Source organism: Festucalex cinctus, chromosome 3 (assembly GCF_051991245.1).
Source record: "Festucalex cinctus isolate MCC-2025b chromosome 3, RoL_Fcin_1.0, whole genome shotgun sequence".
Classification (NCBI taxonomy): domain Eukaryota; kingdom Metazoa; phylum Chordata; class Actinopteri; order Syngnathiformes; family Syngnathidae; genus Festucalex; species Festucalex cinctus.
The window spans coordinates 20,681,720-20,970,077 of NC_135413.1; the positions used below are offsets into that span (position 1 = coordinate 20,681,720).

Consider the following 288,358-nt stretch of genomic DNA (forward strand, 5'->3'; position numbering starts at 1 on the left):
TTCAACCATATGGTCTTCAGCTCGAAGTTGTGGACTGCCTTGTTATACTGAAATGTGATGTGTGCAGTGTACCACACGTCACTGATTTGTGTTCACCTTGAGTCAATTTAGTTCAGTTCAAAAACTTTTCCTTTTTTTTTTTTTTTTATCTGAAGAATATGGAGTGCACTTACGATATGGGGACCACCGACTAATGTGTTTCTTTGTTGTTTCATGTTAATGGTTTCTTTTTTTTTTTTTTTTTTTTTTTGTGACATACAGTGTTCAAAAAGAAACAGGAATCGGACCAACAAAAACTGTAAAGAGCAGACAAAGCAGAACACAGCATTTAAAAAAAAAGAGAGAGAGAGAGAGTGAGAGAGAGAGTAGAAACATAAACTTACAGTTGTGTCTGCTCTTATTGTAAGCGATGAATTTGTCCCATCAAGTTGATCATTGTCCTTTGACTAATGTGTGCATAGAGTGACAGGACTTTTCCTTAAGCGAATCATTCCCTTATGGCTCCATCCACATGGATTCATCAGATGGATGATGAAGATAATGTGACATGGCTGGCTTGCCTGTCGTTTGCCAACTTTTGGGATCACTTGGGTCCATTTAAAGGCTACTCTGTTACCCTGTATCCCTTCATGCACTATTTGAACTTGAGCGAACGCAGCTTAGTCGAATCGGGTTTGACATAGCAAGGAACTGAAACGCACTCAGAACGGCTTGGTTTGGCACGGGTCAACATTGTTCCATCGCATCATTATGTTTAAGTCACTTCAAATCTTGTAAACAAATAAAAAAAAATTTAATAACGTCTTTCTCAAAAATACTTTTTGCAAGCAAGGGTTTTCACCCCCCTCTCACATCAAGTGTGAAAAATATTCTCAATTTCTTTGCTTTTAAAGTTCAGGTCCCTAAGTCACATTTTTAAAGGAATACTTTACTTATTTAGGCATTTTTGGCAGTCAAACATTAATATTTTGCCTATAATAAATTTTATATTGTCATTATTTTCCATGTACAATTTGTACCTTTAAAAACACATTTTGCAACTTGCTGTCGACTGAAAATGACATCACAAGGGCTCAGGTAACCAATCACAGCTCAGCTTGTGAATGTCACATGACCAAACCTAGAAAACAGGTGAGCTGTGATTGGTTACCTGAGCCCTTGTGATGTCATTTTCAGTCGACAGCAAGTTGCAAAATGTGTTTTTAAAGGTACTATTTGTACGTGAAAAATAATGAAAGTATCAAATTAATTATAGACAAAATATGAACTTTTTATTGCTTTCCCTTGCTATCCCTTTAATTAGACACGTAATATTTTTAACAGTCATCTTTTAAATTAGACATCATTTGTGCTACTATTCAAATAATTTAAAAGATTAGGTACTGAAAAAGATGAAATGCATCATTACTCATTCATTCATTCGTTCTTTTTCCGAACCACGTGAATTGTGTATTTTGTTGTCTTTAACTGAAGCAAATTTCACTTTCCTCTGAGTCAAAAGTGCTATTCTCCCCCTCGTCCCTTAAATAACATTTTCAGTTAAATTACTTTTGTGTCACCTTACCATACGGGAAAATGAGTTGAGTTGCTCCCTTATACAGTAGTTTGCACAATGGACAACTGCTTTTGTATTTAGGATAGGAAGTAGAGAAAAGAAGAAGAAAAGTAGAAAAAAGAAGCAGAAAAAGAAACATGAACAAAAGAAATAACAAAGAAAGGAAGGAAATAAAAGGACAACAATATGGGTCCGGAAATGGAAAAATAGCGAAGAATAAATGACTGAACGCACAGACTGTGTAGGAAACTGGATGGATGCACGAGTGCTTATAGAACATCTGCTTCGCAGAATGAAAGTAGTCAGGAGGAAAGGAAAAAGGAAGAAAGAAATTAGAAGGGAAAAGGGTAATACAAAACTAAAGTCAAATGAACTTTATAATTATAATAATTTAATTTGTATTTAGATTCATACTTTTGGTTTTAATGGAATACAAATTTAAGGCGTGAACAAGTTAATAAATATTGTTAATTCGATGCCAACCAATAATTTACCTGTAACAAATTTAATAAAATGGTGATTATAGACAGTTTACAGCAAAAATCCTTTCATTGTTGGATATGGTATGAGAACTCAGTAATTCAAGCCCTGGCTAAAACTGTACGGATTTGTCAAAAGTTTATTTGAAAAAGAAAAATTGCAATCCGTTTATGGGGTGTAATTAGATTAGGACCCCATGTTGTGCATTTCCAAATTTTTGTCTTGTTTGTTATAGACATCTGTATTTTCATCAGATTATTTTGTTTTATTTAGGATCTTGTTTACCCCCCCTTTAGATGTGTCTGTGGATTTAATTTTACTCTATTAAGATTTAGATATAATTCATTAGCTTTAGTCTTAGATTTTTAGGGTTTGCAGCTTTTTCAGTGTTTATATTAATGCGAAAGAGACTTAATTTATTGAAGTCTGCATGGTTCTGTTGATAGCTTCAACGTGAAAAAGCAAAAGTTAGCAAACGCAAACTCCTGGCAAGGTTCTTTTTGATACTGAAAATGTATACAGGCTGAGTCAGAGCATGCAAAAAGCATTATAGTCACCAGCAGATGGGGGTTGAGCAGCTTCATTAATCCTCCTGCAGGTGGAGCAGATAATCACGCACCTTAATTGGAAATGAAGGACGTTAATGAAGAGCGTTTTGTTGGCTGAATCAGGCGATCTGAAGCATCCCTTGTTGTAATCTCATTCTCACATAGAAAGTGAAGAACTCATCCTGCTGGAATGGAGCTTGTTGATCACTTCCACATTTACCACCGGAGCGTGAGAGCGTTGTTGTTGCTGTGTCATACTTTATAGCTGCTAAAAAGTCAGAACTTTACAAGTAATTGGAATCAGCTCTTGGAAGCACAAAAACAAGTGTATTCTATTTAGCAACGTACTTGTCTCATTACAAAACAATACATTCATGGACAGTCAACGTTTTGGTCTATAATCTTTCACCATCATGTCCAAAACTAGAAAGATCACAGGCCAACTGCTGACGACAAGCTTAAAATACAAAAAAAGATGATTGGATTCATTATTAGCATGAGAGATGTGGTCGCTGATTTCAACATAATCTTGCAGCACCCACCCCAAAAAAAAAAGAAGCTATTTCATGTGAATCGTTCCAGACACATGTACTGTATTCTTCAAATATATGACAACTTTTAGCAATCACTACATCTACTCTAAAGACTCTAGTGAGGATAACTGGTACAGAAATTGATGGATGTAATCCAAAGCTATACTTGTATTATTTCTTTTATTGCTTTAATAATTATTATGATGATAATAACTAGTGTTGTTCCGATACCGATACTGGTATCGGCATAGGCGCCTTGTGAGTACTCACAAGTAACATGCCGATACCATTAATTCCAACTCTAATATAGGATTTTGGATGCAGCATCTTGTGTATTGCTCGTGCACGACATTCACTGATATGTGACATGTTCACTGCATGCCGATCTAAGACGTCCTATTGGCCCATGAATGCTCTGAACCAATGGCAGGACAGCTTATTCATGTTGAGGAAAAAAACAAAACATAGGTATCGGCATGGTATCGGTATCGGCCGATACTGCAAAGCTGAGTATCGGCATCAGTATCGGGAGCCAAAAAACGGTATCGGAACAACACTAATTATAACAAAGGGGTAGCAACAATTTGGTGACAAAATAAAATGCGCTCAGCATAAAAATGGCTGCATCTTCATTTTCGTGCCATAAAGATTAAAGCACCACTGAGTGTCACACCCATCTAACTGAGGGAGTAGTGAGCAGCAGCAGGGCTTTGTGCGTGGGATCATTTGTAGGACGAAATCACCACCAAAGATTAACGTATAGACTGAGAGAAAGTTAAAGTGTGTTCATCCTGTATTTAAAAAGTGCGTTTTCCTGAGTGAAACCGGCATACTAGACCTATAAGTATATTACATTTTAGACTACCTGAAAGCAGGTCTAAATGTTGGCACAGGTGGTGTATAAGAATATGTGTGCTGTATAATTGTTAAACGGTGATAATTTTCACATCTAAAGCTTTGCTGTATTGAAGTTTGATTTGAATTGTTTAGAAGAAAAACTCACAAAGTAAGACATGATTTGTTTTTCCATTTCTTTGGTGCAGTCAGTGTAGAAGGCATTCAGAATGATTCAAGACTGTAAACAGGTTTATGAGCACCAGAAGAGTTTAGATTTCAGTCCAGCTGACATCTGCTATGTATGGAAGTGGAAATGATTCATTAATTAATTACGTCATCTTGCATATACGTGTGTTATCAAACTTTTCTGCACTAATTAAGAGTGAGGAAATACTAATGTGGCCATAATGAATACATGATGGATGAAAACCAAATGGGATAGTAATATTACACTCGCTTGAACAATTTGAAAACTGTCCCCCCCTTATGGCAATTTGACATTTTTTATCAACATTTGGAAACGATTGAGTTTATCTACAAACATGATCATAGCATCACTACCCACTTCTGAAATGAATGATGAATTGGTTGATTCCAGTGTTGACTACTCGAAGAAACTATGACATATGAGTTGTATCCATTAGATAAAATTTTTTGGAATGGCAGACACGATTTTTTTCGCCCCTCTGACCTAAATCCTGCCTGAAGAGGCACTCTTGGTAAAGACTGATACCTTTTCTTAATACAGCAGGATAGAGTTAGAATAAATAAGTAAATAAATAAATACATAAAAATCATTGTAGATTAGCCAGTAGAAAACATTTTCTGTCAGCTGTTGAGAGCTTCGCCTCTTTCTTGACCCCACATTTTCACGATCGGGTTCAAACGGGTTGGATCTGTCTGCAATGAGCTGCTCTTGGTTGATCCTCGGTGATGTGACAGATGTTAAAAATCCTGACACAATTTTCTCTGGTTAATTAGGTTGTTTCCTGCCACGTAAACATAATTACCCTACTATAGTAATTTGTCTCATAGTTTACAAAGCATTTCATCACATAAATCTGTGTCACGGACAGAATGATAAAATGGAAGCGTCCTTGCCAGTACTGTACTGTTCTCAATTCTAAACTGCTGACGTGAAATCTGTGCTGTTGTAGTTCTTGTTGTCAAAAAGCAATATGAAATGTACAGTACATGAGGATATCCTCATGTATATACCATATATGGTATATGTCTAGGAATTTCATGTACATATGTTGCTGGATAATGCACGCATCCTTTTATTTTTAAAAATATTAACCTAGTATTGTATTAATAATGAAATAAATTTAAAGTTTAATAAGTTTAAATGTACAATGTATGAGGGGTAGGACTAGATAAGTTTTTAACTTCTTCCTACTCCCTTTTGAACATGTAAACTATGATGAGTTTGTTTTTTGTTTTTTCTGTTCTTCTTTTCTTTTTAACTTTTGTTTCTCTGCTGTTTGTTTTTATGTTTATATGTTCAATCAATCAATCAATCAATCAATCAATCAATCAATCAATCAATCAATCAATCAATCAATCAATCAATCCTGACATCCATTGGGATAATTGTTTTACTGCATGGCCAGCCAAGAACTCTTTTGAATGATATTTTATCAAAGAGGATTGGGGTAAACAAATTTTGAATGGTGTTGTATGACAGCACTTTGCACTTTAAAATCTTCTCACTGTTAATTCTATTCATTGCTTATTAATTACAATGAACGATGATCACACCACAATGATATTCCTTTACATATGTTGTTATGCAAGTGTGTATGCTGCTTTTCCAAAATGTCGGCTTGCTTCGGGGAAATAGTAGGAAACTACATAAATCAAGCAGGAAGGAAGAATGAAAAAGGAATTGAGCAGATGGGCATGGGAAAGAGAGAAATTTTACTCGAAAGGAGACAGGAAGGGCAGCAAAGGGGGGGCCACTAGATTATATAATACGGTAGTGGCCAGAGGTAAGACACAACTGGTTTTGAAAAAAACAAAAACGTAAATCCTTCAAATCCAAGATGGCGCCATCCCAGAAATACAGTAGTTCTGTTATACCCCCCCCCCCCCCCCCCCCCCCCCCCCCCCCCAATGAAAATGGAACAAATTTGAATTTGGAGCTGTTATGGTCCTGCATAATAGAGAATCTCGAGTAATGCTATGGTTCATCTCACATCATTACATTTTGTTTGCATTTATCTAGCCCACAACAATAATACATTTCACCAAATCAATATCTATGCTTTGTAATTGAGCAGACTGCAGTGCTCTGCTAAGTACCATATAATGCACCTCTACCATTAGAAGACCATTAGCAGTCTGTGCATTCTCGGACACAATAAAGCGTAACAATCAGAAAGCTTTTGCGTTTTTATCAAGCCAGATGTCCAACTTTCACAAACAGATCCTGACATATGTAGAATGCGCCAAACTTTTGGTACATTCTTTTAAACGCCTTAGGACAACATTCCCTCGCTTAAGTTTTTGCTGAGGAGTTTCAAGAGCATTCCCTCGAAGAGAGACCCTAAATCTAAACAACCAAGACCCCCCAGGCTGCCTCTGAGAGCCATTATCAAGCCTTGCCATCTGTATCACAGACAGGGACAATGTACACTGCCATCCTCGGGCTGCAGAGAGTCTCATAATGCGTTCCATATACGGTACACACACTACTGTATGTTTACAGATGGTGATTTGTATATATAGCTGCTAACCCTTGTGTTTCACATGGCTGATTCTGCAGATGCTCCTCATCACTGAGGCTCGTTTCAAGGGGACCTCAAAGGGTTTCGATGATGGCCACCGGAGCCCGTATGGATACGCATTGTAGTACCTGCATGATGACTCAGTGTGCAGTGCAACCGGACAATAAGTGATGATTTTGAGCTGGTCACTGATTAGCAGAGAGGAAACTATTGTCGAATATCTTCATCATTTTATTTCATTATTTGGCATTTGGACTATCTTGTAGCATACCTAGTAGCATTATAAGCAATTTCCCAAGGGAATTTCTAGTCCAGCTGAATATGGTTGCCAGTTTTGATGTGGCACATGGCTGAAAATTGTGCACAGCATATATAAAATTTAGTCACTCTCCAAAATTTGACATCTGCTGGCTAAGCTAACAAAATGTTAGCTAAACTTAAGCTAAAACAACTCTCCATTCCACCTCACAGGTTTAGCATATCAAGTTGCTGATTAGACAGCTCTGAAATGTGCAGTTTTGTTTTATTGTGGGTATTTGTGGGCATAAAAAAAAAATAAATAAATAAATATTTGGTGTGACCATTTGCTTGACGCAAACCAACATCTAGGGATTGCAGAAATGGAACATTGGAACGATCGAATCATTTGGAACAATTAATTCAGAGAAAGAACCGATCTTTTGGAACGTTCGAAACATCACCCCACAGTGACATCTAGTGGCCTATTGTAAAATATCACAAACAGAATCAAACAGAAAATGGTAGCCAACTCCGCAATAAGGAAAGTAGTTGTCATCACCTAATTTAGGCAATTAGCAATCAGCATATAATTTTAATGGACGCTGTAAGAGAGAGAAAGTGAATAACTCCCCACAAATATGTATAGATAGACAAATTATTTTTTTTTTTTTGCTGTTGCTGTTCTTGGTTACTTCCTCACTCTGCGTTTCTAACGTCCAAAAAATGTTTACTGAAATTGGGCAGATATGGAAAGTTTATACATGTAGCAAATTAATGTTGTTTTTAACGGGGTCAAATGATTTTGAGCACAACCATTGGATTATATATTTATACAATTTAAAAATTGGTATTTTTACTCTATATGTTTAGAAATACTTATTTCTTTGTGTGTGCGTGTGTTGATAAGTAGTCTTGTCTTTGCCATCAGCAACGTTCAATTCAGCTTGACTTGAAACCATATTAGTTCTCTGCTCACTGACTTTTATTGTCAATTGTTGATGTCTATTGATGTTTAACTTATTTTACAATTTGTATAATCTGTTCTCAGAAGCGCTTACCACAGTTTCTTTTAAACGAATGTGCGCAAATGAGTTGACTGGCTCGATACAATCAAGCTGTTAGTCAGTTGATGAACCACAGAATCACGTGTTTATTTGATTCTCTATTCTGCCCCTCAGCCTCATTTTCTTTGCAATCTAATTACAACTCTACCATAATAACCCATTTCCCATAATATGCAAGTTGTGTCATAAGAGGTCCCACACAGCACATTAGCTGGCTTTTATAAAAGTGGCTGATAATTTCACATGGAATTGTTGTTTTGTTGTGCAATGCTCAGGTAGCAGCTTCTTTTATCTGTTGTTTGATTTTAGGCCAGCAACTTAAAAAAAAAAAAAAAAAAAGATATACTGTAATTCCAAAAGTTTCAGTCTAATGCAAAGGCAAATTCCAATGAAGTTGTTTTGATCTGCCTTTGTGTTCATTTTGGTTTTGAATGGATTTCTATGTGACTGTTTTTTATTTTTTTTCCCCATGTCTGTCACGTAGGGTTTTTGTGTCCACCTGTTCTCGTCAGGTCGGTCTTTTGTGTTTACCAATCAGTTCTCTCAGCCACTTATGTCTTGAAGATATGTTTCTCATTAGCTTATAAGTTGCTTGTATTTCAGCTTCTTTCTATCCTGGCCGTTTCATTTATTGTTAGCTGTACTTGTCCAAGTCAAGTCTGTTTTTTTCTCAGGTTTGTCTCGGTAATTTTAATTTTTTGTTAATTTTGGGCTTCTGTTGATTTATTATTTTTGAACAATACAAATACCTTGTTTGCCTTCTTGTTCTTTTGAAATTAAAATGTTTTTTGACTGTACACCTGCCTCACTTCCCTGCAATTGGTTTCTCAACCACAAGTAGCCTTGACAGAAGCTGGGATGATGTACAAAATGTAAATTAAGAACAGAACAGAAGTGGGATTTTCCCATGACGTTATATTTTTGACTAAAATATGATGACATGCACCACACATGGACACGGCGCTCAGAATCTGTATACCTGCACCACGTTTAAATCCAGAAAAATCCCGTTACACCACCTGCGCCACAAGTTATAGCTGGTTTTTGGTTGACTAAATTCTAGTCTAGTTTTTGTCACCAATTTGCCAGATGCAACAGAAGCGTTTAATCAAATACGCCAGAGCCCCTATCGAAGCATTCTACCAAATTGACGCTAACGAGACTTGCCCTGGCACGAAAATAAAGCTGTGCCTGATTTTACGCCTGGCACACTCTACATTCTGTCACTGTTCTATGTTAACTGAATTTAAATATAACCCAGTCTGCCTAGTTTGCTTTGACAAATCAGCTCTGAAAGGGTTCAACCTAATTCGCCACTGTTCTCAAAAGTACACAAATGGTAATTTGTTTTTTTTTCCCCCCAAGAATTGTCGACAGTTCATTTGAAGTGCATGAGGAGTTACTAAATTTATAACACTGGATATACTGCATTTAAAGCTAAATAGTACCAAAAAAACGCAGATGATGGCTTAATTGGACAAGCAGCTCTTATGACAGTTGGTTGGCACACCCGTGATGCAAAAGTGACAAGCTCCCATATACTGCACAGTTATTAAAGTGATGGTTGAGTCATCCTATTGAGGGATTTTGAATGACATGCAGGACAAGCATATGGTAGTATAATTTAAACATATTTGAGTGAGCTAACTTTGTTACATTCTGAGGTTGGATCCCAAAACCGCACAAATAAGATTTTAACTATTTATTCACATAACATCGAGAGGCGTAGAACAAACTTGACTAGACGAGAAGCAATGAGAATGCATCGAGAATCATGAGACACCGAGATGCCTTGGTCTGTGGAGATGCACCGAGGAACCGAGGTAATAATCCGACAAACACACACTTCTCGGTTTGGCTTAAATAGACAGTGAATTGATCGGATTGGCTGTGGCTAGACATGTGGGTAACAGGACTGACGTGGAATTATCTGATTGGCTATTTACCAGAAAAAGAGATAAAAGAGTCTTGACATCACATACCTCCTGACATCACATTGCATTTTTTCCAGTTGAAACCAGATGATGGTTACATCAGTTCAAAACAGACACTTGACCTCACGGTCGTGACCCAAACATAACCCTTGCATGACCCAAACTTAACCCTGGCATGACCCAGTCAAGACAAACTTTTGTGAAAACATGCAAGAGAATCATTTGCACGGGGAGAAAAATATCCCCGCATGTGGTTATTTCTGTTTGCTTCTTGTAGTTGAGGAGTGGGTCTTTTATGTGCATTTGTGCATTAAAATATTAAGTTACTGTACTCTTCTTTGCATTGGTTTAATAAAAACAGATATGCATTTTTTTTTAGCAGTGTATATGTATATGTATATATAAACTACTCAAAAAAAATAAGGAAAAAAACTATTCTTTTATTTTTTTTGAGCAGTGTATTTTGTCCTTATTAAAAATGGAATTTACATCTGGTAAGAAGTTTACTGTCTTGTGTGGCCCCCCAGTAGCGCTGACAAAAAAAAATTGTGGGCCCCTCTATCGCTTAGATTGCCCAACCCTGATTTGTCTTGAGGATTTCCATTTGTCAGACAGGGGTCTTATTTTTAGAATAATGGCTTTGACTGCACCACAGGCCTATTTTGCACGCAGTGGGCTTTTGTTGATGAATGGATGTGTAGATTTATGTTGTACTTCCCGCTGTTTTATCTCACACTACTGTATGTCAATACATCACAAATAACTGACTCTGTTGTGTCCTCACTTCAAATGGCAAGTAAAAGAATCTGTTGTGGCTTTTGTGTGTGGCCTTCAGAAGGTCAGTACATTGGAAAACAAGCAATCACTGAGGTCTCTGCTCTGTTATTGCTTCTGTTTTTGCTCAAAAGTTCTAATCCCCACTGTAGGGTAAATGGGCCTAACTTCCACATGTGAACGTGGATGAGCATTTGACTGCAGCTCACTTGGTGTGTTCAAAGTGCATCGAGTTCTGAGCCTACCACTATTGTGCCACTGCAGATTTGGAGTGCTACATTGTTGGTGATGCTACAATTTGAAATTCATGGATGGAATTTCGAGATGCATTCGAGGTATCGATGATTGGCCTGGGGGGTCAACTCTGTTATTTGTGGTTTAAGTGGTGTTGAAGCTCCTGGGATGAGATTCACCGTGTCTGATTTTGGAGGCCATGCTTTTTCAGTCTGACAGGGTGGACTGCACCCTGGGTGGATCAGGCCATCAACAGATGGATTATGCAGCATATGCAGTGATGGAGTTACTGTATTGGACTTTGAGACCTCACCTTTTGGCTCAGCTATTTGTCTATCTACATTCCCATCTGCAAGATTTAGGTAGCGATCAAAGGCTCAGCTTAGATGCAAAGATGCACAAGTCAACTGTGGTAGATGCATCCAAGTGAAGTGCTCATGCTAAGTCTAACCTACCTCATTCCATCACCGCATGAGCCTTTGCGAGGCCAGCGGCAAGGTACAGTACAGTTGCATGTTTACTTTCCAAACTCTATCGCTTCAAACATGAGGCAATGAGCAATCTCAAAAGCTCTGAGGCGAATCAGTAACTTCAGAATAATAAAGTTGGTCGCGTTTTGTTAACAGATGTTGGACACAGCTCTTTCCCAATGTGGCCAATGCTTCAGGTTAATACTCAAGTGTCGTGTCTATCATACACATATAAATCATACCTGATGTTGATGATGGCACCTGGCGAATCTTCTACCATGGCGGCCTAATTGTCACAAAGCAAGCAGGTTCGATGTGGGTGTTGTGATGTGCTCTATATTCACAAAATAAAATGACTCGATCATATGTGGTTGATCAGGCATTTCAAAAGAAGATTCTCAGACTAATTCCTCTGTGATCCTTACGGCTACGCTCTGAAAATACGTTTTTCACAACAACATTCGTCCAGGGTGCCACTTCAAAACATTGTTTTTTTTTTTTATAGTTTATGTTGGTACAAACGGCAACAAGTTGAGCAAGTCATTTTCAAATGTAACGGGGTGTTAGAATTGGAAGAATACAAATGTGCAAATAAACCACTATGTTATGGCCAGAAACCCGAAACGGAAGTCCGTTGCACTACATTTCCCCACGAGAGCCCTCCAGAATAAGTTGGACAGGGTCTGGGTCAGCCCTGTTAACCCCTGGAAGGTTTTATTGACATTTGTTTTGTCCTACTATTTTTTTTACACTGCGGTGGTCAAAAATGTATTAAAAAAATGTTTATGTACACTTAGATGTAGGACGAGCTTTGATATGTAAATGCATCAGTTTTGCAATTCATCTTCCTTTTGATGTTTTAATCAGTAACTAAATATAATGAAGGCTCTTTTTGGAATGGGACATCCACAAATATTACTATCAAAGGACTTTCCAATGAGAAAACAAAACAAAACAAAAACAAAAGAAAACATGTAATATAATCAACTGAATACTAATGCGGGTCTTCTGTTCCCAGTAATAGTCAGCCAGTGTGATGGGTAAATACTTAATTAAAAATAAAAAAATAAAACATTTAAAAAAAAGAAAATACAGTAATATACTATAACATATTGTCACAGTAATTAAATGAGATTTTACAAGAATTAGCTGGCCAATTCTTTTGCCAGTTATTTCTTGTAAATTCTACAGTTAATTAATTACAATGTGTTATATTTGTTATCTCACTACGTGCAAAGGATTGGATGTTAAGAACACGCATTGTTTATTTATTGGCAAAAGTATTTTGGATATTATATGAGCTGCCATGGTGAGGTGCAGATGTGGATTTTTGGGGGGCGGTGGGTGCAGGGGAGTCTGTACTGTAAATCAGTGTTTCCCAAATGCAAGCACTTTGCAGGGGGTACATGGAAACATTTAATATTGTATTTCCAGGAAAGGAAATATTCTCAGTCTTTTCATAAGCCCCTCAATACTGTAGTATATGTGCACTACAACTTGTTTCCCTGGGGAGACAAGGGTTTTGTTCCTTATTATTAAAGCTTAGAGGGAACTTACTCAAATGAGATCATTTTTTTTGTGGTATATGTTATCCAGGTTATGTATATATATATATATATATATATATATATATATATATATATATATATATATATATATATATATATATATGTAAAAGAGAGAGAGAGAGATTTTGTAGTGTTTTATTTAGGGTATTAGGGTATTATTTATATGACGAATATATATTGGCGATCAAAAACAGATAAATGCACATTTCAATGGGCATACTGCTGTAAAAGAAGGTTATTTTTTTTCTATTTTTGTTCTTCTTCTTATTATTATTAATTCAATCTCTTGTGTAATAACCTTATTTTAGTTATTGATTGAATTCTTATTTTTCATTTTATTATTATTATTATTATTATTATTATTATTATTATTATTAATTCAAATCTCTGGTGTAATAACCTTATTTATTGATTGATTGATTGATTGATTTTTTTTTTGATTTTTTTTAAATTATTATCTGTTCTCATTGCTGCTGGACATGTACATTTCCCAGAGGGAGCCATCCCAAAGGGATCAATAAAGTCAAGTCTAAGATTAAGTCGAAGTCTAAGTCTAACATTAAGAATTAGCTTAACTATAGAAAATGAAAAAAAAAAGAGAAAACTGTACTTTGTGATTCAATTCAAATATATTGCAGATGTTAAATAACAATTGTACGTCATTAAATGTTTGAAAACAAATGACATGTAAACTTATTGTGCAGTCAAATATAACTGCATTTTCTACTCAATTTAAACAAACAAAAATAAAGTTGAAGCCATTGCAATATTACGCAGTTGTACGTTTCATTCATTGGTTCTTTCAGTACCACTGGAGTACAGATGTCAAATTCCAGATCTGACTCAATGCAGCACTTTATGTGGCTCACAAAAGCAATATGTCTACTTCCTGTTTCTTCATGTTCTTTTCTTGACATTTTTCTTCACGTTTAAGTTTTATTGGAATTTACAAGCATTTATTTCACTATATCCTTTAAAGTGAACAATTGTTGTTTAGCTAATATTTTTGTGTACCATGAAAAGTATTTGTCCCCGTATCTTTCACAACAAAGTAACGCCACTGGTGAGGTGCCTTTGGATATTTTATATTACGAAACTGAAGACTTGAACTACCCTGTAATAATCAACAGCTATGTGACAGATGAGCTGAGGGAAACACCCTTCAGGCCCTTTGCAGCTCAACACAGGGAAACGTTTTGAACCACGTCTCAAAAGGAAGTTATTACACAAATTATCACCATTTGCATTGTCATTTAACATTTAGCTAGTTCACAATGATAGTGTAGTTGTTTCCATACACATTGTCTCGGGCCAGCCGCAATCTTGTGTTGCTCTCCCATTGGTCACTGTGGGGATAGAGATGATTGACGATAAAGAAATTTGGACGCCACACTGATGGCACCGCTGTCGACTCTTTTCTTGCTTCACAGCTCAGATGTGACACTTGAAAGGCCTCGCTCGAGACACCCTAGGATTAAATATGATTCAAGAATGTAAATATTCTTTGCTTTTGTTTTTAAACCACATGATAGATACTTGAAAAACATATTTTATGGAGGATGACATTAATATAAAATGCAGAGTAATTCATAACATAAAGTGCTTGTTGTCAGGTCTGCTCTCTTTGCATTTTAACCCCTTCGGACCCATAGATGATTGCAGTAGCATATTTGCGTGTCTAAACCAATAAAAACGCATAATTTGGATTTTGTCAACACATCTAGTTCCTGATTGGATCCTAGCTAACCAATCACAATCGCAAAGTTATTTGCATGACGTGCATGTTAAAAATGTTGCAGTTTTACAACATAATTATCCCGGCAACCACTAAAACAAATTAAAACATGAGATATCCCCAATTTTTGCCCCCTCGTGTTTTTCTTATGTGGGAAAAGAGTCAAAATCAGTTAATAAATCAATCAATCAATCAATAAATAAATAATTAAATACATACATAAATAAAATGCCCAGCAAGCAAAAAAGCGGTTGCGAAGGGGTGACACTCACCCTTCTTCCACTGAATGTGTGCGTGTGTGCAATTGCAGGTTTGGACGTCAGTAGGTTGGAGCGAGGGTTGGAAGCGACATCTCATTCATCAAATGAACTGTTCTTAAGACAGTCTTGGGTTTCACTACGCCGCCAGACCGTCAGCATTCGTCAAGTTTGTTGCATCAAGCCATTTAGAATATTTCCATTTATATGCTTAAATACCGTACTTGCTTTGCCCTGTTCTTTATTCTGTTCCCAGCCTGACTCCCAGCTGCTTTCTGGTAATCCCTTGCACTCCCGTCTACCTGGACCCAAATTCCTCCAACCCCTCTGGGACACAGACATATCCACTGTGTAATAATAAATACTATTTCTGTATCATAATCTGCTGTTTATCTTCCATGTCTGCACTTGGGTCCAACTCACAATTGGATCCTGAACTCTTGTCATCTATAAATTGCTTATAAAGCTCAAGATATTTAGAAGTATTCTTTATAAATTTAACCTACGGATATTTTCTGCCAAAATTAGTCCGAGGAAAGTTATAAGTGCAAGAATTCATTTTGAGCATAATAATAATAATAATAATAATAATAATAATAATAATAATAATAATAATAATAATTATTATTATTATTATTATTATTATTATTATTAATTAATTTTTTTCTCACAAAAGTCAATTCACTCAAAACTTTAATACTATAGATGTTTTACAGTAGGGCGGCACGGTAGTCGAGTGGTTAGCACGTCCGCTTCCCAGTTCTGAGGTCTCCGGTTCGAGTCCAGGCTCGGACCCTCCTGGGTGGAGTTTGCATGTTCTCCCCGTGCCCGCGTGGGTCTTCTCCGGGTACTCCGGTCTCCTCCCACATTCCAAAGACATGCATGGCAGGTTAATTGGGCGCTCCGAATTGTCCCTAGGTGTGCGTGTGTATGGTTGTTCGTCTCTGTGTGCCCTGCGATTGGTTGGCAACCAGTCCAGGGTGTCCCCCGCCTACTGCCCAGAGCCAGCTGAGATAGGCGCCAGCAGCCCCCGCGACCCTTGTGAGGAATAAGCGGTCAAGAAAATGGATGGATGGATGGATGTTTTACAGTAGTAGGGCAGTAAAAGACTTGAAGTGCAACTTCATCAAGTGATGAATGGTGATATAATTAAAAATAAAATACAGTCAGTGTGTATTTGCAGTTTCATAGCCACAAAATCACATAATTTGCGGATTGCTTTTCGTTCTTTTTTTTTTTTTTTTTGTTTTTTTGTTCTCAATGCATCCAATTATGAACCACTTATTTGTGCTGTCTTCGGGCTGTAGGCAGGGTCACCCTGAACTGGTTGCCACCCAATCGCAGGGCACACGAAAATATATTTTTGTTTATTTGTTTTTTCTTGGCTTTACTCACCATTTTTAGTGAAGACCTGTGTGGAATGTTTTTAATTTTTTTTAATTTTTATTATTATTATTTTTTTTATAATTACTAGCAGTTACTGTAGATTTTTTTGGGTAGTCCAAGTGCAGCAAATGGAGTTTGGGTTGCAGTACATTGAATGACGCTATCCATTCAAGCAATTGTTTTGTTCATTTAAAAGTTTGTTGTTTGCAATAATTAATCAGTAATAGTAATACATTACTGTGTAGCACTAGTCATTTTCTTCCTATTTATTCTACATTTACGATCTCGTACACCTAATCTTGGAACAAGGGCTAGGGTTGTAAAATATTTAGCAAAATTATTCATCCCAACTATTTTATACTTATGTACCAAAACATTTGAAACTGTTTAGTGTGCTGTGGTGTTGGTCCTCAGTTTGGAAATGACATGCACAATAATAACCATACTTTAAAATACCTTTCTGACAACCGGGTTTAATTGGACCTTGAATTGCGATTAGAATGCCCAAACCAAGTTAAGTTGCTCCATGTAAACGCCTCAATCAGATGAAAAAGACGAATTGAAACCACGAGGGTGGTGTAAAAAAAAATTGCAACTATTCTGCTAAATAGATGACTGACCTCAATCTTAAAATAAGTTATGTGATGTTTTATGTTGATATGTGCATATCAGACATTTTTAAAACGGGTGTTCAAATTAAACATGGTGGACATGTGTATACAGTATATACAGAATAAATAAAGTTTCCCAGAGATCTTCAGTTGGAATGATCAAAAAGTCTGCTTGTAAACCCCACAACTTCAATTCCAATTGAGCCTTATTATATGTGTCAAGACAGAACAATTGATTTTTAGCATTTTCATGGAAATAATTTCTAGATGCAGTCAATTCATACATGGTGTCCAATAGAATTTCTGTTCTTTGTATTTATTGTGGTGTTGCAAAAGATGCGATGCTGCTTGAATAAAATGCAGCGGCTCCAATTTCGGAAGCCATAGTTCTCAGGCAGAAAAACACATGCGCAGGCTGATGGCACAGTATCAGTCAAAATGGATGTTACACTAAATGTCCCCAACTATGGAACAATCCATTCAATGAATAAGTGGATTCTCATGTTTTGAATTAGAATTTTAATGGGATGGGAGAACTGAACTGGTTAGCACCTCCCAGTGCTGACGATGTGAGATCGAGTTCAGCCTTCAGCCTTCCTGGGTGGAGTTTGCATGTTCTCCCCGTGCCTGCGTGGGTCTTCTCGGGGTACTCCGGTCTCCTCCCACATTCCAAAGACATGCTTGGTAGGTTAATTGAACGCTCTGAATTGTCCCAAGGTGTGCTTGTGTGTGGATGGTTGTTCGTCTCTGTGTTCCCTGCCATTGGCTGGCAACCAGTTCAGGGTGTCCCCCGCCTACTGCCCAAAGCCAGATAAGATAGGCTCCAGCACCCTCCGCTACCCTTGTGAGGAATAAGCGGTCAAGAAAATGGATGGATGGATGGAATGTTGCCTGGAGGAAGATGTTACCATAATTGATATCTGTCCATACGGATGGAGTTCAATTTTCCCAAGCTGTTATGTTGTCTTTCTTCTTCTTCTTCTTCTTCTTGAGTCTACTGACTGAGTTTGACTCAACACCCTCAATGGCTAAGTACATGACTGATTAATCAACCACCTCCAGATGCAGTCAATCAAACATCAGTTCCACGCCGTCATCCTGGTTCATAACAATTAATTTGTCGATTACTACATCCGTGATCATCCTTGAGCAACTAAGGATGATGAGTGATACTTGGATGCGAGGAATTGAACCTACAACCTTCAGCTTGAAAGATGACTGCTCTTTTGCCTGAGCTAAGTGTCTTAATTGAGATGAGAGCATCTCCACTGGAGCATATGACTACATGGCTGGTGACTAGGTGCCTTTTTTTTTTTTTTTTCCTTTTCCCCAAGCCATGCACGTGCTGTAATTAGTGCAGGTCTATTTGGCAGTCGTCCAGGTTCATCCCACACTGGCTATTAAGTCATTAGACCCGTATGCTCCTCAATGGCGACTCTCTCATCATGTGCACACCACTCCCGCAGAGAGTAATGGCCAAATCACAATCAAATTATAGCCCCTGCTGTCAGAAATTTAGAGGTCAATGCTTCTACTTTTGCTCTACTCGAGTCGATATGGCTCAGAGAGATGCCATTCCCGTGGCAAAAAGCTGCTGGTCCGAACACTGCTTGGGAGTGTTATTAGGCTGATGCTAAATTCAGTCTTCTGTTAGCCCTCAGGTGGACACAATTACCAACAACTCTTACATTTATTGACAAATTGCAGATAATATCTTCTAATTTCTATCCCCAGTGATTCCCCACGTGCCGGATTGGAACCCATAAAGGGCTTGTTCTGGAGGGAACTTACTAAATTATAATATCATATAAAAAAATAGCAACATTGATGGTTTCAGTAAATAATGTATTTAGTAAATTACAATAGCTGTTACATGATAAATCTGATGGTGCCTCTAAATGTTTGTTTATTATAGTGAATGGCACTATATGGACTTTCAGTTACTTTCAACAGAGCTCATAATACAACACCGACATCTTTGAATTAAATATGGTTTACCACCAGCATCATTATTTATTTAGTCGACATCCATATTCAGCTAATTACAAGGCAATCACCCGTTAAATTTAATGCTTCCTATAAATGTTACTGAATGTCATGAACGATGACGATAATAATGGAGAAACAAGCCCGTCGACAGTATATGAACAATTTTACCAAATCCATCCATCCATTTTCTCTTGCGCTTATCCACATGTGGATCACGAGAGCAACAAGAGACTATCACAGCTGGCGTTTGGGACAGAGGCAGAGTAAACCCTGAACAGCAAGCTACAGCTAATTTCAGGGCACACATACAAACAAACTTTCGTACTCGCATTCACATCTAAGTATAATTTAGAGGATCCAATATAATTTGTCACCCTCTTAAAATAATTGTTTAAGTCATTTTTTTGCTTTTTTTTTTTTTTGCCTAAATTATCTCCTTATGGTGCAAATGATTCAATTTTATCTTGCCTGAAAAATCTGGGAAGACCTAGGCAATTATTTTAAGAAGGAGTCGATGTATGTTTTTGGAATATGGGGGTACTGGAGACAACATGTAAACTTTACGTAGTGGGACCCCACACTGTCTTGAACCTCTCAAGTCTCAACCTGTGAAGCAGACGTACGAAGCATTGTGCTGTGGAATTCACCATATCAAATAATTCATTTAGTTAGAGGTTTAATTAATGCAGCAGCAAAGTACTTGTAGAGATACTAAATTACAGCTTATTATTATTATTATTATTATTATTATTATTATTATTATTATTATTATTATTATTATTATTATTATTATTAGTAGTAGTAGTAGTAGTAGTAGTAGTAGTAGTATCTTTAAGGTCACACATAAGATGGTGCCTTTCCCACCTGACTTTGGACCCTGGACAGGTCGCCAGTCTATTACAGGGTACACACAGACAATTATACACACTCACATTTACACCAATAACCAGTATAATTACCGTAGACGACATGTTTTTCAAATGTGGTAGGACCATAAATAAATCCACCACCATGCTGTTCAATTTACCAATTTAAAAATTGTATTTAGTTTTTTTGTTAAATAAATCAAAAACAAATTTTTCCATGGATACTGTATCAAAATGTTTGTTTAAAAATATGCATTAAATGCAAACAAACAAACAAACAAACAAACAAAAAACAAACAAACAAACTAAAACTTAGGTTTGACTATCAAGGCCACATACACTTATGCCTTTCAAGATTATTGAGTGTTTTATTTATTTTTTTATTATAAATAATTTGCTAAATATCAACCTGTATTAATTAAAAAATATTTTCAAAGAAATTTTTAAAATAATATATACCGGACTGTCTCAGAAAATTAGAATATTGTGATAAATTCCATTATTTTCTGTAATGCAATTAAATTAAAATTTTAATATTGCTGATTATGGCTTACAGCTAAAGAAAACTCAAATATCCTATCTCAAAATATTAGAATATTTCCTCAGATCAAGTAAAAAAAAAAAAAAGCCATCATCAGCGATATTAAAACAATAAAAGGTTTGCAATATTTCAATTGATTTGTATTGAATCCAGAATGTATGGCATTTTTGCTTATTTAATTACATTACAGAAAATAATGGACTTTATCACAATATTCTAATTTTCTGAGACAGTCCTGTATATATATATATATATATATATATATATATATATATATATATATATATATATATATATATATATATATATATATATATATATATGTATATATATATATATATATATATATATATATATATATATATATGTATATATATATATATATATATATATATATATATATATATATATATTTTTTTTTTATTCCCAACATTCTGTTAGTTACCAAAAGTCATTTTTCAACATTTCGCTCAAGACTCACATAAGTCAAAGTATACAGTATTTTATTCTAATACAAAATACGATATATTTTCTTCCCCTAAACTTTTAATGCAGCCAAGTCTAATTCCATCAGTTTCCCCCCTGCAGCAATAAAATCAAATCCCCCTCCCCGGCGCGCCTCTAGGAGTCAGTAAGACCTTATTGTTCCACCACTTCATTTCCTGCTCGTCCAAACTCTCAAATAGAACAACTTTCATCATAACCAGAGACGCACACACAGAGTACACCCCGAAAGTGAGGAAGACACCCCAAATTGCCAACCATAAGAAAAATTGTCATCCCAACGGCTGCGACGAGGACTGCCCGGAGGCCAGCCAGCAATCGGAATCAGAGAACAAACAGCGACTGGAAAAGTTTGTATTGGAGCTGCGAGGTGGCGTCTGACAGGTTGTTGTGACGACAAACTTGTGGAAGGTGAGTTCCTGCTTTTTGGTTTAGACTCATTCAGCTTTGAAACTAATTATTTTACTGTCTGTCACATCACGTTTTTTTCCCTTCATCAGTCATTTATAGCTGATTATGAAGTGACACAGGAACGTCATGCAAATTTAGACTCTCCTGAGACTTAAATCTGATAATTTAGGCTACTTGTGTTACACGACCACGGAGGTCTTTGTTTTGGCAGGATGCATGTTTATACTACCTAGAAGTTTTACACCACGTAGGCTAATAACAGAGTGGAATGCTCAGTATTGTGATTGCACTTTGCAAAGTGTACACTTGCATGATGCGTTAAGTAGGATGCAGTGAATTTCCACATTACTCCACGGACTTCCGTGGTGTTTGTGATCTGACATCACATAAAGATAAAATGTGAATGAGTTCTAAACTCTGACCACTGAGAGGAAGTGAGGTGGATGAATCCAAAGACCTGACTGATTGTGGGTTGGGTACTTCATTTCCTCTGATGGCCCCAGTCAGCGACAAGCAGTGAATGACTGATATAGTCACTGATCTCTTTCCCCAAAACAAACATTTTAGATTTATTAAAAAAAATAAAAAATAAAATAAATACATAATAATAATAATAATAATACAAAAACCATGGCAACATGCTTTAGTTAAAGGCACTGGAAGTTTTTTTTTGTTCTCTGTCTCTTTTTTAATTACTTTATTTTGTTTATTATTCTGTGCAAAAAAATAAAAATAAAAAATACCTTCCTCACATAGAGCTTAATTAAATGACCTATTTTCTGTGTTTGTCCAAGGGTCGTGCACTACCCCTATTGCAATGCGTATTACATGGAAGCCAGTTTATTATTTGATCCCCTAAAAATAAAAACAAATGAACAGTGATGAAAATAAGATTTCCTCATTGGTGATAGTTAGTATTCTCATTTTCTGGTTGGATGCAGTCAGTATGCCTTCTCTCTGTGCGTGCTGCTCATTGCTCATGCGACTCGAGTACGGGTTTTGCACTCATTCACCACATTTTGGAATATATTTGAGGGAATTTATATCCGTTCAGAATGACATTTGTGATGTTAATATTGGAGCCGATAGAGTGCTGGCTGTTTGTGGGATTACTTGTTTGACAATGACTTGGTGTCTACAGTTTTCGAGAGATTGACATTTTGCTACTATATTTTGTGGTCATGGAACAAGAAATCTCCCAAATGTGTAATTTGCTGAACCACGTCAACATCTTTGAGTACCTTGCAAATACATTTAACTGGTGATGCAATTGTTTAAGCCTTGGTGGTGGTTTGTGCTTCTTGTATATTATATATTACTTTTTAAATTTTTATTATACAAAGTAGGCAAGTTCAAATGATGTCGGTTGTGTTCTCTGAAATGTGGAACATTTATTTCAGTGTGTACCCTTTCTGCATATAGGCAGGCACTAAGTTAGGCGTTCATCTTTACTTCTCCCCTATTTGTGGTTGATCTGTTTGGGAGAGAGTCACTGCTCGGCCGCATTTTGGAGGATTTGTTTTATGCTGACTTTGTCCCTTCTGAGTGAGAATAAACAAAATGTCAATGCTGTTGTGTGTCATTTCAACAACACACACATCGCAGAGTCAAACTCCGCCGGTCCCTACGTCTACAATCAGCGTTTTCTAACTCTCCTTATTTGCCTTGTACATGACGTGCAGCAATAAATACGATCCAAGCTTTGAGATGCTTGCCTTTGGGTTCCCTCAAAGCAGTATCAGTTTTTAAAATAAAACGGTATAAGGTCAGTGATATCAAACATGGTAGTCCTTTTTGTGTACTGGACCACTTTGATTCCATAACAATTGTAAGTTTTGTTTGTGGAGAGTTTTTCCTGTGGGAAGCACTGGCTGATTCTCCGTGGCAAACAAAAGCAGCAATGTGTCGCTGTCACACACTGGAGAGCTCGGCTCTGTGTTCTGGCCCTTCCTGAAAGTTCCTATTCTCTTGGAGCACCAACATCCGCACTGCTCACTCTGCAGGGCCACACAATGGACGAGCTGTGCTTGCTGTATCAACATTTACTCCTCTCTCGTCCCCACCCGAAGGTTTAATCACATTCTTGTGGGCCTATCGGTAACAGGAACAGGCTGTCTATGTATGTTTGTGGTTTTAGGCCGTATGAGATTGTAAGACTCATTGACTTTACATTTTGTGTTAAAGAAGCTAAATTGAATAATTAATGAATAAATAAGTCAATCGTCGGCTGGCTCATTCTCTGCATTTTGCCAGATTTTTTGAAGACGGAGGTCTCTGGTTCCTTCCAGGCGATGTGCATGCTTTCACAGCCACGCGGAGATGCCATTTGAGATATTATGTCTCAGCCAAAACAAAAACATACCCCACTAGATAACATTAATTATTTATTATATTTTCTTTCTTTGATTTTAAGTGTTTTATAAAACAAAAAACAAAAAACAAAAAAATGAAGATCCAAGGACTACACAATTCACGCTAAACTAAAAGCCAAGGGATAAAAGTGGCTCTTAAGACAAGACTTAAAAGACTCCACTCTGGGAGCAGTTTGAATGCGGAGAGGCAGATTGTTCCACAGCTTCGGGCCACCCAGATCTGAAATGTTCAAAGCTTTAAAAACAAACAATAAGATCTTAAAATCAATTCTAAAATTAACAGGAAGCCATTGCAAAGATGCAAGGATTGGCCATATGTTCATATTTTTTTGGTTCCTTTTAAAAGTCGTGTTGCAGAGTTGTGAACTAACGGCAAGCGATAGAGAGCATTGTGGCTAATTCCTGTGTAAAGTGCATTGCAGTCGTCCAATTGTCCAAAGTTTTTAAAAGCTAAAAATGATTTCACTTTAGCTAAAAGACGGCGTTGATAAAAACTAGATTTAACAGTAGCGCCGACCTGCTTAATAAATTTAAATTCACAGTCAACAATGCCAAGGTTGGTGGCGGAGGGACGGACATATTGTTTAAGGTAACCCAAGTCATGTGCGCGCCAAATGCCACAATTTCATTTTTCCCCTCATTGAGATTTAAAAAAGTAAAAGCCAACCAAGCCTTGACATCATCAAAACACGTGAGGAGAGATGTCGGGGGGCATGTAGAGTTGGCAGTCATCTGCATAAAAATGGTAGGAAACATCATGTTTTGAAAGATTTGTCCGAGGGGTAGAATATAAAGTGCAAACAGCGTTTGCATGCGTAGCAGGACAGATGGCTACAAAGACGTCAGTCCATTAATCATGTAACAATATAGGGGCTTGTGGAAGCAGCAGTGGCTCTTCCTGCTTTGTTTGAAGTTGTTACATTTCATTTCAAGTAGGTGTTCAATTTTACTTCCATAAACTCATCCTAAATTACAACATGTTCTGCAAGTCTTCCTCAGCTCAATGAATGCAGATATTATCTCACAAAAGTGAGTAGACCACTCACATTTCTGCGGATATTCAATTATATCTTTTCCATGGTGTCCCAAGAACACTGAAGACATGACACCGAGACACAATAAAAAAGTTGCCAGTATCCATCTTATATAACACTGTAAAATTATTGTTGCTTTAAAATAACTCAAACTACAGCCATTAACATGGCAACAAAAGTGATTATACCCTAAATGAAAATGCCCAAAGGGTCAATATTTTGTGTGGCCAAAATTATTTACCAACACTTCCTTAACTCTCTTGGTCATGGAGTTCACAGGGGCTTCACATGTTGCCATCGAAATCCTCTTCCATTAGGGCTACTTGATTTTGAAGAAAATATTAATCATGTTTAATTTGGTAATAATTGCAATCACGATTATAATTTTTTATTTTTTTTTCTGGTACGAACCAAGAACATGTTTAACTCATTCAAACACAAAAACGTATAAACACGTTTTTCAATACTTTGTCCTGTACTCCCCAAAACGTATTTATACGTTTTTTTTTTGTTTGTTTTTTTTTAAAGGTGAAAAGGTCGCTTAAAGCAATGGTGGTTATTAATAAAATGGCCAGCATGTGGCAGCAGAGTATAAGAGCTCAACCATGGCCATGTTGCAACAAGCTCTTGTTGCCAGTGTTTTCAACAGGTTTGTGAATGATGAAACTTAGTTATATTCTAATGCTAGCTGCTGTAAAACGGAAGCAGATACAAACATACTTTTTTTTTTCCTGATGAAAGAAGAGACTGTAATCTTTCTTTTGGTAGGCTCCGTGTTTTTATAGCAATAGAACAGAATGTTCTATGGACCTTGTAAAATTAGTCAAAATCCAGTAAAACAGCTGGGAGTGAACGTGGTTGCTTCAGTGAAAATGGCTGGGACTGAATGATTTAAATATGTAAAAAAAACAAAAATATTAAGCGTAATAAATTTCTTTGAAATACTATAATTTTGCAAGTTAGTTTTGGACCAAACAAGATTTATTAGTAGTTTTAAAATAAAAAAGGTGCAAATATATACATTTAAACAACTCAAAATTAGTATGAATAATCTTTTACTTTTGTTTACGATTATGCCGATTTTGTAATTGTGCAGTGTAAATTGCATTTTCACAGCCATAAGGTGCACCGCAATGAAAGGCGCAGTCTCAGTTACGGGTGCTAGTTCTGTATTTAAATAATAATTGAGTAATTTTGAACAAAATAAATACAAATTCACATGAAAATTTGAAATGTATAATTGTAGTAATTATCACCCAAATTATTTCATGTGAATTCATGAATTATTATTATAATAATTAACAAGGGTTAATTATAACTAACTCATTCACTGCCATTGACGTCTATAGACGTCAAATATCCATATTTTACTGGGCCTGGCATTGAATGCGTTATCACACACAAAAGGTGCACCGCACTATTGGGCGCGGGCACGGTTAAACATACGATAGCTCAAAATATGTGGTAGCATGCTTTCACGCTAAAAATGCTAGCGTATGTTTTTAAAAAGCCCGCAGAGCAAAACCGAGTTAGGTTGTACCTGAAGTATTTAACAATGTAGGCTACTCATGTTACTTTTGATCAATCATCATCCGCAATTCCTTCAAAGTCCTCATCTTCTGTATCTAAAACGAACAGCTGGGCTAGTTCTCCATCAAATACGCCAGGTTCTCTCTCGTCATAGAAAGCAAAGAGCACCATGATGTCCAACTGTATCTTATATACAGTAAGCCCGGCCCTGGTTGAATTTTGTAAGGCATTTGTTTGAAATACACAACGTAGCTAACTAGTTGAGATCACTGCCACCATGCAGTGCTTAAATTTGTGATCGTAATTCAAAAAAAATAAAAAAATAAAAAATAAATCAGCTGAACAATGACGTGATGCTAAATTAATTTCAACTTTCTTACTTTGTGGAAATGTTGACTGCATATGCTTTCAACTATATGGTCATCCATAATTAAAATAAACTAAAGATTCAATTACTTGAAATAGGAATTAGAAACATTTGTCACCAAATATTTCTCAGCATTGCAAAGAGCCAACCGAAAATCAAAACAAAAGCTGTAACGCTGCCGCAAACTGAACAAGCATATAAATGACAAGCAGAAAAAGCTGTCAGTATTCATTACAAATAAACGATAGCCTTCTCACCACCCGTTGTGCTATTAGCATTATGGAGCAAAAAATATATAATTCTGTTCCAGCAGATATTCTACAATAACAATGCTTGGAAATTTCAGCATTTCCTGAGGAACTAGCTAACAATGTAAAATAAATAAATAAATAAAATAGATAGAGCTATTATTCATTCGTGCACAATGAAGACTTCAGACACAATCCTGGCGATATAATCCCCGTGAGCAAAAATGTTTCTTGCAAGACAGCTGTTGAGTTTAAATAAATTTTCTTTTTTTTTCTGTACATATTTATACCACAACTAAACAACCCAAAAAAAGAGAGACTCCAACTGTGCACACTTACTGGGTTCTGGAAAAATTGTGGAATTGTGGACGTATTCATTCATCTCTTTGAAGTCCCAGTTTCTTTGCACACGCAACTTTTGGCCGAACGAGGTGGAGATGATGCTTTCAGCCCATTTAGCCATTTAGCTAAATCTCACAAAAATTGTTAAGAAAACTAGAGGTATAGTTATTATTATTTTGTTTTTATTTTAAGACATTATTATTTTAAGTTGCTCACTCTTTTTTTTCAATTGCTATTTGTTGCTGGTTAAGTTTTGTGATACTCTGTTTGAAATGGCTTTCAGTCTTGTGGCATTTGGCTTGTACATCAGCAAATCCACTGCTATTGCGGCAGACCGTGATGGTTCTCTGGAGAATTTGAGTATTGCAGGCAATGTGTTCATATGAGAGGGCTCTCATGCTAGTCAGCATTGCGTATACGGACGATTAAAGCCATGCGGCGAATCATATTCATGGGGTCAGGTTTCAAGAAAAGCCTGGCAGTCTTCCAGGCCTATAAAGCACTGGTGGAAACACTGGTATGGCATGGTGTGTGTGTGGTTGTTTTCAATTACCCAGTCGTCTGTCACCTTGAGGATATTTATCAACGAAATGCCTAATTTTGGTTTTCATGACGGTCAGTGCAAAATGAGTTGAGGTTCCACTCACCATCAAGGAAGTTATGTTCTTGAGTTTAGTTTGTCAAAAAAAACCTCTGCTAGCATCTTCATTGCTATCATTAGTTGTGGCTTGCAGCCATGACTGGGGGCTTTACATTTATGTGGTAGGCTAAACTTGATCTGATCCTGTAGTAAGCAAACTCCCTACAAAGAAAGCATATATCAAAGTGCCGTTGGGGCGTTTTTTTTTGTTTTGTTTTGTTTTTTAATGGAAATATACCATTCATTGGACCGACAACTCTTACATGCGCTTTCATTTCACATCTGTTCCTCACCGCTCGTGCCTCAGCTTGCCGCTCGTACCTCAAATAGGTTAGCTCACACACATAGGTGGTGGGCTGAGGGCCGTTTTCGTGTATTTGAACGATCCGCAACGAGGGAGGACTTCATTTTTTGTTAACATCAGCTTCATTTCCCAACAAATGAAACAAAAATTGTTGGCACGCTTAACTCTTTCACATTTTGTATTGATCGGTAACTTTGTGTGGGTTACCGGCTTCGGCAGCTATGCTCGGGGTCTGGTATCGGTATCGGCCGATACTGCAAAGCTGGGTATCGGTATCGGTATCGGTATCGGGAGCCAAAAAACGGTATCGGAACAACGCTATAATAAAATAGCTGTACTTGAGCATTCTTTTCAGCGAATACTTATATATATATACATATATATATATAGTAGGGGTGTGAATTGCCTAGTACCTGACGATTCGATTCGTATCACGATTCACAGGTCACGATTCGATTCGATACCGATTAATCCCGATACGAATTTATAAGTCGATTGTTGCGATTTTTTTTCATTCAAATTTAGAAAATACTAATCAGTAAGCTTGTAGAGTGTAAGATTTATATGAAAATGTATTATTTATTTATCTGAAATTTCAGTCTTATAGAGGTTGTAATCTGTTTCATGTTTGAACAGCATTAAAATAAAATATTAAGGCTTAATGTTCCGTTCATATAACATTCTTCCATGCTCAAGGTGTGAATCCTAAAAAATAAAAAAAAATAAAAAAAAAAATAAATAAAAAATAAAAAATCGATCCTGCCGATTATTGAATCGATTCGAGAATCGCGCGATGTAGTATCGCGATATATCGCCGAATCGATTTTTTTTAACACCCCTAATATATATATATGTATATATATATATATATATATATATATATATATATATATATATATATATATATATATATATATATATATATATATATATAAATTAATTAATATGGAGGCCTTGAAAATAGATGTATCGCAGAAAATGGCTCTCATTTCCAAATGGCAAATGCCAGATAAATTTCAAATTAAATCAGTCTACACTAACACAATACACAATAATATCTGGAAAAGCTTTGTCATTGTCTAAATACTTCTGGGCCTAACAGTAGTCTTTGGGGATTTTTACTGTGGCTAAGATTCAGACAAATGGGTTACATAGATGAAATCCTATACTATATCTCAGTTTGAGCCTGGTGATGATTGTAAACCACCTAAAAAAATATCATAAAGCGTCTGTGCGCATGGAAAATGATTCCACATTCAAATACCGTAAATCATTTGGTTAGGAGCAGTATAATGGATGTGTGCATCTAATTATCCTGCTCCAGGCCAGTTTGACAACATATCTTCAGCTTGTATACAGTTAGTATAAACATGAATATGAATATGACAATATAATATTTAACTGGCACCATATCAAATTCGGCCTTTATCATTAAACGTGTCGTTTTAAATGTGTCGTTTTTAAGTTCATTGTTAATTGTGGCTGTTGTTAATGCTATTCTTGTTATTTTAGAGGATGAATAGCACATTGTCTGTTTTTGATGATATTACTTCAACATGTTTCTCTGTAAATGACTTTACAGGAGTAGGGATGTGATTATTTTCTTGCCTTTATGTCCACAATAATTAGTGCTTGAGGAAATTAGTGACATTATTTATAATGATTACATCTTAATGTGTGTGACTGGCACAGCTTCTGAATTTCTTTTTTTCCAACTTGCTTTGCCTCGCAATGTTGCAGTCAGTGTTCTTTTTTTCCAAGTGGCATGGCCAACGAACAAAAAAAACAAACAAACAAAAAAAAAACAAACATAAAACCACTTAAAGTGACACCAGTGTATTTTGTGCTTTCAGTGTTGAATTTGGTTTGAACACGATTTGTTTTGGACCATGTTGAAACTCATTTTTTTGTGTACAACAATGTTATCAGATACCATAGCTTGTCACGGTCGATCATCTATTGGTCGAACATCATCTGCTGTCTCTTATAGTGTAGTTTTAGCATCATCATTTAGTCAAGATAAAGGGTGGTTATTTATTTATATTTTTGACAGTGATTTATGTCAATGTGATGTAGATTCTCATGAGAATCCTGTATGTCGCAAGTGTATAATAAAAAAAAACAAAAAAAAACTTTTCTTTGTCAATATAGTTATTTTTCCATTAGTGAAAGCGCCATTCTAAAACAGCAGCATTAAAATCCCATAGTGGACATGCACGTTACATAAGGTACAATACAATTAATATTGACGATGGACGAGTACTGACACCAGACATCGGGCCGATGCCAGGTCAAGTTATTTCAAGGTATCAGTTCTAGGGACGGCGGCCAATAATAAATCGGTTACCCTTGCGGCTGTTTTAAAGTCAGGAACCAGATGGACCAACTTACAAGTAAGTGTTTGGTGATACGTTATCTTATATATATCAATGAGTCAATGCGGGGTGCTGAAAAAACAAAACAAAACAAACAAAACAAAACAAAGCTTTGGCGATCTTACGTGATCACGTTGTCTGGAATCGCGATTTCTCTAAAAAAAAAAAAACAACCCAAAAACACACGAGCCGCAGGCTGCCCCAGTGTGTCTGGGCTTAGTGGGTTACACCCTAGACCAAAGGCGCATGCCCTGTACTGGTCGCCAGCCATTTGCAGGGTATATTTTATTTTATTCCTAAACCTAAACCAACATGGAAATGCCCCCCCTCTGTCTGTCTGTCTGTCTGTCTGTCTGTCTGTCTGTCTGTCTGTCTCTCTCTCTCTCTCTCTCTCTCTCTCTCTCTCTCTCTCTCTCTCTCTCTCTTTCTCTTTCTCTCTATTTCTCTCTCTCTCTCTCTCTCTCTCTTTCTCTCTCTCTCTCTCTCTCTCTCTCTATCTCGTGATCGAGGTTGCGGCAGGTTAATGCATGCTTTCCATAAACGTTATTTGCGTCACACAAACTAGATGTGCATTGGGGTGGGCATATTTTGCGTCAAATGTATGCAAATTATCTAGGGGGTTGGAGAGAGTGAGAGTGAGAGAGTGAGAGAGAGATTTCCATGTTAGTTTAGGACACATAACGTAACCCGGGCTGATCGGCAATAGCGAGGAGGCATTTTACGATCATTCTTACGTGCCAGATGCATACTGTACGCCCATGCCAACCTCGCACCAATCATTTGTACTTTATGAATGAATGACATCGTTGTCGTCCTCTCTGCTCTGTACATGTTAATGGCGCTCTAAACGCTTACTCTCGGTCCAACCTCGCTTTCTGATAATGTCATCTTTCTTGCAACTGTTACAACCATGTTCTTGGTGCAAATCCATTGCCGTGTGTGGTAAATCAGGTGCAAATTTGCTCCAAGCTGTCACGTTTTGTGGGCGTGTTTGCGCCGGTATATGATTAGAGCAATATCCTTAGTGAATAGGTGGGTAACTGGGCGCAGACTGCGGGTGCAGTTGTGGTTGTAGTTGTGTGGTGACGGATTTCCCCATCTGCGCGTGTTTAGTGAATTAAGCGCTCCCGGATTGATGCATTTTTACCGGTTAGCGCCGTGCAAAGGCGACACAAACCTTTAGTGAATATGCCCCTTAGGGTTATTTATTTATTTATTTGCAGAAGGACATTGTAAATGCCACACACCAAAGGCGTGTCATGGCCAACACAATCTCTGGACTTGAAACCTTTTAAAAACTTCTGGTGTGTGATCCAGAGGATGATGGATGGTCAGAAACCACCAAAGAGAACTGAGCTGTTACTTAAATTTCTGCCAGCAGCAGCAACGTGAAAATTTGGGCAGTAACATGTCAAGACGTTTAACAGTGATGACAATTCTGGGTTATTTCATGAAGCATAGATTTCTGCATTTAAAAATATTAGGCATTCATGTTTTTGTTTTCTATGGATTAAATACACAAAATGACAGAATTAATAGAAACACTTTACTCATTTTAATTAAGCTTGTCTAGTAAACCAAGGAAATTGCTAATTTAGCATTGAGATTGAGCATGCACGAGTCTGTCTGAAGATAAATTGTTTAGGCATCTCCTTCTTTTGGAAGAAATTGTCTGAAAGAAGCCACAAAAAGCTCATGAACTGAGCACGTTTTTGTTTTGTCCCCCCTACTTTTAAATCCTGTCCGACTTTTAAGATGGAACCCTACGACCCTTGCAGACAAAGCAAAGGCATCAGAGGAACTTTTCATCTGCAAGATAGCTAAAATGTGGTTTCAGTGGTGTAAATGATGAATATGTGTTGCTGTCCTGAGTCATGAATCAGATTTGTTGTCTGTGAAATTTACAACCTTGCCATTGGAAGGGAAATTTCCAGTTTCAAAAAAACAAAAACAAAAATGCACACAGTAAGAGGGACTACTTCAGTTTCCCTGGTAACCTATATAGGCTAAACTGTGAATTTTAAAAGAAGAAGATAAAGAAGAAAAAGTCACATTTCTGAATATTGTGGCACTTGACCTGGCTGAGTTTGGAGACTTGTCACAGATCATCTTCAGATCGCTCCAGAAAAGATTCCATGCAAGTCATTTGAACCTGCTGCGATGAACCGGACCTGAGCGAGCCTCATTGGGCAGGCAGAGCTCGTTCTTCACCAGCGCCCTGCCAACGCGCTAGTCAAAAGCACCTTTGTGAGTTGAGCCTGCTGCTTCTCGCCCTGAGCCCTCAAGTGAACTTTTGAAACATGACTCTTCCTGCTTTACATTATTAGTCTCTACCTTAACTGCTTACATATGTTGTTTTTACATGGATGATCAAACCAAGTTAGGGAAGAAGTCGAAAGACTTCCCAGTGAAACTCGCCATATTCATGAAAGAAAGAACAACAGACTAGCTTTTTATACTATTGCAAAAGTGTAAAAAAAAAAAAAAAAAAAAAAAAAAAAAAAGTACATTGTTTAAATATTTTACCACACTTGAAACACAGTGGTGTTCAAACTGCAGCCTGGGGGCCATTTGTGGCCCACCCACTGTTTTGAGCGGCCTGCGGCATACACTAAAAATAACTTTTAACATAGCCATAATGGTATTTCAAAAGGGTATGGGAGATAAACAGTAAAACAGTGAAAAAAAAATGGAGGTGTAAGTAATTGGGACTATCACTACTATTATTAAAGCTTTTCTATACTCAATAAAAATATAAACACAGCACTTTTGTTTTTGCACCCATTTTTTTTATGAGATGAAGTCAAAGAACTTAAAAAACTTCTTCCACATACACAATATCACCATTTGTCTCAAATATAACTGACTGGTTTTCTCGGTCACCAGAACTCACATTAAATTAAAATAAAAACTGGTGGTCTCCACTACTGGTTTTTATAGCCATCGCCTTCTGACAGACACACGTTCCGGCATCTCCAGCTTTAGTCTTCTTTACAATTATGATTATGATCGATGTGTATGTAAAATATATCTAATTTTTAATGGACAGCTGTGGAACCCCGGGTACAGAGCTGTGGTGTGCTTGAGCATGACAGACTACTCGAACCTCTCAAAAGGCACTTATTAACAGCCCCCTCCTCCACCGGGTTCCACCAACAGCACAGCATGGTGTTTGTTGGGATTGGTCAAATTTTGTTTACTCGTGTACATGACCAAAAAAAAAAAAAAAAAGGATTTTTATCTTCTTCTTAAAATGATGTATCTCCATGTAGTAACATTAAATCACTATTTAATTAACAGTCGCAAAAAAATGTCTACATTGTCAACATTTATCGTCTATATTTTTCAAGTGTGCTGCAATCGTGAGAACAACCAGGGCAAATTCCTTTCTACGCCCCACTTTGCAAGAAAGAATATTGTTAAGAGGTCCATAGTTGGTGTTGGTGCTATTTGATTTTTTGTTTGTTTGTTTCATCGTTGCTAGAATGATTGGAAAAGAGCGATTATACATTTAAGTTGGCAACAATGAAGACAAGCCATTGTGCTTGTTCAGTAGCATTGCTGACACGCACGCACATCAAAATAAAAGCAGCGCATACTTGACTTTTCAGTTTAACCTTCTAAAGCAGGGGTCTCCAAGTTCGGTCCTCGAGAGCCCCTATCCAGCCTGTTTTCCATGTTTCTCTCCACTAACACACCTGATTCATGATCGGATTCGTTATCAGGCTTCTGCAAAGCTTGCTGATTAGCTGTTCATTAGATTCAGCTGTGCTGAAAGAGGGAGAGATGGAAAACAGGCTGGATAGGGGTTCTCGAGGACCGAACTTGGAGACCCCTGTTCTAAAGGTTGCAGAAACTGTGAAGTTCATCTATGAGGTTGGTGGGTAGGGAAAAAAATGAGCAAAAAAAAAAAATGAGCACAACCTCTGATGCTCATTTGATAACCATACTTAAGATTTGTATGTGCACCCCTGTCTATACTGTAAAAAAACAACTTCACACCATTCCTTCAGTCAATTTAATGATTTTTTTGTGGCGGCGATGCATTTAGTCTTTGGGTGTCATAAATCTGCTTGTTTGAAGCTACCAAGCATTGAATGTTGCAGGTAATCTGGCATGATCTCTTATTCATAAAATGGTTTTTGATGCAAAGTGCCATTTCGGCAGTCTTTCAAATTTGCACCATTTTATTCCAATCTAGCTCACACACTTTAAAATGTCATAGAATCTCCCTTTATTACAAAATATGTGCATGTAAGCGTTCGTGTGTGCGTTTGCACATAAAAATTCTGCACAACAGTTTATTTTCACAGAGGCGCCTCTTCTCATGGAAAACATGCCTTTCGTTATGCCCCCTCCCCTTTTAGTATGCATATGTTTTTCATTTAGATTAAAAGATCAGTGCTTCGCAAGTGTGAGGAAGTGTGTGATGACTGACGTGTTTACTTACCTTCGGTGGGTTGCCAGAATGCCTCCGGATGCTGACATGTATTTCATCTGACGGTTCAGTTCACCTATTTAAATTCCACACCCTGCTATTTATATGAATGTTTGATAGGTGTGGTATATTCAGCTTGTTGTTAGTCTACTCTTGCCATGTTTTCACATTGAGTACCATTAGAGAATGAATACACTACGCCAGACATCAGTTCCATCTCTTTATTTATTACAATCACGTGGCTTTCTCAGGTGCCTCAATCAGGGGCTCGTTGACAGCGCTCAAGAACAGCCAGTCCTCATTTCAACATTTTTGTTCCAGAGCAGGATTTAAACTTTTGACACCTTGGCCTCCGAGACAAGTCCATACGGAATAAGCTGCTGGGATATCTTAAAAAAAACAGAAAAAAAAATAGTAACACCTCTCACTCACTATGATGGACTCAGAACTGACACTTTGTTGACACCATTGAAAACCACAACACAATCACAATTGTATTTCTAATTAGATTTTAACAACATATATATATATATATATATATATATATATATATATATATATATTTGATTAATCGATTGTATTGGCTCACAGGTTGTGATCACAGGTGCACTGGACAGACCGTAGTGTGTTTGAGCATTAATTCTAGGCTTTTGACAGAATTATTTTTTATTTTTTTTTCCAAAGATCTCCCATGTAAAACTTGTCTTTTATGTCTTGAGATGCATTGTTGTCGTTGAATGTGGTGCTTTCTTTCAGTCGAGGGCAATGACCCAGATTATTGTCTCGGACAACAGGCATTGTCTGTCATTGTTGTCATGAAATGAGATTCTTCAGCCAAGCAAGGACACTTTCAGCTCCTACAGCAAATTTCACGCCGCACAAGTTGCAGTCTTGTGTAAAAGAGAATGACATTGGCTGTTGTTTGACTTGATAACCGTTTTGAGCATTTTTAAAAACATAAACGCGCACAGTTAAATTAAATTGCATAAACTCTAAAATGTCGGTAGTAATTATTCAATAAATTGCCTGCTGGGTTCGCTTGTATGTTTGACAAGTTGCAAATTGTGAATGTTTGTGATAAGAAATATTGCCCTATAGTGTAACAATAGTGTACAACTCAAAACCACACAATTGCACTTCAAGATAAATCATCATGGCACATTTGACTATAAATTAAAAACATTTAATGACATGCTGTGAGATGAAATTAATTTGAAATGCACAATACTGTAGCTACTGAGAGTGCAAAGCATATACACAGAAAACAAGAACATTATCATGATGACTCAGTGCTTGTAAGCAAACAAATACCCGGCCTCTTTTTTTTTAATAGCCATATTTATTCTTTGTATTTTTGTATTTGTTTTTAAGCAACTTACAAAAAATGGAAAACCAGTTTGCAAAATATGTGCTGTATTAATATTTAGTATTATTTTAACTAAAAGAGTACTGTATTTTCTAGGGGTGTGAATTGCCTCGTACCTGACAATTCGATCCGTATCACGATTCATAGGTCACGATTCGATGCCGATTAATCCCGATATGAATTTACAAGTTGATTGTTGCGATTTTTATTTTATTTTTTATTATTTTTTTTACTCAATTTAGAAAATACCTTTCAGTAAACTTGTACATGTACCCTGTAAGATTTGTATGAAATTGTATTATTTATTGATCTGAAACTTCAGTTTTATAACTGTGAGCCACTGTATTTAACAAACAGGAATTGAAATAAAATATTCAGGCTTAATGTTCCATTAATATAACAAATTTTCCATGCTTAAAGTGTGAAAGTTAGACGTTTTGTTGAATATATTTCCATAAAAAATGTGTGTTAAAAAATCGATTCGGCTGCCTTTTGAATCGATTCGAGAATTGCGTGCTGTAGTATCGCGATATATTGCCAAATCGATTTTTTTTAACACCCCTAGTATTTTCCTTTGCAAACTACAAAACTAACTACAAACTACTACGACTACTACTACTAATGTAAACTACTACAAACTGCAAACTACAAAATATCTCCAAATCCACAAATACGCTAATGTCTTGCTTTTGTTTTGGAACGGTGAAATAAAACAAACGATGTATGTCTTTCAAAGCTTGAAGGAAATAGGAAGGAAGGAAATTCCGGCCCACTGTTGGCCTTTGGTTCAAATGATTCATGCATGCCCCTTGTCCCTGTTGCTTTCTTTGCTGGGTGGTGGTTACTGGGTCCTCTCTGCTCAACTCATTTTGTTTGACACAAGCTTTCTCACACACTGGGAGATCCCCTTTAACATGCAAATGAAATGAAACCAGACCGTGTGTGCCAGTGTGATCTCTCAGTCATTCGTCTTGCTCAGTGCTTTAGGGCCCAGATGAAAACTACAATATTAGTTGGACGCTTGTGAGACCTTTCAATATAGTTATTGTGAGAGTGAGGATACTTTCTGCATTAAAGAAGCACCCCTGTTGAGCGATGACATGTTTGTTTAGGATTGAAGGAGACGTGGCTGGTATTCATGTTCATCTGAGCTCAGTTAAATGTTTTCATTACGGGCATGTGGAATGAAATGTTTTTGTATTGCATCTTCATGATAATGGAAGAGGGCTGCCCTATTATTTAGGCATCAAAAACTTAATCACGCTCGAGACTGACTGCCAGCCTGCATGAAATTGGCTCTATAGCTAGCAGCCCTGTCTAATTGTATATCAGGGGCACTTGAGATCAAATCTTGCTGTGAAGAGCTTTCATGGCATTTAGCACACATCTTCTCAAATGAACTAATGCATTAAAGAGGAAGTCAACCCCCCAAAAATTCCCATTAATAATATGTTCTATGCGCCCCTACCGGTACAAACACGGCATATTGTGATTAATATGGCATTTGTGGAACATGAACTAAGTAGCAACCCCCCCCCCCCCCATCTCAGGGGGCATCCATTTTGCCCCTTGCTGTCGACTGAAAATGACCCGAGTTGCTCAAGTAACAACCAATCACGGCTTACCTAAGCAAGTGTGATGTCATTTTCAGTCAACAGCAAGTGGCAAAAGGGCTGCAATGGCAAAACAATGGATAAAAAAACGGTTGATTTTGCTGCTTAAGTCATATTCCGCAATTGCAATATTTATCATAATGTCATGTTTAGACCGGTGTGGGCACATAGAACATTTTTTTTTTGTGGGTTGACTTCTACTTTAAATATATTACTAAAGTTTGTGAATCGTTAGTGATCTAACACTAAAAACAAAAACAATTCCAGCTGATTTGATCAACCAGTTGTAGGTTGAGTAACTTCCCTCATGATGGTATGGATCTGGTAATTACTACTCTTGAGACGTTACACAAGATTGGTCAGCATGAGACCCAAGCTGTCCGTCATGATGCCACCTGAATTGTCTGTCTATTCTCTCCCACTTATCGTATTTAAGCTTAGAGCAGGGAAGCTGGAGTCGCTCTAGCTGACGAAGGGCGGAAGGCATTGTTGACTTGTCTCCAGTCAATCACGACACAATTGTGAAGGGGACTTTGAGGGAATTGATCCCAAACCACTACATGCCAAATTGCCCATTTCTATAATACATTAGCCTAGCTAGAACCTACTGTAGGGCTGTGATTCAGCTTTGTGAATAACTACTAATTGCTGATTTTTCTTCTTGCCATTGCTGACCTGGTGCAGGAAAGGGCAAAACAAATTGTCTCTTTTTATGGGTCCGTATGGATTTTTGGTGATCTACTGTAACAGCAAACCGATGGCCTTGTTTAAGTACATACTCCAGAGAGACTGAAAGCTTTTTAACTACAATTCAATAGTTTAACTAATAGCTGGATGTTGTCATGGCTGAGTGGGTGTTTTTATCAGAAGTAGAACCGCGTTTGCTGTCGGGGGTGGCTGCTGTGTGCGTGTTGCGGTGAACGTGGAGCCTACACGCGCAGCGCCTGTGCGCATCGGCGGTTTCTCGCCGCTTGGGCTGCAGCAGTTTCTTCGCTTTTGTGTCCTGGGGGCTTGCTGGTTGAAAGGATGTATAATCCATCTCCAACCACTGCAACATGATCTTCAGTACTGCTTGGGCCCTCAGTGGTGCTGAATAAATATTTGCAATCACAATCTGAAGAAGGGGATGCATGTATTACAAATCAGTCGATTGCTCAAATTCTTGCATTCGTTTCTGTCGTTGTCTTGGCTTGTTTCCGATACTGTATTTAGATACTCTTTATGAATGAGACAGGATTTAGCATGAAATAAAAAAATAATAATAATAACATTAAATAAAGTGTGCTGTTTATATTTTTGAGCTTCAGAGAGGGTACGAATTGTTCACCACGCTCACATGTACAGGAATAAAACTTGAACTCTGCAAGATGTTTTTTTTTTTTTTTTTTTTTCTGTCGGAGACAAGAACAAAATTGATGGCTTTTCATGATGGGAAGTTATTGTTTCTTCCAAGTAGTTTTGAAAGGTACATGAACTGCTTAGCTTTTTGGCGGCCATACCTGCCTGCTCATTGAAGTGTTATGCAATGGATGTGACAGAGAATATAGTTATAGGGTACAGTCACGTTCCAACTCCTTTCTCTTTTCCAAACCAAATAGATATACTGTTTCCCAAGTTCTCATGGAAGTAATTATATTAGAATAACGCTGCCCCTGCTCCTGAGTTAAAGGCCCAGTATGCCGGTTTCACTCAGGAAAATGCACTTTTTAAATACAGGATGTACACACTTACATTTCTCTCAGTCTACACATCTGGGTTTATGTTAATCTTTGGTGGTGGTTTTGTCCTATGCCCCCCCCAGCCTGTATTTTGTCATTTTGTGTTTGTTTTGTAAACAGCGGGATGTTTCTGTGGAAAGACAGTGTTTACACAACTCCAGCCAATCGCAGAGCGGGGGGTATCGCAAACGGGGGCGAACATGTCATGTCACTCCCACGGCAATTCGAAAGCACGCACGGATTATTTATTTATTTATTTTTTCACTCACTCACTCACTCACAGAAGCTTACGTGTGTGAATGAGTGAGTGAAGAAAAAAAATCCGTGCGTGCTTTCAAATTACCGCGGGAGTGACGTCACGCAGCTGACACGTTCGCCCGGCCCCGTTTGCGACACGCCGCCCCCCGCTCTGCGATTGGCTGGAGGGTTGGAAACACTGTCTTTCCACAGAAAGTTCCCGCTGTTTACAAAACAAACACAAAATGTGCAAAATACAGGCTGGGGGGGTGTTGGGGTTTAGGACAAAATCACCCCCACACGTTAAGAAAAGCCCAGATCTGTAAATTGAGAAGTAGTTTGTTTGTTTAAATCCTGTTTTTAAAAAGTGCATTTTCCTTAGTGAAACCAGCATGTTGCATGTGTCAAACTCATAACTCACTGGTCAGCGTCGGCGTGGAGCAGGGTGACTGCTGTGAAGCCCAGGGATTTTGTGAGCATCCCCCAGGGGGTGTGCAATATTAAAAATGCAATGGCCAAAACTGAAAACCACAACATTGATGCGTGTGACTCCTAAATGAAAAATTTTCTCTTCCTCTGATTCAATTCAGTGCTTTGAAACGATTATGTTTATTTTTTCTCATTCCATTCGTGGATTCTTTTGTACTAAGCAAACATCTGCATCCTCCTCTCTAACAACAACTGCTTATGTGTCTTCTCGCATTACATTCATCAACCTTTTCATAGGTCTTCCTCTTGCTCACTTGCCTGGCAGCTACATCCTCATCACCTTTATGCCAATTTTATTTATTTATTTATTTATTTATTATTTTTTTTATCTCTCGTTGGATGTTTCAACCTACAGCTTGGTCATTCTAACTTTGTCTCCAAAATATCGAACCTTAGCTGTCCCTCTCATGAGCTAATTTCTAATCTTATCCAACCTGGTCGCTCCTAAAGGAAACCTCAACTCATCTTCACCTTCGGCTATGCTTCCTGTATCTTCAGTGCCACTGTTGCTTCGCCTTACATTATGGCAAGCAAACCGTACTGCTTGATGTTATTGGCCTTGCACAATTACATTCACACGTTCAAACAATTTAATTTTCAGTTACCTTTGCGTTCTTGTGTTTTAGGATGGTGATAAACAATTCCAATTCCACTTCCAAACTACATGCATGCCAAGTATGTAATGGCTAAAAAGAATCAAGAGCTGGATCTCAATCTGTATTGCCGACTAATAAAAAAGTATATTTGGGAACAAATCATTTAAAGTTTTTATAGACTGTAAAATGATTTTGAATTGATGGTGAGTCTTGGCTTCAAACAGAAGAAACAGAACATGTGTGATATCAGTACCAGCTGTGTGAGTGTTTAGTTTTGACTCGTTGCTAATACAGTACTGTCATTTTCTTGATCAGTTACATCAAAAACCATGTCTGCATGACTCGGTAGGGAAGAATCAATTTCGGGCGGAGCTGGGGATCAATGCTGTTATTTGAAGGGGATTGTGCTCAATGGTAGAGTGCATGCTTAGCATGTATGAGGCCCCGGGTTCAATCCCCGGCATCTCCATCTTTAGTCTTCCATACTACAATAATGATTAGCTGTGTGCATGTACAGTGTCTAATTTCTAAGGGTCAACTGGAGGGCTCAATTATTATGAATACCCTACAAACAGCATATACTTTGCTCTATATATTTTGATAGATTCACGTAGCATTGCCGTGCATCCATCTATGAATGGCGCCCTTGGCGACCACCGTTAGCAAGTATTATTATAAATAATTATTTACAGTACATACACATAGACGACGTCGCGAGTATGTCGTCACCACAGCCGTATTGGATGAGGCAAAGCCATTTGTAAAGATGCCTCGTTCACTTTCTCTTCTGAGATGTATCATCAAGCCACAACTCATTGGCTTAACAAGGAACCAACCTTTGAGGGGATGTCATTCTAGTTCTATCTTACTAATTATTTGCCGATTTAATGACACAATTGCCACATCCAATATGGAGAATGCACTGACGTATCACTTCCAACGGGCCACCTGTTTGATTGGTGTTTGAAGAATTAATATGAAAAAAGGGAAGCAAAATCAAACATAAATTTTGATGTCCAAACAGTTTGTGGCTCCGGTGGCTTCTTTTTTCACGTGGCTCTCTAGTATGTATGTAGTATGTCTGTCTTCACTTGTCGTACTCTGATGCTCCTTATTATACTATGTACATATTTTACAGATATGTCTTGCCGCAGTACACAATATCAAAAACCCCCCCCAAAAAAACTTTCAGCTTTGGAACATGTACATGACTCTCGCACGTCAACATTGACGTATTCATTGCTTACGTTATAAGTCTGTATACCTTTCACCAAGGCTGTGATTGGCTGTTGCAGATAAAACTGGCCATCAGTCAAAAAAAACCCAAAAAATAAACACACAATCACCACTAGGTGCGTTTCCATTACCCTCAGTTTTGCGCAAAAGGCATGTTTCGCAACTGGATTTGTGGAAAAAAAAGTCTCAAATATCACAAAAGTTTTTGCGCTTTCATGAGGTGATTTTTGAGACGTATCGAAAAAGACTTATTTCTCAAAAGTGTAATGGAAACACTTTTTGCGCATTAGTAGTCATGTGACACCTGCCCGGTCGCGGAGGAAAGGATTGTAACACGTGGTTTGCTAATGTGTATTTTATTTTATTTTTTACTTACAATTGACTAATATTTGCTTTGAGAATTATTTATGTTGATGTTGTATTTTAGTTTTACATGCTGAAGTGTTTTGTATCGCCTTACTGCACGTCATGAGCGCAAAAGAGAGAGATGTGTAACCAAGCGAGCCTCCTTCGAGAAGTTGAAGGAGAGGAGAGCTTGAAATCCTGTCCTGCCATGACTGGTTAATTTAGCAGGGAGGAGGCAAGAAAACATCAGAAACTTTTAACAATTTGTAACCCGCGTTTTACCCATGCAGCTTCTGGAAACAACAACATTTTAGGATTACAGGAAGTAGGAAGTACGGGTCCACTCACTTTTGTGTCGGAACTGCTTGCTGACTGCCGAGGGACACCAACACTAAACGCCCGAAACCGACCGATGAGGGGAGAGTGTTTTTAAAGTAATACCACTACACCCGGCGTCCGTCTACCGTCAACATCATGAGTATCTCCTACAGAACAGCGAGGTCTCGCGAGACGGGACAGTCCGAGAATTGCGCCTCAGAAGCGAAACGCTCTTCAATGGAAACACCGATAATTCGAAATTGTAATTTATCGAAATTAGGGATGGGCGAGTATCGATACCAGGTATCGGTATCGGGCCGATACCAGCCTTTTTTCAAGTACTCGAGTACTCGTGACGCAGACGAGTAAAAGCGACCGATGGCAGAGGGGGAAGACGTTAAGTGAGTCCTCCTTGCCTGTAACTGGCGCTAGCTTGCAGCAGTTTTTCACCAAAACTTCACTGGTGTGGAAATACTTCAAAATTGTGAATCTTAAACTAAAAGAGCATTTTTGTGTTTTATTTTGAGCGTTAAGACTATTGAAGAGTGACTGTGCTGTTTTTTTGTCAAAATTAAAGGAAATATATTTGTTTAAAAATATCTTTTAGTGATTTTTTGTTTTTTATTTGTCAAAATGTACTACTGGTATAGGCAGTTGGTATCGGTATCGGTGAGTACTGAGGGTCTGAGTATCGTTATCGGTCTGAAAAAAAGTGGTATCGAACATCCCTAACCGAAATAGTACAATATCGCTTTTTTTTTTTGTGAAAAAGGGTGATGGAAACGGACCTATTGTTTCTTTATATCTGTAATGTCTTAGTGATAAACAACTCAACATTAGTATTTTGAAGCACAAAATTAGCTACTCTGATCAAATATAATGTGAAAGTTTACAATCATCTTGGTGGGGGACGGGGACTCGGACAGATGTGCAGCCATTTGTATTTTTCTTTACATAATCGTATACACCACTAACGTTAGTCAAAAGAAATCCATGACCCACAAGGCAATGGTGCTTCTGGATTTCTTGTAAACAGCGATGATGGGACGGGATTCGTTTTCACCGGGAGCGGACGGGACAGGATTTGTTCTGTGGGAGTGGGATGAGGCAGGTATGAAAACCCACTCCTGTGTCTTCCTCTAGTACACATTTAGATGACTAAAACCTAAAATTTTACATTAAAATGACGTATCCACTCCACACTGTTACAGTCTTTTATTATTATTATTATTTTTTAACAAAACTGGAATGGCACAGGTACTGCTTACAATCCTGTTTTATAACTGTCAACTAATCATTTGCCGTATTGTATGTATTTTTCAAATTAACATGCTTTAAGGCTTATGTGGGCCACAAGCATCTGTGAAGAAATATTCCCTTCATAAAGCATGAAGAGAACCTTGATGCAGATGCTCTTAGTGCCTACACTCAGAATGATTGATTGCCTCCAACAATGCGTTGATGTCCATGCAACAACGATCCCCTTCTTATTTATGGTGTGTTTAAAATGAAAAGTTGTCCAACTTGGAAACATGCTATGTGCTTCAGAGTAAGTGTTTCATTTTGGTCAATGCTGTTGACCAGTAGATGGATGGAAGAACTGATTGGAAAGATGGAGGTGACCACAGGACACCGCAGTTTATGGAGGTTTAATAATTTCCCACATGTGAAAGTCTGTATGCAATGGATAAACAAGAATACTTTGTAATAAATACATAAAATAAACCACTCATTTGCAAAATTATTTCATTCAAATTTAATGTTTCAATTGCTGTATGGCCAAAGACACAACAATGGTGAAAAATAGTAATAGAACATCCTGTATTGAACACGTCACAAATATATTATAAAACTTTAAGCAATGGGAACAGAATCTTGGCGCATGAGAAAATTTATTTTGATGTGATTTTTGTCATCATTCACAGATGGTTGACTGGAATAAATGAAAATTATTTTGAAGCTGGATTCTCTTCTCCATAAGTTTGTTCCTGCACTTTCTCAATGTGATACTTGAGTCCTAACACGTTCGTCATGCACGCAGGAGGCACTCGTTCATGAAAAGATTTAGGCAGGTAGAAGTTGATAATTCATTGAATGATAAAGAGAGATGCTCACTGAGCAATGGGTAAAAAAAAAGAGGATCAGGCAGGGAGTCATGTTACCTCAAGTGAAATCCTTTGCAACCACAAAAAAAAAAAAAAAGAAAGAAAAAGAAAAGGCTGCACTCCATTTTCTGTAATTGTAAGCAGTCAAGATTGGAAAGGAAATGAATAGTGAAAATTGAAGCTAGTATATTTTTGTGAGGATTTGACGACATTTACTTTAATACTGTAATCTATTTTCTAAGTTAAGAGCCTTTGAGATTTGGAGTTCCAAAGCTAAGGCAAATTCATATGATGGTCTGTAAGGGTAAACATTGTCCCTGTAAATGCTTTACAATTACAATCATTTTTTTGAGTATAATACAGTGCTGTAGTTCCATACTTACTACATATACTTTAAGACTGAAAGAAAAATAGTACAAGTCTTTTCTGATATACTATAGTACTAGCTCCTGCAATTCTAAGAGGGAATAAGTTATCCCTTGATGCTTCTTGACAGATTCTCATTTTAAATACAAATTGAAAAGTAAAATATTAAACGGGTAAAACCTAAAAATAGTCCGGAACTCAAGATCTAGAGGAAAGGAAACAAAGTAAATACAAAGGGGGAAGAAAGTACTAAAACACATGGAAATACATTCTTACACTTCTGAATTTATTATAAGATATCCTAAGGGATCATCACATTGCCATCCAATGACTACTTGATCTTTTTTTTTTTTTAGCACAGGATCAAATCAGTTACAGGTCAGTCTAGTCAGTTATCAGTGCAACTTCAGAGATGTGGAACATTTGCGTTCATTTCTACACATTATTTACTGAAGGGGTGCACAGGTGGGTTGGCATTTGGGAAATGCAGGAATACTCAAGCATTCTCCCCCCCCAAAAAATCCCAGATTTCTATATCACGGGTATATGCTGTGCATCATCATGTGGTTGTATTTTCTCCACAGACTGTGTATATTCATATCATTAGGAAAGCTAAACATTTTGAGGTTTGGAGCTTTGCCATGGAAAAAAACCCATGTCACTGGACCCCTCCACATTTTCATTTTAGTTCCCTGCTTTCTAATTTCCAATACACAGAGCCATCTTTGAACCAGACGTAAGGAGAGCCTATATTCAACAAATACACAGCAACTTATACAGGTAGTTCTCAACTTAGAAACATAATGGGTTTCAAGAGACTGTTGGTAAGTCGAGACGTTACATTTTGTTATAAAATTAAATTGCAACAAATTAAAAATACATATATAACATAGTGGGTAGTGGGTGAGTGGTTAGCACGTCCGCCTCCCAGTACTGAGGATTCAGGTTCGAGTCCGGGCTCCAGCCTTCCTGGGTGGAGTTTGCATGTTCTCCCCGTGCCTGCGTGGGTCTTCTCCGGGTACTCCGGTCTCCTCCCACATTCCAAAGACATGCATGGCAGGTTAATTGGGCGCTCCGAATTGTCCCGAGGTGTGCTTGTGAGTGTGGATGGTTGTTCGTCTCTGTGTGCCCTGCGATTGGCTGGCAACCAGTCCGGGGTGTACCCCGCCTACTGCCCGTAGCCAGCTGAGATAGGCTCCAGCACCCCCCGCGAACCTTGTGAGGAATAAGCGGAAAAGAAAATGGATGGATGGATATAACAACATAGTTAGAGAGAGAGTAAAAAAATATGAACTTGAGAGCACAATACAGTATTTTATGACATTTATGGACATCAGTCAGACTCTGTTCATATCTGCAAATGTTCGTAAGACAAATGTTCGTAACTCGAGGACTACCTGTAGTATAAATCATTATACAGGCTGTTGTATCTTGTACGAATATTTTCTTTAGGTTAGGCTGGTGATGTATAATATCAAAACCACAACAAGCACACAAGTCAGGCATGAATTACACTCTGCAGTCTGCAGCACGTGTTAGGTTAGGTCTTGCTTTAAGTCATTGGCAATGTCACACCAAATTTAATAAGGCAGGTGCCAACATGACATAATGTGCCTCGATGATTAAAGTATTTTTGGTTGACACCACATGATAAGACCTAGAATCAGTGTCGCGGTCACATCGATTAGCACTTGGGGCCCCGCCACACGGCGGATGGAACAAAAAACATTTTCTCCATCTCAAATTGCTGGATTGAATTTGGGGCCCGGTGCGTCTCTGAAGGTGCGGCTGTAGGTCAAGCTTCAACATCAAGAGGATTTGTAATGATCCAAGTAGAAGCTGACTTTGACTTTTGACCCCGAGTGTAGCTATACTCGCGATCTGGTTATTCAGTGGCATGTTTAACAAATCACACATTTTAGCATGAATGCCAAATGTGCATCAAGTTTCTGCTCTTGAGTCATGACCTCAGTTGCAAATGTGTCTCTGTCACGCCACTGAAGTGTAACTTGGAAATCCGGCATTATTGATGTGAAACACATTCCAAGTTTGAGTATAATCCAGCAGCTTTTTCAAATGTCAATTTACATCTGCAAATTGAATCTATTCGGCCTTGGGGCCCTTTTTAACTGAGGAGACAACAAAAGATATTCCTATCCTAACAGAGGTCTGTCAAAAATGTTGCCCAAAAACACTATCGTAAATAGATCAGTGAAAAGTTGTGGGGAATTGGAACTTCCTTTTCTCCATAAAGCATGCAGTTGTGAAACCACAGTAATGATCATTTAAATAAAATAAGGCAATGAAATTCATCAATAAATACCACATCACACCTTTTTTTTTATTTTTTATTTTTTTTACAACTGCATTCCCCATGTTTGATTCCTCTTGATGTATTTCCTGTACTTCGAACTATTTCCAGTCGTCCGTTTCTAACGGGAACTGCAAATTAAAACGCTTCATGACACACCTGCTTTGTCTTTGTGGTTGTGGTTGCATGCCATGCCGACTAAACTGTCACGGATTATTAAGTCTTGCTCAATGGAAAAGTCTTTTAGCTGGACAGTTCAGCAAATCCACAAGTTTTGGTTGGACCAGCTGATATCTTATGCACGATAGTTTCACTCAAAAGTCAGACTGCAAGGTTGTCTGGTGCGTCCTTTCACATGGCCCATATGTCTGTCGTTAAATATGAGCTCAGTTTTGGTCTCATTTTGACTGCGGACTCGCTTTAATTTTACCCTTTAGTGGGCACTTGTTGAATAGTCCTTATATTATTATTATTATTATTATTATTATCTGATCTAGGTACTCAATTTGGTTTTGGAATTATGACTGTAGGATAATGCTTCTTATGATACATTTCAAGAAAATTAAGAGCACTGAACACATTTTAAATGCAATCATTTTGTCGAGTTTGGATGGAATTCTACTTTCAGCTGAAATAAAACCAAATATTTGCACAAAGCCATACACGTACAGTATGTACATGTTTTAGACAGAACACAGCGATATGAAGTGCATGAAACCACACTGTAATGACACTTGGTTGGTTTGTCAGGTATTTACAATGTTTTGCATCTGCAATTCAATCAAACTTCTTCAGTAGCTGCAGTAAGCCAATAATATCCATGTTGGTATTCTGCTTTGCTCATCACCGAATTTGTCTAACAGACTATGTGTGACTTGTCTGTTCGTGGTCAAAATAGTTGCATGGGACAGCAGGCAAACATATGTTGCGTATGAGTGAATATGTGTACATGTCCAGTGTCACAATTACATGTGCATGCATGACTTGGGCCAATAGCCATCATTTCCTCACCATCTACTTTAAGACGCAAATGATATCATTGTTCTGTAACCCTTTTTTGAATTAGCGGTAGGGTCGAAATGAGGAACTGATCTTAGCATGTGTTTTTTTTTTTCTTGCTCTGTTTGACAGGCGGTCCCGGTGGAACCATTTCCCTTGTTTCCAACCGCATCTGAGCAGGTGAGGAATGACGCCAGTTCCCACTCTGTTTGTTTTTCTTTGCTGCTTTACATGTTTAAAATAATCGGTTCAAAAGATGCAAGGTCACATTTTGCCGGGGGAAATGAATACATTTGAAAACATAGAGTGCCAATTACGGTATGTATTTTGGATATGGATGTTGCCATTTACTATTTTACGGGGAAAAGAAAAAAAACAGGAAAAAAAATATCAAAGCATATAATTATTTCTAGAATAAGATATCAAATTGAAGTTATTCACTTGCATTCTTAAACAGCAAAAAATGTGATTGAATATTGTGCCTCCTTTAATTAATTTCTGACAGAGAAGCCCAGTGAAGGATTCTGTTTGAAATTCACCATTCCTGTTCAAAACGGTTCAAGAATCCGCATTATAGTATATCATGTTGCTGGAAGACCTCTTCTTGTTTTTTTTGACAGGTGCTCTCATAAATGAGTTTAAAAAAAATAAATAAATAATAATGATATCCATGAAACTGCAGAATATGATAAAAACGTGTGGAATGTAGATTTATTGTAGTTACGGGTGTTTCCAAGTTGCTCTCCGGTTGTTTTATATTAAACTTTCCAAAAGTATATACTTGAAACTAAAAGAGGGCTTAGTTTACATTGGAAATGTCTCCTTGTCCAATAACTTACATAAGTACACAAACACTCCTGCAGTATTAGTGTTATTAAGGTCTTTCATTTATTAATGAATTTGTTAATTCATAATAACTATTGAAATGAGTCTTTCAAACATGGATAAGTTAACATAGAAATAAAAAAATTCAGTGTCGAAGTCAAGAATAGTGTTTCTTTATCACTACTGGCCATCAATTTGTATATTTCTTTCAAAGTGAAAACAAACAAAGCCAAAAAAGTTTCACACAATTATTTTTTCAGCAGCCTTTGATGAATGTGTTTAGCTTCTTAGATGTGCAAGACTGCTGCTAACCATACATCTCGGACAGCAGCCCACACTCTCAACATGAAACCTTGTAAACATCATAATAGACAGATGTGTGATTTTTTTTCTTTTTTTTTCTTTCTTTTTTTTATATGCTGTGGAACTATTAGCAAATAGTCCTGACGCTAACTCACCAGTAATTAATTCCATTTGGTTTTTAGGTATATTACTGAACACCTAAGCACACACCTTGTAGCAGAATCATTTCAGAGAAGCAGAACAAAACATGGAAACAATTCATCCATACATATTCCTCTTGCGCTTATACTCATTAGGGTTGTGGGTGAGCTGGAGCCTTTCCTGATTTTGGGGTGAGCAGTGGAGTAGGCTAAATAAAAATAGAACAACAGATACTGTAATACCAAAAATGCTGTGAATAACACACACCTGTGTATTATATCAACCAACCGAAAATTACCCTTAATTTTTTTTTTTTTTTTTTTTTTTTTTTAAGCTCTGATTAAGGCCCTTTTTACTGTATAATAAGATTTTAAGATCATGTTTTCAAAAAGCTTGTTCTTGTACTGTATGCCCTTTTTGGTTATTTTAGTTGTCTTCGGGGTCTTTGTTTTGAGGAAATAGAGTGTTATTTTGCAGCATATTGTTCTTCTTTTGAGTTTTTCATGTTGTTGCAATTAAAAAAAAAAATCACATCAAATAATCAACATTATGAGGCATTTTTAATTGAACCCTACAAATTGTGAAATGTGACCAAGAAAATGTGTTCTCTATTTTTTTATATTAAAGTTATACAATTTTATGTAGTTTTTTTTTTTTTTTAATTATACAATTTTTTAATTTCATTTTAATCCAAATTATTGGTGTTGCCTCTAGAAGACAAATCAGGATGCTTTATGGGTCCCCCATTATGCAAACCATAGCTCATCTTCCGAGTTTGTTAGAATATGGGAAATGCGACATTATTTAAATTAAAATCTTGGTCTTTGTGATAGTCTGCCCTCTTACCAATGTTCTAGTAGAACTTGACTTTAGGGTTTCTTGATGATGTAAATGGCCACATGTGAAGGTTCAGATCCTTCGCCGTGAGGGGGTCCTACTCACATTCCACAAACAATCGTACAATGTTTTCTTGGTTCTGACAAAATATCTGAGCAAGGTTCAATGTTATTTCTGCTTGGAATGAATTGGACACTGCTACTCAGCACAGTATTTAACGATAGTTGATTCAAGCAGTGAGTTTAGCCAACATTGCTTTGATCTAACAGGAGACTGAGATAATGTTGGACACACTGTCATCCACTCAGCAGGCTCGTTAAGTCACCCTAGAACTGTGCTTGTGGATTGTTACACTTCCCTTTAGTGACAGTACGTCTGCGTAGTCTGTTCGTAGCGAATAATAAAGACATCCTTCATGAGTCTGGCCTGGCTGGAGTCAAACAACAGCCAAAGGTTGCAACCGTAAATCTGAATGTGAGGCCAAGTACAATCTTCTGGTCATGCAAGTTTTGACTTTAAAGTCAACCGTTTTTTGTTTTTTTTACTTTCTGTTCTCGACATCATGCATAATACCTTCAGTTTGTTCTTTGGTGTGAATTAACTAATAGTTTTGTGACAAAATTATTTGAAACATGAATACACTCCAATCATAATAGTAATAATCAATTTGTTGAATTAATAACACTTTCAGTTGTGCACAAAATTAGTTTTCTTGTGAGGGTGAATTTTTGAAGCACAACTTGTATTCAATGTCGACTTATTTAGCTAATATTCTGAAAAAAAAGAAAAAAAAGAAAATTATTAACTGCTTTTTGTTTTTGTTTTTTTTGTTTTTTTTAATAAAGTAAATGTACCTCATAATGATTTCGGACAGAATTATAGAATAGACAAAATGCTTTGTAAATATATCCACTCAACTGTGAAGGAGTTGTTGGTATTCTTTGAATGCAAAATTACACATTAAATCATATTGGTGGTAATAACACAGGTAAGGTCATTTTGCATGTTACAGTTTGAGAAGACAAAATAAGGAGCGTGAAGCCCTTTCAGGCCTGGCCAATCAGTAGGGGGGGGCTGCAGGCCTGCATGCGTGGAGTAGAGCGAAAAGTCACAGGATTTCACAGGCCCAATTTATGTTCTCTGTGTAAAAAAACTTCAAAGCTTGGCTTCGTTGCTCGTCGTCACCACAGAGCTCCCCTGCCTCAGTGTTTGATGCCTGTGTCAGCACACCACAACACAACATCCTTCGTTTGGTGGGGCCAAATGGGTTCACTGAAGACCCTGGCCTTAAATCAAACGAAGGACACGATATAGTGGCGACTTTTCTCACATGTCTGTATGCGTGTGTGTTTTTGTGTGTGTACACTGTACAGTATATATTTAGAACAATATTTTTTCTCTTAATATTGTGATGCGATTGCGATTTAATGCAAATATTATGTGATAACTTCGTAACATTCTACCACACAAGCACGTAAGTGTGGCATGAATGTTAATTAGTCATAAGTCAGTTTACCACAATAATGAATATGTGGCTTTATCACTTTCACTTTTCATCTTTTATGAACGATATGGAAACATGCGGACTGCACTTCTTAAGCACCAAACGTATCTAGACACTAAATAAATAAATACATAAATAAATACATACATAAATAAATGCATTAATTAATATGTATAATATGTATATTTTATAAAATCAAGCCTACCTACTGACCATTTTTCGTCCAAGTTGCAGCCTGTGTTTTAAAAATTGCATTCAACTACATTGTGACAGTGATTAGAATTATATTAATTGTTCAGCCCTATTAAATACTATTTGGGTGATTCCAGAATTGGAAGACTTTTGTGCTTCAAAATTCTGTAAAAAAAATAAATAAATAATAAAATAAAATCTGATTTTCTGCTACATATTCATCAACAATAGGTAAACTATCAAAGGCTTGATTAGCTCAGCTTACCGATGAATTTTACTTTTTTTTTTTTTTTCTTTCTTTCACAACCTTGTTAATGTAGTGCAATCCCATCACTCTAATCACAGCAACTGTGTTGCAAATCTGGGGAAAAAAAAAAAAAAGTTAATTTCTGAAAAATAGAAGTTAGTTGTAACTGCTGACCAAGAGGATAAAATTGCTAAATATGTATACATTACAAAATGTCTGTAGAAATATATGCATGCTCTTGGATTTTTTTTCTTTACATTTGATTTTTCCCAGACAGTTAACCACCACAAAAAACGCATAGACTATGTATTTATTTTTTTTAAATGAGTTAAATGCATAGTTCTGGCTATTGTTATTGTTTTCCTAAGTTGACTTTTGTGGTGGGGTATGTAAAATCCTAAAGCTGCACCGAGAGCATCATCAACACATCGACCTTGGAATTCAAAAATGAAATGATTCATTTGGACTGACTGCGCATCTCCCCTCTTAACCTTTGTTTGGAACCTACAGTTGCTCTTGAAAGTTTACATACCACTGGAGTATGTAAAATTCTGAATACAACTGTAAATGTACAGCGTCACTTAATGACACAAAAATGCTCTGAATTGTCACCAAAATGCACACACACATCCGTACCCATGTCAACTTCAACCTCTGAAATTATTAAAACAACTGCCACAGTATTTTGGATTTTATGGGCAAACTTTTCAAGTAAAACAAAATCATAAGCCTTACAATAGGGGCCCTGATTTGTGGCCACATTAATTGACCAAATAAAATATTACTTTCTAAATAACTGTGAAATTATTTAGTTATGTGCATAATATCTCATTATTATGATCATTATTATAATGATTAAAAATGAATGACAACCTCTGTAATAAGTACTCATTGTATACCTTTATTATACTGGATATTATTTATTTTGACATCGTGCGACAATTGTCTGACAAAAGAGCTTTCAGACGCTAATGGGCACCGTTTGGTCTTATTTCACTACTGTAATTCAAGCAGCAAAGGCTCTGACGTTAACCTTGCCTTGTGCGCCACCTAATGACTATTGAGTGTCACTGCATGGGAACAAAATGAATGAATGCAGTTATCTGAAACACTGTATTATAAAGATGTCTCTTTCTTTCTTTCTTTCTTTCTTTCTTTCTTTCTTTCTTTCTGACCTTTAGTCTTCTTATTGGTGTACACGTCAGTGTACTTAACAATCAAATAGAAAATAGTATGAAAATAGTATCACTCAAAGCAGTGTTAATATACAATTGGTATTTTAGCAGACCTGTGACATGGAGGTTGATCATCTGAAAGCAGCCATTTGCAGTGTGTTTCCGTTTACGCGTGTGTGAGCATGTGTTGAAAACAGTTGTCAGACTGGGCCATCAATCAATTCCAGCAAAGGCGGTGACACACCAGTCCCACAGACCTTGAATGTTGTGCCAAAGCTGGTTCAAGGGCAAGGTTGCCGAGTGACGTGGTCGTTGTGATCCCACCACTGCCACTAGGCGTCAGTGTGAGCATGTCACGTGAACACACAATCCAGAGGAAGCCCCCCTTGTCCTTGTGTGTGGTATTTTCTTCACGGTTATGCCTGCAGAAACACAGTGTGCTTTTGCTCTGTCACTTTCTTTGCCATCTAATGCTTTTAGCTACGGGATGACTTCAACCTGTTTATATCATTTGCATAAGCCGACTTCACAAATCTGTGCTTGCCCCGTCTTGCACAGCGAGCCGCCTTTTCAAAAGGAATAGTAAATGACTACATTTACGCTCTCAGTCTATTTCAGGCTCACTTTTGACAATCCTCATACACGGTAAGAAGAAAAACTTGTCCATATGATGTCTGTCAAGGTGGTGTGATCCTGGGGCTGATGAAAGAGACACATTGGGCTATCAACATGTGATCTGACCAATGTGTAAGTCATAGAGATTTGTCAACCCTGTCCACCTCCTCTCTTCCCACAGCCGGAGTAATTCTTCAACCCTTTGTATTGATCCACATTTGGCCAAGGTTCTGCTTTACCCTCTCCGTAATGACCATGATCAGTCTCAGTCTTCCGCCTATCCGCAAATGAGCCCTGCACTTTAGGGTTCGAATTAGCATGGAAGTGTAAAAAGTGTAAGTGTAAGACAGGTTTGGTCGGTGGACACTCATGGCATTAGACGCAATAATGGAATGCTTGGGCTGGAAGCGCAGCGACAGCCGCAGATGCTTTGTGGTCAAACTTCACATGACTATCTGCATGCAAGGAAGCATAAGGGTAATATTATCCCACCATGATGCATGTGAATGCGTGTGCATGGGATAAATTTAGCCATGGCTTCAGGCATGTTGAGCTTCACAACAAGCACCGAGTGGACTAAAATATCGGGACACATTAGTCATTACACTTCAAAATACAAGTAGAAAGTAAAAACAAAGTTTTGTTTTATCAATGGAAATTTGTGAAAATGTGGTACATGATGTAGTAGAAATAAAATATTTATAATGCAATTAAATCAAAAGTGCCACTTTTAAATATTACCATCATCATAAAAAAATAACTGATTGATTAAAGTAAGATTGAAGATAAATAATTGTTTTTATTGTGATAATTACATATGTTGTTTTATTTGATAGCATTTATCACAGCTAATTTTTAACATGAATCATCTTGAATTATTTATTTACAAACAACACTGCTTTTGCTTAAATATCCTTGAGTCAAGTTTTATTAAAGTATTTGAGTCAATTAGGTGTTTGCTCTCTATGGGAGACTCTTGTTTCCACTAGTGGATGGATAATCATCATCATCATGTTTTTTACACTAAAATATCTGGCAGCCTGTTCATAATTTCAGGTTTATGGTTGTATGTAGCTGTATTTTTGCAAATGAGGACGAGAGCTCAGCATCTCACAAATTGCCCATCTGTGCAGTTTGTTGTGGCGCTTAGTATTCAGCCATTCGAAGCGGATTGTGCATTGACCATAAAATAAGAGAAATAAATAATTCAATGTCTCATAGTTATTTGTGTGTTGAATGAGCAACAGAATAAATGCATACATGTGTGCGAGTGGCGTGAGTGAGTGCATTCTTAACAATTAGATCCATGTTTTTGTTCTTTGTTTATAATTTGTCTCTGGCAGGGCTTTTATTTATCTCTGCGGTCTCTTATTATTTCATATTTTTTACGTGTCATAAATAATAGCTGAGTCTAGCAGTGAGTCCAATTTTCATTGTCATTATATGACAGCCAGGGGACTATAATTTTCCTTAAAGACATAACACAATAAAGCAATGCTGGTAAGAGTGCCAAGTAACAGGGCACCTAAGAGTAGTACTTTATTGAATTTATTTGGTAAACTTTATTTATGAATTGAAATACTTTCATGCAACCGCTCTAATTTTTGTGAACTGCGGGCTTGTGAAGCCCTTTGAGCTTTAAGGAGCATAAATGGGGCCTTGCTTTTTTTTTCCCCCCTCCTTCATTCCCCGTCTTTTCTTGTTTTCCATCTAAGAAATTGGGGCGCTAAAGCAAACCGTCGGGCTTCCTGTTCTGTCCCCCTCTGTTAGTCATTGTTATTTTTTTGTGTTTATTGGACAGGTTGTGACCGTGAAGACAAATTCCTTGTGTGTTTTTACATGCGTGGCCAATAAATCTGATTCTGATTGTGATCACTCGTTTGTGATTGGGAGCTATGTAAATTAACTTGACTTTGCGTCACAATTGTTTTTCATCTGAATTTAGTTTTGTCTTTATTAGGTCAAAGATTGACATTCATTGCCACTGATTTTGATGAAATTTGTCTTCTTCCTTCAGGTTCAGATTAAACACACAACTCTTTAATGTGTGTAACCTTCCTTTCACCGTGCTTCCAGTAACTAGATATGTGAAGATGTACATTATTTTCCATTTCTAATGACAACTTGCTGCAAACTATGTCCAGGAATGATATTTCTCCTTGGAAGTGCTGCGTGAAAATATTGCATGAAAGATGTTATTCAGCTCCTGCAGTGGACTTCTGTCTGAATATGGCAATGAAATACATTTTCCATTTTCAGTCATAGCCAGGCTAAAGGACATTCATTTTTATTCTTGTATTTGTGTGTGTATGTGTCTCACACAAATACATTGCATGGTTACAAACTAACGGTTTTCAGTGATGTTGACGTTAAGGAAAGACAGATGAATTTCACTGGCCAAAGGCTTTCATTTTTACTTCCATGTGAGCAAAATGCTATTGTTGTTTTTACCTTGATTTTAGCTGAGCAAGAACATTTTATTAAATGGATTTTCATTTTACACGGTTGTATACAATGTGGTGACTGTAGAATACCCCCAGTGGCTTTCTATAAGAGCTAATCCTCCAAACTTTTTTAAAGGATTTTCCTCATTTTCCGCACTATAAGGCGCACCGCATTATAAGGCGCACCTTCAATGAATAACATTTTAAAACTTTTTCCATATATAAGGCGCACCGCATTATAAGGCACACCTTCAATGAATGACATATTTTAAAACTTTTCCCATATATAAGGCGCTACAGTAGAGGCTGGGGTTACGTTATGCATCCATTAGATGGTGCTGCGCTAAAGGGAATGTCAACAAAACAGTCAGATAGGTCAGTCAAACTTTATTAATAGATTACAAACCAGCTTTCTGACAACTCCATTCACTCCCAAAATCAATAAACAGCTGTTTTATTATTTTCTCTGAGGTAAAGTATTAGTATTAGCTAGCGATCCAAGATGGCGGGATCTTCTGCGCATGCGCGTCACCGATCGTGCAGGGTCACCGATAGCGTCTTGATAGCGAGACCTGTATTGATCCATATATAAGGCGCACTGGATTAGAAGGCGCATGGTCAGCTTTTGAAAAAATAGAAGGCTCTTAGGTGCGCCTTACAGTGCGGAAAATACAGTAGTTTGTTAGTTTTAATTGGTGACATTGGTTATTGGCACGGTGCAAAAAATGGCAAGCACATACATACGGTATGCCAGGCAAGTGATCCTGTTTGACTTTTGAACATCACCATTATGAAACTCACTAGTATGCCCCCGCATTCCGAAAATATGCTTTTTAAGTGAACTGAAGGTTCTGAATTGTTTGTCTAGATGTGCCATGTGATTGACTGACGACCTGTCCAGAGTGTAACCACCTCTTGCACCAAGTCACCTGGGACAAGCTCCCATTACTTGTGACACTAATGAGGACAAATGGTAGAGAAAATGGATAAGTAAGTTATTGGCAAAATCGCTACGAAAGATACTTCCGATAGAATATGGTTTCTCGGTTCTAAATTCTAAAATTTGTTGTCATTTGTTTGCATTTTAACTCATTCACTGCCATTGACGGAAAAAGTCGTCAAATGATGCATTTTTTTTTCTGGTCTGGCAATGAATGTGTTAATAAATAACTACAAAAAAAATCAAAGTGGCCATTGCAGCTTTCTATTTTTCTGTATGTGGCCCTCAGAGGAAAAAGTTTGGACACCCCTGCTGTACCTTATATCAACAATTTATAATTGCTTCATTGATTTTTACCATGTTTAACTCATTCACTGCCATTGACGGAAAAAGACGTCAAATGATGCATTTTTTTTGCTGGTCTGGCAATGAATGTGTTAAAGATTGGCTTGTTGCATCGACATGCAGCACACAGCATAGAATAGACTCAATAATTAGAGAAAATATTCTTCCGAAGCTTTGAGTTACTCAGTAATTATCAGCTGTTGTACTCCACTACAACCACAGACCATGACTAATTTCTGGAATGATGGAATCATTTATTGTCACAATGGTTTTCCAAAAGTCTTTAAGGAGTTCCCAGAGATAAGAACGTGCAGAGTGAGAAATTTGCTGATAAGACTTGCACTGTCTAAACACTAACTTTACATTTTTATGCAGCGCTCCTAAAATTTGAAGTTAGTGGCTACTGTACGTGTTCCTCGTAACAAATGTTAGTCTGGAGCCCTGGTGTCTAGACAAAGTGTCTCTGTGAATTTAGGCCCTTGTGCCACTTGTGCCACAGGTGTGTTTGTTTTGATGTCTTTAGCTCTGTGCATTGTTGTAATGACTCTACACACCACTTGCTCAGTTCAGGGGTGGTCGCATGGCAGTGCTAAATCACCAACAATCAGATTGAATACTGCTCAGTGAGAAGGCACATTTTCATCGTCAAGCAGACACAAGCCACAACTCCAGCCTATGTTTGCATATTGAACGAAGCAAATGTCGCATAATTGTAGACATGTTGGTTGATGGTCTGTTCCACACTGAAGGTGAAAACTCATAGTTTGGGTTTCAAACTTTCAATTCTTTTTTTTTTTTTTTTTCACTCTTTAAAGTAAAAAATATGAAAGGGGACCAAAATAAGTAAAACTTGTCTGCCCCTGATCAACACAAAAAAGAAAACACAAAATGAATGACAGCAATAATTGTGCATTTATACATTTTTAAAAGAAATACAAATAGACTGAGAAGATTTTGTTTTACAATCCAGATTGTTCCACCGACTGACACCTTGAGTTGAAATACATCGTTCTTTTTGCTTTTTTCTATATTTAGGTTTGGAAAAAACGTCTGTTCCTCTTAATTTGCCCTCACTTTCCCTTTTTATATTTTTGGTTTGTATATTGACTGGTAAAATTCCATGATGGGCTTTAAACATTATTTTAAGGTGGTTAATCTCCATCAATTCATTACATTTTAACTTGTATAAATAATGGATTCGTGTGGTCTCTGTATCCACAACCAAAAACGTCAATTGATTGTCTACTATTGAATTCAACATATTGTTTTCTATATTTCAAATAACTGGCAACCCATTGACGTGCAACACCTCTTATACCATATTTAAACAATTTATGCAATAATATTTCATGATCTAAGGCAGGGGTCTCCAAGTTGGGTCCTCGAGAGCCCCTATCCAGCCTGTTTTCCATGTTTCTCTCCACTAACACACCCGATTCATGATCGGGATCGTTATGAGGCTTCTGCAAAGCTTGCTGATTAGCTGATCATTAGATTCAGTTGTGCTGAAGGACGGAGACATGGAAAACAGGCTGGAATAGGGGTTCTCGACGACCGAACTTGGAGACCCCTGTTCTAAGGTGTCGAATGCTTTTTGTAAATCCACAAAACACTTTCTAAAACATGTTCTTTTTTTTTTTTTTTTTTTTTATTCATGGCTGTGCAAATTTCTTCAGTTAACTCAATTAATGTCATGGTAGTTGAGTGATTGGAGCGAAACCCTTATTGTGTGTTACGTAAAATGTGATACTTATATATGAATTTATTTTTATCTTGTCACATACAAATTTTCCAATATTTTAGAAAGCTGTGGGAGTAGAGGGTTTGAAATATATTTTTTTGTGACAACAGGCCCAAAACTTTTCTGACACTCTTCTTTCATATGCAAGGGTTGATTGTAACTCTTTGGTCCGGATTTTTTTTTTTTTTTTTTTTTTTAAAGTTAGACTTGTTTCAGATTCTTTATCTTTCACCAAAGTCTTTGAGTCAATATGATGGAGTGAAAGCTTAGGTGTGGAGGAGGAGGAGACCTGGCATTTTGTGTTGTGCGGCGACAGTGAAAAACTGTGAATGATGGTGGACAGGAGTGCGCCTGACACTGTGACTCAGTGTTCACTCAGCATGCGCTCTCTGTCATCTTTCGCCTTTTATTTGCGTCACGTGTTTTGGCAGGACTTGGTTTGTCGCCGCAAATGCATAGCAGTTGTATCTCCTGAGAGATTGATTTCGCACCGTGCGCACACGGTGGTCTTTGTACTCTTTCCACTACAATCCCCTGCCATCTGGAGTCACTATTGTAGATGATTTTTTTTTCCCCCCACTGTGATTTATGTTTTGTATAGAATTGGCAGCCAGGGTGTTTCGAATGGATTTCTCTTCACCAATCGCAGGACATCCAAGCCATAACCTTCATGAGTCATCTATCCATTTATTTCTTTCCCAGTCATATTTTCCACAGACACAGACTCCATATTAAAGCTGGACTTAACACGCTACATGACAGCATTATGATAGTGACATTTAGGCTAACTAAGAATGAATGCACATGTACACATCTGGGTCGAGGGCGGGTGTTACATAGCATTGTGTTGGACCTCTCTCAAAAACCACAGAGTGGTCACCAAGATACAGAGTGGGTAAACACTGGCCTGACGCCAGGGAGACAGCGTGGCACCTAATTTATCACGCCCCTTTGCTGGGCTAGTGGTACCACTACCTTGTCTCTCCCTCAAGACTTCCACCTCCTACTCGAATCATTCTCTCTAATTACAAAGGGTAACTTCGAAAAGACTAACATAGCAGTGTTATAATTAGAGGGGCATATTAAAATCACAACCATGAAGCGTGTCATTAAAAATCATCTGCTGCAAGCCACCTCCGCCTTGCCAAATGAAAAAAGCGTTTCATTGCCGCAGTCCCCTATATATGTCATTGACCCGCTTGGTGGCCCCCACTCTGGTCTTAAACGGAGATGAATAGGCAGCCTGACTGATATCGGTCTACTTAGTCACTAATCGTCAGGAGACGCCATCAAAGCCGCAGGAGATAGTCTTGTCCTGTCGATGGTATGATTGAGCCGTATGAGGAGGCACATTTAAACATCTTCACCACGTCTGCCAAACTACTGATAAATTAGAGCAGCAGCAATGGGGGTGTTAGGAAAGAGCGCTTGAAAAATGCAGTCTCCATGGAATTGTCTTCTCCTGTTACTCATTTGTCTATACTTGTTACTCATGGACAGTAACAAGATGAGCAGCGGAGTGGAGAACAGGTGGTGAGAGAATGTGTGGGTTTTCCTCGGAAGCGGTGTCCCCACCCCCCATGGTCCTTGGAGTGGGCGGAACTCTCATGCACTCTCCAGCTTGCTCATTCAACACTCATAAACAGACACAATCACCTGAACCGCTGAAAAAGAGACTCTGTTTTTACCTGTCAAACTATCATATTTTTCTGGATAAATACTCTCCGAGCATGCACTGCTTCACTCCGACCATTCGGAAACTCAGTTCAATTGTGCCTTTTTCAGAATTCTTATTCAGAATTCTGCAAAAAATGGTGGCCAGAGCCCAGTGCATCAGGCAGTACACAATGAAACAGTTCAAGTATCAGCTGCTGGTTAGTTTATAAAATAGGCTGCATTCAGAAATTGATCTGTCATTTTTATGAATGTAAGACGATGACATGCACATGTATGTGGAGCTCAGACTCTGTCTGCCTACACCTCGATCAAATCCACCAAAATTACGTTACAGCACCTGCGTTATCACTTTGACGTGGTTTTAGCGAGTCTAAAATCTACCGGTAGTCTACTTTTCATTACCAAATTGGCAGATGCGGCGAGGGTGTGCTATAGAATATTCCAGAATGACAATCCATTCAAATATTTTATTCTTCCTGGGGGAGCATGACAAAAAGTAATTGAGAAGAACTGCGTTAGGGTTATGTAAAAAGGCTTTGTTTTTACAAATTTTAAATTAACAAATGTTTATCCTAACCCCATTAAAACACACACACAGTTTTTTAGAATTATAGTCTGTGCAGACATTTCCGTTTTATTTGTTTATTTATTTAGAATGAATATTTTGACATTAACACATTTTATTATCTGAATGTCATTTGCAAACATTGATTAAATGCATGTACGCAATTGCATGCATGCGTGTCTTGCTCAAAACGTAACAGCATCATATCAATTGGGTGCAATTCAGCAAGTATTAATTAATTTAACACAAATTACTTTTGTTTTATCTAAAGTCCCGCCGGGGTGTTTTTTTTTTTTTAATGAAATTTACCACCGAGCACACCAACTGGAGTCACTCCGTTCATTTTGGAACAACAGGCGTAGGAAATGCCGTGCATTGACCTCATCACTGACCTGCGCAGCCTTCAATGTAACCATCCGTGGTTACGTTCAAGGCTCAAGTGCGGTCAAAAAAAATAGTGCGAATAATATGCGTTAATACGTGATTAATGCGATATTTTTCCGTGATTAATTAATTATATATTATTTATTATTATTATTATTATTATTATTATTATTATTATTATTATTATTATTATTATGCTGATATTTCTTGCAAGAAGTCAGCACGCAAGGTTTGACGTATCCACACAAATAAAATATCAAAACATATCTTGGCATGACTCCGTTCAGATTTTTTTCCCACAACTGACTGATTCTAACCACTCCAACTTGAAACTATCCCACAAATACAGGACTTGCATGAGTCAGCAGTCCCAGTTCAGTTGTACACATTTTGTACCACATAACCTCCAGCACGCACCACCCCGTCTCCACCCCCCCTATGTTAAGTAAGTTACTGCCATCCCAGTTAAAATTGATCTTTGACTTCAATATCCGTCCTTGGCCGTGAATGAGTTAGTACAGTGCGAGTGAGTATTCCTGACACCTTGAAGTTGGCAGTGCTTCCTCTCCTGTATCGAATGGCCTGGAGAGGAGAGGAGCACAAATTGGTAGGTGAGAACCTTTTTTTATGCTTTAAGAGTTTTTATGCACCTCAGCTGGAACGAAGAAGTGGAGATCAAACATTGCCGAGATGGCCACATGCCTACAAACACTCACAAACAGGATGGATAGGGGCCCAGCATGGTGTTGTTAGACATTGGAATTCCTTTGCATCTGTATGTCTGCACATGCTCACATAAATGTGTGCAATCATGGTGCAAGAGAGACAGCATTTCAGAACGACTGCTTGCTGAGTCTGTCAACACTTGCTGTCAATTGGTATCGTGTGCAAGTTGTACAATGAAAAGCTTTGGCACTTGCTGTGACCATCAAGCTTTTATCCGTACGTTGACAGAACTATACACTCAGAGGAATAAAGCAGTGCATGTGAACTAGAGATGGATGCTTATTTCTCTTTGCTCAAAAGTGTAGCACTACTGTAACACTGTTTGACTAGTCTTTTTTTTTTTTTTTTTGAGTGTCTCCTGCAGTACACAAACCAACTCTCAAGATGTGTAAAGCATCAAGATGAGAAAATCCTCTTCTGTAGTGCATTCAAGATATGAGGTTATTGCAGCCATTTTCGCTAATGATGCTTTCCAATCACACACAGTTATATTTCATCTGCTCCACACGGTTCCCACTTTACATTTAGCAAACACCCCTTGCCTAGTCTCTGCTTTCATTTAGACACCCTTAACCACACTTTCATTTTCTCTGTTTGAACTACCAGCATGTCAATTGTCTTAAAATGAAACTTGCAGGAGGCAAATGAAATAATAGGATTTTTATCATTGATAAATACAAATGCGGCATTACTTGGGACAGACAAAGAATTCTAATGAAGTTTGTGAGCTATGATGCACACGGATTTGTTTCCATTTTCAAGTCTTTTAAAAATGAAAAGACAAGAATAGAATGGAATAGAAGAACCCATTTTTAGGAGCAAAAAAATTACACCAAAATGCCCACAACGTTGCCACCATATAATCGATCAAAATTCAACCTTTAAACAAGCACATTCAACATGCCATCCAGCCATTACAAATTACAAATTACAAAACTTATTTTATTTCATTAAATTGTGATCACAATCTGATGCCCCTTCAACATGGGCATTTTGCCAACTATCAGCGACGGCTGGCATTTTCATCACGCAGGTTGTTGTTTACTTCCGAGGACAAGGTGACAAAAATAATGGTTTTCGGTCCTCTACTTTGTTTACAAACATCTCCAGCTCACATTTTGTTAAGTTCCATTTTTTTTTTTTTTATTTGTAACGGCTTTATAATGTGCTTATCTGATCATGCAGCATAATCATTGCCCTAGCTCAGGGGTGTCAAACTCATATTAGCTCAGGGGCCGCATGGAGGAAAATATATTACCAAGTGGGCCGCATCGGTAAAATAACGGTATATAACTTTTACCGATTACCATCATTTATACGCAGATTTTCGTGGACCAGCCCTAAATTACAGAGCTCAACTGTAATCATGTTGTTCCGAAGAATAACACAAAAGCAAATGGAACGCGGCAACACTTTCCCGGTATACATTCCAGACGTGTTAAATTCACCTGTTTTGCATATATATTGTTCCCAGAATGCATTGCATGGCACAGTTAATGACGTTATAAGGATGCTAATTCTTGTCATATCTATTTGTGTTAACAGTAATTGAATTTGTGTCGTATTTAACATATTTATGTCGGTCTATGATTTAAAATGGGGGGATGAAGATCAGCACCTCCAAATCCGAGACCATGGTCCTCAGTCGGAAAAGGGTGGCGTGTCCTCTCCGGGTCGGGGATGAGGTCCTGCCCCAAGTGGAGGAGTTCAAGTATCTTGGGGTCTTGTTCACGAGTGAGGGTAGGATGGAACGAGAGATCGACAGGCGGATCGGTGCAGCGTCTGCAGTAATGCGGACTCTGTATCGGTCCGTCGTGGTGAAGAAGGAGCTGAGCCAAAAGGCAAAGCTCTCGATTTACCGGTCGATCTACGTTCCAACCCTCACCTATGGTCACGAGCTGTGGGTCGTGACCGAAAGAACGAGATCCCGGATACAAGCGGCCGAAATGAGTTTCCTCCGCAGGGTGTCCGGGCTCTCCCTTAGAGATAGGGTGAGAAGCTCAGTCATCCGGGAGGGACTCAGAGTAGAGCCGCTGCTCCTCCGCGTTGAGAGGAGCCAGCTGAGGTGGCTTGGGCATCTGGTTCGGATGCCTCCTGGACGCCTCCCTGGGGAGGTGTTCCGGGCGTGTCCCACTGGCGGGAGGCCCCGGGGACGACCCAGGACACGCTGGAGAGACTATGTCTCTCGGCTGGCCTGGGAACGCCTTGGGATCCCACCGGAGGAGCTGGTTGAAGTGGCTGGGGAGAGGGAAGTCTGGGTTTCCCTCCTAAAGCTGCTGCCCCCGCGACCCGACCTCGGGTAAGCGGAAGAAGATGGATGGATGGATGAATAACAATTAAACAAACCACAACTTTAAGTTGTGTGTAAAATAATGGCATCCAAGACGATTTCCCCGTACGTTGCATTGCTCATCTGAGGACTGCTTGTGAAATTACAAATTATATATATTTTGATTGTGGCCGGCTGATTAATTAGTCCGACATTACAATTTATTTATTTATTTTTTTAACTTTACAAAATCATCTCGCGGGCTGGATTAAACCCCTTTGTGGGCCTGATCCGGCCCGCGGGCCGTATGTTTGACACCCCTGCCCTAGCTTGTTTATACTAATTTGCATAGTTATGACGGGGTGTGGAGAGGGAGGAGCCTGGCACTCCAACATTTCCGCATTGATTGAGCTGTAAGAAAGGAATGTGCTTGGATTCATGCGTACACACAGATTCGTGCATCTGGATTTTTTGTGTGCATGTGACGCTTTCTGGATTTGGACGTACACTGCGTTTTAGTGTGAAAGCAAGTCTGAGCACATGAGGCCCCAGGTCACTGCAGTGAACCATTGTCATTATTCCAAACTAATCTTATATTTTGTAATGTTTTCTATTTCTATTTAAAAACTTCAATTTTGGTATCCTTGCATTTCTCCCTTCTTTATTGTGACACTTTAAGCCAAGGGTTATAATTAGTGTTGTTCCGATACTGTTTTTTGGCCCCCGATACGATACCCAGATTTGCAGTATCGGCCGATGCCGATACCATACCGATACTTACTCCTGAACATGTAAAAGCTGTCCTGCTATTGGTTCAGAGCATTCAAGGGCCAATAGCATATCTTAGATCGGCATGCAGTGAACATGTCACATATCAGTGAATGTTGTGCACGAGCAAGACACAAGATGCTGCATCCAAAATCCTATATTAGTGTTGGAATTAATGGTATCGGCATGTTACTTGTGAGTACTCACCGATACCGATACCACTGTTCAAATGCAGTATCGGTACCTCTGCCGATACCAGTATCGGTATCGGAACAACACTAGTTATAATAAAATGGAGGTTTGTCCAGGATATCACACAAGTGTAAATTGTAAAATTATATTAACAATTATTAACCTTAGGGAAGCAAAAAACAATAAATTCACAATTGTGCATCATAGATAATCTTTACATCCAATTGAAATTGTCATGACTGGGTCATGCCAGGGTTAGGTTTGGGTCATGCAAGGGGTATGTTTGGGGGTGACCGTAAGGTCAAGTGTCTGTTTTGAACTGATGGTAACCGGCATCTAGTTTCAACTAGTCTTAAGCTATGTGATGTAAGGAGCTATGTGATGTCAAGAATCTTTCATCTCTTTATTTGGTCAACAGCCAATCAGATAATTCCATGTCAGTCCTGTTACCCACATGTCTAGCCACAGCCAATCTGATCGATTCACTGTCTATATAAGTCTAACTGAGAAGTGTGTGTTTTGCCGGATTTTTCCACTGTCCAGCTGGCCACCTGCTCCTCTTTTCCTCGATGCCTTCTCGTTGTTTTTGGTCAAGTCAAGTTAGTTCCAAGTCTCTTGATTTTATGCGAATAAAGTGTTCAACTTATTTGTGTCTGCGCTTTTGGGATCCAACTCGAGAACATAACAGAAATGTCCAATCTCCACAATTGTATGTGACCTTTGAAGTATATACGGTATATATATTTTTTATGGATTCTGCCGTCGGTGTGTTTGTTTTTAAATGTGAAAAGATGATGCATTGTGCATGGAACAGACGTTACCCAACCAAAATCAGCTTCAAGACACACTTTGCTCGAGGTGAGCACACCCAATTCCAGGCTAACATTTTTGAAATGTCTGTAAATATTTGAGGTTCTGTGCTGTGCAGAGCCAAACTGAAGGCTGTGAACTTTGCCATGTGTGAAACATGCGGTGGTGATTTGAGGTCATCTGCAGTTTGGTCCAATAGCACCAAAGCCACCATTTCCTTTATAACCCCTTGTGTGCAGTGTCATGTCGGATGTGTGTGTCCATTTCCGCGTACATCTGCCCCCTTGCTGGAGTGTGTATTCACAGATGTCACAGCATGTTTTGATAAATAAATTCTGGCACAGCTGCCTCTACCTGCATGCCGGATGAATATCGAAAAGTCCTCGAAGATGAAGACAGAAGACCAGCAGCTAGTTGTGACTGCCATGAGCACTTGGAGGAGTGTCAGCAGTGGGCATAGGCAAAATGTCCATATGAAGAACACGATATACGCACACACATACACAAATTGTCAGATGAAGGCTGCAGTTTATTTTCTGATTGAGGCAATAATCTGCTCTCACGACTATTTCAAGATTGTGAAGGCTACTCTGAATCGTGACGCAGGGTGTTTTGCAGTATAGAAAACTGAAAGATTAGTTGTCAAACAGGGCCTTGTAAGTACCATTTGGATTTTTCTCGTGACTAAGACATCTGCTGTATTCAGTACATGGATACAGTGGGAGGTAAAGAGCTACACCAGATGGGAAAAGATGCATTTTCATATTTTTCTTTTATAATGTGCAGTATTGTTTGACCTGGATGTCATTGAGCATACAGGCAATCCCGTTCTTGCAGGAGAACGTGAGACTAATGGTGCTAGCTCGTGTATGTTTGAAGTGCTTGGAAATTCTTCCAATAAGAAAAAAAATAAAAAAAATAAAAAAATACACAGCTCAATGTCATGGATTTGAGAAGGCTGCAGATGTTAATGCAAGCTACAAAGGTTTAATGATTGCAGTTTGTGAGCGACCATGCAGAAGAATGCAATTATCATTCATCATTTGTATAGCTGTATCTGTAATGTAGATTTTTTTTATTTTTTTTTTAATGTTACCACTGGGCTGCACAAAATGCTGCATTATTGATGAGTCATGTATCATGTGCAATAACCACATGACAGATATATTAATCCTGCCGCATACAGTTTCTTACATATCACCCGATAAAGAGATTTAATTAATTTTAAATGTGATTAATAGAGAGCTTTTGTACTTACAGTAAAGCGGCGTTTATTTTTTTCAGTATTTTTCAGTAGTTTACTTTTGATTCCATTTGCATCCTACCATCCTTTTCTGAATCCATCTGTTTTTCCCTCCCACACATAATCTCATCTCAAGCATTGAGGCCGTGAAGCGTTAGTAAGTTGCGGACAAACACTTTATCTTAAACACCAACTTTATTGTAAACACATTCAGTATATGGTTGGCATGTTGCTAGCATCAGGCCAAAAACTGTCACACTGAGATTTAGTAAATTGAAATGTTTTTGTATATGCTTTTTTTCCCAGTTCAAACATGTTCTATTTTTACAAATTATTGACCAATCTAAAGTGTTGAAAATTACTTAATTGCTCTCTTTGATGCAATGTTAATTACTGAACAAACATGCCATTTTTGGGGTTTCCTGAAAAGTGATGACTTTGGAGGTACAAGTATTTCGCCCGATGCCAATGGCAATTCTGTAATAATATTTTATATTATTTTCGGGCGGCACGGTGATTGAGTGGTTAGCACGTCCGCCTCCCAGTTCTGAGGCCTTCCTGAGTGGAGTTTACATGTTCTCCCCGTGCTTGCGTGGTGTCTTCTCCTGGCACTCCGGTCTCCTCCCACATTCCAAAAACATGCATGGCAGGTTGAGTGGATGCTCCGAATTGTCCCAAGGTTTGCGTTTGAGTGTGGATGGTTGTTCGTCTCTGTATGCCCTGTGATTGGCTGGCAACCAGTCCAGGGTGTCCCCCGCCTACTGCCCAGAGCCAGCTGAGATAGGCGCCAGCACCCCCCGCGACCCTTGTGAGGAATAAGCGGTCAAGAAAATGAATGGATGGATATTATTTTCAGTTCTGAGCTGGAATATTGCACCCTACTGTTCCTTTGACTATTTTTTTACTATTCTACTATTGTCCACACTGACTTATTTTTTTCCACACTTATTTCAATTCTTGGGTCAACATCTTTTTTTATTTCACATAAAAATACATTTGGCGGCTGTTCATTGCATTCCAAAGCAGTAGGTAACCAAAAACCGTTGGGCCATTTTATTCAGTAAGAAACTTCTGCGGAAACAAAAGCAAATCATAGATGTGTTACTGTTAAGTCTAGTGACAAGTTCACAAAAGCATTTCTTCTTTTTCTGCTTCTCCCAAGTCACTATAAGCTAATTTTTCATTCCCAGGCTTTTTCATTTTGTGGTTTTCTACTCTAAGGAGGAGGATCCAGCCGAATTAGTAAAGATGATGTCACTTCACTTTTCCAAAATTGACAACAACGCAAAGCTGCAATATTTGTTTGAGTCTAATATTTTATTTATGTGCATTTATTTGCATATCAACATTTATGGTTGTGGTATTCTGTTAAATCTGAGTCAAGTGAAGTAATTTATTTCAAGTTAAGTATTTTATTTCATTGTAGTGGGTAACATGGCACACGATAATGCTCATGTGTGTGATGTCACACCAGTTTATGTTGTCTCGGCTATGTGTAGTATGCTAACTAGTTTAATCATGTGTTTGATGTGAATGTGAATTGTTTATATGTGAATTTACTTGGTAGCGTTCAACGAAGGGGAGTATCTGTTCTTACTTCTTTTTTTTTTTTCTTTTTTTTACTTAAAGGACGACTGACACAGTGAGAGACGGTCCCTCAATATTGACAGAAAGCAAACCTTTGTCAGTCGATCCTAAAATAGTGTTGACGAAAAGAAAACGGAAGCAAAATAAAACGGCGAACCACCGACTGCAGGTTGGTTTGGCTTGAAAAAAAATAGTGGACTGATGATGATGGAAAGGGGTGCTAAGCACTGATGAATGACGATGATATGTAATATACCCCATCTGTGGAACGTGTTCACATCTGCTAGCTTAAACCAAGGCTACATGTGTTGGATACTTGTAAGACTCGGCTAGGAAATGTAAATGTCCGAAGATGCATTTTGTGCTGCTATTGAGGAAGTACATTAATGAAGCGGGATGTTAACAAGTACACAGCCATTCCGATTTCCAAAGAGACTCGCATTCTGAGAAAGTCCGTTCTTGAATATGTTCTTAGGAAGACCATACTTGCCAAATTCACGAGACCTTACTCTGTGTCCTTCATATTGAAAAACAACCACTGTCTGTTGATGACACCACGGCATCATTTACTCGAAGAGTGACACCAACTACTGGTGACAAACATACTTGGCAAAGAAAGATGATTTCGATTAGAAGTTTCACCACTGTAGTCCGCGGGTAATCGACACTGGACTGCAAAATATTTTGTCCTCAAGAAGACTTGAGAAGAGCGGATGGAAATCATTTCCAATTTAATCAGCTATTTGCCTTCTTAATTGCAAATCAGAGCCTTGCTGCAGGGTGCACACTCCACTCTTAATGTAAAACAATTTGTTTTCCTCCTCCAATGCCCAATGAGAGGCTATTATCATTGACAACACAATAAGCCTGCCTGAGGGCACCTGTACTGCTTCTCCTCGTTGTCTTGTTTGTTGTGTGCCACAAGTTTGCCAGCGTGATAGCCATCTGTTCAACAGGCACTCTGCTGGAAATCTGCATGACGACCAAAATGTATAAAAAAAAAAAAAAAAAAAGACAAAACAATATTACTTCCAAGTTGTACATAAACTGTAAGATTTATTTGTATAATTGTTCAGTTTTGTTTGTGTCTGTAGGATCAAAATAATGCTTCACCTCAGAGGGATGTTATCTATATTTAAATTAGCACTTAGTCAACTTAATAGACACAACTCAGTATGTGCAGCTCAACGAGAGAATCCAAAATAAAAATTACATCTTAGGAAATAAAACCACATTTTTATCATTTTTTATCACATAGTTAAACGGATCATTTGGCTCAGCTCAATGAACTGACTCTTTCAGCTCCCAAATGGCTCTTCATTTAAAGCTACTTATCGCTTCTATCATGACACTATTTATTTTTTTTTTCAGTTTTTTTCCCTCCTTCCTCCTTGTGATTATACTACACATTAATATTTCCAGAAAATTTGATTTTGTGTAATATACATAAATGAAATGGACCGCCACGATTCCCAAAGGGATAGCAATCACGAATCGTGAAAATTCTCAAATAATTGATGCTCATTATAAGTTAATAAATATATTTTTTGTTAAAATGTGATCCATTATAATTGTAACTCGTACTATTTTTTAATTTTTAATAATATTACTTATCTAATATTTCAGATTGTTTGAAAGGCAGGGACACCAAAAGGAACCTCCGTTGCTTTTCCTGAAAATGCCTTGGACAACTGATCAGAGGACTTTTTACGTGGAGACATATTTTCTGACCCAGGTCTCCAAAGAAAGTTCAGTCTCACTTGTTACCCAGACAAAACTTATTCACAGATGAGTTGGTAGATTTAGTACAAAATGAACTGTTCAAAACCTTGGTTTTAAAGCTGGATGATGTTTGGGTGCAAGCATGGCCGGGATTGCTGCTGTCAGGCACTTTGTCGCTCTCAGCTCTAAAACGTCGATTCAGAGGCACGGCCTGGAGCTAAATTTTCCTTAGGAATCACTGATCATGGACTCAAAGCTGTACCCTTACAAAATTCTGATTAAAAAGAGGCCCATCAACAGTGATATGGACAAAAGAGTTATGCTTCTTTGCCCATGTTAACCTGCCGGACTTTGTTGATGATTTGTGGTTCTCAGACAAAGCTCGCTTTCTCCTCTCAGGTCATGTGAACAGCAAAAATGGTATTTTCCGTCTCCGTCTGTATTTTTGCATGTCACATCCAAGAGCGTCTCTGGCGCCAAGTTGGACATTTGGAGGACATTTTGGAGAGGTGATAAAATCTCGACCACATGGACTGAGAAATTTGATTTTCAGGACTGAATTGTTTTCAAATCAAATTCATTTGTGTCACCAATAAAGCAAGTCCATCATCACTTGTAGAAATGGCAGAACTTACAAGGGTTGCAGTTATTTTTGGGTCACTCTGAAATAACCACATTTGTTCTTAGATTCATAGCAAAATCATTGTACTGCCAAAAACAGTGCTTTTAGGCTTTCATCGTCTTCTTTTCTGTCCTATTAGTCACATGGGACATCTTGAGTGGTACCAGGCATTCAAATATGAACAAGGAATTAAAGAAAACAAGGTGGTGTAATATTATTTTCCATGATTGTGACATTTATTATTACTGTTACAACAGTACATATTATTCTGTTTTATATTTATATACCATATATGGCAATTAAACAGTCATCTCTTTGATAAATGTAAAGTAGTGTACTCCTGGTGACAATATCTCTGCCCATGACGTTGATTGTCTCTGAAGTGCCGCAGATTAATGACGGCGTGTGACATGACAGCACGGTTGATGAGATGGTGCAGAGGTATCATAAATCTGCCCCCCCCCGAACACCACGGATCTTGGCATAGGGCCTCAAACCTTTCTTATAGTGGCGACTCAAAGTCTGTTTGTGTGTGTGCGTTAGCTTCAGCAGGCAACATCACAAAACACGGGTGGTGCACATTCTGAATTTGTCAGCAGCTGATGAATTATGATGGTGGACATAAATATTGACTTGTTGAATTCATGATAGCTTCTTTCATTTTAAAAGATACCAGGCTGATGCAAGTTTACCTTGACAACCTAAAGCTCAATTTCCTCTTTGCCGTGTTTCACAGTGAAGATGTCTTCTGTGCTGTTTAGCCACAGTGGTAGCTGTTTTCCCACGATTGATGTTTTAGTTATTACCTGGTTCAAGCCGGCCATAGAACTCTCTCAACTCTTAGAAGTCATGTTCTGTACAAACCTTAGACATTTATCTCTTAACTTAGCAATGTCATCCTTTTTGGACTTCTGCCGGACACAGTCCATCCCCCCTCCTCCCCCCAGCTGACCCCCACCCCCAACTACAAGCTTAACTGCCACACGCAACAGCCAGTAGCCAGCTTGGCCAAATAGACTACTGTCTTAAATTACAGAGCAATTTACTGCAATAACTCTTCTTCTTTACTCATAGCTATTTGTGGCAAAAACAGCATGCAGAATTTGGAAAGACATAAGATAGAAAGGCGTAATCAACAATCAGCACCTTTGACATCTTTATTTCTGCCTCCCTGTGGTGTCATTTTAACTGTGTGAGTGTGTGTGGGTGTGTATTGGCTGCATATGTTTGCTTGAGCATGCAGATCTACACGCTTTGCAAGGTGATCTGTTCTGGCTCCTTTTCGGCATACCAGGGTCGATGTATCATGACTCCCATTTTTCACACTGCCGTAAGAAATGGCCTGAAGAGGCCATACTGGTGGAGAGCCAAGAAACACGATGATCCAAAAAGTGATTACAGCTGGAGCGTATCCTACCTAAAAGTTAACATTTCTTTCCTTCAGTGCAAAAATTACAGGATTAATGAACTTAATGTTGAGAATGAGTGAAACTTTTGGCCCAAGAAATCTTGTCATTTCCTGTGTTGAAATGAGTGGACTGAGCATACTTTATGAATAAAAGGATTAGGACACCAAGTCACATAAGGGTGTAAAAAAAATCGATTCGGCAATATATCGCGATACTACAGCACGCAATTCTCGAATCGATTCAATAGGCAGCCGAATCGATTTTTTAACATCCATTTTTGATGGAAAAATATTCAACAAAACGTCTAACTTTCACACCTTAAGCATGGAAGAATGTTATATTAATGGAACATTAAGCCTTAATATTTTTATTTCAATGCTGTTCTAACATGAAAAATGTTACAACCTGTTTGTTAAATACAGTAGCTCACAGTTATAAGACTCAAGTTTCAGATCAATAAATAATACATTTTCATACAAATCTTACAGTGTACATTGTACAAGTTTACTGAATGGTATTTTCTAAATTTGAGTAAAAAAAATCGCAACAATCGACTTCTAAATTCATATCGGGATTAATCGGCATCGAATCGAATTGTGACCTATGAATCGTGATACGGCTCACCTGTTTTCTGAGTTTGGTCGTTTGACATTGCAAGCTGAGCTGTGATTGGCCGTTCCTTGAGGCCTGAGCAACTGTGATGTTATTTTCACTCAACAGCGAGTGGCTAAATGGCTGTCCCTGCCATGGATAAAAACACCGAAAAAATTAATCAGACTGCCGTGTTTTGACTAGTGGACATATTAATGTCAAGTGTTTGGGTTGACTTCCCCTTTAGTGACCTTGCTTTGTGCCCTGGAGGACTTAAAGCCTTTTTTTTTCTCAAATGTTTTCCTATCCACAGCTCTGTAATCATTATTACTTTTGTAAGATGAGGAATTCTGATTAAAGATTCATTAATTGATCAATGTCTTGTCGGTATAGTGCTTAATTTTAATTTAAAAGCTTACTATCGAGCTGCAGAAAAGATGTAGACGTGCATATAATTTTGATTGGATTATGTTTTTTTTGTTTTTGTTTTTTTTATTACCTTGTGTGTTCAGACTGCAGTATCAGCGATACAGCCTCACCGTCTCACATTACATTTCCTATAAAGCTGCTCTCACACTCTTGTATGCACACGAAGAGACTTCAAAATGTTAATTTTCATCACTTCTTGGGTACAATTACTGCTACATCAAATGGAAGTGGACACAAAATGTGTTACACATGTATTCTCATTTTCATTCTGCAATTCCACCATTTTTGCTGTGCTTCAACTGCATGTACTCTATAAAGTGTGGTCCACAGATTTGAATTCTGCCATTTCAATGTATGCATTTATGCACCAAAAAGTGTAGGATGGATTGACTACTACCTGCATAATAATGATAATCCCTACAGAATCCTGAAGCTAAAGCTTGACATGATTCACAGCTCAACAACAACAAAAATAAAGGGGGCTGCCTCAACAGGGCCACTAGCGCCCCCTTATCCAACATAATTAGTGAAAGCAATTCAATCGAGTCTGCAGATTTTCTCTCAGTTGCCCATCGTCCCATTTTATATCAGTAAAAATTCATCCATCCATCCATTTTTTAACCGCTTATTCCTCACAACGGTTGTGGGGGTGCTGGAGCCCATCCCAGCCGGCTTCGGGCAGTAGGCGGGGTACACCCTGAACTGGTTGCCAGCCAATTACAGGTAAAAATTAATTTGCACATTTATTACAAGAACATGACAAGGTGACCGTGATTGTTCAAAGCTTTTGTGCGCGGAAAATTCTACCTCCAGAGATGTCAGTATTGCTGTTTATGATCATTGAGGTTCCACGGTGACGACAAGTGTTTTCCCTGACCTGTTATTGTGTCTGCACTGGCTGACTTTGCCTTTTTTTACGGTTGCACCACATGACACAAACGATAACCCTGCAGATTTATTATAGTTTTGGAATTTTCATTTTTATTTTGTTTTAAGGATATATTTTTATTTTTATTTTATTTTTCAGAGCAATTCTGTTAGTTTGTATTAGTTTTAGATATAAAAAAAAATGCTTAGTTTTAGTTTAATTTTAGTTATTTTCAGTATTAGTTATTCAGTTATTTCAGTATTGTATTTGTTATTGTAATTGTGTGCATTATTTAATAAACGCTATGGTAAAATGAAAAAAAAAAGTAACACATTTCTTACCTAACGTTGCATTTCGGCTGAGTTAAAAGCAGGCAAGGAGAGCCATTGGAGCCAAAATCGTCATCGGATGGTGCTTTTCTAGCGACTGCTGCTAGATGACAACACTTCTGCGTGTCACACTTTCAAACGTCCTTATTCCGGTTAATATAAAAAAGAAATATACTTTAAATCACATTAAAATTGAACCCCAAAGGCTCATATATTAAAATAATTATTAGTTAGTTTTTTAAATGTAAAATTTAGTTTTAGTTAGTTTTCGTTTTTATTTTATTTTGTTAACGAAAATGTTTAAAAAAAAAAATATATATATTTTATTTTATTTTAGTTTTTTAGTTATTTTGTTAGTTTTCGTTAACTAAAATAACCTTGCGCACAACAGTGGCGCTAAGGACGTCATCCTCTACAGTCATTACTCATTATTGTCCCTGAGCACCAAGATAGAATTTTATTTTTTATTTAAATATACTTGCATGATCTGTATTTGGTCATTATCCAGGACATTTAGGTGGATGACCAAGCCACAGGACGTGCGCCGCCAGAGCAGAATTGGGTGCGCGACCCCGCTCGGGTGCCACTCATCCTCTGGGCGCCACCCGACCCTGCTCCGGCGGCCCACGTTCTGCGGCCGCCACCCGACCCTGCTCCAGCAGCGCACGTCCAAATACAGATCATGACAAATCTGCCATTTGTCAAGGGATCCAACCTGAAACTCTACTATTTAGTATTTTAATCACCTGCAACATAATGTAGCTACATACGTTCCTACGCCAAGTATGTACATTTTGTTAGCGCTCCAGCAGCCAGTCTTACAGACTTCTTTTTTTTGTTTTTTTTTTGTTATCTGTTTGAGAAACTAATGTTGGCTCAACCAAGCCAGTTTCCCACCTCCGACCTCTCACCCACTTCTCAAATAGTGGCATAGAAACTGTAATATATATTCATTACTATATAGTGTAGTCATATATTTTCTATAAATCTCCATTCAGGCATGCATTTATTCCAATCCCCACTGGGCTGTACCATGAGTTAGCACGGTTAACCTACCCTACCTCACACGCACACACACTGTGATGTTTTTATCCATGCCGAAGCGTGTTTACACATGCTATGGATGTATGATAAGTACAGCTGCTAACCAATCATTTGGGGGCCACACATGGTTCCTCAAAGAGCTCATTTTGTCATGTCCTCCACTACTATGTATGTTGGGACTTTAAGTCAACTACCATCCAGTGTGTGACCTTATGGAATTGTGTTTGAACGCTCTTATGCGGACACCTGGAATGCTGTGAGTCGGTTTTTGAATGTCCACAGTATAAAGCAGAATGTCATGTGTGTCCCACAAGATAATTAGCTATCACCGTGAAGGCTGCAGTAGTGTACTAGGGGCACACGCTGTAGCACATTCTCACATTCACACGTGCTGTATATGAGTAGCGGGCCACAGATGGTAAATAGAGTTCACTGGGCTGAATGATCACATACAAGTTAAATTACTTTTGTTTATAGCTGTAGTAACAGCTTACTGGATTCACTTGCACGCTGCTACATCTCTACTGCACCAAACAAAGCCTGATGACCAGAAAACAAACCAAACCGTTATTATCCAAGTGTGACTTGATGCGTTCCAGTGTTCTGCTAAGTGAATGATGACAGACATCTTGTTTTTGTTACGTCGCCACTGTTTAGAGCTATTTGTCCATTTTGGAAGGCTGTATGCCTCCGGGGAATAAGGAGGCGCTCATAATGATTAGAAGTAATTATGCAGCATAATCATATTTGTCTTGTTACACAATGTGTTGATTCTTAATTAATTGTGCACTACTTGAACAAAGCCTGCAAAGTGTGGCAATCCTTTGTTTGCTCTGCTTTCATTCAGTGCAGTGATTGCTATTTTTCTATTGATTACTTACTTAATGCCCAACTGGCATCTTTCTCTTCTCTGTTATTGATCAGTCCACACAAGTAAATCAAACAATTATTCTTTTATTCCACCTTCATGCTTCACACTTGCTCTTTCAGTATCTCAAGGTCAAGTGGTAGAGTGACCTCTAAATCTGACGTTTGTAGGTTTGATCCTGACTATCTGTGAGAATGTTGAAGTGTCCTTAAGCACGGTATTGAACCCCCAAGCAGCTATTGATGCTGTATCGTTAGTAGGTGAATGAGAACTGAGAGCATAGCAGTGTATAGAATCGCTACAGTGAACGCAATATACTCATGAACTTAAAAATAAGGTTAATTACATAAACTTTAATATAACTGGGTGCAGTTTGTCAGTTATTTCATTTAAAAGCGGTTAAATAAATTACAACAATACTTTAATCACTGTAGTCATCAGCAAAGTGGTCAAGGGGACCGGTGACCTTGTATATCATAATTATGATTAGAGAAGCTGACCAAAAAAAAAAAAGAAAAAAGTCCACTTAATCGACCAACTGGTTTGGATAATCACCTTTATTTGTGCGTGTTTGTGCCAAGCAGCATATAATTTTCCTCTTTAGAAACATCAGTGAGATTTTAGACATATCTCCCCATAGATTTTGGTCTATGAGACAAAGTGATGTCAGAACCATAGTTGTGATTTTGTTGACTACAACAGCACATTTGAGTAAGTCTGGTTCGTTAGTGATCACTAGGAATGATAACTGTGTCAGGCTGTCAGCATCAAAGTGTGCATGTAAACTACCTTTGAGAAGTAATCAGATCAATCTTGTTGCAGCCAACTAGCTCTGTTAGCATGCTAACGCTGTTTACTGCCATAAACGCTGGCAACAGGCATAATTAAGTCTTTTTTTTTTTTTTTTTGTGCCCTTATGTGGCGATAGAATGTTATTTAAGGACAAAGTTGTGTTGTTGACGATGGTCGCAGTTGTTACGGTAGTATGAACGTCCGACACACATTCTGCAAGACAAGTCAAGTCAATTGTTACGCTGCTGGGAACAACTTAAAAAATAATGGCGCTTTTCCACCGGACCGGTTCCACACCGAAGCGGCATTTTTTTGTCACCAGATGTTTGCGTCTCCATGGGAATTTTTCGGGGCCGAGCGATTCCGTTGTAACCGCTGTTTAGAACCCTTTCGGCAGTGGTTCTGCAGCGCCAGTCGTTGGGGGACTCGCGAGGCCGTGACGTCACCTGTCATCTGATTGGCCGACAGCAACGCAGCAAGCAACGCCGCGGCACACGCCCATTTCCTTGTTTTACGCGAGAGGGGAGGAGGTGCCTGCTGGGCTTCGCCAAAGTCATAAAAATACAATTTATAATAATGTTCTACAACAATGCTGAGCTATGTTTACAATTTAAAAGGTACTTGTGGATGGATTTATAATATTTGTGGTTTAAAAAAAATCACGAGTGCATGCTGGCAGGTCGCGTGTTCCCATTCACTTGAATGAGAGCTCCAGCGGCAGAGATCTCCATTCAGAAATAGCTTCTCGAGCCGGTCGCGAATCGCAATATTTCATCCATGGTGGTCCATGTTAAATTGTAATTATGTTTCAATGTTGGCGTGACTTGCCACTCGTGTTATCTCTGATTCGCATGCACTGCTGGAGTGCAAGCTTGGCTTGGACATTTCAAATGTTCCCGCCCCCTTCCCGCCGTGTAATGGAAAAGCGACGGATGCGGTGTGGTGCAGTACCGTGCGTGTGGGATTAAGCAGCATAAAAGTGTTCCAAGGCATTGTGCTCCACAATATTATTTGGTAAAGACTTGTTTTGAAGTTGGCCTTCTCACCACGTTGGTAGTGTGTTGTTAGACACTGTCAAATATTCCCCACTTTGTTTACTTTGCTGCAAAGTCAGATTAGCGAGAAAAAAGACTGATCGGGAGACATGCGGGAGATATGGTTGAAATGTGGGAGTCTCTCGTCTGTATCGAGGGAGTTGGCAAGTATGCAATAGATGTAGCTAGTTGTGTGTGGCAGTTTATAAATGTCATCTCCCTGACTAGAAAGGTGCAGTGTTGCCTGGCACTTCAGGATTTTTTGAAAGAAATTCATCAGCTAATAGTTTTAGGATCATTGTGGTAGAGGCACTATTATAGCTGAAGAAAAATAAAAACACATTATAGTGGTGCTGCGCAATTGTTGGCATTATGACATTCTCTCTTTTCTAATGGAAGAACCTTCAATTTCACAATAGCTCGCAATAAATGTGTGACAATTAAACTACGCGACGTTGCCAAACAGTCATAGCCTGTCTTAAGCCATGTGTATCGATCATTATCCTTCACCAAGAACCTGCAACAGAAAGTGGCAACTTTTAGCCACTATACATCACAATAAAATGGAAATGAAAGCCGTGAGTGCGCTCTCGTAAGTCATCCAGTGGGGAGAAAAGTGACCCCTTTTGTGTGAGATTGAGGTGCTAAATCAGCCTGCGGACACCTCCTGCTACCCTCATCTTAAGGTGCTCCTGGAGAACCATCACTCATGCTCGAGAGCAAGAGCAGGGCTTTGGTATTTTGTGTGTTCGACTATGACTAAGTGGTGCAGTGTGACTCTACAGCATGTCTTTCTTGTTTACATGTCGGTGAAAGGTTTAACACAAAAACTCACATGTTGCACGCAGAGCCCCGAAACGCAGGTGTTTTCCGGGCTTGACATTGACCTCAACACATTGCACCATGTTAGTATCATAACTGCGGTCACATTCTTCAGGCTGGTTTCTATTGAGATTACTTTTGACCCCGCAGGCCAACTCACAGTAACACAGCTTCAGTGTATTGATGTGCAACCCTATGTAAATGCACACTCCCTGAGGTTTTATCGCAGTCTGTTGTTGTTGGTAAGCCCATGAAAAAAATAGTATGATGCTGTATTACTGTATAAACCAAACCTAGGGGACGGGATTTAGTTTCAAGACCAGTAAAGACTCAAACTGCACGGATAACAACACTTATTACATCACCTAAGATATGTCGCAAAATAATTTACTCAGACGTTTGATTTAAAATAACAAATTAATAATAATAATAATATTGATAATAATTTTCCGCGGGCGTACGGTGGTTAGCACATCTGCCTCCCAGTACTGACGATGCAAGATCAAGTCCAGGCTCCAGCCTTCCTGGGTGGAGTTTTCATGTTCTTCCTGTGCCTGCGTGGGTCTTCTCTGGGTACTCCGGTCTCCTCCCACATTCTAAAGACATGCCTGGCAGGTTAATTGGACGCTCTGATTTGTATCTAGGTGTGCTTGTGAGTGTGGATGGTTGTTCGTCTCTGTGTGCCCTGCGATTGGATGGCAACAAGTTTAGACTGCCCGAAGCCAGCTGGGATGGGCTCCAGCACCCTGTGACCCTTGTGAGGAGCAATTGGTTAAGAAAATGGATGGATGGATGGATAAGATTCCGCCTTATATCAAGGTATCGGCACTCGCAGCCCAGCCTCATGTGGCCGTTTTACAATCAGAACCTAGAAATTAAAAGAAGAGAAAATTACCATTCATTCCATGCAGTTTTAAGAAAAAAATGCTATATTGGGATTTATAGGTTTGGCAACCAGTTCATGGTGTACCCTGCCTGCCGCACTTTGATAGCTGGTATTGTCAAGATGGTGTGGTGGTGGACCCAAATGCAGGGAAGCAGGGCAAGGAGGCAGAAGTGAAGCCAAAGCGGGATTTAATAGAACAAAAACAAGGAGATAAATGAGGTGCTGGTCAGAAACAACAAACAAACTCAGGGAAGGAACTATGGGGCAAAAATCTGGCAGCATGTCGGGAGGAAATAATAACAATGAATCGACACAGACAGAGGGGAGACAAGAGATTAAATACACACTAATTGACACAACAAGACACAGCTGGGCAAGACACAAGTGGCAGCGGGTTCTGATAAGTTGACACATGAGGAAGTCAGGCAAACACAGGTGGGCAGGACAATGCTTGATGAGACAATGGGAGACACACAAGGAAAGCAGAACATAACAGAAACTTAAAGGAACATGATGACAAACTCAAACAAAAACTACTCAAAAGTGGAAACCTGACAAAAGCAAAACACACGACCCCCCCCCCCCCCCCACACACACACACACACACACCAAAAAAAAAAAAAAAAAAAAAAAAAAACAGGTATAGGCTCCAGCACATCTGCAACCCTAGTGATGATAAGCAGTTCGGAATATAGATTTTTATTTTTATTATTATTTATTTATTTATTTTTAATCTACGTGGTATCGGTACTTGGTATAAGTGACTACTCAAGAGTACTCATACTGGTATCGTTCTGAAAAAAAAAAGTATAAGTAAGAAGATCTCTTATGTTAGCATCATGGAAAAGCATAAAGACATATATAATCCAAACCTTTGCATGCCACTTTGTTTTAAATTGCATAAAAATAAATAAATAAATAAATACATAAATAAAATCCCACATTCCTTCTTACTCTGGTCATCAAAAGCAAACGTTCATGTTATAAGACAGGCAATTTGACTGACGTTAGCAACAAAACTGAATGTCACGTCTCAATATAATTTGATCCTACAGGGGTGATCACGAGAGTGAAATTTAATAGATGTGACATGATATGTTAATCGGTTTGAGGGTGTCACTGCTAAACATCGGTGCTCCCCAGTACCAGCATACAAGGGGTAAGTTAAAATTAGCGTGGCAACAGATGACCTGTGCCTTGAGCTTAAAGCTGGCCAGAACTGTCGGCGTGTGCAATGGCGTCTGCGGTTGCAGGGGCTCTTGGGAAGGAGGAATGTAGGACAGGAACACAGTGAGTGACACAGCAGTGCCGCTCGTGCATGTGAAGGTGATGCCTGACAACTTGTTGTCAAATGTTCTCATAAGTCTCAAATTTAACAATCTCACAATATAATTTATATTAACTCATTCACTCCCAGCCATTTTCACAGAAGCAGTCCCGTTTGCTGGATTTTGACTGATTTTGCAAGGCCCACAGAATATTGTGTTCTATTGCTATAAAAGCATGGAACCTATCAAAAGAAGTATTAAAGTCTCTTCTTTCATCAGGACAAAAAAGTATATTTCTATCTGTTTCCGTTTTACAGCAATTAGCATTAGAAGAGAACTAAGTTTCATCAGTTTTCACAAATATATTCAAAATTGTAAGTAATTAGGCTTTTTTTCTACATGGCCCTGGTTGATCTCCTTTGCTCTCCTGCCACCTGCTGGCCGTTTGTGTAATAACTACCATTTCTGCAACCGTTCTTTGCAGTTGAGAGGCTGCATCAAAGCCTTCTGTATGTTCTAGCAAAAAAAAAGAAAAAGAAAAAAACGTATAAATATGTCTTTGGGACACTAAGAACATTTGAAAAAAAACGTATTTACACGTTATTGGGAGCAAATGAGTTAATAGGATCTTTCAATACTTGACTTGACTTCCGTGGGTTCATTTGGAAGGTTTAAGGAAATCTCACAACAAACTAAATATTCAACTCATTCCTTCATGTCACAAATTTTATAGTTTTATACAATTTTATACAGTTTTCACAAATGTTTTACCTTTTTAAATGGAAAATCTCCCCAACTACCAACTGTTAATGTTAGCTGAACCTACATTAAATCAAAGAAATGAAGCAGGTATGTTATGTCTTGTTGCTGTCTGAGGACGCTTGTGTATGTTACTTTTGCTTTCAGTTTTCAGGAGTAGTTAATTTGTCACAGCCTGGTTATGATGATTATGATTATGATGTAGGGGCTCATCTCCTTTCTCTATTTGTAACTTTCAAGGTCCTCACGTATATTATATTCTAGTGTCACTAAATATTCCAATTAGATCTCAAAGAGCAAGGCAGGAGGTGGTAGAAATGTGTCACAAATGAACGTTGAACGGGCGCGACCAGAGCGTCCTGACTACATCAGATAAATATACGATTGATATCCACTTACGAAAGACACAAGTTGTGCAAAAGGTACTGAAACATTGAACAGTTGGACATCCATGCATCCGCCCATCCGTGGCAGCTTGTGCTCATTGGGGTTGCAGGTGTGCTGGAGCCTATCCTTGCTGACTTTTGGCGAGAGGTGGGATACACACTGGACTGGTTGTCAGCCATTTGCAGACGAGTTGGAAATGTGCATTAAATAACTCACCTGGAAAAGTTATAGGGCATTTTAGGTTCATCCTGGAGTTTCACTCTCAAATCTAATATTTCTAACTTTTTAAGAGAAACCAAATGCAGAGAGAGCAGGAATTGGTGTGTGAGACCCCCCATTGTTTTATCTATATACTTATTTCATGGTTATGACACTTCAACTTCAACTTAAATTTAATTTGTAACTGAAATACACTAATTGAAGCTATAAAAGTGGTTAGAAATTGTTTGTATTGATTTTGACATGATTGACTATAAGGTACGGCTACCTTTTGTCAATTGTTGCCCATTCGGCATCCATTGCTGCCTGGTCATCCTGGGAGGGGGATTACCACATCCCCTTCTCAAGGTTTCTTTTTTTTTTTTTTTTTTTTTTTTTTTTTTTTTTTTTTTTAGTTTTTCCTTGCCCTTTTGTGGTTTGATCAGGGGATGTCGTTACTATTTATCAACTGTGGGCATGTGAAGCCCTTTGAGACTTTTGTGTGATTCAGGGCTATATAAATAAACTTGACTTGACTTGACTTGCAAACTTGCTCTACTATCATTTGTTAATTGGTATTGTATTGTGATGTATATTCCTTTCCAATCTAGTACCCTCTTAATGACATAGTTTCTTTTTTTAAGTGAAGCCCATCCAGGATGCAAATTAGGCTTTCTTATTGTAGTACTAAAACAGTGTTTTAATTAAGAGTAAATTAGTCTGCTAGATTTACACTAAAAGCAAATGCCAGAATGTCACTTTATCCTGATGTTGGAATTATTCCAGCTAATTATTTTTATGGTCACGTTGTGGTTTCTTGCATCATTTGTTGTTTATCACTTGTAAAACATAAAGATACAAATTAATATACAGAAAATCAGAGAATGGCCATGTGGTGCAGAGGGTAAAAGCTGTTTTGGTCTGCTTTTACTGCATATTTGGCATATTGTTGTGTTTTGCTGGCGAGTAACGTCACATACAAACATGCCTTATCTTAATGTGGTAATTGCACCATTGGGCCTCTCTGGCCTGTTGTCATTTTGTAGCAACAGACTGACTGTGATTAAGTGTTGGTGTGTATTTGCATGTGTGGGGGAGTTATTGATAAGAGGGTGACCTGACCTGGTGCTGCATGATTCATTTACATATTTATTTCCCTGGCTAAAGAGAACCACACGCACCACTAACCAACAGAGACCATGTGTCTTTAATTGGCTATTGACTGAGTCAGCTATAGCAGTGGGAGACAATACATTACTGCCTGTTTGAAAGGATGGTGGCTGACCAGTTTAGTGTGAAGGCATCAGCGTTAGGCTATGTAATCACGTGAATTTAAACATCTTGTGTTTTTATGCGGTGAGGCTTTGTGAGCAATGCAGTATGGAATGATGGAAATAGACACCGCGATGGGCTGTGTTTATTTACATAGGTCAAAGCACACTGGTTGTATAAGCACAAATATTGTGAATGTGCAAAGAAGCGTTCAAGTTACCGTGGGAAATTATATGTGTATATGCATTTGTCATCAAACTGGTCCCTGTCCAAATAAATAATTCAATATTGAATACATCTTCCTCACAATTTTTTTCCTAAGATGATATTGTATCTTTTTCACAACAATAAAATGTAGAGTAACATTTGAGTGGATGCAAATGGCAAATAGTGTGATCTTGTTTTTCTCCAATAATGTCTGAATTTACTAGAGGTGGGAATCTTGGGGCACCTCACGATTCGATTGCGATTACGATTCAGAGGCTACGATTTGATTATAAAACGATTATTGATTTCCCCCCCAGGCAGCAGAAAAAAAACAATGTATTTTTGTGCTTTTAATGTTTCGTACATTAGTTACAAAAATAGTACAAAAGTCCTCTCAGGCCTACATAAACTACTATTTCAGCATCAAGTTAACAGTTCAAAACAGTAAATAAAATACTCAAGTCCTCATTCTGTAACAACAGCTTTTAAGTATATTCAGTCTTCAACAGAATAAAACATAGCATTGAGCAAAAATATATTATTTTTATCCACTCAAAAGTGCATTGAGGTATAAATGAAAGACAATGTGAACTACTACTTCAATACAAATGCCTAAAAAAAAAAAAAGAAGTGCTTTCCTGCTTTTTAAGTTGTGTAAAGATGAACATGTAAACATTAAAGTTTCTCAGAGGTACAAAAAAAAAAACCCTCAAGTGCTTTTCTGCTTTTTAACTTGTGTAAACATGAACGTGTAAACATTAATGGGATCGTTCGGCTTTTTTAACATGAATCTCAATTTGATCCTCACCTCCCGTGTGTGCGATCAGAACTGACTTCTTTCTGACAGCGTTCGGTGACACGCGTTCTGGTTCGACGTTGGACGAGAAGAAAATAAAAAAGAAAATAGTCCAGCAAGCTGGCTGGGGTCTCGGAAATAAAGCGTTTTTCTTCTAAAAACTTTTTGTTTTCAAAAGCGTGATACATTTCCACCACAATACTCTTTTCTGAATAAAGTCAGACGCCATTACCGCCAGCCACTACTTTTCTGTTCGTTCGTTCGTATCACTGCGCGGCGCCCTGTAGAACGCTAACCGACGCACTGCAGCCAGCTAGCTGATACTTCCGCCTCAAGTTGTTTGCCTTTTCGGATGGTCTGATGTCATGAAGAGGTGGGTTGGTCAGCTCAGCCATGCTTGTTGTTGTTTTGAATCTCGAGGCGTGAGTTGTGGATGTGTACTCTCGGTCCGTCCCAAAAAGCGTCCCGAAGACCGCGCGCGCTACTGCGTTTCAGTTCCGCGTACTTTTCGCTCGTTTCTCTTCCCTTGGCATATTTATATAATCGGAATTTGGACGTTTGTGAATCGTTCTCGATTGTTCCACGGCCGAATCGTGAATAATCTAAGAATCGGAAATTTTGCACACCTCTAGAATTTACTGTACGTGTCATGTAAATGTGCAGATATTTTTCAGCATTTTCTATAGGAGTTTTGTGGTTCAGAAAATAAATACATTTTTTTCCATTGCATTTCAAAGAGTGTCAAATATATACATGGCTGTTCGCTATACAACTGTATTTTTACCTACACACGTTCAGATGGGTGTCATAAATGAGTAGGGATGTAACGATAACAGCAATATTGTGATATGGCGATATTAAAACTGCCACAATATATCGTCGTCGTCAAGTTACAATATTAAAAGCAGAACATCTGTTAAAAAATAAAAGTCTGGTTGATTTCCATTTGTGCAGTTCTAGCAGCCTCTTGTGGCTAGTTTTTCCACTGCATTTAAATTTTCTCAAGGCATGTTTTGGCCCGTATATGTTGAAAATCCACACTAATGGTCAGCCTTAGGGGCACGTAATATGCTTGTGGAGGAACACAATGTATGCTAGCATTAGCAAGTAAATATTATGTTATTAAAGATTGTAGGTGGTTTATATGCATTTTTGTAATGTACAACGGCACAATATTGTTTTTTTTTTAGTATTTTTTTTATTTTTTTTTTCAATTTTGTATTTTTTTACAATATTGTGACCATTTTTTGTATCACCAACCTCTCCACAATATCGTGATAATAATGTATCATGTTTACATTACACGTTACATCCCTACAAATGACCACACAGAATTGCTACATTTGAGGTACAAAGGCCACTGTCACACAACACACACACACACACACATACCGAGCAGATAACACGCAAGCGCTTCCTCAACCCGTTGCTTCAGTCTGTCTGTCAGTTCTTCCATCCAAACTGCTTAATTTAACCACTCAGCGGAGCCAGTGAAGTCTGCGAGCTCAAATCCACACGGATACATCATCAGTCGTTTGCGCCTGGTGCGGCACTGGAAATATACCAGCAATGTGCCCTCCTGCTGTGCTACACAGTTCCGGGTCCTGTTCTGCTAAATGCCAACCAGCTCAGATGGGCTTTGATGCTCGCCTTGCACGTGAATAGCTCTCTGTCTACGTGTGTGTGAATGTGAGCAGGAGGACATTGGTGCGATTGCTGACAGGCAGTCGGCTGTAGTATGGATCTGTTGCCGCTCCGACGAAAGCCCAAGGGGCAAGCTGTACTATCTGTCAGCGTACAGAGAATGGACTTTACACAGCCCAGATCACAAATCCAACTCAATCAGCAAGGAAGAGTGCAAGAAGTAGACTGCTACTTGCGCGCATGCGTGCAAGTGTGCTTGTTGCAATAATAATAATAATAAAAAGAATAATTTTAGTTTAGTTTATTAATTTTTTCCTTTCAGACACATTACAGCTTACATCGATCACATCACATCATTTGCAACATTGACATCCGAAAGAAGGGCTGACGGGTAGAAGCCGAAGCTTATTCGAGACCCGTCCTCATCGACCCATTACTATAACACATCAATCATATACATTATTTAGAATAGTCATTAATTTTTATCGTTATCCATCCCATACTATCCCAGATACTGCTCACTCAGTTCATCTTGAATGTCCGTGTGTAGATTGTGGCTCGTCCCAGTCATTTGGAACTGGTGAGTCGGTTCCCAGACGCCACCAGCAGGCCCACCCCACCAGGCGAGCAGCCAAGGCAAGCGCAATTCTTCTCTTTCACCAGTAGGGTCTTCGCTGACCTCGGATCAGCTTTCACACATGTTGTGCTTTCCAGAAGAGTAGATCGGCTTGCATTCTGCCCACTGCGATTCAAGCAATTTCAGCACTCGATTCTGGTCAGGTAGCACCACTTGTTGCTAGCACGTTGTAGATCTGATGACTTCTGTGCGCTGCCCAGCCTAGCTCACCCAGCAGAGCGGCCCACGCCAGCCGCATTCCAGGAACCAGACCACCAACCCCATTTTGCGTATTGACAGCAGTTTCATTGTAGCCACAATACAGCCTTATCACGTAGCCTTGACTGTTACAACAAATGTCCAAATGGAATTCGAGCCAGACAATATTTAGATTCAAACAGGAACAGCAATACATGTTATCAATGCAGGTGTATAAACAAGAGTTAGCCTTGGCAAAGTCAGTAATCATATACAACTCCATCTTTGGGTAATTAGTGATGTTGTTGTTGTTGTTGTTGTTGTTGTTGTTGTGATATTGTGAATTACTGTTGTCTCTCAAGCGCTGCCAATTCCTCAGCTCCTTTCACGATTCGTGTTTTTAGTTGACCAGAGTTATCTTTAGTTTGAATAAAAATTCGGCAGTCTTTTGTCCATAATGATCATTATGATAATTTACTCTGGTTGAAGACAGGACTAGGAACTGACCTTTTACCCCCTGACCACCCATGCAGTCCACCCCCTGCTGCTGACCACCACATTTGTCTGCAGCTCATTCAAAGAAAACACATTTACAAATCACTCAAAGGCCAAATGAGTTCGAAACTATTTTGTTTTCCCTGATATTCAGTCAGTATTGTCTCCCCTCACAAGTCTTAAACTAACCATCAAATCTTTATTGTTTTTAAAGTATCTCAAAGGCAACAAGCCTCTGTGTAGTTTGTTGTTATGGATCAGATGGATTTATTGACGAAACCCATGGTTACCTCATGTAGTCTTTCGTGACTTCCCTGTTCCGGCTTTCTTCATGGTAATTACTCTAAATCTTCCAAATCAGTTTCCGCCACACATCTAACACACTGATGTCTCACTGTGTGACTTCAACTTGAATGTGTCATGATGCCTGCTTCAGAGTGTGGCAGCAACCGAGACTTATTAACTAGGAGTGAAAATGAAGTCGAAATGGTCAATTTGTATATGACCAATCTTCTTTATCCCGGCCAAGGCGTGAACGATATATAATGTGCAGTATAGTATCTTATTTGTACACTTTTATTTTATTTGATTGCATTGAAAGTAAATACTGCGTTTGGCTGGCAACCAGTTCCGGGTGTCCCCTGCCTACTGCCCAAAGCCAGCTGAGATGGGCTCCAACACCCCCCACCCCCGCGACCCTTGGGGGGAATAAGCGGTCAAGAAAATGGATGGATGGATGAAAGTATATACTTTTATCTGTAGGTAACAAGGAAGATCTACCTGAAATTTAATTGTAATGTATGCAATGACAATAAACGTGATTATGTTTCTGAAGTTGTGAATGAGGTTACGAGGGACTTGCGAAACTCCATGTTGAGCAAATGTGTTTCAGTTGAAATATGTTGTTGTTTATGATGGGATGACTCAACTTCAAACTAGAAGGCCTTACAATGCTAGTTACGCTCCTTTCTGAATTTAGTTTTTTTTTTTTTTCCATTTTGCCTTTGTAAAGATTCACACTGGATTTGACATAAAATAATCAAGATGATTTTCAGCATTGATTGAAAATTAATATATAACCACGTTATGCAGAGTACCTTGATTTTCAAGGATTTATTTTGTATTTTTTTTAATCAATAACAAAATTAACGTGACATGTCTTTGAGTTTCCCGAAAAGTGCTGTATGAATGTGATGCATTATTATTATTATTATTATTATTATTATTATTATTATTGTTAGGAAGGCTCTTCTAACGTTTATATTGAGAATCAGTTATTTAGTACCGCATTTTTATTAAGAAATATTTTGTTATTCATTCAACTTAATCTCTTGTTACAAATTATTTCATTACCTTGGATACTAAACCTGCTAAGGCTGTACAATGATAATGATAACCTATGAGAATATCAAATGGGGTCTTTACTTCACTGTTGCCCAAAATTGCTAAGTCGGAGAGTTCCATTTTTCACCTAAATGATTTATCCAGTGTGTTCTTAATGATGGATGTGATTGTACAGTTAGACAATCAATTTTCTCATTAATGCTCTCCCTCGTATGATGTACAATTGAGGAGGTATGCATATCACGCTGTGTGTATAATCATATCCACATTCACGTGTGCTGTTGTGAGTTTGTAATTAAAAACAAATGCAAAATGTGTTTATTGAGGCAGGATTTATCAAAGCAAAAATAGTTCATTTAAGATTGTTTTGCTTTTTTTTTTTATGGGAGGAAAGACCGTGTAAAATTGCTGATACTCTTAAATCATTAGACTTGCAACAAACAGTGGATTCTTGCAAGAGCTGGCAATATTTACTGATGATATTGGTTTTTAAACTCTTCTTTTTAGAACTCTGCTTCCAAATTGTGTATTCATTGTTTGTATGCTATAAATATGTGGGCAGTTGGCATCAGAAGGACCCCTAGTCGGCATTCACTGAGCACTTCATTAGCTCTAACTGCAAAGTCTAATGAGGTCCGAAATTCAAAGTCAAAAATATGAAATGTTATATGAAACTCTCTGAAGTTCAACAAAACTGCAAACCAGAGCTACAATAATAAACATTATTAAATTACAAAACTAGCATTGAGCCTCATTACCTTTATGATGGCTCAATTTGGCAGTGTGTACAGTTTACTGAACCTTTTTAGATTGCTAGTCTACCAGATGTGCTTTATTTCCAAGTGGATGTATAGTTAATGCAGGAAAATATGAACATATGCATATCTGTTCCTCATTTATGGGACCTGAAGTTCAGAACAGTAATTGAATGACTGGATTGGCAAAGTGTATGCACACATGTCTTATTCCACTCCCATGTTCTCCATTCCACAAAGCCCAACTGTACTTTTTGTGTATGTCACTTCTTCATTGCATTTTAGCATGTTTCGTTTTTCTTAATCAGTTTTACAATTGCTCACGTTACAAATAAAAGGTCACACGTCTTGCATTGTTGTGCCCTTACGTCAGTTTGCTTCTATAATATTAATGCTTGAATGATGTTTAAAAATATTGTGTTTGTTGGTGTGTGCGTATGTGTGTGTGTGTGTTGGAAAAGTAGAGATCGGATTTTGCATGGCATCCAAACAGATTTGTGTGTCGCCACATTGAGGTAATAGGGCAGTCGCCATCGACTCACTGTGTGTCTGGATCAGGGTGGTGCTTAATGTACAGTGTTGGAACTGTGAGCCCGGATTAATGGGAGATTTCAAACCTCAGTGATCCAGCGTGTTTTTAATAGCACTTGTGTGTATGCGTGCCCCTGTGCGCCCCTCCCTGCTACTCGAGTGAAAAATGTGACAGTTAAATTGTGTCCCATCTTTTGTCTATTTGGCTCAATAAAGGCTTCCCTTTTAGTGTTATATGTGATCTGATATGTATCAGTAAAGTATGGTTGGGTCTGTATTTGCTGTGATTACTTTTTCTGTCTGCTTTTCCCGATATACTTTTTGAAAACTCACCTTCACTGTAATTCTGTAATGCTAAAAGAGACCTCATTGTATTGCTAATACTGAGTTCTTCCTGGTGCACAATTATCTGCATCAATTTTTGCTTAGCTAAATGTTTTTTTTGTTTTTTTGTTTGAAGTGATATTAATCTCTTTGATTCTTTTCATGAAAACACCATTAAGGGGAGGATGTTGACACAGTTGCATTTTAAAATGCTGAAATTTGTCTAAACAAAGGATTATATGATTGTAGCAAGTATTAGGTTCACTGTGCGGGAATAGGTCAGGGCTGCTTTAATCTTTGTCAGGGGTAGATGTTTGTGTTCTGGAAAAATAAGCGGGGGCTAGCACAGATGAAGTGATAAAGTCCTGCAAATTATCTTACAGGACCTGCACCTTAGACAGACAGATGGGTTTTTTTTTGTTGTTGGGACTGCTGAAAATGGATGTTAATGCGACGGATCATAGGAGATCCTTTCACCTCAGAGGTCTGACAAAAGTATGATGACCCGGTTGGGTTTTACACTGTGACTGATGTGTGCAGATCATCGCGTGACCTGTGCACTTAATATCAGGTGTAATTTTCCGCCTTCAGGTAATCATGCAATCCTCCAGCAGCAATGGGTGTCCCTGGCCAGGATGGGAACCCGCACTAGCTTGTATGAAAGACAATGTGTACCACCAGTACAAGTGCAAAAAAAAAATAGTTAACATATGTCAATAAGAAAATATAAAAACTAAGGTCTTAATTTGAAGGTTGAATAACAAAGCAATAGTGGAATGTCATGTTGCAGATGTGCCTCAAACATCTATTAATTTGCAAGTATTTGTTTTTATTTAATCTATGCCAGTCGAGCTCTGTGAAAGTGGCTTTCATGATGCGGTCATTGCTTGGCAATGGCTGATTAACACTCACTTTTCAAACATGGGTTCATACAGTCATTAGCACAATATTCTGGTTATTTTTTTTTCCTTGTATTTAAATGCAGAATGCAAAGTAGCCTGTGAATGAACAATGCACGTCACTGGGGATGTGACTTACAGATCCACTACCCAAGTTAAATTGAGATTTAACATTTTTTTTCCAAATGGATCTCTGTGGAATTCATGACTCATGAAAATTCCATCCATCCATCCATTTTCTTGACCGCTTATTCCTCACAAGGGTCGCGGGAGTTGCTGGCGCCTATCTCAGCTGGCTCTGGGCAGTAGGCAGGGGACACCCTGGACTGGTTGCCAGCCAATCGCAGTCATGAAAATTCCGCAATCTCGAAATTTGGGCCATTCTCAGTCTTCACCGAGTCATGCCTCTAACCAGTTCATGGCTATTTGAGTGGCTTGTCCATAGTAGAATGGACCTGATGGGTGAGCTTGGAGGATAAGAGCCCTTTTAAAAAACAACAACAACAACAAAAACACAGCTTTGGTGACCTTGAAATCGTGTTGTCTGAGATCGTGATGTCTGTCCGAAAAGAGTAAATCATTCAGTCCGAACACACAAAAAAAGGCTTGGGACTGCTTTACTGTACTGAAAAAATATTAATGGCATCATCAGCCAGTTAACTTCAACACGACTTTCCTCACGAGTGTCCACTACAAATAATATTTAGTCATGCAGCCTTATTTGTTTCACTTTTTTTTTTGTTGGTGTTTTACTGTTTGTGCTTTAAAAGAAGTATTTAGTTTGACTTCTATTTTCAAGCTTTTCTGACAACACCCCTTGTTAAAGCTAGCCTCGTGTCATTAAAAACCCGCCACAATGCTAAACAAATGCACAGTTGGTCTTTTGATAGTGGAAGACCTGATGTCATTTCCCATTTTGAGTTTAGTTGTGACAGTGCTCTGAAAATGGTTGTACAATTTACAACTTAAGGGAAATTGTCTTGAAAGACTCCACTGTAGCTCAGAAAGAACATTACCTTAAAATACAGACTTAATTTTTCACCATGCTCATGACACTGTTTCCACATGATCTAACAATCAGCTATTGGACAATCTGCTTATTTATACATCATTATTGAGATACACAAGTCGAGGTGCTGGCATGGAAACATACACCAGAAGTTAGATCTTGCTGAGGCGCCAGATGTCATTCATGCTCCCAAACCGCTCCTTCCCTATAGATGTCTGTCAAGCCCTCTCAACCAACGACGCATGTGGTGAGGGTGCGGTTCATAACTGGTGAGGAATTGGCTCCTCTGGAATTGAAGATCAAAATATTAATCTGAAATCAAAGAGCCCTCAATTTTGAGTTGAATTGAAACATTTCTTTTCAAAGCTTTTAATTATGCTTCAATCAATTCCAAACTGTCACAGGAATAAAAAGAGAGAATGTTTAATACAATGCCAGGTTTGTCGTTGCTATTTTTTATTTTTATTTTTTTTTCTTAATTGAAAATATTTGGTCTTACCTTGCTATTTAGCATGTTATGAAAGCCTGAGTATAAATATATCCACATCTGAAATCCTAACTGCATGCCTGATGTTTCTAACAAGTACATCATTCGGATGAATTTTTTGGAGCCAAACACAGCGACCTCAACACAAGTAAATGGAAAAGATCACTAGGGACTTCAAAATGGCTTAATCTAGTGCAGATGTCCCCAATCCTGGTCCTTGGGGACCGGAATCTTGCAGGTTTTAGACGTTTCCAATCCTTCAACACACCTGATTCTAAAGATCAGTTGCTACTTCAAATGGTTAAAAAGGCACAAGGGTGGGTTAGATTTGGCCTGATGTATCCCATCTTTGTGGATTTTGTGTGCACGTTCCTCTATAAGCGCATGGTTTACACAGTGTATTGTTGTATTGGGAGGAGCAGTTGCCCCTCCCCCTCCATCCAGGAGGCAAGATCATGACTGGCAAGGATGCGGTGTGGGGCAGAATTTGCCTGTCCCCATGTGAGGCTGCCTTTGTGTGGAGATCATCTACTATCCCAGCCTTAAGAGGATTACCTAATGTTATGACATTGCACTGGAAGCACGTTATCGTCTCCTTGTGACGATGAGCCTTATTTAATTCCTCCACACGGGAGGACAAGCGACGAGGCATTACCAAGGACATACATCACAAGAAGTCGGTGTTCACACTTCCCTGCAACAACACATTACCTGCAATGGTTGATATATTATTTAGCTTAACCATAAGTTATCAGAATCAGTTATCTGATAGGATTCCTAACTGATGCATAAATCATATACTGTGATTTTTTTTTTTTTTTGAAAAGTTATTATCGTCAGACTTACGATGTGCATTCTCCAACCTTCTTCAGATTCTCCAGCGTTGCCATGAATACACACAATGGTGTTCAGAGTTCAAGGTCAGAGATGAAAGAAGAGGAATCGAAACAATAAATCAGGGTGAAAAGTGAAGTGGACAGGATCACAAATGCCAATTTCCTGACTTTCCGTTTTCATTTTTGAGTGTGCGCGCTTATATTATCATAGCCGCCATATAATTTACTACAGGGGCTTCAGCTAGCCATGAATTGTATTTTATTTTTTATTTTCTTGTTCTCCATCTTTTTTTGAAGTACGCTGTACTGTAGGAGGCTCTACTATTATTTGTCTCTAAAATACCATTGCCTACACCAAAGAAAACCCATTAATCTTTTTCAGATTATTTCTGGTTGTCATATTTTTCTGTGGCCTCTTCTTAGTAGCCTTGAGGTTGAGCACCTGTACCTTCAGAATTCATCATTCATGTTCAGCACGCAACACTATTAATCTGTACATAACACAATGTGCTTGAGGCTCTCAAAGCACTTTTCCCTACATATGCAGCCTCTTTGTTGCCGACATCCAGTGTGTGTGTTCACATGCTTGTCAAGCTTCAGGCAGCTGCAGAGGGAGTTCTGGCCAGTGTAAACTAAGGACTTCTTAAACGTTGATATACAGCCTGTTCTTGACAAGCAGCCTTAGTCTGGGTTTTGGTGTGGTCTCCTCATTTCACAGCCAGACATCTTGATGAGAATCATGCCTCCTGACCAGTAGTGCATTTAAAATAAAGAAACTGGCAGACATGTGCAAAACACATTTTGGAAGTGGCTGAGGGGAATAGTCTGAGCAGAGGTCCTTGGCTTTATGGACATTTCAGAGACTTAAGAGAAACCATTTAGCATGTTTGACTTTTATATTGACTTAGCAGCTCGGGAGCAGAGGCGAGGTTCAGATCATGAGTCATACTGCTTTCCACATACAGTATACACAGGATTCTTTGTCTGCACCATGACTGTTTGTTTTTGTCAATTCGAATCGGATGTGTTATGATCTTTCCCACTCAAAGTTAAATTTTATAAATTGAAAAGAAATTTATCCATCCATCCATCCATCCATTTTCTGAACCGCTCACTCCTCACAACGGTCGCAGGGGGTGCTGGAGTCTATTTCAGGCAGTAGGCAGGGTAAACCCTGAACTGGTTGGTCGCCAGCAAATCGCATTAAAATAAATGTCAAAATTCAATAATTAGGTCTGAGGCTTCAAAACAAATATTTGGCTTATGTATTTGCTGTTTATGATTAGGGCCTAGAAATTGCTAGCTTCCATAGACCAGTGTTTCTCAACCTTGGGCTTCGGGGAACACTATCCAGCCTGTTTTCCACATCTCCCTTCACCAACGCAGGTGTGATTCGTTATCAGGCTTCTCCAGAGCTTGCTGATGAGCTGATCATTGGAATTAGGCGGCGGGCCGAGGCCACGTATCTGCTTTCGTTTTTGAGATCAATGATCCCTGGTGCGGGAAGACCTGGATCGTTCATGTTTTGTTTATTTTTTTCTGAATCAGATTTTGTTTGTTGGCACTTGTAATTATTGCACAATTTCCTCAAATCAAGTTGTAAATGTCATTGAACGTGCAGGCAAACGCTGCAGACTACTGTGTCCGTTGAACCAAACGCACGCAAAGCTACAAATCACGTGATGTTATTCAGTCAATCGCAGACGTCGATATGGAACAACTGATGTTCACAACAATAAGTCAGCTGTTCGTGGTTACTCTACAGTCTACTCGACGAAACATTACACAAAATATCATGTGCAAAAGGCGCAGCTTCTACGTTTGCAGGTAAGCATACATATTTTTGGAAAACACTAGTGATGTTATTTATATGTTGTATGAAGTTTGGCGATGTAAATGTCGAGTAAACATGTCAACTGTTAGTATGTATCTGAGCATATGTTTATTATTATATCACAAGTGGCGCTCAAGCATTTGTGAAGCTCGAAAGCTGAAGCTATATTCCTTTGTCGCTGAATATTAATCTCAAATTATTATTATTACGTTATTCATTACATATGGTGTGGGAGGGAAAAAAAACAAATTGGTGGAAATTATGTGGGTTTAGTGGCAGCTTCAGCCAATGAAGGGCTTAATAAGCCACACACTCATGGTGACAAGTTGACGTTACGGTATAGTTTATTAAGGGTATTTTATTTATGTTACAGAAATGTAAATGACCATAGAGGGAGCGATCAGGGAAGGAAGTTAAATTATCTAAAAATATGATCCTTTTTGGTCACTCAGCAAAATAAAAACTTCCATGGAACTTTGTTGGACATAAATAATTTAATTACACACCCTAGGGTTTGTTTTTTAACCATATTAGTGTCATATCAATGAACTAACTATTAATAATAAATGAACAACTTGAGCTAGTCATCTTCAAATGACCTTATTGCCACAGATTGCACATTGGCACAAGTGTGTACTTGGCTGCTCATTAAGTTTGTAGGTGCATCTCCCTTGAACATAGTTTGTTTTCTTACAAGAGCAGTGCACCAGTTTGAGCATTGCCTCTGGAGTTGGGGGGGTGATCATCCTGTCCGTACATTCCACATCATAGCAGACCTGTCCTGGACTACGAACACTGTGGCAGTGGTGAAGAAGGCCCAGCAGCGGCTCCACTTCCTAAGACTTCTCAGGAGGGAGAACCCATTCTACCGCTCCTGCTTAGACCGTCTGCTGACCTATGCCATCATAGTGTGGTACCCCAGCTATACTGAGGCGGAGAGGAAGAAGTTGCACAGATTATAAAAGGACAGCAGTGAAGATCATCGGCTGCTCTCCTGGACATCTACCGCTCCCGCTGCCTCAGTAGAACTCAGAAAATTAATCAGGACTCCTTTCACTCAGGTCACCAACTTTTTGACCGCTTACCCTCGGGCAGAGGTTACAGGTCACTTAAATCAAGAACAAACAGATTGAAAAAGTTTTTATCCAAGAGCTTTTGTAGCACTCAGCTTGTACTCATCCTGATCATTTAAAATGACTATTTTGTATTGTGCACTTTACACTGTACACATTGTGCATTTTTTTTAATCTACCCTTTTAATTATTAGTTTATTTTTTAATCTGCATATACTGTACTATTATTTATTCCATATTGTGTGGTGATAATTATTTTCATTTTGCCCAAGGGAGTAACACAATCTCGTATCTTAATGTTCTGTTAATATTGAATACAGGTTGTTGCAGTAAATCTGCCCGATAGTTTTGATGTTCAGTGTCAAATCTTGGACTTCCTATGTGGAGTTTGCATGTTCTTTCCTTGTTTGTGTGGGTTTTCTGTGGGTATTACAGCTTTTTTTTTTTTTTTTTTTTGCAGTGCTCTTTTTGGCTGTTTTGGCTGTACCAAGATCCCAGGGCAGCGAGCGATGTGTTTCAATTACATTTTTTGCTATGTATGAATCCTGGCTACATGAAAAACGCTGAACTGTGTGGTTTGCTGCTGTCATCATTTGACAGTTGACACAGTGTTTTTATTCAACCGGACCAACAACTCGCACATGCCGCGCACACACCTGTTCTATTGAGTGCTCTCAGCAGGCCCACTGCCCGTCTGGTCAGCAGCCAGCCAATCAGTCACTGCGTCGTAGTTGACATCAGACTGCACTCTACTCATTGGCTAAGTCTGAAGCAGACAGCCGGGCTCGCAGTAACATTTTTGGCTGACCCGATGGCAATTGTTTTGCTTCAGAAGCAGACATCCTGTATTCACGGCAGGGGCTGATTCATTAGTTGAATGTGTTACCTAAATATAGCTTTTATTCTTTAATCAGATCAGCCAAATCAGATTTAGTGGACATTATCACCAACAGGTCTCATTGGTAGAGCTCTCCTGTTCACCAAAATGATTAACCTGTGGGAATTTTCAACCTCTCACGCTCCCAAGCCTAATTTTTTTTTTACCCTGTCATTGTTTTCTCCTTCATAGTCATGTCCTTTCTTTTCTATTTTCAGCCTAAAATAGATTTGCCCACATCTTAGTTCACCATGCATTCCACACACTGCATCTTCTAAGCGTTTTTCCTTGACTCTGTTCTTTCACTGATTCCCACTGCTGCAGTCAAGTCACGGGATGAAGCCACAGTTTGCCCACAGTATTTCTCACAGAGATAAAAAATAAAAAAAAATTAAAAATCTAAACTGTTCAAGGCTAACATAGATATTATATCTCAATCGCAAAATCTTTGAATTTAAAATTCAAAACACGATTGCACAGAATGCTTTCAAGGGACTTAGTTTGCTTCTGACTCCATTTTTGCCAGTATGACCCCTCCCCTCTAACCTACGGAAGTGTATTGCAATCACTTGAAAAAAAAAAAAATCTCCTGTTTTTCTGACTGTTTTTGGGAGCTTTGTTTTATTTATTATTATTATTTGTTTTATTATTTATCATTTATTACTGGCGTGTATGGGCTTTCAGCTATCCAGTCATATATACAGGTCTGCACCAAGTCATTTGGAGTTCAGAGGTCCAAAAAAAATTACTCTGAAAAACAGAAGTTGGTGCTCTGTTTTTTGGAATATATATTTTTTTCTTTTTTTTTTTTTTTTTTTAATAATTTTTCCCTCTGTTTTTCGGAGTAATTATTTTTTTTGTTTTTCAGATTTTTTTTTTTATGACAGAAAAAAATATTCAGTAAAACAGAAAAGAATATTCAGAAAAAATATTACTCAAAAAAAAAAAAAAAAAAGCTCCCCAAAAAAAAATCAGAAAAAAAGGATTTTTTGTTTTTTTTCCAAGTGAATGCAATACGCTTCCGTACTAACCCCCCAGAAAGTCTGCAATATTGTAAAAAGCTCACATAGGTCAGTGCATTAGCTCGCTGTTATGAAGCCCTCAGGTACTCTTTAACTTCTGACCTTCTCTCGGTCTGCACACTTCTTGTGCAGCCTCCAAGGACATGAGCATGAGTCAAATGGATGAGATGACCTGATTGATAATTTTATAATGTGGCTTGCTTTTTTTCTGCCGCGATGGTTATCTGAAATGTATATTTTACTGATGCATTGTGTATTATGTATGTTGGTATGTTAATATGTAATATCTGTAACTTGTCTTTTATGTCACGATTAAATAAATAGGTGTTTAGTATTGCTATGACAAACGCGTTTAATTATCTCTTGTGCTCTTTGCAATCCCAAATACAAACATATTACCTTGTTGATCATCATCAAGTATTTAGTACACATGAGAGAATGTAATTTTGTGTTTTAAGCATTTTTGTGCATAACATAACCAACCAAGTCAACACCTTAAAAAAAAGAAAGAAACACTGTATTCTATTTGCATGTTAATTGAATTCTTGCCCTCACATGATTGCATTTGCAAAAGGAGAGTGTGATAAATACGTAATATGCTCAGCTGGCTTTCTCTGCTGGTTGGGGAGCTATTGGCATTTCCCAGATTATGGTCATGGGATTGGATATAGCTTTTCGTACATAAGTACAGCTCAGAGGAATCCTCTTGCGTATTTGTTTGGCATTGGTTATATTTTATATTACAGGGAACTTTAAATTGACTCTGATTATTTAATTAAAAAGCTTTCTACTTTGTCATTGTTGAAGGTTTCTTTTATATTGGTGGGGGGGTATGGGTGTTTATTCATCATCCCTCAACTTCATTACAATGCAGCTGAAAACAATAACAGTATGCAGGTCACGCGGCGAAGGGGAACTTTTATGGCCAAATGGGGAGCTGTTCTAGACTGGCCATGTCAGTTACATTTCCTCAGTCCAGGTGTTAAAGTTGTTAGACCCCAGAGTGAAAGCTCAAAAACCTCAATTAAACATGACTCAGAATACTGGTGCCTGTTGTTCATCACCAAATCTGTCGGGAAGTCTCAGACGTTACATCGATGTGCACTAAATCGCGTTAACTACCACATATTATGCAGATTCACTTTCCCCCCATGTTTAAACATTCAAATTTAGTAAGATATAAAAATGGTTAGATCAAAGAGGAAACCAGTGCTTGATTAAATAAAAATAATGTTGCAAGTTTAAGCCTAAATATAAATTTCAATTAAGGTTCTGGGTTTACTTCTACAAGTGTGCAGTGTACTCTGCTATACAAGCCTGCCATCTATCCACTGGACAATCAGATGACCTCACCTGTACAAAAAAAATAAAAAAAATATATGTATATATATATATATATATATATATATATATCAAGTCTGTACAAAATGTACACTTTCAGTGGGCCCATCGACATTGATGGATGGATGAAGGATAGAAGATGAAAGAAGTAGTTAATGGTACTTTTTTTTTTGAGGCGTTGTATCAGATTTATGTTAATTTCCTTCAAACAATTGTGTCATCTGACACAATATGTTCGAGGTAGCCAAGGCCAGCCTCCTCCAAATGTGCGTTTTTGTTTTTCAGAGCCTAACAATGATATCAGTGTTTGCACCAGAGTTTGTACTTTCATTAATATTTTATGAAATTACAGTAAACTCTACAAAAGTTCATTTGTAAGTGCAAAGGCATCGAGGTTCTACAAGCTTTGTTGTTTTTGTTTTGTAGTTAAGTCTGCTGCTGCATTTGGCTGTTATGTTTTTTTTAAAGGGGAAAAAAATGTATGAGCTCACTCAAAAACACAGTGTAATTTGTGCACCATATTCCCAGTGCCTATTATCCAAAGGGCTACAATTGCATTACTGTTGATGTAGGTTTTAGCAAAAGCCATCTTTGAACTGGGAGTCAGCACTCTTCTCTGATTGTCCAATTGCCTGATTGCTATCCAATGCTCCATAACAAATCAAATGCACTGAAGTCGAGCGAATACAATAAAGAATGATAATGCCATCTTAATATCCTTTGCATGCACTATACTGTATCTGCATGCACATTGCCACTGAGGCCATAAAATCTAGCAATGTAAATTACAATATGCTATATATAATATTCTTTGTGTGTTACAAACCCAGATGGCAGTTAATCAATGTTATCTACTAGAGCCCTGAGACGAATCGCAGTATATGCACGAAAATAGATTTGGTTCATATGGTGCCTATTAAGTCTATAGGACCTACCACAGTGTGCTCAGAAACCACAGACTTAGAAAATCACATAACCTTACAGCACTCTTGACACCCTTGACAGATGTTCCATAGAAAATCAACAGATCTAAACCTTTTAAAGATGTTTGTTTTTGAAGTAGAAAAGCTGATCCACAACAGTAGATAACTTAATCACCAATATTGGAAAGTTTGTCTCTTCAGTGATGGAATAGTTCCTGGAAGACACATTATCCCACATTTGCTGTCAGGTGACAGACAGCAAGCAGAATGTAATGTAATGCATTCACTGATGTAAAACCGTTCCATTCTGAGAAACGCAATGAGGCCGAAACTATGACAAATCTACATAATGCTGGTTTGTTTCCATCATAATTTGTCAAACAATAGAACGAGCATGTTCATCCTTCCACACACAAAAGCTGATGGATTTGAAGGACGAAAAAGGGTGCATTTGTTCATTTTCCAACTGCTTATCCTATTGAGGATGGAGCCTATTGCGACTGACTGAAGGCGAGAGACAGTTGACACCCTGTACTGACCCCCAGTCAATCCCAGGGCACGTACAGACAACAATGTGCGGGCAATATGCATGATTTTGGAATGCACCTGTCAAGGACACATAATACTCCACAAGAATGAAAAGCTGAGCAAAACTTTGAACCTCCGACTGTGAGGCATACATGCGAACCACATGGAGCCAGCCAAAGGTCAACCTTTCCAATTTGCAACCGTTCACATGCTTTGGTATTTATTCCAAATTGTTTCATAAATAAAATGGAAAGTCAATCCAACATGATCATTTTCACAGAAAACATTTGGAGTTCTTCTTTTGACAGTAAAACACACTGTTTCACCGGGAGGTGCTCCAAATATTTATATTTGATATGTCCCGCTCCACCAGTAGCTGCTGTTCATAAATCTACATACTACCTTGATCATTTTTGTTTGCATAATTACACACAATAAGATTTGTAAATAAATAAATAAAATATAAGCACATAAGGAACACAACTTCTTGTGAGATTAGCAGCTTATGAATAGTTTGCTGTAACTACCGCAATAAAGGTTGACAGTTTTGTTTATTTATTTTAAAGCAGAGGCAGACATGTTTACTTGAATTAACTCCAGCTGTGTATAACTGCAAACAATGGGTTTTAGCACTTGGGATGTAACGATATCCAAACATCACGATACAATATTATCACAATATGAAGTTCACGATACGATAATTATCACGATATTGTGGGGGCGTTGGCGATATTTAAAAAAGATCACAATATTGTAAAAAAGAGATCATAATAAAAAAAAAGTACAATATTGTGCTTTTGTACATAACAGCAATGCATATAAACCACCTACAATCTCTAATAACAATATTGAGGCACTTCCTTGCTAATGCAAGCACAGATTGATAGTTTCACAAGCAAATTAGGCTCCCCTTCATCTGACAATTAGCATAGATTTTAAACATAGAAGGCCAAAACATCCCTAATGAAAATGAAATTGCACTAATAAACTAGCCACTAGAGGGTGCTAGAACTGCACAAATGGAAATCAACCTGACTTTTGTTCCTTTTAAATATTGTAAACATGACGACGACGACATTGTGGCAGTTTTAATATCGCGATATCACGATATTGCCCTTATCGTGACATCCCTATTTAGCACATGAACTTCATTATACAGAAATATTGAAATTGATCGTGTTTTGGCCAAGGTCATTTAGTCCATTTTTTATTTTTTACTTATGTTTGAGACAAGCCAATACCCCTGTTTTTAGTGTGAGTGTTTGTTCTTCAATTTTTTCTCCATCCAACTGTTCTTGGCTGTCACCATCAAATTAGTCTTGTAAACATATCCTTGTTGTTTGTGATGTTTGATGTGGATATCCGCAGTCTGCACATGCAAATTTGTGAACGATATAACATAATTTCTGTCTTATTAGGTTATGTACAATTCATGTGCATGATCAAACGATGTTTTTTTTCTTTTTTTTCTTTTTTCCCCGCTCTCTGTGCTGTGTTTGATATCCATCCAGTATCATTTGAAATGACTTGCTTGAAGTGATGCATGAATTATCACATGGTTGATTCACTTGATGGAACTTGTAAATTGAGAGCATGTAAACAAAGATTCATGAATCATGAAATCTCTTGATTGCCTTTGAATCTGAGCCGTGTACTTTGGTAAGTCTGAACTTTTGACTGAGGACTAAAAATTATTGCTAATGATTAGATTGCTATAAGTTCAAAGACATGTTCTGTTCTGAAAACTACATCTATGATCATTGCGCCACACACTAATTGGAAGAAAATAAAATTGGTCCCACTTGGCAGTTGCAACATGTCCCACTAACAGCACAAATCATACGCTTTTATTAATAGATCCCTAAAATGATTGAGGCTGGAGTGAGAGAGAGGACCGTGTCTCACTTTAAAGTCAATCATCAGAGCATTAAAGCAAGTTATTAAACCTATTCACCATAGGTTGTAATGGAGTTAGGTGATTCAGCAATCAGGACACCCTTCCGTCATTGTCAAGTCGTAAATAGTTCAAGCTGAACTGCATTGTAAGGGGTGGGGAGTGCTGGTGTTGAAAGAGGTGTGAATGCAAACATTAAAGAAGTAATTGGTTCCCGGGCCCCAGAATACTGTTGCTGAATGAATAGAACGGAAACCCTGGCCAAAGTGATCAGAGAGACTGTCAGGAGAATACTTGGACTGTCTTCTGGTAGGAAAGGGGAGCAGGAGACTTGGAGTTGGCACCCGAAAGTGCAGATGCCTACAAAGAAAGAGGTTAGCAAAGAGAAGTGGAACAAAAAGGACTGCGGAGTGGAGACATGAATACATGGAGCTATGACATAGAGGGAAAGGTGGAGAAAAAATAGGCATATGATGACGGATGCCAGATTAGTAAAGAAAGAGAGAAAGATCTTTACAGGTTGGCAAGACAGAGAGATGAAGACGGAAAGGATATACTGCAGATTAGGGTGATTAAGGATAGAAACTGGTGCCATCAGTGTGCTGGAGAGAACAAAGGCGATTTGCAGAGTTGTGGGAACTATAGAGGAATCAAGGAGATCAGCCACACAATGAAAATATGGGAAAGAGTAGTAGAAAGAAGTGAGTATTTGTGAGCAATATTACTTCTGTCTAGGAAGAGTACCACAGAAGTCTTATTTGCATTGAGTGTGTAGATGGGGAAGATTGGGGGATTTCCACTGAAGCCCGGCACCGCACCGTGCGAAGCCAGAACGGTCTTGTCGATCGTTTCCTTTACAACTGACCGTGTCGGAAGTAGACCATGCGGAGCTGCTTCTGGCCCTCGCCCACCCAGAGCGAGCTCACAGCAAGCAGAGAGCATTACAGGACATGATGTAAAACAGCGCGGGCAGGGGCAGTACTCAGGAGACGTATGTGAATCGGCAAAGTTGTTTTGAGTAACAGTTATGACTTTAGATTTGACATTAATGTAATCCCACTTGAAACATGAAGCATAGTTGACATTTGTGGTAACATTAGACAGTAATTTAGCCACGCAGATGTTTCATTTATTACACACAGAAGTGACACGATGTCCATTGGAGCGTTCCCGGGTAAGCTCGGCGAGGGGCCGGTCCTCTGGAGGCCCCCCAACACTTAAATGGGCATAACTCAGCCCCCGTGGGTCGTGGGGGGCTCGGATATGTGGTTGGGGACAACCACCTGGCCTTAATTCTAACGTCCAAAAAAGTTGGAATGTTCCAACTTTGGTTGGTCATGTGCCAGCCAACGGCGGCACTTGCCATTCTCTGTGGTGTGAGGCTAAATCCCATTCATTTCGTATGGGCCAACCCTACCCCGAACATTCACACATTTTCATTCCATAGTGAAAATACTAAATATTTGCCCTGAACTAGAGCAGTTTCAGGTACTTGCAACATGTTATCGATGAATGGAGACAAATTCCCTGAGACACAATCTTGAAGAAAGTTCTTTCAGAGGAGAAGGTCAAACAAGTGGTACCTCTTATATTTCTTCTCATGGGAATAGTAGTCTCATGACGTCATAATACATTTTACCCATTGTTTTATGTATAGATAGTTAAAAAGTCATTGTGCCATGTTTCAAGTTGGACATTGATGTGGTTTGTCATTTGCATGCAATAGCCTTGAAGGGAAATGCCAGCAAAAATGAGCGGATTTGATTTTGGCTTTCTGATGTAGCTTCATCACTCATTATTCATGATTGCTACATGACAAAATCTGAAAGCAACTACACACCTGTGTCCTGTGCAATTTTGCAAAGCTCAAATGTTGCATCAGCTGCCAACCTCAGAGGAGTTGAGGAATAAGCTCCTTTAATTTATTTTTGGAGAAACGACAATGCGTTTCAGAACCAAAATTATTATTAATTATTCAGGTACATTTTGTGGAGGATGGCTTCGTCAAAGTCGGCTTTCACCCACGTACACTACAAATACTGTACATTCCATGGTTTTAAAGAACACAGCTACACACATAGACATACATTGGTCAGTCCACTCTGGCTAGGTCAAGCAGCATCACAACGGCGATGGGGTTAAAAAAAGAAAAAAAAGAAGAAAAAAAAGGAAACAAACACTGTACAACTTAGAACCAAGGCTTTGTGCTGGTCTATCTGCCTCAGAGTGCTCGTTGTACAGCTGCTATGTCACCGGGCCATGGAGAAGGCGGGGGAAAAAAACAAAAGAGGAAAATTTTTCCTCCAGGGCGACCAGGGGCAACATAATGAAGAGATATGGTGACCACAAGACACCCACATATCGGCACCTACCAAAGAGACGAATTCAACTTCAAATTCAAATTCAAAAACAATTTATTTGTCCCTGAGGGGCAATTCAATGGCATACGAGCAGTGTTAAAAAACAGGCATTATACCAATTAAAAAATAAATAAATAAATACAAATAAAAAATACTACAGTTAAAAACCATTCCAGCTAACTAACAACAAGCTGTTTTCCAAACCCAAATTAATGACAACAGCCTCCCAAAGCTTATGTGCATGTTAAGTATTTTTTTCAATGTTAATGGACTGTTCAAAACCACAGACATTGCTGATGTGAAAAACTTAAAAAACAAATTTCCCACCCTAATTATCTTGACAACCTGCTCAAATATAAAAATGTGTCATAGGACACTATTATATTTTTCTTCATTTTTTTCCGCCTTATTGAAAAGGCCATAAATGCTCCAATACTTTTGTCCACATGATGTATTTTTGTAAAGGACTTATTTTACATTACAGCTCACATAATTAAGGGTAACGGACCTGTAAATGAGACCTGGCAGTTTGACAGAAAGGTAGTGAATCCGTGTCCTTTGGAGCATGAAGAACTCAACTGCAGAGGCCAAGTGGTGCAGTGGTTTTGCATCTCTTTTTCTTAAAAGCTCACTTCTAATTCATTGTAGGATTCCTTCTGTGAGCGTGTGGTCTCTGAGATGACCACACGGGCACTTTAGATACAAAATGTCCATAATTACACAGTCACTTATGTCTTAAGAAAAAAAAAAAGAAAAAAGAAAAAGAAAAAACAGCTTTTGTTACGTAAAACCACTTTGCCACCAACGACTGTAGATGTTCCTGCTACCACATGCATATTTAAATGTGCACTGGGGCATAGAAGATGCGTGTGTGTGAATATAGGCGGGAGTAACCTTTCCAGCTTTCTTTGGAGCCAAACATATTGTCACTAACTCTACATTATGCTCACACAAGCACTAAAGACTACTGTCACTCTTCATTCACCACTTAGAAAGCCTTTATTATCTTTCAATTTGACTTTAAATACTCTATTTATTAGCTACCCTGTAGCCACCAGTATCTTATACACCCTTCAATTTAACTGTTCAAGTATCTAAATACAACATTTCGAGGTGGTGGATGTTTTATTGAGATATCATGTCAGTAATGTAAACCAACATTAAATAACGGTGTGGAAATCGCTTACAGACGACCTATACTTGCAGGCAATAATACTTTTGAAGCCCAAATATTGGCAATATTTGGGTATTGTAAGGCCCTGTAACGCGCAATAACCCAAATCTGCTCTTATCCGGGTTTTTAAAAACTCAAAGAAGACCCCTGGATTACCTCTTTCATAACCTGAATTCTTACTCATATAAACACGTTCGGAATACCTCGATTGTGGTATGGAATGGTGCAGTGTTTCGCTGTACTCATGCTCTCTATTTTCTTCATCTTCTTCACTTATTTGTATTCCCAAGAAATCTTGGTCTTTGTAGTAAAGACTAGTATACACAGCTCCGTCCCACGTGCTAAAGCAGCCTCCGTTGAATACATTGATTTCTCTGCAGCGTTCTCATTGTTGTGTCTCTACGGCGAAAATGCCTGTTTGTGTCTATACAACCATATGTACAAGTATATAAGTATGTGTTTCTGGCGTGCAACTCACCGGAAATACTCAAGGCAGGGTAAACAAACATGCAAAAAAAAAAAAAAAAAAAAAAACACTTCTGCAGCGAGGAGGAAACCGGCTATTTTATTTAGTGTGGTGAGTGAGTGAATATAATGTTTTTTATTGACCGTAGAAATCAGTGGCGAGCGGTGACTTTTCGAGTGGGCCTGCTGAAGCGAGCACCCGCAAGGGCGCGAGTTGAAAAAATTTGGGGTATTTTTATTATTAATTTCAATATTAAATATTATTTAATTATTATTTTATACCGCTGTGTAGGTATAAAATTAAAGTGGAAATATTCCGGACTGACGCGTGTTGATACACACACACACACTGTAATGTAACCAGCTCCGTGGTGTGTGTGAAATGACAAAATCAGAATTTGACAAATAGCTGGAATTTACAGTATTCGGAACTGGCTCGTGCCCATGATGTGGGCTCAACCCGGGAGAAGAAAAAAAAATGACATCGCAGAAGAGCCGCAAGAGGTTTCAACCAACAATAACCTGTAACTGTAACTAGCCATTGATGTTTCTTGTATGTCCTTTCCTGAAAGTGAGGGACGAAATTCTTCCCCGTTTTCGTGATGATTACTCCAGTAGGACAACCACTTGAAATGATATTTTTGCTGGAGCACAGCCGAGAACGCCGGAGCCTCCTCGGGCATGAAATCTGCCATTTGCCAGTGTAACACCGGCCCTCTATCTCCGGGACGCAAAGCCACTCGCTGCTAGCCAAGTAAGCTAATTATGCGCATGCACGTTGTCAGGCATGCAGCTAGACTGTCAGCAACCTTTTTGCCATTCAAAAGGTTATCAGGGTTACCTCAAATTTTTCATAAACCCGAATTCTGACCTTAATCTGAATATTGACTGCATGTAAACACAGTCACAGTAGCTACCTCACATGGTAACAGTGTAAATAAAAGGTAACTTTAAATCTGCTGTTTTCTCATGTGACACCTTACCAAAAGGTGCAACAATTTATGTGCTTGTATACGTATTATGTACCCTAACCCTCTTAAAAACAGACAAAAACAAAACAGAATACAAATCTACACCCCTCTCTTCAAGAATTAACATTCATCCTTTTTGACCTAATTGTGCATATTGCAGCCAGAGAGCAGATGTTCAAAGTATTAACAGATGATTGAGGCATAGTTTAATTTTCATCATCGTACAGTATGTGTCTTTGTTTGTCTTTTCTCTTCATTCATCATTCATGTTTCTCTTTAACAAATAAAATGCCTGCCCTCAGAATCTCTGAACTGAATTAATGTGTGCCATAGTGCTATAAAACTTTTCTCGCAGCATATTTGGAGCCAGTTGTGAGACAAAGATGTTTTTGGCGAGTGATGCCAAGTACATGAAGCATAAAACTTAAAAATGCATTTTTCAGTCTGCCTTGACTGATAATTTTTTCACTTCAACAAACTGTTGAATTAAGTTTTCATGGAAGACATTTTCAGCGAGCATACTGCCGCCTTACAGCAGTCAGAAAGAAAACAAATTCTGTCATATCCTGAATCGAATATCTACAATATGTGCAGGAATCTTAAGACAGCCATTGCTTCAACTGTAAATTGTCTACATGATGTTTGAGTATGTCTGTGGGATTTGTTGTCCATTCATCCGTAAGATCAAGAGCAAGATCCTGCTAGTTTTGGACCTGAAGTGGGCCTTTCACACAATCTCTGTTGTCGGTCAGAGGTGCTTGATGGGGTTGAGGTCAGGGTTCTCAAGTTCTTGCACACCACACTCTTCCAAGCATACTTTAATGGACCTTACTTTGTGTACCGGCACACAGTTGTTCCAGGACAAAAAAAAAAAAAAAAAGGCCATTCCGCAAACTGTACAGTGGTACCCCTACCCCATAGACGTACAAGTGCCCCAACTTATGAGTTATTCAAGTTGCAGTCAGTTATTTTTCTTTTTTTGCTTTGTTTTGCTAGCCAAAGTTTCAGTTACAAACAGGCGCAGATGATAACGCTAAACAAGTAGCGTGGTAAACGGCCAAAACAAGCTGGAGTCAGTGTTCCTTGTTACTCACTAGGTCTTGCCTCTTAAAGGCACACATGCCGTACATTCTTGACTGCAAGCCGCAACTTTTGTCCTACGGTTTGAACCCTGCGGTTTTTAATCTGATTTTACCGAGGAGCCTTCATGCCATCGGTACATTTATCAATAGATTAGTCACATCTGACCAATGAAATTACTGAACATGGCACACTAAACCAATGAAACTGTCTGAGTCCGCCTTCATACCCAATCTTCAGTTCTTCTTTCAGTTATTTGTGTAATTCATTGGGCAGTTTGGATGACAAAATCTTTTTCAAAACTGGCCACATGCAACGAGTGAATGAAGTGTAAAAGTACCTCCTGAAGAGCATTTATTGCTTTGGTTTACCAATGGATCCTGATAGCATGGCACAGTATCAACAAAGCCACTATTGCCAACGGATTTCAAATGTCTGCGCTTGTTGAAGAGAACATCTCGAGCTCATCCGCAAATTCGCCTTGTGATATAAGTGGCAATGAAAGAGAGAGTGTGAACGTATGTACAAAGGAATTTGAAGAGGTCTTTTGTGTGTTGAGCGCACAGTAGGAGGAAGATAATGAGGGCGATCAATGACTTTCCTGGAAGGCGTTGTTTGGAATAAAGCGTTCAATCAAAACTGGAAAGGAGCTACTCTGTAAAGGCAAAAATATTTTAATACAGCTCTTGTATTGCATTCCAATAAATTGTACAGGTGTGACTATCTAGTGAGTCAATTGTGCTATCCAGCTAAACTAACATTTGACTTTAAAACAGAGCAAGTGGGGCCATCTTCAATCCTAGTGGGGCAGAGAGCTTACTGTCATTGCTCTACACCTTGGGGCTCTGTTGCCCCCGGGCATTGTACAAAGGTTTCACAGTGTGTTGTACAAACATTTTTTTGCTTGCAAATTCATTGTGAGTGTTATTTTGTCTGCGGGGATCGCAGAAAATATGTGTGCGACTTGCTGTGTGTTCAGGGTAAGAGTTTGTGTTTGCAGAGCATGAGGCAAAGTGAGCCTTCAAAAAGTGACAGTTTGGGACCCTCCAGGCACACAGACGGAAAAAGGAAAGTGTGCATGATGCATGTGTAGGCCCATGAAAACACACGACACAGTGCATTCCACAAAGGAGTTGTTTTTTTCTGTTCCTAATGTTACTCATGTGAATGGAACATTTTTATTTCGCAATTAATTCACAAGAGAACAATTAAGGTGAAAGATGTTGAAAGACGGCATACTGATTCGGTAAGTGTTAGATTCAATGACTTTTCTTTTCAGGGTTGTGCTTTTGAATTTCTAAATCTCTTTAAAGTCACAATCTTTCAGCACCATAGCGAGCAGACAGGTGAAAGCATTCAAAGGCGATGAGAAACAGACTACTGGTAGATATTACATTGTTTTCTGTTACGTGTGTTATAGGAAAGACAAAGAGGGAAAGAGAATTAAGAGACTTGGACCAAGCTTTGACGCTGAAAGAAAAACAGATTGAGAGAATTCGGACGTGTTTAGCCTGCCAACTGGATGCAAGCGATGGCTGCTGTCTATGCCTGCGTGAGCATGTTGGAGAAGCAACCACTTAACTCACTGACCAGTGTCACCGCATAAGGTCATTGTCACATTTTTCTCTCATCAGTGACTCATCAGCCGGGTTGTGTCTCTTATCCAGCTCAGGTCCAGTGGCAATGGCTAAATCATTGACCTTGATTTGTTCCTCGCCATCTGTATTCATCCGCTGAAAATATTCCATTCTTCAGTTTAGTCAACAATGTATTTTTATGTTGAAAGTCCTCCACTAAATCTAATAATGGTAGATTGTGGTTTACAAATATTGTTTGTTATTGTATTGTACGTTTGAGTCACGCACATTTGCGTGAGAAGAAAAATGGTCGCAGATTTACTTAGATCGAGTCAACACGTTTGACATGTTTGCCAAAGTCTTAAGAATCATGGGAAATGTAGTTCTTCTAGCTTAATGCTGTGGTGGATGGTCAGAACAAACAGACTGAGCTTCTCTGGCGGCACATTTCCATTGTTACAATGTGGGATTGACGCAAGGTAAATGGCATGGCCAGCTTCCAATAGCTGCCAGGACAGAGCAAAAAAAGGCTTAAAAATGGTTTGTGCATTGCTTGTTTAGTGCTGTTGAACTGTCAACTAAGCATTTAGCATGAGTTAAAACAGAGTTCCTCAGCCTTTATTGAAACAAGGCAAATATTTCACATTGGAAAAAAATCTCACGGCACACATTTAACAAAACAATTTACATAAAGTGGATATGCAGGTTAGTTATATTATCATCTAATGGAAGAGCATTTGCCTGTTAGCCTGTTACTATACATTGTTATCATTAATACATTAACAAAAAAAAAATTTTTAACTGGAAAAAAACAACATTATTTTTAGTCAAAATAATTTACATTACAATAATTTCCCACGGCACACATGATGATCTATCTCTCACACACAGCACACTAGTTGAGAGTCACTGAGCTGAATCAAAAACACAACCACTGGTCACCACATTGCCTAGAGATTAAATTTTGTACACATAGTTCCTGGTGAGAATTTTTGTACATTTGATTTTCAGTGAAACTATTAGTTGGAAGATTGAGATATGTCAAGTTCATGTATTTCACAATAATGTTTTTTTGTTTTTGTTTTTTTTAAGATTAGTTTAGTTTCTACCCGTTTTATTGCTGAGTCAGTAAATCAGTCAGTGAATTGATTTAGACATAGGTCAGAACTCTGTCTATTGCATTTAAAGTACAATAAGTAGGACCATTAAACACTATTCACACCAAAAATTAAAGTCCAAAATGTTTATTTATTGGCCACTTGTATAATGCCAAGCATCAAATGTTACTAGCCATTATAGCCAATATTATGAACTTCCTTGCTTCTCTCCTTGGAAGATAGGTAGTGTAATAATATATTATAGGAAATTATAGGGAAGATGGTTCAGTTGTTTCCTTGTCAAATTATGATGTTGAGAAAAGTTTTACAGTTTCAACAATGACCAATGAAATATATGTGCAGCTATAGCAAAATGTAATGGGTTTTTCATGACCCATAATCCAGCCCTCTGAAAAGTTTCATGGATTTTCATCAAGCAGCTTTCCTTAACGTACACACACACAAACAAAAGGACATCCATACGCTATCAAAAACGTGATGTCCTTGCCGAAGCTAATAAAAGTAGTTTCATCGTTTAAGTTATAAGAATGGACTGTCCTCAGAGCTGCTGTTGGGCCATAGATTCGATCGATCAGCAGAGAAATCTTGTGAAAATTGTTCCACTGAAAATTCTATTTCCTCTTACTCTGTATCTCATCCAAGCTATCAGACATTTTTGAAGCTCATATAACTTGGGGTACCTTAAATGAACTTCAAGCTGCACAACACTAAAGCCACTAATACTTTAGCAAGTAAGAAAGCCCGCAACAGTCATCAAAGTAAACAGTATATCTCAGCACCCATCTCACTTTCATACTGGAGTAGTGTTGTCAAGATCCTCTGAGGGTATGGTACTTCACTCGAAGGGCATGTGAGCATATTTGATGGAGCACAGAGATGGAGTTGTTAAGTGACACAGTTGAGTAGCAAGATGTGAACTATAGAGTCCATCTAAAAGGCTTCCACTTAACAGGCTTTCTGTTCAGCATTTCATTTTTGATGTGCTCCCCTCAACTTTTCAAGAATGGGTAGCTGAAGCTTCCACTCAAAATGCACGTCTGTAGTAATAATTTCTATATTTATATGTTGTTATTATTTCAGTGCATTACTGGTGTTTCAAGCGATATAAATTGTTGAATACAACTAAGTTTGTCTCTTCAGGATAGCCGTATCTGTCAATCCTTGCCCATCCCCAAACTTTTGCTATTGTTGATTAGAACGTGCATTGCCGTTGGTTTGCATTCTGGATAAGAGTATCACATGTAAACACATGCGTGCAATTGTTTCCTGCGCCCTCATCATTAATAGTTCTCAAACAAGAAGGCACGTATACCAAACCATCCATTTTTCTGCCGCATATCCGAGGTTGGGTCGCAAGACCAGCAGCTTTAGCAGGGAGGCCCAGACTTCCCTCTCTCCAGCCACTTGGTCAAGCTCCTCTGGGTTGATCTCGAGGCATTCCCAGGCCAGCTGAGAGACATACTCTCCAACTCTCTGGGTCGTCCCCGGACCCCCTACCGGTGGGACATGCCCGGAACACCTCTCCAGGGAGGCTTCCAGGAAGCATCCTCCCAATCACGCCCTTCCAGGCGTTACTGTCCAGGTCTCACTGTTAGTGCCAATGATTTCATCATTAACTCATTCACTGCCAATGACGGATATACACGTCAATGGGAACGGAATTGACTTAACTCATTCACTGCCATTGACGGATATACACATCAATGGCAGTGAATGAGTTAAGTTAAGCTGAGTTTGTGTATTTCTGGTTCAAATACATGGTGATCATCTTAATAAAAAGGACTACAGTTAATCAGGACAGACTGGGATAAAAAAAAAAAATGGTGGCATTTTGGACATTGACCACTCCACACTCATTTACACACCGGCTGTCTCCCTGCGGAGTTTCTGGCAAGAAGTAAGCCTTGAGAGCTGCTACATTACAATGAATACTTTATGAGGCTATTAGAGTAGCTTTCTCAAAAGCTCACTGTTAAAACTGAAGTGGAGCATAGCATCTTCACCCCTTCATTGTCATCTAAGTCATCATCCTTGGGTACTCGAGAAGGTTCTGCACTTAACATACTTTTACATGGTTAGACACATCCATCCATCCATCCATCCATTTTCTTGACCGCTTATTCCTCACAAGGGTCGCGGGTGGTGCTGGCGCCTATCTCAGCTGGCTCTGGGCAGTAGGCGGGGGAAACCCTGGACTGGTTGCCAGCCAATCGCAGGGCAACCAGAGACGACCAACCATCTGGTTAGACACATTTAGGGGGAAACAACAACAAATCATATATTCATCCAGCCACCCATGTTCTTGTCCTCTTTAGGGTCATGCACAAACTGTAGCCAATCCCAGCTGGCTTTAAGATTAGATAGCTCATAAGCTCATCAGCGTTTATGACGGTAGTAAATGGACAACTTCATTTGGGGAATTACATTTATGGAAAATAATTAAAACTAAATAATTATACAGTGTGCATTATTATTGTGTGTTATTAAATTATGTATGTACAGTTACGTTTGAATTGTATAAAATGTTCTTAATCACATTGTTAGCTTAGTTTGTTAATAATTAATGCAATAAAATAAATATAATATATAATAAAATGTGTTTATTTAGTTCTAAATTTAGAAAGCTTATTATTTTATTATAAATAACAGTAATGACACTGTTACCGCTAAAGCAGTACACATTTGGAATCATTAAACATTTGGTTTTACGAAGATAATAGAAAATAAAAAAAATCACACAGCTTCCCATTTCAAACCTAAAAGCAAATTTCTAGGTTTGCAACAGAGCCAGAATGCTGTCTGTCTGTTGACTAACGCTAAGTAAAGACTATTGTAATGCTCTAACACACATTAATCCAAATGCACCAGAAGACATGCAACACGTTGCAACAGCTCAAGTTTTGAATTTCAATCTATGCAAGGTTTCAAAGGAAAATGAGATACAAGATAGCGGGAGCCATCTGAGAAAGCTGCTTTGAACCATGAAGAAATCCATGAACACAGACACACCCCTCCCCCCATGGAAGAGAGGCAAGTCATCTTCCTTGGAATGACCCGACAGCTGCTGCATGCACCTTAACATCCTCAGGAAGTGGGTATTTAGTTCTTAAGTGCAAAGAATTATGTCAACCTGGCTAATTTGTAGGCTGTGACAGAAAGAGAATCTTATTTATGCTATTCTATATTTAAGGCAAGATAAAATGATAAGTACTGCATTGGAAGTAAAAACAATTTCAACATAAAATAATTTAGCGCACTGTATGTTATGTTGCATGAAACTATTTGCCAAAATTATACACATTCAAAATGTTAAAAAGCTGCAAGACTGATTTTTTGTTGTTGTTTTTTCAGTAATAGCTGGAATAATTATCGATCAAAATGGCGTTCGCTCTTACGTAATTTTGTCAGACCAAGATATTTTGAATCTATTCTTGGTAGTGTTTGTTTCGGTTTTAGGTAAGGTTCTGTGTTGTAGTGATTCTCAGGGTGGACTGTTGGTATCCATCAACAAATTGTATGTAATTTGATGTTAATAATGTGACAAACTTGAGTCACGGGAGTACTTTTCTGAGTTATTTCACCTTGATGAAGGAGATACTCTTTATTTAAGCAAGCAGTGGTCAGTGACAACAAGTAACGTACTTGCTACACAGTGGAAGGCTAGAAGCAAACAGTTGGTCATCGAACAGAACATTACTCGGTACGTAAACAAAAGGTAAAATCAACAAAATTAGTCCTACTCCTACAACTATGTGAAAATAAACAACTAATGTTAACACACACGTAGTGAATCTACAGTAGCCTTTTACGAAATATGTGCATTAGCACCACCTCTGTTTATTTTTTTCCTTTTTTTTTTTTTACAAGAGAAACAGGCAGATTAAGGTACTATTTGTTTTTTAAAGTTGGTAAAATATACTTTTCACTGTTTTTAATATGTGAGATAAAATTTAGCTCAGAGTCAAAGATAACGCCCAAGTTTTTAACTCTGTCTCATTGGAGGAAAAGGAAGTTGGATGTTAGTTTCTCTCTCTGCGCTCCAGGACAGATAACTAATAATTGAGTTATGTTCCTGGTTGAGCTGTAGGAAATGGTCTACCTTCCAGTGCATAATTTATGTTAATAAAAAATAAATAAATAAATCAAAATAAATCAAAACAGTATTAGTCAGGCTGTGGTCCTTCGGATGAATGGAAATGAGTATCATCAGAATAACTCAACTTCTGTAAATAAGATTTAAAATAATAACAATAATAATAATAATATTTCCATATTTCCTGATACTCCTGCCCATGGCAGCATGTACAAATAAAAAACTATCAGACCTAAAATTGAACCTTGGGGAATACAACTCAACCGGTGACCACCTGACATTCAGTCTTCACCTATGGTGAAATAAAATTCTCTGTCAGTGAGTTAGCATCTAAAACAGATAAATATAGTACCTGAGAGGCCCATCGTATTGTGCAACCTATTTAAAAGAATATCGTCGTTAATGCCCTTGACATTGTGCGTGTGTGTGGTTTTATCACTTCATGTCTCCACCCATGTGAATCCATCCTTAATTAATCCCTGAAATAATTGTGGGTAAATGCAAGAAACTATATTGAAAACTGCTCTCTGACTTCATGGTGCACAAGGGGCCGTTGATGGGATGCTGGTGTATTATTGTACTCTGAAGTTCTTAATTCCTGAAACCTGTAGGCCATCCTTGTAATGAGTATCCCTGAGGTCTGCACCAGAGTCTGCTCTCACGGCTGCATAAAGTGTAGACGTGCATGGATTGGGAGTTCCGGCTAATGGAGGTCCTGGCACAAAGCCCCCATCCACACTGTAATCACAGCTCTGCCTGGCTCTGAATGTGCAATGTGCTGAGCTGGGATTTCTCTTATCAGGCAAGGCATATAGTACAGGGGGCTCGGGTGCTCAATCCCATCCATTAATCCTCACAGGTGCACCAAGGATCAATCTCCAGTGAGAAACTTGTACGCTGAGATGCCGCGTCCATTGCCGCGATCATGTCACTTTGTTTTCATCAAGGCAAGGTAGCTTTATTTACCATATAGCACATTTCATACACAGGGTTAGACAATGTGCGTCACATAATTAAAAGTAAAACATTTAAAAACAGTTACAAAAAAAATGAAGTCATTTAAAAGCAACGTAAAGAAATAAGTAGCTTTCTAACATTACTAAAAAACAGTGCAAGAACAAGATTATGGGGGGAAAATATTTTTAAAATGCTTTTAACACTACCCCCTACCAGAATTTTAAAGCTTGATTTCCCAGAGCGGTCACTATGACATTGTGCGCTCTCGCAATCACGTAATCGCTTAATATGGTTATTACTCGCTGTTTTGAGTTGCTAATAAATCCCCTCTCTTGCTTTTCTGAGGCAGACGGGCGGTAGAGCTTTATTGATTTTGATTATCAAGCTTGTACTGCCAAAAACATCATGACTCCATCACATCTAGCAGCCTATTTTTTTTTTTACTATAAGCTTTTACTATACCTTGAACTGTGTCACCACTTCCAGTGGAGCGGGTACGGCTCCTTTTAGTCAGGGGTTCGGACTTGCTGTCTGAAACTCCCGAGCAATCCAGTAACAATTCATCGTGATTCGTCAGACTTCCTGCCAACTTAGTCTCAGAATGTAGCTGTAAAGTCTCCTCTGTAGTGTTTTTTTTTTTTTTTTTTTTTTTAATTCACCATTGTGATCTAGCTTGTAACCAAAGCCTCCGTTCTGAATGGTAGTACTGAAGTAATATGCTCTCTCGTTGTTCTGGTCAGAACCGAAGTTGAAGCACGTAAATCAGACATTTACCTTAAACTGTACTGAGGAACTTTCAATAAAGAATCCCCATTTTGGTTGGTTCTTAATTCATCATTACTAATGCTCGATGTTACCACATAAAGATGCAGTTCCGAGCAACAACTATAATAAAAGTGTTCGAATAAATATTTAAAAGGCTGAGATTTCCAATCATCTTTTTTTTATATATATACTGAACCGGTTATACTGAACCGGGCGTTTTACTTCTGTGTTAAAAAAAAAAAAAATGCCATCAAAATACTTAATATTTCCTAAAAAATCACATTACCATGGTGTCAAAGGTAAGATTGAATCATTATATACTTATAGTTAACTGTGTAAGGGCTTAAAATACCAAGACACATCCCCTTTAAAGTCTTGCACAAGAACTTTATTTGGTTTAAAATAAATAAATAAATGAATAAAAAGGGAGCGAAACAGGATAGTTAGGAACTTAGGACTCCAACCATCGCCAAAAAATGTGAGACCGTTGTCCGGCCTAGTTGCCAAGTCATTGGCAGAAAAACTTGTGGGGACGATATTATGTAAATTAGCCACATTATCTAGCAATTTATACAAAAAGGCAACTAAACAATGATTGGATTCGGTTGTGGAATGTCACACATGATCATAAAATATGGTGGCTGAAAAACCCCCAAAACAAACAAGTAATGTTCATTTTAAAAAAGTAGCTACAAACCAACAAACAAAACCAGGGAAATGAAAACATAACCTTTTTGGCCCAGGTAATTATATTTTTCCCCGCCACTGCATCACAAATTAGATATTCATTTCTTACAGGGGCGCAATAATCACTTCACAGGGTGAGGTGCATCAAAGTCGTGCCGAATTCACTATCATCTACATTTATGTTTTACTCAGCAAAAGAATAAATCCCAGGTAATAGGTTTGCCCTTCAGGTTGCAATGTTAAGATGAAGCTCATTGGGCAAAGTGAACCATCTAAATAAACTATATGCAGGAAGAATATATTCAAATTCATCACGTTGTATCATGCATTTGTTGAAGTAGTTGCATCTGAAGAGATAACATAGCACAGTTTTAGAGCTGTTGACATGTTCCTCTCTCCAGCGCAAATTTCTGCCAACTGTCATTACTCGGCTGCTTTTTCTTTTTCTTCTTCTTGCTTTATTATTATTTCAATCAGTTTGATTGGTTTGTCAAGTCTTATATGGATAAAAGGTGCAGTGAACTGACTCCCTGTCAAAACAGATGCTTATACAGCGTCTATTGTAATATGCAAGAAGATGCACCACAAAGCAGAAATATGGTGGTGATATTCTAGAGTCGAGGGATGTTGGAGTAAAAAAAAAAAACAGAGTGGTGGGGGTTGTGGGGTGTAAAGCTGCAGGCAGTTGTGGATCAGACCTCGAACAGCGATTTCCAGGCTGTCACAGATGTTGACACCCTGCGGATTCAGCTCGTCATTAGATTGCTGACGTTCGAACCCCCAGTGTCACGCTGCCTCTCCTTGAGCTTACAGCCAATCTAAAAAAAAAGAAACAGTTCATTTCATTGTAGTATTAAGGATCTCGAATCGAAGCTAATGTGGTCATGTGACCCGAATCGGGATCAAAGTTCCTTCCAGATGCGGTATGCCCAGAGGCTTGTTTAATACAACTTGTAGCATATAAATACAAATGTGTCAGCAATGCAAGAACGTTCACATCTGCAAAAGGTTTGCTTTTAATTTCTTAAATTGTATCGTCTGAAAACAAAAATAGCATCTCTTAATAGGCCAACTAATCAGGGAAATAGAGGCTTTTAGGTTCTAGCTTTTTTGCTACGTAAGGCCTGAGGAGCTTTGTTTACAAATGTAAGCTATCACATCATATACAAACAATGTAAAATGTACATATTTATGACAATGTATGCTTCAAAGTTTAAAGTCTGCTGTCCCGAGACCAAAAATGTATCTGACCGTTGAGACTTTTTATGGTGCTCCTCTTTGTCTATTTTTAATGTGTCATGAGTCTTCATGTGAGAATTGTTACTTTATGCATGTAGATAGCCTTGATTAATGGTGGGCAAAGCATGGACCGAAAGCTAGATACAGCTCACTCTCTTGTTCTTTAAAATTACATTAAGAGTCCTGTGATATTATTTGCAATAATTTCACCCCTTCCGACACGCACACTTTTTTTCTCTTTTTTTTTTTTTTTAACTTCATCTACATATGACTTGGAGCTTCTATCCATTTTAAAAATGTAATATAGGCTTTGGCCCAAAATGTTTGCTCACCCCTGTACTTGATGCCTCATTCCTACCGAATAACAGTATTGGAATTTCTATTTTTTGTTTTGTTTTTAACTCATTCACTGCCTTTGACAAGTATACTTGTCAATTGTATTGTTTAGAGCGGTGCTAAATGGGGGCGAATCTGAGCATGCTCCACTGTAAATATCAAACTTGGAAACAACTTTACTGATGCCCAACCACCGGTAGATGACATCATTGCCCCATTTTATAGGAAATAAACACAGTTTCAGAGTCCATGGGAGAAATGGCTGTATTTTGCCAAACCTACATTTTTCTGCTGTCAATTATAAAAGAACGGGACGGGACAAAAAGTAGGGAGTCTATTCTGTTATTTGGTAGATTCGGTTTATATATAATTATTGAATGTAATATCACGTGAGTATTGGAAATGTAAAAATTTTCTATAATGACTGGCAGTGAATGAGTTTTAAAAGGAGAAAAAAAAAAAAAAAAAAAAAAAAGGAATTGCTATTTGTTTGGTTGCTATGCTTAGGCTCCATTTAACTGCTTTCTCAACAGCCTCTGGAATCACATTTAAGGCCAAAACGGCATAGTCGTGACTCAATCTGTGTGGACAGGATTGGCAAACATGACAGGTCGTTATTTCTTTTGGATGCTTGGCCAGATCTGTCAAAAAAATGTGCTACGGCAGTCCATTTGTGGATGAGAATCTCGTCAGCATGAGAAATAGGGTGAACACAACAAAACCTGACACTATGTAACAGGGCGTAACAAAACCTGGAGGTGGTCCGTAGTGGGACGAGAAACTTTTTATGGTCCTTTCAAGTTGTGTCACGTTCTGCTCCGCTGGAGTGAATTTTGTCCCGTTTGGTGATGTTGTGTGATGATTCTCACGGAAGCCTAGGGTGTGTGTCAGCCATTTTGTCGCGTTCAATCGCAGTGTGTGTGGCGGTTTATTGGCTGGACATGATGCAGCACATTTTGTCTTCTATTAGATTCTGACGTCGCGCCCAGTCTGGGAGTGGGAATACAGCTGGGCCCGGCAGGGAAGAGTCGATTGAGTCTGCCATGGCAGCTAACATGCTCCAAAAGCTTCCCGGCATCCACGTTTCATTTGTACAAATTTTTGACAGAATGTGAGGAAAGCCATCAGAAAGTGAAAGGCGGCAATGGAATGTTCTGTACTGGCATTTGTGGTACACCGCGGGCCAAATTAGCACCCTCTTCCCCACATCGGTACCGTGATAGACCGTGAGAAAACTTATAGCTGGACATGAATATGGAAGAAATGAATATTGCACTGTCTGGGCCAAATAGGGTTGTTGTGGCCGCCGGGAATTTAGCATTATAAAAGCTTTCAGAACGTCAGTACAAGCACAAAGTGGTGTGACATTCATCCAGCAAGTTGTCAACAGCTATAGAGATTTGATAGGTGATTACTTTAAATGTATTTCAGTTGTGTTGGATACTTATTTCCACATCATATGTCCATTTCCAGTTGTAAAGGCATCATTTCTTCTTTTTGCCTTCACTCGTACTCTTTTGTGAAGGTGTCCCAAAGAAACTCGCCTGTAGACTTAATGCTTTAAAAAAGGGCAATTCTCTTTGCATCTGCTAAAGTTCCCCCTAATTTGAGGAATGCTACAAAGAATGTTCAGAGTATGTATGTGTTTTATCAGCTTCTCTATGTGTGCAGAAGGATATTATACTGTACTGTACAATACGTATATGTTGAATTCCTTTTTGCGTTATGATGAGTATAATATATTAAAATAAAAGGTTTGACTGAAAGATTCGACTGTATTCATTTATTAGCTCAAAAACATTGTGTATGGATGCTTTTTAAAAATCCCTCTTAATGAAGTGTACTGTACTTCCTCTCATTCTTTCCCCTTCTTTAAAATTGTCAGCAGGGTGCACTTCCCTCCAGTTTGCCTCCCACCTGTGATGATCAAGCATAGCACAGCAGAGACAAACTGGAGTCGAGCACACTGCGTTTCTAACCTGTCTCAATTAATTAGAAGTCACTGACCCATCCACATTCCACGATGGCACATTTGGACGGATGAATCTATACCATTTTCCAAAACGGAGCCTTGGCTTGTGCCAGTGTGTTTATTTTACAGGACAAGCAACATTGGACTTGCTCGTCTGGCAGCTGTGTTAACAAATGGGGAATCTCTTTAAGCTTTCACATAAATCTTCACTATTACCCCAAATTCTTATTTTGTCATATTCCGATTATGTCTTTTGAGTTTTGTGTGGTTGTGTTTAAAGGTCAGTTTTATGGGCAACATAATTGGGACTTTTAATAAACGTAGTCTTACTGTAAGACATTTTGAACAATATAGAATACTAGGTTAATATTTTTCACATTTTCTTTTTTAAAAATATTAACCTAATATTGTATTAAAAATGAAATAAGTCTAAATATACAACGTAGGACTAGATAAGTTTTTAACTTCTTCCTATTCCTTTTTGAACATGTAAACTGTAATTAATTGACGATTGTATGAGGTTCTTCTTTTCTTTTAAATTTTTATTTTTCTGCTGCTTGTTTATATGTTCAATAATTATTAGAGCTGTCAAATGATTAATTTTTTTAATCAGATTAATCACATCTTAGAATTTTGATTAATCATGATTAATCATTGACTTAAAAATGCTTTTTTTTCCCAACATATTTTGCCCGCTAAATTTGAAGCACACCTGTTATATGTTAATTTTTTCTACATTTAATGTTTCGAGGATGTCTTCAAAAATGTATATTCACTGCACACGCTCATCCTGCTTTTCTAATCAATTAATTATTTGCATAATTTAAAAGGGGAAAAAATGACCTACGGCATATGTAAACATTTATTAAATGCTTTACTTTAATGCATGTAGTTGTAGATGTTTATTGCTCAAACTCCAACAGCTACCTTTAACGTAACCATCCGCTGTCGGCTAAAAAGGATCATCTGCGGTCAAAATTAATAGTGTGATTAATCTGTGGTATTACAATGATCAATGCGATTTTTTTTGTGATTAATTAATTAGTTAACGCTTGAATCAATCAATCAATTAATCAATACATAAGTGCTTCAAACGTTATAGGAACAGTTATTGTTTTCTGTCCCAGCATGACTACTCAAGTGCACAAATCAAGATCCAAATATCTATAATTTGTTGTTCAACATATTGAAGTTACTTTACCTCAACCCCACCTAACACGTGTAATTTAATAATAAGAGAGATTGTGAACCATCAGGCCCTCTCCCAAACCAAGCATCAGTAAACTGACAATAAACCCATAGACACACTCCAACATCAACAATGGAAGCTGCAAAGTCTTCTATTTAAAAATCCAGTTCCTAGGAAGGAGGATGGGAGTCATAATACATTTGTGGTGTCTGCATTATTCACTTGACTATTGTATTTCAAATATAATGTATTCTCCCTAAAAGGGCCATTTAACTTCTACAGTATGTGTGAATAACAAACCCTGAAGTAAGAAATTTAAGGAAGGTTGTGCTCAGTTGAAGGTTATTGCGTGCAAAGATGTCTTAGCAGCGAGTATGTGTGTATGTGACAACAAGATACAGTAGGTGCATACAGTAAAATATACAGTTGAGGAGGCGAGAGAAGCAAAGGTGTCTTTATTGTACTAGCAATGTGCAGGCAGGGTGCCACTTTATCCTCATGTCTGCAGGCTTCATGGTGGGACAAGTAATGACAGATCTCTGTTCTTTCTGCACTAGGCTTGTGCTTTTCGGAGTAATGGGGTGTTTCCAGAAGGTCTGCTCCCATTCTTCTTTCACAGCAAAGAATATTACTTTTCTACCTTGCCGTCTCGAAGGCAACATTTTACGGTTTGCCATAACAAGCAACAATGGCAGGAGATTACATCAGGATGTTGAACTTTTTATTATGGTTGCTAAAGTGTGTTTTTAATTCAAAATTGTGTTTTTGCATGAAGGGCAGCAAAACAAAGTTATTATAACGTGTTACTGAAGAATCATGAGCAAAGTGGCATTAACTCATTCACTGCCTTTGACAAGTATACTTGTCAATTGTATTTTTTAGAGCGGTGCTAAATGGGGGCGAATCTGATTATGCTCCACTGTAAATATCAAACTTGGAAACAACTTTACTGATGCCCAACCACCGGTAGATGACATCATTGCCCCCATTTTATAAGAATTAAACACAGTTTCAGAGTCCATGGGAGAAATGGCTGTATTTTGGCAAACCTACTTTTTTCTACTATCAATTATAACAGAACGGGACGGGGCAAAAAGTAGGGAGTCTATTGTGTCATTTGGTGGATTCGGTTTATATATAATTATTGAATGTAATTTCACGTGAGTATTGGAAATTTTACATTTTTCTAAAATGGCTGGCAGTGAATGAATAAGATCATGGCAATACATTTTCTGAAAATATGTTTCATGCAAGATTTCAATGCTGTCTTTCTTTTCATTCTGGTGCATTAGGGATGTATTCAGAGAAACAGTGCAACACATAATGTTGCTGTGACATTAGTAGGTTGACAGTTTCTTGTGACAGATTTAGGCTACAAGCGCACACACAACTGAAGTACACATCCAGCTCAGTCAGCAATGCATGCAGATGCACACTTTGTCAATGCGGTTGACACCTTTTAGTTAATTAATTTATCATTTTGGTTTATAGGCTCATTGTTTTGGAATAATTATCCAACCATGAGCCACCCACTTTCTATGCTGCTATTTTTGTTCAGGGGAGCCTACCCAAGCTGACTTTGTGCAAAAGGTGGGCGACACAGTGGACTACACAGTGGACTGGTCGCCAGTCAATCATAGGGTACATATAGAGGCAGACAACCTTTCACATTCTGATTCACACCTTCACTGAGTAGGAACTGAATCCACTCTGCCTGCACGGAGGTCAAGTGAGTGAAGAAATACACTCGTGGTAGTCGCTGGGGAGAACTAGGCTTCAATTACTAAGCATTATTTGGCAGAAGGACGCATTTAACCGTTGCATTGTTGGGAATGCTCAGGATGATTTCTGAAAGCTTATTGTTAAGTACAGCCTATAACCAAATCTTAATATTATGGAATCGCTTCATCTTAGGTCATCAATAGCTAGATCTTTTGTTTCAACAAAGCTATGATTATCCATTATATATATGGTTGTCTTATCAGAAGACAATGAAAACATGAAAAACATGAAGAAAAAGAAAGAGTATGTGGTGGTCAGCAAGTATGACAACTCATTACACTTACAGCTATTCTCTAAAAATAGACTATACAAAATATGGCACAAAAAAACTGTTGAATAAAAAAAGACTCAAGGGATGAAAGAACTGAGTGGCGACATAAAAGCTTTGTTAAATGCCGTATAATGTGACGATTCCTGCAAAAGCCACCCTCAGTCATAATCGCATGTAGCAACATTACTTCTTGATCTGTGACAGGAATGATTTAACCACTGGTGAAGATTATATTATAATGTATTGGCATGGGTGATAGGGCAGAGGAAAGCTATTTTCAGGTTGTGAAACATTCTCTAGACGACCTTATGCTCTTGAGCATGATGTAAAATTGATGGCTTAGTGGTAGAGGCTGATGTCCTAAACAAACCCCCCCACCCCTTGGCCTTTTTTCCTCTTGAGTTGTGAGGAATGTCCAAGCTAATCTTATTTTTCATAATCAGCTATTTTCTCTGTAAAAATGTATTCATTTATGCTGCATCCTTCCAACTATGGACAGTGAATAATTTGCCACAAATGAATGCAGTGGATTACGCATGCGTTATCATGCTTAAATTGTTCGATTAATAAACACAAACAAAACTTTAAGTCATTCTCAGGTAATTTTACTGCAATATGATGCTGCCAAACCGTGACATAAGCGGAAAAGATAATGTGTTCATTTATAATTACTTACTCAAAGGATTGAATGGGGAACAAGCGGCACAAATGTGTGAGTGGGTGCGAACAGTATTTAGGTAATTTCATATTCATACAATAACTTACTGTCTTAAATTTGAATAATGTCTAGCAACTCCTCAAATACTCAAACTGATGTTCCTTCAAGCTTCGTTGGATTATACTTTTAGATTAGTTTTTATTTCATTTATGTATGGTAAATTGGTGCAAATCCATTCCCGTTCCATAAACTCCATATGAAAAAAAAAAAAAGAGTTGCAGCTGTACATATGGAGTAGTACAAGTGGTCTTTATGAACATAATATTTTCATCTTGGTTTATGTATGTTCACGCACAGCCTTATATTTTTGTAAGTCGGTGTGCCCGAGGTGCCTCAAAGGAGTGTCTTCAGATTTAGCACATCATGGTTCTGAAAATGGATGGTAAAAGGTCAAGGTCCATCCTGAAGTCTGTCCTACTTAATGAAAGAGATATGTTACGAGTGCCGCTAAGTAATTTCATTACGCGCAAATTCAGAGTTTAAGCCAAAGGGTGATAAGAACATGGTGGTCAAAGGTCAAGGTTGACATGATCTCACAGCTACAGTAACTTGTGCAAAGTCAGCCCAGCTGACGTCTTAGCCATGCATCAGGTTTGTTTAGCACTGCAAACTTGTTCATTTTGGTCCTGACTGATACCAAACTTACTTCCACTATTTAACTTCTAACTTCTGTAGCGTTTATACATTAAATACTTCAAAATGACAAAGATATATATATATATATATATATATATATATATATAAATATTTCATGTGTCTACTTTAAGACTGAGTTCTGGGGATGCATCTGATTAGTGGTAACACCTGACTAACATGTACATTTTAAGATCACCAGTTAAGCCCAATGGACAAAAGTCTCTTTACCCCTTTGCACTTCTCATTCGGCTGAGACAGCCTTTTTTTTTGTAACATATGCTTCTCTGATTCCACTGCAAGTACACAACTCTGTTGACATATTTTTGCTTGTTTTTTTTTGTTTTTTTTGTTTTTTTTATCTGTAGTTTACACAAAACAACATCCCTTGTTCTCAAACTCTTGTGGCATCCATTTCTAGTCTATTGTGATGGAAACTATTGAAATGGTGCTTAGTCTCTTAAAATGCAGCAGGAATTTTGCTTTGATCAAAATATAAGGTGTGCATGCGCTACAATGGTGATTTCATGTGGTGGTCGGATTTTTCTGTCCCTTCATGAGCAGTTATGGATTGTGCAGAATCGCCCACAAACACAATAGCATGGCAGCTGCCTCTTTGGAGGAGGGCCGTAATCCTCAGCAGGGCAGTTCCTGCAAAAGTGACAAGATTCACAGCATTTTGCCGTTTTATACCACGCTTCACAAGACTTGGCTCTGCTCTATTTGTCGCCAATGCAGAATGGCAATGACAAAGGGCCCTCTCATGAATTTCCATAACCATCTTGACAGTGTCTGCGCTAATCGTCAAAACCATTGTGCCCAATTCAAACATACATGCTGGCTATCAAGGGCATACCAGATTGTAGTGAAGTGAGACCCAGCTAATACATTAGATTAACTCCTTTTAGCCTTTTTTTTTTCCTCCTCCCAGTTCCATTCGTGTGTTTTTTTTAAATGATATTTCTCAATTTTCATGCATTTAACCTGGCCTTTTCAATATATTTAGTAAACCATTAGGTTCACCTGCTGTGAAGTCAAGTCAACTGAATGATGAACAACCGCTGTATGGTATTCCACAGGGTTCAATTCTGGGGCATCTTTTTTTCTTTTTCTTTTTTTTTCTTTTTTTTTTCTTGTTTTTTTTTTTTCTTTTTTTTCTCCCTGATTGCCAAGTACATTTTAAGGATTTTAAAGATTACAAATTTTGAGCTGCTGAGTCCGAAAATGACATCCATTTCTTTGAATTGGCTACTGTTTTAGAGAGATTGACATTTTTTTTTTCTTTTTATAATTACTGTAATTGGAATTTTATTTTGGGATATCAAATAGGCTTGTCATTTATTCTTTAATAAAAGTGAAATGAAGACGAATTGGGGCATTTATGATCCATCTTTAATGTATTTTGGGGACGGGGTTTAATATGCCACGGCTTCAACCCGTCAGCCCTTTTTTCCTGGATGTGGTTGATGTGGGAAATGCTGTGTTGTAAGGTCTGTTGCAATAACATATACAACTAAACTAAACAAGCTTGTTGTTTACTGCTAATATTGCCCAAAATTCTGTTTTTTCTTAGATGTTAGCTAAATCTATCTACTTTAGATTATCTTAAAGAATTAATGAAGTTTTGTACATTTGTAAAATTGTTATATCCGTAAGTGTGCCTCGACTGTAGTTATTAGCAGAGATGGGAAAAGTACTGACATGCTGCACTTGAGTAAAAGTACTCAAGTGCAATTGTGTAAAAAAAAACAATTTAAATCTACCCACTCAAATAATTACTCAAGTAAAAGTAACAAAGTACAGGCTCTGAAATGTACTTGACGAGTAGAAGTAAAAAGTATTTTTACCAGATGTTTCCTCCTACGTCAATTTGGAAGATATTAACAAATGGGGCAAAAATGGGTACATTAATATCGGCCAGTTGTCTCACTGACTTGCCATGCGTCGAGTCAACAGCGTTGACGATCACTCGCTCATGTTAATGGTCCACAAATCTAATTCTCTAGTCTGGTTCTGACCTAACCAATTGCACGTCATGTGATAGCATGTAGTAGAGCCAATCACAAGCTGGGATTTAGGGGACCGTCTGCAAAACTTCATATGATTGGTTGAGCGAGGAGATATTGACTGCCGCTTTTTCTTCCAGGTCAAGTATTTCAATCGTTTTCATGCATTTAAAAACAATAGTAACAACATTGTTTTGAAAATGTATTGAGTAAAAAGTACAGATACTCATTTTAAAATGTAACAGATAAAAGTAAAAGTAGTCTAAAAATAAATACAAAATGTACAAAGGACTGATAAAACTACTCAAGTACAGTAACAAAGTATTTGTACTTCATTACTCCCCATCCCTGTATATTAGGATATTAAATTTTATTTCTTTCTGCTCCCTTTCATTTATTTTCTAAGAATGACATGAATAAATAAAATAAAATGAAATCTCTCCCCATAGATTTTGAGCGTGACTAGTTTTGCTGACAGACTCACACGAATAAACACACAGACAATTTCTGGAAATTACTTAATTACTTAAGGTACTGGGTACTTAATTGCATGAATTTGTAACAGACATTAAATATCATGTTGGAATGCACAGTAAGTATGCCTTTCTATAACATCTAGGTACCGGTTAACATCTATAAAATGTTCATTTTTATGAATCCGGACGATTTAGGATCATTTTATCTGGGTATCCCACAATCGCAAAGTTAATCAGAATGCTGTATTTAGAATATTATTCTATAAAACATGATGTTAGGGTAAGAAAATGTCGACTTTCCTTTTAATGCCATTTGATGGGTGTTTTTAGGTTTTGCTTTGAAACCTGGGGTGCAAAAAACAAATGGGGTGCAAATGTTGACCTTGCTTGCTGTATAGACTGACCCTTTGGTCCATCTCACTGATTCGCTCTAATGATCCATGTGTCCTCTCTCACTCTTTCCAACTGCTGTTGTACCGAGAAGACATTTTTATCTGTGAGCGCTCCTGTGTGCCCTATAACCCATTTCCCTGCAGCACAGCAGGATATTTAAGCATGTGTCGCATTGCTTATGAGGCGCCACATGGACACAGCTCACTCTCTGGGCTTTGAGGATACGGAGCAAATCAAAACCCATCCAACGTATATAATATCGTACCTCCGCATCCGTAAATAGTTTAAACATTACACCCGCATCAGTGGCAGATTCTGGAAATTTGAGCTGTGAATGACTTCCGCTTCCGTTGCGGTTGCCATTCTATCCATATGACATGGATTTAAAGTAATCTTTCACTTCCTCGTGTACATAAAAAGGCACGAGTCCTTTCCCCTCACCATCTTTAAGCCGGTAACTTAAGTTGTTTATCGGAAGAAGAGTGTCTTAAATTCAAAACTGCACAATTTAAGGTATAAATGTTACACCTTCTAATCAAGTGTTCACATTTAGTTGAATAGCCTAAATGGGTGTGCAAAGGTATCAATTATACAATATGTTCTGATTGATCACTTGTAGTATGTCTATGTGGCACCAAATTTTACTCCACATTTTCTCTGATTAAAAAAAAAAGAAAAGAAAAAAGTAAAAGATAGTCGAGAATGGATTATAATTTGACCCCTATTCTGATCAGCTTTTTTGTTTATATATATATATATATATGTATGTATGTACTGATAATAATCCCTTATTGGGATATGTCTGTACTGTCTGCTTTTTATATTTGTTACACACTATACTACACAGACCAAGATCACAAACATGCAGGCTTGAGGAGAGAGTGAATGCGGGCACAGATAATAATGTTGACTTCTGCATCTTTTTTTATGTATTTTATTGTGAATACCAGTGCAACAGTCAGGTTTGGGCACCACAAATGCATTATGTTCTATGAAAAAGAGTTGATTTATTTTAATTGATGGCCATTGTTGAAAATCATTCCTGTGTTGTTTTATTTGTCTGAACTATCAACCAATAAGCATCCAAACCTTTACTCTCTTCCATTTAATTTTGTGAACCCAAAACCATTTTAATGAAAAGTCATTTGCCATATTTTCTTTACACTCAACATGAAATCATAATAAATGTTCTAAAGCTGATATATCGTTTGAACAACATAGTCTTCATAATATATGGAAAACGTGGAGTATCAAGGGAATATATAATGTGGCAGTAAAGTTGGCATACTTTTCAAGGGCGCCTATGTCAGCTTTTATCGGCGCTAGGCCAGAAAATTCATAGTCAAAGCTGGAATTCAAAGGCTCACCCTTGCATTTCTCAATGAACTGGATGAGATTCATATCGTTGCTGCTCCATTTTTTGCATAGTTGTTGTCTAAAGCTAAACTCTTCCGCTCCTTTGATCAGCATCAGGGGCACTGTGTCACTCTTGATTTATCTTCGAGCCTATTCTGGGATTCTTGTATGCTTCACCGCCATTTGACCTCCCTGCGACAGCCTGTGTTGACCCAGACATTACTGATACTGTGCTGCATTACAGTGGCAACTGACTATTCTGCTCTAAATGCTAATGCGTACAACGCTGTCTAAGTAAGCACACTTTGCTTGCATACTTGTCTTGTGTGTCCTACTTTGTGTCACACAACTCTGATGAACGTGCCTGTTGGAAATAAATTGAGATTGGGGTGTGGCCACAAGACTTTGTGCTGTATTGCATTCACTGAATGGTTTAGCTCTTGTCTTGCAACATTTAAACACTGTTAAAAGGGACGCAGTAGACCCACTAGTGAGTTCAGATGATTATTGTCATCCATCATCAAGTGTTGACTAAACGTGTGACCAGAAGGCCTTTTAGCACTTTTTGCGTAATTGGTTTCAGCACCAAGCACATGTGTTATAGAATTTTTGTTGGCCAGTGAAAATAGAAAGAAAATGTGGAGCAGGTTCTCCTTTTGTAGCTATAATGGATTCCACTCTCCTGAGAAGATTTTCTCCAAGAGTTTAGACTTTAGTCTGAGAGGATTGTTTTTGTTTTTTTGTTTTTTTTCCCCCCTCAGCCTTAACTGTTAACTATTCAAGCTCAATATCTTCCACACCAAACATGTCCATGCATGCCTTTATGAACTTAGAATAGTACATCGGAGAACTAGCATGCTTAAACAGAAAAAGGGCTTCCCTTAATAGTTTCTAATTAATTAATATTATTTTAATCAATTACTGCTACTACTACTACTACTACAAGTACTACTACTACCACCAACACCACCACCAATAACAACAACAATATTGGCAAAACAATACTGAAATTGTTTTCACCTGTCGTAGCCACAATTTAAACCTAGAACATCAGTGTCCAAACTACGGCCCGGGGGCCATTTGCGGCCCGCCGTCCATTTTTCAGTGGCCCACGACATATGATAAAAATGGCATTTGACTCAGTTTGAATAAAATAAAAGAAAAATGTTTGGAGATGGTCAAAGTAAGAAGGGAGGGTATCAAAAAACTGGTGCCACTAAAGGTTATTTTAGTTAACTACAACTAATGAAAAAACTACAACTAAAATAAAAAAATAAAAAAACAACAACATTGTTACCAAAATAAAATAAAAATGCTTTTAAAAAAAATGAAAACTAACTGAAACGACATTTTATGCGTACAAAAACTAACAATAATTATAACAAACGTCCTATGTTTTAGTCTTTGGTAATTACTTTTTTGGGGATGATATTAAATGTGATTTTTATTAGATTTATTTTGATATAAACCGGAATAATGACGTTTGAAAGTATGTCACACAGAATTGACGTCATCTAGCAGCAGCCAATAGAAAAGCACCTTCAGATGATGTCGCTCCCATGGTGTTTTTTAAATATTGCACACAAGTAATGCACATAAAAAAAAATAAATAAATAAAAATACTAATACTGAAACTAACAAACTAACTAAAACTAAGCATTTTTTAAAGAACTAAACTAATAAAAACTAACAGAACCACCCTAAAAAGTAATAAAAACTAACTAAAATAAAAAATTCTCAAACTATAATAACCCTATTGCCATATTGCAAATAAATTGGTTTATATACTGTAGCATTTTTCTAAGTATGCAAAAGCACAAATAAATTATTTGTACAATTTTTAGGACTAAACACATTTTCTCTTCATAACATTATGTGGCCCTTTCGTCCTTCTGATTTTCTGCATGTGGCCCTCAAATGAAAAAGTTTGGACACCCCTGACCTAGAAGCTCCCAACTAAACCTCAGAAAGTCTAGGATGCATATATTTATACACTGATTCTTGTTGAGGCTACAACCAGTGGAAGATAAGCTTGCCTTTAGCTGGTCATTGAAAGCTCCCGAAAACGTTTACCTGTTTCAAAACCCCTGGCTGCGAGGAAAAGTGATTACAATAAAAACTACAAATATCCTTGCAGCAAAGTCAGGTGAAATCTCCTCTTAAAATAGTCTAATAAATGCAGTACGTTCTACAAAGCACTTGGCAAATCAGATATTGTTGTTTTTTTATTTATTTTTTATTTATTTGTTATTTTTTTTGGAACCTAGCTTAAGTTTGTGCTTGTGCAGTGTTCACTTTAAGCTGTGTGGCTGCACCATTGCACTACCTAGTAGCCTACCAAACATGCCCCCCATAAAAAAAAAAGAAAAATAAAGGAAGGAGTGGTGAGCACTTATAGCATGGAACGGAAAAACTGGAGGACATGGGGCAAAATGAATGGTACCACTGTCTTCAGTGTGAAAAACTGAGAATGCGTCTGTTATTTCATCCATCTTTTGATCTGTCCAATAAGATCCACGTAGTTATCGAGCTATTTTGTGCAATGGGAATAAGCATTGTTTTACAAATGTTACATCACACTGTGAAGCGCTAACCATTTTGTTTTAGTAAATAGCACTTAACACCCAATATTTGTCTACGATCCCAGCTGATCTTTGCGGCATCTGTGATCCTCCAAGTCGCAGAAATCTTCACAGCACGCCGCTGTCATTGTGACAACGCCCACCTGCTCTTGTTTTCCTGCAGGGAACAAATTCAAAGGTTGACCCTTTTATGCCTTCATGGTTGTCTTAGCAAGGTATGAAGTCAAATTCTTCATTAGCACCCTTTACAGCTCATGTTATTGACATTTTCTGTTGCCAATGACCTCGTAATGATGTAAAAAAAAAAAAAATGGCAGTACACGCAGACCAACATAATCTCATTGGGTAATTATTTGTGCAGAGTAAAAGCCAAGATAAAGATCAAACTAAAGTGTGTTCTTTTTTTGTCAAAACTTTTTTTTCTGTGCGTGTTTTTGTCTTATTGTGTACTCTTGTTTCGTAAGTGAACAAATGTCAATGAGGTCTATTTGCACTCACACCAACACACTTGCCAAACAGCCTGCTGGATCCAGAGGCCGCCAGCAGTGAGACGTTGCGTGTGCGGAAACCCTTTGTAGTTGTAATCCCCTCCTTACATCGGCCTTGATCATACATCCATCTCAGGATCACATGCTGTTGAGTGTCATTTGTATGTCTGCAGCTCTGATATGGTTTCACAATGACCCTGTAAAGCGATACAGCAGTAATTCCTTTTGTAATCTGAGCCGTGGCCATACAAGGAGGAGCTAATTATCACTGCAGAGGACATCGGCTACATTCCTTCACGCTGTGACACATTTATTGCTATTTCAAAACAGACATCTTTTATTTTTTTTTTAAATGATGCGTCATTGTTCGACATATTGATTGTGTTTTATTTCTGGGAGACTCTTATTGTTAGGAGATGCTGCAGCCTTTTGTGTGATGCTTAGGTGCACTTGAGTTCAATTCTTTTGAATTGATTTGCACTTTTGAGACTGAGTTGCTGACTTTGTAACCGTGGCTGTGATTGTCATCATTCAGTCCCAGTTTCTAAATCACAAGACCTGGAACCATGTATTCCGATTAGAATGAAACCCAATGACCAACCGGAATAAAAATGTTCCTTTAATAAAAGTGTTAAATCAATAACAACTACTCTGCTAAATAGACAAATGGACTCCAACTTGATAAATCAGCTGGCGTTCACATCAATTTTGGGGTGTCACACAACTGTAGCACAGCTGATCTGATTAATGAAGTGGAGCATGTAAATGGCAGATCGGTACTTTAGACCTTTGGTACGTGACCAGTGATCTGAATTGGAATGATTTCAAACGGACTGACAAAAAAAAAGTCTCAGTTTAAACCAGGGTATTGGTTAGGGGTGTGCTCAAAAAATCGATACGGCAATATATCGTTGCAGGCCTCATTACAATACGCGTATCGATACGCAGGCGTTAGAATCAATATTGCTCGTTATCTTTAAATAGGCAGTTAACGTTTGCCTTTGCAGCTTACATTGTACTAAAAAAATAAAAACCAGCAGCGTCTTTGAAGTTAATTGACTTCAATTAATGCAAAAAATAGCTAACCAGTGATTGGACACTGTGTCTTGCTAAGAAAAATGAAAACAGAGGAAGAATATCAACATTTATTTACTTATAAACTTAACATGGCACGTTTCTTAATGTACCAATTTTCGTATATTTTGTTTAAAAACGAAATAGAATGTGTTACATGAAAAAAATTCTGTTTTTATTTCCCGAAATATTTCAAATAAGCACATATTAGAGCTGTAATTTTAATACTTTGATATTTTTGCTCATATCGGTTCATGCCTATTAATAAATGTTTCCGGTGTGTTTGTGAAAGCTGCTCCTTGCTGTGCAGTGCGAACACATTTAGAACAGGCATGCCGCTAGGTGGTAAACCAGAAGAGCTGCTAACAAAAATATTTTTGGCAGTCAGCATAACAAACATATCCTTTAGGTACACATATGATATTTTATATTTTATAAAATGCAAGAAAATTAATGTAATATATCGGAATACGTATCGCCTTGAAGATCAAGTATTGGGATACATATGTATCGCGATACGTATCGTATCGTGACCCCTGTATCGTGATACGTATTGTATCGTGAGGGTGGCGGCAATACCCAGCTCTAGTATTGGTATTTATTGTCAGGATACTGCAAAAGAGGCATTAAAAGTATAGTGACATATTCCACATAGAAGGTAATTCATTCAACTCAACTCAACTCAACTTTATTTATAAAGCGCTTTAAGAACAGGCGTTGCTGTATACAAAGTGCTGTACATAAATTAAATTCAGCTAAGAATTGTCTTTTGAAGTCTTACTTTACTTGACAAATTTGTTTTTTTATTTTTTTTGTTTTTAATGTGTTGAGGAGGGTGATTGAATCCACATTGTGACCACCTCTCTGGTTTGGGAGTGCAGAGCGCTACCAGTGGCACCTTATTTGAACATGCAGGAAATCATGTATGTAACAAAAGTGACCTACTTTTTCCATCCATCCATCCATTTTCTTGACCGCTTATTCCTCACAAGGGTCGCGGGGGGTGCTGGCGCCTATTTCAGCTGGCTCTGGGCAGTAGGCGGGGGACACCCTGGACTGGTTGCCAGCCAATCGCAGTAACCTACTTTTTTATTTAAGAAAATATTTTTTTGATATATAACAACGACACAAAAGTAACCCGCCTTTTTTGCCCCGACATCGCTCGCAGTCGACTTGGGAGTAGTCCAGGGTCTAACCAGTCGCATTAAGAATGTGGCATACGCTGGCTCCCATTTGTCACGCAAAGTGTCAGTTAAATTCAACACATGCTAATTGGTCCCATGAAAACCAGGCATTTTCATGAATTCATAAACTGAGGCGGACACCCAAATAGGATGTAAAAGAGTGGACAAATCTGAGCAAAAGAGGATGTTTGGTCACCCTATTTTATCCATTTTAATGAACTTTTAAATGTGACATTTTCTTCAAAGATATATCTCTCCATTGAAGGTCGATTCAATATGTATCCCCACAGATTTTTAAGTGGAATGATTCAATGCATTCACATCTTTTAAATCAAAACGGATGGTCAACACAAAAGAACAAAATTAGGAAGTAGAAATCAACCAAAATAAAGCCACTAACATTGATAAATATCACATCATATAACTAATATGATCCACATGATGGCCGGCAATCATCTCCAACTTGCATGACATCAAAACACGCATGGACAAAAGTACTTGGACTTTTCTGCTTAGCATATGTGTCCATTTACTTCGGGGTAATATTTTTCTTCTTCTCTTACTACATTAATTATTGTTTTACCACCGTCATCCGTTCAGCAAAACGTCAAGGAAGAGGCCAAATGCACACACAATGAATTAATCCTTTAAAACTGGCTGAGTCAAAGGATTACACAGCCCACGTCTACAGAGTTGCCCTGACAGTTTATGTGAATTGATGACGGTTTGAACACTGTTTAAGGTTTGGGGAATATTTTTAACGTTTTCTTTGTACAAGCCTTGAACCAACTCCAAGATACGACTACTCCTTGGCAAGGTGGATAAATCATTTCTGAAGAATTAAGCAGCCACTCACTTCTTTGATATGACAAATTGCAAAAATATCAGATGACATTTTTTCAAGCTCAGTTACTCACCCTTCTCTTTAAGCTGTATTTATATTTGTATTCAGTTTTGTTCCTTGCTCATCTTCTCTTGTCAGGTAATATGTATTATTAAGCTCTATTTTATAAATGTAACAAATAATCCCCTGTATAATAGATGGAATTGGGAAGTCATCACATTATGTGCCAGACTGTCCATTGTGGTACTCATAGTTAATCTGTTTGTTTATCGGGAGGTTTTGGGGTGGCAGCGGTTGAGTAGCATTAGAAAGTGACTGGCAGACGCCAATCACTTGACGATGACACGATAAATGTAGGATCCGCTCAGAACCTCATTTGATACCAAAATGATGTGAATTGCGAAGAAAAAAATATGTACTGTATCTGCGCTATTTAATAAATGTCCTCAACAGAGTCACAAGTAACTTTGCCCATAAGCTAGCCTTTGATTATATTCTATGGAATTTTTCTTTCTTTCTTTCTTTCTTTCTCTTTCTTTCTTTCTTTCTTTCTTTCTTTCTTTCTTTCTATAATTGCACATTCCTCTATTTTTCCTTTAACGTGTAAATGTTAATGTTTTGTTAAAAGTCAGTACCTTTACCAAGCAATGTACATATGTAATAAAAACGTTCTGTTCCAAATATGCAAAAAAAAAATATGCATACTCTTTGGGTTAGTCTGAATATGCTGAACAAAAAATAATAGTCTGTACACGATGAATGACAACGAAAGATGGCCGACATGCGTAACAAGTGCTAATGCTTAAATGCTCTCTTTTGATTGACTGTTCAACGGCGCTAAACAGCTGAATGCACTCACCATTATGAAACCTTTTTTGCTCGGTCCCGACAGCTATTGGAGGCTGGCTGTGCCATTTACCTTGCACCGTTCACACATTGTAACATTCAAATAGACCACTAGAAAGCTCAGCTTGTGGTGTCTGACTGGCGACTGACTAGAGACCGCAGTGGATAGTTTCCCATGTTTCTTAGATGATAAAAGCAGGAAGTAATTCGAGTTCCAGTCATTGTCTGCTGGGATGTGAATGAGAATGCAAACATGAATTTGGAAGTAATTTGACAGTGGAACCTGAGGCCCCAAAACACGACTGTCCCGACCAAGACGGGACATCTGGCCACCCTATGTATGAATGAAGGTTGAACTCACATAGAGTGTGTTAAATAGTCTTTTATGTGTTAAATTGAATTGAATAGTGTTGTTTTTTTGTTGTTGTTTTTTGTCTTGAGCTGTTTGCACATCTGCATCTGTCCTTGGCAGAATGTAAATTAAGCTTAAGTCAGTGACACTACTGTACAGCAATTTGTCATGCATGTGTTGTACATCATGAAGCCCCAAAAGACTAAACTAACATCATCAGTTTAGGCAATTAGGCTACAGACAAGGAGACAACCTTTAAAATACGACTGAGGTCAATGAGTTCTTCATGGGTGGGACACGCAAGAGGTGGAAATGGAAAAAAAAAAAAGTGGAATGAAATCTTACTAGCCTCCTGCTTCTCTGTCCGTGCATGCCCGTGTGTCGTCACCAGTATATTTCTACGTCCAACACGCTAAACTTGTTTTTTCTAATCTGTCTTAAATAAATCAAATAAAAGTATAATCAGAATACCGAATACAGAAAACTGACTGGCTGGATGCGATGGGAAGTTGAAGATGTTGAGCTGTGGCCGCTGAACCAGGTTTTTAAACTGTCGTAAAATTTGCCATGGCAGTCACATGAAAAACCTAGTCGACCACAGTAAAACAGGGTGAATGCAACAAAACGTGACATTATATAATAGTGCTTAACTAATTTGGAAGTAAACTGTTGCGTGACAAGAGGTCTTTATTTTTCCAAGCATTTCCCGGATTTCATTTTTTTTTTTTCACATTCTGCCGCATTTGGTGCTCATTTTGTCAAATTTCACATGGTCCTCATGTGAAGTTAGTGTGTGTGGTGGCTGTTTCATCATATTCAATTATGGTGCCTCCCAGCGTGTGATGGTAATCTGCATTGCGTTCTGCGAGGAGTATAAAGTCGGGTCTGGAAGTAGAGCATCATTATTGTCTGTCTTGGCCACAAATATGCTCTAAAGGCTTCTTGGTGTTCACGTGTCATGCATATGAACACAATGTCAGAATGTGAAAAATGCGTCAAACCTTCGTCATAACATGAGTAATATGATTGACTCCATCATAACGTGACGGGCCACGAGGGGGAGGACTGCCATCCGGGGGTGACCACAGGCCAAACCGTAGTGCACTTTGAACTTCTGGGACTCAGCTGACCCCCCCACACGTGACTCATCATGGGATATAGACTGTGGGCAATATCTGGAAGATTTGAATACAGAGCGAAAAAAATTGCCCAAATCTCACGGTGCACTATGTTGGGCAAACGGCGCTGCCATGGCCACGGGCAAAATATACCCCGGGCCCAAAAACTGTCACATGGCCCGCCGTTCCCTGTATGCAAAGGATCGTAGGTCTTACTTGAGCAAAAAAGGAAAAACTAATTTCATTTCATGCCATGGCCACTGGGTACATCATGTAATGTAAACCTGCCAGTCAATCACGGGGCACATATAGAGAGTGAGGCAACCATCCACATGCATATCCACACTGTCACTGATTGGGAAATGAATCCAGGCTATGTGCACTCAAGTCAGGGGACTGCATCACAAGACCATCAGAGGCTTGTGCGCAAAACTAAACCACTACTGGTACAGCGATAGTTCTCATTGTTTCTCTCTGCTCTCGTGTCAGCTCAGTAGATACGCCCTTGTTGCAGGATATTTTTAAGTGTTTTCTCCCACTGTGATGCTTTTCTTCATAATACAAACTGACCAAGCAGGTTTTACTAATCAGGTTTAGTCTTTTTGTTCTCCTTCCCTGCTGGATAATGCAAGCACAATTGTAGATGCATGACTATTAAAGCTGCAAGTTAGTCATGTGTAAAATTACATTTTTCATTAAGTGCTGATGAATTATAGAGTGCAGCTCTTGCCACCTTAATAAGGTCTAATTATTTTTAGCCATAATGAAAATCTGAAACTGAACCGTGCAACAATAAAATAAACAAACCATATTTTCAGAAAATCATCACCCTGTCAATGAGGCTATTTTTGTTGTCTTTGACGGAAGTTATGCTGTGTTGTTTTACATGTGGTATTAACATTGTAAGACACTTAGATTTGTGTTTGTATTATCGGTCTATTTCCTCTCACAAGTTTCCAGTGTTAAGGTTATACAGTGAGTGAAGGCTCAGACCACTCATGGTCCTTTAAAGAAATATTTGCAGCAACTATAAAGAAAAAAACGTTTTATGATATGAAAGTGGAAGCTTTTAAAAGATAGCCCTCCTGTTGGATTACTATAGATAGTTAGCCTTCATTTTTTTTTAATGATTAAAAGAAAAGTAAAGAGTGTCCGAACACTTTTCTGGATGAAAGAATGTTTTTTTCTCTCTTGATTGGCTTCAACAAGAGACAGGCAGCCTCTTTGACGCTGCCTGTAAAAAGCTGGCATGTTGCACCTGTTTTCCCTCAACATTTCCTCCTCCACTTTGTGAATATTTCACCTTCTGAGGTAGTATCACTGTCGCAAAAGACGCAGGACTGCACCTGCTTGTAAGGGAATGCCGGATAAAACAGTATCCAGTGTTCTGCTCCACTCTTCACTCCTCTGTCCATTTTCTTTTCTTTCCTTGTGTGGCCTCAATTGCTCAGTACCATCCTGCAGACAACTGTTTCTCCTGAGTCACAATGTGCTGTTCGCTCATCTCGCCACGCTGCATACCAGAAGCAGCAGTGCAGAACATATTATTGATTGGAGTAGATTCGTGATTCTGTGCAAGGTTCAGGAGGGAAATTACACCAGAAGTATCCTTCAGGCTGCTTGTGGAGTCTGCAACATGCATACTTAGAGCCCCACTGAGCTCTGATAGATGAGTGAAACTGGAGAGAGCTGCACATGTATACTCCATTCACCACATATTTAATGGCCCTTGGAAGCTCTCCAGTAAAAAAAAAAAAAAAAAAAAAAAAAAAAAAAAACGCTGCTTGTAGATTCCAACTAAATAGGAAAATGTCACATTTGTATTTAACTTGTGATTATCTGTCACCCTAATCGTGTGTTGTCAAGTTGTGTAAATAAAAATGCTAACATTATTTACCAAAATGTCAAGGCCAAAAAAAGAATTAAGATTCAGTGAGAATACACACCCCAACCCCTGATTGGTTAGCTTTTGACAATAATGTACTTAAGTCGAAGGGCCAAAACCATAATGTTTCAATAAGGAGATATTGAAACAGCCTGACACAAATATTTCACAAGCTGCTGAAAACTTGAAAAGATGAATGTGTCCCGCTAAGTGCCTTGATATTATTTTGCACTGGAAAGCTTTTTCAATAATACACTGGACTACGTTTACATTTTTTTTTTCATGTGATTAATGCTTCTTCTTGACATGCCATGACTTCAACCAGATGTTATGTCATTTAAATGATTAGATCAATATTTATTTTTTGTGAAGCCCACCTTCTTTGCCAAAACTAATATCTCTCTACCACTCTACCATTAAGCCATTTTTTTTTAATAAACTCAATTGTGAAACATATAAAGAGGATTGTATCAGAATGTCATTGACAAATGTATTTTAGTGGATTTTTCTAAAACCGTCCAATTGGAATTCTCCCTCCTTGTGTCTGAAGACAAAGCTAGTGGTGAAGAAACAGCTCAACTCTTTTGGCAGTCAATGTGGACAATTACACTGTTATTATATAGTTGTTTTTTTAGGCCGATGCCGATTTTGGGCAGAAATGAATACCAAATACAGATTAATCGGATGGTTAATTTTATTATTATAAATAATGCCTAAAATAACATCCCCCAATGCATCTCAATAGCCACCAATTAGCTATATGCAGAATTTCACTATTTCTGGGCCAGCCTGATCCCTATTTCCTGCCAAAAATGGGTGTGAACTGTAAATACATTGTTAAACAAAAAAAATAAAAAAATAAAATAAAAAAATATTTTTGGTTCCCAGATTGCATTGTCCACATTTAATTGTATTAATTGTAATTAATTAAAATTGAAGAGATTAATCCTTCTCATGTGTGTGTTTGTGGTACCACTTACCAGTAGTTAGTAATAGTAGTTAATGTAATATTTAAGTTTTTCCTCTATTGCCTAGTTTTGATTATATCCTTAGTGGACCGTGACAAGTCGTAATGAATAGGGCTCCTTTTACGTATTTATTTCATTTAAGGGATGGTAGCAGTAGAGTAATCAATCATCTTGCTATTTCTGCCCACTTTATCTTTAATTCTCCACTTCTCCACTGCTTGGACAGATTTGGGGAGGCACCTTAGATTAGTGAGTGAGGTCAATTATAAATCAAAGCCCTGTATTATCTTGTCAGTTGAGTGTGTGACTCACCGGCACTATTTAGTATTTGACCCTGACTATGCCTTGGAGAGTGCTCAGCATCTTAAAGTCCCTTTTGATTCGTTAGATGACAATTCCGAAGCCAGCTCATTGCCAGTAAATTGCATCTCCTTACATGAATGTGGTTAGTGCCGTAATGAAGAACACAGACCCACTACCAACTGCAGCTGCAGGTCTTCAACCATAACCCACATCAGAGCGTTGCCTAATATTTCAGCCTGTTTTGCAAAATGGCAAATAAATTACCATCTGCCAAATGAATCGTGGTAAATTTATACCAACGGGAGTCGAAAAATATTTAGACTGTGCATAAAAATCACAAGGAATTGTACTTGCAAAATGTCACACTCTCTTCTGCCCCCAACTCCAAAGCACCAGAGACATGCCATATAACTGGGAGGCACGTCATGTCCTCTTTTAGTTTTTAATCACTGTTGAATTCATCTCTGACTTCTCATGTCCCCTGACAGTATAAATTGCTGAACATGTATAGTCAAAGCAAACACAGCGATGAGCTTATTAAAGACACTGGGAGTGGAGAGGTGGAGCTTGGATCTTTCTTCAGCTGCTGCATTGGCTGTCTGCTCAGCAGCGGGGAGGGCTTGCAAGAGGGAGAGAGAGAGAGGGAGAGAGTAACAGAAGGGTAGGGAGTGCAGTGCTCTTGCTGGGGAACAGGCAATGCCCGTCAGTTGCGTCTCTCTTGAGCGGCACATCAGTTGGGCTGCAGCGACCGGGAGAGCCGAGCACCGGCAGTGCTGCTGATCGCAGACGGGCGTGCTTAGAGAAGCACGGGCAGGAACGTTGGGGGAGAAGCTGAAGAGAGTGTGAGGGTGAGAAAAGTTACCGGGTCAGCAGGAGTGGAAGTGGAGCAGCTGAGACCGACTGGGTTTCCACTTGCAACTAGGAACGTATCAAGGAAAAGTTACTTTGCCTCAAGAGATGAGTAATACTCTTACCAGGAGCACTGAAAGCAAGACATCAGCTGTGTGATTTGAGCTGGATATAATTTGATTTTAATCTTTGAATCATTTTTTTTGTCTGTCTGGGAAGCAGTGGAGACTTGGAGGGCACGTTGTCCTGTCACCTCTGAGACTATGTTAGACTGTGCGTCAGGCAGATCTTCATCAGCAGCAGCAGCTCTAGAGCATGGAGAAGTCCAGCAGTGAGGAGTCAGCCATTCATCGTAGCCCTTCCGTAGATAGCTGTGACTCTGATTTCCCTCAAGCCTCCACGTCTGGCCGACCATTTGGTGGCCGCGGCTTCACTGCCGGTGCTTTCTACGGCTCCACGGGGCCGCGTAAAAACACCCAGCAGGGTCAGGCTGCAACAGCAGCGGCAGCTGAAGCCGGCACAGGGGACAAGAGCAACAACAAGAGCAGCTCAGCCAAAGGGAGCAAATACGTGGTCTTTTACCTGGATCTATCCTTTGTGTTCCTTTTAGAATTCAAGAAGTTTAACATGGCAAGAGGCTGCCTCTGCTGCTTGAAGTACCTGATGTTCGTCTTCAATCTCATCTTCTGGGTAAGTGGGTCCTTTCTTTATCTCATCACTCGGTCAAGTAAATGTTTTGCATGTGAATAGCAAATGTGATCAAAAGTTGCCCAAGCACAGCACAATCTGGATCACATGTCAAGGTTGCTACTTAGGGGATGTTTTAAGAGTGAAAATCTTGAAGGATGGAAAGCGGTGCAATCATGCGTTACTAATTATTACATCAGAGGGTCTGCGCCTGTTGGAGTGCAAGTTGCTATTCTTGGATGTCATGACACAGGCAGTGACATTGCACCAGCTCTTCTTTTGTATGTGGTCAGAAGAGTGGAGGGAATGGCAGTAGGTTACAATATGGTAGCATCAGGGCGAGAGTTCAGAGGGGACACTTTGAGGAAGGTTGGATAATTTTATGTTTTTAAAAAAATATGTTTTAGCCAAATATAACAGCTGGTTGAACCCAACAATTTGAAATAATTATTTTAATGTGATGATTTGTGCATCTTGTCATTACTCCATTCTTCAATGTGTTTGCTATTAAAAAAAAAAAAAAAAATCATGATCTAATAGTGCTCTCGAAACCAAACGTGCCGAGTGATTGACTTCAGAGGAAAAACAAATACGTGTGTGGTTGGCTCCAATGGGTGGCCAAGCATGGGCATCTTTTGTAAAAGTGGGAATCCCTTGTTTACAGAGTGGATTATAAGGCTTATGGGTTATGGGGCCAACCTTTTGTGTAAATGCAGCCAAGCTTGAAGCAGAAAAACATCCCATATCCATATCAACCGCGGCCCACCATGCCAGTGGCTTATGAGCTGGTTCGAACTGGGACACACTGGGGGCTATCGAGATCATTAGCCAGAGCCCAGCTGTGAACAGGTCAGCATTGAAAAATCTCACACGTACGCATTCATCACACAATCCAACAACTATCTCTTTGCCTGCTCCCTACACACGCACGCACACGCACAAAGAACAGAGCGGCACATTGACAGACTCGAGGCTGCAAAGAGCAGTGCTGTGTGCTGCTTCAGGGCAAGTTGCAGTATCTATATCGTCCTCGTATCATTACTCATTTCACAGAGAGAAGAAGCAAGTAATTGGCAGAGACGAGAAAAATGCCTTGGGGGGGCTTTTCACTGCACACTGCCTCGATGTAAATGTTAGTGCAGGAGAATGAGAAGGCTCTGAAAGGCTTAGTTGATGGGGGATTCTTTCAATCTGACATTGATTTACCTTGATACAGCATCTCTTGTCAACTTTTGTGCGTGTACTACAAGTACTACAAGTTCTCAGGCTTTGACATGTTTTGAGTTTCAATCGGGGAATTTAACATTGTCATTATGTTCATTATCAAATATAGCGTAATGGGAGAATCAAGACTCAAAGGTTATTATTTGTAAATAAAAAAATAAATATATCAGATGCTAGGAAGTTGGCTGACTGTGTGGAATTGATTAGGGATGTAATGATATCAAAACGTCACGGTATGAACCTCACGATACGACAATTATCATAATATGGGAGGTTTGTGATACATATATTAAAAAAAATCACAATGGTGTATAAAAACTAGTGCTGTCAAACGATACAAAATTTTATTCTGATTAATCACACTTTTTAATTTTGATTAATCACGATTAATCAGCTAAATTACTTGCGTATTCGCGTAACGGTAATATAAAATAAATACAAAATACTATAATATTTTGACATTAGCGCATTTTATTATCTGAATGTCATTTGCAAACTGATTAAATGCATGTACGCAATTGCATGCATGCGTGTATTGCTCAAAACGTAACAGCATCATATCAATTGGGTGCAATTCAGCAATTATTAATTAGTTAAACGCAAATTACTTTTGTTTAATCTAAAATCCCGTCGTGGTCTTTTTTTAAAGCGAAATTTACCACCGAGCACACCAACTGGAGTCACTCCGTTCATTTTGGAACAACAGGCGTAGGAAATGCCGTGCATTGACCTAATCACTGACCTGCGCAGCCTTCAATGTAACCATCCGCGGTTATGTTCAAGGCTCAAGTGCGGGCAAAAAAAATAGTGCGATTAATCTGCGTTAATACGGGATTAATGCAACATTTTTCTGTGATTAATTAATCTATTAAGGCTTTAATAAAAACTCACGATGTTAAAAACAATCTCATGTTGGGGGAAAAAAAAACAATATTCTGTTTGTGTACAAATACGCAATGACAAAGAAATAGGCTTGGCCAGTCATTTATTGCCATGTGCTTCTAATGGCTAGGCGGTGAAAAATATCATGGTGTATATGTAATTTACAACGCTTTATTTAGCTGTAGCAGGCAAAAAGTAATGTTTTTTGACGGAGATGTTGAAAATATTTGCTGACATGCCTGATTTTTATGGGAGTGATAACCACTGCAGTATGTCCGGCTAGAACATACTTTTGTCCATGTGAGCAATAATCGGACCAGGTTTTCTCTTTGGACTGTTTAATTTGCTTGTGTGTGTGGCTTCTGAAGAACAAAATACTGTATACAAATAAAATAAAAATAACATGAGCAATTGCATGTAAATGTCTAGTCTATACAATGCTAATTAGCTGAGGTCAAATTAAACTCAATGTACATAAATGGCCTACAGTCATTAAGAACACTTCATATGGAGGCACTTGACAATGCACACATTGTGAATCGAGTCAATTTGTGGAGGAACTAAAACATGTTGTCCTTTCCTTGTTCTGGATTAGCGTGGGTCTAACGTAGGCAGCCAAAACATGCCTAATTAAAATTAAACAGCACCAATAAACTAACCACTAGAGGGTGCTGGATCTGCACAAATGAAAAACAACCTGGCCTGTTTAACAATATGTGCTGCTTTTGATGATATTGCGGCAATTTTAATATTGCAATATTGTCATTATTCCTATTTATTAAGTGCATCTGCAAAGTGAAGTCTGTCATTTGCCTAAAACGAGTAGAGGCACTCTTGACCCAATCTTGACTAATTGGGGATCTGAAAAAGAGCAACATGACCTGTCAAAATGTTGATGCTTTAGGAACAAAACATCATGGATTCTCCCTTTCCCATCAAAAATCAAACCAAAAATCAAATATTGTTGGGATTTTTTTTTTTAAATCCAGTAGTTGAAAGTGGAACATCATTCTTTCTGTCTTTGTGATATTCATTGCATAACTACAGTTTACGAATAGTCTCTCTTCAACAGAAATAACGTCATAGCCCAAGAAAGAGGACCAAGCCATGTTTGTAATCAGTAGTTCAAGTGACTCTTGTAGCAAACCTGACCACCGAAACCCCACTGAAGATGACAATCCATTGTAACTGACTCTCTGGGTTTGGGTGAACTCCTGCAAATCATGCATGTAATCAATGGCCTTCACCTCACTGGTCTGTCCACTGCAATAAAAAACATACATCTGCTTACTCAGACACTGCAGCAATTCTAACATACAGCAAATTCATTTGACAGACTAATGTGAAATTATGGGTAGGCCTAATAGAAATGTTTGAAGTATGTAACAATGATTTCAAAGTGATTGCGATGGTAAATCATGTTTGTGCATAAATAATACGAAATGACATTCCGCCCGAGTGACAGTTAGGAGTAAGACTGCACCAAGCGATAAAAAGTCATCTTTGAAGACAGATGGCTACAAGAAGCCAACAAGCCTCCTCTTTGATTAAGTATTTTCTCAGCTCCAAATAGGGAGTTGGTCTCCACTGAGCTAAGAGCAACATTGTTGTGGCTCTTCTCAGTCTTGGGCCATGTTCCTGTGAAAGCAGCATGAGTCCCTCGAACTAAAATATTGGCCACAGAGACAGAGGCTGATAAGGCTGACAGGGAATGCACTTGATATATTGGAGAAAATGTGAATTCCCTACCCACACTTCATTCTTAACCTTTTTCAATTTAAAGCAACTCGAAAATAATCCACAACTTCTCTTGCGATGTCTTCAGTTTTCTCATTGACGTAAGAAAAAACAAGAATATATCAATGGATTTAAAAGTTCATGTGATCAGAGCTGTGAATAAAGACTTTACACATTCGAATTACATAATAGAGTTTCCTGTGTGTCAGTTCTGGCGCATTGTGCACGTTTAACAGATCAGAAGCAGCCACGGTGTACGATTATAAGTCAACCTTTAGCAGCTTTCTCCAGGGGCAGTCTCAGGGGATTTGCTTGATGGCATTTACTTCCCCGGTGTCTTGAAAGCTCAATTTGAGCTTAACCCCCTTCCTGTGGCAAAATCTCAGCACTGCTGCACACCCTTTAGAGTAATAGCTCCGATTTTTTTATTTATTTTTTTTTAAGTCAATCTAACTTTCTGCCTTCCCATGCAAAGTTTTTAGCTTCAACACACCATTAAGTGGCTATGTGCTGTCCACTGCCCCACTGAAGCCCTGTGGTGCAATAACTGAATTCATACCACAGTAATTTTCTTTTAATGAGCATCCACTACTCATTCAGTATTTACTTACTTCTACACGGATTGATATTAATGCTTTCGTTCCACTCCGGGTCCATTTTAACTGCAGTTTAATCAGTGTCCTGAGGGAAACTAATTAGGTGATGATGGGTCAGACTGCAGCTTGCGGTTGTTAAGTCTCCTTTGTTGGAGACAAGAAGGCTTGTATTTTGGATTGTGGTGTAGAGCTGTGCCCGGTGGAAGGTTAGTGAGACTGCGGGCTGCTACAAGTCACTTAAAGGTCATTTGGGATTCGTAAGCATTCGTTGATGTTGGGTGAGCGGTGTGGACGTTGATGTTGGCTTCTAAATGTCTGAATTCTTAACTCAGATCTGAGGAGGGACTATTGCACACTGCTAGCCAAACACTAGGGCCTCTTCTTTCTTGTGTACACGCACCCGAACAACCTTCTTGAAATGGACGTGCACTCATCATCTCCACTTTAGCAATCTTACAGTGGTAACTTGAAGCACAAGGTAAACAGCGGCAGGCACTCCAGGCATCCCCATCCATGTGCTCATCCTCAGACTCTCCCCAGCAGTTGTTCATGACCATCTGGCTCCTCTTTCTTATAAGGGATTAGAGGAGTCTGATCTGTAGGGGGAGTTTAGGGCAGATTAGAGCATTATTGTTAGGATTGAGACCAGGGCTCCTTCGCAGGGCTCCATGCTTGAAGCCAACAATCAACCAAGTGAATGGCCTTTATGTCATGACAGTGTGCAGTGTAGCAGGAGAAGGATTCATCAGTTGCTGTTCGAATGGGAGGATGACATGCATGCTGGGGTGAGACTTTCTGACCTCTTCACCTGAAGCGTGTCCCACAAGTTTGTGATACGCTTCCATGTGTCATCTCTTGCAAGTGACTTTTGCAGTGGAATTGATCAACTACACTCACTTTTGATAAAGACAGTGTTTGAAATCCCATACAAGAGCTGTCACAAATTCATTTTTTTTTTTTTTGTTATTTTAGGATAGACATGGCAAGGCAGCTTTAGAGTAAAAAAAAAATTAAAAGTAGCATACTAAAATTATTTAAAAAAATGTAGAGTGCAAGAACATTTTCGAAAACATGATGGGCATTTTTTTTTTTTTAACCAGGATTTAAAAGCATTTACACTTGGGGCTGACTTCATTTCTATTGGCACCTTATTTCTATGCTGAGTTGTTATTGATATGGCATGTTACAGAATGACCCCAGGTTTGAAGTGCCTAAACTGGCAATGAAAATGGATGGGGCAATAAATGAGCCGCCACCCACATTTATGTCCCTTAGCAAGGAGCCAAACGGTTCCCAGGACAGCCAGTGAGCTGACCTTTGCTTCACTCAAAGTTTCAACCTTTGTCACAACCTAAATTATCCTGAGAGTTTGGATCAGGATCAAATCCTAAACTATCATTGATACACACACAGAAACAACTTAAGTCTAGCCTAGCCCACACAAATGCAAAGCAGATTGCCTTGAAAAAAATACACCAAAATGTCAGCAACCAAGTAAAATGAAACTTACAAGCAATCAACTAATGTGGAAGGATTAGTCGGAATCTAAGTGCACCAATGTTTGCACGGATGCATGTATGGAATTTGATTATAATGAAAGCAGAAACATATTGACAGAGATAATAAAGCATATTTCTGAAAGCGTCAACTCTTTGACTGCCAAAAACGTTTAATAACGATTAGTAAAATCACAATGTATGCTGCCATAAACGTGAAATGACGTCATCTACGTTTTTTTTGTTTTTTTTGTTTGTTTGTTTTTCTTAAATGGACGGAGCAACGTCTAAGTGCAGCGCTGTCTGGTTAATGGGTTGTGGAATCAAAAACACCACCTAACTATGGCCAGCAGATGGCAGCATTGTGTCTCTTTTCAATGGGCTGCTGGTACATGGAATTACAATGAAATGTGACAGAATCTGATGGAATCTGATGAATGCTTGTAATTGGCGAAATGGCACTGGAGTTTTTTTGTTTTGTTTTGTTTTTCATAACGTGTGGCAGTAAAAGAGTTAATCAGGTGTCATTGTTATAAAGTGTTTGTATTTTCAATACAGTTCCTTTGTTGAATTTCATTAGCTTGTCTGGATGTATCTTGTGCCTAGTATAATGAATTAAGTGCGCTTTAGCATTTATCTACTTTAGTATTTCACATACTGAAGTGCATAAGCACCATTTTCCTTAATTGCGGTTGTAGTGATATAGACTTTGCCTTGTGGGGCAATTATAGTGTGCTATCAGAATCTAAAGCCTCATCTTATATTCATGTCGAAAAGAAAATTGTCAGCTCAGCAGTCTTGTTCTCGCCGTACAACAAGGCAGTGGTATCAGAGCTCTCCTTTCAATGAGGAGCTAAAACAACCATGGTACACTTTACTGAATTCTTCCACTTAACTCTGGAGGCTGCTGCTGGAATACTGTGTTTCAACACTTTGTCCAAGACAATTCAGGACCAGCAAACATACTGATTCAATCGCCAAACCTGACATTTGAGGATTCTAATGTGGAAGCACTGACAGATACCTCAATGAAAAATCATCATCCCACATCTGATTTGATGGAAATTCACAAACGGCTTCACACAAGCTGTTGTTTTCCCCACTGGAATCCTAATGTGTTGTGTCAAAGCAATTTGTCTGGTTTTCATTTTCCATATCAGCACTTAGATATCACCGTCGTCTTTCGTGGCTCAAGAGGCTGCATTGTAATAAACTGCACCCCACAAAATCAACTGACACACGCACACGCATGCACATTTTTTCCACGTAAGACACAACTGAAATGCATCAGTCACTGCCAGTTGGAACAAGGATCAGAGAAGAGGAAAATACATCCAGCAACACAATGAGGTGAGCCATATGTGCTGTGCCACATTTATTTAATACAATCAAACAACCACTAGTTGTGTTTGATTTGTTTTTTTGTTTTTTTAATATACCTTCTTAGAAGAACGCCCGATACTAACCCCGCCCCACTCCTTTTCCTTGCGCTAATATTCGAGTTGCTATGTGTTTTTACTTGTGTGCTTGTGCCTGTTTGCTGATTTATTTATTTATTTATTTAATTATTTATTTATTTTTCTTATCATCTGACAAAACAGAGCGTTGTAAAAGGCACCCATTCTGGATTACCCCTGTTGGTCTTGTTTTCTGTGTTTCTTGAACGGTTTATGTCAATGACAATGACAATTAAGCTATTCTGATTCTGATAAATATTGCACTCTCAATTAAGACGCGTAGACAACATCATGCTATTTACTTGCATTTCAGAGCATCTAATTAGCATCCCGTATAGATTGTTAGACCTTGATTCAGATTGACTGACCTCGTTGGCAAATGTCTCAGTATGCTTGCTTTGTGCATTTGCATCATCAAGGGACTCGACTCTAATTTACACATCTCTGTTGCTCCTTCGATTTCTTGTCTGTGTTGTGCTTCTGAGGCCATTAACGCATGTTGCAGATCAACCTATCCGCTGTGTGCTTTATGACTGGGGATAGTGGTAACGCGGGAGGATTATGCTTGATTCCGACATGCAGTTGGTAGGTGGAACTGGTGAGGAAGAACCCGACTCGTGACTAAATTGACTGTCTGTAGAGTGTAGACTAAAGCAGTGGTTCCCAACAAGGGTGTCATAGCACACAAGTGTGCTGTGAGAGATCATCCGATGTGCCATGGAAAGTTATCCAATTTCCCCTAATTTGTTAAAAAATTATTATTGCATTTGTGCAGTAGCCTATGTTTGTTTCTCTGGCTATCAGCATTGTGTTCAATTAAATTGGCCCAGATTTTGACACTAAGTCATTTTGTGAGTAAATTGAGTCAATCATCATTACTTTATTATATTATTATATTTATAATATTCATACTTTTTGTACCATTGGTGTTTGGTAGTGTGGCATGCATTTTTAATGTAAAATGGGTGCCTTGGCTCAATAAATGTTGAGAAAACTGAAGTGAAGTACTCATTCACTTGGGAAAGGGTGATGCAATAAAACCAAGAAAAGTCGGATACTTACTTTGCAACAAAAATTCATAAAGTCAACTTCCTAATTCAACTTGTTGAAATCATGCATAAAACTAGGCGTTTTCCCTTTCAAGGTGGCCAAGACGATCAACTAGCACGTACAGTCAAGAGATTGTGCGTGTTGGCTTTTTTCAATGTGTGAGAACTAAGAAGATATGTGGAGAAAAACCTCATGGTTGCGTCACCTTTACAATGGGCCTGCTCACAATGCCCCGATGATGATGTTGTTCAGGTCAAGAAGAGCATCTGTAGCAGCCCAACCTGCCTCCGATTTGTGTCCTCTTTCCCAAGCTCAAAAGTCTCAACATCAAGATGGCCGTGAGGAGGGTGCTACAGAGTATCCCAGAAGAATCCTACCAGGAATGCATGAAAGCATTGCAGAACTAGCCTGTTAGCTCAGTCAAATAGACACTCGACCCCTGTTATGATTCAGTTTACTATTTTATTTTATTTTATTTTTTTTGCTATTTACATGTCCGAAAGGGATTGCTAAACTACAATATGAAACACTTGTGTTGGCGGATTGTCTCCCTTGTAGTTGACACGTGATGGCATTTAGAGAAAATTGTTGACTTAGAACCATTAATGATATTCCACATTTCTGTACCAGGATTATAACTCGACTTCCAATTGTTTGGCTGAAAATAATGCATATAGAAATAATCCAGTCCAAGGCACTATAGTCACCAAAATAAAGCCATATGTAGTAAAATTTTACTTCCTTGCTGTCATACATGCTGTAAAATGTCTTTACAAAAATTACAACCATAAATTGTCGACCATAAAAACAAACCTACTGAGTCTTAAACTTAATGAAGCATAGTAAAGGCATGTTGTAAAGTTATTTTTTATTTTATTTTATTTTTTTAAGCATTCTTGTCAAACAAGTGTCAAAAGAAGTGGATCCCTTGACACTATAAACACGAAACACTGGGTTCGCCTAGATCAGTGATTCTCAGCATGTGCCGCAAGAGATCATCAGGTGTGCGTCGGAAAATTGTCCAATGTCATGTATTTGTTCATGTACAGCACTTTGTATACAGCAACGCCTGTTCTTAAAGCGCTTTATAAATAAAGTTGAGTTGAGTTGAGTATTTTGACCAAAATTGAATTAATTTTTTTAATGAAACAGTTATTGTTGATTTATCTAGCCAACCAACTAGGTATAGTCACAGGCAAAACAAACAAATCTCTTTGATGACAGACGATACATAATTAACTTTTTTGAATCGCTCCGAAGTGCAACGGTGACTGATAACAAATGAAGATGAGTCTTTCTGCTTCAAATGTGAACCTGATGAATTCATCAAGCCCGATTTGTATATTCTTCTTCCTCCCATCTGTCAAGCAAAAGAAAGGAACATGGCCAGTTATTCTTGTGATGCCCTGCCAGGCTGAACTCTGATGATTTAGGCAGCTTTGTTTCCCATAAAAAAAAATTATTGAATTCCGATAATGTATGACCGTAGGGGCTTTCTTGGCTCCTCAATTAGCATTCAAACAACTTTGTTAGCAGCAACATTAAGGTAAAATGAGCACATTGTTGCTTTAATGTTGCCGCCCCGATAACACACAGCAGATGTGTGGCAACGATGTGATGACTAGACAGGTGGGGAATGAGGAAACACATGGATCAACACTCCAAAGTTGTGAGGAGAGAAACAAAATGATCACATCGACGCAAAGGATGTTACTCTGTATTCTGTGAAAGTACTTCTCTGATACACATCACACACTAACGCCTCTCTCATGAGAATGAAATGCATTAGGGACTACTATCTGCTCTCCATTATGCATGCCTCAAAATGCCCCCACCCACTCCCAAATGTCCCAGAACTGACATTATTAATTCAATATGTTTATGGTATTATGTAATAGTAGTCAGATATTTTGTTGGTAAAATAGCTCGACGACAGAGTACGAGTGCATGACTTCATTTGTTCAAGCACAGAGACACTGAACCACAACTGTTCTTATAGGAATTCAAAGCAAATGGCAACTGACTATTGAGGAAGTGTCATTTGTTCTACATATGTACACGGAATCTTTCACCATGACAGTGTCAAACTGTGCACTTGCAGCTCCAAGAAACACACAATTGCTTCATTTTTGGCCAAAATGCGAAACCATAAATATACCTGGAGGTCACATGCCAACAAGTATTGATCTTGCTTTTTATTCATTTCCTTGAAATTGGTCCAAGCAAGGATTTTCTCTGTAAAGGCTGTTGACTTGTATGTAATTACTAAATAATTTCACAGTTTAAAAATTAATAATTTGCAGCAACCAGGCTGTGAATAAAATTAGAACAATGATTTCAACCCTTCAAACTTGGTCATGTGGCCTTGATTTAACAGTGACCCAGTTAGATTCTAATGCCAAACTCTATGCAGTGGTCACAGTGCTGCAGAATTCTGTCTGTGACATGCAATAGATTACATCTGCTACCATTTCCGTTATAGTTTATCTTGCGAATATTCCATTTAATACTGGTGCAGCTAACCATGATGTTTACCCACCAACCAAACAAATCAAGTGTATCCTTGTGCATGAGCGGCCGCAGTTCATCATCACCTTGTCTTTTCACCTCAGGAAGACCAATCAATGCTAATCTGCACCTAAGCAGTGAATTAATGCGAATGTTCCTGCTTGCTAGTTGAACGACTCAGCATTTTTTGGGCACCCAAAGGCAAATCACAGTGAGATCAATGTTTCACGATCAGACTTTGCGGCTGCTGGGAGGCTTGGAGGCTGGAGAATATCATACCATATCTTCTGAGAGCAAATACATTCCTTCCTGACTCATGTTTAATTAAGAGTGTATGAAACGTATAGTGCTGCAAATTCTTAAGATGAGAGCACACTGCATTTTAATATCAGGAGGTTTACTGTGAATTAGAATAAGATGGTATTAATATTGTGTCGCTCACCATGGTACTAGGTACCACATACTCTTTTTTTTCTTCTTTTTTTTCTTTTTTTTCCGGTTACGATTAAAAAAGTGTATGTATGCATGTATATTGCGATTTTTAATTTTTTTTTACTTTGATGTTTGTTAGCCTTCAACTCGAGAAATGCAAGGCATGCATATTTACTTCCACATCTATCATTTTGCTAACATGGCATATTGCCATTTCCAAAACAATTTTATTATTTGTAACTGAAAAAACAAGTGTTCAATGACTTTTTCTTTTTTTTTTTTTTTTTTTTTTTTCGAGCGGCAACGTGGGTGATTGGTTTACATATACTCACTTCCAATTTGGAGTTTCTTTGTTCTTCCACATTCCAAAAACAATCACGGTAGCTTAATTGAAGACAAAATTGTCAATAGTTGTAAATGTAAGTGTGAGTGGTTGCCTACATTGTGCCCCGTGATTGGCTGGTGACCAATTCAGGCAGTACCCCACCTTTCTTTCGCCCACAGTCAGCTGGGAAAGGCTCCGGCACACCCGTGACCCTAGTGAGGTTACAGGCCAAATTTCAAACGTTGCTTTGTTAACCCATAGGCAGTTTTGTGACCCGTTTTGAGCATTTGTTGGTTCTGACCATGTCATTTCAAAATAAAACGTATAGGGTTGTCCAATGCTGTATTCTGTCATCTCTTGTGTCTCGAAATCATCTTCCTCCTCGAATTCCAAAAGTTTGGTCGCCATTGATTGAACGTGTAGCATCCAAGAAAGAGTGAACTGCGCACTGTGTACAGTATGTGTTTGATTTCGCGCGTCTACTAAAATGTCATTTTTTCGGTAGTCCTAGCTGTAAGTAAAGCAACTACACCTCAAACTTCGAAAAGATCGGAAACACTCGGAATTTGCCATTAAAGACCTGATTTTTAGTCAAACTACAGTTCACAACTTACTAACTTGTTCACTATGGAAATGTGAATTGTTTTAAATCTTTGCACTCTGACCTTTAAGCGGTAGCCTACAGATAATGGATGGATGGATGGATGGATATTCATCTGCAGAGGAACCTAAAAGTGAAAACAAAAAAAGGTCATTTAAGCATAAGTGGAAAAAAAATAACAAACGTCATTTAAGCATACCTTCAGTTCTCCCAAAGAACCAGCTCCAAGAAGCGACTAGAGCACCAATGCGTGCAGTTTCCTCGCGTCCTCTTCCTTTTTACGAAACGATACGGGGAAATCCAGGAAACACTGGGCATCTGTGCCACAATACGCTGAAAATATGAGTAGAAGATTGACTTTGTTTGTTTTACATGTGTCATCTTGAATTTGGGTCAGGGACTCAGGCGCTCGCTCACTGCTTGAATGGTAATGAGCCCACATTGCGAGCTAGGCTCCAACACGCAATGAGGCACACACACTCATTCGTGATGTTAGCTGTAACAAATGAGACAGATTTATGCCTTAAACATTAGAGCGCACGTTTTGATTTATTTAGCCAAACTACCGCAGATTAGTGCTGTGTTATAACTCAGCCATAAAATAAAGCATAATGTAGCTCGCAAGGTTACATTGTATATGTACGTTGCCAGACAAGATGGTATTCAAATGTCAGACGTGTTTTTATCGTTATTTTTTAATGGGGCCATTTTATGTGAATTATGCGGTGAGCTGTGCAATTCAGCCTGTCCTCCGAGACGTTATTGTTTACTGCAGCTCAACTGTGTTCTAATTTGGAAGCCCAGGTCTTCATTAGAGCAGGTTGTTGCACTGCTCTGGTTATGTCCCATCCAATTTGACTTTGACTCTTATTTGTGTACACAAGATGATGCAAAAAAAAAAGAAGCTGTTATATTTCTGCTCAGACACAATTGCAAGCACTAATCAAGGCACTTGGCTATACCACAAGATAAGGGACTCACTCTGGCACACCTCACTGTAAAGCAAGCCCAGGTTATTGGCAGCCATACCACATGCAGATTCATTTTCCGGCTTATCACTACAGACATAAACTGTCCCCTTGACATTGCCCGCCTCTTATCACACCATTGAAGCAAATTGTTCCTCTTGTTTGTTTTATGCCAATTTGCAATTACCACATGTACGCACAAACACCACAAGGGGACTTTCTCTCTTGTATATGCTTTATTTCTCAAGATTTGATGCTTGTATGTGTTGTTAAAAAAAAGAAAAAAAAAGCATACAAAACGTTATTTTGATGTTGAGGGCAGTTTCATTCTATTGCCTGAAGGCAAAGGTCTAACTGTTAAAATTGTAGACATGATTGATATTGACCCGTAGTGATGAATGATTGATGATGAATGCACTTTCCCTTTGTTAACAAAATACTTCTCCCATCATGTTTTGTTTCTGTGTGGTTGGGGTTTTGTTTAGTTTTGGGTGTTATTGCTGTTTTTGTCTGTGGTTGGTGTTTGTCATGTGTTCCTGATTTCTTCCCTCCTCCACCTGTGTGTTTCTTCCCTTCCCAGTGTTTTGGACCAATCACTGCCTTCTGCCAATTGTGTTCCCCAGGTGTGTCTCATTAGTGTTGTTCTATTGAGTCTGTTCTGTTGGTCCAAGAAGAAGTATTATCAGTTACGTGTGGAAGTATTGTGTGTGTTTTGGTCCCTGTCAAGCCCTCGTCTCAGTAAGTCATCTTCAACTCAGTCTAGTCAACCTCGTCTCCGTCTAGTTATCCTTGTCACCGTCCACTCGCTCACATCACCATCAAGTCATCCTCGTCTTGGTCTAATCACCCTCATCTTTGTCATGTCATCTTTGTCACCGTCCAGTAGCCCACGTCAACTTCAAGTCGTCCTCGTCGCTGTAAACTGCCCGCATCCTGTCAAGTCGGCCCGTTCTGCCCATGTTCCGTTCTCTTGTTCAGTCCAGTCATGGTGACCTGCCCTCTTTCGTACAATCAGGTCATGGCGACCAGCTTCCCCTCGTCCAGTCAGGTCTTGGCGACCAGTCCTCTCACATCACATCCCGTCATTGTTCACTCACCTCACCTGTTATGTGTAAAGTTATTCACATTGTTTGGGTCCACCCACATCCACGCACCCTTCGTGACAAAACCTGATGTGACTCTAGACATTAATGGATTTTTAAATTATCTTGTTTCAACCGTACTATCTTAAAACTGCAAAATAAAAATTAATATTCAACATCACCAGCAAACTTCGGAGTTTTAAAGGGGACATGCTGAATTGCAAATATTATACCACATAATGACATTTTCCCACTTACATTCCTAATCATATTCAATTTCTTCCGAGTGTTCTATGCTGCCATACAAACGCCACAAGGATAATAGTTGAATTTATTTATTTATTTATTTATTTATTTATTTATTTATACTGTATTAGGTTTAACACTTTTTATTTTGATGTTTTGGGGTTCACTCAAAGTTGAGATCCATCCTCCTCAATATGATGTGGTGCATTTGTACACCACTATGACCATAATACAGAATGTGCACTGTTTGTGCAGTGGCTATCACTTAGCTATTAATTCTGCTTGCATGTATGAAGTTCTCTTATTCAGGCACATGCACTTATAGTGGCTGATTAGGAATGTTAGCAACATAGCAAAAGTGTCATTTTGATTCTCTTTTTTTTTTTTTTTTTTTTCCCCACACCAAGTTTGCAGGAAATGTTCTAATTTGACATGTTGATTAAGTAGGCATCCTTGGCAGTAATATAGTAATTATTAATTTACACCTTTTCACCTATGTATGCTCTCATCAGTGACCCGTGTCCAGGCTAATTCTACAGGAACAATTGCAGGGCTTGCCAACATGTCCATCTATTTCATTCATGTCAGCAATTGTGTACGTTTTAAGATGTTAAGATGTCCATGAAGAGCATGGTTTGTTTTATGTGTGCCCTGGCTGCAAAATGTTGCTCGAGTGCAGTACACAAGAGAATTGGGACAGATGGGTGTGGACAGATTTTTCTTCCTAGACTTTCTGAGAAGACAGACTGGTGGACCACAAATGCTCTCTGTTTCTTGGGTTGAAAGTGTGACAGCATGGAGAGCGGGAGGGGTGGGGGAAGAAGGACATATCCTAAGGAGGAAGAGAGGTGAACAGCACACTGATCTTTGGTGACAGCTCCCCAAGAGGTGACTCACACTCTAGTCCCTCTCTTTCCTTGCCTGCATAAGGCTAAGATTAGCAACATTTTACTGTGCTTTTGCAAGATGTAAAATGTGTGAAAACAAAATGTACAGCAGCTTTCCAGTTTGATAGCCCCAAATGCCCCACTGTAAATGCTGTTAATTGATTTCCTCAGTTAAATGTCTTCACTAATTTCATGACTATCATTGCCATAAATCTTTCTTTGAAGTGAAAATGTTGTATTGCTACATCCCGAGCAGGTTGTGTTCAAATAGGGTGTGCTCTAAATAGGCTTTAAGCAAGGAAGGATCAGTAAACTTAAAGGTGTCGCTGTCAATGAAGTGTTTGAGTTCAAATCTATCTCTTGTTTTGGTTATTTCTGTTATTTAGCTTCATGTAAGTGGGCCACATATTCGTGATGTAACAGACTATAATGCATTACAGTGCAAACCACAATTCCAAAAATGCTGAGAGCTTCTGCAGTTGTGCTTTAAAATTAGCTCTGCAGTAGAGTAGCAACAATTAGAGGAGTACCCTGTGGCATTACTGTGTAATTGCAGTAATATTTGCTACTCTCGTTTTGACAAAAGGAAAGGAAAAGAAGGTATACAGTTGGGTTGAAGCTCATTTTCTGTGGATTGTTACAGCAAGAAAGGCTTGTTAACGCATCACAAAACAACGAAATTACCGTCATTATTTATTAATAATAGAGTCCATCAGCATGTTTTCAACTATATCTGTACCACGCTAAGCTGATTGAATATACCGTTGGTTATTGTGTGTGTTGCAGCTCTATACAGTATATTATTATGACCATGAAAGATGCTGAGTTGTCAACAGAATCACATCACAGTTGTCTTCAAGAAAATGATTATAACAATTCTGATGATGTAGAAATATCCAAATGATCAAGATGAGGATGGTGGCAACCCACATTGCACTCAGGCAGATTAGTGTGTTCACCAGACTGTGTCAAAATGACAGAAGCATGCACTCGGTCTGCCTTTTTGTTCTTTCACTGTCATTTTAAAAAAAAAATACAAAATCTATACACTGTCGTCACAGTTTTTGCAAGCGGGCTTGATTCATGACAAAGAGGAAATTAAAAATTCAGTCACTTAAAGTCCTGGTTTTAAATTTGCAGAAGTGGTCAGAATGGCGACGTGGACGCTGCAGTGTCTTGGTTGCCATTCATTATGTTTACATGCGTGCAGACATTTTGGTCATGTTTCTGATTCGGAATCTATGTTCAACTGTTTATGTGTGACATGATCAATTCCGATCTAATGTATACTATATGTTTGTGTACTACGTTTAATTAGAAGAGCCGTTTGCACAGGTCTATGTAAATATTATGTGATTTGTCAAGATGGGGGCCAGCTGTGTCTTTAGCACAGTAGTCATCTTTTAAAAAAAAAAAAACAACTAGTTTGAAAACAAGTTCTGACCAGCTCTGGTTGGAAGTCGCCATACTTTCAAATGCGTCAATACAGAGTATGTGCAGACAGGACGCAGCCCTCCTATTCCGACTGAACCGTGTACAGGACTTGGCAAGGGGAACATAGCACCCCTGTGAATCTGAATGCAATTATATTCCGAGTCCCCTTTTTATTCCATTTGAGGAATTTATATGACACATTTTATTTTGTTTTTGGGCATTCGGTTTCATTTTAATTGATGTAAACCTGGGTAGTACTGGTGATACAAAATAAAAAAAATAAAAATAAATAAATAAAAAGGAGAGAGTTGGGGTCACCAATGTAGTGTCGCCAGTTATCTAGTCCCCAAGGACCACATGAGTAGCTTTGCAGACTTGTTATAAAATAGCTCACCAGTGATGGGATACAAGTTACCATTAGAAAATGCAAACACTTGGAAAGATTAGCAGAAAATGTTGTACTGTATATCCATATTTATTTGTTCGCTACCTTGTAGAATCATTTTCGATGATTGTCAGAAACCATTAATGATCTGTGTTTACATGGATGAATATCAGTAATTATTAATAACATAATTAAAGGTCATTTAAACAAATGTGTTATTTCTGAAGTGTATATCAAAATTATTTCCCTTCACACTAATCAGTATGCACGAAGTATCTCTTAGTTTCAAAAAGGTTGTTGATCCCTGCTCAAGAGCAATCATTTCTCTTTTCACTATTTTACATCAGAAATGCTTTCTTCGCCTCAGTGAGCGGTTATCCAATATTGCCTGTAAACACGTGGTGGCTACAATACCGTGTTTTTCATAATACTGTAATTGCTGTGGGCGGTCAGTTTTATTGGCCTGAGTATTACTTCATTATTTCCCATTCACATTGTTCCTTGTTAGACAAGAATGCTTCCATTCAGAGAAGTGTTTATTTGTGGAGGAAGTATGCTGGATGAGATACAAAGACAAAGTATCAATATGATTTCAGAGATGTCTCTGCTTGCATGCTGCTAAGATAGATGGAGATTGCTGCTGCGGGGATCTTCATTGTGTTACGCACGCACGCACGCACGCACACTTACAAGCAGGTTTTGTGTCTGTCCATAGAGATTTGCAACGCTAGCAGTATAGCGCACATACTGAGTCTGCAGCTTGGACCAGCAGAGGCCCTTGTAATTTTGTAGTCTCATTGAATGTATCCAGTTCATTTACATGAAGAAGTCTGCCAAGGCTATAAAAATGTACCACATGTATATTCATACCAATCTTTTGGCATTCATTTCAGATGTCGCAGTTGCTGTTTGTTGTTGCCTGCATGAAAATTAGCACCTTGTTAATGGCTTATGCTTGGCCACTGCCACAAACGCTGTCAAACACCTGCCCGCCCACCTGACTGTGAGATGACTATCATCTGTTGGATAATGCAACAAGCTAATGTTTTTTTTTTTTCGTTCTTTTTTTTTTTTTTGCACAGTAAACAGCAATTTGTCATGCATGAAAAAGAAAATCCCATCTAATTGAGTGTTTTCACAGTCGCATTTGAGCATTTTTTCTTAAATGAACTAGTACTTCATGCGTTGAAAAATGTCGCACCTTTGTACTATACTGTCTATTATTCCAGTTATACCATCCAAGTTGTTTACTATTATACATATTTTATGTAGATTTATTCAATACCAACTTTTTTTCTTTCTTTTTTTTTTTTTTTAACTCATTCACTGCCAGTCATTATAGAAAATTTTTACATTTCCAATACTCACGTGATATTCCATTCAATAATTATATATAAACCGAATCTACCAAATAACAGAATAGACTCCCTACTTTTTGTCCCGTCCCGTTCTTTTATAATTGACAGCAGAAAAATGTAGGTTTGCCAAAATACAGCCATTTCTCCCATGGACTCTGAAACTGTGTTTATTTCCTATAAAATGGGGCAATGATGTCATCTACCGGTGGTTGGGCATCAGTAAAGTTGTTTCCAAGTTTGATATTTACAGTGGAGCATGCTCAGATTCGCCCCCATTTAGCACCGCTCTAAAAAATACAATTGACAAGTATACTTGTCAAAGGCAGTGAATGAGTTTTAAATACCAGTTACGGGTATTCATCTTTCAGTAGTCACCAGTACCAATCTAGTACTTTTGATTCTGATATATATATATATATATATATATATATATATATATATATATATATATAATTTCACTTAACAAAATGATAAAAATTGTAGACAAATACCTTTCTTTCTTTCTTTGAAGTGTGTCAAACTGCAGTAGTATAGCACCAAATGCTGCAGAGGACGATTTATTCAATTTCAGAGATTGTTTGCCTTAAGTGTCGGTGGCAGGTATCAGTAGTATGGGCAACGATACCTGGTATCGGTACTCGCCCATCTCTGTTATGTCACTCCATATTAAATGACGGTAAACATTTCTGCATTGTTAAAAAAAAAATAAAATAAAAAAAAATAAAAAAAAAGTTTAATGAATACATATTTTGTAATGTTATTATGCAGTAAAGAATGTACCTTTGTCATACAATATTGATTCATTTTTATTAATAGAGCCTGTAGTATCTTACAGCTGTCAGTTTGTAAAATGAGCCTCTCATTACATGAATAGTGATATTTATTAATTATATTCTTATATAAATTGCCAAACAGGATTTCTTAGCCTGTGAATTAATCCAGATTTGCAATTGTGTTGCAATTACAATTTGTACTACACTATTTCCTGATACTGAAATAAGTAAAGGAGACATTTTGTGCCTTGAAGGCACTGTCTCTTAAAGAAAATCTTAAAGAATTATTTGTGTATTTCACTTCCCTTTGGAATTCTGCTGGCAAGCATTCCAGCAAAGAAAGAATTTAAATGAGAAAAAAAAAAAAACACACGCACACACAACACAGACATTGAAAAAAAGTATAGGAATACACACGGGGATTATAATTGTGAAACCATGACATCTTGGGCATTCTAAGCTTATGTGTATGATCCTTGCAAAGCATTATATTTTCTTATTCAAGGTCAATATTGAACTCTGTCACCTATTGATCCACATATATTCTTTATATTCTGTCCATGTGTCATTCTATATGGCACACCAATGTATACACATTTGGGATTGCGGTTATGGCAGCTATAACTTTCATACCTGAGCTGAAACTTAATTGGAAGGCAAGACAAGAATATTTGTATAACAAATATTATTTCATACGCAAGGCAACGCAATGTGCTTCACACAAGGAAAGACAACACATAAGCATCAGCAAACAGTATTTAACAACATTCAGAGAAAATAAAAAAGTAGGTTACAAAATTTTAAAACATTTAGCGCAGGGGTCTCCAAGTTCGGTCCTCGAGAGCCCCTATCCAGCCTGTTTTCCATGTCTCCCTCCTTCAACGCAGCTGAATCTAATGATCAGCTAATCAGCAAGCTTTGCAGAAGCCTGATAACGATCCCGATCATGAATCAGGTGTGTTAGTGGAGAGAAACATGGAAAACAGGCTGGATAGGGGCTCTCGAGGACCCAACTTGGAGACCCCTGATGTAGCGTAAGGAAGTTTAAAATCATCCATCCATCCATTTTGTTGACCACAAGGGTCGTGGGGGCGCTGGAGCCTATCCCATCTGGCTTCGGCAGTAGGCGGGGTACACCCTGAAATCAAATCGAGTGACGGCAGTATCATTTACAAGCTTCAGCTGGTAATGGCCTGTGTCCGCAGTGATAAGTCATGATGAGCGCTATCTTCTGTCTCGTTTGTTCCTGTCTAAACTAGATAGGACCACTATCTTCCGGCAGGTGTCCTGCAGCAGCATAGTAACAATACGATTGACACACTATTCTTGTCACACCACCATTAACCATCTTGATGTGGGCCGAACTTCAAAGATGGAGGACAATCGGAGGACACCACATACAGGAGATGGATGTGCCAAAAGCATGTCAAGAAGGTGCGGAAATTAATCAGTTGCCACATCTGATGTTGTTCCCCTAGTTTGACAGGCAGACTGGAAGATTGCTTTCCTCCAGAGAGTGTCTTTGTCACCATCACAATAAGAGAGTGCAAGATAAAACAATTTTTGTAATCACTGCTGATTTTTTTTTTTTTTAGCAACGATTGCTCTCTAAAAGCTCCTCAATTTGAGATGGAATTCTTAAGAGGCCCTCAGAAATGCATTTTTTATTTGTTTTTTTAATGTGTGTGTGTGTGTGTGTGTGTGTGTAATTTAGACACGTTCCTTAGTAAACAAGCACTCAGTGTGGAGGATTATTTACATGCTGAAGCAAAGAAAGGGAGCAAAGAGCTCCTGGAACAGTCCACCTGTTGAAAAGAGTGTACAAAGGCTGTTCTTTGATTAAAGAGGGGAAGCTTCTTGGCTCGGTGTCTCCATTCTCCTCCTGAGACTGTTTTTCATTGACTTTCAAAAGATTTATTTTTTTCTTACGTTGACTTTCACATTGGCTTGCTCTCAAGTGTGCAACAAAAGTGTGAGTTGCTGATTCTTTTGGTGGGGTGAGTTAGGAGATTATGTGGAAATATATCCATCTATGAATTTTCCTTATCACTTATCCTGTGGTCCAGAGTCACAGGGAAGCTGCAGAAAATAATTGAGAAACTGACCTGTGACGAAAAGAAGACCACATCCTGGACCTGGAGAACAATTCAGACCAATGGGAAACTTAGCGCCTTCAGTGACTCACAGATTGTAGACTCTGGTATCCATTTTTGTCTGCCTACCATAACCAGACCACAATGCCTTTTAAAGTATGGCAAAGGAAGGCAAAATAAAGCATTTCCCTGTCCAAGTACAGCTTTTTAGCACTGCCTGTCCACCATGTTTGAGAAGTGTGAAAATCTGACAACCTCTTTGCCAGCAGGACTTGAAATGGACTGTTTGTTAATCATTCAGTCTTGAATGGAGTGCTGCTCCGCGACTGAGCCTGAATAGCAACAAGAGCAATCAGAATGTGAAGCGTGAGCTGCTATGCTAAATTCTTTGATATTATCCACATCTCTGCACAATCATTGCACCTCAGCTTGTCCTATTTCACTACAAATGAAGAGTGAGTGAGGACGGGACGGGGATAGTAAATAAACAATTTTCCATGGAGAATTTCATTATGTGTAGAGCTGCGAGATTGGTTTACCTCAGGTTTTGTTTCTCAATTAACTGCTGCCTGCAGTTTAAGATGAGGTCATATTGGCAAGTAGCAAATAGCGGTGAACCTTATTTTCTCCAATACAAAAGTCTGCTTCAATACACACATTTAGCCAAATAGAATTTTCTGTTGCCTACAAATCACAAAAATGTTTTACAGTCTGCAAATTTATAAAGATGATAATAGTATCTAAGTCAGGGGTTAGCAACCTGTGGCTCCAGAGCTGCATGTGGCTCTTTTGTCCTTCAGCTCTCTCTTTGCGAGAAAATCACACATATACAGCTTAATTTTGTATATACGTATAGTTTGTACATATAATTTTGAAGATAATGGTGATCTTGTAACATTAAAATCTGTTGGTTTTTTTTTGTTTTTTTTGGTGTGTTTTTTTTGTTTTGTTTTTTTTTTAAGCTATCTAACCGCCGGTAGGTAAACCATTGATGAATCGGAAAAAAAAAACATAACTATTAATTGCTACATGCTTATGCCGACGCTGTGAGTACTAAAGTTGACAGTAAATTCCTTATAAAATCCATCCATTCATTTTCTCAACCGCTTCTTGCTCAAAAGGGTCACTGGGGTGCTGAAGCCTATCCCAGCTGGATTTGGGCAGTAGGCTGGGTACACCCCGACCTGGTTGCCAGACAGCCAATCGCAGGGCACACAGAGACGAACAACCATAACCTCGGGACAATTCAGAGCGCTCAATTAACCTGTCATGCATGTCTTTGAAATGTGGGAGGAGACCGGAGCACCCGGAGAAAACCCACGTCGGCACGGGGAGTGAAAAGATGTAAACTCCAACCCGGAAGGACGAAGTCCGGACTCGATATCACACCTTCAGCACTGTGAGGCGGAGTTCAGCCATCGTGCCTCCCTCGTAAAATCAAATCTCGTTCTGCAGCCAAGTGCATAAATGAATGTTAGCTGTATCGTTGCCTGTGACGTGAAGACGATGCAGACTGCCCTCGCGCTAAAATACTACTCACCAATTCACTGAATTCTTGTCCTTGCTACGGTGATAATATAGGGTCCGCTATTTTCTTCTTTACCTGTAGAGATACCTGCCAAAATCCGATAATCTTTATAGTATTTCCATGTAGTCCACATAATATACATGTCAAGACATAGTTGTTGTAAAATTTACAATATTAGCTCTTTGACTGCCAGGCGTTATAAAAACAAAACAAAAAAATCCACAGTGCCAGCCGCTTTTGAGCATTTTAACTCATCTTTCAGGGCAAAAAGAATATTGTTTGCCTTTACTACATATACAATGTGGCTACGAAATGAAAGATCGCATTCCATTCATTGGAATTTTTCTAATCATCATGAAACGTCTTTGGCAGTCAAAGAGTTAGACAGCTAATTATAAAACAAATTGCTGTACTTTATTTTTACCTGTAATGTACAGGTTAATACAGTTAATACTATCTAATTAAAAAATGGCCTTTTGAATATAGTTTACGACTCATGATCTTAGTTGATGTAAATTCACTGCATACTATATACAAAGATAGAAGAGTTTGTCTTAAAAATCAACTAAATACCAAATTATTTAATTTCCATGAAATGTGCTGTAAAAAGTGCATAATTATTTACAATGGAATGGCTATAATCAGTAAACCTTCGGAGGTTTTCATCTCAACATTTATTGTTAATATTCGAGTCTAATCACGAGATGACTCGCTTATTTGACTGTGTTTAAATATTCATGTAAATGAGACAATGAATCCTAATCAGGGTGTTCTCCAGAATTTCCTTTGAGCACCATTATCATCATCTGGTACTATAATTTGTCTTTTGTGATCATTTGCATGAAAAACTGCAGTCTCGCTACAGTACGAGCTACAGTCTCATATTTCAAAGTTTTTGCAGCACATTTAATCAAGGCTTGTTGAATACAGCAAGCTAGGTTTGACAAATTATTAATCTTAATGTCTTTTGTCATCCTTTGGGAAGAGAAATGTTGCCAGATGGTTCCCCCAACCCACATGAATTCTGCTTGTAGGCTTATCTCATGGGAAGAGGAAATGTAGCCAAACTGATAGCTACTGGAGGAAAGCGTCTTACTTTGACTGAGGAAATATTCCTGTAAATAGAGGAACTGAAGAGGGGGCGAGAGAAAGCAAGAGCTAGATATGTAAGTGAAACAAATGTTAAGTAGAAGCTAAAGAGCATAAATGTGGCCTAATTAGATGCATCCATCCAGTTAAACACTACAGGTCTCCTGATAGAGTGCAGAAAATCTGGACTACATTACAATCTGCTTGAAAACAGACAAACATCATCATACTGTTTTGACTTTGTTGATTGCAAAATAAAATATGAATTCAGAGAAGAACCATCTGTTCTATCAACAGGCTAAACGTACACTTTCTGAAATCATTTTTGTCACCTTCACTAAATCAGTGCTGCGTATTTGACAACATATTTGCCGTACTGTATTTTATTATCCATTGGGGCGTACTTTGTGAACAGATAACTAGTTGTTTAAGTTGTTTAAGCAATGGCTCATAACTCTGTAGACTGTAGACTGTTTCTTTTATTGACTGATTTCTTGAATTTATTGAAGCAAAACCCGGCTGTGGATGCTCTGCCTATATTGAGTTGGCATTTGGCGACTCCAGTCAAACATCAAAAATACAACACCATGCCAAAAACACCTGCAGAAAGGAAAAGTAAGAAAAGGAATGTTGGTGAAATGCATTATCATACAGATAGCGAGAGGACCTCATGCAGTGTGTGGGTATAATCTCCATGACAATCTAGCCACGAGAGAAGCATAACTAAGAAATACCACATTTTTTCATTGGCATTTGGAGCCTGTGGAAACAAATAAACTTGAACTCCCAAAGTGCCTAGCACCAGTTCAATGTGGAGCCATTTCAGATGTGATGACTAACCAGTAGTCGTTCATCATCTTTACAGATGTCCTTGATGTTCTTTCACATGTTTTTACACACTCAAATTAGTGCAATCCAGTGACTTAAAGCAGGCTGGTCTGGCTGCACCCTTTGCAATACCGATGTCATCCATGTAGCATAAATTACTGTATTTTCTGCACTATAAGGCGGACCTAAAAGCCTTCAATTTTTTGAAAAGCTTACCATGCGCCTTATAATCCAGTGCGCCTTATATATGGATCAATATTGAGCCGCAACAGGTCTCGCTATCAAGACGCTATCGGTGACCCTGCACGATCGGTGACGCGCATGCGCAGAAGATCCCGCCATCTTGGATCGCTAGCTAATACTAATATTTTACCTCAGAGAAAATAATAAAATACCTGTTTATTCATTTTGGGAGTGAATGGAGTTGTTAGAAAGCTGATTTGTAATCTATTAATAAAGTTTGACTGACCTATCTGACTGTTTTGTTGACATTCCCTTTAGCGCAGCACCATCTAATGGATGCATAACGTAACCCCAGCCTCTACCTTAGCGACTTTATATGGAAAAAGTTTTAAAATATGTCATTCATTGATGGTGCGCCTTATAATGAGGTGCGCCTTATAGTGCGGAAAATACGGTATATAGGCTCAAACGTGCATGTGTACAGGAAAAGCCCCCCCCCCCTTTTTTTTTATTTTTTTTTTTTTTTTTTAAGTTAAAAAAAAAAAAAAGTGGGGTGCAGGTTCACTTTCTAAATTAACCACACAACAAACTTCCTATACTTTTTGGACTAAAATGCATTTGAAGCAATATTTTTAATGCTCCATGAATTCCCCTTAGGACATTTTATTTGAATTTTTTTCTCTTCAAAATTCAGCACATCATATCCATTAAACATTGAGTCCACTTTACACACAAATGCAGAAATGTGTCCAAAAGACAATGCCAGAGTGAGGGGGCCATTTACAAATCCCTGGAGCAGTTTGGAGGTAGCATGCCCGGCTCCATCTCCTCTTGGCAATACTCAGGAAGTGAGTGGGGGGTGGGGGCTGGGACGTTCTGCGGCCTTGGGCTCGGGGGTGTGGGACGGGGGTGTTCCGGGCGTCTGTGTCGGGGGTGGCCTTGGTGCTGCCGCGGCCTGGGGATTCCGGGGGGGTGGGCGGTGCTCGCTTTGCTGGACCGCGGTTGGCGGCTTCTTTCTTTGGTGGTGGTCCTTATGCATGCCAGATCCATCGCACCAGCATCTACTGAAACTCAAACAGAATTTGCCTCTCCCTCCCACAGCCCCTTGAATCAGTGGGTGCTGGTGTCTGTGGATCTCACTTTGCTTTATCTATCCTTCCCTCCTTCCTCTCTTTAGTTTTTCCTCTGGTCACTTGAGATCTCAATTTATTGGAAGTTTGAGGTTTCTTGGGTTGGCATAAGACTTTGGTTTTGTAACCACGCAGGAGGGGTTTGGTTGGTGCTGGATTTCACTTTAATGGATTGGATGTACTGGCTTCTATGGATCTCACTCTGCCTCATCGATCCTTCCCTCCTTTCTCTCTTTAGTTTTTCCTCTGGTCTCTTGAGATCTCGTTAATTTGTTGGAATTTAGAGGCTTCCGGAGTTGGCGTAAGACTTTGATTTTGTAACCATGGGGAAGGCAGGAAGTGTTTGGTCGGTGCTGGATTTCACTTTGATTTATCTTTCTTTTCTCTTTATTTTTTCTGACCTTTTCTCTGGTCTCCTGACCATTTGAACCTCACGACTCTGGCAAGACTCTGAAGTACCTGGTTAAGGTGAAGGGTAATGGGATATTTATAAGGTTTTAGGTGAATTAATGAGTATAAATTTATACGTATTTGCGCGCACGCAAACGCACGCACGCAAACGCACGCACACATACACACACAAAAAAAAAAAAAAAAAAGGAAGTGAGTGACTGGCATTTCTCCATATTGTATGTGAAAAATATCAAGGCTCAGAATAAATGGTTTTACATCACAGTTTGCGAGTCAAAATTCACATTTTGCACAATTATGCATTTTGCACATGTTGTGATTGTTCGGAATACTAAAACAATAGCACAGTGTACAGTTTGCTGCTACGCACAAAGAAATAAAGACTGTTGATTGTGTGTGTGTGTGTGTGTGTGTGTGTGTGTGTGTATATATATATATATATATATAAATAAATATATATATATATATATATATATATATATATATATATATATATATATATATATATAAAGAAAAACATTGGTTATTTAGTGAAATATAGTAAGTAAAAATATATTTTGTCCGAATACAACAATTATTTTTTTTTTTTATAGAATTTTCAGTAGGACACTGAAATACTGAAATAATCAACATCTGCAGCCCTGAATTCAACCATTCATTCTCTCCATTATACTGTACTTGTATTCATAAATCCCAAGTCAATGGGACAAACCTGAAAAATGCTCCTCAACATTACTAAATGCAATCATTGCAAAATTGTTCTTCAGAGAAAAAATGTTAATTAGTCATGAATATGTAAATAAATAGTTAATTTTATTCAAATTTTACCATCTCTCTCTCTCTCTCTCTCTCCCTGTGAAATAGATCAAATTTAAGCATAAAATGTTGGGGTCGGGGTTATCTTGTATTGATGTAATGTATGAGGTCAAAAATGACCAGTGGTATAAATGTGAGGATTGATTGTTGCCAATCTAAATGTGACTGACAGGCGATCAGTCTAGGGCGTATCCAACTTTCCACCCAATGTCAGCTGGAATTCACCCTTGAAAGGATAAGTGTTATAGAAAAAGGATGGAAAGGTGGAAATATGAGTAATCCAGTACACTCCCTCTTTAAATGGGACTTTGCCAGGTGTCTGTCTGGAATACAAAATATGCTCTGGTGGAGAAATAATTGAATTGACCATCTTCACCACCCACTGCTATCCACCTTGGTTTGGCACAGTGTCTTTTCCTGCTGGTTTTTATCTTTGCTATCCAGAGGGGGGAAAAAACAATGATGAGAGGATATGGATCATTCTTTTCAGTGGAGCCTCTGAGATTACCAGTTCACCCATGTGGCCCATGTTCTTCTGGTCATCTTTTCCTAAAAGCTTCAAGAGGTTTTATAATCAATCCTCGTCTGGAATATAGATTGCCTTTGATATGTGAACATTTTCAGGTAGATAAACAAAATAACAAGTAGATCAGATACTAGGCCAACTGTGGTTTCATTGCTTGAAAGATTAAAAAAAAAAAAAAAAAAAGGAAGCTATTATCTTTTTTGGCAGGAGTTCATATTGGGTCATTATCCAGCAGGGAAATATAACTAAGCAGGGGAAGAGGCTGTGTCATTATTTATTGATAATCGTGCAGGAAGATAGCAATGAAGTGAGGATACTGTAAGTGCAGGTCACATCTGCATGAAAAGTAAATGTGTGGCTTGGCAGTACCGATTTACGGCGCTTTCCACGAGCAGGCTAATGACATTCATCCATTCAGATTGACAGCAATCCAGCATAGCAGTGTGTCTGACGCTTTAGACGTAACTGAACTGTTCGCACGGCTTCATTTACACTGTGAAGTTGTTTTAACATGATTGCATGGCTTTGTGAGCATGTTTTTTGGTCATGTTTAGACAATGCAGGATAATTACACTTTGGTAGCGATGGAAATTATCTTTTTTTTTCTTCACAGTCCAGTAAATATGGAGTAATAGTCCATAAATAAAGACAGCAGGCAAACCTATTTCCATAGATTCCTTTTGTGTCCACATGCAACACGCAATGTGATTTAGCCTTAATATTTCAAGTGAGCGTCTAGGCAAAGCACCACCTCCCTCAGGCCAGCGTCTGGAAATGAAGTGCAGTGATGTCATACTGAGCTCTTCAAACAGTCCACTAACAGAATAATTTGTGAGTAGAAAGATGCATATCTGTGTATGTTTTTTGTTGCGTTTGCAAATGCTATCTTGAGATGCAGCCATGCAGAAAAGATTCAGTGGAAGGCCTTCTCTACATTTCCAGTATACTGCTATAGACTATGTACAATCATTGCCTGTCCTCCTATGAAATGTTCTCATCTAATTAAAGGCCAATTAGCTATAGTGTGCAGCTGTGATCTGCATGCTGTGGTGGGAAATACAGACTTGATATGCTGACATTGTCTGCGCAGTCTTTCATGTGCATTTCTCTATTTTCTGAACAAGACGTGTGGGATCAGCAGCATTCTTATGTCTGATTACGCACTAGTAATGCTGGAGTCGAGGATGCTTGTGTGTTTTAATTATAAACGGGTCTTCAGAAATCAGGCGACCTGTGGTTTCCAGCTCTTGTTTCCATTTTCACCCACCAGGATTAGTCAAACCATTTAATTCTCATTGTTGTGTCCCAGAAGACATGATTTGCTTCTAATTACAGTGACTCTCGTTTAAATGAAAGGCAGCCTTCCACTAGGCTTGCACCAACAACCTAGAGGTGGACGGTAGAGACGATATATTCAGTATATGGTACGAATTTGCCTGTAGGTAGAGATTTGGAACCTATCGTCATATTGATAGTTTGATTACATCTTTGTATCCCCATCCGCGTGCATGCTCCGTGTGATAGAATTGCCCAAATTGTACGCCTACATCAACTCGAGCTGCGGCTGGATGGCTAGCGTGGCAAAATACCCAGCAACTTAATGATAATGATACAGAATAGCCACAATATCCCCAACCACTGAAAACCAGAAATGACAAACGATGTCAATGACTCACCGCATATGTCAGCTGAAAGGGTGGGGTGGGGTCATCGGGTGTTGGGGGCTAAATAAGGTTCAAAATTACAATTAAGTATTTGCTGTTGCAGATCAACATAAAGGATGTTGCAAGAATCATCTTTATTGCTTTTGCTACATTATGTGCAGTATCGGTATGTGGATAGTATACATTGCCTAAACAAATACGTAAAATCACCTTGTGAGTAAAACGACTGTATAAAGTAGGGATTGTCAATACCATTTTTTCCAAGCCGACTCCAGTACCAGTAGTCACCGATACAGATACCAAGTGCTGATATCAACTAGTACTTTTGAAACATGAAATTTCCCCAATAAAAACAATGACAGATCAATTTAATTAAGGAAAGGCCATTGTGTACCAAAATACAATTTTACCATAAAATTGGATGAAATTAATGTCAACATTTTATTCTTCTAATTTATAGCTCCTGATGGTAAAACGGCCACAAAAGTAAATACTGGTATCGGCCATCATCGTGAGCCCCAATTCGTTGAAATAAGCCTTGGTATCAACCAACAAACAAAAACAAAAAAACACGTCAGTAATAAAATGATCTTCATTATTGTTTGCCAAGCAAATACAAGTTTACCCCTACAGTGCTAATCCACTTCCTTACAGCTGTACAAAAATCTGATTTTCAGATGACAAAAGTATAATAATAATAATAATAATAATAATAAGAAGAAAATTAAATAATAATAAAAAATAAAAATAAAACAGGAGCATATAGAGAAAAACTAATGGGATATTTGGATTATTCATGCGAAACTGCCCTAGAAAATGTTGGCTACTTCCCCCCCACCACCCATATTTTATTTTATGTAGACCATTGTTAGATTTCCATAATGTTGTCAAGGAAACAAGTGTTTCAAAATTCAAGCAAACTGAAGATTGACCAAACATCCCATAATAGTGTCCAACCTGGGAGTTTCTATTGTAAGAGAGATCAGCTGTGTGCTACTGCAGCCTGCATCTGTTTTGCAGAATCACTCCAGCTTGAATGTCTCACAAATACTTCTTTTTTTTTTTTTGGCTCCTACATCCCAAAATGAAGAGATAGTAGTTTTCTATCTGTGGAGAAAATAAGTACCGAAAGATGACATTTTTGGTGTCATTATATGCTGTTTTCCACATCCAGCTTGTCTAACAGCACAAAGTGCAGTAATATCAGGACGAGCATCTTGTCGCCCGTGCTCGGTTATTCACTCACAGCTAACAGTCCATGTGGTGGATCATGGTTTGGGAAGACTGTGAAGTTACAGAAGGTGACTCTTTCATGAGGCTCCATTGCCTATTTGGTGTTTCGTTGCTCAGAGATACTGTTTCTGAGTCCTAACCTAGAAAATCCCAATTGGCATGCATCTGCAGAAGACGGGCATTAAAAGTAGCTTTGTACAGTATCAATTTGCTTCTGTCTCTCAGATTGTCAGACCTCATTCAGTCATGCGGGGGAACACTGCACTCCATCTTTAATTCATAACTGTAAAGTTTCCCTTCTGCTGAGACTCCAAAAATACAAGTCACAACCATTTTCAACATTCTATTAATTAACTGCAAGCTGAAGTCAGCCCCTGAGGCCTGGCTGGCTCGAGCACGCGACCCCATTGTTTGTGTGTTTTCCTCAGCAATTTCATGTCCCTGGTGTGTCTTTCTGAGGTTGAAAAGCACTAATAGGCAGACGCAATCAAGAGGAAAATTAAGGGCCCTGTTTTCATAGACGGGGTTCCGTGCGATTGGCGTAAAATCGGGCACATCCTCATCTTCGTGCAGAGGCGAGTCGAGCTTATTGAGTTTGGGACATGTTGCACCTTGCTAGCTGCACCTCACAATTTGGTGATAGAAAGTAGACTACGCTTTGTGTAAAAACAGTTTCGTGCCGGGGCAAGTCGAGTTTAACGGGTTAAAACTGGTAGACCTTGATAGGCGTTTTGTCTTTTTCGACTGCATTTCTCAAGTAGACTAGATTTTAGACTCGCTAAAACCAGGCCTAAGAGGTGACACAGGTGTTGTAATGTGATTTTAGTTGATTTGATTGAGGCACAGGTAGACAGATTCTGAGGTCTGCAGATGTGTGTTGTGGTATTTCATTCATAAAAACGACAGCAGTAAGGGACAATCCCCCTGAATCATTGTGGAAATCAATTCATTGAACGCATTATAATAATTCTCATCTTGAGATTATTTTTAACACTGATTAAATGTATTTCCAGAATATGAATTAACACATGCATTATTTGGCACATCTCTCTTACACATCATACTTAGAATCTCATAAAAGAAGCAGATGAACTGACTTCACAGTTCACAATGTTTCAGTTCTCCCATGTGGTGCCTGTAAACGAAGCTGTCAGCTGAATATCAGCCTTCACCTTGTCTGAACAGATCATAATTACTCATATTTTGCTCGTAGAAGTCGTTGCGTGAGCTTTGACCCAAACAATGAGCTTACGGCACTGGATGTCATCTCAAATCAGATTTGGGGAAAAACCCAAAGACAACGTGGTTGTTGAGGTAGTGACAGAAGACCGAAGTCGTTTTGTGACTACTGCAGGGGCTTTTGGAGAGCAGGTCATTTGAGGGTATGGATGCATTTTAAGCTCGCAAGTGGATCCACCATCACTGTCCGTCCTCCTTCCATCTCAAGATTGACTCACAGCTAGCCAGGACAAAGTTGTATATAACTATGTTGTATAAAGATGATGGAGGAGGATTCTTTGACAAGGCTTTTTAGTTTCTCTTGTAGCTTGGCCGAGCGTACTATCAGCACAAACTAAGCATTTTACTGAGATATCACACATATTTAAATGGAAGAGAATTTTACAGTGTTACCTTGATTATTGCCATTTTGTTTCTAGAAGGATATTTTGGATGTTTTAAATGCATTCACCAGCAATAGAATGGCTATACAACAGTCAGTCAGTGTTCTAGGTCAATGATGGAATGTTAAGTCCAATGATGCATACAAGTAGTTAGTATGGTTTCATGGTGGTGCTAGCAGCACACTGATCATCCACATATGATTTACATTTTTTTCCCAGTCCTGACCTGATTAAAAAATAAATAAAAATCTGCTAATTAACCGCTACTGTTTGTTTTTAATATTCTTAACTCCCTCTTGGGAAGATTTTTTTTGTTTGTTTGTTTCAATTTACTCCTCTGACAGATTCTGTTCACAGCAGATGTGAAGAAAAACACTGTTAAAGAAATGTTCAGTTAACTCATTCACTCATTCAATTTTTTCAGAGTGTGGATAGATGGGAAGAATATGATTATGCTCCACTGTAAATGTCAAACTTGGGAAAAAAAACTTTACTGATGCCTAGCTACCGGTAGATTACATCATTGCCCCATTTTATACGAAATAAACCGTTTCAGACTCCATGGGAGAAATGGCTGCATTTTGGCAAACCTACATTTTTCCACTGTCAATTATAAAAGAACGGGACAGGGCAAAAAGTATTCTATTCTATTCTGTCATTTGGTAGATTCAGCTTATATATGAATTATTGAACATAATATCGCGTGGGTATTGAAAATTTTGAAATTTTCTAAAATGGCTGGTAGTGAAAGAGTTAACATTAACAATTGATTTCTTATGATAGATGAAGTGGTTGTAGTTCTGCCCAGCATCATACTGAGTTATTCCTTGCATGGTATTACATAACAAAATACTATATGTGTGCACAACATGTTGTGGCAGCTTATTTCTCTGACTTTGTATTTGGGGAGACATTGCCACATTATATTCATCATCTTCTTCTATTCTTTAGAGGTAAATTATGAAATGCTACGATACAAAGGCCAGAAGTACTGTAGCACAGGATAGGGTAGCCATAGATTTGCAATGTCATGAAAGATGAGTGAGGGGGAGGCTTACAGAGTCAAGCAGGAGCAAGGCATTAATGTCAGCTAGCAAATATAGCTCAAGGGTTGGAGTGCTCGTGGCCACATGGGATGGATATGGTGGTGTCAGCCCACTGTATGCCAGGCCTGATGGATGAGTTCAAGCAAGTCGTCAATCACGACAGCTCCCGTTTCCCCTTATAGAGCTGGCCTCATATCAGGTGGAATCTTCACTCCTTTGCCCGCATGTCCACTGAAAAAAACAAAAGCAAGAAAAACGAAAATCCAAACATATAGGACCAATGGCTACCTCTCTCCATCCACCTCCAGCAGCAGCAGCAACAACTATCTGTGACACGGGGTCAAATGTGTGTGACTATGAAAGGTCGTGTGCATATATTATCACACTAATCATCTTCTAAAGACCGCAGACTTCATTAATAGCATTGTGTGAATATTTATGAACCACAAGATGAATAATCGCAAACTTTGTAAACCAAGTTAAAAAATTTACCTGCTGCTAAAAAATAATGGGATTCGTCAACACAGTCCAAAGGCGACTTTTTTTTTTTTTTTTTAATTCCATTTGTTATAAATCTAAAATAAGGTTAATTTAATTTTGGAGAAATGCTGCTATTTACTCCACCAGTAGGGTGACCAGTCACGGTTACTCGGGACAGTCCAATGATGAACCTTGTGTCCCGAGTCCCGGCAGATTTCGCCAGCCTTTTGGCAGGTCCCGTCCTGGTGTCCCGTATTTGATTTGATTTGATTTGATTTTTGTTTTGTTTTCTTTTGTTTTCTTTTGCTTTTGTTTTCTTTTGCTTTTGTTTTGTTTTGCTTTTGTTTTGCTTTGTTTTGCTTTGCTTTGTTTTGCTTTTGTTTTGCCTTGTTTTGTTTTTAGTCCAGCCGGCAAGCCATTTGTTTGGGCCATGTGCATGTCAAACACAGAGTTGTCCACGCAATTGATAGGACTAATCTAACTAAATCTAATTGCTAGCAGGAGTGTTTGTACAATGCCAAAACTAGAATTGCTTACTGCTTCCAGGTGTAAGAATCAAGGGAAATGCAGTCCTACTAGCCTAATTCTGCAGTCACCAGTCAGACCCAATGCAAGCTGAGCTTTTCTGGGAGCGTGCGGGACTGGCATGAGGTAAACTACACAGCCAGCATTCCAATAGCTGCTTGCACCAAGCAAAAAACGGTTGGATAATGGCGAATGCATTGACTTGTATAGTGCTGGTGAACTGTCACCTAAGATACCATTTAGCATTAGCTATAGCAATAACTCAATCACCGGTCAGTAGGGGTGTAACAGTTTTTATTTGTCCCGTACTGTCTCAGTTTGGATGTCACAAACTGTGTGTGTTTGGTAGTCGACGAATATGCAAGTGCATTGCAGTATCTGCACTACAAACCAGGTGGCAGTAAAGCACCAAAATCAGTTTGCTAACCGACAGTAAATAAATAAATAAGTTAATAAAACACGCAACATTGCCGTCATAGTGTTAAAAGTTTTAATGTGTTAATAGTTTTAAAAGTTATAAATGGCGCTATTTTGGACAAACTGTTCCATGCACTACTGTCTGCTAAAAATAAATGAAAATAAACAGAGAATTCAGCTTTTTGGAGTTGTTGCCCTTTTTTCCTATTTATACAGAACTCGTGCCGAACCATGACCTCAAAACCGAGGTACGTACTGAACTGTGAATTCTGTCAACCGCTACACCCCTACCGGTCAGTGATTAAATTTGTTATAAATTTTTGTAGTTCCTGGTGAGAATGTATGGTATATTTTAAGCAAAAGTGTAGTGAGTTCTGCTTCACAATGATAGGAAGCGCTGACATTAAATATCAAGAAAGTAATACCGCTATAAAGTTATCCCTACGGCAATTTTTCCGACACCTCCTGTTTAAAACCCAAACAGCTAACTCAACACAACCAATCTAGCTATAAGGAAATATCAACTTTATCAGCTAAGACATTTTCTTTTATCACTTTTACAAAATGGCATTGCGATGAAGATGGAGATGACCTGTCGGCTACTTATTTTTATCTTCTGTGCTGCAGTAAACAAATCTTCTCCATACATGTGCATTCATGATTAATTCATAAACAAGGATATCTTTGTTTTCAAAGATTCCAGATTAAGCATCACGTGGAAAGTGAGAAGAAGAATAAATACACAGTACTGTACAACATACTTTCACTGTTTGTGTTGGTAAAGTGTTTCTCTTTAAAAAAAAAAAAATAATGTTGGGAATGTGTACATGGAAAATAATATTCAAAAGAGCTGGATGCCTCCCTGAAGTGCTCTTCAGATTCTTCCTCTAAGTCAGTGTATTTGCCCTAACAGCCTTTAGATTAATACACCTTTGTCAGGCCAGCATAGAACAGAGACATTGAGTGCCTCAGGAAATGTTCATTTTAATGGAATTGAATAAAGAGAGCTCGTGTCGCTGCAATAGTGTAAAAAAAAATAAAAAACAATAAAAAAAACAGCCCAACATTCTTTCATTTAGCGGAGGATTGGTCGGACTAAAATCAGTGACTGAAGTGCCCAAAATGTCTTGTTTTATAAAACAACAGTCCATTAAACCACCTCATCATGATTGAAGGCATGTTGTTACATAAATGACTTTCTACACTAATTAACCAATCGTGGAATGCTGTGGCTCAGAAAACACACTTTTCAGTGAATTATTTCCTTGCGGGAAAAAAATCTCACAATGCAACACTTGATCAATGGTCTACGTCTGCTTGCATTCATATTGATATTGATTTAATTCAATGGGAAAGGACGATTCAATATTACTCATTAACCGAGTTTAGTCTGCAGCATTCTCAATTTTCTTCAATGATCGTAGTTTCTTTAATTTCTCTGTGCTTCAACTTTGTGATTATTTAGACCTGTCAATTACACAAAATAAAATTTGCACCATAGAAGTAACACTATTAAAACAATGAACTAGCATGATAATGGCAAAATATCCCATCGAATAACTTGATATTCACTTTGCCATTTAAAGATTATTCTAATATTAAAATGAACATTCAGTGGCAATGACCTTAGTTAGGACTCAGGGTCCAGCTACATCATGATAACGGCAGTTCACGAGGTGATAAAGGGGACACACCTTAAATTTCCAAGGAGGAATAATAATGAAGGGCCCTGTAACATGAAGCCATTATTACATTTGCATAGTGGGATTCTGTAGTGAGGGAATATGTGGGAAGGTAAACTCAGACTGCAGGGCAAATGGGGGTGGAAGCACTGAACTTTATTCGAATTATAAGGTCAAAGCTGCCATTCTCTCTTGTGGTTTAATTGTCAAGGTACAATTTTAGTGTCTAAATGGAAAATTAGAGCCAAATGCAGCAGAAATATAATTGAATGGTCTGTATAGACTTTTGTGTGATCGATGACTCATATTCTGACTCAAAGGAAGAAAGTTTCTTGCAAAAAAAAAAAAAAAAACTTTACTTTGCCATTTGGGATGTTCAAAAAGTATCAAAGGTCAGAAAGAACACAAACTGTTAAAATAAAGTCTTTTGATTTTGGCCAATTACTTTGTTTACTAGAAATTGTGGGAGCTCAAATTTTAAAGGGAGACATGCTTGGCATACTAAAAGAATGAAATGAATACAAATAAAATGACAACATTGCGATACAAATATCATTCGAATAAATTCACAATAATATCACACGACAACCTCATACAGTAAGTCTGCTTTATAGATATGTAGATGAATAAATTGCACCAATTTCTGCATGCCATTAGAACTGTAAAAATAATCACTATCGGAATGTCAAATGCAATAATTTGAAAATCATTTTCATTTTATGTTCAAACTGAAGAACATTTCTGTTTTGTTTTTTTCAACTAATATTCTGTCATTCATTGCCTGCAACAAAATAAACCAAAAAAAAATGCACATTCCTCAGGTGAACAGGGTCAATGAAACCATGTGAGCAGGGATCCCTGAAAGTTTCAGTTGTTCACAAGCAAGGATGAAAGTCTCCGAATTTGCATTTTTTGCGTCTCTGCTTTTTATAGATAACGTGGTTTTGCTGGCTTCATCACACTGTGATCTTCAAGTCTCGCTGGATGAAACATTTTGCAGCCGAGTGTGAAGCAGTCGTGATGACAATCAGCACCTCCAAATCTTAGACAATGAATGGTGATCGGTCGCAAATGCCCTCTCTGGGTCAAGGATGAGATCTGCCCCAAGTGGAGCAGTTTTGGTTATCTTGGGTTCTTGCTCACAAGTGAGGGAAGCCTGGAGTGGGAGATTGGCGGGTGGATTGACGTTTGTCGTAGGGAAGGACAGGAGCTTAGCTAGAAAGTGAACTCTCCATTTACAGGTTGGCTTACGTTTCGACTCCCACCTAGCAAGATGTGTCTAACCGGAATTAGTTTCCTCCATCAGATGCCCGGGTTTGCCTTTAGCGGTAGCTTGAAGATTTTTATAATCCGGGAATGCCTCAGAGTAGACTCTCTGTTCCTCTGCATTAAAATGAGCCAAATGAAGTGGCTCAGGCAGATGTTTAAGCTATGTGGTGGATATCCTATATTTGGTGAGGTGTTGTGGGCATGACCCATAGGGAGAAGCTCCGGGGATGACCCAGGACAAACTGAAGATGTCTCACGATGCCCCCAGAAGAGCGAGACGAAGTGGCTTGGGAGAGGGAAATCTTTGATGTGCCTGCCCCCTGGATAAGTGAAAATGAATGGATTGTTGTTTTATTGCAGTTTCTCAACCCCTGGTCCTCGAGTATCCCTGTTTTCCATGCCTCCCTCAGCCAACACAGCTGAGGATCGTTATCCAGCTTCATGCAGAGCTTGCTGATTAGCTGGTCGTTTTAAACACCTATGTTCTCTGAGGGAGACATGGAAAACAGGCTGGATAGGGAGGGGTCGTCGAGGATCAAGGTTGAGAACCACTGTTTTATTGTACTGAATCTTCTCATTTGAGTAACAGGTCTGAAAGTAACAGGGGTGGTTTTAAACGTCGAATCAGCAAATACATAATATTTAAGCCCGTATCCCACTGAGGATGTAAATGTTTGCGATGGTAACAAATGCTGATTCCTTGCTAGTATTCATTCAGGTCATAACATTCGTTAAATGTTCCCTAAAGCTTTACCATCAATTTTAAAGTTTTTTGTTTTGTTTTTGAACATGTTAAAAATTTCCTTGCAACAAGAAAAATCATCAAAACATTTGGCGAATATCTGGTGAACATTTAGCGAATGTTGTGACCATAAATGAACCCTGACAGCCTTTGCCCCCTCAGTGAGATAATGGCTTTATGCTAGTAGCATGTTGCCACTAAGCACATTACAGTGATCCAACAAAAAGCATTTTGAAAATAAACCAATAACATTAAAACATAATACAATGCTTAACAGGACTGTATCGACATGTTAACCGCAGTGCACCTGATTCATTTTAAAGATCATTGTTCAGACATGGGCTTCCGTCAAAACAGCACACGACTGTAAAAAGTTAGATTTATATATTTGGTGATAAAGCTGTCCAATAATAGACACTGTTGATGTTCCTCAGAAATAGTTTTGTTGTAAACCATTTTCTATTGCTCCTGGAAAAAAAGGATAATGTGACAATGCATTTCAGCCACTGATCATACAGTACATGCACTGCACTTAAGTTGAACTATTTCATTTCCAATTGTCTCAAGTGAATGTTCCCGTTCAGGGTACAAAATCCAATTAAGAGTGAAAATCAACACATTGGCTTGCATTACAGTTGGTATGATCCCTTTACAAGATGATCGTAATTGGTAAGCTTAGTAAGTGTCATTAAATGTTAAGAATATCTTTCAATCTCTTCTGCCAAGTCAGCTTTAATCATATGGCTTGATGCCGAGAAGGTCTTTATTTCTTTACTTTTCCTATTTGTGCTCAGCTAAAAGGGATTAGCACTACAACTCGAAGTTGACTATGAGGAGAATGGATGGCAGATTTGTTTGACGTTAATGAATCATGGCTGACACGTAGACAAGTACGCCTCCGCTTCACCTCCTCTGCTGCTTTGAGATCCACAGTAGAAAAAAAAAAAAAAAAAGACACGTACTTGATTGATTGTATAGTGTTTTATTCTGACACTTATTAATGATAGTACATATGGGCATCTTCAGGCGCAGTCTGTGTATTATGTGGCATGTAGCGGGGAATGGACTTTTCGTCATCAGCTGATTGGCCTTCAGAATTTGATAGAGCAAACGTATGTCTTTATATTCTTGCGTCTTGATGCATGTATGTCCAAAGTCTTCTCAGGATCAAGTTCAATGACTGGACTTTTTTTTTTTTTTTCCCCCAGACAGGCCATCAATCAAACATTCCAATATGATGTAATTTGGAAGGAAAAAATAAATTAAGTTGAGTGCATTCAATTATGCTGTGAATGTATTCAACAGATTCACCTTTACTCGCATCTATCTAATTGTTTGGCTCAAGATAGTACAAAGTGCAGATTCTTTCTAGTAGTTGAAAGTACTTTACATAAGCTTTTTGTCTGCAGGTCAAGTATTACACTCTGAAAATAAATGATTTGGAACATTTCTACATGAATGACTGGATGAATGTAAGGATACGCTAACCTACAGTAATATATATATATATATATATATATATATATATATATATATATATATATATATATATATATATATATATATATATATATATATATTATTAATTTATTTTTTTAAAGAATAATTTACCCATGACTCAACATTTACTAATTTTCCATTGCATATATATATATATATATATATATATATATATATATTTATTATTATTATTATTATTATTATTATTATTATTATTATTATTATTATTATTATTATTTATTTATTTATTTTTTATTATTATTATTTTTTTTTTAGAATAATTTACCCATGACTCAACATTTACTAATTTCCATTGCATTTGCCATTATACATGCATCTGTGGTGGGAAATTGCTTGTGGGCTAAACTGACACCATTTGTTGTGAAGTAATAATAATATCATAAATATATTGATTTCAGAAATAATTCAGTTACAACGTTGAAAACTGGTATCATGTGGCTGATGCCACTTCATATAAGATAGTTTAACTTGTGTACTAAATTTACCATTAAATTAACATATTTTGATTTTTTTGAAAAAAATTATTTTAGACCAAGTCAATGCAATTCATTTATTTGTTAACCTTTGTACATACTGCTTGTTCTTTTGCTTAAAATAGGTATACTATTTCCTTACAAAACTGACACTAACTGCTATTTCAGCACTATTTGCCATAATTTAACTGTATAATTAAAACTGGACCTGCATAAAGAACAAATGACATGTCATGCGTGTGCCTGTGTTCATGGATCAAATTTGTGTTTGAGTCACATTTGCCCGTGACATTGAAAAGATGGCCGCGTTGCAGTTCTGCCTCTAAAACTCTGTGCTCACATACACTGCATAGCCTGACTCACATTAACATCTTCCAAAATACTGCACTATTACAGCCATGTTCCCTGAATCCCACAGGCATGCACCGTGTAAGAGGTAAATGGCGTAACCCCTTTGACCATGTCCCTCGCTGCCCTGCTTTTGAAACACTCCTAGTGCGCGTCCAATTACTGTCGCATCATCTTCCATTTATGTTGGATTGATTCACTTCATCTTCTGAAGCCACAAGGGAAATACTGTTATGGTTTGTGTCATGGAAAATGTTTCATTAACCCACTGGCTGATTTTAGATGAAAGATCTTGCACTCAATCAACCTAGGCCTTGTGACTGAGCCCCATCCGGGTCCCATGCACTCGTTGACTTGCCAGTACCTTCTATATATAACTACCTCAACCAGCTCACAGGCTGGTTGGACTTCAGCTGACCTTACTGCATTTTTGGGAGCAAGAGGAATTGAAGAGGGTCTGCCTGACTTAGGTTGCACACTCTCTATGATGCATTCATTTGTTGAAAAACCATGTCCAACGATAAATGGAAACATTTCACTCACATCTATTTAGTTGGACAGAACTGCTGGTTACTACATTTTTGGAAAGTGTCCTTTAAAACTCCAACTTTTAGGTGTCAATGTTCTTTTTGGTTCTGGTCTTTTAACTCATTTGCTCCCAATAACGTGTAAATACGTTTTTTTTTAAATGTCCCAAAGACATATTTATACGTTTTTTTTGTTTTTATGCTAGAGCATACAGAAGGCTTTGATGCAGCCTCTCAACTGCAAAGAACGGTTGCAGAAATGGTAGTTATTACACAAACGGCCAGCAGGTGGCAGCAGAGAAAAGGCGGTCAACCAGGGCCATGTAGAAAAAAAGCTCAATTACAATTTTAAATAGATTTGTGAAAACTGATTAAACTTAGCTCTCTTCTAATGCTAATTGCTGCAAAATGGAAACAGATAGAAACATACTTTTTTTCCTGATGAAAGAAGAGACTTTAATCTTTCTTTTGATAGATTCCATGCTTATATAGCAATAGAACACAATATTCTGTGGGCCTTGCAAAATCGGTCAAAATCTAGTAAAACAGCCGGGAGTGAACGGGATTGCTTCTGTGAAAATGGCTGGGAGTGAATGAGTTAAGTAGCAGGACAACTAAAGCCATGTTTGCACCAAACAGCACAGTTCATTAAAGCTTGCCACGTTATACCATCATCTAGAATGTGTTTCTATTGCTATTTTAACCTTGCTCTCAAGATGAATTCTTGCGGTATTTGTGAGTTCACAAACTCCGGAGAATACCATCTTGTACCGCTCCCGCAGATAACTGCCGTTCCTAAACCACTGGTGGTTCGGACCAATCACGGAGCAACATTGTGTTTGGGGGTGGGATATGCAACTGTGACGAAACCAAGAAAGAAAGAAAGAAAGAAAGTAAAATTTGGAATTTAAAATCAAATGACTACCATTGAAAATGTTTACCTTCCAAGTTTAGCTTGGCCCGTTAGATATGTTTTGTAGTTTGTAATTGTCCGTTTTGTCTCAGTGTTATGAATAATGCACCACTTAACTTACTATTTTTCAATTGACTGTTTTAAGTTGTGACTTAGACTTTGACTACAATCAGTCATATGTACTACTATAATGTAAACTACTTGTAGTAGTGACTGACTATGGCGTGTTCAGACATCACCATGGAAACGGAACTCCCAGTATTCTGAACAATTTGTCTGAGGGGACTTTGGAAAAAAAAAAAAAATGACGCGGTAATCATCTGTCAGCTACCATGTACAACCTGCAGATTCTCCCCATCCCAGTTTGCATTTAAATGACTCCCTGTCATTGTGAAAGAAAAGCTCTCTGTGACAGAAAGTCACATGGAAGGTTTCGGATTACTTGTGTCATTTTTTTTGGCTTCTGGGGAGCTGACCTTACTTACCCCTTGACTCTGACCTGGACCACAGGCATGCTTAGCAGGTCTCCGTATCAGCCAGGGGCCAGAATATTCCCACGAGGACACTGTTGACAAAACTAACCGCAAAGGCATGACTCATAGCCAAATATATCGCACTATTCTAGGAAGCAGGGAAGCCTAAGTGCGAGTTTAGCATACAAGGCACACATATCGGAATCAATAATAAAATGAATATGATGGTGATCTGGTCTGCTACTTCACGTGAGGTCATGTTACAGTGTGACCCGTCTTACACTTCTGCGGTTAACCAACATCCCACCTTGCATGTTGCATGTCAGGCCCTTCCGCTGAAGCTGTGATATTTCTACCTTTTTTTCTGAGTTGCTCTTCAGTGTGAACAGCAGTGACAGAAGTTCTACCTCCACCTCGGGGAGGCACAATGGCATCTGTGTTAAAGAGAATGCCAGAAAGGACAATGTGGAGATGTGAAGTTTCACACTTATTACTCACTCACTCGATCAGTTTTGTTATGTTGCATGTCGAACCCGTCGATGGCGCTGCCAGCATCGCCCATCTACCGGTAATTGTCTGATGGTGGAATGCTGTGTTAAAGTGCATCGATCTGTGGTAATATATTGCCTTTGCTTGACTTTATGTTAAAATTGTGATGTGTTATCTGCATATTGTGTAAGAGAAACAAAAGAGAAGGTCAGAAGTTGAGAAAGTTGAGTTATTTTTCTCAGAATTTCTGTGTGGGTCCTGGGGAATTGAGAGATTCATCTTTTGCAACATTAATATTCCTGTGGAAAATCCTATTATAACTTCAAACTCACTGATAATAGGAATACCAGGAATTGGTAAACTGATAGATAAAGATGCAGCACTTGTGGGCATTTGTAATGATTTTTTTCTCTCGCTGTGTTCGACTTCGGCTGCATCATAACCACCAGATCGTTACAATATTTCAGGGCTGAGTAAACAAATCCACCCCCCATCCAATCTTAGCATGTGGGGAGAAAAGGTCACTGAATTGAATAAATAAGTGCGTATTAATAAATGAAAGTAAGTTATCCTCTCATTGGATGACAAAATTAGGATCCAGCATGTTGGATTTTATTGAAGCTTCCTACATATTTGATTACTTTGATGTGGTGACTTCAACCCACTTGCCACTGTCTGCGTTTGGAACCCTTTGGCTGGCTCCATCTTAAATAGTCACACTTTAAAGTGAATCAATGATCATGCAAGTTATTTTGGAGCGGGATGACGCTGTTTGTACTCATATCCACTGACTGAAAAAAAGGGAAAGGTTAAAGTCTTGCAGGATTAGCATAATTCATATTTGAGAATACTTGACTTCACGTAATACTTGAGTGTATGTGTGTGAGTGACTTAGACCTTGGCTTTTAGCCAAGCTGCAGTCAAGTGTGGCTGTTTTTGTACAGAAACTGCAGTACACCGAATAACCGCATCAACATAATCCCAATATCTTTGAACGTGTACCTGATTACAAACCGAGACTGCTGTGTCCATCCATCCATCCATCCATCCATCCATCCATCCATCCATTTTCTTGACCACTTATTCCTCACAAGGGTCGCGGGGGTGCTGGAACCTATCCCAGCTGGCTTCGGGCAGTAGGAGGGGTACACCCTGAACTGGTTGCCATCCAAACGCAAGGCACACAGAGACGAACAACCATCCACACACACAATCATATCTCGGGACAATTTAGACACTCCGATTAACCTACCATGCATGTTTTTGGAATGTGGGAGGAAACCAGAGTACCGGGAGAAACCCGACGCAGGCACGGGGAGAACATGCAAATTCCACTCAGGAAGGCCGAAGCCCGGACTCAATCTCATGTCCTCTGCACTGGGAGGCATATGTGCTAACCAGTAATCCACCGTGCCGCCTCACTGCTGTCACATTTATCAAATGTTAGCCGGAGATGACTAATGGCAACTCAAGAGTGTCAAACATTTGTATATGTACAAATATTGTATGCATGTGATAAAAACTAGGGCTGGGAATCTTTGACTGTCTCACGATCCGATTCGATTACGATTTTTGGGTCTACAATTCGATTCGGAATTGATTTTCGATTCTCGATTCAAACGATTTTTGATTCACAATGATTTGATTGACAAATGATTTCTGCTTCAATTTACAGATATGCACAACATTGTCATGATCTACTCAAGTCTGCTTTGCAAGACAAAATGACAAATAGAGACATTAAAGTGTCTTTTTTTTTTTTTTTAACATTTATTAATTTTGTATTGTAAGTGCCTTTTTCCGCAAAAACAGCATGTGGGCTACAACTGTCTTTTCCCCTTCTTCTTCATTTCTAATTTAAATAAAATCGATTTTTGGATATTGATATCGATTCGATTAATAAATGAGAATCTCGATTCGTTTATGAATCGATTTTTTGGCACACCCCTACAACAAACGCATGGCTTTAAGATACATCTTTTATGTAATCCTTCAACTAACATTGTTTGATCTGATGATTTTGCTGAATATTGCAGCTTAGCTTTTAACAGTGTGGTCTGCATATGTTCCACATTGAATGTGAATGTTTTTTTTTTCCTGTGTGATTTGTTGTGATATCATGATGAAATGTAATACATTTTCTTTCATTTCCAACAATTTCAGAAATATATAACACAATTTGTGGATAATGTTGAAATTCGACATTTTATTGTTGTTGAAATAAACTAACTGTAGTCACATCCAGTTTCTTTGTGCAGAGCTTTTTGGATGCTAAAAACTGTGGGGCATGGCCTGTAAAGTGTGGAAAATGCATGGCTTGATATCCTCACCCTGAATGGGATTGTGATTTAAAGCATCATCTGAAATAAGCCATTGCCTGTGCCAGTTGTCCAGTGTACTCCCATTACTTTGAGACAAACCTGGTCCCTTATCACACTGCTGAGCAGGATTAGTATGACACCAAAAGAGTAAGGTGCAGTCTTCACTCGTTCTCTCTGTAATTCATTCTCTTAACATTTTAATGAAAGAACTATTGAGAGCACGGATTTATTTTATCATGGCTCAGGCCTGCATTATGTTCCAGTGGGATTTTGTCAGTGAGCTAATGGTATAGTTGATTTCAGTGAGTCCCAAGCAATGTGCTGTAGCACACAAGTGTACCGTGAGAGATCACCAAGGATGCTGCGGGAAATTACTCAATTTTACTTTATTTGTACCAGAGTTATTTATGAATTAGAAATATATATATATTTTCCCCTCTAGCTATGCCAACAATGTATAATGAAAGTCAGAACAACTACTGTAAATGCACTTCTATTTGATGGTAGTAACTATTAGGGATGTAACGATATTCAAACATCACGATACGATATTATCACGATATGAAGGTCACGATACGATAATTGGCACGATATTGTGGGGAGTTGGCGATATTTAAAAAAAGGTCACAATATTGTCCAAAAAAAAAAAAAAAAAAAAAAAAAAGCTCATACCAAAAAAAGCACAATATTGTGCTTTTGTACATAATAGCAATGTATATAAACCACCCACAATTTCTAATAACAATATTGAGGCGCTTACTTGCTAATGCACGCACACATTGAGTTCCTCCACATATTGACGCTTCACAAGCATATGTTCCCCTTCATCTGACAATTAGCACAGATTTTTAACCTGGAAGGCCAAAACATCCCAAATGAAAATTCAATCTCACTGATAAACTAGCCACCAGAGGGTGCTAGAACAGCACAAATGGAAAGCAACCTGACTTTTTTAAACAGATGTGTTCCCTTTAAATATTGTGAACATGACGACAACGATATTGTGGCAGTTTTAATATCACGATATCACTATATTGCCATTATCGTTACATCCCTAGTAACTAGTAAGTACAGTGCGGGTTAGTGTCAAGGCTGACCCGCGAAATGCAAAAAATGCATTTCTGGAAAAAAAAAAAAAAGCACAATAAAAAAAAAAATTCAAGAATTGATGATTAACATTCAATATGCGTTTTCCATGACAACCGGTAAGGAAATGGGGCAGGGAGAACAAACAAAATATGTTAACATTTTAAAATATAGAAAAAAAAATACAAATAAGTATTAATTTGAGAAACCATGATTGTGTGTGATTGAGTATGTGGGGCTCCTCTGCACACTAAATACATACAACAGAAGACGTGGCTTCCTGCAAGTATATCATCATTGTATTCAATTAAACAAGCCCGGATTTCATGCTAAATAAGTAAAATCGTGAGTAAATTGATACAAAATCATTATTTCAGTATTCCTTTTATTTCTTTGGCGGTGTGCCATGAAATTTTTCTAATGTAAAATGGGTCCCTTTGGCTCAATAAAGGTTGGGAAACACCGGTTGATTCTATACAGCTAGGCGCAGAGCTGCTGTTATGCCTCCAAGGCCTTACGTTAAATAAAGCAATGTTATTACCAAGCAAGCACACTTTGCCTCTAGTGGAGATTATGTGAGTGGAGTGTCAAGCAGAGCTCACTGATAGAGCTTTAGTGAAGCAGCCTCCCTGCCTGAGTAAGCTTTCATTCATTCCAGCCGCTCCAAAACAAAACCATTTCTTTGTGTTTCATCTTTTGAATAAAGAATAATTAGACTGCATTTTATAAATACACAATAAAATAAAAAATACATGAGAATGTATAAAACTTTTTTTATGGACCAATCACAAAGCGGTATTGTGTTTGGGGGCGGGATATGCGGCTGTGACAAAAGCAAGAAGCGCCGAGGCCATGGTAAACAAACTGCATAGATAGTGCAAATTAATTTTGTTCTCGCAAAATTACTCACAGTTTCCTTGTTGAATGAAGAACAGCGAGTGGTGCTTCGTGCATTTTTAGCTGGTAAAGATGTTCATGTTTTTTTTTGTTTTTTTTAACCTACGACAGCATTATTTTCATCCATTGCCGTGATTACTCAAAACAAAAGTTTGGTAGACTTGCAAATTAATGTATTGCCCAATCAGCTTGAAGTATTATACTGAATGGCCCAACCTTTCCCGAGAGGATCACAATGGAGCGGTCCCAGACTGATATTGTGGAGAACTCCCTTGAGTGAATCACAGGTATCAATCTGACTATTGCCGGGTTAGGATGGATGTCCTTCAAGGGGAAATCAACTCACCTTTCAATGGATGCTTTAGTTGCACATCATATACACACTGTAGAACCACATCGCATACATGCAGACATGCAAACTGAGATTTTCAGTGAGCAAAGTGCGCCATGAATGCTGCACCAGTTGAGCATATGTCAAGCAAAAAGACAATGTTGTTGAAAATATATATGATCTTCTGTCACGGTTCCATGCAGATCAAAAGAGCATTGAGAGTATGTGTTGATGTTTTATAATTTATTCTGAACATTTGTTCATCAATAGCTTCTACGTACAGTAAGTCATTCCTTTGTAAACTGGTGCAAGCACACTTTGTAGCCTGTAGTGGAATTGATGTGAGTGGAGTGTCCAACAGAGCTCACTTATGGTGCTTTATTGAAGCATCCTCAATGCACCGCCTCGGCCTGAATGAAGCCTCATTTACTGCCCCTTCTCCTTTTCTCCACTTCACCCTCTCCTATGCCCTGAGGTGTTCTCACTGAATAACATGGGTAGGATTATATTGCAACATTAATATGGGGATTGATGTCCTACTATTATTTAGTGATTTGTCGCTCTATGCGGTCCAGTGCATTAAGATAAGGGGATAAGGGGCCTTAAAGGTTGGCTGACCAGAATGAGAGCAGTTACACAGTCCATTTCCTCCTGTGCTGATTAGCATGTCAACTGTAAAGGCGCAGCCAATGAGCCATTTATGGGAAGGGCCAAGGAAGCTTTTTATCAAAATGACACTAAAACCTGACCGTCACATTTACTTTTAAAACTAATGTGTTTGGCTTGATAGTGCTCTACATTAGTTTGACATCCAAAGCATGGGTGGAGAAAGAGGTTTTAATCGTCTCTTGGGAGCAAACTGGCAAACTCGCTCTGAACTAAAGAGAAGAATAAAAAGTGAACCAGTGACAACAGAATGTTTATTATTATTATTATTATTATTATTATTATTATTATTATTGTTATTTTAATTATTAAAACCTATGTTGTTTTTTTTGTTTTTTTTTGTTTTGTTTTTTATGTTGGACAAGTCATCTATAGTAAGAATGTTTGGTCATATTAAAATGTCAAAATGTACTCCCAAATTAAAAACATAAAGCACCTATTAACGAGTCATTTGAGAAATGTTCCTCAATCAATTATGTATATGAAAATTAAGGATTACTTAATAAGTAATAGTTAATTAAATTGACTTTCTTGGGGGCAGAGCAACATATTGCGGTCTACAGAAAACCTAGCGCACACACCAGTGCCTGTTCTTTGACTCCCATAACACATCTCATCAGTGCAGCACACCAAACCTCTATAAGACAGAGGGAAGAAGATCCCTACCAGATACGGAAGATTGAGCAGACACTCAGGATGGCAGTTACAAATGTAACTACGGTTCTATGAGTCCCGAACGACCGCCACCGGTGCTGAAAACACTCGAGAAAAGAATTCTTAAATGGACGGGGGGATGGGGACGAAGACCACCCCTGGCCTGCAGCTGCATCCTGCTGAGGCGCAACATCAGCCGCAGCCATGGTTACAGGAAGACGGACTGCCGCAGCAGCTGCAGCTACTGCACGGCAGTCAGCGTGGCCCTCTTCGGGCAAGAACGACCAGCCACAGTGCTTAGCGTCAGCTCAGCGAGTGGCGTCCTCCATAGCAGCCACCAAACGATGCGCAGGAAGTGTGCACAAGTCAACTGGCTGCTATCTTCGTGTGGGAGAGGAGGCAACAACCAACCTCTTCACCAACGGATCAAAACAAAGCCATAATGCAATCATAGCAACACGTATGTGGCTGTTTGTGCCGTCATAAACTAGCACATGATCACAGATTAGCACAGATTATTCATGGAGTTCCTCAGGGGTCTGTGCTGGGCCCTAAATTATTTATATTGTATATGAATGATATCTGTTGTGTCTCGAAAATACTCAAGAGTGTCTTGTTTGCGGATGATACAACTTTCTACTGTTCTGGAGACAACTTGAAGCAGCTTCTGACTACTGTGGAGTATGAATTAAGTACAATAAAAAATTGGTTTGATATGAATAAATTATCATTAAATTTAAATAAAACCAAGTTCATAGTTTTCGGTACTAGACCAATCACTCATCAAGTTAAAATTATGGTGAATTAAATTGAAATAGAAAGGGTGTATGAAAATAAATTCCTTGGAGTAGTTATTGATGATAAATTATGTTGGAAACCACACATAGAAAATGTTAAAAGGAAAATGTCAAAAATCATAGGGATACTCTATAAAACCAAGGAGGTCCTGAACATGATTTCACTATATACATTATATAATACATTATTATTACCATATTTGACCTATTGTGTGGAAATTTGGGGAAACACATATAAAACAAATACCGACACTGTTTTTAAATTGCAAAAAAGAGCCATAAGGATTATTAATAGATCGAAATATACAGAATCAACACATCCACTATTTATTAAATTAAATACAATGAAATTTTATGACTTGGTTGAGTTTAAAATAGCACAAATAATGTATAAAGTATACAATAATCTACTCTGCCACAGTACTCAAAAGTTGTTTGAAATTAGAAACTGTCCTTATGAGATAAGGGGTACAAGTGTATACAAAAAACCCAAAACAAGAACAAATATTAAGCAAAGGTGTGTCTCCGTTAAAGGAGTTAATTTGTGGAATAACTTGGGAACTGAACTGAAAAGATGTAATTCACTTGTTGAATTTAAAAGAATGTTTAAAAGTAAAGTTCAATATTATTATTTAAATCAGATATGAGTTAAGAAGATTGTAGAAATGATTTATTCATTTACTTATTTTTCTTTGATGTATTAATATGAGTGTAATGAAATTTGTATATATGTGTGTTACTATTGTGTATTTTTATTTTTCTATTTATTTTATTTTTTTATACGAGTAGCATTATATTTTCTTTTATTAAAAATGTAATTTATTATAAATAAGTGATAGGATATGAAGAATAAGGGGTAGGACTGGATAAGTTTTCAACTTCTTCCTACTCCCTTGAACATATACATCGATATTTATTGGATGTTTCTTTTATTTTATTTTATTTTTTATTTTTAACTTTATGTGTTTATATAATTATACGTGTATATATGCATATGTTCAATAAACTTCAAACTTCAAACTTCAAACATGGTATGACAAACAATACCCTAACGAGTGCCAACGCTGGCTGGTTGTGTGTTCCCATTCACTTGAATGAGAGCTCCAGTGGAAGAGCTCTCCATTCAGCAATAGCTTCGTGAGCCGGTCGTGAATCGCAATATTTCATCCATAGTGGTCCATTTTAAATTGTAAATTGGGTTCAATGTTGGCGTGACTTGCCACTCTTGAAATGTTATCTCAGATCCGCACGCAATGCAGGAGTGCAAGCTTGGCTCGGACGGTTTAAATGTTGCCGCCCCCTTCCCGCCGTGCGCCAGTTGTTATGCAAAACGGGGGTTGCGTTGTGGTGTGGTTGCATGAGGTGTGATGTGGTGTGGTACCCGGCCATGCGGGACCAGTGGTAACACGGCATTAGTGAACCACATGAGAAGGGTTCCGGTTCCTATCCTCTTTTATACATGAGGATCACGTCAGCAGGAACCTTGGACATGTTCTTTTTTAAATTCTTTTCTCGAGTGATGCATGTGCGTGGGGGATTTCCGTGCTGTTTTCAGCACCGCCACCTGGCGGTCGGGATGGAAAAACTTGAACATTCCTAATTATGCTGCACTAATAAACTAACCACCAGAGGGTGTTAGACCTCCACAAAGGGAATACAACCTCACCTTTTTAACAGATGTGTTGCTTTTAATATTGTAACATAATGACTAGGGGTGTGAATTGCCTAGTACCTGACGATTCGATTCGTATCACGATTCACAGGTCACGATTCGATTCGATACCGATTAATCCCGATACGAATTTATAACTCGATTGTTGCGATTTTTTTTCATTCAAATTTAGAAAATACTAATCAGTAAGCTTGTAGAGTGTAAGATTATATATATTTATATAAAAATGTATTATTTATTTATCTGAAATTTCAGTCTTATAGAGGTTGTAATCTGTTTCATGTTTGAACAGCATTAAAATAAAATATTAAGGCTTAATGTTCCGTTCATATAACATTCTTCCATGCTCAAGGTGTGAATCCTAACCCGAAGTCAGACGTTTTGTTGAATATTTTTCCATTAAAAATGGAAGTTTAAAAATCGATTCACACACACAAAAAAAAAAAAAAAAAAAAAAAAAGGCAATGATGATAAGACGTTGAATCGGTAAGACTACCGAATGAACAATTCTGAGCTCATAAAAAAAAAAAAAAAAAAACGATTTTTTTTTTATTGAATCGATTCGAGAATCGCGCGATGTAGTATCGCGATATATCGCCGAATCGATTTTTTTTAACACCCCTAATAATGACGATATTCTGGCAATTTTGATATCGCAGTATTGCTGTTATCGTTACATCCCTACCCAGCAACACTCAGACAAGAGCTGGTTCACCCAAAGTACAAAATCAAGAGAAAACTCTGCAATGTTGTTTATGCAGTGCCATGTGCTGTGACCTCTACATTGAAGAGACCAAGCAATCCCTGCACAAACACGATATAACATAATAGGGCAGTCTCATCGGATCTAAAGTCAACTGTTCATTTGCATTTAAAAAAGAAGCCTTAAAGACAACAGTGTCCAAATTCTGGACCGTTAAGAAGCCACATTAAATTTGAGAGGGCAGATGAGAATGATTACACCATCACTTATTGTCTGTGGACAACAATGTTGTGAAATTGTTCCCCTTAAAAGAATGTTCATTCCGTGGGAAAGGTAGCTACCAGTGATCAGCATGAACCAGGATATGCAAAACAATTGTTCATCAGCCACACCTGTCAACAACCCTCTGGTGATCGCATTCAGAGGACATTCCATAAAAGGCTTCAAAATTTAGAACTAGAGACGGTCTGAACTCCTGTTTTAACATCTTTGTTATATTGAGGAGATAATATCGGGAAGGTCTACATGGATTTAGCTCCATTTCCCAGTGCTAACGTCATGCTGTTCTTTTTAAAACGTCAAACTAATTTTGAATTGAATCAACAGTACCTCTATTGGTCCAGTCCATTTTGCCTCAAACGTTTCAAGACAAAATTAATCAGCAGAATTGTCAGATATCATATTTGACCAAAATTTGCTTTGTGCAGAGCATGCAGGTGCAGAAGCTTTTATGTCAAACATCATGTGGGTTGTGCAAAATATGAGCTAGTATCGTGGATTTAAGAGATGACGTGCTTTAAACAAAATCTTTAAGATTAAAGCTGAAGTATATCTGTCATTTTTTTCCCCCCGATTTTGCAAGTGTCAAGTCTAAATTGCATCAATTCCCTTTTTTGCCTTTCAGTCTAGTATACATGGGGAGGACGTTTTCATATTGATGGATGAGTAGGCTTTTTGGCTTTAAGTGCTGAAGCTGTCATGACAAAGGTGAAATAGAATCTCTTCCCTCTGCTTCCCCTTTGGATGGGGAGCAGTCACAGACATCGTGTCATCAACATTCACACGGCACAGACGCACTGCACCTCCATGAATACTGATGTCTCTACCTCTCTCTGTTGGTTCATATTAGGTATTATTTTTCCCTCCACGCTGTCGCCCACTCTAAGTTCATTATCTCCAAAATGAAGTCAGGTGTGCCACACAGTCCCAAATGAGGTCAGTTTTTCTGTATCTGTGACAGTGAAATTAAACAATGAGAATAAAGGCTAAGGGTTGTTTTCTCCAGTATCCCATTATTCTCAAGGAGTTGTCATGCATTATGAATTGTGGAATGAATTCCTGGATAAATTGCAAGCTTCCATGATGGCAAGGAAAGGAAGAAGGTTCCCTTTAGATGGAAAAAAAAAAACACGAAAATAAAAAACAATATGACTATGAAGGCGGGAGTGAGGGGACAGCAAATCGGGCCAACGATGAAAGACTGAATAGTTCACCATCAAGCTCTTCTTTATCACTTCTAAATAACATGTGCAATACCATTAGCAAACCTACCTTTCAATAGTGTCTTCTTTTGATCCCTTCCGTCTTTAAAAGTGTGGTTAATAATTTATAATATGAAGAGAAACGAGTATTCCGAAGCCCTTTTAAGTGAAGGGAAATAGTCACTCTCCTGCATAGCATACCATGCAGTTAGACTATTGATTATAGATCTTTAAATCTGAATATCCTCTTTGCGAGGTATCCGCCTCATGCTCTGGTTTTCACTTAAGAGGATGTGCATATTTTGCGTCTTTATGTCCCTCAGTCCTTCCAGGGATGCATAATGTAGCACATTGCGTAACAGCACTGTTTCTATTCACACAGTCACTGCTTCAGGAATAAACATACGCTTAGATGTTCACCATTCTCTTGTTATGCATTTGGTAGAAATTAGTTCCACCCCTTTGCAAACCATATGAACGTACAAATTTGAAACAGATTTGGCCTGCTTTTCACAGTTTTACTAGCAACCCCCCAATACTCCCACCCCACTGTTATTTTAAGTCCCATTCAAGTACATGTATTAGCAAATAGAAATATTCCTGCTCATCGTGCTGATAGATGTTTCAGCAGCCGGGGGTTAGGTCTTGGCGGGCTGTTCAGTTCACTGAGCATCCTTGCCGTAAGGCCATGCGCCAAGCGGATACAGCTTTGTCCGAATGAGAGGATATAATCAAGTATAGCACACACAAGTGCATGCGCAAACGATACAGGGTATTCATCACCTTTGTCTCTCTCATATCTCAAACCAGCAACTGCAGCGACTGTTTGTACAAGGTCACAAAGGCTGTCACTGTGAATATAAACATAACTTTTGCTCAAATGCATCACGTTCCTCTAGAGGGAGATCCCAAGGCAGCTTTTCAACCCCTTCTAGGCCCAGAACACTTGAAATACATTTGTAACGACATGTTTTTTACTTTCCTCACAAACTGCCACCCAATGTCACCTCAGTTCATTCCACCAAGTCCCTGTACATGTTAGGAATCGTAAATTCTAAAGGAATTGAAGATGTTTCAAGTTGAGGTTCTTGGTGGTTTTGTTGGGAAACGTGGCCGTATAAATCATAGTGACAGACCCGACATGCTGCAAGATCCCTTACGAGTCCATTTAGCTGCTGCCCTTCACACTGAACTTAAATCTTGAACCTATTTTGATATGAAGGGACCTGGGGGGAAAAAATCAAGGAAAGGTGCTGAGACTTAGCTTTACTTACAGCTCAAAATAGCTGCCATGTTTCCCATTTTCCTGAGCCTTCTGCGCCTCAGGTCCTGGTACAGTGCAGGGAACAGGTTGAGTGTCTAACCTGTCTAATACTTGAGTTCCTGGCCTCACTCTACCTCTGCTGAGCCAGCATGCTCATTAAGCTCTTCGACTAGTCAACCTCAATGGGAGACTGTCCAAGCGTCTGCCCGCCTCTGAGGATTTTCAGCTTGGCTGCACCAGCAGACAGGGTGAGATATTTATTCCAGCCAAATGTCTGTGTGCCTCCACAGTCGAGGGAGTTTATGTGGAGAAAAAGTCATAAAAAGGCACTGCCTACACATTAATTGTTGTTTATTTTCGTAACACATGGACTCCTTAGCGTGTGTCCTGTGAGCCGTTTTAAGATCAGCCATTTTACAGTGTCAACAGCAAGTGGCATTAATATTCACTTTTAACCTTGTGCTAGGGATATGTCTTGTGCAAATCATTTATTTATTCATAACCAGACATCTGACTTTATGCACATACACATACTGTACGTATACATAAACACAAATGATAACACAAAACCATAGTAGACACCCAGCATTTTAAAATTTGCTACAACATAACCTATGTTTGGCGGTTGAGGTTAGATTTTAACATTCCAATTATTTTGGAATTCTGTCAATTGTGTAGAATTGATTTTTGATGGATTGCCTCCTGAAAAAGTTGGTTTGCATTCCAAAGAACAACATGATCTCACCCGTGAAAGTGACTTCTTATTCTCTCAGACGTCTACTGTAGCAAAATTCATCCAAACGGTATCAGTTTGATCAATATGACACAGGCATTGAAGGAGTCATTGATTGTTCATTTTAACCACAGATAGTCAAGGAAATTTAGATGAATGTCCATCACTAGCCTTTAAGTGGAAGTTTGCAGTTAAAATTTAAATTGTCATGTACACACACTGGAGCAAGGGGCTACTTATGTGCCCAGGGAGCAGTTTGGGGTCTCTTGGTCTTGCTCGAAGACACTACAGCCGTGTCTCTGGGATCTTGAACTAAAGTCCCTACGGTGGCAGGTGATGATGATTACCTCTAATAATAGTACATGAATAACCCACCAAAACTGAGGAAAAACAACCAATCAGAAGAGTGACATTTGAGGTGAGATGGTTTAAAAATATATAAAATAACGATATTATCCTAATAATAATGTTTTGTTTGTTTTTTGTTTTTTTTTTGTTTTAATGAATGAATTTCTACAATGATTCAGAAGGTTTGATGCCCGCTGTTGCCGTAGTCGTATTCTTTTATTGTGCGGTGCTTGCACATTTGTCTGCCTGCACCTTGACCACATTCACTAAAATCACATTAGACTTGTGATTTACCTTACACCCTCTTTCAGCCACCAATTTGTCACAAGTGCCAGGCCATGTCAAAGGACACACCCTCAGAATGCTGCCCAAAACACAAAGTGCTGAGTGGTCTGCCACATTACCAAACAGGCACAGTGGCGCTAAATAGAACTTATTATTATTAGTAGTAGTATTGGTGGGGATATAAAGGTTTGTCTTGATTGGTTTCTTTTCCTTGGATCAGGTGTTATTTTTGTTTTGCTTTTTTTTTTTTTTGTTTATTATATTCATCATCAACAAGCCCTCCCAGTTAACATGCATATTAAATATAGTTGCTTCTGAGTGTCAGTGACTGAGTTACCCATCAAAAAATACATATTTTGGAGCTACTGGTTTTGGCTTTTGTTTCTTTTTGTACGATGCTACAGGTGTATTGTGTGGAGAAGCCTAAATGTCCAAGCAATATTTGTTAGCTTAATTAATGGAGTGTCTGTGAAGCTTTGCTTTCCTGTGGAAGTGTTTGCATCTGGAACATTGGTCTTTGGCTCCCTGTTTTATTTCGAGACTTGGCTCACCAGCCCATTTTCTTGTGTCCCTCTCTGACTCTCCAGCTACTCTCTCACTGACTGACTGGCTGTGGCAAGCACAGCTGCCTCCCTTTCTGGCTCCTATCACAGAGTTACTATTGCTCTCCAACTTGTTCCCAATACATAATTCAAGTGCCTGTGGGTTCTTAGGCTGATTGAAGAGTCTGGTTGGGATGGTTAAGATCCAAGGAGAATTGGTCACCAATATCGCTTCCTCTTACCATTGTCATTGTTTCTTTTTGTGTCTTGTCCTTTTAGGTTGGAAGCTGCTTTCAGGTGTTAAAATAGTGTGCATGTGTCAGGCCAGACATCAGCAATATCTCAGGACAGGCAGAGAATGGCTTGGCCGGCTTTCATCCTTCCTGCTCTGATTGATTTCTAGTCACACCGCAGTGGACAGGACCTTCAGCTCTTCTTGGGGGAAACAGGAAGGGGGGCAGCATCAGCAAACACACTTCAAAATGAGTAATGTAGATTCTGTCCAGTTAAGGAAATCAACCAGTACTCAAAGTATGGCATCATTGAGGATGCTTAGTGGGATGCTGCAAACTCTTTCATTTTAGAAGCATCATAGTACTACGTGTTGGGAGTGCTTGTCTGCGTTGTAATGTGTTTGGGGAAGTTAGAGATAAGTACAGGGAGTCCTCGAGTTATGGCTGAGTTGCGTTCCTACGCTGGAGTTGTACCCCAAATTTCAACTTAAGTCGGATTTCACCAAAGCTGATATTTACATCAAAATGCTTTGTACAGTAATTTAAAAAGAAACATATTTGCGTGACCCTAGAAGAGCCACAACCAATATTTCGTGTTTCCGCACGGACATTCATTGCATTGAATATCATAGTGGGGCTAATGTGATGCGCCTGATGGCAAGCCGACACTAAATAACTTTAAAATGGCGTGATTATTGTGGGAAATTAATGTAAAAGAAGGTGCAACGGACAAGGCACGAGCGCCGTAAAGTCGAAACGACGTAACTCGAGGACTCCTTGCATAAACGCATAGATGGAACTCAATTGACCCCGCGAAAACTTAATTGTCCGCAGATTAAAGTGCACATGTTCGTAGAAAGCAGCATGTTTTGTGATTCTGTCAGGACTCCTGTGGGTGAATGAAACTTTAACCAAGCTGATAGAACTTTTGAATCTTACACCCTGCCTCTGTCTCTTTGAATTCATGCAGTGTTTATTCCAAGCCTGAAAGCACTGTTTCCCTAAGACACCGGCGCAGACCATGTGAATAATTTACTTGTTATACAATTGACATTGGCTTTACATTATTCACAGAGGAACGGCGAGGATGCTACTAGCGAGCTTGAAGAGACTGTGACGGGGAAATTGTATTTTAATGCAAAGATGCATTTATTTTCTACTTGGGGCAGATCGATATTAGATTCCAAAGATTTTGTAGCCTTTGTTGTTCTATTTTAAATTAAAGATGGCTGGATGTGTGCCTGGGATGGTTTTTGTAAATGAACCCGAAGATGGGTGGGCTACAATGTCCATCTGTTTTTAACTATGTGGGTAAGCATTCTAAATGAAAATGCTTTAGATTCTGTAAAAAACAACTGATCTTGTGCAAAATCAGTGCTGGCTAAATATGCTGCAAAGCCTGAAAACAATTTGCAATGCAATATTAATTGCAGATAAAGCACAAGTGATAAAGTGCTCTCTCCCTTTAAGTAGTGCATTCAGCATTTTCCGCAGTTTTAATTTTTACACTGCCCATTTGGTAGAAACACTTTCTAATGCCTAATACAAGTCTTGTTATTTCGATTGAAAAATGACATTTTCAGTTTACATACTTGATGGTAGCTGGACTGTGTTTATCGATATCAAACCAGGGACTGTATACACACATGCATGCACACACTACTCCCGCAGGACTTAAAAAACTCATTCCCAGCAGAGTTTGTCTCTTGTTGCGACTGCCTTAGATGACAACAGTAATTTGACAAAAGCTGTCACTCCTTTCGACACAACATACTCCCTGAGTGACTGTTGAGAGTGGGAAAAGGTCAACGCCCTCAAAGTTGTACATAGACACGCGCCCAGCAGACCACATCCCCTGAAGGGGTAGATAAAAGTGGGGTATTGTATTGGGAGGGCTTGTGGCACTGAGCCACTTACTGCAGGGTCTGATTATTCTCAATATTGGACACTTGGACGAACAGTCGGCCTCAATTTTCCTCTTCCTTCTTCCCTCTTAGCCCAATCTATCTTCCACTTCTGCACACCTCACTTATCGTTACAGTCCTTCCTTTCAACCCTCCTTTCTCCGCCTAAATGTTGACCCCCTTGACCTCATCCTTCCCTCCATTGGGCATGTGCTTCAAAGTTGCCACACTCAGTTTATTGCAGTCACCTCAGGCTTGTTACAAGACCCCTAAACAGCAAGACCCCATTCATCTCATTGCAAAGAGTTAGAGCTCATGCCCTCTTGTTTCCTCCATTTAGTGTATATTATCCACTCTGCCTCGCTCTTTCTCCCACAAATGGCATTTAAACATTGGGCTCCGTTCTGGCATTCAAATATTGGCAAACACTTGTGGAAAGGTCACACAGCTCAGTCAACTTGATGTGGTTTTCTTGATGGAAAAATAACATCACACAAAGGTATTGTGGGTTTTCAGAAAAGAGAGCCCAGAAAAACTGCTGATAAACTCTCAAGTAAACTCAACTTTATTTCTAGAAACTTTGGGGCAGAAGGCAGACTACGCCCAGCTAATTGTCTCTCAAGCAAATGAACAATATTTTCTTTTCAACTTACCGTATTTTCCGCACTATAAGGCGCACCTCATTATAAGGAGCACCTTCAATATATGACATATTTTCAAACTTTTTCCATATAAAAGGCGCTACAGTAGAGGCTGGGGTTACGTTAGGCATCCATTAGATGGTGCTGTGCTAAAGGGAATGTCAACAAAACAGTCAGATAGGTGAGTCAAACTTTATTAATAGATTACAAACCAGCTTTCTGACAACTTCATTCACTCCCAAAATTAATAAACAGCTGTTTTATTATTTTCTCTGAGGTAAAGTATTAGTATTAGCTAGTGCGCGATCTTCTGTTCATGCATGTCACCGATCGTGCAGGGTCACGATAGCGTCTTGACAGCGAGACCTGTTGTGGCTCAATATTGATCCATATATAAGGCACACTGGATTATAAGGCGCATGGTCAGCTTTTGAAAAAATTGAAGGCTTTTAGGTGCGCCTTATAGTGCGGAAAATATGGTAAATATGTTTTTAAAAAAAAACAAACTCCTGCACTGCCTCCTCTGTGTCTTTGACTAAACTTTTCTAGTCAAAATGTTGGCCGCCTGCTTTTTCCCCAGTGGCCTGTTGGTGGTTGGTCGATAGGTAGTTGGTGATGCTTGCAAAATGCCATGTTCAAGAAAACTCAGCTCAAGTTATTTTGGAAGTGCAGTCCATAAAATAAAGCAGGGATACACTGACTCTAAATTTAAAGAGTTGCCATGTGTACAAATTTGGTCTGGTTTAAAAAAGTAGAAGACAAGCACCAGGTCTCAGCTCTTTAATGACAAGATTGCACCCTGTAAAGCTGCATACACAGAGGTTGTACTTATTGAATAATAATAATGATGATAATAATAAAAGCATAATAAACATGGGCACCTGCATCATCTGTTACAAATCACATACACCAATCATAAACATTGCGACATGAATGCATTCCCCTGTGCCGTGTAACCACGTTAACTGGCCAATTTCTCCCTATCAACCCACGTTTCAGTCACAACCCTAAAGCTCTGATTGATGTAACGGCATTGGAATGTGTAGCGCTGCGTAGATGATTAATGTTTACTGCAGTATACAGTATATGGAGGAGTCATCAATCCTTCTCTGCAAATGGGATACCTAAACAAGTGTTCAACAACTGAAAGAAGATAAAGAGCTCAGAACAATGGCTCAAGGAGAATCTCGAACCAACATGCCAAGGTCAGATAACCTACGAGATCAGAGCTTATACTGAAAAGACCCCTTATGGTGTTGGCACAGAGGTCTGTTGACATTGCGCTGTGGTCAGTAGTAGTACTATGTGTAGTAGTAAACGAAGGGAAGATTAGACAGATTGAGTGGGGGCAGGCTAGTTCCGCAGTCACTTAAGAGGGCGACACACTTGGACAAGCTCCCGTCGCTGGGTATTAAACACAATTAAGTGATGGCACCGCATCCCTGCCCACCTGGACTCTTAAAGCTCTGTGTGCTCCCCTCGCTAGGCTGTAAATCCACTCCATCTCTCTGGCCTCTTTAACGACCTATTCATCCCGTGTGTCCTCAAACCCTCATCATCTATATAATCTGGCTTCCTGAGGACCTTCAGATGTAATTGGGGTTATTAGTGGTGCAGCGTAGGGATATGCCCTATTCTTGGAATGTTTTCAATGTTTTAACCAAGCATGCACAAAGTCTTCCTTTGTTACAACCGAGAGGGATTTTATTCAAGGTGACAAATCCAGTGCACATTCATTATCATTTTATCCAAGTGTCATTCTTGCAAAGTCTGTTCGCAGTGTCCATTGACACCGTTACCATAGCACTTGAAAGCTGTGCTGTTTCCTTTGTGCATTCAGCTTGAATCACAAAACTATGCCATAGACACTCGGCAAGACTAGGCAACATTCTTTCTTTTTTTTTTTACTGAAGTCTAGAAGTAAAAGTGTTTCATTTAATTTTCACTTTAGACTTAAGCCTTTAGCAAAATTGCTGCCTCAGAGTGTAACAGAAGATGGAACAATTAGCCGTCTTTGCACTTTACACACAACCCAGTCAAGGGTTCTGCAGTAGATAATAGTGGTGGGCCATTAGGCCCAGCAAGGTTTTCTCTGATGGCCTAAACCTTATCAGAAGACTAATATTTGTTGCACTAATTTAATACCAACTGTATTGTCCTCATTTTGTAACATCGCTCCTGGCTGCACGGCTTTCAATATGTGCATGTGTATGTTACATTTGTTGCCTATAGTCAGACTACCATGTACCTTGTCATTGTAATCTGCCCTGGGCTTGCACAATTAGTAGTGCAGTAATAAAATCTTCCTTTAACCAAGCAGCTTTCAAATTTGCCTCAGAGAGATCTAGTTAGCTGGCCCACAATAATGTCAGAATCCTCTCAGCAAGCCAGTTCAAGGCACGTCCCATTGAGTGGACGACCCAGGGACGACCGAGGACACACTGGAGAGGCTCTGACTATTTTCACAATTACATGCAGTCAATATCTCTTTCAAAACCCAAATATTGGCAGTATTCAGTATGGCGGTCACTGACATATGCTGATTACTATTCATCGATGGGGGTTGGGAGTAGTGTTGTTCTAATACTGATACTGGTATCGGCAGAGGTGCCGATACTGCATTAAAACAGTGGTATCAGTATCGGTGACTACTCACAAGTAACATGCCGATACCATTAATTCCAATGCTAATATAGGACTTCGGATGCAGCATCTTGTGTCTTGCTCGTGCACAACATTCACTGGTATGTGACATGTTCACTGCATGCCGATCTAAGATATCCTATTGGCCCTTGAATGCTCTGAACCCATAGCAGGACAGCTTTTTCATATTGAGGAAATAAAACCTTAAGTATCGGTATGGTAACGGTATCGGCCGATACTGCAAAGGTTGGTATCGGTATCGGTATCGAGGGCCAAAAAACGGTATCGGAACAACACTAGTTGGGAGTGGTGGGGGTCCTGGGGTGTGACGGGGGCGGGGGGAGTCAACAGCCGGAAATAAACTGGCCGTTCGTAGGAAACTCCCAAAATTCTCGATGGCCGCCTCACCCCTGCAGTAGATGTATCCTACTGTGACAGTACATTTCCTCTTGAATGTGGTATGATACTTTTTAAAACCGTGTGCACCATCGAGATGAAGAGATTATAATCACTGCTCAAAGGACAAAGACTAATGAGAGTAAAACTAATTTGTCTGACAATTTCCAATTTGTGTTTAAATGCGTAACCTATAGGGCTCATTAGACAGGTTTCATATGTCATCATGTCACAATACATATAACACTAGAATTGTTTTTACACATCAGCACCTTGAAGCCCGAGAATTTTTTAGTGTCTCCATGTGTGGCAAGTGCTTGACTGAGTGCACAGCAGGTTCCCTTTATATTGCTGACAGGCATTAAAGCGTGTTTGAACTGTGTTGCAAAGATGAAAATGGAAGGGGGGCGTGAAACGAGATCACGGAAAGGTAGTGGCGTGATGATTTACCGTGGCACCTTCCCATATTTCACCTCATTTCAGATTTTTGTTTTATTCATTTCAAGATGGCCCTAGGTATTTCATTCCATTTGGTGCAGACAAAAATATGCCACCACTTTACTCCCATGCTATATTTCACAGTGTGGTGGGTACGTTTGTGCCTACTTTTCTGTGATAGATGGGGGCCACTACATTAGTGGGCGGTGGGACGCTCCAATCTGTCAATCAAAAGCCCACTCTTAAATCTTTTGGACAGCAGACTTGACAAGGACTGCAGGCCCTGGCATATAAACACAGTGGGATTAGGGAAACGCTCCCTCTAGGTGGATTTCAAATCAACGACATGTGATTTGGGGATGTTTTGAAACTATTTTGCACAGGGTGCTGGTACTGTAATTAAACGTCTGTTTGATTTTGGTTTTAATGCGTTCAGAGTTCAAACATGCAAAATTGGCAGAGATTATGTCCAATGTTTAGCTTTAATCTCTTGCAGTTTATATTGGTTTAACATGCTTGTAATTATGGTAAGCTCCTCTGAATTTTAAATAGTGCTCAATGATGGATGACTGAAAGTGTCAGACAAAATGAGTTGTTGGTGCTGGGATTTGTTTTCACAGTTAGCTGACCATTCTCAGCAGATCAATGCACTGTCAGTGTTTGTGAAGAACAAGTAATGGAAGAGAACTTTGAAATGATGTTTGTTTTCTCACCTTGACTCATTTTGTCTTGCAGTTGTGTGGCTGTGGGCTGCTCGGCGTGGGCATCTGGCTCTCCGTGTCTCAGGGCAGCTTCGCCACCTTCTCGCCCTCGTTCCCCTCACTGTCTGCTGCCAACATGGTCATCGCCATCGGCGCCATTGTCATGGTAACGGGCTTTCTCGGTTGCCTGGGTGCCATCAAAGAGAACAAGTGCCTGCTTCTGAGTGTGAGTTTGTTTTTTTTTTTTAATTTGCACATTTACACTACCTTTGTAGATATGTGGTTCTTCGTTAACACATGGGAACGACCAGACCAATGTTTCCTAACCTTAATTAAGCCAATGCGCATGTTTCACATAAAAGAAATTCCCACAGAACACCACCAAACAAAAATGTCACATAAAGTACTGTACTGCTGAAATAATGATGATTTTTGTCTTAATTTATTCACAAACCTACTTACTCAGTGTCTGCGTCTGTTGAGAAGGGAACTACTTTTCGGATCAGATACAGTACATATACCGGTACTTTATGGTATATTGCAATTTCAACGATAGTGATACTGATTAGGGCTGGGTTAAAAAAAATAATGATAATAATCCATATTGAATCAATTTTCCTTTTCGAGCCTAATATCAATTTATAAAACCATGAATCAATTATTTTAATATCTATTTTTCCCATAAATTCATTAGAAAATATTATTTTAAAGGCCATTTTTTTTAATCTTACATATGAATTTGAAAGTAGTTACTTACATTTATGAAAGACCTGACTTAGTTCACTTTAAGACAATTCAGAATTTTTGTAATTTATATTTACAATTATTGAATTAGAATTATGTCAATGTTTGTGTGACACATAAGTACAAACATGTCGCTTTCTTTAATAGACTAAGTAACTTAACCAGTTAATGCCTCTGAAAATTTTTATTTGGAATTTAATGTTTGCGTTTTTATCATGTCCTTGATATTTAAGAAGAATTGATGTTCCATAATTAATCAATATTGGATTGAAGTGAAGCGAATTGAATCGAGGGGAAAAAATTGAATTGAATTAAACTCTTGTGATTCGAAATCGAATCGATTCAGAATCGATACCCAGCCCTTATACTGATTATACCTTGTTGACATTTTTTTCAGTCAAAGAATGATTATGCTTACAGACAATTCACATCATAAGCGCTGGAAATTTAGTGGATCCCAAATGTATTATGTAAAGATGGGCATTTGACAAAATATTGTTGCTCCGGCATTCAGCAGCACCCGAGGCAACCTTCTGTCATCGTTGGTCCGTCATTTTTTTGAGCGAACCTAAATGTAACTGTCAGAGATGTCAACGACCCCTTTTGATAATACAAACATTGGATCTTGATTTCACCTGCCCTGACGCGGGTCACCAGGTCCCCCCTCCAGAGCCAGGCCTGGAGGTCGGGCTTGTTGGCAAGCATTTGCTGGCCTAGCCTGCAATAATGAGGCCTGGCTGAGATGACGTGGGTCCCCGTTCCCATGCTCTCACCACCTGTGGCAGGGATCAAGTGTCCGATCTATGAGGTTGACTTTGGGGACGTGGATCACAACATCTCTGGCAGATAAGTAGCCTGAGTTGGTTTGTGAGGTTGAGAAGTTCTGACGAGATATTGTCAGGCTTGCCTCTACACAGAAGTTGGCCTCTGGTACCAATCCTCTCGAGAGGGAATGGACTTGCTTCCACTCTGGACTTGCCTATGGTGAGTGGTAAGCATATTTATTTCACCTTGGCTTGGTGCCTCTAAGTTAGGGTTTGCCCTGATATACAAAAGGGTAGCCTCCCCCTGCACCAAACAGCAGTTTAGAATAAGAGCCTGAAGGGCTTGATTTGACCCCCGATCAGAACTTGAGTAGCGTTCTGTTATTGGACTTAGTCATCTGGAAGGGACTCAGAATACAGCTGCTGCTCCTCCACATAAAGAGGAGCCAGCTGATGTGGTTTGGGCATCTGATTAGGATGCCTCCTGAACGTCCAGTAAGCTGGTCCAGGCACATCCTTGACGTCCGGATATGACTGAGAATCTCTACCGGCTGACCTGGGAACGCCTTGAGATTCCCCTGGAAGTGCTGGACGAAGTCTCTGGGGACATCCTAAAGCTGCTTATCCTGTGACCTGACCCTTTATAAAAGAAGAAAATGGATGGATGGATGGATGGATGGATGAGGAACAAAAGTAAAATGGATAACTTGAAAATGAATGAAACTCTCATGCAAAGATGAAAAATGTATAATTCATCTCTGTGGCATGGAAATCAAGATGACTTGAATCCTTTCTGTAAAACGTTTGCCTCTTATGTATCCACCTGGATCTAATATAATAAGGATTTTAAAGCTGGCTTAATCAAGTTCTCAGACATTTGAAAATATATGCATATCCACACATACATTTTGCATAATTGGTGCAGCATAATATTCATCAAATATTACTAGAGAGAGAGATTATAGTTACTTCTGTCTATCTATACTTTTGTCCACTTAATACTTCCATTTTGTAAAGCACCTGCCCCAGTGAAAATGTTACCAGCCACCACATTTGGGGTCCAAAAGTTCTTATTTATGCATAATTTCATCCCAGTCTATTATGCTATAGCACAGTGGTTCGGATGTACTGGTCTAGAGAAAGCAATGTTGTGATACCTTCATACAGATTAGGATAGGATAATACTATGAGATGGCAAATATTTGTTTCCAGGAAGAAAAGCAGCACAGGATCTACTGTATGCAACTGCAGAAGCAAAAACACACTGAAACAGTCTTCTTATGCATTGAGTGTACATAAATAAATAATTGCCTTGCACCTTCAGAACACATACTTAAAGTAATACACAACATTAAAGTGCTTGGCGTTATCATAGCCTCAATTATGTACATATACTGTACTGTAAATCAGCATACTGCATAGTTTAATTGCAAATTTACTCTTCTGTGTACACCAGTCAGAATCGGTCCATTAAAATTAGACATTATTTAAACATCATCATTAACATTATGATTGTGTTCATTGTCCAAGGTTGCCAGCACTTGGTTTAGCGCAACAGTGTGTCAATCACCATTATTGATGGTATTTGACAAACAAAATTGAATGGTGCGGTAAGTTGCAAAGCAGCTCGTCAGTACAAAGACAGCGCCGCAGTTATGCAGTGTTGACAGTTCTTGGAGGAGAATACTAAAATCCACATAATCTATAAAGACCCACTTGCCATGAAGGCGTAACTGCACACGATGTACCAAGAGATGTTTGTTTTTATTCACAAAAAAAAACATTGTGCTGATGCAAATCTCCCGAAGACTTCTTCAAGTCATTGCAAATGATTGAGCAGCAAGAATTCAGATCATTGCTTTATTTCCGTTAGCAGCAGGTAGACTACTGAAAGACTTCCAGTGTAGCACACATCAGGGGCTGACAAAGGAATCTTAAGTGAGGGACTTTTGCTTCTTGCAAATTAGCACTAGTGTGTCTGTGTCAGTCTTTTCTATGTGGTAGTCACAGCCCACTCAATCAAACATCCCCAGCTGTCACCATGGTGCATGATTTACTGTACACGCAGCACACTAGAAACTTGTTGCGTTGTATTGGACAATAATGTACTATTCATGACATCACCCCTGGTGTTATTCTCTTTGTTCAAAGTTCTCCAAGCATGTTATCTTTGGCACAAGTTTTAAGTACACAGGTTCACAGTTGATGCTGGAAAAACAATGCAAACCCCAGTTTGTGCTCTCCACGATACAGATCAATCCCTTCAAGTCCTTGCATCAGTCAAAAGCTCCACCAAATCCCCCTGTTTGACATGGCTTCCCTTACCTGCCAAGCAATATAGCTAGAGTGTGTGCGTGGGCATGTGTGAAGTGAGTGGATTGGCCCTGGGTGGAGTGGCGGTTGAAGTCAATTATTTGATTACGCAGTTTATATTATTTCAGCACATTACAATGCTACCACACTTTTATGCCACTACCGGTTTCACATAAAGACATATTTTGGTGGACTGCAATAAAAACAAATACAAACAAACAATTAAAAAGAGAATTAGGTTCAATATTCTTATAATAAATGAAAGCCCTGCACGTTTTTCTCTTTATTAACTGTTGTAAGACGTGATGGCGCTGACACGCTCCGACAAGGCATTTCTCTGTGTCAGTCTTCATATTTCACGTGTTCTTAGATTGTATTTGACGGTGGGCTTACATATTGTTGGAATGACCACGCCTATACATACAGATCAATCCATTTTCCAAATCACTTATTCCTCACTAGGGTCGCGGGCATGCTGGACTGCAACTAAACTGTTGATTCTATTAAAAAAATAAAAAAAAAATAAAAGTTCATTTGTTTAATTGCCCTTGCTTCAGAAATCGCTCCACATCCGGTGGGCTGTCCAGTAGCCCTGCTGCGCTGGCGGTCCGCCTATTGTGGTGCCAGATGGGTGGGGTGGGGGGCGGGTGTGGGTGGGGGGTGCTGGGGGACGGGCGTGCCACCTACACCCGCTGGGTTGGGTGAGGCCCCGCTGGTCGCTCCTCTTACTCACTTCACTAGTTTTGCACTATACACTTTGTAAATATACACATAGGGCACACAACACATTTCTTGGTGGGGTGGGGAAGGGTGGAAACACCGTCTTCACCCTTCAACTCCCCTCCAATTTTAATGCACTTCATGTCCAAGGGGAGGGGTGAGTTGGGGCGGGGAGCCATCAGGGGGGATGGACTGCAGTGCCTGGCAGCGCTGTGGTCCCCCCCCATCTGTGTCCCTGCCCCACCACTTTGTCCCTCCTTTTTTTGGGGGGGGATGCGGTTGTGTCGGAGTAGGGGAAATTTTTTCCCTCTGCTCCGACTCACCTGCTCCCAATTTTAATGCACCACACGCACACACTTGTATATACACTGGGTGGGGCCACATTCACGGTGTAAGGGTAGAGCTCGCCAGTCGGCGAGCTGGCGGACTCAGTAACAGGGTTAGGTGTCACTAGTACGCTGGCGTGACGACCGGGGCCTCTCCCCACCGGGCTCGGTGTTCTGGTGTTCCGCCTTTTCCCCTGGTGCTTCCTCCTCTGCTTCCCCCCTCCCGCCGCTGTGCTACTCTCGCACGGCTGGAGGTGGGGTGGGCACGTTTTCCCTCTCTGCGCTGCTGCCCGGTGCCGGTTTCCGGGGGTGGGGGGGGGCTCGCGGGGGGCCGGGTTCGCGGGGGGGTTGGCGGTCGTCCGGGGGGGGGGGGGCTTGTTTGGGGGGGGTGGAGGTATGGGTGGGTGGGGGGTTGGGTGTTGGGGGTCGGGGTGTGTTCAGGGGTTTGGGGGCCGGGGGTGGTGGGACCTGGGTCGTGGTGGGTGGCGGGTTTGGGTGGGGTGCGGGGGGGGTCGTGGGGGGATGGGGGCTGGGGACCGGTGGGGCGCTGTGGGGGCCCGCTGGGCCTCGTTCTGCGGCCTTGGGCTCGGGGGTGTGGGCCAGGGCTGGGGCGGGGGTGTTCCGGGCGTCTGGGTCGGCTCGCCGACCGGTGTCCGCTCGGGTGGCTTGGGGGTGGCCTTGGTGCTGCCGCGGCCTGGGGATTTCGGGGGGGGGAGGCGGTGCTCGCTTTGCTGGACCGCGGTTGACGGCTTCTTTCTTTGGTGGTGGTCCTTATGCATGCCAGATCCGTCGCACCAGCATCTACTGAAACTCAACAGAAGTAGCCTCTCCCTCCCACAGCCCCTCGAATCAGTGGGTGCTGGTGTCTGTGGATCTCACTTTGCTTTATCTATCCTTCCCTCCTTCCTCTCTTTAGTTTTTCCTCTGGTCACTTGAGATCTCAATTTATTGGAAGTTTGAGGTTTCTGGGGTTGGCATAAGACTCTGGTTTTGTAACCACGCAGGAGGGGTTTTGTTGGTGCTGGATTTCACTTTGATGGATTGGATGTACTGGCTTCTATGGATCTCACTCTGCCTTATCGATCCTTCCCTCCTTCCTCTCATTAGTTTTTCCTCTGGTCTCTTGAGATCTCGCTAAATTTGCTGGAATTTAGAGGCTTCCGGGGTTGGCGTAAGACTTTGATTTTGTAATCATGGGGAAGGCAGGAAGTGTTTGGTCGGTGCTGGATTTCACTTTGATTTATCTTTCTTTTCTCTTTATTTTTTTCTGACCTTTTCTCTGGTCTCCTGACCATTTAAACCTCACGACTCTGGCAAGATTCTGAAGTACCTGGTTAAGGCGAAGGGTAATGGGATATTTATAAGGCTTTAGGTGAATTAATGAGTATAAATTTATACGTATTTGCACGCACACGCACGCACGCACGCACGCACGCACGCAAACGCACGCACGCAAACGCACACACGCGAACGCACGCACACACACAAAAAAAAAAAAAAAGAGCAATGATGATAAGACTACCGAATGAACAATTCTGAGCTCTTTAAAAAAAATAATAATAATAATAATAATAATAATAATAATAATAAAAAAAAGAAAAAAAGAAAAAAAGAAATCGCTCCACAAAATTAGAAAGCTGCTCCCTAGAAAATCATTGAACATGCTAGCGAGTATATCTGATGGACGAATTAAAAAGTAATTTGTAAATTGGCCGATTAGCTGAAAAAAAAATGATGCTGAAAACACATGATTAGCTACGACAACCTTTAAATGTGCATTGTGGAGTTTGTCGCTTTTTTTTACTCACGACTGCCACCTCTGGCCTAAAGCGTAACTGTAGCCTCTGTGACAAGCTAGTGCATATGATGCACGTATGAGGAGTACGTGTGCTCGAATAAACTTCTTTTTTTTTTTTTTTTTTTTTTCATTTATTTCAAGGTATCATCAATAGCAGTATTGGCCACTCTCTTATGGACATTTTCCGATCAGAATGGAACTAGAAATTTCCCTCAATTCCATGCAATTTTAAAGAAAAATTTGATGTTTGGATATATATGTCAGATGAAATTTTATGTTTCAAAAGTGGTATTGGTATCGGTGACTGCTCAAAAGTAGAGTACTCATACTGGTACTGAATATCAATTGAAGTGACAGTCCCCACGAGAGGTAGCTGTACAATATTGGATTTGTCTGTATTTTTGTTTTGCATTTCTTCTTCTATGCCATGTGCTTAGTAAATATTTAGCTGAGAGGAAGACAAGTAAGGAGAGCAAAATAGTAGATGAGCTGCTAGTCTGTGTTGGAAATGAATCTGAGGAGGTATTAAAACCATTCTCCCTTCGCTCTCATCTTCATGAGCCCTCCGGCACTTTGATTCCTCTTTTTTTTTTTTTTCCACTCCTGCTTTCTTCCCACCTCCTCTTTCATCCCTCATTTTAAGTCTTTTCTGCTTAAAGGTTTTTGAAAGGTTTTTTGCCGAGACATCATGAATTCACTAAATGTGTTGCTTTCCCATGTTGTAAGTATTACAACAAGTCATCTCCATGTGGCGTTTTGATCGAGTGAAGTCAAATAGTTGCTGTTTTTCCACACTTTGCACATACATGCAACAGGCCTTTTGTAACTCCAGTCAGCTAAAATGGTTTTGTATTTTTATCTTTTTTTTTTCCATTGGCTTCTAAAACGTTTTTTTTTTCCCTTTTTTTCTGACAGTTTTTCATCGTCCTGCTGATAATTCTCCTGACAGAGCTGATATTACTCATCCTGTTCTTTGTGTACTCAGATAAGGTAGGTTCAATTTGTTTTTTGAATAAATTGAAGTTTGCCTCGTTTGCCTTCGTTTGGTTCTGTCAGTCAAAATGTGACATCTCTCACACATGCAGAGGAAATTCAACTAAGAAAAGTAAAGAAGGGCGTGAATATATTCAACATATCTCCATTCTAAATAAAGATAGCCTGCTGTCAAAGGTTAGACCCTAAAATGCAGTCTAATCCCCACCAGTTGGCTTGCTACAAGTGGTTGAGTGCACATTTCCCATGACCCCCGTTAGGTTCAAGTTAAGTGTGCGTGTGTGTATTTCAGGGTAACAGATGACAATATTTAAAGATGAGGAGATTACTGACATCCTTGTGCAATCTGGAGTCCATCCTTCATGAAATATTCATATTGAGGGTCTTATAAATGCAATGAAAAGCACTACAGTAATCTTATTCTTCAAGGATGAATTCATTGTTGTATTCATGGGTGTGTTTGTGTGTATGTTTTATTTAATATAATGTGTGTGCTGAGAGGTTGGATCCCAAAGGCGCAGATACAAATAAGATTTTATCTATTTATTCATATCAAGAGGCAGAAACTCAGAGACGTTGTACACAGGAACAGGAGGACAATAATCCGGCAAAACACACACAATTCTCAGACCCTTAAACAGACAGTCAGTCAATCTCATTGGTTGTGGCTAGACATATGAGTACTAGTACTGACATGGAATTCACTGATTGGCTGTTAACCCAGTAATTAGAGATAGTTCCGGACGTCAACAAACATCATATAGCATAAAAGATTCCTGACATCACAAAGTCCAGACATCATATAGCCAAAACTAGTTGAAACTGGATGCAGTTACATCAATACCCAAAACAGACACGTAACGGGCCGTGAACTCGGGTGCACGGTCATGAACTCTACTCAAACTTAACCCAGGCGTGACCCCAGACATGAGACAAGACCCGAACATTGCTCCTGCATGACTCGAGTCATGACAACTGTTTTCATATAACACATTACAGAGATGTAGTGATGAGTCATTTCTATGATACACAGTGTGTGTTAGACTTAAATTTATGCAAGACTACCAGTAAGTGACTTACCTTTCACAAGTCTGACTGAAAGTATTATACAGTATGCAATATACAGTATTTATAAAATACATTATCACCAATTCTTTGTTTACAAATTGTCTCTTTGATTTATGTGAGTAACTTGATAACATGGTAAATTCTACCATAACCATAGTGTACATTGCAGGCTGTTTGGTCTTCTCGCAAATGGAAAAAAAGATATTGTTGAAGTTGCACAAATATTCTTTTTTTTTTTTTTCTTTTCTTTTTTTAACACTACTAATGGAATCTGACAAGCATTTTGTATTTTAACCAGGACAAATTATTGTATATTATATATTTTAATGGCATTACTTGGGGTATATGTAAATATTGTTTGACTATTTAGTTTAGGCCCTGCAGGAGTTAGGCCCAGTAAATTCTCCCTCTCTTTTAGGAGATATTTATTCAAACAAGCAGATAAAGCCATTCATTTAGCAGCCAATCCATCTGGATCAAGACTCCGAGCACACCCGCCAGGAACAAATATGTCTGCTGCCTTATCTCACTAATATTATTGGCTGAACATTGAGGAGGCGATTGGGGAGACTCCTCACCTTGATCCCTCCTATGGAACTCAATAGAGTCTCTCAGCTGCCTTGCTCCCCGTGACATGCGTTGTCGGGCAGACGAGCTCTGAATTTCTCAAATCGGATTTCTTTGGACGCCATGTTTTATTCAGGAGTGCATCACTTCCAGAGAACATTAACAGTGTTTTATATGTTCCTCGTTAGGCAACATCCTACAGTGTGGATACTGTTTTACAGCAAATGATAAGCAAAAACACTATAATACTGTTTTATTTATTGTTCTTTAAACAGAAAGTAAGACCCTTACATTTAAGTAAAATGTTGTTGGTATTTTACTCACACGAGACTTCATGCAAAGTTAGTGACCATTTTTTTAGCTGCCTTCCTCCCTCTAGTGGAATCTGGTATGCCGTATGAGGAACTCCTCATCCTCAGCTACAGACTGTGATCAGAGGAATCATTAATCCTTTTCTACTACTTGATCTTCTAATCATAAGGCATTTATTAACAAGCCTTGAATACATACCACAGCTTTTAAATTTATATTGACAGATGACTGTGGATTGTTTGGTCTTTAAAATGATATAAAGTGCTGCAATTCCCTTCAGAATATTGCTAAGTTGATGTCTCTGTGGTCCTTGAAGTGTTACAGATCTGTTGCAGAAAGATTGAGCTGTAGAATTTACAATGGTAAACTGTCATCTTGTTTGTGTAAGTGGGATATCGATAGCGGGTTCAGCTGTAAATGGTGTAATGTTCTAAAGCCATAATGCCTGCAATGAATTCAACTGAGTTAAAAAAAAAAAAAAAAAAAAAAAAACATAACCCAGTAAACCAAGATGGACAATGGAGAATGAACATGAAGTATTTTCGTTTTGGCTTGCACTATTGCATGAAGAAGACATAAAATAGCACCTTGTGTTATGCCCTTTCTATCCCCATTGGTGCACTGTAGGTGCTCTTTGCAGTTGGTAAGTGATAAAGTATGAACAGGAATCTGTTATTTTTCGAGGCTTCATAATGGCAAAAAAAAAAAGTACTCCTACCGTCAACTGATTTTTATATTCCAATGTCTCTAATGATGGCAATGCACTAAAACTAGACAATATAAAAATACATAATTTATCACCGCCTGACTAAGATAGAATTTTAACAAGCAGCAAGAAAAAGAAGCCGATCAACATGATTTTAGATTTTTCTTTTCCTAGTCATAATACAGGTTTGCATCGACACTCATTTATAGCCTGATGAAGCAATGTAAGGTGAAAATTGTTGTATGTTTAATAAATCAGCTCATCTTTAAACTGTTTGCGGTGCATCCCTCCTTATTTAAGAACTATCACAAAAGCTTCGAGGCCTTAATCCGATGTGTCAAAACAAAGGGGTTAAATGTGCAAAATGTGCTTGAGCCACGTTTTGACGTCCGACTTGAGTGAGATGATTGTGTCCAAGTCTTTTTCAGCAGGAAAAGACAAATCCTCCTTAACATTTACCACTTCCAGGGCAACAGTAATGAGATCACAGCGGAGTGGGAGCTGATGAGCCCCATGTTGCAGACACGCCCCCTCTATACATATGCTTGAGAGGATAGAGAGGTCCAATACTAATATCCCAGTCACAACAGATAATGCAAAATCACAAGCTTTACTTTCTTTTCTTCTTTTGCAATAATTTGCACATTGGCTAGTTTTTTACTTCACTCACCATGTTTAAAGGAAGAGGATGTGCCTTAAATTGCACACTTGAGGACTTTTTCCATTTACAGTCCATGTATAAAAGAAGGTATCCTACCATGAAGAGGATGTGCCTTAAATTGCACTCTTGAGGATTTTATCATTGACAGTCCATGTATAAAAGAAAAGAGTAGCCTACCATATAAGCCATTGCATTTATCCATCCATCCATCCATTTTCTTGACCGCTTATTCCTCACAAGGGTCGCGGGGGGTGCTGGCGCTTATCTCAGCTGGCCCTGGGAAGTAGGCGGGGGACACCCTGGACTGGTTGCCAGCCAATCGCAGGGCACACAGAGACGAACAACCATCCACACTCACAAGCACACCTAGGGACAATTCGGAGCACCCAATTAACCTGCCATGCATGTCTTTGGAATGTGGAAGGAGACCGGAGTACCCGGAGAAGACCCACGCGGGCACGGGGAGAACATGCAAACTCCACCCAGGAATGGCCAAAGCCTGGACTCGAACCGGAGTCCTCAGAACTGGGAGGCGACGTGCTAACCAGTAATCCACCGTGCCGCCCGCCATTGCATTTAATGTTCATATAATTTAAAAGGCATATCTGACATTTTTATTTTTTTTAAATGGGCAAATATTATTATAGAAAATGAAGGACAAAGTTCTACTTCTTTTTTTAAATGTAGTTGTTTTGGCGGCACGGTGGGCGAGTGGTTAGCACGTCCACCTCCCAGTTATGAGGACTCCGGTTCGAGTCCAGGCTCCGGCCTTCCTGGGTGGAGTTTGCATGTTCTCCCCGTGCCCGCGTGGGTCTTCTCCGGGTACTCCGGTCTCCTCCCACATTCCAAAGACATGCATGGCAGGTTATTTGGGTGCTCCGAATTGTCCCTAGGTGTGCTTGTGTACGTGGACGGTTGTTCGTCTCTGTGTGCCATGCAATTGGCTGGCAACCAGTCCAGGGTGTACCCCGCCTATTGCCCAAAGCCAGCTGGGATAGGCGCCAGGACCCCCCGCGACCCTTGTGAGGAATAAGCGGTCAAGAAAATGGATGGATGGATAGATAGATAGATAGATAGATGTTTTGATCTGAAAAATCATCCAGTCAGTGACTCAAACTACATTGTAGTAGTCGACTTTGCTGTGCTGGACAGAGAGCTGGCAGGTACCAAATATGCAAAGAAATGTACTTCGTAGACAGCACTATAATGAATATGAAACATACTCTCTCTGTACTCATCATTTGAAATGTAAAATACTATTAAGAAAGGAAGAAAAACTGCTTCCAGCCCAATGCATAGATGGCTTTCATCCTTCTGTGCTTTACGTTTTGAACATGGAAACGCAAAGAAATTGCCCTATGCCAAACTGTACTGCTTCGTAGAATCACTTTGTTGTATGTCATTTCCATCTGTAGCCCAATGTTCTTCAGTCGGCTGATCAAATGTCATACAGAATCTGTACTATAATAAAGTCAGGTCCTGCAATTAGCAACCAGCTGACGACAGCAGATGGTCGTGCCACAAACCAGATTATTGCTATTCGTCTTTAGCGCTGTGACCTCATTGTTTCTCTGTCAACCCAACAGGCCAAGCCAAACAGCGCTAAAGGTTTATTAGCTCACAATGCGGAAGCCCAACCTGGCAAAAAAACACAAGGGGCGGAAAGGGAAAAAAAGAACAACACTGCAGAAGGGGAGGAGGTAGGAAGAGAAAACAGTTGGACTCAGGAGAGATGGAAAGCAGATAATAAAGGCATGAATAAAAATTGGACTGGTGGAGTAACAGAGGGACAATGTCAATAGTTTACACAGGGAGCCAGAATGTCATTCAGTAGAACGTAGAACCTCAGCCATGGTTCACCATGGATCACATAAGTATGTGCCACTTTTGACATTTGGGGGTGGGGGAGGAGATGCTTCCATCATGACTCAAACATTTGTCAACAGTGACAAATATTGCGATTCCCCCCCACCCATCTCTGTGTTTTTGTCTGCATGCGAGTTCTCAGGCTACTCTCTGGTTGTTGGAGAATTACCTCAGATTTTGTTATGAGCGTGCAGCATTGGGAAGCAAAGATTTGTTCTTGAAAAGTATTTCATATCAGGAATACTGTATAAAAGGAAAACAAGGCACTTAGGGATAATCAAAAACTACATTAAATAAAGTAAAAGCAAAAAAAGAGAGAAAAACAAGTCAAAAGAACAAACATACAATCTCCATAAAACTGACAAAGCAGTTAACTATATAAAACTGACTGACGAAACATTGAGAAAGACCTGGACAAGGCTGAGGGAGCCGATTGGTAGACACAAGGGACTGGGCTGACGAGAACAGGTGGCATCAACAGCCTAACGAGACAGACAAAACGAGAAGGAATACGGGTGATGAAACACGTGATGAAACTAAAACCGTTCAAAACCACATCAACGCAAACGCAAATCATGACAGTTTGTGTTCTGTTGTGACTCAAACCAAGGAAATCATTCTTTTCATTCACTACTTATCTTATATATCGGGTTACTGGTGAGATGGCGCCTATCCCAGGCCACTTTGGTGAAAGATGGACTTGATTGGTTGCCAGTCAATCACAATGCACAGAGAAGAGCCTATTTCATCGCCAAAGTGTAACGGGTTGTTCCTGAACACGTACCAGAATGCCACAAAGTTTCATGCGAATCAGCTGTGCATTTTTTTTTTAATTATAATACTAACTCATTAGCAAACTGGCCAACAAACAAACAGCATTCAGTAAACGATAATTAAAATAGGGCATAGAAATTATGCAGTGAATACACATTCAACGCATAGTGTCTAAGCAGTGTTTGGCATTTAAACAAGTTATTTTGAGCATGTTTTCTGGGATTAGTTAAGAGAGAGGGGGGGAAAAAAGAATCTAGCCAAGACGGCAATCTAATATCGTGCCACATTTGGTGACTGATTATTGCATCAAACACAACCAACCAGCAGGCTATCAGCATATGTTCAATTCATGGCCGTGATTTATTATTTCAGGCCTGACAGAGAGCAAGCAGGGGTGTTTCTCTCATACAAGTGAATATTGTGGCCTTGGGCGATTCAGGCAAGGCTTACAACGCGTCCATGGGAATTCAATATCCTCTTTAATGATGTGTTGTTGGGGACCTTTGGCTCCGATGCTCTTTCTCTCCACATCATTTATTAGACTTCTGGAACAGTTATCTCAACTCTTCTCGACAGTACACGGTGAGTGGAATGAAGTGAGCTGAACCAATTTGACGTGAAATTAGTACTGTAAGCGCAACCATGACGACTGCGCAGTCCATGATGGAAAACGTTCAGTGAGTGTCTGTGTTAAAATACTTTGGTTCTTGTTTCAACGGTCATTTGTTGACTGAACTACCCACATTGTGTCCTGGAGAGATTTGACAATTGAATATTTCAATCGCTCAAAACAATGGAATAAAAATAATATTCTCACAAAGCACTAATTGCTCATTACACTCCCTACTGTAAATATGCAATACTGTACTCTGCTTCTACTAGTAACTATTTGAGGCTTCAGTCATTTGATATTCCTGCTGAGTACCGCAGCTAACGAGAGAATAAATACTAGAATAGCACTCACAGAGCACCACTAAGATGTCAGATGAGCCCCCAAAAAAATGTTTACCCTCATGGAAACCCAATTATGTGTGTTTTAATTCTGCAATTAGAATTAAAGCATTATGCCTAGATACTTGCTAAAATGTAATGGTTTATTTTTAATTTTTTTTGCCTTTCATATTTCGTGGAGTTTTTGTATAACAAGTTGCCAACGAAAACACAAATTCCTTGGCAGGGTGGATGTAAAAGCACGTTATTCTTTTTTTATTGACATAATGTGTATCCTGTACACAGATTTGGGAGTGTTGCTTTATAAATAATACAGTTCCTATAATAACAGTTACCTGTTTGAAAAAAAAAAAAAAACGTGGTGGGTCATGTAATCCAAGTACCATAATCTTAAAGTAATGTAATTCTAATATTTTGAATGACTATTGGAGTAATCCAATACCAAATATGCTGATGAAGACAACATAAATTAAATACTAATGCAATGTACCATATATTTAATTTTGCCTGGTCGTTTCTGTCCTATTGATGTTTAATAGCTTTCTTCATAGCATTGTTGTTAAACTCATATGTTTAATTGTTAACTAATATGATATTGAAATAGTAAATCTGTGGGTGTTTTGTGATGGAAGGGCAACACTTTGATTACATGAGAGATGTAGCATGCTACAAGCTAGCTCCCGTCTCGACGAAAGCTCACACTATTCTTTGTGAATATTGTTTAATAAGATAAATCAGTCCTTCAGTGAGTATGTTTCAAACAGTGAATGTCACTCACCATTTACTCTTTTCCTCCATGTTTCTTTTAAACTGGCCAGATATGAAGGGCACGACACACTACAGCCACTTCCTTAGATAACCCCATGACCAGACACCCACTTGCTCACAACACCACTTGGACTGAAATTGTAATGCGGTGAAATAATCCCAGTTTATATTCAATTTACCTCTAATCTGATAAACATAACGCCGCCATGTATGTAGGCCCATATTTATGTATTCCGTTACTGGCCAACCCCTGCAATACTTTCCCACCTGAACTGTATGATTATTTTCGTGTTTTTTGACATATTCTATAATTAGTTGAAATTAGCCACTCGGCATGCTAATGAGTAAACAGTAAGAATTTGTGTCAACTCACTGATGGTCCCTGTGTAACTGCTCCCGTGGTGAGGCCCTAATACTGACAGTAGGGAGTCTTTACTCATGAATAATTAATGACTTTGAATGGAATTAAAAATAAATCTACATGCTGAAACGTCCGTTAGATCGTGCACCAAACATTGTCAACTGGAGACACTAAGAGAATGACCAACTATCTCATCTTTCTTGACAAATAAAACAATCCTTTATTGCTATAAGTAAGATGCCATTGCCACACATTTTTTTTTCATTACTGTGTGTGATGATAGTTATAGTTTGTTATTATTTTTGGTAACTTCTAACAAAATATACAATCTATCAGATATATATATATACTATATACTGTAGTTAACAGAATAAAGTGTTTTGGCTCTCAGCTTCTGACCATCTTTTTATCACTTAACAATTTAACAGTTACTGCTTTCAGAATGTGTTTATTGCTTTTGGCTTTCGACTTGGGTCTGTAGCGGTAATGATGCTCTAGTGTAAAAGAGAACGCCGGCACGTCTGGTCAAGGTCATTTTGTTTTACACTTGACACTCACTTCTGAAAGCAACACTGCTCGACGCGTGTACATAAGGCTTTATAATGCTCATAACGCAACTCGATTGGTAAAAATTGGGTGTTTATTCCGGGACCTTCTGCTATGGTTCAAGTGCGCATTTTTTAAATATAAGAGGCTAAAGTAAGCAGTGTGACGAGTGTTATTTGTGTCAATGACAAATATTGGATGGTTGCCTCTTCAGAAATGGGAGTTTGATCAAGCATAAGTGTTATTCTGTTTAAAAAAATGGCTACTGCAGCATAGTTTTATTCTTGACAGGAGAAAAATGGGTCATTGCATGACCAAATTAAGATCTGCTGTAGAGTCATTTGTCTGCCCGTCGTTAGCCTCAAATCTAGATTGTTAAGTTTCATGTCAAGCTCTAAACAAAGACTTTCACACGATGCACAGTCATTGGAGACCAAGGTGATTTTACCGTAGTCTGTGTTTGTGTGTTTTTTGTCGGTGAGGGGTTGGAGCGAGTCTGCTCTCCAGTGACTGCAAGGAGTCGCTAATGAGCGAGCAGCATCGCATAAAGCTGAGATTGAAAGCAGAAGACAAAAACAAAGTAAGAGGCAGAGATTGATGATAAAGCTGCTCATCTCATTTTCTCATACAAGGACAGATGCAGAGGATGTTGGGGCCTGCGGCCCTGAGGAGGCGTTACACAGATACAGATACGCTCCTCTGCGTCAGCAAAGTTAGAGTCGCACAAAAAGAATGTGATTGGAAGTGATCATAATCATATTGCCAACGTTTTTTTTTTTCGAGGTCATAGAAATGGACTTTGCATGTATAATAATAGTTACTGAAGCATTTTAACACAGAAGAAATTGTTGCTTAGACCAAATCACTTTGACTTTTAGCTTGATGTGTCTGTCTCGTTACCATAGAAACTTCAGATTGTCTGGCGATCATTACATCTGGGATTTTTTTCAAGCATTTTTCGTTTTTTTTATAAATAGCCGCTAGTATGCTAACGCTGTAAAAGAGGTGAGACAGTGCCTGTGTAAAAGTGAATCGCAGTCAGGCAGAAGTTTCGTATCCACCTGTTATGTTGAAAGCAATGTTGCTGTGGCATTTTACATTTTACACTAGATGCATTTAATAATAATACTGTATTGCACTTCACCGGGTTCTGTGTAAAAAGTAAATGCAGTTTATAAGTTGATCATGTGTATAAGAGGCTTATAATATTTCATCCATAATATATATGGATGCTGTTGCATCACACCAGCATGCAATTGTAATTTTCAGAATTGGGTGCAGTTTTGTAAAAACTTTATGCACGTTAAAATGATTCTTTTGTTTTGTTTTTTATTGTATTTATTCATTTTAATCCAGATGATATCAGCAAGTGTATTCATTGAATTGGCTTCTTCAGCGTCTTATCATGGCTTTGGCAACTTAAGGATAATAAAGAAAAAAAACTTGAAAAAAAATGCCATTCTGTTGATTAAAATCTAACTATATAAACTGGAAATGATTTGTCCCATGAATAAAATGAATGTTGTTTTTTTTTTTGTTTTTTTTTTTAAACAAAGGCAAAGCTTTGTGGCTTTATTAGTGGTATGACCGTGCAGCGCTGAGGCATTACGCCTTAACTTGTAAATACATTTTTGTTGCGGTGTGACTAATAGTGCCTGTGAAGATTTGCTGTGTGGTTCGGGGACTGTGTGCCTATTTTCTCTGTAATAATTACCACATATCTGAAGTGCCCCTCAATCTGTTGCGGCTGTTAGTGAAATCCCCCATGGGCAAACCAAACTGCGAGAGAGCTAAGCCACTGACTTTTGTTTCTCATTAACACATCCAATAAGATATTAATCTCCCACAGACATGACACAACCCTGAGCGCATTGTTGGAGTTCAGTCACAAGAAAAAAGATTAACACACTTTGCTTAAGGGCATGTTGAAGCTGCATACGGGTGAGGCAACACAAGATCTTCCTCTTCTCAAGTCATAGCACAAAGCTGAGCCTGAATTTGACATTTTGGAAGCTGTGAAGATGAATGTATTATTAATCCAGAAGTGGCTGTGTGGCTAAACAATTGCAGATGTTTTACAATAATATAGATTGGGTCTGAGCAAGCAGATAGGTTAGATAGAAAAGAGATATAGTATGACATATGTACACCAAATGTATTTTGACATACTGTCATTTTGGAGTAATGATTCATAGACCCAAGCACATTATGAGAAATCATCAGGACTGTCATGGGAAATTATCCAGTTTCACTGTCATTGGTGAAAAAAATCTCGGGTATTAATTAGATGAACATGAACATATGTCTATCTATGGCAATGATATAACAACCACTGCCAACAGGTATAATAATTCACTGCCCATATAACCTGTGCAGCTACCTGTTGCCAAGCTTTCTATGGTTTCTTGCAATATCAGCTTTGTGTACTATTAAAGAGTCACAGACTTCACTCAGAGAGAAAGTATGTAAATTCTGATTTTATTTCAGTATTGATATTTTTGTAATTTTTTTGGGTAGTGTTTTTTAAACATTTTTTAATGTAAAATCAAATGGTAAAAGTATTTTGTGCTAACCTGGCAAAAGAAGTACTCCTATCCACTCGTCAGTCATGAATCTACTTATCAATCAAGGTGATGTCGAGTCCTGCCACAATTCCCCGGCAGAGTTTTGCACGTTTGATGTCAAAATCAATCTTGTGTATTAAAATATTTCCATAACTGTTACTGGCACTGTCACAACTCAGCCCAACCTTCACAAATTGTATTCTCTTTATTTGTCAAAAGGATCAATACTAATTCAGGCAGAGGCACCAAGATTCATAGGTCACATTTGTGCATGTTTCCGACCAGTAACAGCTTCTGCTGTATGACATAACAAGAACCGTTCTGGTTTTTGGGTGATAGCCCATTAAAGATGCTTGAAGTAGCTCGGGTGAAATCACACAATGGTTCATGTTTTTTGACAGCTCTCTCCAGGTTTCAATTTCTCACTGTTTTTCTTCACTGCTGTTCAGTGATCACTCCACAGGGAAGGTTCTATTCTAAGGTATTGTAACCACGGCTGATATCTCTTCCATCTGCAGGTGAGTGAGAATGCTAAACAAGATCTGAAGGATGGGCTGGCTCTGTACAATTCTGAAAACAACATCGGCCTGAGAAATGCCTGGAACATCATCCAGGCAGAGGTAGGCGGCCTTCAAAGTTACATCAAATGTGATATACATTAGCAGAACGGCGACTGGGATCTTTCAGATAATGTATTGCCTGGCTTCTAGTCTTAGTATTAACACAACATTGAATTTCACGGCTGTCTGTCTGAGCACATTCCATTACTGCGTAATACGATGCAAAGTCACTTCAAAGTTAAGTTTCAGGGATCTGATGGACTGTCTGGTTTATTGACTGCATTATGTTTTGTGTGGGATATACAGTGGAAGTGCTGTGGCGTTATAGCTTACACCGACTGGCACGAGGCCCTGAAAGAGAAGGTCGTTCCTGACCGCTGCTGCCAGGAGCATTACCAGAACTGTGGGCGGAACTCGACCAACATGTTCTGGAACAGGGTAAGCGTTTGTAATGTAATTCAAACATAATTTGAAATTTTGTGTGAAAAATGTCAATTTTGAGATTTAGCCAAAATAATGTCCCCCTTAAGGTCTCTATTTTCATTTCCCAGCAGCAGAAAAGATTCAATTGTAGTAGATAGCGTCTTGACAGCGAGACCTGTTGTGGTTCAATATTGATCCATATATAAGGCGCACTGGATTATAAGGCGCAGGGTCAGCTTTTGAAAAAAATGAAGGCTTTTGGGTGCGCCTTATAGTGCGGAAAATACGGTACTCGAAATTCTTATTTGGGCTTGTACTCTCTTATGGACACATTCTAGACATGCCCAATTTGTACATCTACATATACACGTGCAACCATAATTGGAAGTCCATCTGGTCCAGAGTTTCTTTATCAAGCTACTGTGTCTAATCAGAGGAAATAAAACTGCGAGTTAACTGTTACTTTTATTGCTTTACGGATTTTTCCATTATGTAGCAACAGCCATTTTCTTTAGTCATGTGACACGGTTTCCCAATTTCCTCCTATTACAAATCTGATCTGCCGTAGTGCTCTGTTGTGTGTTTAGTCCAGTCCAAAGAAAGGAATTACCTAATTGCCAACTGAGCTTAAGTAGACATTGAGCTTGCCCACTGGAATAGCACAGCAATGAAATCCTGAAATCCCGCCCCCAAGAAAATGACCCCACAGCACAGTGATGTCCTATCGCTGCCACAGAAAGGGATCAACGCTTTGCAGCTGAACGCAACATGAACCCATCTCAATATTGGTACGATGACCTCTGAATGAACCAGGGCGCACATTTTACATCTCAGGAACGCATAATCTGTCTGTGACCCATAAATCTCGATGTAAAATTCACAATTCATTATTCACTTGTGTTACGCCTCACATACAAGGTCAATGCTCTTTCGCCCATTGTATAATTGTGAAAAATATCTGCTTGGTTGAGTTTTTCTCATATTGTCTTCCATCTAGGGTTGCTTTGAGAAAGTAGAGGAATGGCTTGATGACAACAAGCACCTGCTGGGAACCATAGGCATGGTCATCTTGGTTGTGCAGGTAGGAGGTACATTGATATTTTGGTGCCAACTTCCGTGCTGCTGCTTTTGTCCTCGTCTGCCTACGTTGTAACACGTCTGCATCAAATGGCCTTTAATCCTATGTGCCTCCGTGTAACTTGTAAGGCTTGACCTCAGTGGCCGTTCTGGGCGCCTACATCTTGAAAATATTGAGGCCACTATTTTTTTTATTTTTTTTTTCCCCTGCACCGGTCCTGTCTGAGAGACTCAAAGCACAATGAATTTGCTCCAAGCAGGCAGTGGGAATCCATCAGAAGGCATACAAAGAAAGAAAGGGAAAAAAACTCAGGTGTATGTGTTAACGGCGCTACATACAAATCGATATGATAAAAAATAAAAATGACTGTGTCTTTCATTAAAGTTGGTTGAACAAATACTTTGTAGAAATGAACTATTCAACCTGGAAACTTTGACTGCTACCCTTTGTGTACAATTACGTACTAAACAACAATCAAGTACAAACAATGATGTGTCTCTTTTGAGTTTTTGAAAAGGTTTGCATACAAATAACAACCTTGTCAAAATGACACCCATTCATAAAGCGTATAAGACTGAACTGACAGCGATGGATTTGAAATAAAACAATCAAGATGCGATTTGTGTGTAGCTCTATGTGTGTTCAGAAGATCCACGTTTACCATTTATCGATTTGTCATTTATGCTGATAACCTCAAATCATACAAATATCTTATTACCCAAATACTCTTGCACCTAACCACCTTTTTTTTTTTTTTTTTTTTTTTTTTTAAATAGAATGCAAGTTTTATTTAGTAGACTTCATTATGTACACATCAACAATTCTGGTAAACCAATAGCAAGGAATATAGCGTTGTAGACAACCACTGTGTCTCACACCAGACGTACTAAGAATTTCCTCATGCCCCCCAATATTCAAGTGGATTTACTGCTCATTTTTTCCTTTTAACATGTGAGTATTCTGCTATTCTAAGCCTAAGATGTTGCACCCGAGGTTGTCACCTTTTGTGAAAAGATCACATGCTCCTGTTAACATCCGTCTTTTAATTGTGCACGTCTCCTACACACGCACACACAAGCACAAGTGTGAAAGTGACAGATATCGGTCCTCTTCACAGACTCTGATAAAGACTCAAACTGCACATTGGCTTGCCTGACATCAGTTTTTGTGTCTGTATGCAAACACATTCAGTTGGGGCCTCCTCATGCTGCGCTTTCAAATTTGACGATGACAGTAGATGCCATCTTGTCTCTCGAGTTAGAAAACTTTCTGCACTAGAAAATCGCCTAGTTCATATGAGGGAGAATGTAGGAAGGGTTAGCGATCTAAAAGTACAAACATTAATAGAACACAGCCTGTGAACTACTACACACAGGGTTGTTGCCTTTGCAAACAAAGTTTCATAAAAATACATCACAAGTCTCCAACATTTCATGATACACATTTAATAGGACAATAAGTCTTGGAAGTTCCTCCTCAGTGATTCCTACATCTCTACAGTATTCTTTCTCATCGCTAGAGAAGTACCTGTCCTACTCAATTTGACAAAAGCTATCATTCGTCTCAGAGCTGCACCGGTCATCTGTGAAGAAACCTTTTTTATTAGCTCGATGTTTACTCCAACAGCTTTTGACAGACAACACGCAGTCGTACTTTCTTCACTGTAATTCCTACTTCTTCTAAACAACTCTCACTGTCAATGTAAAAGTTGAAAACAAAACTTTACCTCTGTAAGGAATAGGGGTGTTAAAAAAAAATCGATTCGGCGATATATCGCGATACTACATGCGCGATTCTCGAATCGATTCAATAATCGGCAGAATCGTTTTTTTTTTTTTTTTTTTTTTTTTTTTTAAGGATTCACACCTTGAGCATGGAAGAATGTTATATGAACGGAACATTAAGCCTTAATATTTTATTTTAATGCTGTTCAAACTAATACATTTTCATATAAATCTTACACTCTACAAGCGTACTGATTAGTATTTTCTAAATTTGAATGAAAAAAATCGCAACAATCGACTTATAAATTCGTATCGGGATTAATCGGTATCGAATCGAATCGTGACCTGTGAATCGTGATACGAATCGAATCGTCAGGTACTAGGCAATTCACACCCCTAGTAAGGAATGTGACAGGTCTGTCCGAAACTTTAGATTTGAATGAGTCTTATTCCTCGTCTCTTTTTTTACTTTAAACATGTCTTTTAAACATTTGTCAAGTGCAAAGAGCAAAGTGTGTGCATGGGTGGAGTTTTCTTTCTTTTGGAATATGGGCACAGTTAGAAAGAGGTATTTGCACCATTGTGGGAGGGAACACAGCTGACTTGTTTGCCATCCAACGGAAGCAGCTCCTCTCATTCCTTTTAAATTCAGCATGGCATGTAGATGCACGAGATCAGCACACGTATATTGTTTAAAAGGAACCGCAAGAAGATGTCTACTTGCCTAGCTGATAAAAAATATATATATATACATACAAAAGATGATAAATAATGATGAGTTCAATTAATTGATTTCTACAATGATTCAGATGGATTGACGGAGGCTGTTGTCATATTTATCAATGATATACAAAGTCATCCACTACACATGTCCACGTAGTTTAGAATTGTGTCTCCCTGTGCCTTTCTCCAATCCACCAAAATTGCATTACACCACCTGCGCCACAATTTAGACCTGCTTTTAGCTGGTTTAAATTCTAGTCCACTTTCTGTCACCAAATTGTCGTATGTGTCGGGCGTGTCCGCCGGAACACCCACCGATGCAAAATATGGTAAAGTGTACTTGCCTCGGCACAAAAATGAAGATGTGCCTGTTTTTACGTGCACTGTCTATGAAAATAGTCACGTGCTGTGTACTCCTACTGAAGAGTAACTGTGAGTCACAGCAGGTTAAGATTCAGCTTGTGTGACATAGGTGATCTAAATTTGATCGTTAGATTTCTTTCTAAATAGTATACCCTTGTGTTGGCACATAGGAGGCTCTGTTGTACTTGTATAAAGCATATATGAATCTTGAATAATACAGTATACAGGTTTAGGTGCATTTCTGAATGTGATTTTTTTTAAATTACGTAAAGAAGGTGAATCACGACTTCTACCTGAGTCATTTTTACACAGTACAGAATGTACTGTCAAGTACAGAATGAGTACTTTTGCCACATCTGGAGCTAAATATCAATAAAATGGTGTCAAATGAGCTGTCTAAATGCATGACTATGTCCAGACATTGTTCATCGACAGCGTGATTTTCCTAAGCAGTTAAAATATCTTTCACGTTTGCTTGACAGTGAGGTGTACTAAGATGCTCTCTGCTTCAGCAGATAAAGGTATTAGGATGAGCCTTGCCACTGTTTGATGTACAAATAGGATGGGTAATGGCGTCTTCAAAGAGACAGTACCCTGCCTACTAGGCCATCTCCGTTTACTTCTTTAACTTAATGCTTGCGCCCACCATTTTCTCTCAGAAATTCTCCATTTGTAGGCGAGTGAATGGAAATGTGCTGGTGCCTCACAGCGGGAGTAATTGTACCTCGAAATGTGCTCACATATATCACACGTAAACATGTTTTTCATTCTGTCTCCTTTTCTTTTGCGGCGCAGCTTCTGGGCATGGCGTTCTCCATGACGCTTTTCCATCACATCCACAGAACAGGGAAGAAGTACGATGCCTAGCCCCCGGAAAAGTCTGTCAATTCCTGAAGGGATGGAACTCTGATTACATGTACCTCCTCCTCCCCACCACCGCCGCCACCGCTACTTTACAAGGATCCTTTGACTCTCTTCCCAGACTCTGTGTGCAAATTCCACGTGTCGCCGCTCTGGGCTCTCTCCTTTCGCCACTCATTTTTTGCCAAAGAGTAACACAACTGGAAGAGGAGAAAGGACAAGTCATTTGGCACCGAAGAGAATCCTGTTAGTTGTCACTCCTTTTTTTTTTCTTTTTTTTTTTTATTTTGCTCGGAATAACAATTTGCTGGAGGGAAGCGCACAAAGACATTTAAGACTTCTGCTAACACTCCCCACTCATTGGGGAAAAGAACATAAAATGCCTCCCCACCTATTTCTTGTGGAGTATTTGTCTTTCATTTATGCTTATATATATTAAAAAAAAAAAAAAAAAACAATGTCCCCCATTTTCCTTTGTAAATGGAAAAAAAGATCCAAAATGGCATGCTAGTTTTCTACTGCACCGATTTTCCTTCAAATCCCTTATCACCCATTTTTTTTCAAAATACATTTTTGTATGTGCGTGATGCTCCTGTGGAATGTAAGTACAATATAGTGTGTGTTGCATTTGACGTGAGGAGCATAGACATGTCAGGATGGTGTTTATTATGATCCATGACTCATATATTTTCCCCTTGACTAGCATTTTGGGTAAAGTGAGTGGGATTGAAGAAAGTTATTAAAGGGAGAAGAATCATTTTGTACTAAATTCCGCTTTTATTCTTTGGGTAAAGGTACAAATCTGCCAGGGTAAAAACACACACACGCGCATCGTGCTGCCACACAGCGGCATCAACACAATTCCCACAGAGACAATATAAATTGTGTAAAATGGTTGTTTATTAAAGCTCCACCAGGACTGTCAAGAGAAAGATCCTGGGTGATGAAATTTCCCCTTTGAGAGTACAAAGTAAATTGTGGTGTATGCGTGTGTTTTATCACATTGTTCCACACTGCAAAGGTTAGAAAAAGAAGGGCATAAAAACACAGAAAATCATGGGCACTAGAGGGAAAAGCAGTATTCATGCTGATATCATAAATTGTGTTAGTGGAGGCGGCAAAAGGTTTTCTCTTTCATAATCCACTGTCGCACATTTGTCCTCCCCTCATCAGTCTCTTTGAGTCAGGGGGTAAACTAAACTCCTTTGTTTTATCTTTAAATTTCCTCAAAGGAGCATTCAAGCAAAAATGGTCAAATCAAGAAGAAAAAAGTAGCAATGCTCTGAGAAGAACATTTTTTTAGAAATAAGCTGTAAATATAGTATTATAATTTTGTGTGTGTCAAAATCCCAACGGAACCTAAATGCAACAGTCTGACATCAGCAACCACTGCCATATATTCAAATCAATAATTGTTCTAGGCGGCACGGTAGTCGAGTGGTTAGCACATCCGCTTCCCAGTTCTGAGGTCTCCGGTTCGAGTCCAGGCTCGGACCTTCCTGGGTGGAGTTTGCATGTTCTCCCCGTGCCCGCGTGGGTCTTCTCCGGGTACTCCGGTCTCCTCCCACATTCCAAAGACATGCATGGCAGGTTAATTGGGCGCTCCGAATTGTCCCGAGGTGTGCGTGTGAGTGTGGATGGTTGTTCGGCTCTGTGTGCCCTGCGATTGGTTGGCAACCAGTCCAGGGTGTCCCCCGCCTACTGCCCAGAGCCAGCTGAGATAGGCGCCAGCAGCCCCCGCGACCCTTGTGAGGAATAAGCAAGAAAATGGATGGATGGATGGATAATTGTTCTAACCAAACCCAACAAAAGAGGGGATTTCCTCAGACAACATCCCCGATGATGTTCCCACTCACGACACGCCCGTGGTTTTTCCACCACTCCTATTCTTGTGCCTTGTTGCTTCCAGGCAGCCAGTTGGACAGGGTGGTGGGAGAGGAGGTCGATCAAAGCTGAGATGGATAGCTATGGCAACATGCCCGAAAGGAAACATCTATTTGAAACTGTTTATCACATATTCCCAAGAAGCTGGAGAATCAATCTGCCTCCTTAAACACCGAAAATACTTGAGGTTGCTTCTGTGTCTGCTGCGGTGACTGCAAGGGAAATGGCCTTAGGTGGGATGCACATGTAACATCAGCAATCTGTATTGTGCAGTATTTCACACCTTGCCAGTAGCAGTGAACATCACTAACTTACAGTGGAAATGTAGACGGCACTAAATTGGAAGGGGTGGAATTTATTGATGTAACTTCAATTAGGACAAACATGGGCAGATAGCTTCAAAAGATGTGTTAATAATAAAAAAAATCCCTCGAGATAGCACATATTTGTACTGTAAAAATGGATACTTTAGCTATTTTCTTAAGATTCCCAGGTCCGAATAGGATTTTACTTTTCCCAATTGGCATTGAGTTTAATATCCAGGAGAGAAACACTATTTTTCATTATTTAAGATGGTCAATGCCACCTTTTTTTTAGACCGATACCAGTACATACTCAACTCTTGAGTAGTCACTAATACTTATAGCAAGTTCAGATACCACTAGATCTTCCATCCATCCATCCATTTTCTTGACCGCTTATTCCTCACAAGGGTCGCGGGGGCTGCTGGCGCCTATCTCAGCTGGCTCTGGGCAGTAGGCGGGGGACACCCTGGACTGGTTGCCAACCAATCGCAGGGCAACCACTAGATCTTTTGATACATAATTTAAAAAAAAAAGAAAAAAAAGATGAGAGATATTTTAAAGACCCTATATATCCCAATAAAGCATTTTTCTTTAAAATAGCATGGAATTAATAGTAATTTCAATTCTTCTAGTTCCTGATCGTAAAACAGAATCACTGATACTGGTATCTGTCATCATCACGAGTACCGATACCTTGAAATCGTACTTGCATCACCACTTAAGATGGATGTTTTTTTAAATCCTACATAGCTACTTCTTCCAAAATATTTGGTTACCACCGTTTATCATCCTGAGTTGTTCTTGGCTGGTGCAAATCCTACTGACACTGAATAGCTCACTACAGTCACGATAGTTCTAAGTTCTATAGTTCTAATATTTCATAGGATTTAAAACAAAATTTCTGCTATTTGAATAACAATCATTTATTTTAGTGTTTGTGGCATTAACTCCAAGGGTGTGCATCTTTCCAATAAGAGACAATTCAATACGCATCTTGATACATGAGTTGAAACACGATTCAAGGACTGTTCGATTTTAAAGCGGAACGGAATTGTATTGTGTTGGAACTACAATTTGATTATTAAACGGGGCATTTCATTTGAACATACTGTATCCGGTATATTTATATACCGGTAAGTGGAATGATTCGGTTTGATTCAATGCACTTCCATATTTCAAATCAAAACCAATTTTCCGATTCCAATCTGGGTTTTTTTACACCCCTAATTATGTCACACAGATTATAACTCCTCTTACCAATATTGAAAGAGTTTTGCATACCTCCCTGTTGTATCATGTCCTTATCAAATTGAGAGGCCATTTTCTCAAGAGTACAAGCATTTTTTAAACTAATAAGGAAAGAGTTAGCGCAAATGTATTTGTATTTGAAAAGTGTACAAACTCTCAGTAGATGGCCCTGAAAAAAAGCAATTGAGCTGTTGGATTTTTTTTGGGGGGGTTATTTCAAACACTAGCACTGTAAATTTGTAGTCTTTACAAATAGATATAGTTTGCAATAGGAGTTCAATAGTTTCAAGTGTGGTTTAACCAATTGTGAATCCATTCTAAATTTCTAAATAATAAAAATAATAATAATTAAGAGCAGTTTTCCCAGTGTCCCATCTGAACACACAATCAATACAGGTACACTTAAAAGTACCTGGACTGCTATCAATACATACAAAGAATGATGGACAGGTAAAATTTAGATCAAGTGGTATGACATTCTCTTCAATTTTAGAATTCAGGAATCATATTGTTAGACATAGTGTGAGCAATGTAACTGTTATCTGAACACCCAAGTGGCAACATTTCTTTGCTGGTGCTGGAAGAAAAATAATTGAAATGTTGTTCCAAGTGCATCTTTGGACCTCTGACACAAGACTGCTTCTATAACAAAGAATCTTCTCATATTTGCATTGATTCCACATTCTTCTAACCTCACAGCCTGTATGAGATCATCACGAAATGCAACCAAAGTTGAATTCATTTTAATGTGGACTCTTGTTTTCATGCTGGAAGTTAACTGGAAGAAAGAACATATCCGACTTCTCGACGCTTTCTTCCCGACCATCTTATAGATAGAACCTTTGATTTTGAGTTTTCTGAGCTTGGTGCGACAGGATGCAAAAGAATTACACTGACATGCAGCGACCTCGCTGGCACTGATTCACTTCGTGGTCCATATGCTCTGACTCGACTGGTCGTGTCCATCGGGCGGAACATGACAGCTGCTGATGTACAGCGCAAGCACGAGTGGGCACGGCTCCTCCGCTCGGCCGCTTGCGCAAACTCTCGGCACATCCCTTATTTACAATTGGGAGCACTACACAAAGTCGAAGAGCTGCTGTGCGGGGGGGGGGGGGGGATACCCAAACCCTGGAGAGACTGGAGAGGAAACAGCTGTGACAGTTCAGTCAGTCAGATGGCATGCTAGCCTGACTGGAGGCAAGATGTTGAATGCATATTGCAATGTCGCCCAGCCATCCATTCTCGAGTGCTTGTGGGGGAGCTGGAGCCTCTCCTGCTGATTTTGGGGCGAGAGACAAATGAAGGGCACATCCAGGCTAGACAAACAATCATTCACACTCTCATTCACGCCTACGAACAATTAGAGTCTTCACTGAACCCGTTTTTAGCAAAAACAAAGACATTTGGTGTCAGACATTTGACACACAAGATCAAAACTCTCAACGCCTGAATAGCAGCGATGCTCATCTCAGCATGAACTCCCTCTCAACTCTTCGCATCTTCGTGGCTTTGTAAATGCTCCTTCGCAATCTGAGGATGAATGCTGTTTCAACAAACGATGTTTAATGCTGTTATTTTTGTACAGATTGGCTGTCGCTGTTTGACTGTTGTTTTTTTTTAGTGAGTTTTTCATGTTGTCGGCTCTTCTTACTGCCTTTTTCCCCCTCTCACAACGAAGACCTGTTGTGAGAACATGACATCATTAAGTGTTCCTTTGCTAAGGGATTAGTCAAACGCAATGTTCCTCTTAATAAGGTGTAAAAATGTTGTCTTAGCACAGCTACAGGCACTAAAGACAATTACGTCTGACTTGATAGTGGTGGAAATGTGTCATGAAGCACTGCTTGAATCCCACAAATGGTTTTCAGTACTTCACACTTGTCTCGGCTCCTTCTTATTATCAAGTTCAATTGAATTATAATGTGACGGAATGATCATGAGCTTCCGTCTTATAAACGTGACACGGTGTGAGGCCCATTACACGGATAAACAATGTCCAGTTCATTAACTCATTCACTGCCATTGACGGAAAAAGACGTCAAATGATGCATTTTTTTCTGGTCTGGCAATGAATGTGTTAATAAATAACTAAGAAAAAAAAATCAAAGTGGCCTTTGCAGCTTTCTATTTTTCTGTATGTGGCCCTCAGAGGAAAAAGTTTGGACACCCCTGCTGTACATTATATCAACAATTTATAATTGCTTCATTGATTTTTACCATGTTTAACTCATTCACTGCCATTGACGGAAAAAGACGTCAAATGATGCATTTTTTTTTTTCTGGTCTGGCAATGAATGTGTTTACATTAATCCTACATGTAGGTGTGAGGACGCTACAGTACAATTTACTATTTATTTAGAAAGCCAAGGTTGAAAAATAAATAAAAGTGATGTGAAGAAAAAAAGACATTTTTACAAGTTCCATGTTACAAATTAATCAGAGCCTTTCTTAATGTAAATGCATATCACAGGTTACCGTGGAACATACCAACATTTATTAGAATGCTTTAAAGAAATTGCTTCCTTAAAGAGAAGTCAACCCCAAAATGTTCTTACCAATATTATGTTCTACGCACCCCCCGCTAGTATAAGCATGGCATTCTGATTAATATTTGTGTTTGTGCAATATGAATTAAACCGCAAAATCCAACTTTTTATAGCCATCTCTGGGGGCGGCCATTTTGTCACTTGCTTTATCGACCAATCACGGCTCACCTTGCAAATGTCATATGACCAAACACAGAAAAAAGGTGGAAAACAAGGACAGATTTTTCTGCTTCGTTTATATTCCATAAACGCAGTATCAATCACAACGCCATGTTTACACTAGCGGGGATGCATACAGCATATTGTAAACAAAATGTATGTGTTGAGCTCCCCTTTAAATTCACTACCAGCCATTTTCGCAGAAGCAGTCCCGTTCGCTCCCGGCTGTTTTACTGGATTTTGACTGATTTTGCAAGGCCCACAGAATATTGTGTTCTATTGTTATAAAAGCATGCAACCTATCAAAAAAAAGATTAAAGTCTCTTCTTTCATCAGGAAAAAAAAAAGTATGTTTCTATCTGTTTCCGTTTTGCAGCAATTAGCATTAGAAGAGAGCTAAGTTTCATCAGTTTTCACAAATCTATTTAAAATTGTAAGTAATTGAGCTTTTTTTTTTTTTTCTACATGGCCCTGGTTGATCTCCTTTGCTCTGCTCCCACCTGCTGGCCGTTTGTGTAATAACTACCATTTCTGCAACCGTTCTTTGCAGTTGAGAGGCTGCATCAAAGCCTTCTGTATGCTCTAGCATAAAAAACAAACAAAAAACAAACGTATAAATACGTCTTTGGGACACTTTGAACATTAAAAGAACATATTTATACGTTATTGGGAGTAAATGAGTTAAGAGTGTCTAATAAGACAAGGAATATGGGTAACACAAGAAATGGTGCTGTGAAATGGTTAACATGTTTAAGACGGTGTCTGTAAGGGTTTACTAATTATGGAACTCTGAAGAAGGTGACAAAGGGGTGACATTGTCATTTTCAGGTTGTTTCTTTGAACCCACTGATTGCCTCTAGTAAGGATGCCTGAGTTTTCTCATTTTAAAATGCAAAAAAACACCCACATGCCAATTCTTCATTTCCTCATATGTGACAGCTGCTTTTTTTCTTCTCAACGATAGCAGCAGTGTACATTTATGTAAATGTGTTTTTTTTTTGTATGTTGTTGTTTTTTTAAATATCATATTTGACTGCATTTGCATCTTGTATGTTTTCTTGGAAAGAAAATGAAAGTGGAAATAATTCCCTCTCATCTGTGGAAACACCCACAGAGATGGAGGAAGAAAGCACATGCAGTAATTGGCTTTTGTCTGCTGCGGAGAATTTTAAAAACGTTATTCGTGTGTGTGTGGGTGCGTGCGTGTGCGCGTGCGTGCGTGTGTTTTTGCCACCTTTGACATATTACTTCTTTGATCTCCTAATTCTCCGACCTGCCTTTGCCTAAGCTGAATATCTGAGACGTGTGCTCTAAAAATGTTGTGTTTGATGTTGTGTTGAGTTGGATGCCACTACCTGATACTTGCCAGCATTGTTTGTCCTGTGGAGTTTATTTTTTTCTGCTACATGTGAAAGCACTCTGAATAAGTGGTGCACTTAACTTCGCTTTCTTCTTAGAATCAACTATTTTTCAAATAAAGGAGAGTGTCACAAAATTCCCCAATGCCACCCACTTATTGTCTTTTATTTTTAATGAGACATGTTCACTGTATGTTGTATAGCGTAGCCAAAGCTGAAAGCCGTACGCTTGATGCGTATTTATTTATTGTTTTTAATGTGGTCAGAAAAGCACTTGTCTTAAATCACAAGCGCAAATTTCATGAGCAGCCTGTGATAAAAATAGCATTTTAAAAAAGCAAATAAACTAACAAAATACCTGTGATACCCAAAGATTCTTAGAGAAGCTAACATCTGTGCAGTTGTAATCAGTGAGACAGATTAGGAAAAGAAGAAGAAAAGCATGATGAAAGTGAATTTTCTACAGCACAGAGTATTTCTGTATGCAGCTTAATCCCATTTTTAGAGTAATTGTAAGTGGAGTTTATTGTGGCTTTCCATCCTGACCTTTTGATTTTCATCACTGTTCTTTCTATGCAAAATAAACATATCTTTAAATATATACACAAGCCTTTGTACAGATAATTTTGTATGAGAAACGCCATCAAATAAAGTGAACAGAATGGAATGTGAATATAACTTATTTTCCATGAGTCCATGGGGTGGACAGCCTCGCTTTTCACCTCACCTTCCTCATTTCATTCATGTGAATTTGAACATCTCACTGATGGGGTAGCACTTAACTTTCCGTTACTTCTGTGCGGCAAGTGCGGATTAAACCAGTGATGGTGTAAGTATAACAAATGTCTGTATGTCAGCGTACATGTTTGTGCCCTGTGTAGTAGGTTGAGTTGGCACCAATACACAGTGTACTCTGATGATTGAAGGTAATTATTATTTCAAAAAAGATGTGGTTCATTTGCATAGGAAGCGGTCTAGAAATTAGGGAATACATAATTTTCCAGAGATTTGTGAGTGCCATTGAAATTCAAAGAGCATGTGTTTTTAAATCCAATAAAAGTAATTTAATTAGAACCCTTTGCTTATGCATGTTTGGAGGGCCATAATTAAAAAAAAATACAATGAAATAAAGTGTTCCTGAAGTGCTGCGGCTAATTGAAATCAATTGGCTTTGCCTGTCAAAAATTAATATGCCCACGCACACTACATTGAAGTAAACTGATTGAGAGCTTGGTAAATGCTGTGCTATTGGTTAAAGTACAGTATAAGTTAAGTATAAAAAAAAAAAAAAATCAAATTTGTCATTGGATTGTGAAAGCAAGCTGAATTTCTAGGACGAAGAAGTTCAGGTGCTGGTGCAGTTTTGTTTGGTCAGCGAGTGCTCCAGACTGACTCTCACCAATAGGCACTACTCAGGTCAAACTTGTCCAAGATGTCGCCACCGTGGGGAGTTTTACGTCTACTACCAATCACAAATGGTGAGACTTACAAATCACTGTGAGAACCAAAACTGATTCTTCCAAAATCTTGGGGACAAGTGGAGTAGATACAAATGAAAGGAAGGAACAGTCAGTGTATAAAATGTATAACAGCCTGAATAAAAACATTTCCATTTAAATCAGTGGCAGGATAATGCGTTTTCCCACTCAGACTGCGTATGTGGATGAAGGCGCTTAAATGACACACTTCAGAAAATGGACAATCCGCGCAGCCAGAAAAGCACCTTTTCCTTCTTAAGAGAATACGAGCCAATGGTGTGCCACTTCGAAAGAACAGAACATTCACACTGTTGGACATGAAAGTGAAATGTTTTTTTTTTCTTTCTTTCTTCAGAGCTTACCAGCACCTGCTAAAGTCACATTATCACAGTGGATTTAAACAATCAAAAAGATGCCTCTTGGTTTGTTTGTCAAACTGTGAGGATTAAAAAAAAAAACATTAATAACTTTATTTGATTGTATTTTAATCAAATAAAAATGTTTTCAATTGAAATAACAGTCCGTCAATGTCAACTGATTCTGTGAAAAGCGATCAATAAGGAGAAGGCATTTCCGCCATCTGTGCGCAAAGAATGCTAATGCTGACAACAAAGCAAAGTGCTTCCTGAGTGCCTTTAGCTGCGTCAAAGAAGACAAATACTCTGCAGGCACATATTGTATAGAGCAGGGATCGGCAACGTCAATTGGCTGGCTGGCTCCGCAATTTTTTATCAGTGCGACTCAGGGGCCACACATTTCCTTACCAGATGTATGACCAATGTGCTATTGACGAATATATGCATATGTCCAAATTACGTGTTCTTAATGTTTCATTTTTCATAATACATTTCTCTACACATATACGTTTCAGTATCCTAACCTGGCAACAAACGGTTTGAAGCAAACAGCAAATAAATAACCACAAGATGTGTTCTTTTTTTTTTCTTTTTTTTTTCAGTGCAAAAGGCTCACTTGCATAAAAAATGCTGTTCTAGGATGGCACAAAACAACAAGAAACCAGCATAAAGTGCAAAAACTCCTTTGTGCATTTTTACCTACTTAAATCAACTCATTTTACTATGTCTGCATATCATGTCCTACCATTCCAAGTTTGTAAAAAAAAAAAAAAAAAATTAGGCCTACTCGTAGTATTGGGTAGTTAAGACCCGGTGTAAGTGCAACTAACCCATTTCTGTCATGTTACAACGTAATACTACAATCAATGTATTTTGACTGTTTTACCCCTTTATTTTCAATATTTTATTGTTTCATTTTTTGTTTTTTCCCATTTCTTGTTGAGATTTTATTAAAAATGACCCATTTTTTAAAAATGTATATTGAATGATTATGATGATTATTATTATTTTTACGATTTTATGATATTTGGAAATAAAAATGTAATTTTTGAAAATTCATAAAGGCGACTGGTAATTACTGTAGTAAATATTTGCATGTTAAGTCGTGGACATAGTTTCAATACCTGATTCTTGATGAATTACTCAACTTTATAACCTGTTTTATACAGTAGAATTTGTTTAGTATCCTGTATGTACAAAGTTCGTCATACTTGCCACCTCTCCTGATTCAGGCGAGATCTGTCATTTTTTATCCGCTAATCTCTCATTCAGTAAACAATATTAACAACATAAATAAATAAACAGTTTACATTGTGGGGAATATTTGTCAATGCGGTTACAAGGCCAACTTCAAAATAAACCTTACCTTACGAAATTATAACTGGAGCGCAATGCCTTGGGACACTTTTATTTATTTATTTATTTATTTATTTATTCATTTATTCATTTATTACGCTAGAGGGGATGAACGCAGCACTATACTGGTTCATACATATCATGGATGGATAATGAAAGAAATGACCAGACATCTGACACTTGGGCCAGACTGGCCATCGTGAATTTCATGAGTTTCCCAAATGCCCAGTTCATTTTCCCGCCGATGGCCGGTCGCTCCAGTCAATAAATATTTATTTATTTATTTTTTGTTAGTCAATAAATATTAATCGCCGCATGTTGCCATGCACACTGCCTTCCCACGGCGACACACAACGAATAGGTTGAACAACTGACCCAAACTAACCTTGAACGATATGCAGATGGAAAAAATAATAATAATAATAAAAAATAAAAAATAACCCTATTTTTCACAACTCAAAATATGGTATTTATATGAAGAGTAGGCTCCTGTTAACAAAGATAAAAAATGACATTAAGGTTCATAATAGTGAAAGAGAATTGACAACATGGGCACAAGAGCCGAAACGTGTTTTTCTGCTCATCCTTTTTCTTAGAGATACGAGAGAAGGTGAGCAGCTCAGAAGACAGCTCAGTGTTAAAGCTGCTCTTCCACATTCATAGCAGTCAGTTGAAGCTGTTTTCTTTTTAGGATGTTTTCTCCCATCTGTGTCCCAGCGCCAGAAGGCAGAAGCAGACCCCAGACACGGCGGGAGGATCATACTCATCTGGCTTGGGGATGCCTGAGGGTCCCCCAGGAGAAAGATTGTGTGCCTTGCTCGCTAAACACATTTCTAAATGACTAATGTGGATCACAAGATTAAGTTCCGATTTTAGTTACATTCCACCAGAGGTAAAGCTATGATGGGATTAAGGGTTTTGCCCAATTTAATACATTTTGTCATGTACTTGTGTACCTTTGGCAATGCAGTCAGGTGTCAGAAAGGGCCTGTATCCCTTCTCTTATTTTTTAAGCCACATTAAATACTGTTGTGTGCTGATCTGACCGGCGTGCTAGAAATTTACCGTCAAACCATTTGGTTCGACAGTTTACAAACAATTAATAGATTTGGAAGAAAGGTATCGATATTGGTCAAACTTATTCATTGTGTATGTGTTGTGGGGCGGGGCTTACCATGGAAACGAGCGTTGTTTGACGTCTGCTGTGACAGCACCTCGCCTCAAATTACAAAAATATTCTGTTGAGAGCACACAAGCATCACCAATCAGAATTTCAGCTTTTCATCAGTAAATATTCTCCAATGTCTACTTCAATGAAAGCAGACTGAATATCTTTGTGCTGAATCATTCATATTAAAACATTTGATTTATTTTGGAAAACAAAGCTAAATTGAAAATGACATCTTTGTGAAAAAATAATTTTTGGTCTTTCTTTTAAACATAGTACCGGTATTTGCTATTGGAGTAATTCATAAGTTACGTTACTTACTTTCATGACTAATATTGTTGATTATTGCCTGAAATAAATGAACAAATGAAATGAATATTATGATACTTGGATGACTTGAATAACTACATTTATTTTTAAAGTACTCCTCCTTCTCTTACATCAGCACTTTATATTGCAATTGGGGTGCTGTCGTCATTCAGCCTGAGCCAGAGTAGTATGAAAAGTATTTTAGATGTCTTTTTGCTTCAGTGGAATCATACTTGAATGTCATTGTTATTTTTGGTATGAGGTGGGTTGGCCTGACATTGTCTTTAAACGAATAGTTGTTTGAAGCTCTAAATAATTCATCTAATTTTAAGAAAAATAGCACACAAAAAAACTAACACACCTCATTAGTGTTGCAGCTGCAGGTGAGCAAGAGCTTATCCCTGTTGACTTTGGGTACACCATAAACTAGTATCTATCAAACACATTAAGACAAACAGCCATTCAGACTCAAATTCATATTGATAAATTGCAGCATTAATTAACCAAAAGTTTTGTTTTTTTTTTAATATAAAAGGAAGCCGAGCACCAAAGGAAGCTCGGCAAAGTATGTGGAAAACAAATTCCACGATCGTGAGGCAGATGTGCTAATCTCAAGTTTGCCACGCTGCCCTGACAACCTTGACTACATACAGTGAAAATTGTTGTTGTTTTTTTCCCAGCTAGCATTGCGTCTCGCATGAAGAAGGCTCCTAGTTTATATTCTAGACCAAACCCCCCCAAATCGATAACACTAAAAGATTAAACATCTACAGAAAGCTAGAATTTTGATGTAAAAGTGGACGAAATGCCATTCAGCTGCAGTCACTCACAAATCTGTTTCTTTATTGTGACCTTGAGGTCAGTGTGGAGGCTTCTGGACCACACCAGCATGATGTGATCCCGCCACTGCCCCCTTCCTCTTGTTTTCAGACAACCTAACGCCCAGACCGCAACCCTCTCCTGGCGGACTCCGTATGGCTGTTATCTGCATAGCCCATCTGATTGCTCTTTTGGAGGTTAACTCATTGTGCTTTGATGTGCCAGACTGGGAGAGCAGAAATAAGCAATGGACAGGAAACATCATCTGGATCGAGCGGAGACTTTCTCCTTTGTCAACCCCTGGATTCGATATTTCCTCTTCTTTTTCAGCTTCTTATTTTGGGTGAGTAACGTTGTTTTGTTGAAGTGGCACAGGTCCGTGCACACAAAAATATAAGGAACAGTTTTTGTAAATTGTTAGGCACCAGTCCTGATATCATCAACTAACTAAGGCTTTAGAAACAGGGGTGTCCAAACTTTTTCGTTTGAGGGCCACATACAGAAAATCAGAAGGACGCAAGGGCCACATAATGTTTGAAATTGTGTTTAGTCCTAAAAATTGTACAAGTAATTTATTTGTGTTTTTCATACTAAGAAAAATGCTACAGTATATAAACCATTTTATTTGTAATATGGCAGTAGGGTTATTATGGTTTTTGAATTTTTCATTTTAGTTAGTTGTTATTAGTTTTAGTTCTTTAATGCTCAGTTTTAGTTTAGTTTGTTAGTTTCGGTATTAGTATTCGTTTTTTTTTATGTGTATTACTTGTGCACAATATTTTAAAAAACACCATGGGAGCGACGTTATCTGAGGTTGCTTTTCTATTGGCTGTTGCTAGATGACGTCACTTCTGTGTGACATACTTTCAAACCTCATTATTTTGGTTGATATCAAAATAAATCTATAAAAAAAATCACCCCAAAGACGAAAACGAAGTACATTTTTGCTATAATTATAATTTTAGTTAGTTTTGTAAACATAAAATTTATTTTAATTAATGTAATTTCACTTAGTTATTGTTTTTTTTTAGAAAGCATTTTCGTTTTTATTTTATTTTGTTAACAAAATTGTTTTTTGAATTTTAGTTTTAGCTGTTTTGTTAGTTTGAGTTAACTAAAATAACCTTTAATTGCACCTGTGTTTTTTGACACCCTCCCTTCTTACTTTGACCATCTCCAAAAAATGTTTGTTTTTATTTTATTTGAACTGAGTCAAATGCCGTTTTTAGCATATGTCGCGGGCCACTAAAAAATAGACGGCGGGCCACAAATGACCCCCGAGCCGTAGTTTGGACACCACTGCTTTAGAACATAGTCAGTTCAGGCCAACAGGGAAACAAAAATAATAAATCCATGGCACAAATTCTATTAATAATAAATGAAAAAGTATAATTTAAATTGTGTCTGCGGTAACAATCAGCAGGGGCACCTCACCTCCCCTCCCCGGTGCCCGTTTTCAATTTTTGCTTGGTCATCTATCACAATGGCAAATGCTGAGTGCGTTGTTTTCATTTTTTATTATGTCATTGTCACAACAATGAAAGCACATGTCCCTAAGACGAAGATCTCCATTGCAAGATTTTCTAACATTCTATGGCATGCTCAACAGTAGGGGTGTTAAAAAAAAAATCGATTCGGCGATATATCGCGATACTACATCGCGCGATTCTCGAATCGATTCAATAATCGGCAGAATCGATTTTTTTTTTTTTTTTTTTTTTTTTTTTTTTTTTTTTTTTTTTTTTTAGGATTCACACCTTGAGCATGGAAGAATGTTATATGAACGGAACATTAAGCCTTAATATTTTATTTTAATGCTGTTCAAACATGAAACAGATTACAACCTCTATAAGACTGAAATTTCAGATAAATAAATAATACATTTTCATATAAATCTTACACTTACACAGCTTACTGATTAGTATTTTCTAAATTTGAATGAAAAAAATCGCAACAATCGACTTATAAATTCGTATCGGGATTAATCGGTATCGAATCGAATCGTGACCTGTGAATCGTGATACGAATCGAATCGTCAGGTACTAGGCAATTCACACCCCTACTCAACAGTGCTGCGAGTGGAGCATTTATTGTCCTCTCATTATCACAGCTCAGATTTGTTGGCTTTGCAAATAAACAAAGGCATTTAACTAACCCAGTATCATTATTTTGTGGAAATGATAACAATGATTTTTTTTTCTAAATTTTATATTCATTCCAGATATTCAAACAACAACAACAAAAACTGACTGAAGTATGTTTCTTCACATCCAAGAAATAAAATTCTCAAAAATCTTGTGAAAATAAAGAATGAATGGAATGAAAGAGAAACTGTCACATTGAACAGCCTGGGGCTGTGGGCAAAATGTCTTTCCATTGAAATGTGCAAGCCAATTGTGATTAAATAGACTAAATTTAGCTTTCTGATGTTGAGAAATGCCAACAATTCATCAATTCATCCAAGTGACAGTCAGCCTCACTAAAAACATCCAGAGTGTCGTCGGAACATAGCAGCAACTTCAATTATCATTCAGCTCGGGAATTTTGGTATTTCTCAAATGGCCGGTTAATTTTCGGCCCGGTCGCAAAACCACCAACCACCCAATCCCCCGTCAAAGAAGAATATTAATGGCTGCATGTCATGTGCGGCTTCGCTTCCCCTGGCGACAAATGATGAATAGTAATAGATGGATGTCCATTATACAGGCTGTGTGATACGGTCAAAAAAATAAAATGACATTCAGGATGTTTACAGTTTTAATCGATTTTACAGGTTGTTCCTTGTCCATGGGGCAACTTGGCCAGGAAGCTGACTTGCCATATATCTGCCATTTTCATGTTTCATTTTCACGTTTGTCTGCAGCGGCACTCCAACCGTGACTCTACAAATGAGCGACAAAGGAACACATTGCCCTCCAGTTCTTTACTATGTCAAGGGTAAACGTGTCATTTCCAACAAATTGTTCATTTTTTTTTATTATTTTTTTTTTTATTCCAAATGTTCCATGGCTTAACTCTGTTTTTTTTTTCCCTTCATACTTTCAATTCTACTGCAGCCCACTGGAGTGGCAAACTAGTTCAGAACGAAATTGGCCATTTATTCTTATGAAATCCATTACGCCCCTTTTGCTTTGCGACAAGATTCTGCATGACCAGAGTCCTTGTAAATCCTCCAAAATAACCTGGCGTCCCGGTCCCAGTCACAGAAAGAGCGAACGCTCATACTCGGTTTCAAGGCTGTTTCAGCAGTAACTGCAACACCAGCAGGCACAGGGCCCGTCTGTTGACTTTGTTTTTCGGACATGAGCTCGGTAGTGAACAATGTGGCTGATAATCCATCAGGCCTTTTGTCTTCATGTCCCCATGGTTCTGTTCAGCCGGCTTTCACCTCTGCACACAATTCACCTGATTCATCTCTTTGAAAAGCCTGAATAAACGAGCAGGCTTATACTCACCGTGCATGTGTTGAATACTCAAAAACACCGTGACGATTGGGAAAGGAGGTTGCTGGTGGCCTCCCTCCTACACAACCAACAATATCCTTAAAGCAAAAGAAAGAACAGTAACTTGAAAAATCTTTAAAACACCACAGTCGACAAAACAACATTTTCTTTTGTCTGCTGCTCCTTTGTTGAGAGAAATACAATCCCCAGAACACATTCCCAACCCTCGGGTAGAATACAAAATATATGAAATAAAAGCCTTTCTTAAAATCAAATTATGCCTCAGACTTCAAGTCAGTGTAGCTACAAAACATCAACAAAACAAATCCTCTCTATAGCTAAATACAATCGATTGCACATACAAAGTTAATTTTCAATGTATATCTGTAAAAAGGAGGGAGGGTCAAATATACAGTATGTTGTTCAAGGTGAAGAAATCAATAAAGACGAGGAGAGAAATTAGTCACGAAGCTCTATTTTTAATATTTTCTGTTGTCTTAATGATTTGAATTGTGTGATTTTCAAAATGGTGCATTGAGCATTGATATTCCATTTTTGTTGTATTTTGCTTACTGTTATTTTTATTTTTTTCATGTTCAAATAAATGCAAACTCAAATTATATGTTTATATATTATCACATACATTCAACAGATTGATAACTAGATCTAAGGCTGTTTGAAAGCGTTATATAAATAAAGATGACTTGACTTGAGCCAGTAAAAAACTGCTTTGTAGTAGTCAGTTTGTAATATTTTGAAAGGTTGATTAATAACAAAAAAATGCTTGCATAATCGATCTTATTAAAAGTGAAGACAATTTGCAATTTTTGTAATTTTGAGGTAATTTTGGTTTGCCTTCGCGGAGCACATAAAATGAGCCGGCGGGCCGAATCTGGCCCCAGGGCCTTGGGTTTGATAGACCTTATCGTGTTGGAGCACAGTGTGGGCAACCTCATTTGTGATTCCTGCTCTGCTCTTGAGCTTTTCTTTCGACCGTAAGGTTTCCTTGAGCCCCCTCCTGCTTTCACCTCCTCCTTATCCCTGCAACTGTTGATGATGACAGCTGAAAGAAAAGATATTTGCCCTCTGTTCAGAGACAATGCGAACATTTCAAAGTCTGATAAGAACAAACACATTCATAGGAGATGATTTTTTTTTTTTTTTCTGACCGAGGTCAAGTGATACTTGTTTGATTTATATAATATGCTCACATAACGTAGCTGCCATAAAGAAAGTAATTTGCAGTAAATACAATACAACAATCCAAGTTCACAATCCAATCAAATGATGTAGGAAAGGTTACTTAGTTTTCAATAAGCAAGATCTCAGCCTGAAAATGCTTCAAATTAATTATATATTTTTTTCCTGTTTGGAAATGAAAACTGCAGTAATTTGTTTTTTTTGTTTTTTTACTTTGCTCTTAAAACCTCAAACCTCCGCAGCAATGGTGAAAGTACACAACGAATGTAAACCATTCCTTATGAGTTGTAAGATTTGATCTCTCACCACTTATTTTTTTGGCAGTTAATTGGGCTCATAAAAGCCCACAAAGGCTGATGAAGAAAATGGCATACTGTATATGTGTACGTCCATGACAATTTAATCCAAAACGAGCACTAAAGATTAAGAGACACCTTTAATGCATATTTATTTTGAAACTGACAACGTTAAGAAAAGTGCCTCTTGTCTTATGCATAATAAAATTGAAACAGTTTTTGAACTCCTTTCAATTTTTTTTTGAGTGCTGCTATTATCTACTTTGCTTCTGTGGATTGTGGCATGCATAAAGATTGTCTATTCTATTCTAAACCAATATCTAAAAAGCAGAAAATTTAAAGCACATGTTGGGAAATGAACTTTCTTCTCTTTTTTTCCACATAAATAACATATTTAGTACTTTCTTGGTTGTGAAATGTAACCAACTAGCCAACTAAACATACTGTAGGTGCTGATTCTTAGTCTTTTTGTTCTCTATAATGGATAATGATATTTCATACGTTTACAGTATATTTCCACTGCATTAGCCCAAACACACATTAATAAAAGGCAAACCTGTACTGTAAAATGGACGAGCGGACGTGGTCTTGTCTTTCTATGCATTTTTGTTTCTTCTCGGTACCTTAAACAAATCCTTTCAGATGCCAGAAAACAGTTTTAGATGTGATGATCAAAACCGCAGTGGTGACAAGTAGCTTAGGTCAGCAACATGCCAGAGGCAAAGAGAACAGCTATGTCTGAAAAACTTCAGTACTTTCTATCACCAGCTTTTGAGCTCCAGTGAAAGTTCTCCTGGTTCCAAATTCACGAAAATAGATCTCATAAAATGTCATTAATACTGAGAAAGAACATGTTACTGTCAAGAATCTCCATGACGATGCGTAAAGGAAAACAAGTAAATTACATTACACATAATTCATTTCTTTCTTCCTTGAGCTCAATTTTTCATCTTACCATTAGATTTTGGACAGTTATAGACTTCCAGCTCCATGGGAACTTTTCTTTTCCAGCACAACATCATGCTTGGATTGGTTAGGCCTCTGACCTCACAAATGTTCTTCTGGATAAAAGGACAAAATACAACCGCAAAAATTTTGAACAACGTCTTCCCAGTGGCTGCTCAGTCTTTTCTTTCACTTCTCCCTGTAGGTGTGTCAACAACCTTTGCCCACACAGCATGTCAAATTGTGGCAATTTATTAAAAAAATGTCTTTCCCACATAGGTTTTCTCCTTGCTGATTGTGGCAATTGGCGTGTATGCTAAAGTCCAGAAAGCCACAGGTAATGTATGATTTTTTTTTTACTGACATAACATAACACTAAAAATTTTTTTTTTTTATTGAATGTGCAAGCACAGCAAGGACTATCCAGAGGGAGGAAAAACTCACACTGGAAGGATTCAAGATTAGGGTGACCAGATTTTCAAAATTAAAAATCTGGGGTCCTATAATATCACTGAAAATCAAATACAGGCCTACCATGAATTCTCACCAGGAACTGTATGCATAACAAATTTAATTGCTAGTCAATCTGGTGACTGGTGGTTGTGTTATTGCTTTAGCTACGGCTAAATGCTAACTTGGTTGGCAGTTCAACAGCGTTAAACAAACCAATGCGCTCACCGTTATCTAAACTTTTTGCTTAGTCCTGGCAGCCATTAGAACCTGGCTGTGCCACATTGTAACATTTGAAGTTTGCTGCCAGAAAAGCTCAACTTGGGTATGACCGGCGACCACAGCATTAGGCTAGTAAGTCTACATTTCCCATTGTTCTTAGACACAGAGACAGGAAAAGTTTCGGTAAAACAAAAACAGTCATTAGATGTAGTTAGATTAGTTGTTTGAACCGCTATGTCTATGACAACTGTGTGATTGACATACACATGGCCAAAACAATTGGCTTGCTGACTGGACGAAAAGAAGAATGTGATGCCGGGATGGGACCTGCGTAAAACCGGAACACAACAATGGGACTGGCGGAATCCGCAGGGATATGCAAATTCTTGATCTGGCAGGTCTCTAAAGAGACTTAAGTTGGACTTTTTGTGGAACTGTTCACATTTACTCATTAAAATTAAAACAAATATATGAATAAAACAATCACATATGGCCCTCATACTCCTCCGTGTGCTCGTCATCCCTTTGCTGGTCACACATTTTTAAATCATCTCAAATACTCAAATAGCTGTTGAAAGGCTCCATAAAGGTTTACTTGACACCATTCAGGTGATTCACTTCAATGTCAAAGCTACAACACAACCCATTTGGATCATGATTGGATCTGAGATGCTTGAAAAAAAATAAAATGACTGAGGTCAAATGTGTGTCTGGACATGCTTTTCTCCATTGCAACAGTTGTTGAAATATTTTTTTAATTTAGGAGTATTTCATGCTTGGTGAATGGAGACACATAGGATCAATCTGGATTCATTCCACTGATTGAACTTGCCCTTAATAATCCACAAAAGATCTCACAGGGAAGTTAGCGAGCATAACAAAATGGGATACATTTTATGAAGGAGTGGATGTTGTGTACACGCCATCTGATAGAAATGCAATGGGAAGAGAGTAGAAAATAGCAGACCGCGGCTCTCTAACCGGAGCTTGTCCCATTTCTGTCTTTTTGCCAGACACTGTGCGGGACACGTTCCTGATCGACCCGGCTGTCATCCTAATTGTAGTCGGGGTGGTCATGTTCTTCATCACTTTCTGCGGCTGTATCGGAGCCCTCAGAGAAAACATTCACCTCCTCAAAACAGTAACATTCATAACAGACACATCACAAATATTGACGAAACAGCTGCTATCCCATATAGCGACAGGTTCAATCCAATCTAAAGAGAGGTCTTTCATTTGATCAATATTGACAAATCTGTCTGGTAAAAATTAGTCACATTTGTCTTTTCTGTTTTCAGTTTTCCGTCAGCCTGACGCTGGTCTTCCTAACCCAGCTGGTCATAGCAATTCTGGGATTCTTTTACTCAGACCAGGTAGGTGCCATTTTGTAAGTAAATCGGTTAATCATTTTACAACATAAAATCAATAGCGTAAGCCCCTCTAGGGTCTCATTATTGGGTGTATGATTTCATTTTACAGCAACAGCCCCACCAACACAATACTGTTTCTACACTAAGTCATGTTGTGCTTAGTTCTTATTAGACGCAACCTTTGAAACACTTGCACAATCTACAAAAAGCCATATAAAATATGTAGGCCATACACAGTGTTAATAGTACACTGCTTAATAAATGCACAGAAATAAAAGGAAGATTATGATAAAACATAAATAAAATAACAAACATAAAAGAACAACAAACATGAGTCAGAGTGAGCTGTGTTTAGTCTTTTAATGTGTGGACTCACCTATGAAATATCAGCGGCAATAACTCTCTGGTCATTTGTCGTTCATCTCATCATCAAAGTTAAGGGAGTGCAAATAATGCACTGAACCTTGTTTTTCCATAAAAATGGATTAGCTCCATTTTACACAAGGATGAGAGGTAAACCCTCACTTGAACTTTGTCTGTCTTGCATAGCGACAACATAATACATTGATAAGCTTGGGATTCACATGATATCATAATAATAATAATAATAATAATAATAATAATAATATAAACTTTATTTGTATAGCGCCTTTAAAAACAAGTGTTTACAAGGTGCTTTGACAACCCAATGAATACACAAGACAGCTCACTGGCTGTATCTCTTGGTACACTTGTTTTTGATGTAATTGTATTTTCTATTATTGTTTTGTTAAGAAATGGGTGAAAGACTTTCTTGAGTTGCGCATATAAATCCGTGAGTGCTCTGCGAAGCGATGAACTAATCAAATATGGTACACTCCAGGCAGTAAGCAGGTTTTTTTTGTTGTTTTTTTTTTGCTAATAAAATACAGATAATATAAAGTTTATACATCTGATTTGCATTAAAAGTTATTGCACAGTGCCGTGCAAATATTCTGCAAGTTTCCTTGCGGGTTTCCTGTTAGCTCACATTTTAATACGTTCTAGTGTTGACCTTAAGCTACCTCAACTATACAGCATGCAAATTAGAGGCTGTTCAAATGAACACATGATTCATAGTAAAATAAGACATGGAATGTTGTAATGATATATGGTCGGAATGTTATTGTTGTGGAATGGCTCATTTAAACAAAAACAAAAAAATATGGTCTCAGTGTGCATGGATGACCTTTTCAGGAATCATTCTGGCTTTGATTCTTTCGTAGCAAACATGAGGCATGGGAACATGTTGAATTTGTCTACTGAATTCCATATTTTCAATGAAATAAAGCTGATGATATCATGCTGTGCGACATTTCCATGACTGCTTGGTTTGAAATCATATAAAACAAAGTCAGAATATTAATCGTATTTTTTTTTTCATCCCTTTGTCAAGGCGCAGACACTAATCACTATTAACCAGAAAAACACATGACAGTGGAGTCTTTCAGACGCCATTAAAATTGAACATTAACCTCATTAAAGGCTTTTATTATTCTGCTGTATTTAATATGGATGTCATTTGCTGAACAATGACAGTCATTAAGATGATGTTGTGTGTCCACTAGGGGTGCATATGTGGTCCAGATGCTATTATAGGGTATCCTGGGACAGCAAAAACAATATTGTACAATTAATTGTCTTACATCTACACTCTCTGTGTAGGTATGCGCATAACTTCAATTAACACAAACCATTGTTTTGAACGGAAATTGTGGACGCTAATGTGCTTAAATATTTCATTTTAAAACATGTACAAGTAATGGCTGAAAAGATGAACATTTATGTTAATACATTTGTCCAACACTGGTCGTTTGAGGTGAGAGGTTGTAAATACTCTGTTAGGTCATTAAACAATTGTAAAAGCCCCATTCAAACATTATTTTGCACGTTTAACGAGGGCCTTTGCTCAGTGTTTCTTTCGTGATACATGACACGCTAACTATTAAGTGTAATATATCGAATTAGACTGGAAATGCGACAAGTACTTCTGATTGGTTCTGGGAACTAATTCTGCACATGATATTGAGTCACCAAGAATGGCGGCTGGTGACAAAACTGACCAGTCAGTGGTTGTTTTGCAAAGTTGCTACTTAAAAAAGGTGAGGGAACCGTCATAGTCCGATGCTTAACGGACAATAAAGATACACTTGCTCATCCGTTCTCATAAACTTGTGCTTACCAGCAGGTGACGGTGAGTCACTGCGGTATGTAGACCTCGCTTATGAGTCATCCTACGCTAAACTCCGAGAATTTGCTTCTGCTGCTTGTAAAATGTGTTAATGGTTGGATGACCATAAAATTGGACCATTTGTGTATACTGTTTTTAACAACTGACTGAGCAGGTGTTATATTTTAGTGCAGTGATGGGCAAATTAAATGATGGCCGGGGCCACATTTTTCACTAGCACTACCAAGGGGCCACATACTGTAGGGCTGGGAAAAGACAAGATAATTATTATTATTTCTTTGTAAATAAGACCAAAAATATATGGATATGCCTGTTCTTTTATTTGACCAATACATATCACAGTATATTTCATACTCAGATGCATATATATGAGATGCAATCTTTAACAACAACAAAGGGTGTGAAGCAGACAATACATAACCACATACTGTGATTTTTTTTTCTCCCAAAGCAAAGTACCCTTGTATGTTAAAAATCCAACTGAAAGACACAAAACTGCTGGACAGCAAATCAACATTAAATATGAGAACTCATTTGATGCATTTTTCGTTGTTTTCCCCCCTCACAAAAAAAAAGCAAAAAAAAAAAAAACACACAAAAGGGACCAATAGGCAAGTGTAAATAATGTGGGATAAAAGCCAGCAAGTTTAAGAAGCCGTCAGTGCACTTCCTGTTCGTGCTATTATTTTGAAACCTATTCACACCACTTCTGGTGCAATACTGACGTTAACTTTAAGACAGCAACAGGAATCGTAGGAGCTTTTCTTGTCATGCTTTTTTGTCGTTACAAGTAAAACTTGTTTAATGTGTTATTTGTACAGACATGGTGTAATATAGTTGCAGGGTTATTGTTTATATTTGTGCATTAATTAATAGGGATGTAACGATAAGCGCAATATCGTGACATCGTGATATTAAAACTGCCACAATATCGTCGTCATCATGTTCACAATATTTAAATGCAACGCACCTGTTAAAAAAAAAAAAGTCAGGTTGATTTCCATTTGTGCAGTTGTAGCACCCTCTGGTGGCTAGTTTTTTTTTTTAGTGCAGTTTAATTTTCATTAGGGATGTTTTGACCCTTGTATATTTAAAATCTACACTAATTGTCAGATGAAGGGGAACATATGCCTGCGAAGCCAGTCAATATGTGGAGGAACTCAATGTGTGCATGCATTAAAAACATAATAATAATAATAATAATAATAATAATAATAATAATAATAATAATAATAATAATAATAATAATAAATACTTTGATTGGCTGGCAACCAGTCCAGGGTGTACCCCGCCTACTGCCCATAACCAGCTGAGATAGGCTCCAGCACCCCCCTGTGACCCTTGTGAGGAATAAGTGGTCAAGAAAATGAATGAATGAATAATAATAATAACAACAACATAACATTGATGCTATGTACAAAAGCACAATATTGTGCTTTTTTTTTTTTTAGTATGGGCTCATTTTTTTTTACAATATTGTGACCTTTTTTTAAATATCGCCAACCTCCCCACAATATCGTGATAATTATCGTATCATGAGCTTCATATCGTGATACTATTGTATCGTGACATTTGGATATCGTTACATCCCTATTGATTAATACATAAACTATTGGGACGCTTAGTAACAAAGTTAGGCAGTTAATGCTATATACTGTATAAAGTAATGGCCTGTCTGAACCATTGGTAATACAGTTGTATGACAATGAGATCTGAGTCAAGTGTTGTGGACACACACACTATAATTCATGCAGCAAACGGGTTCACGGCCCAGAAGGAATTAATGTGCGGGCTGGAGTAGCATTCCGACCCAGCGGGAGTTCGGCAGAATCTTCCAGATTACCCATTACAGCCTGGATACAATAATATGGTTCTGACTTTGACTTGAAAGATATGTTTCCAAATAAGCTGGATCACTTTGCACAAATGACAAATTTGTATGATAGCTGGAATGTGCCATCTACAACTAACCTTAGTACTATGAAAAACACTTGTAAAGTATCACATGACGAACACTAGCGATATGTATAAATACGGCTGGCGACCAGTGCCCAGCCTCCTGCCTAAAGTCAGCTGTGATAGCCTTTAGCTCACCTTCGAACTGTGATGAGGACAAGCAATGTTATGTAAGGAATGAAAAAAGTGTGTCGGAAACTAGAAAATGTGGTTCAGCCTGGAATAATAAAGTGAAGTGAATTACCATTGCAGCCCATGCAAGCGAACCAACCTCAGCTAATGCTGAAGACATCTCGTGCCTTCTTGGTGGACTTATGACATTATAAAAAAAAAAAAAAAAAAAAATCCCCAATAAGTGTTAGACTTTGTGGGGTCAGATGCATAGAGGTTATACTGCTCAATTAGAAACAGACACATCTATTAAAAATATTATATAACAATCAATAAAATAGGGAAATGCTCCTGCTGTTATCCACATTTATTCTGTCATAAACAAAGGTTAAAATCTGATTCCCACTCTAACCTTACAATGCAAACTGTGCCAATTATACCTTGCCACCCTCTGCTGTGCACTCTGTCAGCCCTCGGACTGCCTGCTGCTAAACAGAGCAGTTTAACAACCCTCCCAGCATCGCTAAATGATTCAAATGCTTCGGCACTTCAAAGCGGATCCAAATGTTCCATTTCAACAGATCCCTTGAAGGAGACTTTGCAGCTAATGACATGAGGAGATGATGTTCGGTCCCAAGGTCCACAAGCACATACAGCACATGTGCAGGGGGGAATGTCGGCGTGGAGCGTTCTGAACTCCTTCGCAAAACTACTTCAGGATCAAATAAATTGCGATAGAGCTCGCTGTGTTTATCAGCACAACTTGCTTTTCCATGGGCTGTAATCAGAGTAATTCCGGGAGCCCACAGCAAAACACCCACAGAAGTTCATTTCAAGCCAAATGAAATTTTATAGCTCAGCAGCTTATCAGCATACAGCACTCTCATTATCATATATTATCTAAATTCAATCTGTATCACCTTGTTTTGACATCTTTAAAAGGGAGGAAGTTGAATTGAAGGCCGATTCAAAAGGGGGAAAACAAAGAAGACTTCAGAAGGAACAAATTAAACAGCGGGATTTCATTTTTTAAATGGAGCCAATTTATACTGGAATTCCGCTCATAAATCAATGAAATCAGGGCATTTCATTTATAATTCATCTGGGCCTTGCTTATATTAACACAGGCAGAGAATGGTGAAAATGAGCACAAAATGATTATTTGGCCTGTTTGTATGTGTATGCTGTATTTTATATGCATTTGGTGTATTCATCTCATAGGCAATAATAGTGTTGTTGTTATATGCTGTGTGCATGCACACCTGCTCTTATACTGCCGTACGTATCGTCTGGTGGAAATAGTGTTTGCATCCCACAAGATACCACATCTCTTCAATAAACGATTCTGATTCTCTTCGAAGACTCGTGACACTTTGGGAAGATTCGTGAAGAAAGGCATTGTTCACTACAGGGATGACCTGGATATGCAGAACTTGATGGATTACATTCAGAAAGAGGTACTCGGCTCTATTCGTCTCTGACCCGACTTATGTATGACTTCACGACAATCATAACCACATGCCTTCTTGAGCATGTCACACCCGAGAAATGTGAAACCGCAGCCTGTCACCACAGCGCTGCATGGGCTTTGTTTGCGATCGTCTCCTACGTGAGAAGCAAAATTTAACATTCCTTTAGGCTCAACTCATATGTATTTAACCTACCAGCAATAATGGTGTATTCGCATATGTGTAAGTGACCCATACCATGGGCAGCAACACACCCACATACCATCACAGATGCTTGCTTGTGAACTTTGCACCAATAACAATCCGCCTCATCTTGAGTCATTTCTTTTAGTGTACCTGAGCCCACATGGAAACATCATTTACATAATGCCAATTTATTTAAAAACCTCTGACCACTTTTTTAAGGTAAAAAGCTGCTCTATGTAACAATTTTCCCCAAAACAACTTTAGAATAGCATTTTTATTTGACCATTTATGATGAGGGATGTAACGATATCCAAACATCACGATACGATATTATCACGATATGAAGCTCACGATATGATAATTATCACGATATTGTGGAGAGGTTGGCGATATTTAAAAAAGGTCACAATATTGTAAAAAGAATGAGCTCATACTAAAAAAAGCACAATATTGTCCTTTTGTACATTACATCAATGTTATGTTATGATTATTGTTATGTTTTATTATTATTATGCTATTATTATTATGTTATGTTGTTAATGGACGCACACATTGAGTTCCTCCACATAATAGCTTGCTTTACGGACATATTACGTTCCCCATTATCTGACAATTAACGTAGATTTTAAACATAGAAGGGCCACAACATCCCTCATGAAAATTATATTACACTAAAAAAACTAGCCACCAGAGGGTGTTAGAACTGCACGAATGGAAATCAACCTGACTTTTTTACGTGTTGCATTTAAATATTGTGAACATGACGACGACGATAATGTGGCAGTTTTAATATCACGATATCACGATATTGCGCTTATCGTTACATCCCTATTTATGACTGAAACATACATATATCAAACGCTGATTGAACATGTTCCAACTTTCTAAGCAACAAGCCACTCAGTGAGATTCCACTTTTGATGCCCCATCTGAAACATTTGTGGGATGAACAGTACACGTATCAATCTGCGCATTACTAAGCCAAATTGTTTCAAATTGTTTATTCTGTGGTTGTTCTTGACCCTTTTAGAGCATCCACAAAACAATTTTCAAAAACCTTTAAGCTCTTCAACATATTTGCAAGACCATAACTTAAGTCTGTCTTCCCAGACAATCCAGAACAAACAGATTTCACCCATTCCCTGGGCTCATTCGTCTGCCAGAAGGATCATCACGGTCATGGCTGCCCTTTATTGAGGCCTGTTTACGCTGGTGTCAAAAACAAAAACATGGACATGGCCCTTTGGCATGTCAAAAAGTGTTTTGTTCAGCAGTGAGACTGAAGTTGGATCGCAGGGTCAGCGTGCAGAGAACTTGGGGAGAATGTTATGCTAAATGTGCACCAGTAGGGCAACCTGCTTTGGAGATGTTGTCAATGTGTTTGCCGGTGTCGTCACCATTGGAAAATGAACCTGAAGACAATTTGAATGCAGAAATATGACATTCTGTAACCAGCGGTATTTAGTCTGGGATAGAACTCCATCCTCAAAGATGGCAACGCTCGCCTCCACCGATCTGCTTGGAAGCTGCCAACAGTCCTGATTTCAAACCCAAATGAGCACTTGTGGGCTCAGCTCGGTTGAGCTGCTTATTTTCACACGACCACTTCACTATGCTGGTTAAGTGGCTTGCGGCTGTCTTCGGCTCATCCAGCTAATTGTTCAATCGTAAAATTGACAAATTGTTCTTGTTACAGATAAGATTGTAGTTATCCAACCCACCAAAGAACACGAAACACGAGTCAAGAGCAGCAGCAGAAGAAGCAGATCGGCATTGGCAGTGAACATTTGGCACTCTTTCCGCTTGGATACAAGCACTCTCCTAGTTGTGCTACTCCATCCCACAAGCAATGTTCTCTGCACATGGGGCATCATTTAAAATGGGAAAGCTTTTCAGCCATATAAAATTAATTAGCAAGCAAACAACGTTAACAGAGAAATAATCTTCCAAACGCGCATTCCCATGTGTTTATAATAAATATCCTTTCCACAGTTCCAGTGCTGTGGATGGAACAACTATACGGACTGGTCATGGAACTTGTACTTTAACTGCACGCTGGAAAACCCAAGCTCAGAACGCTGCGCTGTTCCTTCCTCTTGCTGCGCTCCTCTTCCTGGAGAGGTGAGTGTTTTCCTTTTTTTTTTTTTTTTTTCCCTCAGCAGTGAAGGAATGCATCGTATTGAGAAGAGAAAATTGAAGTTGCTCAACAAATACGACATCCTCCAACACTCATAATTGGCTGACTGATTGCCTGAAAGTAATGAAACAGCTAATTGAGTTTCAAGGTGATCTGTCGTTCCCAGATGAGAATGAGTCCGCACAACACGAGTTTCATGCCAGCCTCAGCAAACCTGTGAGATGCATTTAAAGGGGTACTTCCAAACATTAAAATTGCGAGCAAGAACTTAATGTAGCCTGACTTCACTAATCTTGCCTCCTCCTTGAATCTCTGACCAAAGTCACGCTTCAACAACGTGCTTGAACACGCTTCTCAAACATGGCCGTTCCAAAAAAAAAAGAGTCTGTAGTCATTAGGGGTGTGAATTGCCTCGTACCTGACGATTCGATTCGTATCACGATTCACAGGTCACGATTCGATTCGATACCGATTAATCCCGATACGAATTTATAAGTCGATTGTTGCGATTTTTTTCATTCAAATTTAGAAAATACTAATCAGTAAGCTTGTAGAGTGTAAGATTTATATGAAAATGTATTATTTATCTGAAATTTCAGTCTTATAGAGGTTGTAATCTGTTTCATGTTTAAACAGCATTAAAATAAAATATTAAGGCTTAATGTTCCGTTCATATAACATTCTTCCATGCTTAAGGTGTGAATCCTAAAAAAAAAAAAAAAAAAAAAAAAAAAAAAATCGATTTTGCCTATTATTGAATCGATTCGAGAATCGCGCGATGTAGTATCGCGATATATCGCCGAATCGATTTTTTTTTGAACACCCCTAGTAGTCATGATTAATAGTCGGACAGACGCGTGACGTCGATTGTCCAATCAGCTGCTTCCCCGATCTGCTCTTCTTAATCACTGCTTGAAAAAAAAAAAAAGCGAGGTGCACACGTATACACTTTTCCGCCTCTTTGCGCACCTAAAAAAAAAAAAAGTTCCCGACAGACATGTGACGTCTATTGTCCAATCAGCTGCTCCCCCATCGCATTTCCCCATCCCATTTATGGTGGACAGCCGCCTGCCTGAAATGGGATGTGTGTACTCGTGTCCATGTTGTTGAGAAAAACATTTGATAAAGTTTAACCCCCAGAGACAGATTTGCTGTCAGAGTATTTTTCAACACTCACGCATACAGATCATGTTCTACGAGAGTGTGGAACTTATGCACCCATTTTGGCGGTGATTGAGGTGTGGATCAAAGCAGTGTGTCGCAACTGCAGACTTGAGAGCTTGTGTTTGATGATTTGTATCCGCGCTTAGAAAATATACTCACGATATATATATATATATATATATATATATATATATATATATATATATATATATATATATATATATACACACACACAGTGCTCAGAAAATATGAGTACACCCCCTTCGAAAAATGTATTTTATTCAATATATATATGTACATATATATGTACATATATATATATATATATATATATATATATATATATATATATATATATATATATATATATATATATATATATATATATATATATATTAGGGATGTTCGATACCACTTTTTTTTTCAGACCGATACCGATACTCAGACCCTCAGTACTCACCGATACCGAAACCAACTGCCGATACCAGTGGTACATTTTGACAAATAAAAAAAATTACGAAAATAGATTTTTAACCAAATATATTTCCTTTAATTTTGACAAAATAATAATAAAAAAAAAAACAGCACAGTCACTCTTCAATAGTCTTAACGCTCAAAATAAAACACAAAAATGCTTTTTTAGTTTAAGAATCACAATTTTGAAGTATTTCCAAACCAGTGAAGTTTTGGTGAAAAACTACTGCAAGCTTGCGCCAGTTACACAGAAATCCCAAAATGTTTTCTGTAGAATATGTGCTTAACTCACAACATGAAAATAAGTTTGTAATAGAATGCATAGATAAAAAAATCTTCAGTTTAATCAAATGAATTAATGCAAAAAAAATTAATGCATCACACAACAAAAACGACTACTTTTAGTATATTCTATGACCTCCATTACTGTTATGGATAGCAACATGTCTGCTAGGCCTGGAATTATGTAACAAGTTGTCAGTCTTTTTCTCAAGGTTTTACTTATTTATGCAAAATGTACTCTAATAAATGTAATTTAAAAACTACTTCTTTGTGGGTACTAATTAACGAATCTTATTTGCAATCAATGACCCACATTTGTGGACATATTTTTGACATTTAAACTGAAAAACAAAACCATCTAATCTATTCCTGCAAAGTAATAACATATTTTATGCACAATTGTATTAATAATACTGTGTAAAAGCATTGGCGTAACCAACCTTGGAAGCAGAAAGCAAGCAATGGGTGTATTATATCATTTACTCCGAAGCACACTTTTGCTCAATGCTAAATGGTTTTCTAGTTGGCTACAACTTTAGATATGTCTGCACAATCAAATCAGATCCAATACAACATAAAAGAAAGTGTGGAGGAGGGTATTGTCTTCAAAGCATTTTACTTGTGTTAGATCCTGTAGCTGGGTTATGCAAAAAAAAACAAAACGGCACGACTGATTTCCATGAAACCTTGTAAAGGGGTGTCAGCATATCTGCTGTGCAATACGTTGCATTTTTGTGCAGATGGATAAACAACTTTTTGACTCACATCCTAGAAACAAAAATGGTACAATCTAGTTATCTCACATCATCATCATCATCATCATCATCGTCATCATCATCATCAATGACAGTAGGATTTGTGTTAATAAAGGGGAAGCCAACTCAAAAATGTTCTTTTTCATATCTTCTATGCAGCCTCGGCATTCTGATTAATATTACATGAAATGAACAGCAAAATCCACCCATTTTTTTCCCCTTCTCTTTTGGACAGTATCCACCCGTTTTTATCAGTCTCAATTGGGGTGACTTAAAATGACAGCACAGGGCTCAGGGTTCAAGTAAAACCCAATCAAGGCTCAGCTTGCTAATGTCACATGACCAAACTCAGAAAACAGGTGAGACATGATTGATCGTTACCTGAGTCCTGAGCAACTGTGATGTCATTTCCAGTCGACAGGAAGTCACAAAATGGCCGCCCCCTGAGATGGATAAAAACGGCTGCATTTTGCTTATCATTAGAACCCTATCCCAGCTGACTTTGTGTGTGAAGCAGCATACCCACTGGACTGGACGCCAGCCAGTCGCCACTGCTTTGTTTCTTTCATTATCTTCCATCTTTCCTTCTACACTTAATCTTGGCAGAGGTTGCACGTTACAGCATTAGATCTTATTAGCCTTTATAGGTTCAGTTTTGGCAGTGACTCCTACTTTTAAAAAAATCCTTTAGCTACTCTTAATACAGTGGAACCTCTACTTACGAACGTCTCTTCATACGAAATTTTCGAGTTACGAAACTCCTCAACGGGAAAATATTGCCTCTTGTTACGAAAGAAATTTCTAGATACGAAAGGTAAAAATACATTACCGAACGCAACATACTTTCGGCTATGGCTATTTCCTACCATTGGTACCTACGAGCGTAAATACTAGATCGGTGTTTGTGCATGTTTCTGGCATCCCATTGGCTAAGAGGAACCTCTACCATAGGTATGAGCGTATACTAGATCGGTGTCTATACAGCATCCTCATCTTTCATCCCGCGGCCCATGAGGTGTTCCGATAGTTTTTCGTAAATGTTTGAACTAACGGCCAACAAATTTGTGCAAACATTCAAACAATTGGTGATTGATGAAGACACAGTAAGTTTTTAATTGCGACGAGACGGGCCTTTTTTTTTTTTTTAAAAAAAAGATGCCTCGCCATACCGGAAGTTTCCATGAAGTTTCAGAATTTGTTTAAAAGAATCGCCCAGAAAAAGTGTTCACCAGTCGGGCGTTTGCTCACTAAGATGATGTTTGCATTGGACATTAACGAAGGATTGTTTAAAAAAAACAAAAAAAACAACAACAAAAACAAAAAAAAACATCCATGGATCAGTTCTTTACAAAACACCAGGCAAAAAAAAAAAAAAAAAAACTTCTGAGGGAGGAGAACATGAACCAGAGGGCAAAAAAAACGATGAGGACAACAGTTAAAAAGGTAAATGACCATCATTTTTATTCTTTACTCTATTCTTTGTTATTTACATTATGCACAACTCGCATTTATTGTGCAATAATCTAATTGTAACATGTATTTGTTACATGTTTTGATGCATTTTTATGCTTTATAAAACATTTATGTCTGAAATTTGGGAGGCTTGGAACAGATTAGGGCATTTACATGGAAAATGCGTCTCTACTTACAAATTTTTCTACTTAAGAACTTTCTTCCAGAACCAATTAATTTCGTAAGTAGAGGTACCACTGTATTCACTATTGTCAACACATAACAATTTAAACACACACAGGCATGCACCAAAGATTGCTGTGAATGTGAGTAGAAAAAGTCACACGTTGGTAGCTCGATAATATATATGTAAATGTGATCTCATGCATGCATGCATGATATTCGCATTTATCGATATACATTCTAAGCAGTGCACAAAATGTGCGCAGTGCTTACATGCCATAGCTGACAGCTCCTTTTTGTTTCACAAAGACAGAAAACTAAAGAGGGCGAAGTAGATCCATCACACTACTATTGATTATATATCACACTACCAAGAAAACAGAGCAGCAACCTTTTTTACATGACTGCAAAATCAATTAATCAAAGCCTTGAAGAATTGATGCAGTGCTGCAACCTACTGTCCTGGGCATGTAACTGCACTGCTGCTTCCGGGACTTGTTGAGGCTTTCCGTCAGATCAAATGGACTCGTACCTTTGCCGGATTTTCAGCGTTTCCCTGCTGTCATTTTCTTTCTATTCCAATTCTCCGCAGTAAACAGGCTTCTGCAAATCTCTCTCCCAGCCGTCACAACATTTAACATCCTTGTCAGTGCGGAGTAACAGCAGCACCACCCACAGTGACTGTTGCCTTCAGAGAGTCAGCCTTTCATGATTGTTCACATCGGGAAAGATTTACAGCCTTTGTTCGTCTTCTGACATACAGGCAGTAATCAACAGTATGTGTGGCTTTGGGGTTCAAACCTTGGACCAGCTGGAGGCAAACAAGTCAATCTACTCAGCAGGCTGTGCAGACAGAGCCGTGTTGTGGATCGAGTCCCATCTGTTACTTGTGGGAGCCCTCGCGCTGGGTTTGGCCTTGCCTCAGGTAGGAGCGCACACACACACGAACACAAGCTATGTCAATAGTCCAATGTCGTAACTACCCATCCTCAAGTTTTCAATATTTTAATTGCACTTTTGTATTTCTGCACTGGGTTTTATTTGAATTTTGAGATGATGTGTGCTTTACAAACGCTCAATGCAAAAACTTTGTTCTTCTACTGCAGTGCACATTCACTATAGTGAATAGTGGCTATAGCCACTTAAAGGGATCGTTCGGCTTTTTTAACATGAATCTCAATTTGATTCTCACCTCCCGTGTGTGCGATCAGCACTGACTTACCCCTGACAGCGTTCTGTGACACACATTCTGGTTCGGCGTTAGACGAGAGGAAAATAGTCCAGCAAGCTGGCTGGGGTCTCGAAAAGTAGAGATAGACCGATATGGTTTTTTCAGGGCTGATACCGATGCCGATTATTAGTAGTCAATGACGCCGATAACCGATATTTGGAGCCGATCTTAATTTTCACTAAAAAGGGAAAATATTGGCATCAAAATTTGGAAAAAATACAAACTTCAGTTCTTTTTTTTATTTTAAAGTATATACTTATTGAGCAACTTTTAGGGTTAGTAAAATATTGTATTTAAAAAAAAATTTTTTTTAAATCTTAGTCAATAGACATCTTTGTTTTTAAAATCTAACAAGTCCCAGGATCTCCCAGGTGCAGTGGCATGTTTTCAAAAGTTAAATAAAAACAAACAATTGTTTTTTACACTAAACAAAGTATTTCAATATATTTGAAGTATTTTATTTATTTTTTAAATTATCTTAGTTTTAATTTCAAACAAAAACAGATGGTGCTGAGAGTTCCCAGGGTCAGCAGCGTCTCTGAAAATTTAAATTGAAAAAAAAAAAAAAAAACATTTAAATTAGTTCCTTGAAGTTAAGTTTTTTTTTGTTTTTTTTGTTGTTTTTTTTAAAATGGATCTATTATCGGCCATATGATTCTTCAAAATGGCCGATGCTGATATTCGTCAAAATGCTTAATATCGGTGCCGATAATCGTCCCAGCCGATTATCGGTCTATCCCTAAATAAAGCGTTTTTCTTCTAAAAACTATTTGTTTTCAAAAGCGTGATGCATTTTCATCACAATACTCTTTCCTGAATAAAGTCAGACGCAATTACCGCCAGCCACTACTTTTCTGTTCGTTCGTATCACTGCGCGGCGGACTGTAGAGCGCTAACCGACGCACTGCAGCCAGCTAGCTGATACTTCCGCCGAAAAGGCAAACAACTTCAGGCGGAAGGATCAGCTGGTAGCAGTGCGTCAATTCGCTGTCTACAGGGCGCCACGCAGTGATACGAACGAACAGAAAAGTAGTGGCTGGCGGTAATGGCGTCTGACTTTTTTCAGGAAAGGAGTATTGTGATGGAAATGTATCACACTTTTGAAAACAAATAGTTTTTAGAAGAAAAACGCTTTATTTCCGATACCCCAGCCAGCTTGCTGGACTATTTTCCTCTCGTCCAACGCCGGACCAGAACTGGTGTCACCGAACGCTGTCAGGTGAGTCAGTGCTGATCGCACACACGGGAGGTGAGGATGAAATTGAGATTCATGTTAAAAAAGCCGAACGATCCCTTTAAGTACTATTCAAGTGTTCATCAAGGTCATATCTAAAAACAGAGATGGATTCTCGCTCTGTACTTAAAATGATCAACACATTACGCCAGCTCTTGCTGATGTCAGCTGGGCTATAGCCCTCCAGCTTTGCTTGGACCCTGAACAGAAAAAGCTGCAAAGAAAATGGAGGACTAAATTGATGATGCATTTATCTACCAAAACACAAATTAAGTAGGTTCTGACCCACAACTTGGAAGATAAGATCCAGCTGAGGAAATGACCTGTGATCATATGTTAAGCTCCGAGGAAGCACAGTCATGACCCTTGAAGATTTTATTTGTAAAATACAAGAAAATGCCTGCAAACATTGAAGCAAAGAAAAAAACAACAAAAAAACAACAACAAAAACAAGGAACAACATTCCACCGCAATGATGTGAGACATACAGAACAATGGAAATCAAGTAAAAAAAAGAAAAAAAAATTCCATCCATCCATTTACAGTATTTTCCGCACTATAAGGTGCACCTCATTATAAGGTGCACCTTCAATGAATGACATATTTTAAAACTTTAAAGGTGCACATGCCCGGAACACCTCACAAAGAGAGGCGTCCAAAGACAGGAGCCATTCTGACCAGATGCCTGATTGGGTCCCCAATGGTTAAGAGGGAGGCCTGTGAAGTGCCGATGAGTCCAGTCCACATAAATGCATCGGAATTTTATTTGTATGCGCTTTGGTGTGTTTTTGTCGAGCATGCATATTTTACGTTACTAAATGCGTTTGCAGTTTAAAGGTGGGTGTCTGCTTTGTGTGTGCTTGGGGGTGGGGGCAGCTCTATGAGGGTTATAATCCTGTAAATGTAACTGCTGTTATCACAAACCAAATGCAAACATAATAATTCTGAACAATTTCATCCTGGTGCCAAATGAGCATTGCGACAACCTTCCAAGGCACCTTGACAGGGTTGGCACAGGCAGCACATTTAACAAGCGCCTGTTGAGTCATCTAAAGCAGCTGCTGCTGTCCTCTAGATTGCAGGCATTGTGCTGTCCCAGATCCTGATCTCTCAGATTCAAGAAGAGATTACCTCCGTGTCATGAGCACCAGCCAACAAAGACTAAGTAAGGAAAAGAAGAATGCAAGGAGAGTAAAAAAAAGGCAATTGCGGCGCTGTGTTCGACTCCAAAAGCACTCACAAGGAGTTTTTCACTGCTCGTGTGTTACTGCTGTGTCTTGCTGCTTGTTCTTAATGTGAGTAAACACAGTTGATTAGTGTGAGCCATTTAAATGTAAATGTATGTAATAACATTTCACTGGCGTTGGGCTGGAACCTTTTCCTAGAATGGATTGAATACATACATTGATTTGATAAAATGCATATTTGATTTCACAAATCTATACTCCCGGCTTCATAAATTATTGATCTAAAGTGTTGAAAATGGCTTGCCCTCTTTGATCTTGCAATGTTAATGGTTGGACAAACATGGCATTTTTGAGGTGCCCTGAAAAGTGATTATTGGTTAGTACTAATGTATCTCAAATTAAATTAAGCGTATTGCAAAATAAACACACATTACATACAGCAACGTGTTTTTTGTATTTTCTGTGGTTGATACAGATGTAGAGTTTTCTCTTTTGTGCCTTGCTGACATTTGATTTTGTTATCTGGTCATTTTTATCCAGGTAGAGCGGGCTACACTCATCCCTCTGTATCCGTCCTGAAATTGCCCAGTTGGAAAAAAACAAACAAAAAAAACAACAACAAAAAACTGCTATTTTGGAGGGGGACCTTAAAAGGACAAGAGCACAAAACAGTTTGTTTCAAGAAGGAAGATGAACTGGGGTTTATCGATCCAGCAGGTGGCACTATTTATTTTTTTGAGATGGCTCATACCATTTTTTCATATCCAATAATGATAGATCGATCGGCTGATACCAATCCTATACTGATCTGATTCATGTGACAGAAACACAGGCACATCAACCATGGCGACAGCTTGTCTGTGCTATGGCATGTTGCACAAAGTGAAGTTGAGTATATATTGGCTCATAGACTGGATCGGATTGATTCTAATAAAAACAATCCAATACTGATCCAGTGGCTCGGATCGGACCATCCCTACTATTTGTTTTTGCACATCTGCATTTCATAAGAAATAGAAAGTAGTGAGTTGATGTGAAATAAACATGTGCATCAGTGGTGGTGTGGCTCAGTGGTCGAGTCGTCATCTCCCAACCTCGTGGTTGTGGGTTCAAATCCCATGCCATTGTGACGTTGAAGTATCCTTGAACAAGATACTGAAACCCCAGTAGCTCATGATACTACATCATGAGTAGTTGAATACAAGATGATTTGATGGCCTTGTAAGGTGGAAAAGCGTGATTATAAATTAAGTATCATACCAAACTCATTTTTGTCACGAGCCACATTGTAGTTATGGATTCCCTCGAAGGGCCATTGTGACTGTGAAGCCATTTAAATGAATGATCGATCTCCTTGTAGTATGACATACACAACAAACAGGGGATTTGTAACAGAAAATATCTTGTGATATGTCATATCTCAATTTGCAAGAAACATGAATTTGACAGGTTTTGCCTTTGTGGGCCACATAAAATGATCTCACAGGCCGGATCTGGCCCCCGGGCCTTGAGTTTGATACACTTAGACAGTCCTCAGTGTTTATCTGACTTACTGAATTTTAAGTAAAAGTACACAAACTAAGGTGAGTTGATTGATTTAAAAAAATCATAAAACAGATTTCAATTTTTTACAATTCATTTTGAGGACATGTATTTATCATGATTACAAGCATGTGACTGGCCATAAAAATTCGAATACATTTGCAGAAAGTGCAAATTGGTGAAATGTCATCCCACAGAGCTCCACAAGAAAAATCCTGTATCAGAAAGGATTTACCAACTAAAAAAAAAAAAAATAGTCAGCTCCTTTGCCAGTTGATCTGGGGTGCCCCAAAATCAAAAACGGGAATATCGGATTTTGCGGTGCAGTTTGCACCTTGCAATCAGTCTAGTCGTGAAGAGCCATGGCTCTCTGCATCAGACGATCAGTCAGAGGGGAGTTCGGCCTCGCTGCATCACGCTCCACTAGAAGGCATCTATTGGAATTCAACACAACATCGTATATAGAGATCAACACAGATTCCGAGAGAATAGAAGCTGACAAGATAACATAATCAATAAGGGCAGTTTAACACAGCTCTGTTTTGTCAACTCAGAATGAATCCGGATCAGTGTGCACATGGGAAGTCAGCAGATTGCATAATGCGACCGGACCACCGTGTCATGTCCAGGGTTTTCTTTTATCTTATCACTACATGATATCTCAGCAGTCACACTGGGGGGGGGGCTGCATCCAATGTGGGGAGCTCCCAACAGTGCATTACCTGCCCAGTCTTTGGTGGCGCTTATTCTCCGATTTCAAGGCCGCATGAATAAGCAGTTGATTGAAGACATCTCTCTGCAAACAACAGTGGACAAAGCCATTAGCAAACAAAAGAACCTCTGGATTTCTACATTACATATTGGCTCGCTACTGTTTGGAGTTTCACTCTATGTACACTGCCGCACCCCTGGGACACGGTGCATGAAGTCCATCAGCATCCATCACAGAGATTCATTATTCATGTGTGTGCACTGTGCTCAACATTCTCACACGAGCCGCTGCAGTAAATTCATGGGCTGAAAAGCTGCAGCTCTTTGGCGGGGCATTCTTTACCTCTGGCCGACTTTCATAACAACGGGGATTTGTTTTTACTCAAGAGACAAAATTCAACGTGATCAAGATGGTGTTCACAAAAAGAAGGTGAAGCCTCAAGGCTGAATACGTTTCTGAAGAAAACAAATACCTGATCTGTTTCTTGCGTTCTTACCTGTGCATCGCTGCCCCCTATCTGTACCATATTGTAGCGCAAAGGGTACAGTAACTCAACAGTTTGATGGTAGTTTCCTTCGTCATATTCCATAAAGGCTTGACACATGGGCACCCCAATGGGTCCAGCCATTTTATGTTGCGTGTTGTCGCCTGGCGTCCTGCAAAGAGAAGGATATTGGTGATAAAGACAGAATGACACACAACACTTGCTAATCTAATAGAACACAATGGCTGTTTTCCAGAAGCTAGTGAAAACACTCCAAGACTCAGCAGTGCGAAAGTAATAGAAATTTCTCACCTTTTACCCACATGGCCTTAAAAGGAGACATAATAGCACAACACTAAAATTGTTCAAATGCTGTGCTGAGTAGTACACGCAGACAGCTGGATAAATAATCTACAAGCCCATTTTCATGAGCGACCACGTTGCTGTGCCAAAGGTCAGGAACAGTCCTGAAGCAAGACATTTGAATTTTACAGTCAATATGTTGCAGCAATGCGGCTAACCATTTAGTAGCTCACAGAAGGGTTGCAGAGGAAAGTGCAAAAAAAAAAAAAAGCGATCTTAACGTCTGACCAGAGGATTTAAAAGTGTATAATGATTGCTGCCTTTTCATTCACACTGACAGTTGAATGACGTTTAGATTATCGGTTTAAATTTTATTCTATGTGAGCAGGCAAGTAGAGTACGTGTAAGCAATGTGACAAACATGTTCAGTTTCGATGAAAGAAGTTTCTGATGGAGTGACGATAAAAAAAAAAAAAAAAAAAAAAAAAACATTTTCTTATTTTGTTTGACAAGCCACGACATGTGGTCGAAGGTAATTGAGGGCGGAAACAAAAACAAGGTTTTTACCATTATAAATGTGTGGATTTGCAACAACAAATAGATGATGTAACATGCAAACTTTCTCTTTAATGTTGCAGAAAGTGGGGAGGGGATGAGAGCCAGCAAAGCAAACTGACTTGCTCTATTCTACTTGTTTAGAACAGTGTACAGTAATTGTACCAAAAGTCTGCCAAATGTGACACATTAATGACTGTCCAAAATAGCCACGTCACTTCCATAAAACGGGAAACGGATGACAACAAAAAAGCACACTTTTCTCATTAAAAAAAAGGTAACGAATGGTTTCTTGTACAGTAAAACTACATTTAAACATTTCATATTTTTATTTCCAATACGTGTTACTTTGTAGTGTTATTTATGACTTTTATTGCACGTTAAGGATAGCACAGTATTGCAATTTCTTTGCACTAGCACATTAACAAAGCCATTCGATTCAATTCCTTATTGGGAAAACGAACGCCAAATCAAATGCCACAGTTTTTATTCCGTGTTGTAAGACTGACATTTAGCTCACTTCCAAGATTCGACAAAGATGATTCCATATTCTCATTTGGATTTCTTGGATTATGTTTATAAATCTGATCATTGTGTTACTGCAAATTCCGGATTATAGAAACATAAGTGTCGCAACTAAATAAATGCAAAGCTTAAATCATTCCCTGACATTCTGCTCGATGACTAAAGCAGAGTGGAGAGCATCCATCTCTCACCTAGAAATTGACTTTCAATCTTTCAAGAGCTGCCACCCACTCAAGCCCCCCAGAAGTAACTCCTGCGACTTACGTAACAGTGAAAGACGTGACAATTTCAAGAAGCAGTGGTAGATAGCAGCTTTTCGTGGGTTTTCTGCAGAACAAAATGGGAAATGACTGTCTGTGGTCAGGCTGCCCAAGCAGATTAGAACCACAAAAGCCTGAGGGAGAAGCAATCGCTGGATTCTGCTTTGTGAATTGGACTGCTGCTCTCGATTCTGTCTGCACACGCCCTTCATCCTACACTCAACATTGCTCCCGTCTCCATTTTACATAAGGCCCCGCTGGTTCTTATGTAAGGCTGATGGTGTCGAGGTGAGCGGCGGAGAGAGGAAATGGTGCAGAAATTACTTAGCCAATTCCTGGAGGCCTTCCAGCAGACGCTGAGAAGCGCCAGTCTCTCTCGCTCCCAGGGACACCATGAGGAAGTGGAGGTCATTAAATAGGGTCACGTGGTCATCGGTGTGAGGCAGCGTTATCTGGAGCAGCTCCCGGTAGCGGTCCTTCACAAACACACCTTACATGCATGCAAAGAATGCATTAAGGCTGCGTGACATCTGAAAACAAACTCAGATACAAGTTTAATTTGCTCCTTGACCAAGCTTGTAACTCAAAACAAGCGCATCTCAAATCATCTTTCCACTTTGAAAACTTTCTTGTCAACTAGCTGTGTTACAATGGTACTTAACAACCCTACAAAGCCAAATGTATCATATTAAATACAAGACATTTTGAGCTCTCTATTTCCTGAGTATACTTTTTTGTCACATTAAAACCCTGACGTATATGATCTGACACATGCATTGCACAAATAATCCAATAGAGGGCAGTATCACCCAGCTGATGGTTTTTCCAGTAAGAAAGGAGAGACACCTATACTTATTAATAGTGGGAAATATTTTGAAATAGTCTGTTTATTATTATGTTCTTGACAGTTACAAATGTACGCTGTACATCTTAAAGCATTGTGACCGGATGTATCAAATATGACACAAAAATCAAAAGCTTTAAGTGGAAGTTGATTATCAATTTTCAATTTATTTATTTATTTTTTGCTCAAAAACCAATAAAAACTGTAATTTACAAATAATCAGAATGTTGTCTCATATATTTCATGGTTCAGTTAAAACATTTAACTTAAAGGGATACTTGACTCATTGAGCCATTTTCAGCAGTAAAAAGTGAATATTTTGTCTATAATTAATGTAATGTGGTAACTTCATTACTTTTCATGTAAAATTATTACCTTTTAAAAGTAAATTTTCTACTTGCTGTCGACTGATGTTGACATCAGCTGTGCTGAGGAAGTAGGCAATGACCAATCACGGCTCAGTTTACTGAACAAACCCAGAAAACAGGTAAGCCATGATTACCTACTTCCTCAGCACAAGTGATGTCATCATCAGCAAGTAGAAAAAATACTTTTTAAAGGTAATAATTTTAGATGAAAAGTAATGAAGTTACCACATTAATTATAGACAAAATATTAACTTTTTACTGCTGAAAATGGCTCAGTGAGTGAAATATCCCTTAACAGAATTTAAAAATGTTAAAAAAGTTCAAACTCTGAAATTGAATAATTTTTAGGATTTCTTAAGAATGAATTAGAAAAATGAATATTGAATTGAGCAGCATGTCTCTTACCCTCCATCTCAAGTCTGCAGAGCAGGGAGCTGGCATCTACCATGTCCAACATGGATCCTGTTGCTTTGCAACGTTTGAATATCTTTCAGACACAGAGTATGCCGTTACTCGTCGTCTTCTTTTTTTTTTTTTTTTTTCAAAAATAAAAAAAATGTAACAATGCAAAGATTTACACAATTACATCTACGAAACAAAATATGAAGGTAGTTGCTCCTGCTGGAATCCTCTTGCGTGAGTCTTAAAGCATTCATGAGTGTCAGCTCAAAAATTTGCTGTTGTTTTCAAATCTATCGCAACATGAAGTAACATCGTGAAATGTTCTTGTTGCTGGCAGTTACAGGACTTATGAGAGCGTGACATTTGTATCCTCTGAATGTTGGCATGAAATAATCATCATCTTGGGCAGATGACGTCAATTGCTACAATCACAGTAGCCATAACATTAGGTACACCAACAAGATTTTATAAACTTTCATGTACGCCATGTCTCAAAATTATGCAACAGCCCAGTAGAAAAGTACTGATTGACAGCCAGAGAGGTATTATTGAAGCAATGTAATTATGATCCGGTGGAGAACTGCACTGCCTCACGCTTAGAAGTGTTTCTAATATCTTGGTTACGTCAACTGCAAGGGCAAAATGATCAAGCAGTGTACTGGCACATGCAATCAGTATGCATTCTCACAACACATCTGCTTTAAGATTGGAATGGAAATAGCTAACCTGAGAATCGAATATTTGCAATGCAGCCTCATACTGCCCCTGTGGAGAGGGAGGTGACAAAGACAAATTGAAATAACGTCAGACTTGAGATATGCTTGCCTGGTAAGATTGCATTGCACAGATGCAAACACAAATTAATCTAGCAATATAATCAACTGTGGACTTCAAATTACCCCGGAGAAAACATATCACAAATACAAGTTCCAAAAACTATTTGGCTGCCAACGTTGCGCCTGACTGAGAAAACTCATTATACGGTAATCTGTACCTTCTCAATGAAGTACAGTGCCCAGTGCCAATAGTTGTGACTGGCCAGCATATCGGATACCTGCAATGACACAATACTTACTAAAGAGAACATTTCCCAATTCTGATGAGGGCGGAACATGATTCATTCGAAAGTCAATGTTTATACCTGCCAGTCTTTCTCCCTGTCTTCCATGAACTTCAAGCCTTTGTCCAGCTGCGCTCTCATCTCGTAGACGTGCGCGACAGAGTGGACGGACCACGCGTCATCAGGAACCAGGGCGAGGCCCTTCACATGAATAAAATCAGAACTGCATTTATCTGGAATAGATGACAACTCATCTAAGGTATTGTGTCTTACAACTACAGTAGAGCCTTGAAAGTTGAAATGCGGTAAAATATCATTTGACAAAAATTTGGGGAAAAATTAACCTATGACTCTCCTCACAATGTTAGTCCTTATTAAAAAAACCAATAGGAGACTTTATGAGTGGACTTTTCAGATGACAGAAGAGGAAGTGAAAAGAGAATATGACAAATATAACTGGGATGTTTTGTAGGTTGAGTCATATCTAAATTAGTTAGACTTCTGGAAGAATTGGTAAAATATGCTGTCACTTCTTATTAAAAACAAGATAGACTGCTCCAATTGTTATAGGTTGGGAAGAGAGTTGAAAAATTGAGATCTACAAGTCACATCTGTGTTGACATGATCTTCGCATAAGGTAGTCAGTCATTCGTCATCATAGATGAAGAATATACAGTATGCATTAGGCTAGGTGTCACTAACCTTTTCAAAACCGAGAGCTACTTCTTTGGTACCAATTAAAACAAAGGGCTATTAGTTTGATAGACATTTGTGAAATAAATTTGCTCAAATTACCTTAAAAAGAAATATTTATCTATGTGAAGACTGCTCATTTTAATTATTTCGCAAAATAATTATCAAGAGTGATTTTTAACAAGGTAGTAAACAGATAAATATCATCATGCAACACTTGGTCACTATAAAGATCTGCAAGTATGTACATTTGAAATGATCAAGCGGTATAGAATATGGGTGGATGGACATCTACGTTCCTAGGGAATCACAATGTCCCATCACTGGTGAGTTATTTGGGGCCCACTTGGTGCCCAATGGCCCAAGTATAAGACTATTCACATTCCTGTATATTGCTTGAATTTCTTTCATATTAACAGTGTTTACATGAGTTTTACACATTTATGGACAACAACAACTATGATAATACTTAAAACAGCCCAAATAGTTTGACACTGGAATTGATTACTTCTACTTTGATTATTTCCGATGGATTCCGTTTTTTCCCAATCAGCATCTTGGAAACGACTGTGTTCAACCTTCAATGTTCCACTGTACTTGGTATGCATTATTTAAAGGAGCCGATTGGGACTCCTGAGTTCTGCAAGAGCGGCTCATTAATGGGCATCAAATATAAATTAATTGTGTGAATCAAAGTGACAACTGACACACTCAACAGGAGACAGAGTCTGCATCATTAATGAGCAAAATCACACAAGAAACATGAAGACCGTCTCACCTCCATTGCTACTTTCTCAGCCTGGTCATAGAATCGCGTCTCCAGCAGACCAAAAGAATACAGACCTTTCAGATAGCTGAAAATATAATACAAAAATTCAATTTGTGATTACATTATTCGATTTTGAAGATGAAGTTCATGACAGCAGAAAATTAATTAGTAATTTGAAAATCAGACAACACTGACTTCACTAGAATTTGAACAAAATATTTGTGCATCTGGCCATTGAAGTAAAAATCATATCAGTGGTAATTATGAGGTCGAGGGTACGTTCTAATGATGGTCCGTGGTGAAAATCCCACGAGATGGAAAAAGAGGTATTGACTGTTTTGTTGTACAGTTCCGTCCTCCACGCTTATGGCTGCTTTCATGGCCGAGACTTTAATTATCACAGCTTACGAAGTTATGTTCACATACACGTGCTACAGGCCAGTGTCACAGCAGAAACAAATTGTGCTGCCTGATTGTCTCTGCCCTTCCTCAGACAACCTCCTCTTCCGACAATAAAAGGAAAATGGTTCTCATGTTCATTTCCAAGAAATCATTTGAAATGAACTTGTGGCCATTAGAAACAAGTAACACTTCCCTAGGCTGTAAGACACACTTGCCTTGTGACCAATAACCACCTACTCTCATCACATTTCCACTTACTGACAAAAAAAATAACAAATATATATCATTGATGTGGAGCGTGAGCAGATGAGATGGTTGAGAACAACACATGTGTAACAGTCTATTACGAACTCAAAATCAAGTAAGAAGAAGTATGTTTTTTGTGCAAAATTGTTACTATTCAAGGTATTAATTAGTGTTGTTCCGATACCGATACTGCATTAAAACAGTGTTATCGGTATCGGTGACTACTCACAAGTAACATGCCATTACCATACCATTAATTCCAACACTAATATAGGATTTTGGATGCAGCATCTTGCGTCTTGCTGGTACACGACATTCACTGGTATGTGACATGTTTACTGCATGCCGATCTAAGATATCCTATTGGCCCTTGAATGCTCTGAACCAATAGCAGGACAGCTTTTTCATGTTGAGGAACCCCCCCCCCCGTAAGTATCGGTATCGGCCGATACTGAAAAGCTGGGTATCGGTATCTGGAGCCAAAAATCGGTATCGGAACAACACTAGTATTAATAGATTTATTTGATGATTAACTGATTTGGCCTGACCTGCCATGTTGGATTTGGCTTCTTGGGTGGGCTATTGCTTTAATTTGGACAACTAACACTTGAAGGTTATACAACAGATGGAATTCTGTGAGTAATGGACATATTATTTTCGTAGTGAGGCACACGCATAAAAAATAGGCTCATCTTCATTTTCATGCTGGTGAAAATCTAGTTTACCACATTTCCGAATTTGACAGAGCGCGTTGATGACAAATTACGTGTGATGGACATCCAACGACTGACCTCAGCTACCTCTGCAATCTTTTGCTACCATATATGCCCGTCTCAATCATATATACAGCAAATAAAGATGAGTTGACTTGGTCCTTCCTTAGACTTCTTGTGTGAGGTATCTTAGAACAAGGGCATCAAACTTTTTTTTTTTGCAGGATAACTTTGTAGTTATGGCCGTTTTGACGGTGAAACCAAATACATGTTTACTTGTCTCATGAAAATTACTATATACACACAAATTAATGGATTAGTAGAAGTCAAGGATAATCGTTCAATTAATGTTCAGGTTACTGTAAAATGGGTAACAAAAAATATTGCAAAATCTCAATGTCATTATTGACTGTACGTGACAATTTGAAATTTTGGTACAGATTTTAGCAAGGATCATGGAAGTAGACAATCACATGATTTGCTTTCATGGGCCACAAAAAATGATGTGGCAATTGATATTTGGGAAAAATAATTCCGGAACATGGCAGATGATGATGATGATGATGATGATGATGATGATGATGATGATGAGGTTATGGCTTGAGTTCAAATCCAACTGAGTTCCCCGTTCCTAACCCAGATAGCAAGAGATGTTGAATCAATGTTAACAAGACTAATTTAACATTGATTCAATGTTGATCCAAAATCCTTTGCTATCTTGGAAGAGTTCTACCTGATGGGGTACGCAATTATTGAGGACAAAAAAAATACCAAAATAAAAAAGAAATAGATAAAAATAAACACAATATATAAAACATATACTACAATAATTACATACAAAAAATAAATATAAGTGGAAATGAAGACAGCAATTCCAAAATAAAAAAACAAATAAATAAATAAATGGGAAAATAAAAACAATATATAACATTTCATGACGCATTTCATGCTGACAGCGTATGCAGCATGAAAGAAAGAAATATAAGAGCAGAGTGTTTTTAGTTTTACATTTAAATCCATTTATATATTTATTTTTGTATTTATTTCCACATTTACTTTAATATTTATTTTTTTATCTTTTTTATTTATTTATATATATATATTTTTTGTTGTTTTTTTTATTTCCATTTATATTTATCTTTTTGTCATTGATTATATTTTTATATTCGTTTTTATTTTCACATTTACTTATTTCTTTATTTTTTATTTTGGCATTTTTGGTCCGCCATACGCAATTAGTCTTGGCAGCGAGTGCAAATTCATCTAAGAATGTATGTACTGTAATCTAGCGTACCTGGACAAAGGCATGTGAGGCTTCCAGTGGGGCAGCACTCGAGCAACCGAATCCCTCATCCGGGTTTGGGCTCCCATGTAGAAATAGCTATCATGGGCAAACTTGAGGGCGAGTAAGTCTGTGGGATGATCAACCAGGATATCTTCCCAAACATCACTGGCTTTGGGGAAATTCCTACAAGAAACACGAGTCAGTGCGACGACAAGCAACAGTGTTGTTCTTGGGACAAGAGATCCACCCAAAGACAATAATGACTCAAGGATTTACACTCCAGAGAGTCAAATAAAAGACAAATATTTTTAAGTTTACATTATGCTTTAGAACATATAATATTATGACATAAGCTAGTGGTCATAAAAATGTAGTGTAATACTGTATTTATACGTAATAGCAAAAGATTCATACATCTAAAACTCCTTTACCACCACTAGGCAGAACTTTTGCCCATTTGGGAAAGGCTCATGATAGTTTCATATTGTTTTATCACTTTAACACAGGTTAAATCTGTATTTCATCTGCCAACAAGAGCCATCGTTGAGTCATTATCACCTAACAAATTGCAGAATATTTTTTTGTTTTACAAGACATTTGTCACAGTCTTGACAGTTTTATTTAAATGTGTCATGAAGTGGGACATTTTGACACATCAAGGCAGCTTTAAGCAAAGAAACTAACAGGGAGTCGTGAACTCAATTTTTAACTGCTCATTTCCACCAGGAGGGAGCAAACTGCTGAATGGCCATGTTCATTTAGTATCGAGGGCAAAGACGCACACTTGCAAATATGACCCTGATCTCTTATTTGGGGCACAGCACTGCAACACACCATCTGGAGAAATGTCTCTTCTAGGGGTGGACCAAAAAAAATCGATTCATAAAAGAATCGAGATTCTCATTTATTAATCGAATCGAATCGATATTAAAATCCAAAAATCGATTTTATTTAAATTAGAAATGAAGAAGAAGGGGAAAGGGCAGTTATAGCCCACATGTTGTTTTTGTGGAAAAAGGCCCTTACAATACAAAATTAATAAATGTTTAAACAAACAAAAACAAAAAAAAGACACTTTAATGTCTCTATTTGTCATTTTGTCTTGCAAAGCAGACTGGAGTTGATCATGACAATGTTGTGCATATCTGTAAATTGAAGCAGAAATCATTTGTCAATCAAAAAATTTTGACTCGAAAATCATTTGAATCGAGAATCGAAAATCGATTCAGAATCGAATCGTAGACCCAAAAATCGTAATTGAATCGAATCGTGAGACAGTCAAAGATTCCCAGCCCTAGTCTCTTCTTTCATCAGTGGGAAAAAAAATAAATAATATATATATATATATAATATTTCTATCTGTTTCTGTTTTGCAGCAATTAGCATTACAATATAGCTAAGTTTCGTCATTATTCACCATACTCTGCTGCCACCTTTTGGCCGGTTGTGTAATAACGCCATTTTTTTTTTTTCCCTCAACTGTTCTTTTCAGTTGAGAGGCTGCATCAAAGCCTTCAGTCTAGCATAAAAAAAAAAAAAATAAAATAAAATTATATATATACATATATATATATACACACATATATATATAGATATATATATATATACACATATATATATATATATATATATATATATATATATACATATACATATATATATACATATATATATACATATATATATACATATACATATATATATATATATATATATATATTTTTATTTTTATTTTTTTTTTTTTTAAAGGGTATAAACAAGTCTTTGGGACACTTAAAAAATATTTATACATATTTGGGAGCAATTGTGTTAATTAATATTTTCTTAATAATTGAGCATCCCTAGTTAAATTCCATGACCTCCCTAAAGCTCACCCATGTGAGAAGAACTCCAAGGCCTTAACGTGGAGTCTCTCTCTCAAGGTGAGGTTTTGACTGTTGGCCAGCTCCACGGTTTTCTTCACAGCGCCGGCCAGCCGTTGGTCCAGGCGGGGGGAGATCGCCGTTCCCACCAGCTCTAAGCCCGTGCTCGCCACATGGCCCATCACTGCAGGGATAGTCATTATATCAGTCGCCGAGTTTCACACTTTCTCACTGCACACTGAAGGCTCTAAGCTGCTTTATTGTTGAAAGTAGGTCTCTCAACTCTTGCTTCTAGTGTATTTTGTATTGTATTTGTTTGTTCTTGTTAGCTCTCATATAAACATGCTTTCTTGAAATATTCAAACATTTCCTAGATTAATAAATATTAAAAGGTCCAAACAAAACAAAGTTCCACATTTTAATGAAGAAAAATTGCTCTGAAAAACTAGAGAGACATTTCGACAAGCCTGCAATGAGGTCAACCACTATTGTAATATTCATGTGGTTCAAATGAGATTTTACAAGTCTGCATGCTTATTCAGCTTATGCAAGATTAAACAATGAACCCAGGTCGGGTAGCATGCGTCAACGTCAGCCATACGCCGAAATGCCACACGACCCAGATTGGACCTGGCTTGTTTGACACAAAGCATTTTATTCAGGGAATGCCAATGAGGTCCTGTTAACTTCCAAAGTCACTTGTTTATGTCCAAGTTTTCAAACCTTGAGGTCTCTAAAGATTTCAAGTTTTTGAACATTCGTCCTTGAATGAAATACTTGGATGGAACACCAAATATTCTCGTTCTTTGGCGCCCCATGCTTGGCTCATTTGCGCGAGCAGAAAAACGGTTGTCACCTCCAAGGTGAACTTGTCGATCATTTCACGCTCAGACCACAGACACATACAGGGCTGGGAGCAGAAGCCATTATGTCAACAAGTACCTGTTTATTTGGTCAATAACCAATACGTACACAGGTTCCAATTCCCCAGACATGACCTCCAGTGAAACAACATCCATTAAAGCAAATTCCACAGTATCATCAGCAAAGCACCTTCAGCAAGGAATACACTGACGGGTAACACGGGCTGAGGGCTGAGCGGATGTCACCAAAAGTTAAAATATGGATGATGTCACTAACAAGTATAATGTGAACCTGTGCCATGTATTAACAGATGAATGCAACGATGCAATGATTGTTTGAGATAATCGCTATGTCACACAAAACTGGTATGTCACACAACACTAGTCTGAAATGTCTTTGGTGTAATTGTCAACTTCATTAGCGTTTAAACATGCCCCATAATTGGTAAATATACTTGTGAACCAGCAGCCAGCATAAAACACATACACATATATCCATTTACGGTAACACAATTGCACACACTTTGCACACACAACACGCTCACATGTCAAAGCACATACTTAAGTGGAGTACGGGAATAAAGGCCTTTTGACATGTCGCCATGAGATTGCAAGAAACGTGGTCTTGACATAACATGTATTTTATTTGAGTATGGTTTGAGTTTTATGTTCATATTAATCAGTATTGGTGTGGTGTGAGCAAAAGACTTTGAAGGGATTTTATTCACAAAGAGGAAGTACGATTTATTTTAAAGACATGAATGTTTTATCAGCATAAAAAATGGGACCTTGTCAACAAATGTGTATTGCAGAACTGTTAAGGTCACAATTTTTGAGAGGAACTGAAACAGGGGGTGTAAGCACTAGGCTTGGGGAACTTAGCAGTTCGAATCTGGTACAAACCGGCTAGAATATACTCCCACCCAATCTGGGCTTAGTCATGCTATAGTCAGCAATCCGAGGTTATAACTTGGTAGGGGGAAACGAAACTGCGCGCGCAAAAAAGGAGCGAAGCTCTCTCCCCCGGCCAAGGGAGACATTTTTCGTCTCTGTGCCCCATTTACCCCTATATGCTAAATGAGGAAGTGATTCTAACAAGCAAAATAAGAGTAAATTGTGGTAGACACATCGTCTTGTTGGGCTATTAGAAAATAATAAGTTCCCTTGTTTTGATCAGTTTTGATAAAATTAAACAGCCGGGATAGTAAATGGTAAACTTCCTCAATTGTTTCCTTTGAACTACTAGTTTAGCTCAAAGATAATTAGGCCCAGGTGGTTCATCACAGAGTAATTACCTGTCTTGACCACCCAGCAAAGGAATAATTCTTTTTCAAAGCTTTTGCCCTTCTTTTTAGTTTTGATTTGTCTTTTCCTTTTTATTTTTCTGTTGTTTCTTCAATTGACGATCTGGAGTAAGGAGCAACAAATTGTGAGTACATGTGATTCTGTTTGGGTTGAATTTATGATGTGAATCATCACCTTTTGTCATTGATCAACATATATACATTATTGTACAAATTCTGCTTTGCTATTGGTTTGAACACTGATCAAGTAATAAATCAAGAAAGACAAGATGTGGTTTAGAGTTTTCATGTGTGTGGTCACATTAATCATTGATTTCTTGAACCCTACCTTCACTTTTCTACTTTAACCTGTTTCTCTCGCTATTTGAGTCATACTTAGAGATACCTTGTTAAATAGATAACAGTTTCATCTACATGTTGGCCGCGTTCCAAAATTCCTGTAAGGTTATTTCGGCTTAAATGAAGAAATAGAACAAGCCCTTGCGATTCTAACAAGAATAGCCAAACCCTATTTAGGTCATTCTAAGTGCAATCGATCATATGAAAAGGAGCCGCTGTAAAAAGAGTGTGATTAGATTTATATCCTTAAATCATTAAAGGTTACTCGTTAAGGGTGTAGTCTAAAGGAAGTTGGGGCTGACAATCTAAAACCAGGGCGGTGAGAACCTAAACGAATCCTTTTCGACGCCAGCTTGAAGCGCCCCCGTCACCTCCGTAAATCCCGTGTTACTACGGTTGGAGCCAAAGGGGGGTCTTAACCCTTTGTCACGGAGAGTTGGCCAGGTAAGCGGGATCAGACAACACTCAAGTAGTTTGTGATGGCACATCTTCAACCGATTTTCACTTGTTAAATTCATTCAGTCTGATATTTTATCCATCTATCCATTTTCTGAACCGCTCATTTCTCACAAGGGTCACGGTTGTGCTGGAGCTTATCTCAGCTGTCTTCAGGCAGTAGGCGGGCTACACCCTCATCTGGTTCCCAACCAATCGCAGGGCACACACAGACAACCATTTAGAGCGTCCAATTAACCTGCCATGCATGTATTTGGAATGTAGGAGGAGACCGGAGTACGCAGACAAAACCCACACAGGCACGGGGGAGAACATGCAAACTCCGCCCAGGAAGGGCGAAGCCCGGACTCAATCTCACGTCCTCAGCACTGGGAGGCGGACGTGCTAAGCAGTCAATCACCATGCCACCGTCTGATATTTTAATTATGCAATATTTTTGCATTCACAAAGAGTCAGCTTTAAAAGATTGATTCAATCTTTGCAGATTGTCATTACCTGGATGACAATGAAAATAGACACTAACATAAAATGAAAACAAGATCATTGATATTATTAGTGTCACTGTAAATTGAAATTAAGGTAGGCAAATATTGTTTTCTCTTGGGCTAATAAAATGTACGTGTTTACTTTTTTTTTATGTTGAATTTGATCTAAATTTGAAGTGGGAGTGGCAATAAGCAGTAGAAGTCTTTTTTATTGAAGTGTTCATTATTTGCCAAACTGCTTCTTGTGAAGTGAGTTCAGTTTGCTGCCAAAATCTTAAATTATTGTTCATAAATCAAAGCAAATAAATAAACAAATAAATACATGG

The 288,358-nt window shown here is 38.6% G+C and overlaps 3 protein-coding genes across 8 annotated transcripts in view; 2 read left to right on the plus strand and 1 right to left on the minus strand.

The window, feature by feature from the left end:
- Positions 1-20,995: 20,995 nt before the first annotated feature.
- tspan9a (tetraspanin 9a) lies at positions 20,996-236,365 on the plus strand. Of its 3 annotated transcripts, XM_077516569.1 has the most exons (9): positions 20,996-21,266; positions 48,748-48,795; positions 145,800-145,879; positions 210,116-210,307; positions 217,662-217,736; positions 229,402-229,503; positions 229,750-229,881; positions 230,864-230,947; positions 234,550-236,365. In XM_077516569.1, exons 3-9 carry the CDS (start codon positions 145,817-145,819, stop codon positions 234,619-234,621), a joined length of 720 nt encoding a protein of 239 aa, XP_077372695.1. In that variant the 5' UTR covers positions 20,996-21,266; positions 48,748-48,795; positions 145,800-145,816; the 3' UTR covers positions 234,622-236,365. The 3 variants fall into 3 exon arrangements, with proteins under 3 accessions (XP_077372695.1, XP_077372696.1, XP_077372694.1); XM_077516570.1 differs by lacking the exon at positions 48,748-48,795; XM_077516568.1 differs by lacking the exons at positions 20,996-21,266; positions 48,748-48,795 and having other exon boundaries at positions 145,013-145,879; positions 234,550-236,363.
- An 11,366-nt stretch (positions 236,366-247,731) lies between these two features.
- Positions 247,732-271,999, plus strand: tspan33b (tetraspanin 33b). 3 transcript variants are annotated; one of them, XM_077516573.1, is made up of 8 exons: positions 247,732-247,947; positions 253,768-253,825; positions 255,174-255,301; positions 255,459-255,533; positions 261,168-261,263; positions 263,454-263,582; positions 268,672-268,833; positions 270,993-271,999. In XM_077516573.1, the coding sequence occupies exons 1-8, from the start codon at positions 247,852-247,854 to the stop codon at positions 271,206-271,208; spliced, it is 960 nt and encodes a 319-aa protein (XP_077372699.1). In that variant the 5' UTR covers positions 247,732-247,851; the 3' UTR covers positions 271,209-271,999. The 3 variants fall into 3 exon arrangements, with proteins under 3 accessions (XP_077372699.1, XP_077372700.1, XP_077372701.1); XM_077516574.1 differs by having other exon boundaries at positions 271,449-271,999; XM_077516575.1 differs by lacking the exon at positions 255,174-255,301 and having other exon boundaries at positions 247,866-247,947.
- Positions 270,734-288,358, minus strand: part of ttc38 (tetratricopeptide repeat domain 38) — a 19,611-nt gene continuing 1,986 nt past the window's right edge. For both annotated transcript variants that reach the window (XM_077516571.1, XM_077516572.1), the window contains exons 4-14: positions 284,598-284,769; positions 282,733-282,906; positions 280,087-280,162; positions 278,697-278,816; positions 278,550-278,609; positions 278,282-278,320; positions 277,559-277,640; positions 276,266-276,431; positions 274,311-274,470; positions 273,825-273,898; positions 270,734-273,536 (exon numbers count right to left, since the gene is read on the minus strand). In XM_077516571.1, coding sequence (XP_077372697.1) covers positions 273,449-273,536; positions 273,825-273,898; positions 274,311-274,470; positions 276,266-276,431; positions 277,559-277,640; positions 278,282-278,320; positions 278,550-278,609; positions 278,697-278,816; positions 280,087-280,162; positions 282,733-282,906; positions 284,598-284,769 — 1,211 coding nt within the window. In that variant the 3' untranslated portion in view covers positions 270,734-273,448. The remainder of the gene's footprint in view (positions 273,537-273,824; positions 273,899-274,310; positions 274,471-276,265; positions 276,432-277,558; positions 277,641-278,281; positions 278,321-278,549; positions 278,610-278,696; positions 278,817-280,086; positions 280,163-282,732; positions 282,907-284,597; positions 284,770-288,358) is intronic.

Excerpts from the sequence above, each read along its gene's own strand:
- tspan9a (XM_077516568.1), top strand. The coding sequence starts at position 145,505 with ATGGAGAAGTCCAGCAGTGAGGAGTCAGCCATTCATCGTAGCCCTTCC. Across the intron at positions 145,880-210,115 it reads TCTTCAATCTCATCTTCTGG|TTGTGTGGCTGTGGGCTGCT; the intron begins GTAAGTGGGTCC and ends TTTGTCTTGCAG. Across the intron at positions 229,882-230,863 it reads CCAACATGTTCTGGAACAGG|GGTTGCTTTGAGAAAGTAGA; the intron begins GTAAGCGTTTGT and ends TCTTCCATCTAG.
- tspan33b (XM_077516573.1), top strand. The coding sequence starts at position 247,852 with ATGGACAGGAAACATCATCTGGATCGAGCGGAGACTTTCTCCTTTGTC. Across the intron at positions 263,583-268,671 it reads GCGCTCCTCTTCCTGGAGAG|GCAGTAATCAACAGTATGTG; the intron begins GTGAGTGTTTTC and ends TCTGACATACAG. Across the intron at positions 268,834-270,992 it reads TGGGTTTGGCCTTGCCTCAG|GTGCACATGCCCGGAACACC; the intron begins GTAGGAGCGCAC and ends AAAACTTTAAAG.